Genomic DNA, 210,773 nt, shown 5'->3' with positions numbered 1-210,773 from the left:
TTTTTCATTCATCTTCATAAAATGTTTTATCCTGGTCATGGAAAACTGGACACAATGTTGGGTGAGATCTCTGTACATTAGAGGACACCACACACTCCACATTCACACTTTCCTCAAGGAAAAAACACATTGAGAACATGCAAAGAGAACATGCAAAATAATAATAATAATAATAATAATAATAATAATAATAATAATAATAATAATAATAATAAAAATAATAATAATAATAACTCAGGCAACAACAAAGCTAAGCAAAGATATCTATCTAGGCATTATCAGTCTAGCAACTAAAATAAAAAAGGTGTTCTTTATCATATTTGAAGCTCTCCTCTGCCACCAAATATTATACACTTTCAGAACAAGCCTTTGGTTCCTGCAATACAATCAGACTGATCAGCATGACTTCAATTGCTGTGCTACAGGGACAAGTTGAGAATGCAGCTGGATGCTGGGCTGCATTCCGAGCCAAAGCTTGACAGTGCCGTCAAGCAGCAAGCTCTGGGAAATATTGTTAGTCACCGAGTCGATGACGAAAAAAAGTCATGGCAATGACTTGGCACTCCTGCACCTCCACAATCCACCGTCTGCTCACACCCAGCCTGCATACACACGTCAAAATGACATTGAGGAGAGGAAGCTCACCTTCAGCTCATGCTAGCTCAGGGATACCAGGTTTGTATTTCAGACTTTAACTCAATACCCTAACTACAGCAGATAGACCACTCATATAGAGCTTTCAGTACAATGTCAACTTATATTAGCAAAACATGGACAGTTGTCTTTTATGAGCAAAAATGTAGCTAGCTAATTTTCATGAGTGATGTACGCTATACATACAAAAGTTTGTGGACACGATGTTTTATATCAAATTCTTTAACATCCCATTCCACATTTAGTTCCCATTTGCTGCTGTATTGGGAACATCTTCCCACTCTTCTGGAAACACATTCCACTCTACATTAGATGTTGGAGTGTGCTTGAGGAGTTTTGTGCTCATTCACCTACAAGGGTGTTTGTAAAAGCAGGTACTGATGTAGGTGAGGTGAGGAGGCCTGGGGTGCAGTCAGCATTCCGATTCATCCCAAAGGTGTTCAATAGGGTTCAGATCAGAAGTCAGGATCTTCCACTTGAACCCATGTACATTATATCTTCATGGAGCTGGCTTTGTGTACAGGGGATGTACATTATATCTTAATGGAACTGGCTTTGTGTACAGGTTTGAGTCTCCTAGTTTACATGAAGCAAAAATATAATGCTACTGCATCCAAAGACATTCTATGACATCCTAACAGTTTTCACGGTAAAGACGAACTGCATATGGCGGAAAAAAGTCAGGTGTCCCAATCATTTTTGTCCAATAGTGTATGTAATATATCTTCCTCCCCATCTTCAGAGGTAAGTGTGTCCACATCAGGCGCACTGCTGGCTGACAAAAAGAAAAATCCCACATTAAGGTTCTGTATGTCTCTCATACACATACATATTCATAGACACTGGTGAAAATGTGTGTAATTTCTCTGCCATCAGTGTGAAACAGAGATATGGTTTACTGAAGAAAAAAACCCCTGCACATATGCATGTATTACTCATATTCTGCATGACTCAGGAGGATGCTGTAGAAAGCTGTTAACTCTATGCTGCTGATCATCACCATCCAAACAGAGGAATCTGACTGCCTGCTATGCAAGACATATATTACTTTTTGTCACAACTGACATCTTTTATGCTAAAAAAAAAATGCTACTATTTTGACTTTAACTAATAATATTTATCATCATTACCATCATAGTGATCAGTTAGAAGTGCATTAGAAAAAAGGGAAGGCAAAATGACCAAAAAAACTTACTGTAGCATTTAAGATATAAGATTTTAAAAAGCTTCATTATAGCACCACCATTAGGTCACTCAAGCTCATATCTGCTGTCTGAGCAGCAGGAGGGAATATTAGCAGTTGATCAGATTTCATGTTTACAGTTTGGTCTGCACAACACTGAAAATAAAGAACAACGAGATCAAGAAAAAGGGGGAAGATGAGGAGGACACAAGCAGCAATATGTGAGATTCATTCATTCCACATAAATAATGTCCTCAGGGGCCAGTTTTTTCCTAACACACTAAACAATCAAGAGAACATTGACAAAGATACTTTTTCATACGTTAGGGTTTGAGATAATTGCTCACAGACACAGGGACATTTTCCAAAAATTAATCTCCCTACAAATTCCCAGAATGCACACCAAATATGAACTCAAGGATACCTTTCTTTACTGAGGAAGGGCTATTTAGATATAACCCTACTCTTTATCAATGACATGCCATTCATTAACTACCAAACATGTCTTTCCTGTTTCACTTAAACCCATATCGTCCATTCTATATTACAAGCATTTACAGAAGTGTAGTGTCTAGAGATTATTATGATAGTGTTTATTAATTAATAAATAAATCATCAAAATCAGCATATTGTATGTAGTATATAGATGCAGCAAAATAAACATCAGGTTTCTGTGAAATTGTATGCAATACAATTGAACAGAAAAGACAGATGTCTCAGTAAGTTTCTGCTCGATTAGAAGTGATAGATGTGAGCTGGACATAGTGTCTAGAAATAACGGTTTGATTTTCACAATCACTCAGACAGTGTGAAGTCTAACTATTTATTTTAGGGTTTGAGGAAATGTAGAAATCAGAGAAGTTTAGCAGTGTAAAGTGCATATCTTTTTAGAGCCACTGGTTTGGGGGTTTAGGATATTACCAACAATGTGTGCATTTGTGTTAGTGTTTGAGGCATTTACAATGAGGAGATTGTTTTGAGTGTTTGGGAATTTTGCAGTGAACAGGGTTTTTTTTTTTTTTTTCATGTGTTTAGGGCATTAACACAGATTGTTGTTAGATCTGGTATATTTAGTAGTTAGAAGTAATTTATTAGAGTATTTGTTGATGGGTTTAGGGCATTATCATAAAGGTGGATATTTGATTTCAGTTTTCATGTTCAGGCCTTTTGCATTGTGAGCACCAAAAAAACCCACAATTCATGATTGTTTCTTTGAATAAACTTTATTTATCATTATCAAGAAAAGTGATGAATATTTAGGAATTAAAATAGAACAAAAAGGAGAGTTTAAAGACAAATGTACATAAAAATTCAAGCAGATAACAAAAGCTTCATGTAAATGTAAAGTTCATAAAAATGCAAAAAAGGAAGCACTTGCTTAGGCACAAGTAAAACCAATTAGTTTTTACAGCTGGAATGGTAATGATGGCCACTTTAATGGAAATTGAAGAGGCTGAATGGCTGAAATTCTCTCTTTTTGGCCCATTATGTTTGGTGTAGTTTTTAAACTGGTAGCATTTCTTTCTTATCCACTTGTGATTAACATTTACATGTTACTGGTAAACTTGCTTTTTACAGGCAAAATGTTTTTTTTAATCATATAGTACACGTCCTAGTAATGAATACCAGTTTTACACTATAATGGTGTACAGGCTGGATATATAAGCTTATTGTCATAAACTTGTTACAGTGCTTTTTTTTAATTTATGAAAACAGGAATAGATTCACAAACTTCTAATTGTTGAAAAAAATAAAATGGACTTCCTATCCAATAATAAATATTTAACAAATTCCTGAGACATACAGCTCATTATAAATAAATGAGCTACTGTATGTACAGCTAAATTGACAAGGTGTTAAGACTCCAAGCAGGTTTTTTCCAATAACCAGCAAAATATTAAACTTTGAAAAACTTTCTTCAGGCTGCAAAGGTTTAAGAACATTAAGTCTCATTTACAATATAAAATAAGGTAATGTATTAATAACTCGTAGAACTGACAATATTCAACCAAAATCATATGACCATGTAGACAATGCAAAAGACAAAAGGGAAGTTTAAAACAGTTAAAGTAAAGGACATGGTTTAACCTGTGAGCCAATGACTAAAATTCTGTATATACACTACACGATCAAATGTATTTGGACATCTGGCCATCACACCCATATGTGGTTCTTCCTCAAACTGTTCTTAGAGAATTGGACGCATACAATTTTACTACATCTACTTGTACAATCTACAATGTCTTTGTATGCTGTTGCATTAATGTATTCCATTATTACACATCCAGATTGTTACAGTTTCTTCCCAGAAGCCATCGGGCTCTTTAATAAGAGGCTACACTGATATACACCCTCAAAAACTCTTCACTGCAAATGAACCTGCTGCCAAATCATCACCAAATGTTACACATACTCAATATATATAGAACAGAGTGATATTACACTATTATTTACACTCTCTTACACTTTGTGCACTTGAACACATGCAGTCTAAAATGTCCTATGCATGTTTGCGTTTATTTATTTACTGGGTTTTTTTGTTTTAAATGGAGCACAACAGTCCTGGACAAAAGTCCCCCCCCCCCCCCCCCCCCTCACTGTGTATGTGTGTGTGTGTGTGTTTATATGGTTAAAATGAAAATAAAAACCTCTTGATTAGATTTACTTTGACTGGAACAAAGATGCATAAACCCATTTCATCATAACAAATACCCCGTTCAAAGTGAGTTAGAGAAAGAGATAGTTTAAAAGGATGGTGTGGCCTGTTCCCAGACCTCAACAACTTCAAACTGGTCAAATTGTTACAAAGACAAGTCCCAAGCCTTCTCACTTGACCTCATTAATGCTCTTGGGACTGAATAAACACAAATCCCCCCCAGGCATGCTCCAGAATGTAGTGGAAAGCCTGTAGTGGAAGTGCACTTTTGCATTAACAAGAAGTTGCTTTTATGATAATGGTTTTGAAATGGCAGATATGGGTGTCAAGGTCAGGTGTCCAAATATTTTCAAATTTAAAGTGTATAACAAAACTGTGTGTCATTTCAATTCTTTCATATGTATAATGTACCAAGTTGATGAGACTAATGACCTATACGCACAAAGGTTCATGTGAACAGTGCATCCATGACACACAAAAACACTGTACTATGTAAAATGATAAGACTTTGATTAACATTAGAAAGATCCTACGCACTCAACACTTCAAACATACAGTATAAAGGATTTTGTGGTCTCCTATTTGCCAACAGTGACATACATTTCTTTAATTAATTACAGATTAGAGCAGTGATTTATATAAAGAGGAAAATGAAAAGAGAGTGCAAATGTTAAGAACAGTTGTATATGCGAATAGGCCTGATATGGAAAAAGTGAATTATTTTTACGGTTGCTATTTTTTGCCATCGGTGGTTGCTAGCTCTCTCTCTCTCTTACACACCCCTATCTATCTATCTATCTATCTATCTATCTATCTATCTATCTATCTATCTATCTATCTATCTATCTATCTATCTATCTATCTATCTATCTAATTAGTTATTTTGGTCGGCATACAAACCAACACATGTAAACAATGTCTGTACTTTGTTCAGAGTCTGTGGGGATTGATCCATTTGTATGTTCCCTCATAACGGAAGCCCACCCTCTGCGACAATTCGTCTGCTTCGGGAGGTCCACGACTGAAAGTTAGAAACAACACGGGTTAGGATCAGAAATAGCTCGGACAACAAACTACTCCAATCCCAATAATTCACAGAGAGAAAAATAAGAGAGGCAGCCTTTTTTCCTTTTACGTAAACAGTATGAAAAAGGCATCAGTATTGTAAACCCACACCAAATAAAGCCGAGTACTATCCTGAGCAAAAAAGCTTCTTTCAAATCAACAACACTTCGGTAACCATTCTGTGTAGACAATAGAGACCTAGATCCTAAAGCTGGCAAGTGGTAGTAGGAAAGTAATAGGTAGTGAGTATTGGGTCATGAGCTCAAATGCCAGCACCACCAGCTGCCACAGTAATATACACCGCTCAGGCATAACATTGTCATTATAACATTATGAGCTATGAAGTGAATAACACTGATTATCTCTTCATCATGGCCCCTGATAGTGGGTGGGATATAGTAGCCATCAAATGAACATTTTGTCCTCAAAGTCGATGGGTTAAAAACAGGAAAAATGGGCAAGCGTAAGAATTTAAGTGAGTTTTACAAGGAAAAAACTGTGATGGCTAGACGACTGGGTCAGAGAGTCTTCAAAACTGCAGCTCTTGGAGAATGTTCCTGGTCTGCAGTGGTCAGTATTTATCAAAAGTGGTCCAAGGAAGGAACAGTGGTGAACCGGCGACATTGATGCACGTTGCGAGCGAAGGCTGGTCCATGTGGTCCGATCCAACAGATGAACTCCTGTAGCTCAAACTGCTAAAGAAGTTAATGCTGGTAATGCTTGATGGGTCGGGACTGTTTTGGCAGCAAAAGGGGGACCAACACAATATTAAGCAGGTGGTCATAATGTTATGCCGGATCAATGGCCATTAAGTTATACCTGGTTGGTGTAATTCTAAGTCACTATGAATAAGAGCATCCGCCAAAGGTCGTAAACGTTAATGTAAATGTGTTTAGTGTTTAAAACGCTGGACTTCTGACCAGAGGGCTATGAGTTCAAATTCCAGAACCACAATCTGCCAACCCTGAGCCCTTGTGCAAAGCCCTGTTTAGTTGTATAAATAAGATTATTGTAAATCACTCTGTATAAGGAAATTTGTTAAAAGCTGTAAATGTAATTGTATCCAAGGTTTACCTTCCATATTTATATTTATGAGGAACAATCTTCTCCTTTTCTATCTGATGAAGAAGTGGGGTGAAGATCCTCCATGCTTCCCTCAATTCATCACTAAAACAAGTAAGGTACAGATCATTCAAATATAGTGCTCCGGGACTTTTGCTACAGTGGCAATGCATTTCAAAGAAATAAGAATTTGAGTAGGAGTCTCACCTGCGCACAAAGTGCATTTGACTTCCACAGAAGACATCCAGAATCAGACGCTCATATGCATCTGGAAGCTTGACATCCTGAACAAAAAGAGTAAGAATACGTCAACATATTTGTACTTCACTGTTGTCACTATGGCACTCGAAACCCTGATCAGACTGCGACATTTACTGTAGGAAGAAATCACACTCAGCATATTTACTCCTGAGATTGTTATCTAGTTTCTTACTCACCTCATCCGAAATTAAAGATAAAACATTTCCGCTTCATTTTGATGAAATATATTTATAATTTCTCAAATGTAAGGATGCCAAAATATATTAGTGACCAAACGATTTGTTAAAATCCATCTTATTCCCTATGCTGCCACACAAAGTAAATGATCGTTATTGATCTTATGATCTTTGCTTTCCAAGTAGAACAAGTATATATTAACCCTGCGTTCATGCAAGCAAAGCAGAATTAATTTATTTTCTACAAAAGCTGCCGATCAGTCAGCAACAAAAGGCAAAGCAACAGTTAGACGCAATTAAATGTTCAGCGACTAATAACAATGGATTGTGGTGGTTTCATTTTTTCACCACCAGCTGAGGAGCAATATTTATGCGTTTCTTTCGAGGGTCCTGAGCTAGTTAACTTGCTGTACGATATTCACCAAACAACAGAACATATAAGGAGCAAACGAGGTAGTTTCTTGTATGATCATTCTTGCACTGCTAAGCCGTGATGAACTGCATAGATGCATTGTACGTTTCTCCAGGAGTTATAGTCTTGTATGAAGACCTCCGAATTGTGGTTTTTGTATTTGTTTGGTACATTTATACATCTTTGTCATTTGTGTCACTATTGCATTAGAATACTTACCAGCATTAAATTAATGATTGGAATTCCCTTTGACTACTTTAGATTTTGGAACTGAACCGAACATGGTTAATCAGTTTGTTTGCTGGCTACTTTGTAAATTACATATAAATCTAACAAACCATTCAACTATTTTTTATTTGAGATATGGTACTAAAGAAAATCTTAGCCAGACACACAGATGGTGGCACGGACAGACGCGTGGATAAACTGATGTCATATATAGGCCTTGTGTTCCTGAAAATGAAAAGGTAAGTACCATCTCTGGATGACAAACAGGAAGGAAGCTACAAAAATAAAATGGGGAAAAAAAAAAAAAAAAAAAAAACCCACCACCCACACACTCTTGGATAGTTGATCCAATGTGACCTTGAATGCACTTTGATCCAAAATCGTAGCAGTTCACCTGCTGGTTGCAGTGATCATTCCCTATAAATCCTGCAAAACATTCAACCACTTCTTTTTAAGACTCATTTAAATAATAATCTCATATCTAAAAGACAAACGAACAACCCAAAACCATAATGCCTTAACCACACACTGTCACAAGCATAAAAACAGTAATCAGAACCCTTTTTCTCACCTTGTACCTGCTACGGTAGGTCAGGTCCAGCTCAGTTTCCTCAGGGCTGAAGTAGACTCCTGGCTTCTTGCTCATCATTTTGGCATAGATAGCCTCATTGGGCTGGACACGGACCACCAGTTCGTTCCTACGGCACTGTGAATTGAAGATGTCGCCTGGTACATCTGAAAACTGCAGCCTCACTTCTGCCTTTCGTTCATTCAGTGCTTTTCCACATCTCAGTATGAATGGAACACCTGGAAAAGAGGAGATGGTGATTGGAGACCGCAAAATGAAATGGCAAGTCTAAACACAGGTTTACACTTTTTGCACTGACATGATTATGTCTATAAATGTCTGGAGGAGACATTACCAGGTACAATCAAAACATTTGTTTGGGTGTTTAAATTTTTCCAAAAAAACAAAAAACAAAAAGCAGACATTGCTTACCATCCCAACGTTCATTTCTAACATAGAGTACGACCGTAGCAAATGTAGCCTGTGTAGATCCTTTAGGAACAGTCGGGTCATCTAGGTAACCCAGCTTGGCATCTCCTTCTCCCTCGGAATCTCCCACGTACTGGCCCAAAACCACATCCGAGAGAGAAACAGGTTCAATGCACTTTAGCACCTTCACCTGCAGAGGGAACCAGATCAAATGTGCAATCAGATACAGTAGGAAGTAAAACTCCTTGTTCCAATTCCATGTGGCGCCTCAATGTCAGATGAAGTACACAAACTATTTACTCGAGTAAAAGTAGTAAATCTTACTCCAGTAAAAGTACTTCCGTTTAACTTTTAAAAGTATTTGCCTTCAAATATCCAAAGTACTGTTTTACTCTGGCTATAAATGTTTATTATAATTTTTGTCACTAGACTCTTTGCTTAATCAACTCAGTTTATGTGAAAAGACTAATCTTATGCTTAGCGCACAAATTTATGAATAGAATAATTAGTCAAATACTGATGGACATCTATTAAAATTATCATGAGCCCAAAAACTTATTTTCAACTGGTTTAAAGAGTCGTGTAAATAAGGCCACGGGGGTTGTTGCAGGTTAGAGACAGGAGTTTCTTATATCATTTATTCCTCTCAAAATGTTCTGTGTGCTGTTGAACTGAACTGTATTATACTGTATTATCTATACTCTTCATTCTGTTCAATTGTTTCCAGAAAGAATATCAGGTATATTTGAAATACCTCTGACCATAACCCCTATGCCTATTTTCCATGGTGTATGGAAATCTATTTTGCTCCATATAAGCAGAAATTTTCTGCAGGAGAGAACTGTATAATTGGTCATGCCACACTACTCGGTGGGTCGTGCACATTCTCTTGGCTTGTGCTGTGGTGCCCCGTAAGTCGCAATATGCAGTCTAGCAAATGACACAGGTAATTGGTCATTGCTGTGCAGTTCTGCCCTCCTTGAGTTGTTCTGATCAAGTAATATTGCTGCTGCCATATTTAGGCTGCAACTGTGTAAATGGCTTTACATTCCAAGTATTCCATACTACTCAGTGGAAACCATCTCTGGAATAGCGCAACTCTCCGAACAGCGGAGTCCGTTGCTATCTTTAAGCGATGGGTAAAGACCTACCTCTTCTCTTGAAACACAAACTCTAAGCACTCTTGTACTTCGCTCTGGACAAGGGCGTCTGCTAAATGCCATAAATGTAAAATGCAAATGAACATAAACCTTGACATTTTTTGTTCTTCGACTATACTCATCTTAACCACTGGATTAATGTGAAATGCGAGGTGGAATATATTTCACAGCAACTAAACATAAATAACAGCCTGCATGATATTTATTTAATGGGTATTGCCAGTGTGTATGCCACATTAGCCTTTGTGAAGGAATGAAAGATGACACACTCAAGCACTGGGCAAAGGAATCCTTTAAACTAATAGTTTGAATTTTCCGCTTTACAGAGTAATGCACTGTGTATGTGCGCATGTCCATGTAGGTTTCATCCAGGTTCTATAGTTTTCTCCCATTACGCAAAAACATACCAGTCTAGCCTACCATTCCTGCATGAATGAGCATGACCAGCTTAAACAGAGCTTCTCGTGGAAGCACCATAATTAAATTAGAGTGAAAGAGTAACACCACTGAGCTCTCAATGCTCATCTAAAAGAACTGACCCTTTTCTGAGTAACACATGAGACATCCTCATGTTTGGGATTTAGATTTAGGTTTTCCAAGTGCGGTTGCAAAACTGACCAGCAGATGCTGCTAAAGTGAAACAGTGTTGCAAACTCACTGCAATACTTTTCCTTCCTCAATCACTAAGATTTCACATCTTGATGTCCTCAGTAGTGTGGTTAATTTCGATGGCAAAATCATTACCTTCTCATCTCTTACGTCATCTGAGCTGGTGGAAGAAGGTTTCTCCATAGCAACCAGACTCAGCATCTGCAGTAGGTGATTTTGCATGACATCGCTGAAAATAGGTTAAAAAAAAAAAAAAAAAGGGAAGAGTAAAAAAAAAATAAAAATAAATAAAGATTTTCTATTGGCAAATCATGCAAGTTTAATAAGCAGTAGAATGTGTGGATCCTCTTTAATTTACTTAAATCATCTTACCGGATGATGCCAAAATCATCAAAGTAGCCACCTCTGCCCTGAGTTCCAAAAGGCTCCTTAAAGGTCAGAACCACACAGGCGATACTGTCCCGGTTCCATATGGGTCCAAATATTCTATTTCCAAACCTAGAAACATTTAATGAACGTACATAAGCATAGCGACAGTTATATTAATTTTTTAACACAAAGATGCAAATCAGTGAAGACTACAGTATAAGAATATGATGCAGCAAAGGCTTACCTTAAGACCATGAGGTTCTGCACCATCTCCTTGCCAAGATAATGGTCTATGCGGTAGATTTGGTCCTCGGTGAAGAGAGAGGAAAGATGATTGGACAATTCCTCCGAGCTCTGCAGGTCACGACCAAAAGGCTTTTCAACAATCACTCGGTTCCAACCCCTTTAATCCAAAGAACAATTTTTAATACTCAAATATCCATTATGAAACATTTTGAATCATAAACACTGGTTGTGAAATGTATATACAAGCAAATAAACTTGTAAAATAAATAAAATCACCACTTCTCACTTGGTGCTAAGACACTGGTGGCGAATGTTCTTGGTGACATTTTGGTAAATACTGGGCGGCAGGGCCAGGTAGAAGAGACGATTGGCCTTAGGGCCACCAGGCAGAGACAACAGGTGAACATGCAGGTTGGAGAAAGCAGCCTCGTCATCATACTTCCCACTAATGTACGAGTTCCGGCTGAAGAAGGCAGCGAGACGGTCTGCTTCAGTGTCCGCCACCTGAGGAAGTGTAGAAAATATTAGTATAAACCACACACACACACACACACACACACACACACACGATAGATCACCTTCATGTGGGGCAGACAGGCTTTTCGGATGGCATCCACACTCAGGTTAGAGCGTGCAAAGCCCACGAAGAAGGTCTGTTCAGGAAGAAGACCATCCCTGAATAACCACCTGAGGAAGAAAATTAAATATTTTTAAAGTTTGTTCCATGATAGACATATTAAAAGAGTATAAATAATGCTCGTATTTACTAAGCACAAACATCCTTTCTGACAGAACTCTCTTAAAAACAAGCCCTTGCTCTGTGTATACACAATCAGTTTCATTCAACTTTATTTTAGGTGTTGACCAGAATATATTAGAGTTGTTTCATTTAAGAGGATTTGCATTCAAGTTATATGAACAATGTTAGAGTTATTTGAGTTACTGGAGATCCTGTCAGTTTGAAGAATTCTCCTCTGACCTCATGAATAGACAAAGCCTGTCAATAGAAAAAGTTGCTCACTGAACGCATGCAACTTAAGTCAAACAGTTCTTATGTAATCTGATACTGTAGACCATCGAATGACACCGCAATCCATACGTTACCTCACAACTTTCTTACCATAAAGTCGGGTAAATCTTCTTTTTGGCCAGATCTCCCTATGGAAAAAAGGAAAACAGCGTTGTTATGTAAACACAGCATATTATGCATACAGTGGTATAAATATCAGAGATATACGACTGAATGCCTTTAAGAGTAGGCATAATATGTATGCAAAAACACTATCTGAAATCTGAAACTGTGGGTTTTTATCAAAATCCTATTTCCCCTAGTAAAATATTTGACTTTGGTCAAATGTATTTAAAAAAAAAAAAAAAAATGTTGAAAGTACAAGTGACAAAACTATGTGGAAATATTTTCGGTGTGGCAAATTTCAAAAATCCCATGCAAAGGTCATGTTGGGTAAAACTGTCAGTTAAACATACACAAAAGTAAAATTAGTGTCAGGCTGAATAAACATGTATAAAAACGTGCTTTTCTCGTGATTTGATGACATAAGCCTAATCCAATGACAATACCTGGGATTAGGGCATGGATTTGTTTTCATAGCTCCCACACACCCTACATTCCTGTTGATATACCTGTATTATTATTTTCTTAGCTTTATATATATTTATCTAAAAACAGAGATATATGGATATATATTGGAGTGTTGATAAAGTCAGGTACTGATGTAGGTGAGATGAGGAGGCCTGGGTTGCAGCCAGCATTTTAATTTATCCCAAAGTTGTTCAATAGGGTTAAAGCGCTATAGCAGGCCACTCAACATTTTCCACTCAAAGCATATCTTCAGAGTTTGTTTAGTGTTCAGGGGCAGAATCATGCTGGAACAGGTTTGGGACTCCTAATTTAAGTAGAGGAAAAATGCAACGTTACTGCATCCAAAGACATTTTATTGAACTGTGTGGTAACAGTCCAGGAAAGAACCAAATACAGGGTCACTTTTTGACACTTTTTTATTCTATATGATCTGCACAGTGGCTTCTATCGCCCACTTCTCAATCTTATCAAGGTACCACCAATTCATTGGTCCGACACCACTTCAACAACCAGCATTACTTACTGGGGTGTCCAAACTCTCAAAATGTTACACCCTATTCCTAAGTTATGAAGTTATAGCATTTTATGTTAAATTTCCCAGGATGCTACTTGGTCCACATTTATTATTTTTTCCAGTATTTATTTTCATATGTGTGTCGTCTTATGCAAACATTTACACGGAACTAATACACGGCTTCACAATGAGACCCATTGTTTGAATTTCTGCTTATTGAGAAAATGGGCAAATTAATGCATGATCATACAGAAACTATAAATAAAATCAACCAAGTGTTAGTGTGCACTTGTAAAACTGGTATTAACGGCAAAAACATGAGTCCAGAAACAGTTTAATGTTTCAGAAGTTCCTGTTGAGTAATAATGTGGCCTCAACCCAGAGTTAAACAATCTGTAACCTAACTGCAATACAAGTAGCAACATATGAACTTCTGTTTTCATTGTAGATACACAGAAAATCAAACTCCATTTTAAAATGCAATACAGTAATCCCCCGCTTTACCGCAGTTCGAGTTTTAATGTTTAAAAATTTGTTTATTTATTAATAAAAAAAGAATTATTAATTCTAACATTAAAAATGTTAATACAGTACAGTTACATAAAATAGCATTTTTGGGGTGGCGTCCGTTTATCACGGATTTTCATTTATCGCAGGCAGTTTTGGAATGTAACCACTGCGATAAACAGGGATTACTGTATTTTTAAAAAAGCAAACAAAAACCCTCCATTGTGCAAAAGCAGCAAGGTGCGAGTTGAAACAATAATAATAATAAAACAATTACAGTGGTGCAACACTAATATAGAGCAAATATCCTTCTAGATTTAAAATAAATAAAAAGTCACTGACTGGAGAAAAAAAAAAAAAACCCACAACACAATAATTGTTTGACTTTATAACACAAACTACATGCTAAAGTCAGGAACAAGCAAACGTATCATGATTTGTGGCACAGTTACAGTTGATTTCACAGATATGGGGGTAAAATTTGTCATTTCCTCTTCTTAATAAGGATTAACAAAGATGGTGTACTCTTGCATTATGTCTTCGTTAAGATTTTAATACAGGAATTCAAAACATTTACATTTGTTTTCATTGTAATAAAAAAAGATTGATGTTTCTCACATGGTAAACAGTAACATTTCAGGAAGGAAAAAGAAACCAGCAAAACAGCCAAGTAAATGGCACTGTGAAACAAGGAAGGACCTCAGCAAATAAAAGCATGCAGTAAACTGGCTGAGATTACAGTAACAAGTACACATTGACAAGCTGATTGCATGGATTGTGTACCAACAACTTGAACACATTTATTTTATAACAGACCTACACCAGTGGTTTGTGAGATGCTCAGATATGCACACAACTCACTTGCATCTTTATCAGAAGTTAGAAATACATCTAAATATATGACGGCTTTAAAAAAAAAAAAAAAAAAAAAGTACTTTCAGCTTCTTCCATTAGGGGTCGCCACAGCGGATCATCCGTATTCATGATCCGCAGGTTTGATTTGGCACATGTTTTTACACTGGATGCCCTTCCTAACGCAACCCTCCCCATTTATCCAGGCGGCACTAAGAGTGCACTGGGTTGTGCAACCATAATGACTGGGGTTGAGGGAACAAATACATGACTGCTAAATATATATAAAAAAAATAAACACTTATCAGCATTTTACTCTTGCATTAGTGCCGTTTTTTTAGTGCTAGTATATGGGCACATTTTATCACCCCTACAGACAAACATTTATATCAACAATAACCTTTATTTTGAAAGTAGATTATGATATATAAAACAAACTATCAAACTGTATGCACTATATGATGATACAATCTAATGAATACTGAGATGTTTTGCTTTGAAAAAAAATATATTTGTTTATATATTTTATAGACATGATTAAATGTAGGAAGTATGGGTTTAAACTATTGCCTCAGTTTTTTTTTCCCCCAAAAAGTAATTTTTTTGCACTGCATTTCCTGCTACACCAGCAATCCAGCCTCAAAAAAAGAACAAGGCTATTCAGATCAGCCCGAACAGACAAAGCTCTTTGTGAAGCCCAGATGTCCCTTTTCATGCATCTCTCAATCTGTGTTAATGCTGCCTAGCAACATGTGCACCAAGTACCTGCTTGAGTTATCAGAACAGAAAGCTGAAAAGCTGTGTGGCCTTGCTCAATGTCAGCAGTTTGACAAGTAGTCAAAAGGTCTGAAGATCTTAAATTTCAAAGCCATCATTCCAGGCTTTTACCTGGTGATAATCATCAATTCTGAGGTCTGAGCCCCTTTAAAGGAAGACTTCTATCAGAGTATGTAGCGTATGCTAATGAAGAACTATATTTGAGCATAATCTAGATACGCTTTGTAGAATGCCTTAAGGGAATCTAAAATATTTCTGGATAGACTGAAAAAGGTCATATTTTGCAGCAGTTAACCTAAAATCCTCAAAGTGCATGTCCTCATATAAACCATGCAAAAGTCTCGGTCTCTCCCCAAACACCAACTCAGCACCAGAAAACCCCATTTCCATGCACCACAGATCAGGGTTCTTAATGTTCTTATGCTATTACAGTTACCGTAATCTGATATGTTACCCAGGTAGAACACTCAAAACGCCTTCAAGACGTTCCACGCCCTTTCAGACTAACTACCGTGAAACATGGCTGCAAAGTAAAGGCTCATATCTTTGTCTGGATGAAATGCCGGGTGATCAGACCTCAAAAAAGCGACTCATCAACAGGTCACATCGTTTTTTATCCTGTGGATAGGATTTAACTTCATCTTATTAGAAACTTTTCACACAACCCGTTTATAGGCCATTTGTAATATTGCAAGAAAAAAAAAAAAAGTCACATTAGGGTTTTGTCCAGAGATTAGATCCAGTTGGTGTTTGTTTAAGTATTAGGTCACAAGTCTGGGCATAGTGCCACACCTAAGTCTACCAAAGCTACAGTTACCTGCAGGAAAAAGTGCTGACTGTGAATGATGCTGCACAAGCAGGCGCAATAGCGCCACACCTGTTTAAAAAAAGGAGAACTCTCCGTTTCCTCCTCAATGTTAATTTTTCTGCATTCGAAAGCTTATATTTTACAGATTACAGAAATTAAAACAAAACAAAAAAAAAATCAATCACATTCCTTTATTCAAGTTTTAGCCTTATGTAGGCCAATAGGTATGGGCATTTCTTTATTTTATCCCTTAGTCATTGTAATGGCTGTTTTGTCCCAAGTTAACATCTCTACAGAAGCCTGTTCCAGACATGTACATCTTTCTGACCCGACAGAACTTTTATAATGTTTGGCCATTCAGTAATCAGTGGCCTGCTTTCATAATTGCTGACCAATGAGCATTTACTGCCATGACTGGTTCCCTTTGTGTTACTCAGTCTGTATGTGCTGCAAGATTCATTTCCTCATTCAAGTATTCCTATTTTCATGTGTTGTATTACAAGACCTCCACTTTCCTCTAAATTACAGTAAAAAAAAAAAAAAAAAAAAGCAAACTCAAAACTCAAGATCACTCAATCATTGCAAGTAGATAGTGTAAGGTGTGGAAATGGAACAGAGACATGATCTATGGTGGGGCTGTTTTATCATAATCTAAATAAAATAGAACCAAGATGCAGATTATTAAAAATATATTTTTTACAATGACATTAAGCCCTCTTTTCAATACAATTTAATGTTGTGTTTGGGATATTCATGCTAGAGAGTCATGTGTTCACCCTTTTTGCTCATAACTTACTGATGCGCCCAAAATGATGAAGATATGGACATCGGATTGATGAAATTCTTTGTCCTGATGCAGCGCTTTCCTCAGCTCACCAAACACTTCAGAGCGGGACAGGGGTAGGGTGCTCATCTTCTCTGTGAAATCCAACAGGAGGTTTCTGGATTACTACAGATTTCATTCCATTTTCTAACTTCTGCTATGATTTGGGTGCATCCATTACCCAGTAAACTCAGATCTCTCAGTTGTGACATGTACATGCACAGATTGGCAAAGCCAGAAAATCATAATTATTTAATTGGGGGAAAAACAAAAACAGGAAAAAGTAGAGTCACAAGTCAACAGGAATCCTAATACCATTTAAAATCATAGAAAAGAGAAAGTAGAAGAGATCAACACATGCTACAGATATTTAACATTCTGCCGCTTCCTTACCCATACTATTTCTTTAGTTATGAAACTTCTGTTAAGGTAAAACATAAAATTAGTTTATAGTTTATTACAGTTAATACATACCATACAGAACAGATCTCTTAAACATGCCTTTTACTTTAATCGACGGGATTCTACAAGCTTGATACCTGTATTTAAAATATATAGATTTTGCAGAATATATAACATACACTTACATGTGTGCGTGGACGGACAGAACTCTATAGTGATCCAACAAATGAGAACTGAAGCTCAGTCAGAACACATTAGTAATGAATCCCCGCCACAGTCAGCCAAACATAAACACAAAAACCCGGAAGTCAAACTCAGGAACGATGCAATCGTGAGCCAATTAAATTACTCGAAGGCGTGGTCAAGACCAAGCGCAGCCTGTGTTTGGATCCGTGCTGCCGACTTTAAACACAGGTTCACACTAATAAGTGACAAAATGACCGGAGGGGCCATTAATTTCAAACGTGATCGTTATTAACTTTATGCTAATTAGATATATGACTCTATGAAGTAGGAAACTCAAAAGACTGGTTCGTATGATTCCTCTGACCAATCGTGTCTCTCGCGTGGTGTAACCCAAGCCCACCCACCCCTAACAACTTTAGCTCCAGCGTGCTTTCAGTTCCTACATACTGCTAAAGCTAAATTTGAAGGAAAATAAAAGGAATATGTGTGTTTTCCTTGTATTCTATCTATTGACTCAATCAATCGCTTTAAAATATATAAATATATACACATAATTTCTTTTGATAAATCATCGTGAATGTGCGCGTCATCTTGGATGGGTGGAGCAACAGGCGGCACTACTGATCTACTGCGCATGCGCTGCCTCCAGTTTCGCAAGACGGCGACTAGTTTTTCTTCCCCCTAAAAGCTACAAAAACCTTGAATAAATAATGGACCATTATATACAATCATTTGCTAATAAAGAGCCTTTTACACATTTTTTGTGATTTCAGTTCAATAGTGGAGCACACGTTACTGACTGCCTTAAACTTGATATGCTTCTCAGGTTCACTGAGAGGTGTGTACAGTGTGTAAAGCATGCTGCTCCCCATTGGTGCCCAATGACTCAGCACTTATTACCACATGTTTCCCATCAACCAATCAGTGATCAACACTGTTTCTCTCACCCTCACAAAGAAGTACTACCTGTTAACCAACTTTCATGTCTCAACAACTCGTAGTCTTGTCTACACAGTTCATTTTAATGCAGAAATAGGAAAATCCAACCAATTACAAGTCCTCAACTTGAAAAAATACTGGACTTCGAGTCAGTGTTTGCACAATAGATCTAGCAGGACAGCTGTAACTGCACCTTTTGCCCCACCTATAAGTTATAAACACATTTATAGTGATTTATCAGAAATAAGTAAACATCCCTTTGGCTTCCTCAATGTGTAATGCACAAGGTTATTGATTAACATATGCTATAAAGTATATTGATTTGTATATAAATATAGGTGCAAGCAAAAGTCAGTCAAAATGGTTCTTGCTTTGAGAGAACTCAGGAAATAAGTCAAGTAATTTTCACTGCAGAAATCTTCACCATTATTGGGCCAATCTGACATCTTTCTTGCCTAAAGTGAGAGGAAGAACTACATGAAGATGAACAATAGGGTTTCAAGTACATGAAAAGAGACCAATTAAAAATTTGTTATCTAATGAATGTATCCAGGCTGAACATCCACCATATAGAACACAAGCAGAAGATGATGATGATCATGTGATCAGGAATGTTTACATCGCTGACTCCCTCCGTCTCATCCACGATAGTCCCATACTTCTTGTTGCCTTCTGTCCTGCCTGTTAGCTTCTTAGTCCAGTGTACGTCTGTATTGAATGATAGCCAGGAAATGATACACCAGTGGTAGGTGCAATGACAAGAAAAAAATATTGTCATCAAATAGATTGAAACTTGAGTCTGGTTTCAAAATGTAATAAGTAGAAAGTCCAGATATTTGAGAAAAAAAAAATTCTCAAAACAATGAAACAAACAGCAATTTATTATTTCAATTGCAAAACTGAGTTGACTGCAATTTTAATGTTAAAGAAAAGAACATTTTAAAAGTTTGTCTCGATTTCAGATTTGTTTTTGCTGCAGAATCCACAAGCCATTATAATAACCTATTCTTATCAATATATGGTTATATTTCTAATCAGATTTTTCAGTTAATTCTTTTTGAATCAATAATTGCATTTCATTTGTAACTTTTTTTTTTAGATGTCCTTTAGCTCATGAATGATTTCTAATTCATTTCATTTTAAAAGTTCAGCCGTTTAGTACTATGGCCCATGTGCAGAATTCTGCACAAGACACCACCAAACAACAAATGCATAAATAACCATTGAATAAAAACACCAGTGTGATGTTTGAAAAGAGAATGGATTAAAACAGCATCGAATAAAACCGCACATTCAGCTCCTAGGATGTTTTTGGGAGGTAAGAGGAAGCTGTGGGTGCACTCTGAAGGTATACAAATACTGACTGTACCCCAGCACCACACAAGACACTCGAGCACACACATGTCCATGTCATTGCTGTTTTGAGTATTGTTGGTCTTGCAGTGGAGTGGTCCTGTGGTGGTCCTCTTCCAGTGACGATGCAGAGGATAGCTCTGAAGGGCAACGGACACATTCTCATGAACTGTGCCAATACAGTATCGCAAATTGATACGATTGTATATTGTGCTGTTGGGGCCTAAATAATTTCAAATATATTTAGTTCTCATTAAATTTACTTAATTACTGCAGTACTTAATTCATGTTCACTGCTTCTGTTTGTTAGCACCAGTCAATTGGATATCAGTGAACGATTTGAACTTATAGAGAACCATTACTGATGCTACTAAGAGAAAATTTACCTGCAGTTTTACATGGCTGTACAGAGGTTATATTTAAATCTCTCTTGATTTGTTTTCTGTCTATATAGTGTCCTGAGCACAGTCAAGTGCAAACAGTTACATCAATCACTGATCACGTCTGGGTAAAAAGAAAAATATTCGAAGAAAATGTAAATAAATAAAATTGACTAGGGCTGAAACGATTCCTTAAGTATTTTGAAAAATTCGACGCTTCGTTTAGTCCATTTAACTAAAACACAATGAATCGTGTTTCCCACGGACCAGTTTTACCGACGCACCTTTCGCTAAACTCTGGAGCGCTCTGGACAGGTAAACACAGAAAACGTTGCAGAGTAAAAACTGGAGGAACGTTTGAGATCATTTCAAACTAAAAATCGATGAAAACCCCGCATAGTGCGGTTACCGTTTATAAAGTAATTTGAAATTGATTTTTATTTATATACAGTGCATTAAAAAAGCCCCCCCGCAGGTCTAAATCCCCCCGCCAAAAAACTATTTGTTCATTTTAAGAAACCAGTCTTATTTTCTCGCTCTTATTTAGTATTGCTCTTTAGGAAAGGAAAAAAAAAAGTATCTTATCCAATCACTCAATTATTTGATAGAATAATCGTTAATCAATTACTAAAATCACCAATAGCAGCAGCCCTAAAATAGACACACTTTACTGCACATACTGCAAATTACTATTTCACTTGTATAATATATACAGTACAGACCAAAAGTTTGGACACACCATCTCATTCAAAGAGTTTTCTTTATTTTCATGACTATGAAAATTGTAGAGTCACACTGAAGGCATCAAGGGCTATTTGACCAAGAAGGAGAGTGATGGGGTGCTGCGCCAGATGACCTGGCCTCCACAGTCACCGGACCTGAACCCAATCGAGATGGTTTAGGGGTGAGCTGGACCGCAGAGTGAAGGCAAAAGGGCCAACAAGTGCCAAGCATCTCTCAGGGAACTCCTTCAAGACTGTTGGAAGACCATTTCAGGTGACCTCTTGAAGATCATCAAGAGAATGCCAAAAGTGTGCAAAGCAGTAATCAAAGCAAAAGGTGGCTACTTTGAAGAACCTAGAATATGATATTTTTCAGTTTTTTCACACTTTTTTGTTATGTATATAATTCCATATATAATTCCACATGTGTTAATTCGAAGTTTTGATGCCTTCAGTGTGAATCTACAATTTTCATAGTCATGAAAATAAAGAAAACTCTTTGAAGGTGTGTCCAAACTTTTGGTCTGTACTGTACATATATGCAGGCAAAAGAATTGAGACCTGGCTTTTCCAGTCATATATGATTTTTCCTCAAACAGTTGTTTTTGGATGCGGCTGCATTAAAATTTCCCTTCACTTTAACTGTGTGAAGTAAACCTGTTCCAGTATGACAAGACCCCTGTTCACAAAACCAGTTCCGTGAAGATGTGATTTACATGGTCTGAAGTGGAAGATCTCCTGCTATAAACCTTATTGAACATCTTTGGAATGAATTGGAATGTTGACTGCACCCCAGACCTCCTCACCTCATCTACATCAGTACCTGACTTTACTAACACCCCTGTGAGTGAGTGCGTCTCCACAAGTACACTCCAAAATCTAGTAGAACATCTTCCCAGAAAAGTGGAGTTTATTATAAACACAAACGTGGACTAGATGTGGAACCGGATGTTTAAAAAAGCACAATCATATATTAGATGCCCACAAACCTTCGTCCATATATAGTTTATATACAGATTCCTATTTATATATTCTGTCATGAGGTTAATTGGATTGTTGTATTGAGAAAAGAAATAAGTGATCAGAAGTGAAATAAATCTGATAGACCTACTACACATGGGGCAAACTCGTGTAGGTCATTAACTTATTGTATTATGATGTTGAAGACACATTTTGCGTTTAACAAAAAATATAGAAAAAAACACTGTCTATTTAATAGGTTTAATTACATGGGAATTCAGTTCTGCATTGAAATTAACTGATTTGCAACATCTAGAATAAAACAAAACAAAAAAGAAAAACTTAATCCGGTCCATCAGAACAGTATTCGAATGGGGCACTACGATTAAAGTTCAGTTCTCAGAATAATTCAGTTTGCAGTTGGCCTGAATCGAGTGAACCAGAATTAGCAGCTGTCAGTAAAGAGTCCACAGAATAAAACCTCTTCTGTCACAGATGGATTTGCGTGTGTTCCTAATGCCAGGAAGTGAGTTTCAATTGTATCCGATGTTAAATGTTACACGATTCTCTGCTAAAATGGACAAAAACATTGAACGGCATGTAAACAGTAAAGCGATGTAAAGCTGGTAAAACTAAAATCATTCCTTAAATATTTGCATTAATATTAACAATAACCAGAAAGTAAATGCTTTTTTTTTTTTGTTTGTTTTTGTCTTTTTGTTTTTAACAATACTGCAATCATGATGGAATGAGTAATATGTGCACACACACGAACTAAAAAAAAACAAAACACAGAAATTAAAAGACAGAACGTGCAATTAAATTGTATTTTTTCCCTCACAGACAAATGTGTAAAATAGTTATTTTTTTTTATAATTCTTCTTTTTAAGTCAGTGATGAGAAAATGTTCCCCATAAACGATAACGATCAGTCAAGTTTAGGGGACGGTGATGACGTGTCCGTTTGATTATACAGTAACACCCAGTGAGACACTACGATAACCTACACACACACACACACACACACACACACACACACACACACACACACACACACACACACACACACACACACACACACACACACACACACACACACACACACACACACACACACATGAAGCCTTCCAGATTTTTACCAGTCCCTTTGATACCAGTACAAAGTATAAGTCCAGCAATAAAATAAAAGGATAAAACATACATATAAAAGTAAAATTTCCACAGGTTTCATAAGGCATGGAGTTTATCTTGAAACTTTTTTCCACCCTTGGTTCACTGCGTATAAAAATTTCAAGATAGAAATCCAGTATGCGCGAATGTGCTTCCTATGAGGATCCTTTAAAAGCTATTTATTACACTGGTTATCAAATGCTGTGCATTACTGTTGGCAATATGAGTTATAAAATCTACTCTCGTGTGCGCAGACAGAGGTTTAGATGTAAACCTTTCACTTTCCACTTTGAAACTAGTAGTTCTGAGTAAAAGACAAAATATATATATGAACAAAGCAAATTCTGCGTGTCAAACTAGCGCAGCCAATGACGCTGGTGATCTTGCTAATACTCAACGATGTCCATCTGGTGTTTTGTCCAGCAGGGGAGAAATGGTGCTTGAAGATCTGAGTGAGCACCGACAAGGGTTTTCAGAAGCCCTCTTGAATCAGGACAGAGTTTTGCCCTCTTGAATGCTGCATAATGTAATCCCAGACTACACCACACCAGACAGTGTTCTCCCCAGATGGACAAAATATGTTGCAAGACCTCTTTTAAATTTGCTTGCACTCGTAGAATGAAAAATGAAGGACACCCTCCCCACACAAAAAAAAAAAGGCTCAAAAGGAGGAGGAATAAAGTGCAAGGACAAGTTTTTATATGTAATCCCCTCCAGGCATCTGTCTGATCTGAACCCAGAGCATAAGGTCTTTAGGGGCCGTTGGTACTGACTGCCCTGCTGAAGAGGCAATTGCAAGCAGTCAGTAACTTGCTTTTTTTTTTTTTTTTTTTGCCTCCGTGATCTTCAAAATAGGCGTTGGTAAAGTTGCGGGTTAAAAAACATGGCAGGGTTAACCTGTTAGTCTAGCACAAGGAGAAAAGGAGCACCTCCTGGAAACGATGCTGCATGTCTAATGCCGCTTCTCATTATCGAGAGGCACAGAGATGATTGGCTGACGGCTCCCGGCTTGGGAAAGACTGCCGCTTTTGCGATATTTATTTATCCCCTGAAGACGTTCCCATCAGAGCTCACATGTTGTATGCCACGTAGATGGGGTCTAGCTGGTCTGCCAGGAAGGAGTCCCTCAGGTGCATGCGCTGTTTTTCCCCTCGAGAGTTGATTGGGATGACACCGGGGTCCACCACAACCACCACTCCAACAATCAGGTGGTGCTCTTCAAGAACCACTCCAGTGATCAGAGGCACCAGATCCAAAGCTTCCTGCTCAGAGCTGCTCAGCTCAGCCACCACCACCAGCAGGTTAGTCCAAGTGAACACAGCACTGTGAAGAAGTCCAATCACAATAAGCACTTAACTGTCTATAATACAGTCCATGGGCATAAATAATTTGTAATCATTCCACAATTTCTATTACTGAGTGCTAGCATGGTGGTAGTGTGTACTATTACTAGTGTGTACTATTACTGATAAGCGGCGCACATGTCAAGGGCTGTCCTAGGATGGTTCATGCATACTGACAAATCTTTCTATGATGAATCTTTCTAGGTGTTCGTTAAACGCTGGGATAAGTGTAAAAAAATAAATGCAGTTTCCCCTCCTTGAAATTTGTTCTAAAAGGTCAAAGGTTTGACTTAAACGCCCCTCTTATGTGTAGAAAATATCCAATAATATAAAACTGTTGCAAAATTATCTTTGCAAAGGTTATCCAAGTAGTGAAGGTAAAAATGTGATGCTAAATGACACTAACCTTTCTGCAATGCTGCGATGTGCCCGTGATATTGATGTTTCGATGTCGATGGGGTGATAACGCAGACCTCGCAGCTCCAATGTCTCATCCAGCGAGCCGACCACAAACAGCGCATCATGACGATCTAAAGAACAATTTTAATATTCATTCACACATGCATGGTGTGTGAAAACACAGCCACGTCAAAAAGACAACAGATTCAAACAGAAATGCTGAGCTGTGCGTATAGAATACTACTCTAAACTTTTACACCTCATGTCTTTTTTAATACAGTGTTCAGTAAATGCAGTGTTTTCTTGCTGTCAAACTCTGACCTCCGGTAGCGTCCAGCAGCTCGGTCCTTCTGATGAAGCCCAGATATCCGGTCCTGGCCCACAGCGTCTGAGTCTCTCCAAAGCTCAAGTGTGTATTGAAGTGATCAGCCTGCAGGTTCTCCTCTCCATAAATGGTGTAGTAGCCACTGGCATTGTGAGGGCTGTTCACCCAGATCTGTGGTGGAACAGTCAGGAAACAGAAAATGCATGAAAAAACATGTAACGCAGACATATTCTCTCGTTACCATTGTTTCTTTTTTATAGTTATTATTAAACTTGAAAACTTGAAAACTTTTTTTAGCAAATCAAAGGCTATTTATGTTTTTCTTGTGCACATGTATAAATGCGTGTGTCCTGTTACCTCGCCCAGATGCGAGTCTCCAAGTGGTCCCTTAGTTTCTGGGTTTACAATAATTACTCGCACTCCTGGAAGAATCTGAATACAAACACAACATACAATTACCTTTAATTCAGGTTTATTCACACACGCACGTACGCACACACACACACACAGCTGAGAGAAAGGTAGCAAATATACAGTTTGCTTACAGTTCCTGACTCCATTAGAGGCAGACTCTGAGGAGCTCCTTTCTCCACCAGCCTCACTCTGCAACACACACACACACACACACACACACACACACACACACACACACACACACGGTTAGTGCATCATGCATATATTCTTTGTGATTAGAGATCACTTGGCTAAGGCAGATCATCCTTACCGGTCATGGCGGAGGGATTTCATGTCCACGTAAACAGTAGAAGGATCTGGACCAGCCGTGCCCTATACAAAATGAGTGAGTGTAAGAATGATATAAACATATATTATACCAATATTTTAAATGGGTGGCTTGTGTGTGTGTGTGCGGGTGTGTGTGTGCTGTGATTGCTGACCTGCAGGCCGATGGCCAGGTTGACTCTAGAGCCGAATGCGGTGCTAACTGCACGTGGTGAAAGGCCAAGGTCTTTGAACAGCTTGGAGAAGGACTGTGTGAGTGTCAAGCGAGGCCTTTCTTCCGCCACCACGACACAGCTCCTCACGCATGACAGATTTACACCCCGTGTCTGCAAACCAACACAACTCAGTCATACACTTTTATTTATACACACACACACACACACACACACACACACACACACACAATATGTTTTGAATATATATGATCGTAATCACCTTTAGAAGCTCAGTCTGCGTGCCCAGACTCTTGGTGCAGAGCTCCATGACAGAGTAGGAGCAGAAGGTGTCTCTGATCTTATACTGACTAAGTGTGCTCAGCCACAGAGGAGGAGTGCCCTCCAGCTCCATTGGGGGAATCAGGATGGACTGGTGACCTGAATATACACTGTAACCACATACATGAAGAAAGAACATGATGGAAAGGTCAAATTTTAATGAGGTCAAGTTTTGGGTTCAGTGTAAACATATTTAGCTACAGAAATACCATGCATCAATAGAAGGACCTAACAAAAAGTAAAACCAATATAATGTTCTAAAATTAGTAATTAGTGCTTGTTTCTTACCTAGAGAGGCACCAGAGGACAAAGCCAAGGCCGCAGTAGGGGTCGAGGCAGATGGCCACCTGTCTGGAGGAGTAGAGCTCACACTGTAGCTTAATGGAGCGACACAGTGCACTCACTGCTGCATGAGAGATCTAAAATAGAGAAAGCAACACAAACATAGACCATTTATATCAATGTAAAGATGCTCATCTTGTTAATTATAGATGTAGATCACCATAAAGTAGATAACGATAACCAATTCATCAAGCAATAGTTTTTAAAATAGATACTGGACAAAAACAAACAAATAGTAAAATAGTACTGAACTTTATAAAAAATTAAAATAAAATAAATAAATACTGAATCATGAAAATGGGCTCAATAAAATACAAATATATAAATTATATTTTTTATAAATATTAAGGAAAATAAAAATACATGCATTCAAACTGAAACAAAAAGTAACACTCAGTTGCATCCAAAATGAATAAGGAAAGGAAAAAAAAAAACAAAAAAAAAACCTTGCAAAACAACAAAATTTTAACGTGTCTGACAAACAGCACATGGTGCGAGTGATTCGCCTCTAGAGGCCGCTCTCATATTGTATAATGACAGTGGACCTGCTCAGCCACTCCACTCCAACAACAGACACAACCTGGAAAAACTATTGGTGTGGATTTTTGCCGATGGCTGATAGTTCCAGAAATCAACTAACTGTACCGATTAATCGGCAAACCTCTAGTAAGCAGCATCATATGAAGTTCTCAGATAATAACGCAATTATGGTCCAGATTAAGGAAAGGGAATTAAAGAGTACAGGAGCCTGATCACATTTATGTGATGATTTCTGAGATCATCATGACCACCATATGCCTCATTGTTAAAAGAATCACTTCTGAAGGGGTTTTTCTCTCTGAGGCCACTAAACTGTACAACTCTATACATTAGTTGTTCAACTGAGGAAACAATACTTGATTTCTTCTTATGGTAAAACATAACACTGAGAATGTTACTTAGGCAAATGCAGCAGGATGTTTTTGTTCACTGTAATAATCTGCATGTTACTGTATCTATCCCATTTTGAACTTGTATATATTCTCTACATATATTTTCAACAATATTGTATATATATTTTTTATTATATATGTTATTATGTGGAAATAGAATATAAGCAGCAGGTTTTGTAGTGACGGGTAGCATCCTTACTCGAAACACAGTAGGGAAAATGTCTGTTCGTGTAATCAGATGAAATGAGAGTGAAGATGATGAATTGATTTACCTTCACGCCTGTCAACATTCCAGTGGTGGACACACTGAAGTCCAGATAAGCCAACATCTCAGGTGTGGGAGGCTTATAAATGTTAGGCGGGCGCTTCTTTGGAAGATCATCTACACACATTGGGAAAACAGTTGTGTGAGTCTATGTGAGCGATTAAGACGATAAAATCCTCTCGCATCATTATTAGGAATGCATTTCGTTGTTACCCGTGTCTATGATCGTGGGCCACGTCTTCACGTTCACGCTGGCTGCAGCGTCTTTTGATCGTAGAGTCTTCATGAGAGACTGAGTGGTCAGGATGCAAGCTGCTTTGCTCACCTACAGATATTAGTAAGACAAGTTATTTTCCCATTATAAATTCGTATCTGTGGTATTGGGAGCTGCCCGAGTGGCGTACGTCTAACTCACGTCTATGATCATGCGCACTGTGGGAAGTGTAGCCGCAAGGTTCTGAGGGTGAGGAGGTCGGACCGTCACTGGTATACAGCCGGCATACAGACAGCCATAGAAAGCGGCAATAAGATCGATGCCTGTATAGAAAAAAAAAGTTAAATCATTGCATAATTTTTGATTACAAATTACATCAAGTTGTGTCCAAAGATCTGTGCCCACCACTAGAACGGTTTTAAGGAATCAAAGACTAATCAAAAAAATTCACTCAGCTGAGACCTCTACCGCATTAAAACATAACAGGATTACAGTGCTAACGTTTGTGAAAAAAAAGCAAAAGAATTGACATGACAATGCAGATTGAACAAGTGATTAAAATAGCAGAACCTGCATTCAAATATAATTAACATTTTCCTTTGTATCTGCGCTAGATGTGTATCTGAGCTGACCCAGTTCCTTGACAGGTCATACACCCAAAAATCTCAACACATTTAACGAGAAATACACTTTGACAAATCTGTTTAAATTCCTAATGAAAGCTGTGAGTTTATGAAGACTCCATGGGACTATATGAAGTCCATACCAGGAGGGTAGAGCAGCACCACATTGTCTCCAGTGTTGATGCCTCCTCTCTCCAGCAGCGCTGCTGTAATCTTCTCAGCTCGTTTGTGAAGCTGTAAACATGTGGCCGTGCTTACTGTTGCCCCCTGTAGGACAAGATAGTAAACAGCATGGTAAACGTGTAATTAATTACAACCTGGGATATAAACTGGAGCGGCAGTGACGCACATTTTGCATATTACATTTTAAATTAAATTTAAATACAGAAATTGTATTGGATTTTTCCTGGGAAACACACATGAGGCTGGTACTAATACAAACTACTCTTTGCTTACCTTTGCATTCAGAAGCATGTAGAGGACGTGGTCTGGGTCACTCTGTGCTCTTGACTGCAGCGCCTCTGACAGGAACTGATGCTGTAATGTAGGATAATAGAGTCTAAATGACATCATAATATTTTCTTTTTTTTTTTTTTAACTATTACCTATACATAGCTAGAACATTTAAACTATGCACATATTCATCAACCCATTACAACTAATTTTACAGCAAAAAATAAAATCAATGTAATCGCTTGGTCAAAATTAAATTTTCTCCAAACTAAATCAAATAACCAAGATACATGCGGTGTCTGAAATATGGGTCTTTACTTTTGAAGCCAAAACCCTAATTCACACATTTACAACATACTTATTTAATCAACGGCATAAGAAATACTTTGCCTCCAAATTAGGTACTGAGGAATGAAATAATGCTTCATTTCATATGCAGTTTACTATGCAATCAATCAATACAATTCAATTGTAGAAAAAGAAAAAAAAAGTTTTATAGTTTTGCTTGAATTGTCAACTAGAGCAGCCTTGTGTTCAAATCTAAAGAAATACATTTCAGACACCAAAAATGCCTTGGCTCATTCGACATCATTTAAAATAATGGGGACAAACTGTGCAGAGGTCATCTTTGTCCAACCTATTTTATTAGAAACCACAAAAGACAGAACTGAGGAAACAGCATAATGAAAGCAAGGTGTGTGTTTCGCACTGCGTGTCACACACCACATACAGTACACACACTAAAGCAGGTAAGGCAAGCTCATGCAGACAACAGGCATTGCTCACTGCACAGTATGGCCCTTATAATCATGTACATGTGTGTTTCTACTGGTGTTGGTGACTATAAAAGGATCCTGTTGCCTTTACAATTGAGTGTCGGTGTGCAGGATAAACTATAAATGCATTAGTTGCTTTGACAACATTTCCAACGTGCAATGTTGGAGGTTCCTTAATTTCAGTGTGAATCACCATCATTTTTTTCCATATCAAACATAAATATCGAGAATTAATATAAATCTGATAAACATCATAATATGCTGCTTACATGCCCACTTGGAAAAAAACTGCTTCAACACAAACCAGATATGATCCAAGTGTAAATGTTGATAAAAAAGGACCATGTCATGGGCTTTTAATTGACAATTTTAGTTAAGAGTATGTGCAGCTTGGCTGAATCTAACAACATGAGCAGATGGCAGTGGCAGCTTCACAGCGTGTAAAGTGCATGTTTGTTTTGGTCAGTGGAAAAGCACAAACAAGCAGATATTAAATCACCCCTAATTACTAGAAAGTGTTACTGAAAAAAGCTGTCATTATGAAGAAAGAGTCTATTTTGTAGAGCCCTGATTAAACTACGATTGCCGTTTTTATGGCTGGTGATAAAAACAAAACAAAAAAAAGGTCATAGCTCAGGCTAAAACACACACGTATACACACACACACACACACACACACACACACACACAGTTTAGGGCTGCTAGCAGTCAGGCTTACCATTTTCATGGGCCATGTATAGAGCTAGAGGCCCACATACAGAAAGTGGAAAATAAAGAGAGCAGCAGTCATGCTACTTGCACCGGGTTCATCACAAAGTAAATTATTATGTAATGAGTTAGTGATTGCAAGCGCAGTCTTCCCAGGACCATAAATGTTCTTTTAATATATTTTATAATAAATCACTGAAAGTTGCAAAATTCCTACAAAAAATTTAGTGAAAAGAACAAAGGCACAAACATACCTACACTTTTATTCAGAGGCACAAAAATGGGGTATGTAGTATATGCAGTCTATGTGGCGGGGCATGGAGGGGCACCATTACAAGTAGTGCATTTATTCTTTTATTTACCTTTTTTTTTTTTTTTTTTAAAGGGGGGAGGGGGTGCCAAACATATTGCATAATTCTTGGCAAAAGTGCAGATGCAACCCTGCTTTTATCCTCCTTGTACTAAAAAAAAAGATCTAGATTCCATAAATATGCAAATTGGAAACACCTCTAACCCTACATTATCTCTGTGTCTTGGTATAGAAAAAAAAATAAAATCCTTTTTGTCCATGAGGTAACAAGACATAAGCCGATCTTTGATGCATTTACACCATTCGAATGTCTTACTGCGGCCGAGCGTCTCATCACCATACTGTGCCGGAAGTCTTCTTTAGATATCGCTGGTTTTATGACACTTGAAACTTCATCACCACACGCTGTTCCATGCTATTCCACTTACACGGTTGTCTGCCATCTTGATAAACGGTCTCTAGACTGGGCCATGAAATGTGAGCCCAGAAATAGGACGTACTAAATCACTTTCTATTGCGTGTACTATCTCTGCACTAGTGTCCATTTTTATACCTGTAAAATTTACTTGTGTTCTGACTCGAAAGTCCCTAGTATTTAAAATATTAATAAATAATCATTATTGTAAAAATCTAGGGAGAAGTTTAAATTTTCAAATCACATCAATCTCCAGAGACAAAAGCATGCTTCACGCACCTCAGCTGTATGAACCTATATTGGTGTAACGCTATTTGTTTTTTTGTCAGTTGTTTACTGTCACTCAGGTCTAATCCTGGTTGTAGTGCATGTCAGTAGAGATGGCCTAAATCTGAGGTTATCTACATACCTTCCTGGACATGTCCTGATCCTCAATTATTGCCAACTCCCTTCCTGCAGCCTGGGCAATCCTCTTCCCTGCCACCAGGTTTCCAACCATGATAGAGGCTGGACCCACTCCCACTGTTAAAAAAAAAAAAAAACAGATGTATATCTCTAACATAGATTCTCAAAATCTCGCCAACAAATGTCTGAGGGTTGCTCTGGAACTACGAATCTAATGCAGCAAACAAAAGAGTACCTGGTTGTTTCTGCCTGGGTTTGGGTAGGTTGGTCACACAGGTGTGAGGGCACATGAGGATGTTGCAAGGGTGCAAAGATCCCTCCACAAAGCAGTGCTTCGTCTCAGACACATGGATGCCACCCAGTGGGGTCTTGGGCAATGTGTTTGCTGGGACTAATGCTAAACAGTACAAGCCCACTTGATGGATCGTGTCAATAGCCTGAAAGGGGAGGGTGTCATCAAAACATTTTACCAGTGGAACGCATTTCCATTCATACATTCAAATATTTTAATGTAAAATTAATTATCTTTTAATTAGCAATAAAAAGGGACCTGTAGAACTCGACTCATCCACTGGAAGCTGTCCTCCTCATTAGCATCAGGCCTCTGCTCTGCCACAATCACAATCCGCTCATCATAGAACACTGTAACTGAGAACACTGCAATCCTGCAAACACACACACAGCTTTCAGATCTCTCATTCGCTTGATCTGCATTTCAAAGGTGCATCATGGCCGAACAGCTCACCTCCCTCTGTAGACTGTTTTTACCGGCTCTACGGCCAGTGCCGTGGCCACCAGGTCATCTGCGTTATGCCTGCGTCCACTGACCATGAGCAGTCCTTCAATTCTCCCCACAACAAACACCAGACTGCCCTAAGAAAACACACAACACACACAATTATCGAAAAAACAAACAAACAAAAAAATAAAACAAGAAACCAGTTTTACACAGAAGTTAATTATGTCTTACCGGACCCACAAAGCCCAAGAGTCCTGTACGGGTGAAAGGTGTTTCTCCTATAGGAGTTCCACCCGAGTTCACAGGAATAACCTAGAAAACGGAAATAAAGAAGTGATCTTTTAAGCACACGGTATATATTGTCTTCAAGAATGTAGGTTTCATGATTTAATCTCCACACCTCAAATGTGTTTTTGGTGACCCCCGGTAAACCGTAATACATGGTTCCACCAGCCCGAGAGTTCAGCACAATCTCTCCAATCTCATCCGTTTTACACAGCATGGGAGGCCCTTCTGGCTTCACTATACACATCAGAGCTAAAACACAAATACACAATTTTTACATTTGATCAATATAAATTTATGCAAAACATTAAACCAATAGTGTATAAACATTATATCTTCCATATAAACAATATCCTCAGAAGATTTAAGTCTATATATTGTTTAATTTGACCCTATTTATAGAGAGGAATTGGTTTTTACATAAATACCACAAAACCTTTCGGACAGTATAAGTAACAGTATTTTTTTTTACTATGTTTCAACTGTATTCTATTTGACTTTACATGTAGAGAGCAAAAGCACTGCTTTTTAGTGTGTATTCTCACCTCCTGGCATGACGTGGCCCACGTCCTGGACAGTCAGAGCCGAGTTCTTGTCCTCTGTGTTGACTCGGATCACTCCATGACTCAGTCCTCCCATAGACAGGACAGCTCTAGCAGGGAGAGGAGCACCGGGGACACCTGGCCTACACACACATGCACAAAACTCTGTTGTTTTTGACTGTTGAGTGAAACATGACCAACATACTACAACATGACTTCTGTACATACCTGCGAATGGCTACAGTCAAGGCCTCAGGAGAAGAGGCACAGGGACAAATCACCTCAGGCTTCAAGCCGTGAGTCTGGAACACGTTCAGGAAGGCATCGCATGATGAGACAGACCCTAAAAAATGCACGCAAGCTTTAGACATGACCAATAAGGCTTGGGTTCTTTAAACAGTTTATGAAAATGATATGGTTCCTCACAAGGATTAGCACCATCAGCTACAATGAGCATGCGCAGGGAGGAGAGGTTGATGTCCTTTTGGTCTCTATGAGCCATCATAGCCCAATGAAGATCCCGACATTTCACCAGGGTGACACGTGCTGTGTGCAAAAAAAAATAAAAATAAATTTTTTTGGAGTCAAACCAATGCATTTCACTTAAAAAATAAGATTCTGTGAAAATATCTTTCCTAAGATCTCTCAGATTTGGAAAAATCCTATATGATGCCATAAAATGCCATGTGACAAGTGTCCAGTTTAAGCAATAATGGTTTTTTTTTTTGTGAATTTTTTTTACTGTAATACAGGGGAAAGACGCCATTCCAACCTTTGCTGACGTGAACTCGCTGCACCCAGGAGAGAGGACAGGCCTTCATGACCGCATAGGGCACACTGATAGTGTGAATCCTGTTCATCACACTCTGAAAAAACAAACCACAAGGTTATGGTTATGTTATGTTATGAGCAGTTTACACACAGCATTCAGCGCATCAGTTTGGCATTGCCAACGTTTAACACAGACGCAAAAAGAAGTAAACTCACTGCCAGCACCCCGTGCCACAGACCCATGTCTTTCTTGAAGTCTAGAACATTGACCAGAGTCTCTCCTAAAACAGAGAAAACAGATTTATAGAAATACATTGGTCGGTTTATATCAAGCTGCTTAACTTATTCGTAAAAATCTCATCCTTGGGAGGCACAATCTATATTGACAGTTATTCAGAATACAAGCGGCATGTTGAGTATGTGAAAGATTTAAACAAAAAACACCTCGCATGACATGACAAAAACAAAGCATCTGAAGATCTGAACATGAAGAAATTATAAGACTAATCCCTCAAACTCTTACTGAAAATAAAACATATCCAAAAATGTGACATAAGTAAAGCTAGCAATATAAAGCCTCTGCAGAAGTGCCTATTCCACATCAGGAATTAAAACAGTACCTCCAACCTTTTTTTCTATCTAAAGCAATGGCAGTGGTGAAAATGTTCCTAGAGTGTACAGAGGCAACATGAAATATTAATCGAAAATCAAGAACACCCAGCTTTCTGCTCTCAATTATTTAACACCTTCTTATTACACTGGTTTGTTGACTGCACTCAGTATTGAATAGTCTCCACTGCACTCATTCAGATTACACACACAGATGTATACAAATGCAAAATAATTCACTTGAAATAATTAATAATGTTCCTGTAAAAAGCTGTTCCTGTGGAGAAAACTTGCGCCTCACACCTTGTTGATTTAAATAAAAATACTTGGATAATGTAAATGTAAACAGAACAGTCCTCATCCAACTGTTTTAATAATATGTACCAGTGTTGGTTGTGAGCTTGTGAGTAAAGTGTGAAGCGTAATGAGGAGTTTTTTCCTCAGTTTGGTGTCAGTAATTAAAACAGTGCTAATATAGTGATTAATACATTACTGCAGCGTGACTCACCTTCACAGTAATTGCAGGCCTGTGTGAGAGCCTGGCAGTGTGTCAGCATGGAGATTTTAGACACAGCCACACCCATGACTGTGCCTTCTTTACTGGCCTTGTACTAAAAAAAAAACAACAACCATCAATCACAATATTAGCAGGATGAAAAGAAGGTGCACATTCAGACTCTAAGGCTATACGATTATTTCAAATATAGATTTTTTTGCTTTGGAATATGTAAATATTATGGAAATCTGAATGGTATTTAAACAGTGAATGTCTTCAACAGTTCCTCACCTCGATGTAGGCTGTGTCAGTGTTCGCAGTGGGGATGTGGGGCTGCCAGTCTTTAGACGGTTTCGTGAGATACTTTGTGTCTGTGACGACCCACCTGAGCCGAGGCCATCCTGCGAAAGCACACACATTCAATCAATCAATCAATCAATCAAACAACACACACTTAATCATTTATTTATTTAACATCCATAACTCATCAAGTGTTCAAACCAAAGAGAGGCTGCAAGTACCTTTGAACTGGAGGATTTCTCCACTGGGTGTTTTTGGAAGCCCTTTAAGACACACTTCACTGGTTAGAGCCAGACTGATCCCACAGCTTCCCAGTAAAAAGCCAACTTGCTGGTTTCCTGCATCCTATCCAATGAAATATAAGAAACATGTTCGTCTTAATAATAAGTTTTAATAATATGCAATTCAGAAAACCGTATTTATTTTTTTAGAAAAATACTTTTTACTTAAAATCTAATAAAACTATAAGACCAGCCTGTAGATACAGATGAAGTTTGGTGGTTAAAAAAGTATAAATATACTGTATTGTTTAAGATCCTTTCCTACCTTCTGGGACAAAGGCACCTCTATTGGAACAGGAATGACTTCAGCCAGCAGACAGCCATAGAAAGCCACCCAGAACATACCAGGGTCACTATTAGGGTAGACCAGAGCCACCTAGTGGACAAACAAGATATTAATAGACTGGGTTATAATGAATGCGTTATTAAGGCGTTAAGGCAAATTCATTATAACGGCTCTAATCATATTAACGTGTGAATAAACGCATTTCTGTTTGTCCTATTTTATTGAAAAATATTAATACATAAATATAAGAGGTGACATGAATACCTTTAATGCAACACATTTATTCACAACATCCTTTCTTTACTCAGATATAAAAAATATTTTTTCATCACTAAACATTTGTTTTATTGTTGCCAACTGTCTAATCAAGCACCAAAAACCGGCATGATGATTCTTCTTGTTTATCGGTGGTTCGCATTCTTAAGTGGAGCATTACCGCCATCTACTGTGGGAATGGAGAGATTTAGATCTCTATTTCCCAGAGCAGAAAAAACTACATGATTCACACATCCGGCCTACAAAAACCGTCCGTGTAAAAACATAACTTCTTGAAATGTTCCGTTTGGTGTCCTGATGATTTGTGTAATTTAAAACACCATAATTATTTTGTCTTCAAGCGCTATGATGAGTATGAGTTCACTAATAATAAACATACATTTGCATAAGCATTCAAATTTGTCCATGCACATGTGGATTAGAGTACAATTAACAAGTGTTAAGTTAAATTTAGAACAGATAAAAATTTGCTAAATTTGTGATTAATTGCGGTGAAATATTTTAATCAACTGACAACCTTAATATGTGTGTGTGTGTGTGTGTGTGTGTGTGTGTGTGTATGTATATATATATATATATATATATATATATATATATATATATATATATATATATATATATATATATATATATATATAAATAAAGAGCAGTGTAAAAACAAGCATGCAGCTTTTCCTGTTGTTCTCTTACCCGGTCTCCAGGTTTAAGCACAGGCTCGTTCTTGGTGCCCAGCTTGTTTAAGAGTGTGTATGCTAGTTTAAGACTACGGCTCCACAGCTTACCTACAGCACAACAAAAGAGCACGCTTAAGTTCTCAATAAACAATAAACTGCTGAACAAAATCACACAAACGCACACAATCGAGTTCTACTGACCATAAGTAAGAGTGTAGAGCGGTTTGCCGGTGATGTCCAGCGCTGTAAGAGCCGGGCTCTTTGCTTGTGTGGCGCCCCATCGGGCAAGTGCTGCCTGCAGGGCCGGGGGCCAGTTACTCACTACGCCAAGGGGTTCACTCTTCACTGGGATCATCTGTCGACCCTCAGGACGCGGAGTGTTAGGATCCGGTTGAGGGACTACAAGACAGAGCACAAAGGTCATGAAGGTAAATGCAAGAATATAACCAGATTAAATAACAGACAATAGGTCATGTGACTATATTTCAAAACATCTTATAAACATGCAGGAATTGTAAGTAGTTATATTGTGTTTATGCATTAAAATAAAAAATTGTAATAATCAAAATCACCATATCGAAATCAAAACCATATGAGAAAAATGATAAATATGATAAAATGTATATATATATATATATATATATATATATATATATATATATATATATATAAATATGATGAAAAATATTATTGCAGACCTACTGATGACATTTTACCAGCTATTAAGTATATTTTAAATAAATATTACCTGATTGCAATGCAAATAGACAATGCAGATTATTAAAATGCACATAAATGCAAATATAAGTTAGTCTGGATCACCCAACATCCAGATCTGAGGTCCATAAAGATATAGTTTTTCCATTTTTACTGTCGAACAATCTAAGTCGCCTGATCCAAACCCCACTAAACACTAGATAAACTCTAACACCAACTTTGTGCCAGGTCTTCTAGCCAAACATCAGTGCCCTGCACAGTGAATGCTCACAAATCCTCACAGTCATGGACCAAATTCTCAAAAAAATCCATCTCAAAAAAGTCCAATTATTATTAATGTACATGGTTTTGGAATGGGGTGTTGATCAGGGGCCCACATACACAATACATGGACAAAAGTATTGGGAAGGATTAAAATCAAGAGGTGTCTTTTCTAGTCATATGTGGTTCTTCCTAAAAATGTCACCACAAAGGTACACAATTGTATAGCCTCATGAAGATATACTTTACATGGGTTGCAGTGTCCTGCTGTAGAGCTCTGACCTCAACCCTTTCGAGACTTTTAGGATGAATACCTACCTAAATTAGCACTTTCCAAGTTTCTAGAATTCGAGTTATATTTATATTAAGTTTGTAATCTTGCATACCAGTGCAGATTTGTTCATTACTAGAGATTTAAAGCACTTTTGTACGTCGCTCTGGATGAAGGGGTCTGCTAAATGACGCAAATGTAATGTAAATGTAAATATGAATGCTGACTGCACCCCAGGCCTCCTAAACCTACACCCGACTTCACAAAGGCCTGTATAACTAATTGAGCACAAACACACTCCAGAAATCTAGTGGAACATCTTCCCAGAAGAGTGGAGGTTATCATAACAGCAAAGTGAAAGTAAAAGTGGAATGGGATGTTCAAAAAGGACATAATCTTATGGTCAAGTGTCCGCAAGCTTTTATCCATATAATGTATTTTCAGGTGTATAATGCATGACTATCAGGTCGACAGACTTGAAATCTCTTCTACCTTCCACAATGTGCTCAGAATCATCCAAGAAGAATTCACTGAGTGGAGGACGTTTGGGTCTTTTCAGTGTGTTAAGAAGCTGCTGGATCTTGGTGGAGACTCTGCTGTGCACTGGAACTCCTACAAAACACACACACACACACACACACACACACACACACACACACACACACACACACACACACACACACACACACACACACACACACACACACACACACACACACACACACACACACACACACACACACACACACACACACACACACTGAGTTTCCCAGATTCTCAGGAGGAGGATATAAGCTAGACAAGAATCAGAGCATGCATGCTAGGAAAAAAAAGAAATGAACAGGTCACACCATAAATTGCACAATTTGTAACAACAGGAACAATTCAACACACACACACACACACACACACACACACACACACACACACACACACACACACACACACACACACACACACACACACACACACACACACACACACACACACACACACACACACACACACACACACACAATGAGTTTCCCAGATTCTCAGGAGGAGGATATAAGCTAGACAAGAATCAGAGCATGCATGCTAGGAAAAAAAAGAAATGAACAGGTCACACCATAAATTGCACAATTTGTAACAACAGGAACAATTCAACACACACACACACAAAAAAGAAAGGCAGGAAGATATTGAACACGAAAACAAAAAACACAGGGGCCACTGCACTGAACAGCTGTCTTTCACTTGCCACGGTACCTTTTCCTATAGTCAGAAAAGCAACCCCGTGATGGATGAAAAAAGAGCACAATATGGGTTAAATGATGGATTCATACGAGTGTGCATTTTACTAAACACATTTTGGTTATGTAAAAAACCAACCAAACAAAAAAAAGCCACATACACATACCTCAGTATCTTGTACAAGTAAACTGGCCATTAAAGGACAGTAAGGAAATACACTAGAAAACCTTCACACACACTACTGATATTTGTGATTGTACTTGGCTGAGGGGGAGGATTCATATTTTGAGGTGTTTTACATATTTACATCATTCAAAATCATTTTCACGTTGTCAAGATGTTTGAATGAGTGTTATGAGCACAATATTCCGATAAAGAGCAGTGAACTGTTGCGAGTTAAAGTAGAGATACACACTGTAAAACATTACTCCAGTTAAAGTGCTCCCTTTAAACTTTCACTTGAGTCGTCGTCTTCTTTTTTTCGGCTTCTCCCATTAGGGGTCATCTGCCACTGCAGATCATCTGTCTCCATATCCCTCTGTCCTCTACATCTACCTCTTTCAATCCAACTACCTGCATGTCTTTCCTCACCACATCCATATACCTCCTCCTTGCCTCCTTCCTGGTGGCTCCATCCTCAGCAAAATGCTACTTTTACTTCATTACTGTCCACCACTGCTGTATGTCTCTCTCTGGATAAGGGCATCTTTATGGCACTAAAATACCATGAACGTTACCATGATATATTACCGTTTTTAACAAGATAGCAAGTGTGACTTTTTGCATGAAGTGCTGAGTGTTTGCATAAATGACTCTCCCTCCAGATAACCCAATAAATATTTGTGTACACTGAAATAGGAACTGTAGTGTGCATGTCTAAACAGTGGTATTTCTCACTCTCAGGTCATGTAGATCAGAGTAAAATGTGCTCACCATCTGCAGTGTCCATCATGCTGGAACGGTTGCTGCCACGACTCATACCCTTCACTACTGGACTGGAACTCATGTCCACACGGGAGTTTCTGTCCTGCGGCAGGGAGGACGTCACATCGGGAGGAACGCTGCTGCTCTCTGCTTCAGGTCCCAACAGTGTATAATGATTAGAAGTGTGTATACGTTTCATAATGTAAAAGTCAGAAATGGTTATGGATTTTTAAGTTTTCTTTTTGTCTTTTAATTATCAGGTGCTGTCAAAGGAATATTTACGAACGTCTAAGTATATTTGGGTCGTTAAAAAAATTACATATAATCTGTAATGAAAAAACCATAAAGGAGCAAATCGGCAATGACAAACTAATAACCGACCCGAGCGGTTTCCTGCAGGGCAGTTGTAAAGAAACTGAAATTGCTCCACTGGTAATCATGCAAGTTTGCAGTGTATCTAAAGTGTCAAAGAAGCTCATTTCCAATGCACAAAGTCATCATTAAGAAAAACAGTTCCTTGTAATACATTAATGCGGCTTATAAAACGCAAACATGGGCTTTATGATGTGAAACAGAATAGTGCCTGACCATTTTCCTTTGCCAGTTTGCATTTATTGAGCACATAACGCATCCTGTTCCTCGTAATAAAGATCTTTTATTAAAATCAGCCGATGCCATTTCAAGCAGAAGAATCTCGCCTGCAAATCAGCATAGGCAAAATTCCTTTGTGTCTGTTTTCTATTACTGTTGTCCTCTTAAAATTCTGAATTCAAATGTCAGCACTTAAATAGCGTTGACGGCATACCTATGCGAGTGTGTGCGAGTACATCTGCGAGTGCATTCTGGATGTGGTTCTTGCTGCCGTCTCCGTGTGACAGGGTGGACGAAGCCGAGGAGGAAGTGGACGATCCTTGGATTGAGCGATTGATCCAAAACTCAGAATTCTGCAGACTCTGAGTAAGAGCTGCACTCACTGCAGCCTGACGTCTGCGCAGAGACCCTTCATCTTCCGACGCAGACGAGGTGTCTGCACACACGCGGGCAACGTTATCGCAAAAGAGTACAAGCACAATGATATTAATGCTTCGCAAAAAAAAAATTGTCAAGGATTTGATGAGATTCTTTTTTCAAATCAAAAACAGCAGGAGGAACAGAGTGTAATTGAGTCATTAATTGAATAGCATTCAAGATGCCTTAATATGCACATGGATATGACTGGGTGTAGAAGCACTGTATATATTTACATGCAAAAGTTTTCTTTTTACATTACTTTATAACATTAACATCTAATTTAAAGACTAAAAAGACCAGTATCGAATTCTTATTTGTCACAATCTAAGTTGTTGTTGTACTCTGACTCTTTTCCCTGATATGCCGTGTGTCCTCATCCCTGGTCACTGAGCTGTGGACAGAAGGGGCAGCAGAAGGCTAGTGGGCGCAAACTCCCTACTCACCGGGAGGGGTGCAGTTCTCCACAGCGGCGTGGACGAAGGCAGATCGACGCTTAGTAGGCATGGGCAGTGCCATCTTCTGCTCTTTATGCTTGGCCAAAGCAGCCTGTACGGCTTCTGTGTGGATATCTAAAACAGGATGAGAGGATGCATATTACAGTCTGGGCGTTTCAGTGAATTATAAAGCATATTCATTTTACTGGGAGTACCCGGAGGTGCTATAGAGAGAGAGCGAGCGAGCGAGAAAGTGCGTTCACTGAGACAATGCTATCAAACTTCCATTAGCATTCCATCAGACTTGTGTGCAGATCACCAAATAAGATTGCTGAGAGTGTGCGAGTTCATGATAAAGCACAGCAGAGTGAGTCATTTTAAACCGATAAAAAAGTCTGTTTAAAGTCCGCTATGTCGAAGAGTTTATTAAAATGCATCTTTACACTGTATACAAATACACACACACACACACTCATACATATACACACACACACATACATATATACATTATATATATATATATATATATATATATATATATACACACACACACACACACACACAGTGAGGAAAATAAGTATTTGAACACCCTGCTATTTTGCAAGTTCTCCCACTTAGAAATCATGGAGGGGTCTGAAATTGTCATCGTAGGTGCATGTCCACTGTAAGAGACATAATCTAAAAAAAAAAATTCAGAAATCACAATATATGATTTTTAAACTATTTATTTGTATGATACAGCTGCAAATAAGTATTTGAACACCTGTCTATCAGCTAGAATTCTGACCCTCAAAGACCTGTTAGTCCGCCTTTAAAATGTCCACGTCCACTACATTTATTATCCTAAATTAGATGCACCTGTTTGAGGTCGTTAGCTGCATAAAGACACCTGTCCACCCCATACAATCAGTAAGAATCCAACTACTAACATGACCAAGACCAAAGAGCTGTCCAAAGACACTAGAGACAAAATTGTACACCTCCACAAGGCTGGCAAGGGCTACGAGGAAATTGCCAAGCAGCTTGGTGAAAAAAGGTCCACTGTTGGAGCAATCATTAAAAAATGGAAGAAGCTAAACATGACTGTCAATCTCCCTCGGACTGGGGCTCCATGTAAGATCTCACCTCGTGGGGTCTCAATGATCCTAAGGAAGGTGAGAAATCAGCCCAGAACTACACGGGAGGAGCTGGTCAATGACCTGAAAAGAGCTGGGACCACCGTTTCCAAGGTTACTGTTGGTAATACACTAAGACGTCATGGTTTGAAATCATGCATGGCACGGAAGGTTTCCCTGCTTAAACCAGCACATGTCCAGGCACGTCTTAAGTTTGCCAATGACCATTTGGATGATCCAGAGGAGTCATGGAAGAAAGTAATGTGGTCAGATGAGACCAAAATAGAACTTTTGGGTCATAATTCCACTAACGGTGTTTGGAGGAAGAAGAATGATGAGTACCATCCCAAGAACACCATCCCTACTGTAAAGCATGGGGGTGGTAGCATCATGCTTTGGGGGTGTTTTTCTGCACATGGGACAGGGAGACTGCACTGTATTACAGAGAGGATGACCGGGGCCATGTATTGCGAGATTTTGGGGAACAACCTCCTTCCCTCAGTTAGAGCATTGAAGATGGGTCGAGGCTGCGTCTTCCAACATGACAATGACCCGAAGCAAACAGCCAGGATAACCAAGGAGTGGCTCTGTAAGAAGCATATCAAGGTTCTGGCGTGGCCTAGCCAGTCTCCGGACCTAAATCCAATAGAGAATCTTTGGAGGGAGCTCAAACTCCGTGTTTCTCAGCAACAGGCCAGAAACCTGACTGATCTAGAGAAGATCTGTGTGGAGGAGTGGGCAAAAATCCCTCCTGCAGTGTGTGCAAACCTGGTGAAAAACTACAGGAAACGTTTGACCTCTGTAATTGCAAACAAAGGCTACTGTACCAAATATTAACATTGACTTTCTCAGGTGTTCAAATACTTATTTGCAGCTGTATCATACAAATAAATAGTTACAAAAAAATCATATATTGTGATTCTGGATTATTATTTTTTTTTTTATTATGTCTCTCACAGTGGACATGCACCTACGATGACAATTTCAGACCCCTCCATGATTAATAAGTGGGAGATCTTGCAAAATAGCAGGGTGTTCCAATACTTATTCATTCTCACTGTATATATATATTCATATGTGCCGATGTCTGGGAAAAAGTTGCACTAGATTTTGGAGTGTTCTTGTGGAGATGTGTTCATTCATCCACAATAGTGTTACAGCAAATTCAGATACTGATGTAATGTGAGGAGGCCTGAGGGTGCAGTCAGCGTTCCAATTCATCCCAAAGGTATTCAATAGGGTTTTGATCAGAGCTCTATTGTAGGTCACTTAAGATCTTACACTTCAACCCACATAGACCACAAACTTCATGTGCGTGGCTTTGTGCACAGAGGCGTTGTCATGCTGGAACAGGTTTGGGTCTCTATCCAAAGACATTGTGGTAACCGTTTGGTTTGGAATCACACATGGTTGGAGGACGGGTGTCCCAATACTTTTGTCCATGCATCATATGTATATAAAATGTAGACCCACACAAACACACACACTATGACTTTCCTTTCATATCTTTAGTCATCCTGCATGGCCTGGTTCATAGCTATGTAATGGGGAAATGCAACTGGATCTCACACACAGTACAAAGAAAAGTATAAGGTGTTCAGTTACTGATCTTTATTTAGTTGAACTGCTGATTGTTACTCCAAACCTGTTCTGCGTTTTACTGCAATCAACATCAGCACATTGATAGCTGCTTTACATCTCTCCCATGTACAGGTGAGATCTGCATTCATTTGCATGGTCTCATTCTTAATGATTTATTAGGCTGCAGCCAAACCTGTCAAATATACACCATTACCTCAACAATGTTATTTATTAGAAGATTAATATAAATTCAATAAAATACTATTACAGGCTTTTTTTTTAATAGACATTACAATAACAGTCTAGAGAATCAAAGTACTGATAAACCTTTGGGGAGGTTTAGGGTACAGTGGTCACATGGGCAGCACTGCAAAATGGCAAGGCAGTCTTATTTCGTTCAGCTTTAAACCAGGTGCACACTGAATTTGGCAACAATTTGGTTTACTAACAAACTTTGATAATCCTAAAAGATTCCTATAATAGGAGGTGAAGATCTGTAGTCTTTGATCGCTGGTTTGTTCACCAACAGCCGATTAACGGCAATAATTTTTTTCCTCCAATTAAATTCCGGCAGTGTCAGAAGATTTCAGACTCTTTCCTGCAGTGTGACTTTTCCCACGACGGCTGTCAAACCAAGAACCGATAGGAGCGCCGAACCTGACTACGCAATTAGAGCGACAACTTCAAACTACCTCAGGGAAAATGTGGAAAAGAGTCAGGTGGATACGACAGCAAGAAACTTCGAGTTATGGAAGAGAGCAAGAAAAAAAAAAAAAAAAAAAAGGGTTTGTATGAGGTTTTGATTATCAAGGCATGTCATGAACAAAAAACGCTAGATTGTTTTTGTTTGCTGCTAGCTACCGTTAGCGAGAGAGCGCAGGCCTGGACGCGTCACGGATTGATGAAGTAAAAATTCGGACGAGTAAAAATTGAGATTCTGTCTCGTGTTTTGACTGAGATCCTACAGTGTGACATGGTTGATCATTTTCATACAGTCTGACCAGCAATAATCACACACAGGACTAAAAAAAAAAAAATCCCACAGTGTGCACCTGACATTAGTCAAAGTGAAAAAAGTGTAAAAGCGTCGCTTTGCAGTGAACCGATGTAACAGCAACGACGGGGATAACGGATCACAAAATGTGTTTGATTTGTTGTCATATTGGACATATCGGTCAACATTTCTGAAAACCTGAATTGTGATCGCCGTTTATTTATTTATTTATTTATGGGGGGGGAGATGGTTGTCGCATTCTGAGTCCCGTTCTTCTGAGTCGCATTAAACTTTTTCAAAATGAACAAATCAACACTAGTGGCAACCAAGAAAATTCAAAAGCAGTTAATACACACATGGTGTACTGGTGATTGTCCAGATTTAGGTGAGTGTATTGGTGGTACCTGATCTGTAACGGTCATCACGGGCCCCCCCACTGCGGTGTGAGCGGTGTTGCCGTGGAAGGGCAGAGGGTCCTGCGTCCGGGCTGGGAGACGAGTCGACCCCGGGGCCTGGAGCCAAGTGGATACTCTTCATTTTTGGGTCCACATCTATAAACGAGAGAACACAGACTCAGTCTTCCCACAGGTCCAAACAAAGAAAGGGCTATCTACTGCATCACTAAATTATAGCTTTTACTCGATCAAAAGACACGGGAAGCTTTAAAAACACACCGCTTATGTGTGGTGCAAGAAACAGCGAGGGGGTGAAGCTTCAAAGGTTTAAAATGGCAGCTTTGAAAGCATGACATTTAAAAATTGTAGACAGACTTCGACTTTATAGATCCTAAAAATAAATGCACTAGGATTCTGATACATATCTGGGCGATATTAATAACTGTGTGCATTTTTTCCCATCCACTTCTAGTAAGAATTAGCTTGGTACAAATAAATGTAAAAAAACGCTTCCTGTGCCAATGAGTCAGTGTTGCAGCAAGAGCAAGAAATGATGCAAGACTGACCTAAACACACGAAGTTCATCACTTTCGCTTCCTCCTCTATTTCCTGTTACGATCATCACACTCTCCTTGCACTAGTGTGGTGTGTTCAGCAACAGGCAGGAAATGTTGGAAAATTTATCTCTTAAAAAAGGTTCAGTTCAATATTTTTTTTAATTACCATTCACTTTTTTTTTTTTTTTTTATTACAAAGTACACACAGGGGGTGATAAATCCTTATAAAAACAAGCTTTCTGTCGTAATCTGTGCTGCTGGACAAGTCTTAGCATGTTTTAAACATGCATTCTCAGCTCCTACCTCTAGAGGGCAGAAAGGAGCTAGTTTTAATTTCACAGATTACACCCAAAAAGTAATAGACTTTTAGACTGAAGGAATCTGTGAAATTTTTTGTGAACAAACGAATATTTCTAGAACTCCATTGGATGTTTTGTGGAAGTATCAGAGTATGTACAAAAAGACAGCACTCTGAAGCTGCATTTATGATACAGACAACTTATTTATTTAATACTGAAACATCTGAAATGTTATCAACCCAAAATTACATTCTTAGGCCATATCCACATGGATATGGCCTAAGAATGTAATTTTGGGCTGATAACATTGTACATTTGTAACATTGTACATACAGATTTCTCTCTCCATTTTGGACTTGACACAATGAAACGACGATTTTTCAATCAACGAAAACGTTTTTGAAACCGCTCTACAAAGTAGACGAATTTTAAAGCGCTGTTTTCGCGTTGCAGTGTGGACTAAAGAAGAAAAAAAATAGGAGGGCTTTCGAAAACGTTGCCGCTTTTTTATTCATTGCCGTGAATCTTTGAAGAGCTGCAAAATAAATAAACGGCAGAACAGGGACGTAAGCGGTTCCAGGCGTTTCAGTGTGGAACTATATCGAATAGAATTCTAGCTCATGCTATCTATCTATCTATCTATCTATCTATATATATATATATATATATATATATATATATATATATATATATATATATATATATATATATATATATATATATATATATATATATATAATTCAAGCCAAAACTCACTAACAATAGATCCATGATTAAAACAGAGGATATTAACTAAATCCTGCCATCAGGATTCACGATTCTGGGCTCAGAAAACCGGTGTCACAAACATAACCGTATTGATTTTGTATCCAGCTTGTTGTTTTCAAGTTTCTGCAATTTTTAGCTGAAACTGGTGCCGTTTGGACGAGAATTGGAGAAGCACGCACTCGGATTTCAATCGAAAATAATCTGGCAGTGGAACAACTTTGATTGTCGGATGCCTTTGGTTGCAAAGGAATGAAAGGTTATTATGCCTCTGCCAGCAGTCACAACTGAAGAACTCCTACACCTATGAGACCAAAACCATTTGTAACATTGTACAATTGTACAGGCCAAAAAAAAAAAAAAGGAACAACGCCAATATTAACTTGTCATGCTGTTCAGCATTATGCTGTTCCTGGTATTGTTTGCAAGAGTGGAAAAGAAAGTATGTTTCCGAAACAGGAGGGGAAAAAAGTCAACAATACCTGTGAAGCCATCTTTTCCTCTAACCTAATAACCAGCACACACAGGCTACAGCACTGGCCCACACTTCTACAGCTGAAGCGTATACAGGACATAATGTGGATGATAAAAGATGCGGTTTGTTGTATATAATTTATCAGAGTTCTTGTGCAGTTCATGAAGACTGCAGTGAAACACAATGTTAGACTGGTAGCTGCTGCTCCCTTCAGCAAACTAAACATGTGAAATGTTAGAGACGTGTTTTGGCTGGAGCTAAAGCGAGGAAGACCATAACAACATTCATCTTAGGCCGAAATATTTCTTTAAATCAGTCTGGAGCCGCCTTTTCACGGGTCTAACGCATGAGTCACAAGGAAAGTGTGTGTGTGTGTGTGTGTGTGTGTGTGTGTGTGTGTGTGTGTGTGTGTGTGTGTGTGTGTGTGTGTGTGTGTGTGTGTTCGGAACAGAACTGACTTCAATAAACAAAGAGAGTCAGAGAGAGGGAGAAAGACAGAAAGAAAGAGATTTAAAGATTAACAAACAGATACAAAAAGAGGCAGACAGAGAAAGAAAGACAGAGAGAGAGAGAGAGAGAGAGAGAGAGAGAGGCAGACAGACACAGAAAAAGAGAAAAAGGCAGGCAGAAAGACAAGACATAAAAAGAGAAAGAGTGAAGAAAGAGAAAAAGAAAGAAACTAAGACAGAGTGAAACTCAAAGAGAAAAAAAAAAAGAAAGAGAGGGAACGAGAGCGAGAGAGAAAATAAACCCTTACTCTGAGTATGTGGTATGTATGGTGCCAGCAGCTTGGCTCTTTTCTTCTCGTAGCCCTTTTGCGTGATGTCACCTGTGAAAACAAACAGAGAACGGAGTGAGCGGTGGAGGAGAAAAACGCCTGGCACATCGTTCACACTGAAGCATGAGTCAGGTAGGAACGTGACGGCGCTGATCTGAGTCAGACAGGCCATCGCTCTGCTGTCCAGCTAAGCAACATGACGTATATCAACACTGAACAGCTTCCGTACACCCGGGTTCCCGTCATTACTTAAGGGATGAAACAGCGGAGTGGAACTCAGCACGTCTATACGCTAACTTAGCATTTCCATTCATCCATCAATCCATCCATCCATCCATCCTCCTGCTCAGTCAGCGAGAGACGATTCAGTACCGCACTGCTGCGGTCTTGTTCCAACTTCCACAATGTACACTGCTTGTAAATCTCAAGACACTTCTGAGTGTGTGTGGGTGTGTGTGTGCTTTCAGGGTGGGCTGAGGGGAAAATTATGGCCCTTGGTTTAATAAGACCTTGTGGCCACACACACACCTCGCAAGAGACTAATTATAGGTTGAATCCAACCTTGCTTGTGGTGTTAAAGTTTAGAAACAAAAACCTAAAGGCAGAACGTCTCCATGTACCTCAACATCACCTGTAGCTCCATATCCCTCTCTTACACATTTGTATGAAGGTTCTCTCTCTCTCTCTCTCTCTCTCTCGCTCTCCTCTCTCCTCTCTCCTCTCTCTCCTCTCTCCTCTCTCTCCTCTCTCTCCCCCTCCCTCCAGAAAATTCTCACATTAACAGAAAATAACACCAGGATCCACATCAAGCGTCTCCCCCCCCTCCAACCCACACACAACCCCCTACACCCCCTTCTCTTGTCTCCCACATGTGTACACACACTCGCAAAAAGAAAAGAAGCCTGGAGAGTCTCAGTCACACACACACACACACACACACACACACACACACACACACACACACACACACACACACACACACACACACACACACACTCCTTCATTCTTGACTGTGGGAAACGGCAAACCGCGTGACTAGATAAGCCAGCAGAAGGACGGCTCTGTCTCACAGGACGCAGTCGTGTTTTCATCTTTTTCCAGAGCAAGTGATAAGCCGAACCCGTGCGGCCATGTTTGTTTTGGGAACCGACTCCCCGAGAAAAAAAGGCCAACGAGGGCCTCAACATGAACTCGGCAAACAAAAGAACCGAAAGGCGGAGCTGAAGAACAGCTAAGGGAGCCTGTTGAACTGCGCGAGAGATTTATTCAGGGAGGGAGGGGGAAAAAGACGGGGAAAGAAAAGGAGGACGAAAACAAAAGAAAGGAAAACTCTCTTCGCTTTAGGCACACAGAGACGGCCAGCATTCTGCTGAAGTTCACGCCTGGTTAGCCTGAGAATGTGGACTAGAAATACAGAGGCTTCCTCCTACCATCCTAGCACTTTCCTGCTCTGTCACACACACACACACACACACACACACACACACACACACACACACACACACACACACACACACACACACACACACACACACACACACACACACACACACACTCATATAGTCCCCCACTCCACTCCTTTTACACACAGCCAATAAAGTTTTATTGGTATGAGGACCAACAATGAACTGCCGAAAGTCTCTCAAGCAACACAGAAGCTCTAATACGCTAACTAGCTAATCAGCACCCACACCCACACACTCAAACCCGACTCACAAGCTCCCGTGCATACAATCACGTGATACCTCAATTATCTCTTTATTTATTAACTCGTAAAATAGAAGCTTTTTGAATACAAGTCGAATAAATGGCCAGATTTCAGAGCTCTATACACACTATATGGACCAAAGCATTAAGACATCTGATGTTTCCAGCCATATCTGGTTTCTCCGCAATGTCTGGATGTGGTTGCATGATATTTTATCTTCACTTGAACTAGGGGACCCAAACCTGCTCCAGCATGACAATACAGCTGTGCACAAAGCCAGATCCATGAAGATATGATTTACATGGGTTCAAGTGGGAGATCTCTTGCGATAGATTTCTATCCTAAACCTTATTGAACACCTTTGAGATGAATTGGAATGCAGGCCTCCTCATCTCACCTACATCAGTACCTGACTTTATAAACACCCTTTTGACTGAATGAATCTTCACAAATCTCCACAAGACCACTCAAACATCTAGTGAAGGTTATTATAACAGTAAATGAGAACTAAATGTGCACATATGAATCTCTCGTACACATAAAACAATTACAAAAAAATTAATAAATTAAAAAACCACAAACACAATGAACATTCCTACCCCCCCCCACACACACACACACACACACCCCACAAACACACAAAGCAAAACCAACAACAAAAAAAACATTAACATACAAACATTAGAATGTGCAAGCACACACACACCCCAAAACATTTAAACCACAAATAGAGAGAAGAGGCTGAGTGAAGTGTTTGTGTGCAGCAATGTGTGAGAGTCCGTGCTACAAAGGGCTGATGTAATGCAAGGAGTATGACCACACTCACGCACTCGTCCGTCCGCGCGCACACACACACACACACACACACACACACACACACACACACACACACACACACACACACACACACACACACACTTACAGAGACTGGAGCCTGTGTTCAAATAATGACAAAAACAAGAATTCAGAGCGCACACACTGGCAGTGCTCCATCAGCACTGAGGCACCTTTGTGTCCCAGATCTCTTTCTCTCTTTCATTCTCCCTCTCTTTTTCTCTCTCCGACACACACACACACACACACACACACACACACACACACACACACCCCGAGTCTCTGACACTTCCACCAAGGCAACAGCGAAGCACCTGTCTGACACAGTGCAGGATGATTATGGGAGTAACTGTGAATGCCTGGAGTTTGTATCATTTGGTTAATGTAAAGCCCTGTGAGTGTGTGTGTGTGTGTGTGTGTGTAAGGGTTATTGGACAGGATATGACTGTTCCCCCACCCTGCACTGCTTGCCAAAATTGGCCCCAGTGTATTCATGAGGAGGAATGTGCTGATTGGACGATAGTCGGGGCCAACTGGCCAGCATGCATACAGCATTGGCCAAATGCGAGATCTAGCTTCTATACACACACACACACACACACACACACACACACACACACACACACACACACACACACACACACACACACACACACACACACACACACACACACACACACACACGGCAGCTCTAAGCCAAGAGCAACATGCTTTAACATTCACTCATGTCTGTGTGGACTTGTGTGTGTGTGTATGTATGTATGTATGTATGTATGTATGTATGTATGTATGTATGTATGTATGTATGTATGTGTGTGTGTGTGTGTGTGTGTGTGTGTGTGTGTATGTATGTATGTATGTGTGTGTGTGTGTGTGAACGAGCAAACATGCTAGGACTTTATCTGTGTCACTGTGTCATTTATGCATTTAATGTGCATCTGTGTTTAAGCCTGTTCTTCATCCACACCCCCAACACACACACACACACACACACACACCTCAGTAGCAAAGGAAACGATAAGCTGGTCAGGCTTCCTGCCTCATCGGCTCCCAGGGTGACTGGAAAAACCCGAGCATAGAGAGGAAGCATGTGCACGCACGCGCACACACGCGCACACACACGCACACACACGCACACGAAAAATGAGAACCTGCAACACACCGAAACACCTCACTCGACTCCCACTGCCTTCAGTTCCAATCAAGTATTAATGCTTCCTAATTTGAACAAACCCCATCCCATCAGAAGCCCACAATCTTGCCGATATCACTCACACATTTCTTTCACGTGACGTTCACTCGGGGTCACCACATCTGGCAGGAAATTTATGTTACCTAGCAGCCGGAAAGCACAGAGTTCTCTTCGACCTGAGGACTTCCACAGGGTGGAAAATGTACATTCTGTGAGCAAACACCTGCACTGGAGACTCCTTCATTATAATCATTGAACGGTTTCCATTTCCATGGCAACACTGGGATATTTCCAGGCATTTTATCCGGCTTTTAAACCTATATTCATTTTTTCGCTAAACATTTAACCACCAAATTCTGTTTTCTTCCTGTTTGCTTTGCAGTTAGCTTTATAGAATGTACCATGAATGAACCTGATGCTTCTCCTACCCCATCTACTCCATCTCCACTTCACCCTGAGCAGTGTAAAGAGATCAGCTTGTGTGTATATGTGCTCAAGCGTCTACATCTGTAATCAGTCATGTTTCGGACTTCTCTGGCTCGGTCTATTCAACTGAACATGTTCAATCCCGAGTTAAATCGATTTGCATGCATCCTATTTTCCAGCACTGCAATCCCAGAGCAGCCGTCTGCTAAACTCCCTGCGGTGGGATTTGGGACAGAAACGCGTGCGCCAAATTTAGACCGCCAAAAGTCCAAAAAAAGCAGAGCAGAGCTCTCGGATCCCAGCGTCCACCCACCCACGGGCCTCGAGGAGCTGCTGCTGCTGCTGCAGAGTGTGACAGGAGGAAAGCGGGACTGGAGCATCCAAAGACGCAGAAGACAAGGTGACAAGCTGTTCGGGGACAGGGTTTGGAAAGTTTCAACGAGCTAAATCAGTGCACAAGTCTGACTGTTTACAACATGGCTGGAATGTTTATAAATAAAACAAAAAACACGTAGAGAAATGTGAATATAAACCCACCGCACAGGAATAAGCAGATAACATGCTTAAGACCAGTAGAGAAGGTTCCAGCCCCCCTAAGGAGACTGTGAAACAACAGCAGATGGTATGATTGTTTTTTGTGTGGACCTCATAACTAGCATTAAGTCATATCTAGGAGGTCAAATCAAACATAATACAATACTTAATTGGTATAAAGATCCGGAACAGAAAGCTACAAAAAAATATTCCAAAAATCTAAATACGCTTATGAATAAACTATATGGAGTGGAATCTACTTTACATTTCAAAGGGTGCACAGCTTTATATGAAAGGTAAAATAAGATTTGAGAAAAGAGTTAGCTACCCTATGTAGACAAAATTACTGGGACTTAAGTTACACATGCTTTCTGAGTTCCACATTTAGTCCATATATATGCTGTTATTATAACCTCCACTCGTCTGTGAAGATGTTACACTGGATTTTAGAGTGTGCTAATGAAGATGTGTGTTCATTCAGTGACCAGGGCTTTAGTAAACTCTGGTAGTGATGTAGGTGAGGAGGTCCACTCTAAATCATGTAAAACATATCTCCATAGAGCAGGATTTGTACACACACCGTCATGCTGGAACAGGTTCAGGTCTCCTAGTTCAAGTGAAGGGAACATTTCATACCACTGCACCCAAAGACATCCCATATAATTGTGTGCCTTGAACTTTGTTTGGGGAAGATCCAAACATGATTGGAAAAGGCCAGATGTCCTTAAAATTAGTCCATATAACGTAGCATACCTGAACACGTTAAACACAAAGAGCTTAGCAGATAATCAATTGTGAATTGTCATTAAACTGCTTTGTGTTAGATATTTTGTGAGGGTGATATTTTTCTGGACTGCTGGTCGAATTCACATTTAGGCTACACCCACTTTGAGTCAAATCGAGATATTTGGAGCACTACAGAGAGCACTACTGTTTTTGTATTGCTAATGTAATAAAATTGCACTGCCTCTGCATGTCTTCTCTCTCCGTGTCTTTTCTTGTACTCCGTGCCTGTTGGTCTGACTGAATCATCAAATCCATGAATCACTGCTGAATCACCGACTGTTCAGAGAAATATCAAATAAAGTACACGGCCTTCTCTAAACGCACCTGAACGGCCTAGGTTTGACTCAATCAGACTCGTGTTGTTATCAAGCAATGAAATTCTGCCACTTTGATCTTTTCTATGAATATTTACCTCACACCGGTTCTAGTTCTTCAGACTTGCTGAGGTATTTTTCTGCCACTGATGTAAATGATCAAATTGTCATCGAGAAGCTTAACACTAGCATTACATTTGTCAATCTGGTTCTTTCCCCTCAAATTTGGGTTTATTTAGATTGCAGTTTTTTCAAAAACACACACCAATAATCCCTGTTTTTATCGAATATATGATTATCTACAGTAATTAATGTTTGTCACACCCAAAATAAAAACCCAAATCATAGACCTGCTTGTAAGCTACACTTGCCCTAAAGCTCCAGGACAAAAGGTTAATAAAGCAAACAGGTGTCTAACATGTCTCATCAGCTCCATGTGGTATATAGCTGAAGAAAAAATAAAAAAATAATTCTCAGCACCTAATTTTTTTGAAAAATAAGCATATTATTGATGGTACATTCAGACACCAATTGGATTTTTCTTTTCAGGAGAATTAGAAAGAGAAGCAAAAACCTTTGAATACAAAAACAAAACAAAACAAAAAAAAAACCAAGCAATTTGCTGCCAAGTCTACGATGGTGCAACCACAGACGCACTGCTACACCCAGAGGCTTGGTGACAAATGTGGCTGCTGAGGTAAAAACTGAGATACGGAGATTAGCAAAGCTAGTAACAGCCCTCACGCTGCATTCTAACACACCTATGATAACACACACACCTACGCCTGAGGTAATAACAGCTGTCACAAATGAAGAGATCCCGTTACAGTTAATGTCCTTTGACTGAAACACTGACTGCTGCTTAACTTATTTAGTGGGATGTTTTAAGATATACACCTTGGCTCTGCCCCCAACACACACACACACACACACACACACACACACACACACACACACACACACACACACACAGGAAATAAAGAAAAGTATAGCTTATCAGTTAGGTGCAGTCAGTGCACATTAAGCACAGAGGCTCAGAGGAAGTAGTTGCTATGGGTGGTTTTTGCCCACTTGGGAGCCTGGCACTTACGTCACATCCTGCCTGCTCTCTGTACAAACAGCACACAGCCACAATGACACAAATGTGCACCCGGTCGAGGCAGAATTTTGCTCAGCCCAATGCAGAACGCTCAGAACAGCAATTTACCCAGAAATCGTTTTTACACAAATGCCACGCTTGCTTCGGTGAAACCGAAATACACATCTTTACCCGAACTGAGACTCAGAGACCGCACCATTACTTCTACTTTCACTGGAACAGAACATTGCGAAGGCCCTGCTTCCATCAATAGTACTGACCTTCCCATAGACCGTGCCTCCTTCCCTGTAAATAAGAGAGGCCACCTATCCTTGAATCAAACCGACATGCAGAGAGATGATGAATACTGCAGTTGAACGGAAAAGCTCCACAAGAATTGCCTGGTAGATCCCATTAAATCCACACCTCCATCAGTGTTATTGACAAGCACAGAGGGTAGAGAACCTACACTGGAGAACTGGACAAGTACAGAGGCCACACATCCTTCATTAGGATAGACAAGCACAGAGGTCACACCTCCTTTACAATGTCCACATTTCCTTTAATGGGATGGACAAGCACTGAGGCCACACCTCTTCCACTGGGGCACTGGATAAGTCCAGAGGCCACACCTCCTTCAATGGAATAGACAAGGACAGATGGTGGAGCACCTTCACTGGAGAACTGGACAAGTATAGAGGTCACACATCCTGCAAAGGAACGAACAATACTAAATGTGTACACCATTCTTTCATGTTAAGAATGGTATAAATGAGAAAATCATAGACTTGGCTAGAATCCAAAATGAGACCGCAACATATTAGCTTGAAGAACAATAACCAAAATCCATCTCACAAACACACACACATAATCGAACACTCAGTAATCCAGAATTACACAGAACTGAAGGATGAAGAAGCTTGAAGATGGCAGCACTGTGGCCTCCCACATTTCTTTTTTTTTATTGAGTAGGTAAACATGGATTTTGCTTGCGAAATATAACTGACAAAGTTGTTTCTCTTCGAACACGAGCAACGTGGGAAGAGCACTAGGCTTTCCTTAATAAGCTAAACAACTATGTCGGAAAGTGGAATTATATATGGGAGAGATGAACTGACTCTCAGAGAGGCTCAGGGGAAGGAGCCACGAGGCTGGCGTCAGACTCTGAGGTGGTATTTTTAGTTCCTGAAGCAAACGGTTCCTTTTACAAAAGAAGGGAAAACACTGTTTAGAAGAAAGAATTAAGAATGCATTAGGAGCATAACTGCATTTCTGTGTGACTGCCACGCTTGAAGTCTATTATTATAGCATGGTTTACTGTAATGAAGCAGCTCTGCAGTTTGAGCCCGGAACATGGCGCATCCACGTCGCGCACCACATCAGCCATCAGGAATGTCCAGGGTTTTCAACCTGATCTGAAGCAGAATGAGGGCTGCGAGGTTTAAGAAAAGCTACCTGATTTGCATTTCTGCAAAGAAACAAAAAGAAGTGTCAGTGCAATACCATGGGTGATGCAAGAAATCAGGAGTCTGAAATCACTCGTGTGTGTCTGCCTGCACAAATTCAGAAAAAAGGAGGTGAGGAAAATTTGGTGGAAACCACTGCAATGTGCTCTTCAAACTGCATTCACTATCAGTGATTAGGATGGATGTCTTAACGTGAGACGGACCTATGGTCTATAAGTGATGGATCAAAATAAAAATTTCAAAAAGCAAGGAAGAAAAACAAAAGTGGAGGAGTGAGCATTGGGATAAATAGGAAGAGAGAAATCTTTGGATGATGAAACCATCTTAGGACATCTAATGATGAATGATGAAATCCAGAGTGCAACATTAACTAAAGAAATCCCACTCGAGCTAAAGAAACAGCTCAGTTTATAACTGAATTTACTATATGGCGAGATGTAGCTTCTGTATAGTTGAGCAACTGCTCAATATCAAGTTGGACCACCAAAGATGGGGATCTCATAGTGATGAAATGGTGAAGCAGGCAGAAAGGCAGGGAGGAAAAAGACAGGTGGTTGATTTGCTGTAGTACATGAAGTCAGGGAAAATCCGATGGCATCTGTAGCTGTTCAGCAGGTGAGCCGTGTCCAGCAGGCAAGGGATAATACTCACAGTCTGCTCACGATAAACTCTCCTTCTGCGAGCCACAGAAATGTGTGTTAATACATCACAGTGCTGCTGAAAACTGATTGGTCAGAAGAATGAATTAATCTTCAATACTGGCTTAAGTTGAAGACATCGTTTCTATAGTAACAGCCGGTTCACAGGGACACCTACGATGGATAATATAAATCTAAATCCATCATCTAAAGCCTATCTAAGGAAAGAAACAGTGTAATCTTATGGTGGAGATATTATTTATTATAATTTATATTATTTGTGTATAAACGGAGTCTCTATGATTAGTGGTTTGTAACGGTCAGTACGGTAGTTTCTTAGCAACATCGCAAGATGCGTTTTTTTTTTTTTACTTATGGAGGGAGAAATAGAGGGGAAAGAGAGAGAATCTAGGGAAAGTAGGACTATTTACAGCTGCTATAACAAAAAGCGGAAAAACAGGAAGTAACTTGTCTTGAGGATGTTCGTCAATGTTAAATGTAATTAACTGAAAACGTATAAATGTGGTGTTCATTAATAATTGGCGGCAAATTGCAAGAGGTACTAAACTTATTACATGACAGTAATCACCATTTGTGATGTAATAACAATGCGTTATGTCCAGATGCCTCGCAAGAAAGTGGAAGCTCAGTGGTCAAGGCTCTAGGTTACTGATCAGAAGGCCGAGTGTTCAAACCAAATCCAATAAACGTTATTCTTGGGCCCTTGAGCAAGACTTTTAACCCTTTGTGCTCCAGGGGTGCTGTATCATGGCCGATCCTGCCCGCTGCATCCTAAAATCACTGGGTTATGAGAATAAATATTTGTTGTGCTGTAACGTACATGTGACAAGTAAAAAGCCTGTTACTGATTTGTCTTACAGCACGTCCAGTTAAGAGTTATTCCATTGTAACAGTGTATCGGTTACTAGTGGGTCATCAGAGTAGTCTGGTGTCGATTATATTCTGTTTACGAGTTCCCTAATTCTCACTCTACACACGTCCACGTGGTCCTGAAATCTCTAAACCTCGCCAAAAAAAGAGCGTCATCTGGCTAAAGAAAACATTCGCACGAGCCATTCGATAAATTGATCCTTCAAGGCTTCAAATCCGCACAAGCTTTTCTTGGCAGAACAAAACAATCCGAGCTTACAAGCTTATCTTTAGATTTGGGCTGGAATACGAAAGGCGTGAGTGCGGACCACGAAACAGCTTGATGCAAAACACATCTCAAAAAAAGCAGCAGGACGAGAAAACAGACGCTGAGGATGTGGTGAGGAATCGGAAGCAGTCGTGTTGGGTTTTGCACGCTGCGTATGGTGATTAATGCTTGTGAGCTCAGCGGTGGAGATGCAACAGACCGGAAGGTGTTGAGTTTAGACACAGAAAATGGGAATTGACGTCATATGTACCAGTGTATTTTTGTGGTCACGCTGCACGCATGACTGCGCGGTGGCCTCACCGTTGCTTCATAGGCTACGATTCAGATCCGAAATATTTTGAATACTTTTTTTTTTTTTTTGCCTTTTCTAAGAAAAGATTGTCTTGGTAACATTTTGTCCATTAATTACACAATAGTATTTGTATATTTTATATAAACTGCTGGTTTACGATCATATTTTGATGTTTTAAATACGTTTCGATGGTATCAAAAGGTTTCAAGACTGGCTCGGTTTACAAGAAAGTACTTTATTTATCTACGTTTACATGCCACCACATTCAAAATCGTCCCCATGCACAGCAAAACAGCGCTCCCAGAGTTCCTGCAACTTCTGGAACGTGTCCTGGATGTCTTCTTTTCGAAGCGTATTGAGCACCTTCTGCGATTCACGCTGGATCTCTGCAGCAGTGTCAAAACAGTGACCTTTGAGCTTGATCTTCAACTTCGAGAAGAGTAGGGTGGGCGAGGAAGTGAGATCATGTGGAATGTTCTCTGTCGATCATCATGCAAAGGTTGGCGATTGGTTCTGACGTTTTTCGGGGGTCGAGCTCGTGATCCTTCCTGATCTCTTGGTGTCTTCCGCTCTTGAAGCCCTCGAATGACTCGTTGCAGCATCGCCGTATGTCACGTCAGACGTCTCTGTGTGAGATTTGCACGGTTTCACGCAGAATTTCACTATTCGTCCATAATGGAAATCATAGACACGGTAAGGCAAGGTAAGGTGGTCAGAATAGCACCAGCTAGCACCATTAGTCTCAAAACTGGGATAACACCTTGTAGATGTGTGGACCTACATTAGATGAGCCATACTCATCTTGATGACACCCAAATGAGGATGGGTTCCCCTTTTGAGTCTGGTTCCTCTCAAGGTTTCTTCCTCATAACATCTAAGGGAGTTTTTCCTTGCCACAGTCGCCATGGCTGCTCATCAGGGATAAATACACACCATTCACCTTAACTGTTGATTTCTGTAAAGCTGCTTTGAGACAATGTCTGTTGTGAAAAGCGCTATAGAAATAAACTTGACTTCATAATAGGTATACTGCTGTTTTTCCTGGATCAAATATATACTATTTGCTCAGAATTTCTGCATTATAACCACAATGACACCTTTCCCGCTCATTCACGATAAAACCAAATGGTGCTGTTTATACTCATCAACAGACACTCGCTGTATGTGCAAGAACACCTTTAAAGCGTCTACTAAACTGGAGAAAGGTGTCAGACTGTACACAGGCCCTTTTCATACTGCAAACACTTATTAATAAAAGAATACTAAACAAGCAAACCAATAATAAAAATGTTCCACATCGCTGAATAGCTTTATTGCAGTTCGACCCAAGATGTAAGAAATCAGCCAATAATGTCTGAAAGAAACCCCAATGTAAAGATTAAACCTCAGTATAGTGTACAGTCAATATAAAGAACGTATTATCTGAGAGCCCTGTTACACGCATCACAGAGAAACGAACGAGAAGGAGACAGGCGAAGAGACGAAGTAAAAAAAAAAAAGTTAAAAACGGTGTAGGAAAAAATGCTGAGTCACTTAAAGCGTGTGTAATTTCGCACATGGATGCCTACAGGGCTTAATGAGTTGAGATGTGGCGTGGCACCTAAATTGCCTGAGGCACCGAGCTGATAGTCAAAGAACGTTCAGGAGAATAATATCCAACTTAACTCAAATTACTGCTTTTTTTTCTTCTCTTAATTATATTATATAAATTCCCGATTAGATTAGCTTTATTTCAACTATTATTAATCAGCTCATTTTATCCAAACACAAGCATGGCATGACCTGACCAGCCCTGGTATCCAGAACACAATCCTTCCTATTCAAACGACGCTGAACGAATAAACTTCATGAATAGATGTAAACACGCTGGTGAAACGATGATGTAATGATGCTTGAAAGTTCAGCTCTGTTCTGCTGCGTCGTTTTTTTTTCTTCTTTTTTATCTGCGAGAGAGATCGCAGTGCCACGATGAACCGTGAGCTCCCCGGGCAGGAAGTTAAAGTAGGTCATGTTCACCAGCGCTTGGCTGTGCTGCTCCAGTGTTTCACTTGTTTCTATTAGCGAGATGCTCCCACTGGGCTCCCGCCTCATTTAACCTGCCAAATAAGGACACACACTATGATTCAGGAAGCTCGCTCGCTCGCTCGCGCTCTCTCTCTCTCTCTCTCTCTCTCTCTCTCTCTCTCTCTCTCTCTCTCTCTCTCTCTCTCTCAATGTGACTCTGATAACAGAGTCGTGCTTAAAGTGTGTGGCTCAGAGTACTGCATGTGTGTGTGTGTAAGAAGACGACTATGAAAGCAAAAACATGAGTAATATCTGTTATGTGTTATATAAATGACAACATGAATCAGATAATGAAGTCATTCATATGAAAATCTCCATATATACAGATCGAATGAATGAATCTCTGAATCGGTTTCAGAGTGCGTGTTGAAATGGAAAAATGTGAATTCAGCCACATTTGACCTAAATACCAATGCTATATAATCACAAGGCATCCAAGAGGAGTTAGCAGTTTAAGAAAAAACACACATCTATGAGGACGCTGAAATACTTGTCATGTGGCCAAGACCAACAGATGAAAACCTACAGTAGTTTGTACTTCTGATTAATAGCTTTTTTTATTTTTGCAACACTTCTTTTTCAAATCATTGCTGTGAGAATACATATCGGAGCTGACGCGTAAGAGAGCATTTGGAGCAGGCGTGACCGTTATTTAAGGATTGAGAAACTCATCCTCAAAGCCATGACCAGGCCCTTGAGGGTTCTCTGGAGTGAACGAAGGTCATGCTGAACCCTTGTGGCCTCTGCGATCCCACCATATACACTCTCATGGGAAGAGGACGTATAGGGTTTGAACTCCTGGGAGGTTCTGATGAACACGCATACATGCGCACACACATGGCCAAGCCCAGCCCTTTTTCTGCCCTGAAGGCAAGCGATACTCTCAAGAGCAACACAGAGCATGAACACTGGAGTTAGCAGACAAACACACCCAGTGATGTAATGCTGTTTTGATGAAGCTCACTACAACGGATAAACTTTATAAACAAAATTATAATAATAAAAGAAAGAAGCATATAGTGAAAAAGAAACGCATTTGTTCAGATAAAACGATTGGTGTCATTTTGCTCGGGAAGAACCAACTTTAAAACATTTTCAGGGGTGTGTGTGAGAAAAACAAAGCCATGATACTACAAAGCAGAAGAATCCACAGTCGACCCAGACAGACTGAGCGTGCCTCTACTTCTTTTTCAAAAAGATCACTTTAATAATCGCTTGTACGAGATTCCCTCACGCTCTCATCCAATGAAATTGAGGCAAATGGACAAAAAAAATGGTCTTGATTGGAGGAACCTGAGGCTCAGGTTCAGACTGGACAACAGTCAAAAACTGACGCACGCAAAAAAATAAAATAATAAATAATCTTTTTACGTCATCAATCTGTGACACTTTCAAACTTGCGTCGTCTCGCTAATAATAGCTAGCAGCAAACAAAAACAATCTGTATGGTTATTTTTGTTCCTAACATGCCTTGATATGAAAAACTTCAATCACTCCTTTTCCCTCTATAAATCAGTTTCTCTTCTTGCTGTAGCGTCCACCTGACTCGTTTTCACATTTTCGCGCTAATTGCGTCATCGTTCCCGGCACCACCATTGGTTCCTGGTTTGACTGTTGTAAAAGAAGTCACGCTGCAGGAAAGAGTTTGAAATCTTCTGACACTGCTAGAATTTCATTCATTGGAGGGAAAACAAATGATCGCAACAACCATTAATCGGCTGTCGGTGAACAAAGCAGCGATCGAAGACTACAGATTTTAGTTTCGGATTATAGGAATCTTTTCTAAAATTTCTCTCACACGACATACTCGTGGCAAAAAAATGTAATCACACAGCGTGCACCTGGTTTTAGCGCACAGGTTTGCTCAGTGTCTCTCACACATCAATGAACTTCTCCTTGTAGTCACAGCATGCAACTGCTCATGCACACAAATGCACACGGACACTACGCTACAATCAGTTAGAGTCAGATACTGGATACAGATGCCACTGTGCAGTTATGAAGAGTGAATCACACATGCTAAACCTGACTGGTGGGTTCCCATGAAGCACTAAGGCAACACATTCGACACAGAGCACTCTCTCACACACACACCCACACACACATAGTCCTGACAGCAGATAAACAGTCAGTGCTAACAATAGCCAGGTGCTTCTGTTTAAAAACCGAGGCATGCCGACTCAGCACAGGAGCGTTATTTGCCTGTATACTGTGTCACTGCAGTGAGCTAATTAGCACATAGACTTGGAATGACTTCTGCAAACGTTTCCGTCAGAGCGGCTAAAGAGATCCACACCGCGTGCATCTCAGTCACGACTCAAGCCCATACCTGGGGGTCTGGAGTTCTGAGGAGTGTTGAATAAAGAGAATAAATGCTACACAAAACAACGCTGGCTGTTTTAAATGACTCTAGAAACCACTCTCTCTCTCACAAACAGAGTAAATACACACCACACAGCTTCGTACTATACAGCAAAGGTCAAGAACATGTGTAAATACGGTTTGATCTGGAAAAGCCAATTGTTTTAAATACTACCGCAAATATCTCAAAATAAATTGCTTTTCAACACAGCAGCTACACTAACCGAGCTAAAACAGGGTATTGCATCTAACACCATTTACATAAACATCCTGTTTACAAACTTTTCGCAACAGGGAAAGTAACTGTTCATAAATCAGGGTTTCTGCAGGTTTCACTGTCAAACGTTAGAATTTTTAAGACCATTAAGAATACAATTTGACCGTTATCACAACATTAAAAACACAAAAACAACTACGCTTGCAGCTTGGCCTTAACCAAACCCTAGATTCTTTTATTTATTTATTTATTTATTTATTTTTAAACCAAGTATCACTAAACTTGTACTTCCTCATAGATGAAAAATAAAATACGTTTTAGATCTGTGGTACAATCCGAAAGCAGAAAGCTGATTGGCTGTTGCATGCTGGTCTCATTTGAAGTCGGAATAAAAATAAATATATTTGGACTAGCGAAACAAAGACCACCACTACGGAAACTAACAAACAAACATTTGAAAGTGCTGCGGGAGCATTTCAATGAGCGTTAGAGATGGTGTTACATGGACATCGGAGAATTAAGACCTGTTAAAGAATTATTTAAGAGAATTTAAGACTTAAGGCCTAAAATATATACTTTTGATTGTTTATTAATAATTATTATTTTGATTAAGACATCGAATTGAAATGGAAATGTTTTCCCAGGACCAAGGTGCTACAGCAGACAACATAAATGTATTGCTGTGTAATAAGAAGAATAAAACACTGCAGGACATGATGATATACAGGAAGAACACTGAGTAATTTATCAATAAACCAGTTTAACAGTTTATAGATAGGTACATTTCGTGGAATGTCCAAAAGACAAATTTATGATCTATTATTATAGCTGCGAGTCATTTTTAATCTCAATCTCTTAATCTCACACTCTCTCTCTCTCCCTCTCCCTCCCTCTCCATGTGCTGTGTATAAACCTTTAGTTAAGAAACAGCACATTAACATATTGCAGGGTTATTACACATATTTCATTTCAAAATTCCACACTTTTTTAACTCAAGTGGGCAGACTTCCCTCAAGATTTCTAAAACCACATTTAAGAATAATGCTTTTAAATTCCAACTATAACATGCGTTACCTTACAGTCTCTGATGTATGTCAGAGTCAGAATCTGTAATGTTTTCCATGTATTTGGTTTTCGTTTAACACAAACAAATATATTTTTTCTCTGTTCTTTCTTCCAGCTTTTTGAAAACGCACGCGAAAGCAAATAAATTAAAAAAACGGTGCCTTTCGAAAACGATGACTCGTTTTTCGTCTTTGCTGCAACGTTTCAAAGAGCCGGAAAGTAAAAAAACGGCAGGCGGCAATGATGCGAATCGTTCAGTATGGGGATGTAAGCTTTTTCAAAAGGTTTCATCTTATGGAACATGATTAAAAACGAAAGTGTGGATGTGGAGCGTTTTTAGACGAAAAAGTTTTCAAATGTATCCGGATAAGTGTAGATTTAAATATAATTAAATTAAGAATTAGCAAAAAGAAAAAATAATCTCTCTCTCTCTCACACAATTTTATATATAATAATATATATATACCTCCTTCCTCAGCTCTTATCAGGTGCATTGCCAAATAACCCAACACTGACATTGCCATTCTTGTTTTCCAAATATATCGAACACCACAAATATTTGTGGTGTTCGATATATTTGGAAAACAAGAATGGCAACTCTGTCAAGCTGGACGAGTAATGAACAAAATGCTGGCGGTGAGAGAAATGCAAATAAGGCCCAGAGAGAAACGTCATTTGTCAGTGTTGGGTTATTTGGCAATGCACCTGATAAGAGCTGAGGAAGGAGGTGGAATATATGAGGGTTTTTTTTTCTCCAAGGCGTTTGTGCTGCTTGCAAGCAAAAACAGCAGGATCTGGAAATCAATCTGCTCGGTGTGATGTGATACTAACTCCAAGCACAGACAGCTGGAGGTTTTGGAAGGAAGGATGAGATGGATAGGAGCTCTGCTTTTAAGAATCTTTATTGTACTGTATTGTATTTTTTTTTTTTTTTATTAAAATAAATTTTTTGGACAAACTTGCTATCTGCCCTCTTCCACATACATGAGCTCAGAAATAGCCATAATTGGCTGCTTATGCTCTGGGGGAAAAAAAAAAAAAAAAAAAAGAGTAATGCAGTGTGAATTTCCTTCTATCCTTAAGCTTTTTTTCCACTTTAATAAACCAACGCAAGCGTACATTCATTCAAAAATGAAACGTGCACGAATGCCTGCCCATTTCCAAATAGCGCTTACACATAGTTTCCATTCTGAAGGCTTTTGGAAAACTCTCAGCAACTAAGTTATACAATGACATCATTTCAGGCTATAAAAGCAAAATTCATCATGGTCGAGGAAATCCCCATATTTCTGTGTTTACTCAGTAGATGAGGCAGATAAAATTGACATGTACACTGCATATGGCTGATGATTACTCGACTCAATGTCAAACAAGGGATTAGTGGAGCAGTCAAAGAATGACGCGTTCCCATCCGTTCGTATCCGCGTGGAGCACATGGAACAAGTCCAGGCGTGACTGGGGTGTGTTGCGCGGGGTCTGTAAGTAAACAGTGGGCGGAAGGAATGGAAATCGAGAGATAGCTATAATCTGGTTTGGGTTGCAAAACCGTTGCTTATATATCACACCTTCCCATGACGTCGCAGCTTTACAGCTCCTCCAGGACGGTGAGTCACCAGGGAACGCTTTCCCTGGTCTGATCCGGCGTTTAAAACAAAACACGATGACTATACAGGATATGACAAAAAGTTAAAGTGAAGCTCGCGTACCACTTCTTCTCGCCTTTTTTCTTTAGTAATCCCAGATTCCCTGTTTGCCGGAGAAAGGACACTCCTTAAACGCGCACGGGCGGTCTCTAAGGTTTGAAGTACAACACTCTAAAGCATATCCTAAACGCTTTTGTTCCTACATTCCTTAACGTTTCCATTAACAAATGTTTGGCCTCGCCGCTTTTGTAAGCCGAACGCTCTTTCAAATATCCCAATCCTTCTTTCTAATATGCACAATGTCGACGCTGGCTTTCAAAATTAGAACGGGACCAGCTGTCGTTAAAATACCTTAAGCCGTCCACACCCTGTCCAAACAATCGGCTCGCTAATAATCTGATCCAGCGAGCAGCTCGATGCCAGAGCACGTTCTCTGGAGTTGGAAGCGCAATAACAGCCAGCATCCGAACTCCAATTCTTACACGATCATCATTTCCATAGCAACGACTTACACTATATGAGCAAAAGCATTGGGACGCCTGACTTTTCTGACCGTATGTGGTTCTTCCTTAAACTACCACAAATTCTGAGGCGTACAGAAGGTCTTCGAATGTGGCAGCGTTACGTTTTCCCTTCACTTGAGACCCAAACCTGTTCCAACAGGACAATGCCCCATGGCACAAAGTAAGCTCCAGGAATATATAGTGTGCATGAGTTACAGGGGAAGATTTTGAGTGGCCTGCTATATTAAATCTCAGTTATGTTCAAAACGTCTAACCAATCGCAGAATGCAAAGACAAGGTTCGATTTTTTTTTCCGCAATAAATCCTAAATATCAATTACTGATTTTAATCGCACACAAGGCAACCCGCTTTTTCACATTGTTGTTTGAGCTTCAGACGTCTTAAACCACGGCAAATGAGTATCACATGTCTGAGTATACACTGAAAACTCTGTATAAAGTTGAACACAAATCATCCTAAGCAGGGCTGGAATGCGTTCCCTGTAACCCAGCATCACACACAGCTTTCAATTACATGGAAGCTGGAACAACATGTTTCTGTAAATGCGGTTCTTCAGTCCCAATTTACGTTTCAACACTGTCTTCATGCTCTTTCGAGGAAATGATCTATTTGTGAGGGGAGTTTTGTACATTCGCGCTGAAATTGAAGCGAGCGGATCTGGGAAACAAACAATTACATCGGCCTAACTGTTCCACTTGAGAGAAAATGAGGTTTAGACAGTGAGAGCTGGTTGAGTTGAAGTGCTGCAAGTCAGTCAATCTGACTAAAGAGGAAAAGGCAATAACATACGTTATGCGGCTGAAAAATACGTGTGTAAAAGTAGTTAGCTAGTCTGCGGCGCATACCCCGTCTACTTTTACACACGTTTTCTTCAGCGGGTTGCGGTTGCAGAAAAAAGTACTGCGAAATAATCTTTGTGTGAAACCATTAATCAAATCGCACACAATCTCTGAGTACAGTGGTATAAAATGTTAAAAAGGACTTATGCGACAGAACAGGGCTGAATAGTCTATAAAATATTGTACAGAAATAAAAAGGAAAAAACAAAAAAAACACAACCATGACACTGAAGAAAAAAAATCATTCACATTCAGTGTGTGTGGGATGTGATCTTGTGGGTTTAATGCACAAAAAGGGATACGGATTTTACTTTGCAAAATTGAGCAGTTAGGTTTGAGTGGTATATTGTGTAGAAATGAATATGATACATTGACATGAGGTCGTTTTGCTGCTGGAGCTTGAGAGCAGAATGGAAATCAGCTCATGTAGTGTTCTCAAGTAACCTGGCAAACAAGCCGAACATACCACCGTTTCTTTTCCCTCTGCCATTTCTTCCAGTGATTCGAGACATAGTCAAGAGATGATTCATTCCTGTCCTGATTTTTGTGGTGCTGGGCATCCATCCCATTTTGTGCTGCCCTTCCACCGTCCCACCCCCCCCCCCCCCCTCTCTCCCTCACACAAAACCTATACTAATCAGATAGGAGAGCAAAAAAAAACACCTTGTTTATAGGAGAGGTCAGGAAAGCAGCCAGCTCTGGTTTGACCGGACAGGAAAACCATTCACGATAATTAAAAAAAAAAAAGAAGAAAAAAAACACTCTTGGCAACCGTGGTGCACAGAAAAGCACTTCAGATAAAATGTTTAAGCTGCAACAGCAGAAGACCACATCCCATTCCAATCCTATTAGCCAAGAAAAGGAATCTGACTCACTGACTTTAGTTGCCTGGTTTAATGAATCTGGATTTCTCCTAGGACTTGGAGATTTCAGGGATAAAATTTGGTGTGAACAGAATAAATCCCTGGACTCAACTTGCCTCGTGTCAACAGTTCAGGCTAATGACGGTGGTGTAATTGTGTGGCGTATGCTCTAGACAAGCATAGTTTGCAGAGTATTTTTGCTAACCTGCTGCATTGTCTAGCAGTTGATCTCCTTTAATATAAAGCATAAACAGGAGATGGTAGATTAGTGGTTAAGGCATTGGACTTTGAAACCGTAGGTTGCGAGTTCAGCTAAGCCAGGCTGCCACTCTTGGGCCCTTAACCCCGTAGCTGCTCAGTTGTATGAATGAGATAAATGCAAGTCGCTCTGGATAAGGCTGTTTGCCAAATACCGTAAGTGAAAATACATAAACGTCGTTCCTTGAACCTGATCAGATCTAAAACCAATCATTAAATCACTGGGATGTGATAGAACGTGAACATCCAATCACATCATATAAATAAAGACCAGAATCCTAAAAGTATGAATTCCAAATGCATTCACAGCAAACGCCAAAAACGGAATATGGTAACTTGAGAGTGTATTGTGAAAATGTCTTCACAGCCCAATAATCAAGTGCTAAAAAAAAACATCCTGTGTTAGAGCAAGCAGAAAACCACAGATCTCACTACAATCTTAAGGACAACTGCTCAAGTCAAGATAACACACAAATTAGACCGCTTTAATGAGTCTAATGCGGTTACAAATTAGATTTTTTTGTGTTTGCATTTTCAGATATAGAGTCTGAAAGCCAATAAGATGAAGTGATTTCTCGAATTCCCTGCAGCTTCAACCTGACAGAACGTGAAACTTCAATACGACCCTGAATCTGGTGAGCAGTGGAGAACTGATAGTGTAGATAGAAGCCTTCACTGAGCCGTGTGCTTCATTAAGCAACAGCTCTGACACGGGAACTCTGAGGCAAGTCCCGCGGGATTAACCACACACACACGCACACAGTAAATAAACAGAGCAAGACAAGTGCAGAGCAAACTAGTTTTCTCGGTTTGCATGCGAGGAGCTTGTCCCTGGGGGAAAACCTTGAGTTTCAGAGTAGCTACAGAAGCTCAACCAGACATCATGACGAGGCCAGGAAGCATGAGAAACCTCAGATGCGATTTCTGGATCAACAGCATAAGGTTCATTTGACGATACCCCTCCCCCCGAAGTCCATTTCCTACTGTCCGGACCAAACAAGAACGAAATCCGCCACAATATTACAGGTGTGATATTAAAGCAGTTTCGTTCTCAGCTCGATTCCCTTCATGCGGGTATTTAAAAACCCTTACATGGTGTGTTCTTTGCAAGGCGAGCACGCACGTAGTCTTGATTCCTGATTTGAGGAAGGGAATTGAACCGGTTATTTGTGCACTTCACACTAGGCAAAAGCTCAACACACACCTTTTGAGACTGGATTGACCTGCAGTTAACACCAAATCCTATGCAGTTTCATTTCGTACCCGAACCAAACACCAAGTAGATCTCCAATTCCCATCGACAATCAAAGACCAGCTTCATGCAACACGTGGTGCAAAACTTTACACCTTTTTGAACCAATGCTCATATGCTCAGGATAACACAATCAAAGGAAATAGGTTGCCCATGTCCACATACCTGAGCTTACACACACACACACACACACACACACACACACACACACACACCTGTGACTGGCTACTATTACTGTACGAAAAGGAATCGAGTGAGTATGAGGTTGTGTCAAGTTTCGAGACTAGTCTTCTAACACCAACACGATGGCAGCAAAAGGCTGCATGCACAGTCACAGGGAGCACCCACCTTCAGAATGTCAGTGTGCCAAAAGATATCGTCCTGTGTACATCGGGAGCTGTGCAACTGGTGCTATTCTGACCACGTGCATTACCACATCTGCTATTCTGACCACGTGCATTACCACGTCTGCTATTCTGGCCATGTGTACACCCAGTCACCGAGCTCTCCTCACATGTGAGTTTACCCACCTTACTAACCTCTTCCCGAAGATGAAGATCCAGCTCAAAGGTCGGCGTTTTGACACTGCAATGTCAAGAAGGTGCTCGCCACGCTTCAAAATGAAGACTCCAGAAGTTGCAGGAACGCTGGGAGCGCCGTATTGCTTTAGTCAGGGGAATATTATGAAAGGTGATAGCGTGTAAACGAAGATTTAAAAAACAGTTTCTTGTAAACAGGGCTAGTCTCAAAACACCTCATATGTAACCTGATGTGGGAGTTTCCAAACACATGACATAAGAACTAATTAACAAACGAAGGGGATTTACAGATTGCTTTGAAAACATATTTTTAAATCCTTTAGTATTAATCGATTGTTTCAATAAGAAAGACAATAGACAAGTTACTACGCATTACCCTTCCCGATTTTCATTTTCAAAACTTTAGCCTCTTGAATGGACAACAAATAAGACGTATCCAGAAAAGGACAAGAAATGAATGTCATTATGCACCATTAGTTTACTAAAACCCGATCTGTTTACACCAGAAGCACCAGTTTGAAAGTTTAATAATTTTTGCAAAAATATGGCGAAACTTATATGGCTCTCTCCAACTGCCTCAAACATGCTTAACACGACGCATCATGAAACAGGAAGTCGTGTTAGCTAACAGATTAGCGTTCCCGTTTGGGGAATAAACGCTACACGCAGCTCAAGAATCATCCGGTTGATGATACGGCATGTGGTTTGCGTTTTTCCTACCGTTTCCGCCGTCCCGCAACAACGAGAACAAAACAATGACGATTTTAAATGTACATTTCCTACTAGTCGGAATGACGTTTGCGTTCAAGTTGGCGGGGATCCAGCCGTCTCTCTTCACTTCAGCAATCTGAGCCTTTCACTGAGCTTGGGCTTTTTGTAATGGATACGCTTTAATTTTTTGAAAGCGAGTTTGTTCATAACCTGAGGGAACATCCAGCGACTGAACATGGTATTCGTTTTAATTTGGATATTAAATCGAGCTACCAGTCGGGCTGAAGGAGGCATCCTGTGTATGGTGTCAAATGGTGTTTTGTATTCACTGGTAAGGAACAGCCACTTCCTGTGCTCGTAAAAATTTGAAAATGGTCTATACAGTCGTATATAACAATCGGGCATTTTAAGTGCGTCCTTAAATCTTGAGTTGCTACCATGATGACAAAATGGCACCACCCTCATGCCCTGTATTTTTGTTTACAGACTAACAGTATTCAAACTCAAACAGAAGCCGATTTTGCACTGGAAAGTGTTTAATCCGAGGGAAGCTACACTAACTTACTTTTCACAGACTCTTAGAGCACCCGGTACACACCTTGTAAAGACAGCGTTGCGTTTAATGAAACAGTGTTAATAATTCAGGTTTGCCTCAGCAGGAGCTTGGAGTGGAAAGAGAAGCAGCATTAACTATTCACACGCCAAAAGCCGCACAGATATGCTCGTTACATAAGCCGCGCTGGGGGAGAAGACCCACCGGGCCCGGGACAGAGGTCTCACGGCTTCTTTGTTGGAGCAAATGACAATCTGTGAGCTTGGACATCTGATCATCGTCCATCTGTCTGAATTTACCATGTGCATTATTAGGCATGGAAAGAAAAAAGAAAGAAAGAAAGGGGGGGCATCCCGTGGGATCGAAACGTATGCTAAAGGTCTCACACCCCAGTTGCCCCAGGTCTGTACAAATCCCAGTATCGAGTTAAAAATTCTAAATAGGCGGTACAACGCCATACATATTATGATATAAATACAATTGATGGAATTGGTTAAGGCTCTAAAAATTCGATATGTTCTTTACCACTGTTTTGATCACACACACTCCTGATGGCATGTGATTTTGAATTTCTACTGACTCACAAGACCCAGACTCATGAAGTTGCAGGTCAGAGTGCATCTAGATGAAGTAAATGTGCCACAAAGCAGAAGTAAGCAATAATGGAGACACACGTCTCGATTTATTTCTGCGCTTGGTATAAACATCGCTCTGAATGAGAAAAGCTGAAGTGAGAAGCTTTCAGGTGTCTCCTGTATCATGCGGAAAATCAGTCAAAAATTGGAAATGCTACGCTTTAAATCATAAAATGCCGGCACCGCTGACGAATGTGTGCACACAAAGCAGATACTTTTTTTCTGGGGGCTCATAAGCCACACCCACTTCAGCTTTCTATCAGAATAAATATATAGCAATTTGGAAATTAAAACAAATACATATACGGACATCAGCAGTAGCACTGTGGCGTTGCCTGGCGGGGAAAAGTCAGAGAGATTAAACATTTGCGCTTCTTTTTCTTCCTCCTTAGTTCATATTAAATAAACACACACTTGCATTGTATCTCTATCAGATATTTGACACCAGATGCCAGTGGATGTTTCAAATACTCACGCCGGCGGCTTTAAACGGACCACCGCTCACGACAGGATCGAGGAAGTATCACGCATTACAGACAGTGCCAGTCAAAAGTAAGGAAAAATTAGTTTTTGACTTGGAAAAAGGCATAAACACAGAAGAATTGGACAGTGAATGAGGAGTCGTCCAGATTTTAGATTTTTAGCTCGAATGTCAGGTGTAGAACAGGAGAGATGTTGGCAGACTGCCTTACACACAGTCAAAGTTAGAGATGGAAGTTTAATGGGTTGGAGATGTTTTGGAGCAGGGAAGGTTGGATACTTATTCCAGGTGAAGGAAACCAACATGGCTACCATTCCATACTTCAACACTATGTAATTCAATCCGAACTGCGGCTAATTGAAACCAACTTGCAACAAGACAATGAGCCGAAGTATACGTCCAAGCTCTCTGTAAATGTTACTTCGAGAGCAGACAGCCGGCTGGAGTGTCTCTCATCTATCATGGAATGGGCTGCCCAGTGACCGTGCCTAAATATCATTGAACTGCTCTGGGATGAACTGGATCGCATTGTCAGAAAGAACTATCCAAACAGTGAAGAACACTTTTGGTGAATTTTACAAGAAGCATGGCAAAGTATTTCAGCTGAATGTTCAGAGAAATTAAACATCTGGATGCCAAGAGTGTGTAAAGTTGCTATTCATGCTACGGGAGAATTTGTGATTGTGAATAAAAGTTGAACATCTGGACATTTATAGATTTCTCTTTTTAGTGTATATATAAATACACACACACACACACACACACACACACACACACACACACACACACACACACACACACACACACACAGAAAGCAAAAGAGAGGTAATGTTTTGTTACAACATGACCAGAATGGTGTTCACACACTGTTAAATGCAGCAGATTTAAGTGCAGCTCTCAGAAATTGGAGCGAGACGACATCAAATATAGCTCGAAATCAACCAAGCAATCAAGAACGCAAAACTAAATTCCATTCTACTTCGGAGGAAAAAAACAGCTAAATCAAGTTTCAAAACTGGGCTTAAAACCCCTCCGGGATATGAAGCTGCCGTACCGTGTTTCAGATTGCCATGGGCACGTCAGAACAGACAGAAACGAGATTCATAACACACTGGCCTGCATGAGAAATTACTTTTTTAATACCTGGAGGCTGAAGTAGTTATTACCGTGTCATAAAAACGTCCTCCAAACAAACCCCGGCCTTATTAAAAAGAGGGAACTGCGACAGGCACATCAGACTCCTGCACGCAAACAGTTCCAGACGCACAATGATGGCCGTATTTAACACAAACAGGATGTTACACATATAGAAGGAACAATGGCTTCCGCAATTTTACTTTAGATCTGACCTGCTGGCCGAAGTTGAACAGCCAGAGATTGACTTTCCACTGCTCTTTGGAAGTGAGGATCCTGTACTACGTGTTTTTATCGTGCACTTCCTTTGACCGATCTTTGCATAATATTTGTGGTGAGCACAATACGCCATTTCTATCCGTACTGCGCTTGTCTCGGCCTGGATATTCCCCGTCCTACATAAATAACTGACCATCATCATCGCCAAACTCCATCTCCAGCCCAATCAATACACACAAATAAGCTCTATATTACTGCAACCACTCAAAGCCACTCAGGACTCAATGCACTACAGACTTTCTCAAACGGACATCTGCTGCAGTTATATTTATAGTCCTGCACAAAACCTGTATCCAATGAGTAAAGTCATTCAACCAGACATGTTTTTCGTTTATTCTAGAGGAAAATCTGAGCTACTTATTACAGCTTAGCTGCTCTGCCTGCTTGGGATAAAGAGCCAAATCTGTGATTAACCTCCTCCCCTACGTTCACACTCCTAAGCATTAATTTGACAGACGCCTGTTAATTGTCTGTGCAGCGTCATGACACCAAACCGTGATTCCAGTGACCGTAAGGTGCGACGATTCTCTCTGTGTTATGAAAACTAGTCAGGACGCATTATGAAGCTACAGTTCAGGTACCCACAATCCCCTACTCCCAATTTCCTAGTTACTATTCAACACACAAGGACGTCGATTCTTGATTTTAACATTTCTTTGTACGGTATTCCTTTTATAAAAATAAAAAAAAGCAACACTGATGTGTAGTTATTATAGTATATACAGCTGCATGTATAGTTTTTGGTAGTTTCTTGGGTTTTTTTTCCTTTTTTTTTTAATTAACGCTTCAATGAAAGCCAGATTTGGTTAGAGAAATATAAAACTAAAGATGTTTAAGATTAATTTTTTCTAAAGACCTCAGGACAAAATTTTTATTTATCTCATAAAACCTTTCAAAATGTATCAAAGGTGGTAGAAGGAATTACAGTCCAGCAAAATATGTTTCATGGATTCTGACAAAATGGACATTTTGGGGAATTTTCTCCTGATTTGATCTCTCTGAAAACTTGCTGGAAAACTTTTTGGAAAGATCCCTCTGCTGACTCTCCATTGTTCTAATGCAGAGGATGAAGATCTGAATATAAATCACAGAAGCCGTCAATCATGTAACACTGTATTTGGCGTCAACCGATACACCACACTTTTCTCAGAGATGTCCTCGGGAACTTCCTTGTGGTGTAGGTTACATCTCATGATCACCCCTAAAGTCTTTCCGTCTTTTTCTCCCTCACACACACACACACACACACACACACACACACACACACACACACACACACACACAGACAGAAGCTGTGTTCGAACCCCGCCTGCTCAGAGCAGCCCATTTCAGTCTACAAAGCTCTCAGTTGAAAGGCCTAAATGCCAAAGCAGCTCCTAGTCACCGTGCTCCTGATCAGCTCAATGGTCCCCTTTGTGTCCCAGCGGTCACTGGTGGCTCGCAGAATCGCCTCGTTCTTCAAGCGGCAGCTTGGCCGTCCTCTCTTCTCCTCCGAGCAACCCGAGCCGAGCGCATTAACGCAGGGCATTTCCGCTCGCCGCGTTCGAGACAGCCTTCAGCGGAAAAATCATAGACGGGTCAAGAATGGTGAGATGGAAAGCAGATTTGGCGATATGAAAAAGCCTCTGCGACGCTCGATGGCTAAGCTGAACACTGAGCGTCTGTTTGATGATGGGAAGACATCAAGAGACAATAACACAAACACTTCTGCATCAAACAAGCACAAACAGTTGAGGCGAAAGCCACAAAAACACGATTACAGTACACTGTAACGTGTAGAATGCACAATTATTTCATTAAGCAGTTATGTACAGCAGAATTATGTAGGTGAATCTTTGACAAAAAAAAAAAAGCCGAAGTTAAGAACATTCTAATCAACGGTGAGCTGCAAACTTTGTGGCAACAGTTTGTAGAAGAACCACAAACCTTCACCCATACAGTACACTGCACAGATGTCTCCATCCTCTGAATACGTTACTGTCTTACGGGGTGTGGCTTCCTCCAAATCAACCACATCCAAAAGGGCTTAAAGAGGTGAAGGACCTATAAACAACAGATTTTCGAGCGACTTGTAAATAAAGGCGTGAACCTCCCCGTCATCAAAACACCAGCTGAGGAAAAATCGTTTAGAGGAACAGTGTTTGTCGCTTCGGCACGGTTCCAGAGACGTGTCGAGTCGATGCCAAGGCACACTGAAAGTTTTATATTCGGGAGCACGATGTTAGGGTGGGATTTCTAAGCTTGTTTCTAAGCCCCCCTGAGTTATTGTAATAGCATACACCAGGGGTCCCCCAAACATTTTTCTGTGAGGTCCACATAATTTTTCCCTTTTTCAATGTGGAGCCGGAGTCGGCCTGTCACAGAAAATGACTGAGTGACTAGCAGCACTATTGTGGAGATTTTATTAGGATTTTAAATGTATTTATTATGCCTCTTAATACTGGATAAATGTATTTTGTTACGCACTGCACAGAGAAATGAGCAGTACTTTTTAAGAGGTATATAGCATATTAAAAGAGCAATTTTGCTAGCAATGACATTTTAGATTTTATATCATATTCACTGCAATTAAAATCAAAACATTTACTTACATATGTATTTGGTTGGTGGGTGATGTTCATAACTAGAGGTCGACCCATAAAAAATTTTTACTGCTACCGATAGCTCGTTTGGATCGCACTTGTTGATAACCAATTAATCAACGGAGGTTTTAAAATGGATACTGGATTTAAAAAATTTAACATGTAAAATAGTACACATGTATTTATTTTATAAATATGACATAATTAACCGATTATAAAGTATAAATACAGCGCTCTCCGTGCAGCACACTGTCTCACGTGTAAAAAAAAAACAAAAAAAAGGCACACAGAGTCAGTGATTCACTTCTAGAGGCTGGTCTCGTAATGACAGCGGACCGGAAGCCGTCAGTATGGATTTTTTTCTGATAGTTTCCGCAATCAACTATCGGTGCCTCGTCCTCTATTAATAACTATGAGAAATTTTTGTTTGGATGCCAACCTTTATTATCAAATACAGATATACTATGATAGATTTATTATGATAAACATATATTTAAATTACATGTTCATAATAAGTCATTGCTCAGTGGGCCAAATAAATCCCAATTAAAGCATAGTGACAATCAAGGAGATGTTGCTGTTAAAATCCTGATAGCAATACCCTGAAAATAACAACATGCAAAGTTTAAGCAATGATTAAATTAAAACACACACCTGACTGTTCAAATTCAGCACATACTGAATAAAAATGCAATTTTCTTCCCCCTAAACACACACGCCATGTTCTGACTAACTCCATAACCTTGTAATGGGAAAGAAAAGTGGATAGGCTACAGCAGTGCATGCTGGGATTAGCCAATTAATTCATTAAACACAGGCACTCAACAAGTACGAAGGATTTCAGTTAGAGATGTGACTGCGAATGTTGTGAACGGTGCAGTATTGCAGAGGCGATGCCTCACGTGTTGACATGCTGCACTTTCACACCGCCTAACCAGGAACTGTCTGACTTTATAGGCACGCAGTAAACAAGACGCCGATTTAACCGCTGTGGAATTTTCCAGAAATCAACAGATCGAATAAAGCTCTGCAGGTGAGTGCTGAAAAGGTGTTTTTCTTTTTTTTTTTTTGCGAGATGTGATCTTTTACACGAGCGACAGAATGATCTAATGACGAACACTGGCAGCTTCAGTCTGGAGAAAAAGCCAATCGGGCAGGCTGGGATTAATCTGTAGAGGTTCGTCCATCCTTCTAAACCCGATGTCATGAGGTTTGTTAAGTTGCATGCCGAGACATTAAACAGATTTTACAGTGGAAATAATCACTGAAGTAAACGAGATGATAATCCAGTTTCTTTTGAAAACTAATAAAACCCCACTGATAATGTCCCTGCTGTAAAATGTCAACTTCCCCTTATTTCCCCTTCTCCACATGGAGAACCGTTCCTAGTTAATATTTATTTAGGATGTTTCATGGATGCAAATTTCACTTCCTTTTTTTTAACAGCTGATATCCACGGTGTTTGCGGTTTAAAACAGAAGTCTAAATACAGCAAAAGCCACAAAAATCGCCAAAAAAATCCACACGTGTTTTGACAAAAAAAAAAATTATTAATAAAAGCACTGAGTCACGGCTCTGTAAACAACTTCATCCCGGGAGAGAATGACGTTAGCCGTGTACTGATCTCCATTTTTCTATTTACACATCCCTGATACGGAAATTAGCCGAGACAACTTTCAAGTTTTGCACAAACTCGTGAGGCGTGACTGCAGTGTGCTTTAAAACATGTTGCATCCTGTGGTGTGTGTCAGTAGCCCGAAACATTTGCCAACTCTAAACCTCTATCCCTTTTTCCATGTGAGAATCAGGCTCTGCTCGCAAACTCGTATTACTTCAAATGGAGGTGAAGGATTTTCAAAACTGATTTTGAATAAACGTTTCATTTTTATGCTCTCTGACTGGAAGGAAAGCGACACCCTCAAATGTCAATCAAAGCAACATTAACCAATCCTGACATCTGTGAGCTCATGTATGTAAAAGAGGGCAGACAGCACTTCTATTAGACACTGTTCCTTTGCCTTGTGTGGGGGAAATAAATTAGCCAAGCACATCTACTGGGCACCGACTAAATGATAATAAAAACATGTCTGGAACCAACCATAATGGGAAATATAACTGGAAAATATTCTTCAATATCCTCAAGAATATTTAGAATGCAAGGACTACAGAACCTGGTTATTTTCTTGAATCTATCAATAGAACATTATTGTACAGTGTCATACAATTTGCCCAAAATTATAGCTGTTCGTCTCGGACGCTGTGCCAAGTGAAGTGACGGTCTTCAGTCAGGATTCGGATTCTTTAATGCGTCTCGCACGTTTTTTAAGGAGCACCTGCGAGAGCCAGACGTCAATCTGATGACCAATCGGTCTCTTTTAGCTCGACCATACGGTGCGGTGTTTACAGGCTTTTACAGCCCGTCTCCTTACAGTTGCCATGGCTGCTTCTTTTCCCATAGGTGTGACAACACACCGCTTCGGACCGTAACCTACACACCGACTGGTGCCAGTTGTGTAACAGTATTACTCAGCTGAGTCCACGCAGACGTCCCACTGTCCCCCCACACACACCCTAACTCTCCGTTTCTCTTTCTGAAGGCACAGGCATCTTAAATCTATTGTACTGCAAGTAGGGACTGAGCTGGGAAGCACAGCCCTTCGAAAGCCTGCACACACAAGTGCACCAACACACACACCTGACAACAAGGTCTATTGTGCTTCCTGTCGAATTGCTGGTGGTTTTATTTGTTGTTGTTTTTGCATGCTGGTGTTTTAAGCCCGTTTGAACTCAATGACACTCCAAGAATGGATGAAGCGAAGATGATGATCTGTCACATATTTGACAGCATTTTTCGTGATATTCCTAAAATATGAGACACAAAGCCATGAAGCTCTTTCTCTCTCTCTCTCTCTCACACACACACACACACACACACACACAGAGCACGAACAGCTGAGCTCAAGCTGAAGGGCAGGCAGTTGACTCGAGCCTGAACACATCTTTTTCTTGATATATAATCTTTGAAATAACCATTAAGACACCATCATCTCCACCATGACCATGTGTGTTACAGGGGGGGTTTATTAGAAGTTATTAACCATCTGCCTGGGAAGAAAGCTGAAGGAGCTTGAAGGAGACTCCAGTCGCTTTGTGTCGCGTGAGTCACGGATCTCGCAGTCACGTCTTCTACACAGAGAACTTGAATTTCCCATGAAGGCATTTATACCGAGTCATGTCCAGACAGGACCCAATCAACCTTAATGAATACATGAAAACTTGTTTTTCGATCAGAGGTTTCAAGGGGAAAAGGTATCATTTAACTAACACACACACACACACACCTCTGTAAAGAGAGAAGTCTAATGAATTAACACCTGGCTGCTTTTGTTTATGAATTTCCTTTCATAAATTACGACAGTTTTACGATAGTTTTTTGTGCCCCCAAAGTTAAAATCCCAAACGGCTCCCTCTCAAGCGCGTAGTAAACTACCCAGGGCGCACGACTCACCACCAACCCCCTTAAAATAGTGCACAAGGAGAGTGAGCGAGACGCCGTTTGGGATCAAACCGCCCAATTCCCAATCTCCCACCGTGTACCTTCGGAAAGCTCGAGTTCCAACTCCGCCAGCTGGTCCTTCACCTCTTTGGGTAAAGCCGCCAGATCCGCACCGCGGTCCGCCATGCTGCGAAAATATGACTGTCAAGTCCTTGTAGTTGGTTTTTTTTTTTCTTTTGTTTTGTCTTCTCTTTATTAACTTCTGTCACAGGCGTCGTCGGTTCAAGAAAAAAGAAAGAAAGTAAGAAAAAAAATCATTTTTTCCCGAGTCACGACACGAACCATGTATTGAGCCGCGAGCGACACTCCATCCGAACAACCGCTCCCTCCGCCATAGTGGGGCAACTCACCGCCAAGTGGTCACGTGTACACGGCGTACAATGTAGTTAGGGCGCCCTTGCCACCCTTATCCCCGCCTACCCTACAGACACGCCCTCTTCGAATCTTTACTGCGTTGTGATTGGCCAGCATTCAAGAACTATCCTGGCCGTGTTTCAGCGCCACCTAGTGGGCAAACTAAGGTAAACGCAATGCCACGTCTTTGAATCCTTTCAGGCGCACACACGTGAACACGTTTGGTCGATTTAAGGTTATTTTCTTTGTTTTGTCAATTATAATCATAGATATTATAAAATTGATCGTAAATATAATTAGAATATAATTAAATGTATCCGAAATTACATATAAACTATTGTTACAGCCAAATCCAATATACTTGAGAATAATTTAAACTCTGAATAATTGTTTTTTATTAACTTTCTATCTTATCTACATTAAAATTAATAACGAAAACTATACTCCTAATACCAAATGAATCTATTTTGGTTTACTTAGCTTTTTTAGCCTTTTTATTTGAACCGTCCACTTATATTTTAATAGAAATTATATTTAGGCACCCACATTACTTTTTCAAGTAAAAAAAAAAAAAAAAAAAGAAAGAAAGGAAAAATAATAGAATTGGTGTAAAGCCGCTTTAACGCAACTGTTAAGAGAGCTATACATATAAAAACAAATTGAATTGAAAGGGTTGAAATGGTTTTAGGGGTCCAAGCACTCTTTTTTTTTTTTTAAATGATTAGTATTTTACTCGGATTTTCTGCTTAATCGAATCATCCAGACCGAACCGAAAATCCCACATGAGCTACTCTAACAAAACTTGACGCAAACTGATCATTAGGGGGCAGTGTTTGGCCCTCGTAGATCGCTCACATTTAACTCTTAATTGTACAATTTTGTTCTCTGTTAGCGTTATAAGTGAATGTCCAATGAGGTGTGTTCTAGAATAAACAGCTTCCTTTCCGTGGTTTTAATGCCTTTTATCCTGTAAAACCCGGCTTTTTATATAGTGCTTCTATTACGCCTTTATTACTTCCTTAAAAAAGAAAGAGCGAGCCGTAACTTAAACACTAGCACATTTCAGGTCAACATATAAAATACTTTATTGCTTCACTTGGTTAATTACATTTATAGCAGATCAAAGACACAGAAATGGTGTTTAATTGCTTTTTTTTTTCTCTTTAATCAAACCTGCAGCACTGCAAGTGTGCCTCGTATTTCACTTCAACATGCATGGAAAAGTAAATACATTTATATATATAGTACACATATGTACAGTAAAGAAGATAAAAGTCTACAGTTAAAAATCAGTCCAACCGGGAGTGTCTTTACAATTAGAAGCTGAAAGAACGTCTTTCAATAGTTGCCTTTTCTAACTACACACCATGTCAACCATTACTGCTGGATACAGTCCTGAGGGGTTTTTATGGGTTTTTTTTTATATTTTAATTGTTCTGTATTAATTCGTTAATAAATTAACGATGTGTTGACATTAATAGTATGGAGCTTAAAAAACCCAGAGCCAAATTTCTATGAAATAGAAAAATCTGCTGTAAAAAAAAAAAGAGTGGGACAAGATATAAAAGGCTACATCTCACTTAAGGCATTCTTACAATTCAATGTGAAGGAAAAAAATTGCAAAAACATGATTATATAGTGACTAAGAGGAGACACTAATAAAGAAAAACATGTCAGAGGTCTAAAATGTTCTACATTTCAGTATTTAAAAAAAGGGAGGGGGATATAAAGAAGTATTTATTATGACAGTCCTCGCTGCACAAAATAAAGAACAGATGTAGGGGGGAAAAAAGTGCCGGCAATTGAATATGAAAGCTGAAAGTTTTCCCTGCCCTCTGCTTTTCCGAAGACTGAGAACAGTGGCAGGGTGAAAGCCGCAGCGCTTCGGTTCGGCGTTAAACGAGCGTCATCGTACTGTAAGAGAAGATTTAAGTGGCTGCTATGAAAACCTTGAACCTTTACAAGCGCATGAACTGAAACGAACTCGTGTTGACTTTGGACATGCTGTGTGAAAGACAATCAGCAGCAAAGGTCATAAAATACAACATCTATAAACATCGGTCACGTTTTTAGTGCATTTCGACGTGCCGTTACATTCTCTGCTAATTACACTCTGTGTAAATTAAATGATGATGGGAAAAGTCAAGCAACGACTGCTAAACAAACCCCGATCAACTTAACAAAAACAAAAATACAACTTTACACTTAATTCACATTTCTCCTAAATGTATTCGATCAGACTTGACATTCGCTTCTTTACAGTTGTACTGAAGCACAATCAAAATCCATTCAGAATTTACTGATTAGCTAATGGCAGCCATCTTGGAAAATCTAATTCCTCATTTACTGCTTAGGGCTGCAGTAATTGACAGGGGGAGAGAGACACACACACACACACACACACACACACACACACACACACACACACACACAGTGAACTTTCCCACACAAACAGCAGACAATTTTGCTCCCATGGATGTCAGCCTGAAAATATGTGATTTAGAGATTTCCATTATTTGACATTTTCTACCCAAAACATCTCAGCTGATCGACTACATTCACAATAACTACAAATTGTGTACATTTCCATTCTCACCAAACTTCCCCCCTTGCAATTGTACATTCTGCAAAGAAATTAAAGGGAAACACCAAGTTTTAAAGCAGTTTCCTTTTACCTTTCAGTATAGTATTGGGACGCACTAACAGTGAACCACATCCAGGTGGCAGTATAGAGCACAGTACACCAACCCAGTGCTAGCAGTTTAGTTTCTCCCTGCAGTTTCAGGATCTATAAAGGCATCTGCAGTGAAATTTGTTGCAATAAAGTACAAAGCTGTTTTTTTTTCTTTTTTTCTTTTAAATGCCCTGGTCGATTCCTATATTTGGCACAAAGATTTCTGTGGGCGACAAGAAAAGCTGTGAAACCTGACCAGGACTTTAGAGGCACTGCAGCAAGTGTTAAGGCAGAGTATTTTTCGATCGAAAGACACTACAGGATGTGTATGTAAATGCATTTCTGAGTGTGTGCATGATAAGGAGCGGAAATCGTCAACACGTGCCGATAAAAAAAATCCATTATAGCAAATGCCACTGCATGAACTTGGGCCTTAAGGGTGTACAAACTTTGTACTCCACCAGATTTTTTTTTTTATGGGTGTGGGGTGTGGGTAAAAGGGGGGTAAGGGGTGTATGATGATGGAGGGTAATGAACTGGAGAGCAGATGCTAATGTGTATCGAATTTTTAATACATATCTGATCAGAAAACTTTGCTGTGGGTTAATAAATAAAAACAACTTGATTGTGGATCAATACCAAGGCACTGCACTACTATAAATGTGGATTTCCTGCCAACATTTGCAATGAGACAAAAAAATAACCGTAGATTTATCGATATACTACAATAGGCAGTTTTCTCTTGAATGAAATGCAGAGGCATTATTGATACCATCGATACGAATTTACGTTATCGATATTTTATTTTTTAAATAGTGCAATAAATCGGAGGATCGAGTAACGTTTTCATTATTGCCTGGAAAATACAATGATCTAGTTGTTGTTTTTTTCCCCCCTCTACTCAACTCCACTGTACAGGGCAGCGCTTTGTTTAATTTCAAACAATTCGAAAATAATCAAAGAGGCGAAATGGATAAACAGCTGGACTTTTCCCGAGGTTTAGCTCTACCACGGCCTGAATATACAGCAGGGCCAATAACTGAGAACTTTACAAAGAGAAAAGAAAAAAAAAAAGGAAAAAAAAAAAAAATGCACCAGACATACTGGCACCATCATTTAGCTCTGATGCAACACAGGAATCCTAACAAGGAGATTTCAATTAACAATGAAATGTAACCATAAGCCAGTTTATGGCATTAAGGGTGGGGCAGGAGAAAGAGGTGGGGCAGAAGAACGGGGTGGAGGGGGTCGGCACAAGGCAAACCGAAAGACGCGATCAAGCAACGTGTTTAGGAGGATGTGCCAAAAAAAAAATAGTAAACAGCATAAAAATAAAGCTTTCCAACATTAGTGTATCAGTCCCATGAAATCAAACTGTTATACTCTGATGTACATTTCTGTACACACACACTCCCACAGACTCACTCACGCACATGCACACTATATTCCCACTGATTATATAAATGCTTTGCATATAAAACATATTATAAAGGGATAGAAATGAGGTCAGATCTTGGTGAAATTCAGCCAAGGCGCTCTGTTGGTCTCCTTGAAATGAAAACCGTGCCAAAATGCGAGGGACAAAATGTAACCAACGTACACACACACACACAGGAATTTTTCCTTTTCATAAAAAAGTATTGCAGAGTTGTGGTGCAAACGTTGCCTCATTCACACGAGTAAAATGTAAAAGGCAATAAGTGTGAGCATGCACACCACCACACCACATGCTAGGGCTGGTCAATATGGTAATGTGATATCAAAATCGCAATATTGCAATGCACTTTAGAAAGTATACGGTTTCAGGGTTTGTGGATGTTGCATTCATTAGTTTTTCATTTAAAAAAAAAAAAAAAAAAAAAAAAAAAAAGATATGCAGAGACGTTCCAAAGAGTGTCGGCCTTTAAATATTATAAATATTACAAAATAAGCTCTTCAGCTTTGTGAAAGAATTTCAGATTCATTTTAGAAAAACAAATTGGCTGGATTTTCCTGCCGCAATTTGAACCATTTTAATCAGCAAAGATGCATTGATTTTTTTTTTTTTTCTTAATTAGAAATTTCTTTAAAAATTGAAACAAACACCCAGAGTACATACCTTGAACAGTCTCATTGAGTCTGTTTAATAACCCAAAATGTACTGCATTGGATGCTTTTTAATGTCAAGATTCATAAATATATATATAAAAAAAAAAAAAAAACATTAATATTTAGAAAAAGTGTTACCTTATATACACCATGTGGACAAAAGTTTGAGGGCACCCAATTGATGTGTGTTTTTCGGACGTTCCATTCCACATTTAGCCCCCTGTAATGTTATAATGGCCTTTACTCTCTGGGAAGATGTTCCACTACATTTTGGAGTGTTATTGTGGAGATTTGTGCTCAATTAGCCACTAGAGTGTTCGAAAATTCAGGAACCGATGTAGGTGAGGTGAGGAGGCCTGGGGCGCAGTCAGCGTTCTAATTCATCTCAAAGGTGTTTAACAGGGTTGAGGTCAGCGCTCTATAGCAGGCCACTCAAGATCTTCCACTCCAACCCATTCAAAGCATATCTTCATGGAGCTTGCTTTGTGCACAGGGACATTGTCGTGATGGAACAGGGTTCCAGGTAGAACACTTTGAAGGAAAGGCGCATGACTATAAAGCCCCCATACTTTTGTCTATATAATGTATATAAAAAGTAACGTCCTATTTTTGCACATGCTGAGAAAAACAAAATAAAAAAGCATTTTGATATGAAAGATGAATGAACACCATGCCCGAGGACACATCAGTTCTTTTTGTTTTGTTTTTTTACATCATTAATATAAATTCTCCTTTTTTTCCTCATTTAATTCTTTTTTTTTTGTGGTGGTACTCAGCCATAGTTTATGCCTTGGTTCGCATCATGTATCGTTAAAAAATATCCTATTGCGATATGATTTTTTTTTTTGCCATATCATCCACCCCATTTTACACGTGCACACAGAGAGAGAGCGAGAGAGAGACACACACACATTGTGGCATCATTTCCTTTTCAATTACTGCCACTGATCAGCCGTCCACATTGCTCTATGGACGTGTAAATGAGACACTCGTGTACGTAATACCTATGCATCGGATCACAGTCACCATGTCAGTCCTTCAGGAAGCACTGTTCTGTCCTACAGGTCAACTGAAGAATGAGGAGAGTGAAGATGGAAGGTGATGAGTATGAGAAAGGCAGGGATGATGAAAGTTGAGTTAGTAAAAATTTTCGATGAGAATAAGATTGAGAATCGGAGTCCAGCCCCCGTAAGTCTATGGCATAGAGAACAGGAAGCTCTTTCGTTCACCAAAGTTTTTTTTTTTTCCCAAAAAAAAATTTTCTGGGCCAGCTCCAGGCCAGAAGAGCATGACAGCATGAGATGGTCAGGAAGAGGAGAAAGAGAGGATATACAGGATTTGGCCTTGTCCCTCGCTCCTCTCCTCTCCTAGTGCTGAGCTCATCATCTGGCCGAGGGCTGGGCATGTGTGGTCATGATAACGTGTGAGGGCCCGCTCTCTGCCCGCTGGGTGCCCATGCCGGCCAGCACGGACATGGCTACGGCCTCGGCAGCTGCCCGTGAGCTCACGCCGTTCGGCCCTGACGATCCCGAGGGACTCAGTGCCACAGAGCTGTGTTGGATCACCGGAGCTGGAGAACCCGTGGCCTCACAGACCTCCTTCATAGATTCTTCCCCTGGAGTAGAAGCACAGATCAGTAACTCACCATTCACACACATGGAAAAAAAAATACTTAAGTCAATCTCCAAAAATCAAGATGTTTATATAGGGAAGTGGTAGCTCAGTGGATAAGATGTTGGACTTCTGATCGGAAGGTCATGGATTCCAATCCCTTTATCACCAAGCTGCCACTGCTGAGCCCTTGAGCAAGGCCCTTAACTCTCAATTGCTCAGCTGTAGAACTGAGAACTGTAAGTCGTTCTGGATAAGGGGGCGTCTGCCAAATGCCATAATGTAAATGTAAATATGTACACTGTATATAGAATATAGTTCACATAAGTTTTATAAACAGATTAGTGGTGTAACGGTACATTTGCATATGCAATTCTTGTTTTACGTGCGGAACAAAATCCAAGTTCCCTTAGAGAACAAGTGGTGGACCGCAAGTTCGTTTAGTTTCTGCCCGCAAGAATAAAACATACCAAAATACAATAGATACATTAAATTAATGCAATACACTTAATCCTATTGATTAAATTGAGTATATATATATATATATATATATATATATATATATATATATATATATATATATATATATATATATATATATTCATATCGCTAAACTTTAATAAAATCTTTGTTAATGACACAAAGTCATCGATTTCTCACCTGCGCCGAACAGCTATATGAAGTTGCACTCAATTGAATCAATATAATAAAGAATATTGCATTCATTTGATTGATTCGATTACATTTTTTATTTAAACCAACAAGCATTTTATGATGTTCACAAATATATAACAAACCACGTTAATAAAAAAACATCTTCCCTCTAACTGTGCCAAAATTGACTGTGATTTAAAATCTGAATTATGCATTGAACCGTGAATTTTGTGTACTGTCACATCGCAATACCAGATATGAAAGATTTGAGTGTTTCAGTGCTGATCTTTCCAGTTTTGCTGAATCAGCAAAAAGGCAAGAAGGAATCTAAACTATTACACTAATACCTATTGCACTTTTGGCCGTGAAAGGATTTGCTTCTAGAGAGTTAGACAAAAGCTGAAAAGATATTACCCTCTTATGGCTTTGTGTGCGTTGCCTCCCATTTTTGTGCTGCACCCGTTGCAAAACCCAAAGCAGCATTTTTTTTTTCCAGAGAATATAATACAAATACAAATGCATGCAACAGTGATATGTTGCTGCGAGAAGCTTCAATTAAAAAAAACATTACTTTGTGAAACTTCACAGTCAACTCTTATTTGTGTAGGGGATTTCTTCAGTTCTGGCAAATGCAATTGCTTGCACGCACGCACACACAAACATTTTTACAGCTCCTTTTCACACGGAGGGACTCACCCAGGTAGACAGCCTTTTTCTGTAAGGTGGTGACAGGACAGTCCTTATGGGCCAACAGCAGCTGCTTCAGATGAGCCACTTCGTTTCGTAACAGAGATACCTCATTCTGACACACACACACACACATACACACAAACAGATGAGTACAAGTGTGCAAACAAAGAAACGTATTTAAAAGTTAAATCATCAGAGACTTCAGCTGGCATTGCCAGATGTTCTCGATGAATCAGACTAGCCTCAAGCTGAAGGTAGTCAAACGGCCACGGTTCCTGAAAAGTGTTTAACTTGGACACACACACTAGAGGACTTTCATTTACATAATATCCTTTGAAGCTATACTATCTTCTATTTAAACAAAAATGGATCATTTGGCAACGATCTTTAAGACAGCCTGGGTAAAGACAGCCATTGGTACTACACTTACCGTGAGAGACACGTTCATAGAAGTCAGCTCCTCTGCCTTTTTCTCCAGAGAGTTCACCCAGATCTTACGTTTCTGCCTGCAGCGAGACGCGGCCGCCCTGTTGCGCTCCAGAAAGCGCTGTCTCCTCTCGTCTGGGTCATCGTCTACCGTGCGCCGCCGCCGCCCACCTGTCGGCTGAGCTGGAGAAACCTGGAAAAAAAAAAGATCTCTAAACTATATTTATAGAGCATTTGTGTCTTTTATGTTCAATTTACATCATAATGTTACAAATGCATTTAAAACGTCTATTTATTGTGATAAATAATATGCCTCATAATATAAACACAAACACTACATGTTCCAAAACTGTGTGCCTGTTGCACTATGCACAGTAGCTGTGGAATGAGCTGGCTGAAGGCAACAAAGTTTCCACTAGGCAAGTACACAAATGACACACGCCTTCAGAATTTGCAATGCAGGTTTTTTTTTCAAATGCTGATAGAACTGAGCATGTGTGTGTGTGTGTGTGTGTGTTATATATATATATATATATATATATATATATATATATATATATATATATATATATATATATATATATATATATATATATATATATATGAGTGAGAGAGAGAGAGAGAGAGAGAGAGAGAGAGATAGATACATTTACAGACAGACAGACAGACACACACACACACACACACACAATCTCAGGTCCAGTATGACCTTTTTTTTCCGATCAGCAAATAACTGTTGTTCCATCCTCTGGCTGAAGGATATCCAGCCAAAGACATGCTTCCAATTCAGCAAGACCCTAAAGCAGGAGTCCCATCTGAAGCTATTAGTAGTGTCAGTACTGAATAAAAGAGTAAAAAAGAGCGACAGTTTACTTCAGATCTTCTGAGGGCCCTCGAACTATGATGAAGCAGTCATTATCCTATGGTGCAAGTAAATGCACATGTCTATTTAGACACAAAAGTGTTCAAGCTGATTTAATAACAGGGTCAGCAGATGACTGCTTTTTGTAAATGTGTAAAATGCCTGTCTTCTCAGGCTTCTTTCGTGTTTATAACTGTAAATTAGGGAATTTTTTTTAAACATACAGTATCTCAAAAAATTGAGCACACCCCTCACAAGACACGCAATTCTGCTTCAGAATGTCACAGTAAATGTTGGAATCTATGTTTCTCTCAATGAATCGCAGCCCCCCCACTCAACTTCTTTGATTGACCCTTGCCCGGCTTGTTCTGAGTGAAACCCTTATTGGGAAACCTCTTCATGACCCTGACCACTGGACTGTAACTTGTGGCCAAGGCCATCTTTGTGGAGAGCAACAATTCTTAATCTTAATTCCTCAGAGAATCTTTGCCATAAGGGTGCCATGTTGAACATCCAGTGGTCAGTGTGAGAGAATTGTACTCAAAGCACCAAATTTTTACTACTCTCATACAAGACAAAAAAATGAACATGATGAAGAGGACATGTGGCTTTGCACGGTTACAGCTGTTGTCACTTGGGGTGTACTCACTTTTGTTGCCAGTTGTTTAAACAATATTGGCTGTAAGTAAAGTTATTTTCAGAGGACAGTAAATATATACTGCTATACAAGCTGAACATTGACTACTCTAAAACATATCCAAGTTTCATTTCTATAGTATCGTTCCTTGAAATACACATACACACATATGTAGTCCCTGACTTACGAAGTGGTGTGTTAGAGAGACAAGAGCTAAAATTGGGCTTTGAAACACCAAAAACACAGAAAAAAAATATGAGTTTTAACACCAAGTCAACTGAACTCTGTCGACCGCTGACGAGAGTAAGGCATTTAACAAGTTGGGAGATGCATACATCCGGGCTGCGTGGCAGCATATAGTACGAAAAATGTAAATGGCGTGTGAAAATGTAATTATTTTTGCTTTTTTTTTTATTTTTTTTTTTTATTGCTTTTCGTGATTGTAAGATCGGAAAATGTCTCTTCTGCCATTTTAGGAGAGAACAGAGATGCTATATACTTGCTACTATATACAGAGAGCCGGTTGATAAATTCCATATGTGCAGTGTAGATGTAGAGGAGCATGGTAAACTATTTGTATAAATTTGGCTAGTGAGGGTAAATGGAGGACCTGGGGCTGTGCAGGAGACGGGGCATCAGGCTGCTGCACCAGCAGTTGGCTCTGCTCCATTCTCTGTGGCACCATGGCACCGGAGCCCATCGCCATACTGACACAGGCCGCTGTGGTCTGCTGAGACAACGCCGCCTTCAACCTCTAAAGGAGGACAAGCACAACACGATCCAGAGCGTTATGCCTCGAACACACTAATCTGTTACCTAGCAGCATATAAATCTCCCTGATGGGTGGATGTATACGAATTCATGAGTGCTAGTCATGGGTGTTAATGTGTTTGGAAAAAGAATCCCAGGTGTATTTTGAGAGTTCACAATAAATAAATCTATCAGGCACAACTCAGGCATCCCTTTTTGAAACTACGGCCAGTGCTGCAGTCAGTGCTTGCTTGTTCGTTGTGAAAAGTGGCACCCGGATGAGATGCCCTCGCAGACAGGCTAAGAATTTCAGAGCACGTCTGCCTGCTTCACAGACGGTGGTGTCAACACACAACATGCTTTCTGCTCACCATCTTAGCCTCGGTGTGGGGGTTGTAACCAGATGGAGAGGAGGAGCCACTGCTGCTTCCACCTAGCGGAGGACCTGGGATTCCTGGAATGTTAGGCACCATGCACATGGGCCTAGCCAGCTAGAAAACAAAACGCAGAATAGGTCACGTATACAGCATGGTCTAAAAGCGACACCACTCAGGTTACTGTACACAGTAATGACAGGAGGTATGAGTTTGGAGCTTACGGATATTACAGAAGACATCTGCATTGAGCCAGGGAGCACGGGAACTGGTTGGCCATTGGGAAGCATCATCATTGGGTATGGACCAGTTGGAGACCTTGAGGAAGTTGCACAGACATATATGTATAAATCATCCATTAGAACACAATATCTGTTCGATCTGAACACCGTTTATTTATCCAGTTTCATCCCAAATATACAAGCACAAGGAGTTTCCATGTACTTTCCAAGCCCATGTCACTTCTTTTTCGTCGTCATGATATAATGCAACACTCTACTGTCCACAAGCCACAGAAGTGACAAGTCTGTAAGGACATGCATTAGTCCTTGTGAGCTGCTGGAAACAGTTAACCAAGTGGGAAAAATTATGAAACAGAATAATAGGTGGATAGGAACTGGTCTCATATGAGCGAAGGCAGATTAAACAGAAAATCAAGCATGTGAAAAGGATCTTTATTTTGTCTGACATCTTATTCTAACATAACAGTCCTAAAATCCAGGACTAAATAGGATTTTAATCCACATAGCAAGAGCTAGAGTTGAATGACTCACAATGACCAAAATCGCATCAACTCAACAGACCAAAATAAACAGAATAAAAAAAGGGGGTTAAGCGTGCAGTACGCTTACCCAAGCGTGCGGCTGGAGGGCGGGGCCTGTGTAATGACCGAGGTGGGTGAAGGCATAGTGGGATGGAGGTGGTCGTAGCCAAGGTGCAGGGGAAGAGAGCCAGGACGAATGATAGTGGGCATAGGAGCAGAACTTACTGCTGGTTTAGACGGAGATTCCTAAGAGAAAAAACATGTAGGTGGTTAAAACAATGCTACTTACCCAAGAAGTCATAGTAATAAAAATAGAAACAGCAATGAGATGTCCAAGTTTCAAAGCACTATCATTATCACAGAAACAGTACAGAATTTACTACTATTATTATTTAGCCCCCCCGCCCAATCACACACACACACACACACACACACACACACACACACACACACACACACACACAACAGCAATGCGTTAAGTCAGGAATAGAAACAGCAGTATGGAGAATCCCGATTTAACGCAAACACTGTGGGGCCCATGATTGTGCAAGCATTCTACAGAACGGAAAATAAGTATGAGGTGCAACGCAAAGCTTCTGTTTTTATTTTACAATAAAGATCATGCAATGCACAAACGTTGCTAATTTTAGTTTGGCTTGAATGTGTCATTTATGACTGTCCTGACTGCAGGGACGTGCTGTACCTCAAAACTGGCACAACACTGCGAAAGTGTATTCATGGATTTGCTTATCACAGCTGCGTGGCGACATGGTACAGCCTCAGAAATGTGCACAGACAACAATAAGCCATGCCTACAGCAAACCAGTATAGATTAAATACTCAAGTATAAATGAAAAAACAAGGAGGCAAGTCATGAAAGAAAAAAAAGGTGCAGGCAGGTAGGAAAGAACAGAACACAGAGAGGAAGAAAGGAAGGAAGGAAGGAAGGAAGGAAGGTGCAGATATCAGAAAGGAAGGAGAGAAGGGAGGAAGAAAATAAGGATAGGTGCAAATATCAGGAAAGAAGGGAGGGAAGGAAGGACAAATGTGTGTAATGAAGGAATAAAGGAATTAATAAAGGAAAGATGGTCTTAAGATGGTAAAAAAAAAAAAAAAAGGCTTAAGACACGCATTAATAAGGAACAAACAAACAAAAAACTACAAGAGAAAGGGAAGTTTGTAAGTAAGGAAATAAAGTATGTAAAGTAGTAAGACGGTATACATTTTGGAAAAAAGGAAAAAAAAGAAGAAAATATCGATCCAAAAAAAACGACTACAGAAAAGGAACAAAGTGGTTAAAAAAAAGGCACAATTAAGGAAGGAAAAGTGTGAGAAATTATGTTGAATAAACGATTAAATCAAGAAGGAGTGATCAATCTTCTACCTTATCTGTTTAACGACATTGAACATGCTTTACATACGCTTCATCAGAACACAACGCAATGTTCTGTGGGGTTTGTGTTTTCTCAAAAAAGCATTTCGGAGAATTCTATGTTCTGGGCGTCTGTGTGTTTGTGTTGTGCTCTACCATTCCCCTGGCTGTGGCCTCCTTGTTGCTGTCTGACATGCTGGAGATGGAGTCTGGACTAGAGGGAGGGGAGGAGTCCACCTCGACAGGCTCCTCTTCCTTTACTCGAACTACATCTGATGGTGTCGGCAAACTCATGTCCAGAGCTGAAGAGCCAGGGGCGGGCAGCTGTGCAGAAAATGTGTGAGAGAGAGGGAGAGAGAAAGGGAGAGGGGGAAGGGAGAGAGTATGTAAGACATGGGAGCAGACAGCAGTCCACAGACCATAAATCCCCACATTTTGGCTAGAGTCAGTGAAGTTGCTCAGCTTGGAGAAGCTCGGCCTGAGCGAGTAAAGCCCTCCACCCAATCCCAATGCTCACAGGGTTCTTGGCTCTCTTATCATCATCTTCCTGGGCTTTACGGAACTCCTGCTCAAAGGGCATGGCCAGCTCGTTGAACAGGCCCACTTCTTCACAGTTCTTCAGGAAACGAGTGGGAGTCGGCGTCTGGTCTGGAGCGGAAAACAGATCTCATTACGTATTATACATATACATACAATTCCTCTATTCAGTGCACGGTCAAAAATGTTAGAAATATTACATACGCGAACAAAAACTCAACCGAACTGCTCAAAATAACGGTTTTGAAAGAAAAAAAAATAATGCCGATAAAGCAAGAATGCAGTAAAAAGTCGGATAAGGTTACAGTTCGGTTGTAACTCCACGTGTTTGCTTATTTTTGCATTAAATTGTTATGCAACTTTTATTACAGGGTGAGAGCAGACTTACAGTGCAATTAAGGCTGCTCACATAAAATCATTTATAAAGTTCCTACCAGTCGTTATGAACTTTCTGACTGCCTTCATTGTAGCTCCCAGTGATGAGCAGTGGAGCTTAAAGAGAGACTATATTTTTATTCATTTTAAATAACTTAAGAGCTAAATATAACTATAACAACCTTTTTTTTTTCCCCTTCTGCCAAAACAGAAAAAAAATTTAAACAGGCCGACAACAAAATGTCAAATCTAACACTTTATACCTTATAATATTGATGAAAATTAGAAAATGATTATCCACATTATGAGCTGATCAATACATTTCAACACTTTGAACAGCACAAGATCTGTGGTGAAAATTTCAGTATGGTAGACATTAGACAACCTGTTGACTTCATAATAGAGACATTGTTTTTATGTTTAACTGTATACCACTACAGTTTTACTATCCGGTTAGTTTTTTGCAATTGCCACTGCCAGCATGAAGTGCCTGACTACACCCTCTACTGCTCTCTTTTAACCTAAAAAAATAATGTTTTTCTGGTAAATTTGAGCGATCTGTCATTTTGACATCAGTCAAATTGGTAAATTCTACCCAAACAAGACATATTCTGCTTTTCCGGCTCAAGGTAGTGCTGTCCTACTGCACACTCTCTACAATTTATACTAGTTTGATTAGAAAAGAAATACCTGCGATGATGACAGAGTCTGTCCGGGCAGGTCCAAACTTCAGCGTCATCTCATGCTTATGCTTGTGGACAGCGAGGTGGTCCTCGTTGGTAAACCTCTACACGAGCAGACACAGAAAGCAAAACAACAACAAAAAAAGTTAACAGTGAATGGATGATAATGGTAAATTTAAAACAAATAACATGGAGTGGACTAAGAGATTATTTGTCTAGGATCATGCAGCCAAGAAAATTCTGCCTGGGTGAACCCACAGACAACACAGTCCTGCATGAGGAGAAATGGAGAGCAGAGAGCGGTGCACAATACGGTGGATTTCAGTAAATAAATATCGCTTTCTGATGTCATTGTAAACAGTGGATAGACAAAGTCTGCTCTGGTGCTGTGCTGCTGCTGCAGAAATGGTAAAAAAACATGTAGATCACTCATGTGTGAACTGAGGTGTGGTTACGGTAAAGGATAGATCTCACACTGATAACTCTCTGACGAAAATGGATTTACAGTCAAACCATTTCGCAGACACCCTTATATGAAAGTGCTGTGTAGTCTCCATCAACGTTGTGTTCGGAAAAATGTTGCCTGGTCGTTTTTACTCGATGTGTATCTCCATTGTAGCCTCAGATTCCTGCTCAACTGACAGGAAAAGACCCTGATATGGTCCTCTCTCATGGTACAGCAGGCTGGGATGCTTTTCTGCTCCACACGCATTTAAAGAGTTGTTAACGGTGTTCCGTATCGTCCGTCCTCTCTTATCAACAAGACATTTCCTCTCGTAGCATTAATGCTCATTGAAAGTTTTCTATTTTTTCCACATCACTCTAGAAATTGCTGAAAGTTTGTAAAAATCACGAGTGATCAGCTTCCAAAATTTGTCAAACTCAAACTTGTCCGGCACCAGCTACACGATCATGCACAAAGCCAAGGTGTACTTACTCATTTAAAAAAAACAAAAAAAACAAAAGCAAAGAAATAAACCCTCGATGCTCTAATGAATAAACGATATCCAGACCAGTGTGAACCAAACAAATGAGTAGACAATCAGAATGAGTCACAGCTAGTGTGAATTAAAAGAATGAGTCATAAAGCTGTGTTTGTGGCTTCGAAACACACAGCAGGCTGCAGAAAGGGTTCATTTTCTCAATCGTTTAACGCTGAACTTTGGTGGATATAAATGTGTTTGAAGGAGTTTTACTCGACGCGTAATGTCGACGCACATTACTTCCAGGTTTTACACACACCACATTCAGGAAAACAACAGAAACCAATAGTAAACAGCAAAAGGGAAACAAAAAAACCTAAAAAGCCTTTACGTGGTTTGGGAACCACATGTGCAGGTCAGCGGTCGTGAAAGACAAAGAAATCAGTTGCAGTGGAGCTTAATTTTAGCCTACTGATTACCTTTGGTGGATGAAGTACACAAGTACTTGGGTTAAAGTAGAGATACACACAAGCATTTGCCTTTGAATGTACTTAAGTATCCAAAGAACTGATTTATTATGGCTCCTATTATCATGTCTATCACAAGACTCTTTGCCTAATCAACTCAGTTTTATGTGAAAAGACTCTCAGCAACACCAATCTATTAATAGAATTATATTAACGAGTCAAACACTAATTAATCTATTCAAATTATCATGAGCCCAAAACCTTTTTTTTTCCCAAACTTCTACAAAAAAAAGAGATTGCGCAAATAAGGACGCAGATGTTGTGGCGAGTTTGAGTGAGGAGTTTCTTCCATCATTTATTCCTCTCAAAATGTTCTGCTTGCTGTTGAACTGATGCTGAACTGTATGTTAGTCTGTTGACTTTGAAATGTAGTGAAGTTAAAATAAAAGTATCCCCAAATGGAAATACTTTAGTGAAGTGCAGATACGTGATAAAGCTACTTAAATACAGTAAGAAAATACTTTGCTGCTGTCCACCAGTGCTGATAGCCAAGTGCTATTATCCAGTCAAGGCCTGACTTTCTCTCAATAGTGTGGGATTGATTAGTGGGTGTACAACAAAGGTGAGTTTTTAGAAAGAAACAAATGTATACACAAACAAAACATTACTAGAAATGATCAATAGAAGACTTCTGCTAGAGGTGTAACATCAGTTACTCGGAATTTCCAACCTCCAATTTGAAATTTGGACTCAAGAATTCTCTCGACTACTCATAGGACTTCAAATAAACATGGCTGCTCATTGTACAGTAAAAGTCACACTTCTGGCTTTAAACAGGTTATACTATACATAGAAGCATTCAGGTTAATGCTTGACACCCCCCCCCCCCCCCCCACACACACACACACACACAGACATTTTCGATGAAATACATAGAAAACATTTTCAGAGTCGCTGTACAGGAAATTTGAATGTATAAATAGCGCTGGTTAACTGTTTCATTGGACATTTCAAACATCATGCAGCTTCTACCAGCCAAATTATATTGAATGAATATTCTGAACAGTGAGTGAGTGAGTGAGTGAGTGAGTGAGTGAGTGAGTGAGTGAGTGAGTGAGTGAGTGTGTGTGTGTGTGTGTGTGTGTGTGTGTGTGTGTGTGTGTGTGTGTGTGTGTTAGAGCACACTAAAGCGTACAGCACTGGGGCTGCGAATGTCAGAGCTGCAGAAATGTTGAGCTCTTCATCAATGCCAAGGGTCAAGATGGAAGTGCTACTATTTCCAGCTAAGCCTTCACTTGTGTCTCTGAGCCTGTCTCTGTGATTCGGGATGAGCTCTGGGAGAAACTGTCAGTCTCTGAGCCTCGCCATCTTCTACCGCCTATTTCTGGCGCCGCGTTCCCGTCACAACCCGGCCGTGAAAGAGCGTGCAGTGGAAACGCAATCAAGTGTCCAGGGCGTATTTTTAGACGCACCAGAATCACCAATACAACAACTGCGTGGCTCAGGGGGGTCTCCTCTGACACAAGGTTACAGTACACTTCTGCTTGTTGCTCGGGGAAGAACAAAGTGCAGTGGCTGAGGAAATATTCCCCACTGCACACCAGTACGCTTCCCTGCAACTTCCTCTTCTCAGAACACTAAACCATATTTAACGAGTCGACCTGTTGCTAAGAAAAGGATGACATGACTTTCGGGAAATGGAACAAATGGGTTATTCTAGATGGTATAAATGGGGTGGTATTGGGTTTCCATTACAGCCTGCAGGTCCTTTAGGCACTGTAAAGCAACCTGAGTGTGGGGAGATCATCCATTCTCTCTGCCTTTATACGGATATTAGCTACAATAGATTAGATTATGTAAATGGAAAGAGCATGCATATGTCAGAGTTCACACTGAAAATTAATGCTGAGCATAACATTTTATTTAGCATAATTATTTAACATCACCCAATATTAAAAACGACAAATTATTAAAAGATTTTCGTATCGTTTTTCCCTTTACCGCATGTTGGACTCTTTTAATCTTTTAATACACTGACAAGTGAGCACAGTAGCATCAAGCTCCTACAGTGCATCTGATTTAATAATCAAATTTATCAAAACTAATGGTCTTTGGTGAAATTTTGTGGTCAATTATGAGAAATAACTAATCGGAATTCAAATAAAATGATCTGTGCAGCAGCATTATTTTATTCGGGCTGCACGTGCAAACTAGAAAATCTTACACCCTCTAAGCTCTGTCAAATTCTGCCCATGGCGGTTTGCACATTTATTCATAGTTTCTTGACAAACAAGAAGGTTTAACAACCAGAAAAAGGAAATAAAGCCTACTTCCTATTCACTTCTGCATTTCTGTTTGACCGTAATGCAATTCACTGTAAAATGATGCTCATCACAATGGTGACAAGAGAACGTCCTTAACAATTCATTACATTTGACTAAAGGTTGGAAAAAACCTCCCTTCTATAGGCACCGGAAACCAGTTGCAGCATGATAGTGCTGCTATCCTCCAAATGAGATCCATGAACATGAGAACTCCAGCACCGAGCCCTGACCTCAACCCCACTGAATACGTTTGGGATGAACTGTAGCATGTCTCCCATCATCAATACATGAGCTCACTAATGCTCTTGCAGCTGAACGAGCACGAATCCTCACATTCTTTCTCCGAACTCTAGTGGAAAGCTTCCCTTAAGAGTGGAGGTTGTTATAATATCTATTATTAGCTATCCAGCAAATGCATATAAGAAGTGTGATCGGGTGTCCACAGATTTTTGGCCTTATAGTGTGCGTCACGTGTTACACTTAGCTCCATGTCCATGGTATTTCCAACCTTGTAACTGAAACACACAGATATTGAAAATGACTTCATTTCACCTTAACACTTCCCTCTTCTGAGGCAAGTCAGATGAAGCAAAAGTTCAGGGTGAAAGCAATCATACAATGTTACGTATGACCTGCTTGAGAAGTGAAAAGTCGGAACATGGTATGAAATTACCGACTTTCATGTGTTAGACTTACAATGTGGGGAAAACCACAAGCTCGTCAGTTATTCAGACAAAATGTCCAAACAACTTTCTTAATTTCACAAACAGTGTTACACATTAGAAAACCACAATAAACTCCTTCATCCCTCCTATGTTTGTATTAACACACTTGAGAAATTACCTGGCATGTTACAGTATATTAGAGTTGCACTTGTTTTTTTTTATTATTTTTTTTATTAAAGAGCAATACAAATATATAAGAGAAAATAAAACAAGTCTCTTAAAATGAAGAAATTTGTGTCCTTTTTAGTGAAATGTAAATTTTTATTGCTTAAATTGTATACAAGTAGATATGTGAAAACTAAACCCATTTAGTGCATTTAAGTGCCATATTACATCAGAAAGCAAATACAAATGTATAAATAAAAATACCGGCAAAAAAAAAAAAAAAAAAAAAAAAAAAAAAAAAAAACAGTACCGTAATTTCCGGACTATAAAGCGCACCCATATATAAGCCGCACCCACTGAATTTTACAAATATTTTAATTTTTAACATAAATTAGCCGCACCTGTCTATAAGCTGCAGGTGTCTACACTAATGTACTTTACACAGGCTTTAACGAAAGACACGTTACACACGGTGTAATGGGTTAAATATGTTGCGCTTCCCTTAGGAGCATAGCGGTATTTTTGGAATAGCCTGCCACTGCATTTTTCTGCTATTACTGCGTGTGTGTGTAAGACTGAGGATTATGTCCTTATTATTTTCTGATGCTGATTTCTAAGTTTTTTTGACTAACCCTTAACACTGTTTCCAAGAAAAATTAAAAAGCACGAGTTTTGGAAACCTGTCTGTGTTTATATGATTTCTGTTGCAACTGGAGTTAGCGAGCTCTCCCTTCACCCAGACTCAACGCGCTACAACGGCATGTATCTAAACAGTAGCCGACTAAGTAAGTCATTGTTCACTGTCTTCCTCCTTCCTTTCACAACTATTTCACTCGAGAGTTTATCTTTTGGCATCGTCATGCGTTTAAAAATCAACACCGGTGAAAGTTTTTCTCCCGATGCCGTGCAGCTCAAAACACAGGTGAGTTGCGTTTTTTCGTTTCCGTTCGGAAATTTAATTGGTCTAATGTTATGTCGGTCAGTTTTTTGGCTTGAAGTTTGTGAAACCGGGAAAAACCCAGGAAAAATTCATAAATTTGCCACTTCGTTGTTTAAGGCGCGGGGTTCAAAACGTGGGAAAAAAGTAGCGGCTTATAGTTCGAAAAATACAGTACACACTGTACGGTGTTTTCTTTATGTTATATTTCAAAATAATCCCATTTTCTTCGGCCTGAATCTTCTCCTCGCCACTCGCTGTTTTCTCCCGGTTCCTTCCTTCTGTGTTTACCTGCTCGGAGCGCTCCAGAGTTTAGCAGGGGTGCGTCAGTCATAATGGTTCGTGGGGAAACATAATGCTCTGTGTGCAGTTAAATGCACTAAATAAAGCAAAACTATTTGCCTCGACGATTTTTCTGCATTTGAATTATTTGAGGAACCGTTTCAGCCTTACAGTATTTGCTAACATTTATGCTCCATGGTATCAATTTACCAACCAATTCTTTAGTCTAAACAGCAACCAGAACACTGAACAGGAGCTTTGACATATTCTGCCTATAAATGAATGAGTGGATCCACATAAAATATATATGTTAATCCTAGATCTTGCCACTAGGGGTGTAATGGTACACGTATTCGTATGGAACAGTTTTGGTACAGGGTTTTTGCGTTGGTGCACATGTGTATCGAATGCAGCCCTTTTTACTTGCAGAAAATAGTTTCCTCTCACACGTATTAAGTGGCGAACCGCAAGTTTGTTTAGTCTGCATCGCACTGTGAGCACAGTGTTAATGTTTTTGTTTTTTTTTAGATAATTTTTAAACTTAAAAAAAGGCGTATAAAAAATAAACTAGAGTTAGCGCAGTGTCACTGTGGCTTCTCACTCCGTCCCGGAAATACGATTTGTAGATGCGTGAAATGGCCACCACTTCCTCAGTTTTTACGACAGTCGAACAGCAAAACGGATTCTTTAGCGTTTTATGTCCAGCTTTAAAAACAATTTTAAAAGGAGAAAATCATGACAATTCCTCATATCGACGGAGTAAAAGAATGAAGACCTTTTGAAAATTAATTATTAAATGTGCATACACTTTTATACAAATCTGTATTACTTAAATGGGGTCTAAGAAAGGTCAACATTTTATTGACATTTTCCATTTATTTTATTTTATCGATTTAATTTGTACCAATTGAATCGATAAACTCAATTTAATCAATATATTAAAAGGTGTATTATATTCATTTGATTTACTCGATTACATTTTTTATATACTTAATTTTTTTATCAAATATTATTTTATATATTATTTAAACAAGTAGGCATTTAATTAACTTTTTTTAATGTAAACTGCTGATGTTCACAAATGTTAATAATTATAAACAAAACGGCAAGCAATTTGATATTTTGCATTTTTTCACCTTAACTGTAAACTGGGACTTAAAAACCGAGGTACGTACTGAACCGTGAATTCTGTGTACCGTTATACCCCTACTTGCCACACATAACATACGGCAGTGTAAAAAAAATAAAATACAACAAAATTAATAAAAACCTAGCATAATCCAAAAAATTGATCACTTCTCTGAGACTAAATCCATTTGAGTGGGACATGCCTGAGCAAAAACAGCTCAGATCCCTGGAGACTTACATGATGCAACACCTACTACAAGCCTACTTATAAACAAAAGAGCGACGCTAACCTCTCTTTCTTTTTTACACACACAACACTTTTCAACGTCCTGGCCAAATATGTTTGTAAGAATAGCATTGCGGTTAATCTAGGAATACACGCAACTCAACAACTCAAAGCCTTTATTTACAGAAGCAACAGGGTAAACAACATGATGGAATATCCCACTCCCCTGAACGTATCAGGGATAAGTTATTTAAACCAAAACCAAACACACGCGCACGTACACGCTCTCGCGCACGCACACACACCATAATAACTACCGATGTTTGACTGTTCAGTAAGTGAGGTGTTGTGTTCTATACGCTTTCCCACTATCTTTAAATAAACTCACAAACAAAACCAAAAAATCAAATCAGAACCCCGGCATGAACTCGGCCTCCCTCACGTAGAGTGCAAAGAGTTGCTTTAGTCACTTCCGCTTTCAGTTTTCAATGTCTTGGCAGTGCGTGCAGCTACAAGCCTGAGGGTTTCGTTGCTTAATCTGCTTTCTTCTTGCTTTTTTTTTTCTTTTAGCAGACTGCCATTTGTTTTAATCACAGGACATCGTATGCGCCGAGTCAGTCGAGATGTGTTTGAAAAGCAGCGGAACGCAGATTAGTCAGAGAGAATTCTTCCGCTGAATCATACAAAGTCAACACAACTTCATGGGAATGTCAGCGACTGGCATGCTAGAGGTATGAAATGAAATGAGAGCATGTACAAAGTGGTGCAGAAGTAGCAGAGCTCGCTGCTTGTGCGTATCGAGAGCGACGGCACTTGAAAGCTTAAAGGTGCCTCGGGAGAAATTTCTGACAGGACACACACACACACACACACACACACACACACACACACACACGAAACCTAAGATAGGTGGAGACAGAAAAGCAGACTTACCTGCCCGCAGCCAGGAGCGTTGCACACAAAAGGTTTGTCGTCCCCCATTTTTGCAAACGGCCTGCAATACAGCTGTGGAAGAGGAGAAGAGGAGAACATTGTTGAAGATGTTCAAACCTGGGGAAGGGGGAAAAAAAAGTCTGAAAAAGCCTGTGCAAGGCCTCCGGTTGCTTCTACTAAAGAACTGCTGCTCCTCTGGTCATATCCGTCGTCAGTGCAGGAAGCTGGGTTAAAAATATCACGAGCCGAGAAGAAAACACACACACACACACACACACACACACACACACACACACACACACACACACACACACACTCGTACACGCACACAGCCGATACAAAGCAAAAAGTTTCCCTAGTGACACTTCCTTCACGCTGGAGCCATCGAAGTGGCCAATGAGGAAGAGTTTACACACAAGTCGGTAGCCGGGATTTACACAAAGCATGCCAATACCTCTTTCCCCTTTTCAGACAGACCGCCCCGTTCCTCCACCCCTACCGCTTTAACCCCACCTCTTCTCCTTATTGTGTTCCTCCCTCCCTCGCTCCACGAACACAAACAACGCACAAGGCAACGGGTATGTGTTTATCAGTGCAAGTTGCGTGTTTTCCCCTGCAGCACATTTTGTGTCTTTACATTTTTAAACTTCTTCAACACCAGCGCAGCAGGATCACGGCTCTGGTCAAAACCGTAACCAAATTCTCCAGGACCGTTCGATGTACCCACTGATGACGAGCGAACTCTGCACGCAACGAGAGGAATGTAACGAGAGTAAGTGATATCATTAGGGCCGGACGGCATACCGACGTCTAATCCTAGAGAGACATTTCTGAACTGAGCTGTGCCGATCCAGGAGAATGACTTGCATGTGCATCGCCTGCCTGCTTTCTCAAAGCCACTCCTCTCATTTTAGTCCAGCAAGCAACATGAGCTCCTGGACCACAATTTCCACTCACGTTAAACAAGTTTCCAGTCGCTCCGACGCGGCCGTGGGGCCAAATTTTACCCGTCGCTTTAAAGCGGCTTCGAACAAATTCGATACTTTAACGGATTTCACGGATTTTGTGTCTGTCTGCACCTCCTCCAAAATATAGCTTTGACTGTACAACTGTCTGCATCTGAATTCCCACATCATACCAAGCAAACCTTTGTGTAATCCATCACTGTCATAAACGTTACTTTGCTGCTACTCCCAGGTGATATGATATACGCGTCTGAATACAGAGTGTATCGATTAACAAAAACACAAAATCCTCCGAGTCGATGAACGCCGACGCAAATGGCTAAATGTTTTCTGCGGAAGTCAACCGAAACACTAAACTTGTCGAGCTGCATTTTTGTTTTGTTTGATCGTCTTCATGACAATAAAACAATACCAATATTCAACTGCTTTCTTTTTCTTTGTTTTTTCAAACTGGAACTAGGCTTGTACATCAGTGCACCCGTATCAAATCATTTGATTTTTAATTAGTTCTGTATACGCTAGGAGCGATCATTGATGACATTTATCAAGCTAACACAAAAGAACGGAGCATTGTGAACAAAACTTAAACTATCGATCTATTTTTGGAAGCACTGACAAGCCAGAGAGATTTTTTTGGCTCAGTGCAACAGGTTATTTTAACAGATCATCTCTCACAAGAGTTAAATACAAGATAAATACTGACAATGTTTAAGATTTAACGGAAAATTCATACTCAATAATAGGACCGATTTCAAAATTTTATAATTGTGTTTCTACCAAACTTCCTACGTATCATTACACCCCAATCGTACAGAACACTGCATGCCTAATATTGTGCAAGTCCTCCTTGTACCAATAAAACAGCTCCCATCAAGGCACTGGACATATGAAGGTGTATTGAGGTATCTGGCACCAAGACGTTAGCAGCAGATCCGTTAACTCCCGTAAAGTGTGAAATAGGGCCTCTATGGATTAGGCCCCCAGCACACTCCACAGATGCTCAATTAGATTGAGATCTGGGGAATTTTGGGAGTCATCACCTTGAATTCTTGGTCATTTTTCGTAAAACCATTGCTTTACAATTGGGGCAGTGTTTTAGGGAGCATTACCCCAATAAAGAAAGAGGCCACCGCCATTAGCGAATACCATTGCCATGAAGGAGTGTAACGTGGTCTTTAAAGTCGCAGTAACATCAACATAAACTCCAGGACTCAATTGCTTCCCAGTAGAACATTCCTCAGAGCCTCAGAGTGGTTCCGCCGATTTGCTTTCTTCCCATCCCATAAGGTATCTGGGTGCCCAGTGGTCCAAAAGATGAATAAGAAAACATAATTCATCAGACCAGGCCACTTCTTCCAATGCACACTGGGCCGGTTATGATGATCGCATACCCATTTGCAGTGGGCATTCTGAATGAGCTGTAGCTTGGCAGCTGTATACACGGCAAACTTTGATGCACTGCGTGCTCTGACATCTTCCTAGCATAGCCAACATTAACTCTCTCAGTTTGTGGTACAGGTGTACTTCTGTGCGATATCAAGCTCTGTGCCCGTAATCCTATCGCCCTGTAGTTATCCCCCCTTGGATGTTTCGGTGGGTACTAACCAAAACAAGAGATGCTCCGAACCAGTTATCTAGCCATCACAATTTAACTCTTGACAAACTACTTCTGATCCTCATGCTTCCAATCTACATCAACATTGAGAACTGACTGTTCACTTGCGTCTTATATCCCTCCTCTTGACTGGTGCCATTGTAATATTATAATCAGTTATTCCCTTATTCACCTGTCGGTGCTCTTATTGTTATTGTTGAAAGCACAAACGCACACAGAAAAAAGGGAAACTTCTCACTTGGCAATTTCACTTCGGGATTGTGCTTTTCTTAATGGTACATTAAAACCTCAAAACCATGAAACTGGTCAATTTTTTATCCGGTGAAAATTTCAAACCATAACACTACACCACTCCACAATTAAAAGATCATATTCTTTCCACTGCTTAACCGTAAGAATGAAACGATCAGGAGGACTAATCGGAAATCATTTTCCAAACAATCCCACCCTTTAACAACCGTCACTCGTAATTCCGCGACGTCAACGACAGCTTCTGCTCTGCGGTCCAACTCGAAATTAGCAGCCAGTGCAAAAGATGCCAGGTTTTATTTGTCTCAAAGTAAAATAGCTGCATCTTGTTTGCCAGTAAGAGACCCCTCCCTCCCGACGGAGATCAACATGAGCCAAACAGCTGCTTACAGACCTCGCAAGCTGACAAAGCAGGACATCATCATGGTGTTAGGACCTTTCAAACAATACGGACAGTCGAGTGTGAGGAATTCATTTACAAACGAGCCGCAACCTCCACACTCGTTAGACCCTGGGTGAGGTGCATCGCTCAACCGAGCTGAGAGGCTTTACCATTCACAGCAAGTGCTGTTAAAAATCCTGGGTAAAAGTGTTGAAAATCCTGTTACATACAAATAATTGTTTTTGAAGTTTCCTATGTTAACTGGCTGACTTGAGAAAAATTCAGAATGATTGGATGGTTAGATGCAGTAACTTTCCCTTCACTTCAACTAGGAGTCCAAAAACGTGTTTCACCATGACAATGCACCTGGGCACAAAGCCAATTCCATGAAGATACGCTTTATTCCATGAGGATACGCTCCTCACCTTCCTACATCAGTACCTAACTTTACGCCCATGTGACTGTATGAGCACAGATTTCCACAAGCGCACTCCGAAATCTAATGGAACATCTTCCCAGAAGAGTGGAGGTTACTCGAACAGCAAATTGGGACGCAATGTGGAATGGAATGTTCAAAAAGCGAATAAAAATCTTGCAGCTAGGTGTCTACAAACGTTTGTCCGTATAAAGTATTTTAATCACGGTAACCACGGCAGCCTAAAATGAAGACATCAAGTACACAATTTTAAAAACCTCAGGCATGAGATTATAACGATTCCTTTACAATGCCTCGAAATATAGAAGTACAAAGTGGCAGATTATTGAGGGTGTCAAAATTTTTTCCACATTATTTCCCCTTTGCTTTTTTATTTGTTTCAGTCAATTTGACTGGCATTTGGTTTGGTTTACTTCACTGAAATACGTGCAGCATAAAAGGTCAAAAATCGCTCCCACTACAACTAAATAATAGCTGTTTGCACCTCTTCTATGGCGTAACATTCTGAAAATGTCAAATAGAAATGTATAATCGCACAATAGTGGGCGTTAATGATTTAAGCATGCAGATGGAAATCAAGTGGGCGGGGCTTGCAGAGTTCAAACCACCTTCGCAACTGTTGATCATTCAAGAATCAATTGCTGATTGGCTCATTTTAACCGTATTTTTGACTAAACTACAACGACATACAACATGCGTAAAACTCAGAAACTTATTACTTATTAAACCGAATGGATCCTTTTGGTCCATTTGTCATCGGACTGCTTGCTTTTTTATTGTGGTTTGACGTTTCCGTGTAGAATCTGGTACGGGTTTAATTAAGCGAGAAAAAGAAAGAGGAACAGGTTTTACTGATTCCCTTCATTACTAAGAACTAAACATTGCATGTTTCCTTTATACCCGGTAAAAAAATTATAAAAAATGTAAAGGCCAAACCATTAAGCTACATGTCCTTCATAGAAACGTTATGCAACATCTCACATTGTAAGTGACGTGCTTTCTGTAGTCAACTGAAAGGTTTGTGGCAGCTGTTAACACCCAGCTAGCTATGTTTAGGAAACATCGCCGCTTAAAATTCGTCGGTTTCAAGAGTGTATTCGAGAAATCCTCCAGAAAGTGTTTACCTTGAAAACGAAAGTACAAGTACCTGACTTTCGTAATAAGATTACATAATCCTGACTGCATCAAGTCCGTTATTACCCAACGCTGGTCATCGTGCGTCCTTCCTTCGACTGCACCGTGCACATGGTGTTCTGCCTTTTCACCTTGCTGCCTACTGCTTATCTGTAGCTACAGATGTAACCTTAACACTGCTAGCTTGACTTCAAACTGTTTCCACCAAAGCCATCTGCATCTGTGTGGCTGTGCGATGAATTCAATTTACATTTACAGCATTTTGCAGACGCAATTTATCCAGAGCGACTTACTACTAACTATACAACTGAGCAGTTTAGAGTTTAGGGTCTTGCTCAAGGGCCCAACCGTGGCAGCTTGGTGGTGCTGGGATTTGAACACACAATGTCAAACGGCTTAACCACAGCACATTGCATGTGGTGTACATCATGGTGCATCATAAAACCTATTACACCACTAAACATCTGTGTGAAACTGATATCAATGTGGTGGAATTTCATTGGTTTTTACTAGAATTTTTTAGTGTATACATATTTTTTTTCTACTGTATAAGAGAAAAATATTACTCAGTTAACGATAAACGCTATTAAAAGTGGCATCAAGGTGGATGTTGTGTGACACCAGTGATATCGATCAGGTCACAAGCAAGAAAAAAACAAACACGGAGGCTATGCAAATGTTAAAAAACTAAAAAAAAATTGCTATTGAGCAAATATGAAAAGAAAAAATTTAATATTTCACTACCGGTATTCTAAAAAAAATAAAATAATAATAACTTGTCTATTTTGGGGTCTGTTTTCACTGGTAAGTGAAGTGACATTACACTTAGTGGCTTTGTGCATTCGTGCCACACAAAACAGCTCCACCTCCATATCTACAGCGGAGAGACAAAAAGCTTCTTATCGCCTTAAATTTTTTATTTTTATTAACAATAACAATAATAAAAATAATAATTTTTTTAATCTAACCGAAAAACAAGCCAGGTTGATGCAGGATAGAACTAAGTAGGAGCGGAGTTACGGTTAAGGCAAATTTATACTATACTATATTTATACTATACTCAAAGTGTCATATACAAACTCTCACATTCAGTCTTCATCCTTGCAAGTAGCTCGATGGTGCTCAAGAGGGAGCAGAGTCACATCAATCAGCCCGGGAAACGTACAGAACAGCCGAGAATTTTTAAAAGTATACGGCAAACTCAAGCTCGTATATATAAAAGCCGAAGAACAGGATAAGGATTACCAAATGACTCATTTCACAAACAGAGTAAACTCCAGGTATGCCTACATATCACCACTTTCAAGAAAGTATACAGAACACTGCATGCCACATTTTCCACATTCCCATTCTCTCTCAAGCCTACATCTTTATGCAGCGGACATTCCTTTTTCTTTTATTATATCAGCAATGTTATTATTTCCAGTAATCACAGAACGAAACGCGATTTGGAAATTATACAATGGAATTGACACACACTCATATCATGACCTATTCACTGGGGACTGTTTAAATATGATATCGAAATAAATTCATGGTAATAACCACAACGATAAACCACAATAAACCTGATTCCGATAGATAAATCAACTGTATAACTGAATTAACAGTTTTTAACACTTATCTGCTTCTGCAACTTTTGGGTTGATATTCACACCTCACCTTTTCTCTACATGTTCAGCCAACATTATTGATTACCATCAAGGTTCCTTCATGCTCTTCGTAACGTTTGTCTACAGCCTCTGGATTGCTCATTAGGGATCGAAATAAACACGCCGGCTTGTAATAATGTTTACTGTTATAACATCGATCCGGAAAATAAAACCAATTCGTATCAAAACGCCGCCTTTTTCGTCTTTTGTTGCCAACCAGCTGAGCGGGATGGAGGAGCGCTGTATATTTACCTGCACAATACAGCAAACTCTACAGCTCCAGATTTAACCACTAGCTATATTCCATATGTCGATCGGCCTTAATCAAAATACTTTACACTGTAGACGGTCATTTTAAGGAAAAGAGGAACTCGGAGTTGAGAAATGCTGAGTTGGAATTCCGTGGCAAGGAAGTTTTCACGTTTCAATAAGAAGGCAAAATCAAAAAAAAGAAAAAAAAAAAAAAGAAAAAGAAATGTATGGTTACTGTTACAAGTCTTCTTTTTTTAAAAGTGTTGAAAGCGCGTCTCTCCGCACACGCAGTGCGCGCTACGCTCGCGCTAAAACACTTTTCAGGTGTTATGTGCATCATCGGTACTTCAGGACGTCAGCCAACTACTCCGTAAAGGGCAAAGCATCACTCGGTTCACAAACACGTTCAGATCTATTTTTGAGTCGTTTCGTCCACTATTATCAGAACCGACTAGATCGTATATCTGTCTATCGCACCACGCGGCCGGAATACATTCACTTAGGTCATGTCCCTAAATCCCTCAAGTTAGCAGTTATTAAGCCCCTCATTAAAAAACCTAATCTGGATCCAAACACGCTATCGAATTACAGACCAATTTCAAATCTCCCATTTATGTCTAAGATTTTAGAAAAGATTGTCGCTGCCCAGTTATGTAACCACTTGCAGGAGAACAATATCTTTGAAGAGTTTCAGTCAGGTTTTAGGCCCCATCATAGCACAGAAACTGCTCTAGTTAAAATCACTAACGACCTGTTTTTAGCTTCAGACCAAGGCTACATCTCCCTATTAGTTTTACTAGATCTTAGTGCTGCGTTCGACACTATAGATCATGATCTTCTCCTCGATCGCTTACAGAATTACATCGGTATTCAGGGACAGGCATTAAGCTGGTTTAAATCCTACCTGTCCAATCGTTACCATTTCGTAGATTTAAATGGAGAGCTATCCAGGATAATGCTAGTAAATTATGGCGTGCCACAAGGGTCAGTTCTAGGACCCCTGCTTTTTACAATATACATGCTTCCATTAGGAAATATTATTAGAAGGCATGGAATTAGCTTCCATTGTTATGCTGATGATACCCAGCTATATATTTCATCCAAACCAGGCGATACAGCTCAATTAGCTTGCATAACTGAGTGTGTTGAAGAAATAAGAGATTGGATGACCCATAACTTTCTGCTATTAAATTCTGATAAAACGGAGATTTTGCTCATCGGCCCAAAAAATAGTACACAGAAGCTCCAGCATCTCAGCCTGCATTTAGACGGTTGTTCTGTAACTACTAGTTCAACGGTAAAAGACCTGGGAGTTATTTTAGACAGCAACTTATCTTTTAAAAATCACATCAATCAAGTTACAAAAACAGCCTTCTTTCACCTTAGAAATATTTCTAAGCTAAGAAATATGTTATCTATATCTGATGCAGAGAAGCTCGTCCATGCGTTTATGACCTCTAGAATAGACTACTGTAATGCATTACTAGGTGGATGTCCTGCATCATTAATAAACAAGCTTCAGTTAGTTCAGACTGCCGCAGCAAGAGTTCTTACTAGGTCAAGAAAATACGATCATATAACCCCAATCTTATCGTCCCTACATTGGCTTCCTATTAAGTTTCGAATAGACTACAAACTACTGCTACTCACTTATAAAGCACTAAATGGTTTGGCTCCCATGTATCTATCCAGTCTTTTAACACGCTACAATCCGTCACGCTCCCTGAGATCTCAAAACTCTGGGCTTCTAGTAGTTCCTAGAATAGCAAAGTCCACTAAAGGCGGTAGAGCATTTTCACATTTAGCTCCTAAACTCTGGAATAGTCTTCCTGACAGTGTTCGGGGTTCAGATACACTCTCCCAGTTTAAGTGTAGCTTAAAAACATATCTTTTTAGCAAAGCCTACACATAACACACATCACACACATCACATCACAACCTTGTGCTCCAGAATATATGATTACATGCACATTATCAACTTGTGCTGTTAATATCATGAACAGCAGCTACGCTAATTCCTCTCCACTGCTTCTCTTTCTCTCCCCATCCCGAGGCATCCTGAGGTTTGGCCAGCTCCAGTCACGTCCCACCTCGTGAAGATTATGGACCTATGGATGATCATGGAGAAGTAGATGCCGAGTGTTTAAAGGCCCTGGCATGGAGAAGCTGATGCTGGATCTATGATGATCACAAATTGTTCTGTATTGTTGAAAGATTTATGACCAAACTCTTGATGTCACCCATATGAGGATGGGTTCCCCTTTGAGTCTGGTTCCTCTCAAGGTTTCTTCCTCATATCATCTAAGGGAGTTTTTCCTTGCCACTGTCGCCACGGCTTGCTCATCAGGGACAAACGCACACCGTTCACCTTCACTGTTGTTTTCTGTAAAGCTGCTTTGAGACAATGTCTGTTGTGAAAAGCGCTATACAAATAAACTTGACTTGACTTGACTAACCGTATAAATTCGTGAATAATTAGCCATGAAGTCTTAAAAAGGAAAATTTCGATTATAAATACCAACAGGTTGGAAATGCAAATCGGTTTCGAAACAGGAATTCGACTTGCACCTTAAGAGATACCACATTCCATCTCGGCTGTGCTTTCAAAGTGAGTTGAACAGCTGTGTTTGCGTGTCTCGTTAACATGTTGACACTGGGAATTAGTAATGCTGTGATGAGATACAGGACGTGGTTTTGTGGACGGCTTCACATCGTCCCTGTCCTCGCTGCACAGAGTTCGGTCTAGGTGACCAGACGGAGTGAGAGAGCGAGAAAGTGAGAGATAGAAAGAGAGAGCGAGAGAGAGATACACCGGTGATGTGTCCGTTAACTTGGATTTCTCCGACTCAGCAGGTGGAGAGCAGAGCGGCCCCGGCTATAATCAGTGTACTGTTTGATGCCTCCTGCTAGGAAACTGTCTAAACAAACTGTATTAATAGCTCCTGCTGCAGCCAGGAATGAGGAATCTGGAGCTTGAGTTGCCAGAGGGTAGGGGAGACCCCACAAAGTGTGTGTGTGCGCGTGCGTGCACGTGTGTGCGTGTGTGTGTGTGTGTGGAATGAACAGCTATGGAGGGCATTCGCTAACAAGTAAAAACTACGCATAGCAGACTGAGCTGACCATATCGCTGCTCAGAGATCTTCTCTACATACGGTCAATATGGACCAAGTTGACCTCAGTGAACCCGAGCTTTGGTATATGGAACAAACGAAACTCTATATGCGTGTCTGCATAACTCCGGCATGCCCGGCCTTAAATCTGTGCCAAGGCAGTAGACAATGCTGCGCACTGCGAGACTCAAGGTCGCGGTCTGCTATGAAATCGGAAACAATCTAGTAACTATTTATATAATGGATTAATATTGGTGGCACCATGTTGTGCTACACTGATCTTCAGAAAAAAAATGTTAAATAAAATAAACTATCAAAAGAGAAAAGGGAATACACCCTTAAAAAGAACACACCCTTTAAAAATCAATTTTTTAGTTACTTATTAAACGCATGTTAATATGTAGAAGAGAAAAATCTGAGAATGTAGATCTGGAATGTAGGTTTGTGTCTGTCATTTTATAAACATGCAACACTCAGGGGGCCACCGTAAGAGAGGAGCATCAGAAGCAGCATATGGACGACCGTCTTAAAAGGGAGGTAGGGGAAAAAAAAGCCTTGGCTAGCCTGAGCAACCTTTGAAGTTACGCCTCTCAGACGCCAATCTACACACCTAGACTTCCCACTCAATTACACTGCATGGTGTTCACATTTTTGTTTGCATGTGTGCGTACATTTTTGAATGACGACTTTAAACCAGCACTAAACCACAAATGAAATCTTTAAAACGGAAACTGTCACAGTGTTTTAACTCATAACTAAAAGCGTGTACTGTTCGAAATGTCAATGACAAATAAACCAGGGCAGTCGAGAGAAGCTCTACACTGCATACATTATGCAAGCGCAAGTAACGGAGTGCAAGGGGGAAAAAAATACCCAGTAACAGCTGGTATTAAGTCCACCACCAATCTACGATATGTGAAAGACTTCCTTCCTTTAATACCGAGTTAAACGTGCGAGTTGCTGAGTGGCAAAACTACACAGAGGAACATGTATTAATCCAAAAATAAACAGGGTCATGCAGTTTTACAAAAATACTCAACGGGATGTTGCTGACACCCTAAATGGTTTTATTTCCAAATAATTTTTGATCAATTATAGATCATGTTGAACTTTTTATCCACCTATCACATTCATAACACACACACACACACACACACACACCTCATTACTTTATTGCTACTCTAATTAAGGAGCACGTGCAATCAACGTGAACGATTGTTATAACGAGTGCATTAACATAAATCTATTACTTCCTGAATCAACTCCGTCTGATCAGAATGGAGAAATAAATGAGAAAAATAATGTTTTAAAAACATGCACAGGAATGACAGCAATTCGACCGCTGACAAGACGACGTGTCCTGGTTTTGCTCACATGCAGACTGAAAGGATGGTGAAAGAGAGCAAATATCACACTTGGAACACTTTCACGTCTCAGTTCATTTTGAAAAGCAGCTGTTACTGCTTGCGTTAACGTGGAGAACCGACTGATCAGTCGATGAGTAGATATGAGTATATTAAAAGAGCATATCGGATTCTGCAAGTAGCGTGACATAACATTTGCATTGTGAATTTTAAAGTGTGTTGCTTGACAACACAGCATCCTCTCAAGCAGCTTCACTTTCGAAAATAAATGTAGGAAACAATTTGTAAATCACGATCAAAAACCTTGGCAAGCATTTTCGAATATATATCTATTATCCACTATTATCCACATCTATTCTATACATTATTTTCATAATTCAAAAGCACCACGTGACAATTTGACTCGCTTCCGGTCCAATTACGCGAATTAACAAGGCCAACAACTAGCCATCACGCTCACTTGGGACGAATGCCAAACCACTCCCTACTGGACCCACAGTGCCCCCTACTAAGGGTTTAAACCAACTATTTACACTCCTGCCTAGTGCACTTGCGTAGTGCACGAGACGCGATTTGGATTTCAGCCCTAATAATCCGCTGCCTTTTCCCGCACGCGCCCGCCCTGAAACTTTTTGCCTTTTTGGCCCGCGAGGCTGTGACTCGGCTCGAATCGACTCGGTTGGACTCGACTCGTCTCTCCACAGCTCGCGTTCAAATACATATCGCGATTATGGCTTTAATGATCCGAAGTAAATCAGATCCTACATCTGTCGAGCTTCACCTTTTTTTTTTCAACCATATTAGTAAAACTAAGCAGCTTTTGGAGCAAGTCGAGAAAACTTGCAGTCTCTCATCACCATGTGTCAACTATTTATCCACAGCTACCGCTCTTCCTACCCTGTTCTTTGCCATGTCAGACGGAGTCCAGACGACCGTAAATCGTTCTCACGACCTCTGTTACCAGCCAACCTTGCTTGTCAGTAAAGCTCCTTAATTGGCTAACTAGCTCAACTCCCATGCTAGCTGTGGTGTATTTCACCAACCTACCCACTTTTCGACAAAACCCCGCCCCCTCAGCTCGGATTGGCGCAACTGTTCAGAACAACCACTCTGATTGAACAATGTCTTGGCAAGCCCAGCGCGTGAAGTGCCCTGACTAGCCAATCGTGTCGCGTAGGGCGGTGGGTTGTCGGAATACGGGCGGCCTTGCGCTCAGGCGTCGGACGCGGCTAACGAGCTACAAGTTGACAACACAACAGATGTCTCGCAAAGTTACTTTGAAGGCTTGGTCAATGTTTTAGGAGCGTATGAGCCTTCGGTACGCGCTTCTGTTGCGGAATTTCGGGTTCATTGCTGAATGTGACGGTATCAGAAATGTTTACAAACTCACCTCAGCGCCCCTCTCTCTCCACTCTCTTCTCCTTTGGAATCTGACACGCCCCTCCCACTCCTCAACTATCGCGAGATCAAACGTCACACGGCGTCATGTCCATCACCAAAGCGTGATTAACCTGATCTGAGAGGGAGATGAAATTCTGGCAGCATGTATATTATAAATCATGGTTTTTGACATATAATGTCTGTACAAAACTGACATTTGTGCATGTAAAAAAGGGGGGCAATCATGTGTATGTGTAATCACGTGTATCATGTGGCTTAGAATTGGAAGAACTTCTGACTATACTCATGATATATTTATGATTTAAATATTAGTAAAAAATAACACAAGTGAACACAACATGCAGTTTGCAAATGAAGGTTTTTATTATTGAGGGAAAACAAAAACTACATGGCCCTCTGTGAAAAAATGTTTGCCCCCTGTTAAAACTGTGGTTTATCACACCTGAGTTTAATTTCTCTAGCCACATCCAGCAATCAAGAAATCTCTTAAATAGGACCTGCATGACAAAATGAAGTAGACCAAAAGATCCTTAAAGGCTAGACATCATGACGAGATCCAAAGAAATTCTGAAACGAATGAGAAAGAAAGTAATTGAGATCTGTCAGTCTGGAAAAGGTTGTAAAGCAATTTCTAAACCTTTGGGACTCCAGCGAACAACAGTGAGAGCCAGGAGTGGCTGGCCAACCAAAATTACCCCAAGAGCACAGCAAAGACTCATCCAAGAGGTCACAAAAGACCCCACAACAACATCCAAAGAACTGCAGGTCTCAGTTGCCTCATTTAAGGTCAGTGTTCATGACTCCACCATAAGAAAGGGACTGGGCAAAAATGGTCTGCATGGCAGAGTTCCAAAAAGAACATAAAGGCTCGTCTCAGTTTTGCCAGAAAACATCTTGATGATCCGGCCATCTGTTTGTGACCTCAAGGTGAAGCGAACTTGGGTTCTCCAGCAGGACAATGATCCAAAACACGCCAGCAAGTCCACCTCTGAACGGCTGAAGAAAAACTGAATGAAGACTTTGGAGTGGCCTAGTCAAAGTCCTGACCTGAATCCTATTGAGATGCAGTGGAATGCCCTTTAAAAGGCGGTTCATGCTCGAAAACCCTCCAATGTGGCTGAATTACAACAATTCTGCATAGATGAGTGGACCAAAATTCCTCCACAGCGCTGTAACAGACTCTTTGCAAGTTATCTCAAATGCTTGTTTGCAGTTGTTTCTGCTAAGGGAGGCCCAAGCAGTTATTAGGGGCCACCTATGTAGGGGGCAAACACTTTTTCACACAGGGCCATGTAGTTTTTAATTTAGTTTTCCCTCAATAATAAAAACCTCCATTTAAAAACTGCATGTTGTGTTCACGTGTGTTATCTTTTGCTAATATTTACATTAGTTTGATGATCTGAAATAAAGTGTGAAACATGCAAAAAAATAAATAAGAAATCAGGAAGGGGCAAACACTTTCACAGCACTGTGTGTATGTGTATGTGCTTATATATATATATATATATATATATATATATATATATATATATATATATATATATATATATATAAAATCTCTATAACTGAGGCCGATATGTGATTTACAGATAGTTTGCTTTTATGACTTTGGTTCAGACAGACAGCAAATCATAAATGTACTTATCTGACTTCTAACATATGGCCCTTTCACAAACAGGTATTTATACTGCAAAAAAAGGGGGAAAAAAGAATAAAGGAAACTAGACATTCTTTTCCTGTTCTGTCTAAAGGAAGACGCAGCTCTACCTCTGCCATGTTAATCTGTATTCTATGTGACTCTCACGCCTCGGCCTCCATAGTGTTGTGATACCTCATTCACATAGCAGCAGTGGTGCAGAGAGAACGTGCTCGAGAAACTGTTTAGAGAGGAGAAATCAATCTACATATAAAATATTGTTCAAATGATTCATCACTGTCTAAATAATAAAAAGCATAGCGCATCTAATAATAATGATATATAAACATATCGGGGTTTTTTTTACCGATGCAAATATGTTACAAATGGCAATTTGTTTTCAGTGCACACTTTTTAAAATCGATGCATCACATCGTTAACATTTATACCAATGGGCCAATGCAGATCTGTGAATCCCAATGCACAATCCCTAATTTATACTGTGTGTTTGCAGAAGGGGTCAATTAACACCAACAACGCAAAAAATAGCTGGCATTAAATGTGAAATTTTTTCATGATGTCAGACTAAATTTTCTTTCATCAACATCATCTTTACCACATTATCCTGGTCATGATGGAACAGGAGAAGACTGGGTGCACGGTGAGAATACCCCCAGTATGGGAAGCCAATCTGTGCCATGTATACCAACTATTAAGTAAGTAAGAGCCTTAATTTGTCACATGTACATTACAGCACAATGAAACGTTCTTTACATACCCCAGCTTATAATGATAAGAGAGGTCAGAGAGCAGAGAAGGTTCAGCGCCTTGCTCAAGGGCCCAATTACTGAGCTTCCACCTCCCTAAAAATGGAATGTGAACTTAAAACGTTCATACACTAAGAGAGGAACATGATGGTATAAAATATCTTCGAATAAATTTTCCCTTCACTTGGACTAGGAGAATCAGACCTGTTCCAACATGAGAATGCCCCTGTGCACAAATCCAGCTTTATGAAGATATGGTTTCTGTGGGTTGGAGAAGATCATGAGTGGCATTCTAAAGAGCTCTGACCTCAACCCTACTGAACACATTCTGTCTGCACCCCCAGGGTTCCTCACCTCACCTACATCAGTACCTGACTTTATTACTAATAACGTGACCACACTTGTTAATGAATTTTGTATAAAAAATTTTTTTTAAAAAGATTGGTCACTTAAAAAAATAAATAAAAGCAAGAAATATGTAACAAATTGCTGTGGAATACGAGAGGAATGAAAAACACTTCAGGATGTAAAACTCATCAGAAGTACGAACTGAAAAGTGAAATAGGAGAAAGTGCTACAGAACTCAGTGGGTTATAGTTTTGAGGTTGTGGCAGTTGTGCTGCATAGCTTGGTTAGGGAAATAAGAAAACTGACTTCAATACAATATTGTTACACAGTGAAGCTTTCAGTCTGCTGAACACTGCTGAATCAGCTTTTTTTTTTGGTTATCTTTTCCTAACACTAAAGCGTCCATGGAAGCTTCTATTTATTCCCAAGCTTGAAGATTTGTTCTCACAGAAAAAAAAAAATCAAGGTACGAAGAACTGAGGAAGTTAATGAAGAGAAAAGGTCTTTATTTAACCGTAGCGCGGTTTCCTTCCTGAGCAATTTTTTTTGCATTCACTTTAAAAGGGACGTCCTGTACTTTTTTGTGAAAAATAAATCAGCGCTAACACAATACAAATGACGAGGAATAAAGAGAGACCTTTTTTTTATTAAACAAAAGGTCTTGTGTAAGTCAGGTTGTACTTTGTGTACGGATGTGGAAGCAGGTGTTAAAAGAGAAAAGCCCTTTTTTATTGTAATGGGGAAAAATGTATAGAAACAGAGCCTATTGTTTAAGCAAGGTCCAGTTAAAATCTATATGGTAAAAAAATAAAATAAATAATAATAATAATAATAATAATAATAATAATAATAATAATAAAACATCTGTGCTATTACTCTGCAGAACATATCATAATCTTTCCATTTACACCCTGTTGGTATGTGTAATAAATTATAATACATTATATTTTATCAAATGTATTACATATCTAATACATTAAGGTTACAAATTTGTTAAAAAATATGAAGTACTACTACACAACAGATACATTATTTTTCATCATATATCGCCCCCTTCTGGTCAACAGCTGAAACACCATTACATCTCACCTTACCCCCTCTGGAATAAACAATCACTACATTATGTGATGCTGCAGGGTGGATTTTGCTTGTATTTATGACCGGGAAAGGGTATTTCTTAATAAACAAAATTCAGCAGAAACATGAGGAAAAGTCCCCCAGGAAAGTTCAGCAACTGAAACAACCTTTTAAATTCAGAAATGAAAGATATCCGGATGGAGCGTGCAAGTGTTCTGATGATTCGTTACACATCTCATTATGCTGCCTTCACAACCTCTTATCACACAGTACACAATCTTTCAGGGGGACAAAGAATGCATATTGTACACACAAAAGGTATAACAGTGGTCCTATTAAATGAAGTGTAAAAGTACACTGCATGCTCAAAGTTTTCTCAAAAATCAACATTGAGGCACCTGCCTGAACATCTTTATTGTTGTTATACTGTGGTGTAATTTGTTTTGTTACAGATCCCAAATTACAAATGTAGTTGCACAAAAGGGTCAAACGTACACACACAAAAAATATATTCATTTTAAATTAAAAGTATACATTCAATGGGCAAAGCAAGAGTCATGGCAGAAAACGGTGGTTTTGAACTTCTATTTGCATTGATAAGATTTAGAGGTTAGTATTTTTAGGTTCGAACCATGCGGTTAATTTTTGCACAAGATACCTAATTATAGGGCAAAATAAATTAACAAAGCGTCGTTTTTTTTATATTTAAAAATACAGGTAACATTCAATCAGCAACTTGAACAGGAATCCATGTATTTATCAATTGCTCATTCATGCATTTATCCTGTCAAGTAATCATGTGACAGCAGGACAATGCAAAAAAAAAAATAAAATAAATAAATAATAAGCTTGTGCCCACTATAGGCTCAGACTCTTGTTCATTATGTGACAGGAGAGGACCTGGACGTGGTCTTCTGCTGTTGGAGCCCAAATGTCTCGAGTTGTGTATTCTGAGAAGTTTTTCTGCTCACCGTATTTAAAAAGAGTGGTTATTTGAGTATTCAGACCTGTCAACTCAAACCTACCTGGCTGTTCTCTGATCTCAAGGTGTTTCCACCAAAAACTTGCTCTGTTTACTGGTTGTTTTTTTGTTTAAGCACCAGCTGTGCGTGAAAATTTCCAGGATATTAGCAGTTTCTAGAACGTTCAAAACCAGTTTGTCTGGATGGAACAGCCATGGTCAAAGTGACCAAGAACACACACTTTTTCCCTCTCTAATGTGGTGTTAAATACAGCTCTTGACCTGTATATGGAGGTTTTATGCAATGTACTGCTGCCACATGATTGCCTGATTTGATAACAGCCTGGATTAACACAGATCGACTGTTGTGTTTTATTGTGATTTATTGGTTATCTATATCACTCCTGATTGCTTTGCAGTGCATTACAGACAGTCTGTTCTTCATCCCTCTCCTTTTCTTTCCCTTGTATATCCCCAGTGTCTCTGAGGAGAACGTATTGTTTAACAGACTCTGGCAGAGGAAGCTGGTTCACGGCTGTAGGGAGGTACTGAAACCCGAGGCTGTTGCGCACAGCGCAGCGGGCCAGATCTCTCAGCAACGCCGGATGGGCCATCATGCCAGTGAGGCGCGCCAGAAGCTCTGGATGTTTACTAAGCTCGTGAGGCATAGAGCCATCGGCACGGCGCATCTCTAGCCTCCCTGCAGCGCTGCAGAGCAGCTCCAGACACTTTTCCTCTTGCTCAGAGCCCAGGCCACGTGCCAACAGCGCGACCAGTCGTGAAATGGGAGTCTGGCCCTTCAGGTTGGTCACGTGAACTTGGGCGCCGTAGTCCAGCAGGACACGCACACTCTCCAGGTTTCCCTTCATGGCGGCCCAGCTGAGCGGCGTGTCGTTGTTGTAGTCGCGTGCGTTAGGGTGAGCGGCGCTCTCCAGCAGCGCACGCACGCACTCGGGGTTGTCTTTGAAAGCAGCCCAGTGTAGTGGCGTGTCCTTGTTGCCATCCAGAGCGTTAGGCTGAGCTCCGTATTCCAGCAGTAACTCCACACAACCCTCGTCCTTCTCTGCGGCGTAATGCAGCGCCGTGCGATTGTAGCCGTCCAAAGAGTTTACCTGCACGTAGGATACAGCACAAGAGACTAGACAGCCCTCCACAAACAATGCAAACTGAGATGCGCAAAACTGATATTCTGGCGTCTGTCACAGACCACTGTCTGGTACATTTGGACATATGCAAATATGTTTAAAAAGAATTTGCATAACAAGAGCAACAAAAACAACCTGGCAAAACCAAACAAATTTTTCCGTAAAAGAAAACACAACAGAGTATCGGCAACACTGAGATGAACCTGTACCTAAAAATTGAGTCTTTTATATCAGTGGTCCCCAACCTTTTCTGCGCCACGAACCGGGTTAATGTCAGACAATTTTTTCACGGACCTGCCTTTAAGGTGTGGCGGATGAATACCGTAATTTCCGGACTATAAGCCGCACCCATATATAAGCCTGAATTTTACAAATATTTTTATTTTTTACATAAATAAGCCACACCTGTCTACACTGAAACGAATGAACTTTACACAGGCTTTAACGAAAGACATGTTACACACGGTGTAACAGGTGAAATATGTTGCGCTTCCTTTAGGAGTATTTTGGGAAAAGACCGGCACATCATTTCTCCGGTATTACTGTTTTATATCACTGGTTGTCATACCTCTGCACCTTTCTCCAGCAACAGCTCCACACAGTCCACATCAGCCACCATGCAGGCGCAGTGCAGGGGCTTCAGAGTGCCGTGCATCCTGTTCACATCGGCTCCCTGCGACGACAAGTTATGAGAATACTCCGAATATATACCAAGTGGAGAAATAGTTCAGCTTCAGAAACGTTACCTTGCGTATAAGGTCCTCCACATTATCGTGTGGGAATGAGCGAATGGCTGCGATTGTTCGGATAAGCCTTTCCGAAAGGGAATATTTACTCTGAATACTCTGCATGATGTACCACATAGTCGAGCTCATGTGGAGCGAAAGGACATTGCACCCGGGCCGGGTGACGCCACTTGTCTTTAACAAGCTGAAAAACAAAGACATGACATCAAATGACCAAAACAAACAAATAAAATATATCTTTTTGTGTTTGCACGTTTGCACTACACGTATAATTTCATTGACTCCCATTCAACGCACGCGAACGATGGACAGCAGAAACTCAAGCGCAGTGCGACGAAGTTTTCTTCAAAAAATATTAGCTAGAAGAAGAAAATATAAGTCGTCGCAGCCAGGCTCATAAAGGAACAGAAAATTTGATTTAAATAAACTGTATCATATACAAACATTAATATAAACATTTTGTTTGGTCATAAGCTGACATGCATGCAAACTAATACAAATTTACAACACAAGGAAGCATAAAAGTATGCAATATTTGTGTCATTTATGTGAACACTTACCAAGATGGACATTTTTTGACTATATTATTATTATATATTAATATTATATTAATATTATAATTGCATTTAATCTGGTTGTTTTAACCAAGATTTTCCTGCAAGGTATTTTTTTTAAACTACATTTAAATTACCTGTTATTGGCTAACCGGCAATTTTGTAAATTCCTAGTTTATTGCCATTAATTCCCATATTTTCCCGTTAATTCCCATGGAAAGATTCCAGTCTTGAAAATTCCTGGAACTTTGCAACCCTAGTTGAATTATCTACATTGTCAAAGATGTCCTATTTCATTGCCCCCCATTTTAACAGCAGGCATCAGGAAAATAAATTGCCTGCTGAGAGTTTACTTGTGACGGCGGCTTTATATCATCGAACAGCTGAATTATCGATGGTCATATTTTAATTCATTTTCTACAAAATAATAAAAAGGAAGACTGATGATATTTCCAGCTGTAAATCACAAAGGAAAAAAACAATCAGTGAAATTGTCAAGCTTTCGATGTAAAGATTCATAAAACGAGCCTATAGTGCAGAGATCCCCCACCCACCGAGGTGCAAGAACATTGGGGCAAGAAAAAAGAGAGTCTACAGATGTGACTAATACCTTTAAATATAAATATGATCTAAAATGCATTGTGGTGGTGTCCTCCTTTCAACTCCCATGTAGATGTAATGTGAATGTGTTCATATGTGTGAATTATAAGTAAATGAATAATTATGAGCTGTTTCATTTGTAAAAAATACTTGTTTAAATAATTTGTTTTTGCATAAAAATTGCTATGGATACGCAATTTGACAATTACATGTAATTTTATATACATACATACATATATATATATATATATATATATATATATATATATATATATATATATATATATGTATATATATATATATATATATATATATATATATATATATATATATACATATATATATATATATACATACATACATACACACACACACACACACACACACACACACACACACACACACACACACACACACTACAAAGCTCCAGTATCACAAAGATGCCATTTCTGGGCCCTTGAGCAAGGCCCCTAACCCTCTGTGCTCAAGTGGAGTTGTATCATAGACGCAGGTTTCTCATATCATTAGGCTTCTTTCTTTCTTCACACAAACAAGGAAGAAAACAACAGCTGGAATGCAAATCATCGCTACTATTTTAGAAATATGCAAATAAGACCGCCCATGACGTTATTTGGCGTCTCCTAACCACCTTATGGAGGAACTAGATACTTTCCCCTGAAACACTGAAGGACTCGCTTTCGTGTGTTGCGTTACAGCTAAAACGCCTCAGTCAGGAGGATTAGCACTCACTTTATTACACTGTTAGCAAAAGCAATGTCTTGTGTACACGTATTTTCCCCTCACACGCAGAATATAAACCTCACAGGAACGCTTTATTACCCTCCATAGGCATTAGTTTAAATATAAAAACAGCAGCTACGCTACATGACGGCTAGTCAGCTGAATAGAGACCTGTTTATGGGTTTTGATATCAACTTTCATATTTTCACCGATCACAAAATGTGTTAATAAGTCAGTGTTAAGCTTTAGTGAGAACTGACTTGAATGTCACGACAGATGAACACTAAATCAGCTGCTTGAATATTTTTAGCTAGGTTTGTTTTGCTAGCTAGCTTCCCGTCGCTAACCGGCTAATGCCTGGAAACAGCTTTTAACTTTTATTTTTATTTTTTGCATTTTTGACAATTTGATTTGTCGGTCAAGCTTTTGATAAGAAACAATCAAGGTGAATATTCTTATAAACACTCTTGTATATGGTAATTAAAGCTGTTTTCCGTTACAGGTCTGTAGCAGGTGTTAGCCTGTCAACAGTACTGATCTGAACAAGTTGTTCTTCCGAATATAGAGCATTGCACAAATATATAATAGCATTAAATTCAGAAATAAATGTATTTAATGTATATTTGTCCAGGAAGGAACATGATAATTAAACAAAACAAACCCAACAGTGAGGAACGATACCTTCGAGTTTGACAGGTTTATCAGTTCGAAGCAGCAGCCTTCCGTCATGAACACAAACACAGAGATGAAAGGCAGTCTCTCTCTCTCTGTCTCTCTCTCTCTGTCTCTCTCGTCTCTCTCTCTCTTAGTCTCTCTCTCCTTCGAACTAGGAGACTCCCAATGATCCTGTGCACAAAGCGAGATCTATAAAGATGTAATATACATGGTTTGGCGTGGAAGATCTTCAGGGTCCTGCTATAAAGCTCTGACTTTTGGGATGAATTGGAACACTGACTGCACCCCAGGCCTCCTCACCTCACCTACATCAGGATCTGACTTTACTATCACCATTGTAGCTAAAATAATCTCCACAAATCTCCATAAGCATGCTACAAAGTCTAGTGGAACATCTTCCCAGAAGATTGGAGGTTATTCTGACAGCAAATGAGGACTACATGTGGAACAGGATGTTGGAAATGCACCAGTCTTAGGGGCAGGTGTCCACAAACTTTTGTCCATATAGTGTGTATTAAAAACACTTTTTTTAATGAACACATGCACGGTTGCATGGTTTGCATTAATATTTGCAAACCAGTAAGTGCATTTCTCAAAACAATGTGTACAAACATTGCAACATACTGGATTTCTTGCAAAAGCCTGTACATTTCTTGAAATCCTTAGTTCATCTCTCAAAAATAAGTATTTGCGTCAATGAACATCTCATTCCCATCAGAATGAAAAGAACCTTTGTAAACTCCCCCCAGATCATCATGATGGTTAGTCATGTTGTCAGTATGACACTGCAGTTTTAGTATTTCTTGATATAAACTATGGTTTAAATGCACAAAGTTGAATTTCTTCTGTACGGCATTTATGAATAACAAGAGCACAAATGTATTTGATTGCAAGAGACCAGACAGGATTCACACTTTGACTGTACTGTACTAGTGTTCCTTCGTTTCCTGGTTGTTTATCCAATTTCAAAAATTGTATTTGTGTTTTGAGCTGTTGTCAATTGAAGGTTCACAAGATTCACTTTTGACCTGTTTTAGAGAACTAGTTGAACATCGGTTGATGTGATGCTGTTAACTCACCTTCATTAGTGACATTCAAGATTCATCTGCACAATTCAAGAAACATTTACCAAAGTTTTATAGAAATGTAAACTTGACAGATGAGGACAACTGGTTTAAGCATTTTGCCTTCAATGACTTATGCAATGAACTGATACTCAAAAGTTTAAGGGGTTGAGACCATTTAGGTGAAACCTTTATAATATATTGGTGATCAACATGACAACTGACAATGTAAGAAACAGCAGACAATTGTACACAATCGATTAAATTGAATGTACTAAACATTTGCAATTGGATCAAAGCAACAAGAAATGTTTATGTGCACAAAAATACTAAATGAAGGTTGAACAAGGAGTTTAGAATAATTTAATTGTATTAATGTTAAATCATAATATTTAGATTGATTAGTGTTTAATGCTTGAAATGTTTTATACATAGTGTACATGCGCAAACAAAACACAAAAAAGGGGAAACAAATTTTCCATAGAAAAGGTGATTAAATCAAGTGCAAGTAGAAAGCACATACTTGCAATGCGATTTATATAAAGAACCATTCAACAAACCAAAAACATGGTTTTGCATTAAATAATTATATTTTAGTTTAAAAAAAAAAAAAAAAAAAAAATGAGTGTACCAGTTTGTTTGAAAATACCCACCAGCACCTCTATAAATACTTTTCCAAATGCTGTCTGACGTTCTCTACATACCAAGTTGCGGATTCCACATAGGCCTCTCATGGCATGTAGCTGCTTTACATGGGATGTGTGCATGTACATGAAGCAGTATAATATACAATACATTTTAAAATATGCAGTCAATGAAAAGAAAGGACACGTAGCAAGAAAACGTGAACTCCAAGGCCAAAACAAAATAATTTATTTTTTTATGACATTTTATGCAGACAGCCAGAATGTACTGTCTCCAAAACTTGCAATCCATTGTTATATTAAGTCTTCCCTTTACCACAGCAGCCCTAAAACCAATTAACAGTGAAAACCCAAACATTAAGGTGAATGCTAATTTTGTAGATTTCTGCAAGCCGCTCAACATCAATGTCATTATCTTATGCTTCTAATGATTTCACATTACATTAACAGTAAGATTTTTTTTTAACAAGTTAGTGCATTTTGTTCCATTACACTAAACCACTAGCTGCTCAAATTCATTAAAGAAAACAAGATTTAAAAAAAAAAAAAAAAAAGGAAAAAAAAAAAAAAAAAAAAAAAAGCCCCAGTGATTTATTTTACTGCATTACTAAGCCTCTAGTAAAATGCGTCAAGTATTTTTTTTTTTGCTGAAATCTCAAAAATATACAAATGTTAAATCTGTGATTCTCTCCCAATGTCATTTTTGAACACAAGTCAGGAACATGGCCTACATAGACTTGGGAAGGTAAGGAAGGAGGGATGGGCCTTGAGATTAAAATAAATAAAAAACTCAATTAAAAGAAAGAAAAAAAAAGAAAAAAAAAAACCTTACAATGAACAGCAATACTGTATCTTCCTCCGATTACAATTTTAAATGAACAGCACCAGTTCACATCAACGTTCCCCCTCCTTTTGCTTTCTGGTTGTGGCAGAGTTGCTGCTTTGAAAAGCACATTCAACAAACGTCCATGAGCGGTCGCTCGTACAAGCAAAAGCAGCTCGTGCGTTTTGTTACAGATGACACAAGCAAACGATCTGAGCACGTTTCGTGGTTTATATATTTTTTTTTTTTGTGAAAGTCTCAGATACAAGTCATCTTAACTTCAAGAGTCTTTCATTTGTGAGATAATCAAGGAGGACACAAAGCATGTACAGAGATTTCTTAAAGGTTTTGTTGATCAAATGTCCAATGGCTAGCAATATGCAACAGGGTCCAACCAACAAAACTCAATAATATAATAAAAAAAAAAAATGCAAGAGAAACCAAAAAGCATAAACATACAATTATATGAGGAAAATGACTTCCATTATTCATTCATTAACATTTCAATGGCCTGCACTAAATGTCACTCATTTACCAGGAGGGGAGAAAGAAATATGATATCTATACTGCCCATAAAGCCAAACCCATTTAAAAACAATTGTAGTCGAATCTGCTGATGAATCAGGATCTGTGGACAATCACAAGTGTATGCTGGAAGTGCAAAAAAAAAAAAATCTTCTGAATTTTATCCTGCATTTCTTGTGCTTTGCACTGTATCTGAAAGGTTAGAAGTTACAAACCAGACCATTTGCCATTTTAGAATGTACCACAATTTCAACCGGTTGAAAACTTAAGTGAAATCTTTTCTGTACAGCTGAAACAATACAGCATAGTGATATCACTAGTAATTAAAACAGGCCTTGGGTTTTTCTGACCTAAATCACTAACACACATCTAAGCACAATAGCTACTAATCATTATAGTGAAGGTCCTGATATTAAGAATAGTGTGTTGCCCAAAATGCAAACAAGAGCAGCTTCATCTCTGCCTCTGAGGCCAAGCAGACAATCTTGTAAACACAGTCAAGCGCCTGACTGATTATCAGAAAAAAAATGAGCTCGCTCAAAAGCCATTTTGGGAAAAATAATGCGCTCACACAAAAAAAAAGAAAAGAATTAAACAACTGAGATGACAAAATACTTGAGTGTCTATGTACCTGACTGATGTGATCATTCACAGGCTCTTGGTTACACAATCTAACTAAATAATAAAAAAAAAAGAAAAAAAAGAAGAGGAATTAGAAGGAGGGAAAAAAAAACCCCAAACTGGTGATCCAGCATTATAATTGGCAGGCTCAAACCTCATGAAGCAAAGTATATGAATAATTATCTAAAGCTCCACAAGCCAAACCCATCTTTCAGACATTTCTCAGCAGCTCTTCTTGGATCAGGTAAGTCAAGCAAAAATTATGCAAAATTCCAGACCAAGAGGAATCCTTACTGTGGTTCCTTGCTATCTGCCAATCCACTCAAGCATTACATCTTCTAAAATGGGATCTAAATCCCAAAACTGATTCAACACTACTGCAAAATACATCCTTCTACTCAAAGAGCAAAGTTTCACTCACTCCATAACATCGCATTCTCAATGACCTGCCAATGCGAATGAGGGGAAGAAATAAAAAACGAACAAAAAAAACCCTAAAATAAAATAGTTGAATCCTTGCATGTCAAAGTGATATCTTTGTATAGGTACATGACAGCGTGCATGTTCCTTTTCTTCTTAGTGCATAAGTTCTTTGCAGACGTTAATGTTTCAGCTCAACAGCACTGAGCACTGCTGTTACAATGCCATCAGTCCCACCGCATACTGGGTAAAAACGCCCTTATCAAGGAAGTGGGGGAAAAGGCAAAAAAATAATAAAAATAAATTACATTCTGAAGGGGCATTGTCATTGTTTAGAAGCGCACTTTTTCCTATGTGATGACTTCCTTCAACAAGCTTATAACTAGCTATCAAATTTATTTTTTTTTGATGCCGGTTCGCCAGGACGTCTCCGTCTGTGCATTGTCACTTTTTCCTGTGGATGTGCTCCAGGCAAAAGAGGTGGCTTTTATTTTAGATTTTTAAACTTTTTATATTTCATCTCTTTATATATATATATATATATATATATTTTTATTTTTTTTTTATTTTTTTTTTTTATATATGTATGTGTGTATATATATATATATATATATATATATATATATATATATATATATATATATATATATATATATATATATATTATTCATACATTTGTAAGGATTTAGTCAAGTCTTTACTTTGGCGATATAGGGGGGATGTTCTGCTCTTTGCCAGTGTGTCTGGAGGCTCCTTGGGGTGAAGTACGACGAGTGAACTGAGGACGCCTCTGTTGCTCACGGAGTTTGAAGCCCCCCGTGCTGGCTCTGGGGGGGCCGTTGCTGCGGTAGAAGCCCTGCGACTCACGAGCTGGCCGGCCCTCTCTGCTCTTACAGTCCCCACCACGCTCCTGTGGCCGCTCGGGCCGATCGCTGCTACTCGACTGCTCGTCCACCTTATTTACACGCAGCTCTCTCAGAGGCTGTGTGGCGGCGGGAGTGGGACTGACCAAAGGGGGTGGTGGAGGAGGAGGAGGAAGATCTTTGGGTGGGCGCTGGCAAACCTCAGCATAGCTCAGTTTCCGAGGTTCCTGAGATTAAAGACCAGGGTTTATTTTGAAGCAAAAACGGCATTATATAGATATAGAGAGCCTGAATGGCACAGTATTATACTCAAGATATATAAAACGGTGAATGTGTTTACCAATGGGGCGGGGCAGGGGTGGCTCAAGTTGGCCTGTGGGGTGGCAGGGTTGACAGAAGCAGGCTGAGTCGGAGTCGGAGTAATGGCTGAGGTGGTGCTTGGGCTCACAGGCATCTCTTTATGGACCAAGGGCTCAACTTTATCCAGTTTCTTCTCCTGAGGGGTTGCGCTTGTGCTAGCACTAAAAAGCACACAAATAAAATGGAGTCACCTGATATATATATTGCATACATATACGTGGTTTACACTTTATATAGACCCAAAATAAACACAATTATACTTTTAGGCCTCTTAAAGCCATACCTGTAGCTAGCAGGATCTGTAGCGTGAGCTGTGGGTTTGCTTGCAGTCAGTGCAGGTCTGGGGACTGTTTCCTCAGAGGCCGGAGCAGCAGCAGTCACAGTGGATTCTTTATTGGAGTCTGACTGCTAGAAAATAAATGGCCACAATAAATTAAATTAAAATTTAAAAGCTTTTCATGGAAAACAGGACACAGAATTGTGAACTATTGTGCAATTAATTCTACACACGCAAGATTGTACGGTTTTGGTTTTGTTCTATTATTACACTCGTTATTGTGTACTCATTACTGTATTAAACTGCCATTCGTGGTGCCACTGGCTCAACATCAAAACTAAACACCACAGACATTAGGACACTACGCTACACAAGTTGACCCTTAATGTGTCCCCTTTTGTAAAAATTACAAATTAACTCGTTCATTTAAAGCAAAGCTAGCTCCTCCAGAACAAGCACAAAGACCAGTCCTGGTTGCAGATTCACGTAATCAAGTCAAGTGTAAACTCACCTTATCTCTGTTGAGACCCCGTACCACGTCAGACATGCGGTTCTCTAGCACAGATTCTCCCTGTGGGCTGCCTGAACAGCCGGGAAGTGGCGGGAAATTGGAAGGAGCCAGGTCAAATTTAGGCGGTGAAACCTTAACTTCATTCAGCGGAACTGGCCTCTGCAAGATGATGGCACACAGGGGGAGTAAACAAACATGGCGTCGGAGGAAAAAAAAAAAAAAAAAAAAACCTGAAAAGTGAGATAAGGAATATGCGCGTTACTGTGGTTCGTTCGTCTTCTCTCCTCCTCCGAGTTGCTCTGTACGTGTTCCTCCTGCAAACAGATGTGTCAATGTTATTGACTACTTTGTTATATTCAGTCAATTATAAAACTTACCTAAAATCCACTAATCTCACTCCATGTTTTGTTTAATATGAGTATGAGATTTTACAGACTCAAAGCACAGACATTCTTAAACAGATTCCTATATCTCTTAGATCCCATCACAATAATAGCAGTAATTACTTCTGTATTTTTTCCTTGGTGCCAGAATTACTGTGACCAAGCTCCTGACTTGACGTGGCACTAATTAACATGACCGAGAATCGTACCGTCCCCGTCCAGCCACAGTGCCGTCATCATTTGGCTCGGTCGAGGTGGTCAGGTGTGGGAAAGAGGAGCTCAGTTCAGAGGTGGCCAAAACTGAGCTACTGTTGGCAGGAGGCTGTGGACTACGCAGCCCATCCACCACAGGAACAGGGGGGACAGTGGAAGTCAGCCCGTCATTCATCCTCATCTGGGGTTTCAGGTGGTTCCTGCTTAAACACATTTTTGCATGAGATACACCAGAGTCTTGTGCTATTCAATAAGTAGATTTGGACAGGGGACAATGAACTGAGGTCACATGCACTAACTACACAATGTTTGCAAGCAAGTATGGAATGGCATCTAGTCACTAAGCTATTCCCTGGCAGTGGAATAACCGACTTCTCACAGAGGGTAAAATTCATGTGCTCAAAAAATACAGTCCGGATTCAGTTGATGCTTTTACCTGCACCGGGACTGATATTTAATGCTGTTTAAGTCAAATGTTAAAACACTGGCCAGGAAGATACTTCAAACCAGAACGCTCCGTTAGCGTGGTTCATAGAGAGCTCCAATTGCTCTTAAAAGCAGAGTAAAGACACCGACAAAAAGCAAAGATTAGTTCTAACATTAAATTCAGGAAAAAGGTTTGGACTTTCCAGAAAGTTCTCAATACCCAAAAGATGATTGCCAATCGAGTCAAACGATACTAAAATCAGGGTTGGTGTGATGATCCGCTGGAATCACCACCAAACCATATCTCACAGATAAAGTAATATCACTTTAGATCATTGAGAAAGGTGAGATTTATTAACAGGATTTGTTTTAACAAGGTGAGATTTCTGCTAGAGACTCATTGGATGATCGAGTTATTTCTGAGACATGACAAGGATGGAGTGATGATTAGACAAAATATTATTACAAGCTTTAACAGCTGTACCTGAAGGTATTTATTACATTCTTTCTTGAATAGAGTGGGACACTGTGGGGACAATAAGAAAGCCAAGGTAAAGAAGGCAACACCAACAGTGTATTTGAACAAAAATAAATTAACCCCACCCAAACAACTGATTCGTGTCAGTCATACACCCTAATGCTCACTATATGAAATCACCTCACAAAAATAAATTTAGGAGAAAATAAAGATGTCTGGCAGGTTTATACATTAGTATTTGTAACATGAGAAAAAAAAAAAATTATAATATATATATATATATATATATATATATATATATATATATATATATATATATATATATATATATCTGATTTAATTCATTTTGATTCAAAGATGGCATATACAGCGTGCGAAATAATAAAAAAAAACGACAATGGATTACGGCTCCACACTCATCCCATCCCCGACTCAAGTTTCCTTAGGCTGTACTAATGTACTTAAACTAGCTATTGCCATATGTTATGTAATGTGAGCTACCATTTTTGTTAGGCTCCCAGGCAACTAAAACACAAACCTGGCCAGCATACTGTTGCTATAACTTGCTGATGGGTATTTGTTTCAATCAAAGTAAATAAATAAAATTTGTCCACCTCTTCTGTTATATATTATATATATATATTTAAGCTTTCTATTATAATAAATCAAAAATAAATTAATGATTGATCTTCGGCATCAGGATTAAAGAACAAAATGACCAACCGGCTTCTGTTGAAAGGGCGTCCGATGTTGAGAGAGTTTGAACCAGTTTTGTAGTGTGCCGCTGTGCCAAATCCGTTGACAAACCCGCTGTTAGGAAAAGGTGCCTGTGATGAACAGAAAACCTGTCAGTCAACATAACTTTCACAATGTCCGAAGGTTCTAAAGGAACTTGGGTCAAATATTTAAATCGGCTGATAATTAAAAGGCAGCAGGCCTCACCAGAGGAGTCTCAAAGTAGGGAGTTGGAGAGGGAGTCCAGGTGGGAGGGACAATGCCATAGAGATATTGTTGCTGTGGGTTGTATATAGGCTGCATGAAGAGAGGTGAGCTGTATTGGGACTGTGTGTGAGACTGCTGCTGATAGACACTGCAGTCCAGGCTGCGGTAGCCATTCTTTGCAAAGAAGGTATTGATGGCCTTTATTCTGGCCTGAGAACAAAAGAACAATGAGTAAAAGAGAACCAATTTATTATGCATTTAGATTATCTTTAGAAATACTAAATAATGACTATCCAGTCATCTCACCATAATGGGTTTTCCCTGAAATGTTTTGACTTCTTCCCTTAAGTATTTATACGCCTGAAAAATCCAGAAGTGATTCATAAATTGCAATGAAAATGAAAACCAGTTACATTTGTGAGCCCAGTGTGTTAATTCAAGCCTCTCACCTGTTGAGCATCCGTATCTGATTGGAATGTAATGTACCAGTTATTGTTGTGTGCAAACTCCACGCTAATGACCTTCGGACAGTTATCATTCTTGAACAAGGCCTTCACTTCCTAATAAGACGATCCAAATCAGGAGTTAGGTATAAATTAAGCTTAATGCTGACATCGTTCCCACACTTCCACAACACTTACCTCCACAGGGGTTGTTTCTGGAACCTCTCTCAGGATGATGATGCAGCGTTTGTGATTTGGCCTCACTTTCTCGCCTTTTTCATCCACTTGAACCATAGGAGATGCTGAGCAGAGAGAAGACGGGCAAATGAGTGAGATGCGCAACCAGGAATTCAAATTGGCACCTTTTATATTACAGTACTGTTAAATTCTAAAAGGGGTGTCTTGCCAAATGAATCAATTTTAGGGTTGGGTTGCACCACACCACACAGTCATTGATTAGTCCTCCAACCCCCCCCCCCCCCCCCACACACACACACATCTGAAACACCGGCAAGTGCATTTTTACACACATACACAGTGCGCCGTGTGTCATTAAATGGACTAAACGAAGCAGGGATGCAAATTATTTAACTTTAACTGGCTTCAATGAAAGCAGCAGGCAAGGAGCGTGCATACGCCCCAGTGAAGTTGAAATTTTTGCCAAGCCTCTCTGCATTATGGAAATGAAAATGCTTGAAATGTATAGAGATTGCATGATTTTAATGCACAAAACAAACGCTATTTTGTCAGAGCAGTCATGTTTTATGTACAATCACCTATATAGAGAATTAATGTGTGGGAAAGGCAGTGAAGACACTTACATCTCAATACATCCAGGATCAATTCCATATCAGTAGTAAGGACCTTGATTCCTTCCATGCTGGCAATAGTCCATATTGGCACAAACTGGTCGCTGTCCATTTGAGAAATCAGGTAAAGATCCTTCGATAAGTTTTCCCTGTTGGAAACAGTGGGAGGGGGGAAAGGTGAAAAATGTGCACAACCCTCCCCTACACTACACCGACTGCAAAGTCTTTAAAAGCTGTCTTCTTACCTGCTGAAGCAGAATTCCAGCTCTTTTTTCAGAGACTCACGCAAGCTTTCTGCAGACAAGGGCTGATCTTCAGATAGTTTGGATTCTGTACAAAGAAAGCATGCAGACCGAGCTGAGTTCGGCTACTATAAACCAATGACAGATATCACATCCATTACCCGACACTGAGCTTTAGTTTAACTGCATTTTAAACTAATTTCAAGTTTAACTGAATCAGTTTTTACTGACCATTACACCCAGGGTTTGGGTCAGAGGGGTCCATGCCATTGACCATACCATCTGCTGCAGCCGTAGTGCTGTCGTCCATAAGAGCTGGGAAGCCAGGTGTGTATGCTTTACACCCAGTAGACTCTAAAAAGGGACAAAAGACCAACACCGTCAGCCAATATAGTGTTTATCAAAAATGTTATTCTGGTAAATGATAAATTATTGCAGTCACCTTCAGTTATGTCTGACTGAGGCCAAGGGGAAGCCTCGTTGCCATCCACAGGGGCCTCACTGGGTACAGCAGGCATCTCTTGCCACACTTTGGCATTAGGGTTCAGACCCGCTCCCTTTGAGGTCACCTGCACATACAACATGGCGGTCAGATATTGAAACAAACAACAAATTCACATCTCATAAAAGAACATCTTTGAGACATGAAAACAAATGTAAAATGTAGATTTTTCTTTTAACTCTACAAATATGCCTGGCTAGGCTCACATGGGCAACAAGACATTTCAGCATAAGCACAGCATTGCTTGCTTTTTGGTATGACATTTATTTAAAGAAAAGTAATGCGCATTATCCAGAAAAAACATCTAATCATCAAAACTAAAAACACAGAAGTGCAAACTAAGCCACGTAACAATAAAACGCCAACTGTGTCATTTCAGTCTTTTCCACTTGACAGGGGAATAAAATGTAACTAAAAAACAGAGCATCACCCTTCATCAGCAGTGATAAACCCTTACCAATAAACAGATGGAGAACAGTGGTAAAGCTATTAAAGTGATGGAGCAGATTACTGATTATGTAAGAGCCAACTCCGTGCTGGAGCCCATGGCGTGCAGACTTATTCTGACTAATTACACTACGCAGATAAAATAGTACACCAGCAACCAGATAGCCAGATTGCCATTCCCAGTGTTTGTTTATAATCCGAAATACTACAGTCGGATTTCACCCGAGACAAAAATCACAGGCTTTTCTCAGAAGTCGAATATGGTTAATATTCCATCGAAGGAGTTCATTTGTAAGTTTAAGTATCAAAATAAATATAATATTGACTGGAATAACCACATGATCATATTTAGCACTACATTTATTTACCAGCAAAACATTATCAGGTAGCCACCACGAAGGTCACCTTGCAGTTCTCCAGGTACTACATCAGTTGCCATGTACCATGTGTTACCCCCCCCCCCCCCCCCTTCTCCAACCAACAAAGAACCAGCGCTGATTAGATGTTATCGCAGTGATTGGCGGTGCACAAGGCAAACGCTGCTGTGTTATGAGTGTTAAAACCTTAGCACCACTTCTGATATAAAAACACCACTGTGTCATTGCAGAAGTGAGAAACAGATCAGCAGCGTAGTCAGAATCAGACGGTGAAGAAGCATAGCTGGTCACTATTCGCATGCCATGTAGGGAAAAATTTTATTAATTCTAGTCTCCTATTGTACAGTGTCTGAATACTTGGATGCAGATCGAGAACGAAATTTGGGTGTGTTCTCACATAGAAAATGTCCTTCAGCACAAACGCTTAATCAGTGCAGGATGCATAGCATGTAATCATGCACACATTCCTGCAAACAAGGAGCCGTTGTTGAGAGAGATTTTTATAGTTTTTTTTCCCCCATGAAGGTCAGTATGAGACAGGGGTTTTTTCCTGCCTTCAAGACATACACTCACCACAAAGCTGAGGTAATTACAGTGCCCAGGTCATATAAAATCTTTTTTTTTTTTTTTATAGCAGCAACAGCAACCCTTTCCTCAGCATTACAAATATAGAAATACAAAGTGAAATGACTTGAAGTTGAAGCATCCACTCTTAAGAATAACGTTTGCAGCTAATGTGGACTATTCGAGGGATGTCCTTGAATTGACTTCCAGGTCAATTTGAGTACCTGGACCACTCTTAATTCACCAATCATAGCAAATCTGACCCACTGCCTGAATTTGAATATACAATATGTACCAAATCGGTGTTTTTAGTCATTTTAAAATACTGTAATTACAAAAATGAAATGAATAGCAAAATAGCTATAAACACCCACACAAAAAAAAACCCACACATGCTTGCACCGTATTGACAATGGTGACTAGACACATTTTTTGAATAGCTTACTGGTCCTTTAGACTTTGACCAGACGTCGAACCGAGCATAACTGTAATAAGGATTAGAACCAAACAGCCGTGTCAAATGGGAGAAGTGTTTACTGTTGCTTAGAGCCCAACGCTCCCCAGGAACTGAGGTGAAAAAGACTTCATTAACACCAAACTAAAACTGCCACAGCTGTGCTTCCCTTCATGATTTTAAAAAGGGGTCTTTTAAATCAACATGATTTTGTTGGCCATTATTAAATGTAAACGTATTACGCCCATTTCCGATAATCCACTACCCACCACCACCCCACACAAACTAATACTAGTTTATAAAAACACTTCAGCAAAACACTTATCCCTAATGTAAGCACTTACTTGAGCCAAATTAAAATAACAGTTCTACCTCCAAACTGTATTATAATATTAAATTAATCAAGAACTCATTGTTACACTTTGTAATATGGTAGTAGTATTTTTTCCCTCAAAGCAAACACTTTTCTTCTATAAAACAGTACTAAATTGCAACATAATGGAAAAGGGTGAAAGGCTGAACTAATCCCAGCAATGTTGCAAAAAAACAGAAACAGTTTAATCATAAACATAATACATAAAAGTAAAAACATTAATATAGACTTAAAGAAGACCGACTCGTCTTTTAGTGTCTTATAGACCTTGAAATTAATGCACAATTTCTGAGCTGCCGATCGGGTTTTTATTTACATTGCAAGTTGTATTTCTTGAATCTTAAATAGAGCCGATGTATTTTTTCAATTCTGTGTGTGGGATTAAAAAATTTGTGTCGAGTCTTGTTCATTTAAATTACTTAAAGCTTTTTGACTTTTACACAACCCAAATCAACTACGGCAAAGAATTTCAGAAGACCAAATTGAGTAAGTGGCTGTAAATGCATCAACTCCTGACGATTGGACTTGATCATCTTATGAATCTCCTGGCTTTATGTAAATGCTTTAAGAGAAGATCAGAGACTAGCTACTAAGTGAATAGGTATAATTTCCAATAGTCCTTTTCCAAATTTCCAATCTCTATCCTTTCTTATATGGCATATAAGGCTTATAAGTAGGCATTATGTACAAATAGTTATAACACAAGTATTACAACCATATAATTATAAGCCAAATCAATAAATATAACTAATTACATTTAAATTAACAAAAACCAGTTAAACCTTGTGTATTTTTGGGTTTTGAAACACCCCCCCAAAAAACAAAACAAAAAAAAACATTTCTTTAACCTAACGGATGGAAATAAACAAAAATAGACTAGAGACCTAATTCAAAATTCAGAAGCTGAAGCTTTTACCTGCCTTTCTTCACTATGCGACCCACTTCATAACCTTCCAGTATGACTTAAATTAAAGAGGAAGCCGACGTTCCAGACATGAATTCATCCTGCGCTTCAGGTCGCACTGGTTCAATCGGCTTCCGACGAGCACGCAAAAATTAAAGCGACGATTCTGCAGGAATCAATTTCTCTCCCACTGTCGTCATATACAAACCAGCTTCTAACATCCACCATAAACAAAGTCAAATCAAACAAAACTCCACATGGATACCACCACACTGATCTGCCACAGTTGGCAGTTACTTCTAAATAATTTAAAAAAATGCTCAGACGGGTTTATTTATTATTAGCACTTCAGATACAAAATTACAAACTGGGTGGATTGGGTGTTCTTGAATGAGTTATTTCTGCTTTGTGGAATAATAACGCCAAAGAAACGGTCAACCTAATGATGGAGGAGATAAACAGTTATTACAACCAATGAAATTTCTCCATGGTCTGTTTTTTATTTAAATAAAAAAATAAAAAAAATAAAATAAAAAAAAAAAAGCATTAATGAACTGGCATAAGGCAGTATGACCAGTTTATCCTTTAAATTTTTAGCTCAACAGTAATGCGCTCCTGCTGTCTCACGCACACGTACGAGCTGAAGGACGATGCATCCGAACACCTCTAGAAGTGCGGCAACAAGCTTGCGCACAGATTACTATGGTGATAACTTTCGAAGGTGTTACCACATGACCCTGAAATGAATCCTGTTTAAACAGCTGGATAAAAAACTATGAAAAAGTCAGTGTATTTCTGTTCTATTCTTTGCTCTCTGGTTGTTAAACCTACAGGTGCGCCAGTAGAAACGTGTCTCAGGGAGTACAATCAAGTTTCATATGTGGTCAACGCCAGTATTAGTAATATTTGCATCAATAATTTTAACTATTCGCTTAATTCAAGATACAGAGAGAGTAAGATGGCGACATGTTACTAAACAGAAATCTGACAGTGCTCTGATGCAATTTACCACAAAATCCCCTTCATACACACTGTTGCCTCACACACTGCTTATAGTTGAGGCCACAAACTGCCAGGGCATTCGTTCATGTACTCCATTCACACCGTTCTCTATACCATGTTCCACTCAGCTCTGTGTCTGTCTGGCCAAAAACTTCACTGTTTAATAGACATACAGCATATGTTAAACCAGGACATATTTATGCCCTAATTAATGATTAGACACTACAGGGCAAAAAAAAAAAAGTGAATGCAGATAAGAATTGGTATAATTTTATCATCAATGCTGATACCAAGAATAGCATCGGTGTGCTCCAAATTGCCAAACGCGAGAGATCAAGTGATATTGATGAGTAGACTATAGAGCACAGTTGATAAACATCTTGTGTGTGAATGTCTGTGTGAATAACATTTCACAAGACCAAACTGAGCACTTAATCTTGTTGTGTGGAATGGAGAATCACTACCTTTCCAAACCTCAGTGAAGAGTTTTTTTTTTTTTTTATCATTTAAATAATTAGCATTTAATTGACTTTTTACATTCTGGCTGGTGAAGTGATGACATGGCTCGTTTTTAAAGCTGACAGCTGAAACAAATGAGTAGAGACGCATGTGCTCGCTCACTCCCGGCAGCTTCAAGCTCAAACTGATGTCTCATCTGTTTAGAGATCGCGCCACATTCACGCCGCTATTTCACTGTCCGTGACACTATAGAGATAAGCATTAAAAGGTGAATTATATCCAAGATATACAATCCCTCAATTGTGAAAGTGGCTTATGTGGAGCTTTCCGAATTTTAGCCGAGTACCTGTGGCTCGCGTTGCACTTAGCACAGCTTGTTTCTACAGAATACACAAAAAGAAAATCGCTGTGCAACCTCACTATCTGGCATCACCTAGATGATGACATTCGTTTTTCATTTCGGTTGCTCTTAGGGTTTCTTCTTGTCTCAGATAGGATTTCTCTAGATTGAAACGTCTTTTGGAAACTTGCATGAAACCCTCAGCACGTGTCTGCAACATCGGTGAAATCAGCACAAAGTTGGATTGTGTATTGACTCATTACAACGTCAATGTAGAGTCGGACGATATAAAGTTGCATCAGGTGAGATTAGTCTTTGTGGTGTTTTTGCAACAGTTTAGGTGGGTTCAAGATTTGAGCAATTCCCACTCTTGTTCAAGAAGCGCCAACCTTTGGATCTATGTCACTCATGAAGCCAAACACAAGCATCCCAGACAGGAAGTCTGTTTCTAAAAGGGATTTATAAAATCAGCTGTTAATTTTATAAAAAAATAAAAAGGCACATTTAGCGTAATGCATAATTTTTTAACATGTTCTACATACCTTCCAGGTCATTCGTACATGCAAGGAGTATTTTTAAAATGATGATTGCACCTTTAAGTACTACCCAGTCTCGATTTAATAAGTAATGAGCTCATGTTAGAGTAACGAGTAAGTATATACCCGGAGATACTTGAGGCAACACTAGTCCTGATGTTAACCCATTAAGGATTTAAGAGACACGGCGAGCGGGCCGTTTGTTTGTCATACGAGCTGTGAAAAGCAGAATCGTGGCTTCATGAAGCATCCTACTCGTGATATTTTACACAGAGCCGAATTGTGGCGGGGCTAGCCGACCCCGACGAATCAACTCGAGAAACAGAAAACGCAGGATCCTTGAGGGTTATTCGTTTTCGGAGGAGGAGCAAATAATCTACGGAAACTTGTTCCCACCACTGAATAATAATAATAATAATAATAATAATAATAATGAGAAGCTTATTATGGCCTACTGACTATTCCCCAGAATTGCAAGATATAAACTCACAATTGAGTTTCAGATTTCTGACTCCCCCCCCCCCCTCTCTCAACACTTTCTGGCAAAGCACATAATAGGCTTTAATATCTATTCCATATCTATAACATACGCAATCCGTAAAGGATTATCATGCCAAAGAGTTATGGCCAAATCTTGTCATCGGGGAAATGACAAAGTTCCCTTTACAATATATATATATATATATATATATATATATATATATATATATATATATATATATATATATATTAAAAAAGGTAACTCCCATATTCTGTAAGAATCACATCTCGTGGTTTCCTATGGTGCTTTGCCAAAAAAGTATCACAAAATGAGTTATAAACTCGAAACTGCAAGAAAAAGTCCGAAATCTGATTTTATAATTCGCACTTCAGACATTTTCCCCAAAACAATTGCGAGTTTATATGAAAGCAATCAGCCGTTTCAGCCACTGAATAATAAAAAAAGGTTGTGACTTAATTCTGAGTTTTTTTTCTCAGATACACAATAACTTCGTTTTTGTTTTTTAATTCAGAGGCGGAAACAGAGTTCCATAATAATCAGCTTGTGTTTCAGCAGCTTGTGATGCTGAAATATTTAGCAGGCGGTCCATGTCACATGGCAGTGGGGGCGCAGTGCTGAACAGACACCTGCTCCAAGAGACTTCGGCTTCAGCGCCTCCTCCATAACAAGCCGTCTCACAAACAGCTGTTGCACACGATCACCTTTTAACCGCCATATACCCGCGTGTCAAAACCTTTACATGACTTCCGCAGTAGGTTGACCTGGTATTTATTGTTGTTTCCACTTCAAAACGTACATAGGATGTAAACATTTGGTCGATGCGTTATTCAAAAATAAATAAATAAAAAAAAACCCTCAGGCCTGATTACACAGCAAATACACCTTCCTTCACACAACGCTGTCCAGAATCTAATACACTTGTAGGACATGTAATTAGGAATAAAACCCCAGCCTGTAGTTATATTGGTCAGGGTTAATGAGAAACGTGTGTCATATGATTGCCTTAGGAACGAGACTAACATACTCCAACAGGCCTCTAATAATGGCCGACCTAACATTAACCTGATGTTAGCTTGCTAGCTATCTCCCAAGCGAAATGACTGCATGACTGTGCGACATGTTTGATTATAATCGGTCAGAAAATTAATAAATTAAACACTTACACGGTTAAAGTGAGCCGTAAAGCGCATAAGAGCAAGTCTTCCGCGGGAGGATGGGGAGATGGAAGTGCTCCTGGGTTTAATTTATTACAACTGACGCAGGAAAAGCGTGCAGGAGCGAGTGCGTGTGTGTGTGTGTGTCTAAGGTGCGCTAATCCTGCCTTGGCTGCTTTATTTTGTCGTGTAAAAGCTCGCAAAGCAAAACAAATGAGTCATTCTGGAGAGAAAGCTAGCGAGCACACGCTCTAAACAAACCTGACTACCAAGTGACGCCTTCGGGCAAAAGTCCAACCGCCGTGAAGCTAGCCGTGTGTGCTAACCGGGTTAGCCGAAAAATCCCGAATTAACACCTGGCCTTATTTAGCGCGGCACTTGGTCTGGACGCCGGCTTGTTTTTTTTTTTTTTTTAAACATGCCTCTTCATCATCAGGCCTGAGAGCTCTGACGCGAAGAAAGAGCTGATTAACATGTGAGAACTGTAACGAAATGAAAAGGAAAAAGGCCGGGACTCACCATAGCGCCCGACTCTGCAGCCCCGACTTCCTCACGGGCTATCGGTGCCGGCTCAGGCTCCCCGCGGGCTTTCAGTCCCGGCTCGGCCTCCTCCTGCAGCGGCTCTCCGCCCTGGTCTGAATTCATCGGCCGCTCCTGGAGTCACTGCTTCTTCTTCTTCTCCTCCTCGGTCCTCTCCCCCCTCTCTCTGGCCTCTCCCACGTGTGTTACCGCCTTTTCGTTTTCTACGGATAACCAACTAACTACCAACCTACAAATTACAAAGCGACCGATCTACTATCTAATAGTACTCCTCTACCTGCTTTTACTTCTGCAGCTAGTCCTGAGGCAAATGCTAGATCGCAGCCTGGTTAGCTAAGACTAATAGCCACCGTATGGGCTAGCTGTCTTGCTAGCTAGCTAGCTAGCTGACTATCAAAGCATCGATGATATGAAGCAAGCGCAGGCTCCTCGTGAAGCGAACGACGACGACCAAAAAAAAGCGAGCGCGGAAAAAAGAAAACACTCCGAGCACAATGTGGCTCTAAACGTTCTTCCTGGTAAACAAGGCGAGCGCCGATGCGGTGCGGTACATGCCGAAAAACAGGCAACGCGAAGCGGACACGCAGGGGACACGCACTTTTACCTACGAGTGGGCAGACATTAATGCGATCCGCCACCGTCCCGACTTCCACCGCGACCTCTCGGTGCCCTCTGAAGCCCTCTTTTAGCTTCCGGTTAACGGGGCGCGTTTTTTTCCAACAACGGTTCTAACCCAAAATGGCGCGTACACACTACTTAGGTGCACTACGCAGGACCGAATTGTATGTACTTGCGATATGTAGTGCACTAGATCTATAATAGAGTTGTATTTGAAACTCTCGGTTTATCCAAAATGGCTGTCCTATAATAATGGCGTTTCTTAAAATAAAAGTACTAGTAAGAATTTCATATCAGCGTCCTTTCCTCGCTTTTTTTTTCGAAATAGTGGACTATTTATATTAGTCTTTTCCAACGTGAATGTTTTTAGGTGACTTTATAAAAAGGGAAAATAATTAAATAAATTGATATTGATTCTAAATAAAGCTTTACAGTCAAAGGGTGAAAGAGAACAGGTCTCTGATAAATATCAAATCGCCCACAACCATCAGAATTAATCTTCACTGCATGAATATCTACAGACCAGCGCATTCATTTACTATTCGCCTGCACAGTTTAGACATTATAGCTGATATCCACATTTACAGAAGGCAGGTTTTCAGTTACAGTTTTTTCTCAGTTGTTTTGGAGCATTTCTCGAATAATCCTTAATGTGTGCAAAGCAGTAAGTGCATTTTTCAAAACAATGCAAACAGCACAATACATTGGATTTCTTGCAAAAGCCTGTACTTTTCTCAAACTCCTTAATTCATCAAGTATTTGTTTAAAAGAAAATCTCATTTCTATCAGAATGAAAAGTCCCTTTGTCATTGTTCACAAACAAGATCGTCATAATGTGCTCCAAAGCAAGTGAGAAAAACTGTAATAACTTTATAGTCCTCATTAATTCCATATCAAAATATAATTTTGATATTAATGATTTTTGATCTTTTATGAACATCACTATGGTGTATTATTTTCAAATGACTAAGAATTCAAAACAAATATTTTAGAGGACATCTTTTCTACCATTAAAGAGCAGAATCTCCAGCTCACAAATATTAATAAAAGTACAGCATTACTTATTAAATGAAAACCGTGTGGTCGACAGACAGACAGACAGACAGACAGACAGACGGACAGACGGATAGATAGATAGATAGATAGATAGATAGATAGATAGATAGATAGATAGATAGATAGATAGATAGATAGATAGATAATTTGATCCAGTGGGGAAAATTATATTTACAGTAGCATAAAAATCTTCCAGACATCAACACAGATCCATACTCACCAAGCTTGAACTACACAACAAAATGATAATATTAGGCAGATTCCTCATTCATCCATATTTATTGAGAAAATCTATTCACATTACCACAATAGACAAAATACAGACAGCATTGGGTTTTTGTATGTCTTCTTTATTAATATTTCTCAATTTCACAACACAGGTCCAGCAAAGAAAAATGGTGAAGACAAACAAAATATATGGACCAGCAGAGAAATTAAAATTACTGACAGATGTGACTAAATAATATAACTATATTCGTCCTCATGGTAAAAATGTATGTCAGGTGTTACCTGTAAATAATGTATGATGTTGTTAAATAATTGATTCTCCATAATTGAATTATATATTACTTAATTAGTTTTAACAATAATATCAGGTTTTTAATAATCGGCCACTGAGTCATTTATTAGTACTCAATCATTTATATACACACTAATCATCATCAGATCTTATAAATGTATTAAACTTAATGAGTTAAATGTCAATAAGCATATCAGTATAAACTATCAGTTAACAATACACTCAGTAGCTCATTTATTAATTAATTTATTACACAGAACCAATAGACATTGAATAGATAGTTGAATAATTTGTCAATTACGGATTATCAGTTACTTATAAAACGGCATAATAAATCACTATGCAGCCATAAAATGCATTTTGTACTTCACCATTCTAAGTCCTTATAACATTTTACCAGACAGTGAGACTGGAGCTCTCTTGCTGATAATATGCTCCATATGAGCATGCTCTGAGGTGTCCAGATTTATCTTGTACTTGGCCAAGATCTTCAAAAGGGGCCTCAACTTGAGCCACCACTGATCTTTTGGAATACGGTGCCTAAACAGGACAGAGAGAAAAAGTGAGAGAAAGAGGGAGATAGAGGAAATATGAATGCCTGCTTGCAGGAAAAGTGTCTAGACAGTATTTACAAGGATACGAACCAATAAAACAACTGGAATTATTACTGTTTTTCTCTTTTAAAAGTAACATAGAAATTCCGACTCTTACTCAAAGTCAGTCTGCTCCTTGAGTTCACCCAAGGCCTGGAACATCAGTCCTCTCTTTCTCATGCCTAACACACACGCTGAGTCTGGGGTGTTGGCAAAAATGCGCCCTGCACAGATGTACTAATGCGGTCAAACTCGTGAAAGGTCATAGAAAACACTCCTATGATGAGCTACACTCAAATTTGATAGGTGCTGCAGTGGGCTGAATTTTTTTCCTGCTTCTAACAATTTTTTTCATGCAGTAATTATGTATTAGTTGTGATTCTAAAAACCATTATAAACATGTAAGAATGTAATACTGGAAATCTAAAACCAACTTTTGTGTCACATGTGTGCAAAACAGATCAAATGCAAAAGTGGTTGAGATAATCATCCATTTTAAAAACTTATCTGGATGTTAAAATTGCACCAGATACAAGCTGGATTGTGTTTTAAAGAAAAAAGCATGTCATTATTTGCATTTATATCCACTTTAATTCACTGACCGGTTTTTAAAACTGACCTCTAATGAGATTTGAAACTAAAATCAATGCAATAATGTCTAATGGGTCTCTGCATAGGGTCTAGAGATAAATATAATACTTGAAAAATCTAAAAGAAAAAAATTCCCATCTAAAAACACTGAACTATTAGATCCTGGATTTGATTCTCACCGTGTCTGTAACACTCCTTCAACTTCTCAGTAAGCCAGAGCACGGCCTTAGCGCCCATCTTAGTGGCAAAGTTTCTGTCAAACGGAGTTGGAGTACCACCCTAGAGACAGATCATTTTAAAGTAAAAACATAAAAAAACATCTGAAAGAACGCTTGTCTCGAAAGGTCGTTGATCCCTCACCTGCTGCATGTGTCCAAGGACATTTTTACGGCAGTCAAAGACCCCCTTTCCTTCCTCAGAGTACAGGTTGAAGATAAAGTCAGTTGTGTAGTTGGCGTTACATTTCTCATTTCTAAAGAAACACATTAAAAAATATATATTATTATATTATTGTACCACAGCGCTACTGAATTCTCAAATCTGGCAGTTTTAGAGGATGATGATTCTTTTTTTTTAATAATAGCATTAGTGCTGGCTTCAATGAAAAATCAGCAAAATCAACATTTTATAATTATGAAATCATTTCATACTCTTCTTGAGTAGTTTGACACCAACCTCAGGATCAGGCCTCTTTTAACTGTCGTCTTCATTTTCTCTAGAAGATGTTGTACGTTAGTCTGAAAGCGCAAATAAGTCAAAGCAGTTAAAAAAATGTAATCGATGTGATTTAAAATCGATATGTTTCGTATATTTACCTCCAAATCCTGGATGGTAAATTTATCTTCGTAGATGTAAGCAGCATCAGCACCTGCAGCAAGGCCTGACATGGTGGCCAGGTAACCACAGTAACCTCCCATAGTCTCGATGATGAACACGCGCCGTTTAGTGCCAGCGGCTGACTGCTTGATCCTGTCACAAGTCTACAGAACCAAAGACGCACAAAATATGAATCATCACATTCTGTCTGAGGAAAAAATGTATGCATAATTCAAAAATATTACAGAAACCACAGTGAGCTGTCATGACCTGGTGAAACAAAAGTGTGAAAAATGACAATATATATATATATATGGGAGAACACAAAATAAAATAAATAATAATAATAAAAAAAACTATTTAAAATACTGATAATATTCCAGATTTTCATTAATTCAGTAAAGGTTTACATTGTAACATGTGCAACAAATGAAGCAGTAAATAAACATTTCTGTGGGTTTTTTTTTTCTGGAAGCATTTCCAGAATTCTTCTGTCAAAACTATTTTGTACCATCCCTCAGCAAACCCCCACAAAGGGACCTCATTCTCAGATCTTTACTCTTTCCACATGTAATGGTTTTAATGTTCTATTATATTGTGACATATTTCAAAAACTGTCTAAGTAAACATTGTTTAAAAGGTTTTCTGGTCTTTTACAATGTATCTGAGAATATTTAGCATTTACTAAAAGCGACAACTGTTTTACTTCACATGCTTTGCTCCCATGTTAACTGAGTTCACAGTCAAGAGTAGTTATGTCTATCTATGAGGCAAAATAACATCAGACATAAATAATATAGTAATGACTGTAATTACTGTCAGGACTACTGAGAAATGAACTACAGGGGAGTAGTGTGTGTTTTTTGTGTGTGCAAAAGGGCTGACCGTGGTGATGGTGTTCAGAGCAGTATCAGTTCCGATGCTGAAGTCTGATCCAGGAACGTTGTTTGAGACGGTAGCTGGAATAACTACTATTGGGATACACAACTCCTCATATTTCTCTCTAGCTTGGACCAGCTCCAGACCACCTGAGAATGCCTGTGTGGGAAGAAAATCCATTAATGTATTATTGATAGATATGATGACTGGATAAGAAGAGAATTATATCTTGATAATGTTGTGTTTGGATGATGGATGGTGAATCTTCATGTTATGCACCTCAAAACCTCCTATGATGACCAGAGAGTGAATGTTGTGCTTGGCAATATTCAGGCTTATGTCTTCTATGTACTTTGCTGGAAGAGTTCTGCCAAAGTAAGGAAAGATATAAGTGATCTCCTTGAAGCGAAGGTGATGATAGAAGGTGATAATTGTTGGCAAGTGGCAAAGAGGAGTCTGTAAATAGTCTTGAGTACCTTTTAGTTCCCAAAATGGAGCCTCCTTTTCCAGTCCAGCCGCCAACATTATTCCAGTTCATAGGCTCAATCTGAGGAATGGAGTGAGTCCATTGGAGTTATGACGTTTAATAACCAGGTATTGTGAAGGTGCATTGTTTTTCTAATCCAACAACATCATATAATTTGCTACAAGATTACAATTTCTTACCTTGCCTTCAGCTAAACCTTCAAAGCCATCGTGTACTGCAATCATGCTGTGGCCTTGCAGAATGCCAATCCTGACTGCAGCTCTCACAGCTGCGTTCATGCCAGCACAGGGTGCACCCACATTCAAGATGGCCACATTAATGTTACTCTGAAATGAATGAAAGATGTTGGAAAGAAAAAGAGTTATAATGTGTTCATCAGTAATTCTTATAACACAATGACTGAAACTGTTATTTTGAAGAAACAAACAATATTAATATTAAAACTAAAGCTCTGATTCTTCTTACCTTGACTTCAGGGATATGCACATGGGCCAGCAGTTTGTATGTGTTCCAGTTATTCTCAAAGCTCCTGAACACGGAAATATTATTGTGTCATTACAGAAAGCCAAAAAGGATCATAAGTATACTTTGTAAAACATGAAACTATCCAACAGCAACAAACAGGAACAGTCCACTAATTAAATGTCTGGGGCCAAGAAATTAAAGTCAAACACATACCTTCCTCTGAGATTCAATGCATCATCATATCTGCCCTCTTTCATAGCAATGGTAACATCCTTGGTCTGTTGGAAAGTGTAGACAACACCGTAATCACATATATGGTTATTAATTGAAAAATGTAATATAAAAATATAGAACTGAGACTGAAAAACTACTTCCAGTATTTATACATGGAGACAAGAATCCACATTTAGGAATGCTGTAAGTGGACATTTAGACATGGTTTGAATGAACATTAGTTACAGCAAAACTGTTTGGTTAAAGCAAAGTGCAATCTTTTATTGTTGGCACTACTTATGGTTTATATCTGCCGTGTTTATCTGAAATAATGCAGTAAATGTAGGTTAAATAATTGCATTAAAATTGCCAAAGCAGAAAATATGAACTCTGTAGTGATGTTCTTTGAATTAATTCATTAAATAAAAAGAGAATTAACCCTATTATTTACCTAACTTTACCTCTTTTTAATAGCTATTTAGTCAAATGTTTTAAGATATAAAAAGCTAAGATAATAATAAGAGAATAATAGGCTACTATATTTTCATTAACGTTACTGAGCTCACAGATTTTCTTGCGTTGCTACACAATTGTTGCATGTCCTATCATCTAAACCTGCAAATTCTGTTCACAACTTGAGGCACATACCACTTGTACACACTCCATCAGAGGAAGTCTGACTGCTTGATTCCCGGACAGTGAGACCACACAGGCTGGTGTTTCAGGAGTGGCCTCCAGCAGGGCCATCACAGCCTCCACACCCATCCTGCTGCCCTGTTACATTTGGACACATTGATGGAAAAAAAAATAAATGCCAGTCCAATTCCAGAGAACAAATGATGTAAGCATGACCTGAAAAAATAAAATAAAAAAACCCACCAGGATCCTGTCAAAGGCTGAAGGAGTGCCTCCTCTCTGTACATGGCCAAGGATGGTGGATCGGGTGTCATAGCCCAACTTCTTAGAAACTAACTACATATAAAGACCAAATGAAAAGAAATGAAGAGTAGTAATGTATGTGTAATGAATATCTTTACAGATTTAGTAGTTATGGATCATTTTAGTGTGAGTTCAAATCAGGTATAAATCTGGTGATTAGCTATTTACCTCTTTGATTTGATCACAAGTTATGGGCTTGCCAGATCGATCCATGGCTCCCTCAGCCACAATGATCACATTCAAACGAGATCCTCTGTTTCTAGTCTAATCAGATTCATACAACATACAGGAAATAACAGTAAATACAGATATATGCTGTTATTCTTTTAGATGCTGTGGGAAAAATAATACTATTATAATTATTTACATGTGTTTGTGATTGCCTGGGAAACACATGATGAAAGTTTAATTTGATTAAATGTTTGATTAAAAAAAGTCTTGGACTAATGCTCAAAAAACGAGAGGCCTTTCTGAGCTATATTTATAATATACACCTCACATTTACTTACATTTAAAGTATACCAACTTGTTGATTCACTTATTTTTATATATTTCATATTTATTTATATGCATAAATTTAATTAGCATATTAACGTAACCATGAACAAAACATGAACCATAACTATGAGCATGACAATTATATCTATCTTTCTATTCCCAAATAATTCATAGCTCAAAGCAATTTCTGGAGCCATGTTTGTTAGATTGAATGTTTGTTGTAGCTGAATATTGCAGTTTTTCTACAGACCATCACGTATAAATAGACAATATAGAAATATTTAAATGAATAATGTTTCAATGAGTTTCTAGTAAAATGCTCTTTGCCCTAGTTGTCTTTCTATTATTGACAAATCTTTATCCCTGCCTATTGCAAGAGGTATAAAAACACTTCATGACATTTATCTAAACTGTAATGCCTAGTCTATCTCAGTTCCCAATCACAATGCCCTCATATACAGTAGATACATAAGCTAACCAGCACTATTAAAAAAGTAAAAAAAATACTGATAGTTTAAAATGCTTTGAACTTGGTAAAAAGAGTAAAGATGCTTTGTAAAGAAAGTGGTAGCTTTGAATAAGTCTCATTTATGGTTAGTATTTCTGTTGCCAGCCTTATAGTTAGTCCTGTTTCCAGCATGATGAGCTTTGGTTCCGGCCAGTACTAGCCTGCTTATTTTTTTAAAACAAAGATGAAAGGACTTTGCCATCATTAGATCATTGAAAGAAGAAAGTATCGTACATATTAGAGTTAATGGTGGCAGATGACGTACCTGTTGTCAAATATAAAAAATTGGGATAAGGTAACCATTGACGAATAAGAAAAAAGAGTTGTTATATATATATACTGTAAAAAGAATATAAAAAGGTTGAGTTTGTGCTGTAACTTTGGACACTTCCATGGAATGGTCTGACTTTGTTTCTGCGGAAATAAAGCCTGAAGCGTTGACATCACAACCCTGGATTCTGTACTCAGTTTTTTGTTCCTGATTGGAATCTTTGTCTTGTTACTGAATTTGTTTGTTCTTTGTTGTTCATTAGCCACAACATCGTATGTGTGTGTCTGTGTGTTTGTATGTGTGTGTGTGTGTGTGTGTGTGTGTGTGTGTGTGTGTGTGTGTGTGTGTGTGTGTGTTTGTGAGCTCTGGGGACGTACATCCATCAGCCTCCTGCACAAGTGTTCTTCCCAGCCATCATCGGGTGGCATCTCTGGAATAAACACCCAGTCAGCACCACATGCCAACGCAGTAACCAGGGCGAGATAACTGAAACAAACACACATCTTAAGTATCTAGAGTTTATTTCCTTCTTGTCATATCACAGTGAATATCAATGACTCATTTCTTTTTATTCTCTTACCCACAGTGCCTTCCCATGACTTCCAGAATGAAAGCACGCTGGTGACTATGAACCAAACAAACAGATACAATTATAAAAATAAAAAAGTAAATGAAAAGCAGGACATGGATGGAGACAATGGTTATCAAATAGTTATCACAGATTTTCCATATAACCACACATATCCTACCTCTGAGCAGTAGTAGTGATGCTATCCACCACCTCCATGATGCGATGAAGAGCGGAGTCTGTGCCAATGGTCATGTCTGTCCCACAGAAGTCATTATCAATAGATCCAACCATGCCCACGATGTTTAGATGAGATGATGAATGGGACTCTTCTTTAGTGATCTTGCCTGAAAGAGAATGTAAAGTAAGCGCTCTGTGGTCTTCACATGCACACCACCTTACAGTAGCACTTGCTGTAAAATACAGTAGCTTGTATAAGTCCTTGGTAATTTTCTTGTTTTGTAGTGTTTCGAAATGGAACTAAAATAAACATAGCTGGGATTATATGTCATGAATCTACCTACAGTCATTAATAATAATAATAATAATAATAATAATAATAATAATAATAATAATCATAATAATAATCATAATATTAACAACAAACCATGATTAAATAGAACATAATATTTAAGTGGGGTGGTTAAAAAGGTTTAGGAATTATTGAATTCTTCTTCTTATTCTTATTCTTATTCTTATTCTTAATCTTTCTTCTTCTTCTTGTTATTATTATTAGTGCAATTATAGTTTGCAACTATTGACAATATAAATTTAATTGCTGTGAAACCCTACAAAGTTAGTTCTGGAGTGCAATTAAAGTACCCCCAGATCACATATTCCCATTTACTGAATTTGATGATGACCAGTTTGGGAGAAAATAGTGTAACAAAAGGGTGTGCAATCTTTTCCACAAAGGGCCGGTGTGGGTGCAGGTTTTTATTCCAACCAAGCAGGTGCACACAAATTTGTCCCTGATTAAATCTAATGATTTTCATTTTCAATGTCTCATGTGTCGCCCTTGACTGGTTGGAATAAAAACCTGCACCCACAGAAGCCCTTTGTGGAAAAGACTGGAGACCCCTGGTGTAATAGGTAAGAAAAAAGAAAGAAATGCAAAAGCAATAATTACTCTAGCAGTTCTCTAACAAACTCTGATGAACTAATTTGGCACTGTAATTGTACACTAGTGGTTTTTAGAAAAATAAAGGTGAAAGCTTTTGCATTAATACCAGTTTTATGGGCTATGTAGTACAGATTCATGACATATAATTCCAGTTACTGTCAGTTCCAGGATGCAACATAACACTATGTGTAAAAGTTTAAGTGGTAAATACTTATGCCAGGTACTGTAAAGCTGCACTTTAAGCTTGAGACTCGCCTGCTTTGACCAGGTGCCCCAACAATTCGCTCCACTCTGTGCGAAAATGATTGGCTCCAGTCAAGCTCCCGTCTCCGCCAATAACGCACAAGTTAGTGATGCCCCTTTTGACCAGGTTGTATGCAGCCTTTATGCGGCCCTCCTTCGTCTGGAAATCTTTACAGCGAGCACTGCCAATGACTGTACCTCCCTACATACATAGATGGTCTATTTCTTTACAAATACATGATCAAAAAATATACAGTTATATAAAGATAGTAACCTACCAACTGGAGCATCATGGACACACTCTCCCATGTAGCTTGTTGAATATTATCTCCTCCATCAACCAGTCCCTGGTAGCCCTGCAGCACAGTCGAAATCAAACTGAGATCGAATATTCACATATATAAACATTAAAAGCATTTAACATGCTGAGACGGCCTCATTCATTTAAATATACATAAAAAAATCACTTTATCTCATAAACACTACACACAGATCACTGTCACACATATCAGTGCTGCACGTATTAATGACCTCATGAACAAAGAAGACTTTAGCTCCCGTGTACAGGCCGACTCTGACTGTAGCCCTCACTGCAGCATTCATTCCTGAAAACAAACACAAGGCATGAGACAACATGTTATACAGACAACATTCATCTTCAGTGCGATTATTTTAAATCCCATTACCTTCTACTACTAAAAATAAAGAGAAAAATGCTACGGTGTACATTATGATCACGGTGTAAGTTAAACCATAACTGTATCCATTATGTGTAATAAATATGTAACAACAAATCATTGTCTAGTTATTCAATTTATCATATTTATCATACAAGTTTTGTGCATTTTTATTCTTGATTGCAAAATTCTTACATATACTATAAGTATAATTTTACAGTTGATCAATCTCTGCTGTTATTATTTATTGGAAAAAGTACAGATAATAGATTGAAAGGATTTATACACAATTGAGTTTAAAATTGTGCATCTCCCTTGGTTTCTTGGTAAAATATGAGTAGTCATTTTCCAATTGATAAGCAATAGACTGGATGGAGTGTATTCTGCCATAAGACCAAACATGAGGCAAGATCAACAGAAATACAGTCTTTAACAAAGGACATAGCGGTTATAACCCGCAAAGCGTGCCCAACCAGACATATCCGAAAAAAAATTCTTCTTTATTGGACAAGGTGAGGAAGGCGAGATTGAGATGGTTTGGACATGTGCAGAGGAGGGACATGGGGTATATCGTTAGGAGAATGCTGAGGATAGACCCGACAGGAAGGAGGAAAAGAGGAAGGCCAAGGAAGAGGTTTATGGATGTGGGGAGGGAAGACATACAGGTAGTTGGTGTGAAAGAGGCAGATGTAGATTACAGGGGGGATACAAGGTATGGAGACGGGTGATTCGCTGTGGCCACCCCTTTTCAAGTTTACCTTCGAAACGTAACTAGTTAACTGTGTTATGGAAAAATGTTTTGTCCATGTATGGTATGTATTATGAGTATTATATATACATATACATTATCTTACAAAACAAAGTATACCCCTCACATTTCAGAAACTATTTTAGTAGATGTTCTCAAGGGACACAGTACAGTGGCCTGGATCATACAAAGGTTTCCAAGACGGGTTCCACCCAGAACAGGCCTCACAAGGGTCGCTCAAAGAAGTTGAGTCCTCATGCTGTGCATCAGGTGCAGAAGCTGCTTAAAAAAAACAGACACTTGAGTGCTGCTGATGTTTCTTTAGAGGTTGCAGAAGTGGAAGGTCCGCTCATCAGTACTCTGTGACCGTACGCCGCACACTGCAACAAGTCGGTTTGCATAACTGTCGTCTTAGAATGAAACCTCTTCTAAAGCTGGCTCACAAGAAAGTGTGCAAACAATTTACTGAAATAAAACTGTCCAAGAGCATGAATTACTGGAATCATGTCCTGTGGTCTAATGAGACTAAGATAAACTTGTTTGGCTCAGATGGCGCCCTGGTGAGGAGAACCAAGAAAATTGTATCTTGCCTACAGTCAAGCATGGTGGTGGTAGCATTATGGTCTGAGGCTGCATGGGTGCTGCTGCTGCTGGGGAGTTGCAGTTCATTGAGGGAAACATGTACTATGACATTCTGTAGCAGAACATGATGCCCTTTCTTCAGACACTGGGCCAAGCAGCAGTTTTTGCATTTTCATTTAAAATGAAGGCTACTGCAACTCAAATAATCAAACAAGTCTAAATCAAGGGACTCTTAAATTTACAGTATTATCGAGTGCAGTCAGAGTTCCAATTCATCCCAAAGGTGTTCATTAGCAGGCCACTACAGATTTCATTAAAACCCATGTAAGTCATATCTTCATGTAGCTGGCTTTATGCACAGGGGCATTGTCATGCTGGAACAGGGTGGGTCTCCTAGTTCGGGTAAAGGGAAAATTATTGCCGCTGCATTCAAAGACATTCTGTACAATTGTGTGCCTCCAACTTTGTTGTAATAGTTTGGGGAAGTTCCACTTATCCCAAAACATTTGTCATTAAATATGTATGCATATTTATTTATAAAATTATTGCAACAAGCATAATTATCTAAAACATTCTAAAATGTGTTATATGATAAATCCATAGACACTTGAACATGACACCCGACATCACAAGTAATGGGATTACTTAATCCTGCTTTTAGATCTCTTTCAAAGCTTGCAAAGGCCAGGAAGCGAAGGCCCTGTTGTGTTAAAGGTGATGCAGCTTCTCTGATTTCAGACGGGAACAGCTGCTGATCCAGTGTTCCCATTACAACTTTGTGTCATTCCAGAAAAAGGTCACGGAAGCTAAATTAAGCATCGTATCACAGAGAGTCTGAGGGCACGGGACAAGAGAGGCTAAAGGCTAAATGTAAAGGTTAGAGAGCACGGAAAGTAATAGTGTCAAGCTGTGGCATATCAAAGGCTGCTTATTATATAATTTGTACAATGATACTATCAATAAACTGAAGCATGTACGATAAAAGGCTTTTGGGATTAATTTGGAAGTAAATTCCTAACAAGAAAGTTAATATATTGACTAAAGTGTAAGAAAATTGTAGATTAGTAGTTTATAATGAATAACTTAAAAAAAATAAAGAAAAATAAAACCTCTTTTGGAATAAACTGTTCACATTATTTCCTTAGAAAGCACGAGACAACTTTAGCTCGCCTTCACTTTCACTGGAACGTCTCACAATGGAACTACTAACCCCCATACTGCAACAACAATCCATTCTCATGTTTGAACTTACCTTGAGCATCACCTCCTGATGTCAGGACAGCAATTGCTCGTCCGACGCCCATCTTGGTGGGGTCCATTGCTGATGCCTGGGTCTGGGACATGATAAAAAGCAGCTGAGTGCCCAGGGAAAGACAGAGTGATCTTGATGATAGTGCTACTTTCCCAAGAGAAGAAACTTGTGGTAGGAAGATTTTATAGTACAACTTTCTGCCCCTTACCTCCTCCCCCTTACACACACACACAAACACCTCCCTCCCCCCCATGCACAACTAAATATAAATAAGGCATTGCTGCCTTCACTCTTAATATCCAGTGCTGAATAGATCAACAGACTTATGATCAAAATAAAAACTTGAACAACATGACACTTCATGTCACATGAATAAAGGCCAACCATGCAGCTTAAAGGTGTATCCCTTTTTGAAAAGTTCAATTTCTTTCTTTTTGTAACAGCATTTGCGTTTTGAAAAATGTTAAAGTTGATTTGTTGATACACAAATCAAGTAGAAATAATCATGAAAATTCAATTCAATATATTTTTTTTAATAATAAAGAACTTTTAACAATTGTCTCAAAGCAGCTTTACAGAGATAAAGAGGTTATAAAGTTGTAATAAAAGAATGTATAAGTTTAGTGCCTATGAGTTTGTTCCTTATAATTAGAAATGTATCCCTAATGAGTGAACCGGTGGTGACTATGGCAAGGAAAAACTTCATGAGATGGCATGAGGAAGAAACCTTAAAAGAACCAGACTCTTAAGGGAACCCATCCTCATCTGGGTGGCTATGAATGTCCATTCATTACAGCTCAAAACTGAATATGTTCATAATTATCAATACTTTTCATACTAGTTTATATATTATTTATATAAATATAAGTACAGATTGTCATTTTAAAATGTTTGTACTGAGGTTCGCAAGTTAATACCCTGGACAAGCAGATTTCATGTCCACATTGTTTGCTTTTTATTTGCAGACTCATGAACCAGAGAAACAGTTCTTGCTACCCATTTGGTACATACATTTAAAGAAAAGTATTGGGACACCTGACTATTCCAGCCATTTGGGATTCTTGCCCAAACGATTACCACAAAGTTGGAGGTGCACTCACAGTTGTACAAGGTGTCCTGCATGTGGTAGAATAGAATTTTCCATTCAATTGAACTAGAAGACTCAAACCTGTTCGAGCATGACAATGCTCCTGTTCGAGCATGACAATGCTCCTGTGCAAAAAGCCAGCTCCATGAAGATATGATTTACACAGGCAGGAGTAGATGATCTTGATTGATCTGCTATAGAAACCTCAATCTTATTTGGATGAATTAGAACGATGTCTACACCCCAGGCTTCCTCACGCTACATTAGTATCTGCCATTACGAATGAGTACAAAGCTCCACAAGCACACTCAAAACTCTAGTAAAGAGTGGAGTTCTTTTTCATAACAGCAAATGGAAACTATATGTGTATTTTTTTATGTGTTAGATGGATTAATTAACATACATATATGGATGACCAACAATCATTTCAGAATCAGGAGAGCGTTGCTTTCTTTTGTTAATGTTGGCAACACGATGTGCAACTTTAAGAACTTTACCAGGCGAATATCAAGACTATGATTACTTACATAGTATATTAAAACATTAACTTGTTCACTTTTATTAGTTTATATTGTTTTACATAACTTTATAACCAGCTTTCCATAGCTCAAACATGGGAATATAGGCCACATAAAAACTTTGACTTGCTAGTAGACTAACTAATACATTTATCCTTTGTCTAGGCCTGTTTTTAGATCTTTTATACCAACAGATTCACGCATTTTAATGTTTCTGCTTAAACTGCAGCCTGCTTCTTTAAATCAAATTTCATGTTGTTTAATGAGACCAGTTAGTGTTGTAGAATTTATTTTCTGGTGGACTGGTTGAAAGAAAAAAAAACAACCACAACATAGCATCTTGAAGTCCTTTATATACATTTTTTTTATTAAATATAAACAATATAATTACTAAGATTATTGCCCGAATAAGAAACAGGAAGATATGCTTTAACAAGTAACAACTTGATTATTTTCTTCTGCCTTTCGGAATGATACTCGAGGACCAGTGTGTGAATAATCACAGAAAAAGCCGCTTTAGTGTTACACACATAATACAAAGCCACTGTGGAAGGGTTATATAGAAACGCAGTTAAAGCACAGAAACTGATTTGTTATTCAGTGTGTTTACATTTATAAAACTAAAGTTAGTAAAGTCTCTGTATTATGACAAAAATCTGAGCATAGGGCAGAAAAACCAAAAAACAACAACAACAAAAAGCATAATACTGTCTGTAAGGCACAGCCAATAAGCATGGTATCGCAAACAATTCGTATTATACTGTGGTTCAGTTTGTTTCATGTATTCATAATTACAGACCCTGATCATCACTCATCTCGTCATGTTTAACATGTCCCATGTCTCTTATTATCTGATGCTTGATGTCAGTCGTCACACTTTTACTGGTGAGGAGAAGTGTGGAACAGGATTTAGGCTTGGACATGTCATGATAATGGGCACAAAACACTGTAGAAAAGAGAAAGCAAATATAGTGATTGTTATATGTTTTAACCCCTTTAACATCTTAATTTTATTGAACTTATTTTTATATGTTGATGGTTAGTTAGTGCTTGGTTTGGTGTGCTGCATCTATATCAAAACCAGAGTCCACAATATGACAACCCCCGATCAATGCCAAAAAAAAAACAAAACACTGTCACTCTCTGTAACTTAAAATCTAAATGTTACACTTTTACTGTAAAATTTGAAGATATTTAAAAATCCACACAAATTTCGACCTGTCTCCTTTATACAAACACTGATCAGGCATAACATTATGATCACCTGCCTAATATTTTGTTGGTCCCCCTTTTGTTGCCAAAGCAGTCCTGATTCATTGAGGCATGGACTCCACAAGACCCCTAAAGGTGTGCTGTGGTATCAGGCACCAAGATGTTAGCAGCAGATCCTTTGACTCTTTCAGGACCGCACACGCACCCATCGATCCATGTGATGTAAAAGAAAACATGATTCATCAGACCAGACCACCTTCTCCCATTGCGCTGTGGTCCAGTTTTGATGCTCACCAGCATTAACTTTTTCAGCTACAGTGACTCGTCTGTTGAATCGGACCATATGGCCCAGCCTTCGCTTTCGTTTACCCCTGTTCCTTCCTTTTACCACTTTTGATAGATACTGACCACTGCACCGGGAACATCCCACAAGAGCTGCAGTTTTGTAGATGCTCTGTCCCAGGCTTCCAGCAGTCACAATTTGGCTCTTGTTAAACTCACTGAAATCCTTACGCTTGCCCATTTTTCCTACTTCTAACACATCAACTCTGAGGACAAAATGTTCACTTGCAGCTTAATACTGTATATTTCACCCACTAACAGGTGCCAAGATGAAGAAATATAATTAGTGGTATTCACTTCACTTGTCAGTGTTCATAATTTTATGCCTGATCAGTGTATATACAATCAAAAATTGGTAGTAGAATTGAACAAAGACAACTAAACTGTAGGATAATTGAGAAAACATTTAGCCATCAATCAGGTGCAGTGAATGAAAACATCATCAAGGTTATGCTACAAGTTCAGGTGCCTCATCTCTTTAAGAATGAAAGCAACTCACAATGGAGTCCTGAAAAAGGAGCGTCGAGGCCACAGGGTTGTAGCAGCGGGGATGAGCCGGCCATGACTGTGGGCGGGAAGTGTACATAGTGCATTCTTCGTCCAGAAACATTTCCTCCAGGGGCAGCAGACGCCGTCTCAGAATACAAGCGGCAGAGCTAAGGCTGGAAGCTGCAGCAAAAACCATAAACACTCACAAAGTCACACAAAAGCAAAATGTTTCGAATGATACTCAATTCACCTAATGTAACTATACCTTTAATCTTGCAAAGCTTTCCTGGAGTCACTGATCTCTCTGTTTCAGAGTTCAGTCCACTCTGTGATCTGCTGCTTTGGTCTGCGCATGGCTGTAGCTGCACTGCATGCTGAGATGTCTCAATTGAGGTAGGCTGAGCACCATTCGGAGCAAACAGCTTGTGACCAGATGAAAACACGATGACTGACTGTCTGTGCGGTGCCTGGATGAACGGCTGCGCTGCTGGAATCTTCTCTTTTTCTGACTGGTTTGTTCCTGCCTCTGTGCTCACTTCTTGATTTAATGTATTTTCAGCCTACGAGAAACAAAATATTGAAATTCAGAGGCAGTTATCCAGGTAGATCACTACTCTCAATAAGTTGTCAACAAAGCAAAAAACCAAAGTGTTTTGTGTCTTACAGACTGGTGATACAGTTGCATTTGACCAGATGTAACCTTGTCCTCCATCTGCTCGTTCCCCTCGTGCTCTGGTTCTTCTTGAAATAACCTCTGAACCACTTCCTCCTGCCACAGATTTATATTTCTGTGTTAACAAGTTTAATGACTATAATACAATGCTGTTGAACTCTTAAGCTTGACTGGGACGGGGGATTTGATTCATTTTCTTTAACAGCAGCTCTGAAAACAAAACACCTGGTTTATATTCCATAGTTACAGATGGTCTTGTTTAGCAAAAGCTCCAGATAAACAGATTTTAAAATGCATGAGTGCTTGTTAAGATCGATATATCTTTCTTTCTGAGCCTGTAGTGAAACCTGGGGATATTCAAAAAGCATGATGATGCAATAGCTGTAATGGCTCTTTCCCCTTATGTTTCCTCACTACATGGCTCACAGAACATCTGGGAGTCACATTTGAGCTACATGGAATTAATCACGTATTTCTACTGGTTTCACTACAGCCTCAGAAACCCTTTTTTTTTTGCCTTTACCACTGTTACTAATGTAAGCTACAGTTACTTCATGGATTCTCCTCAGCATTAATGAATAGATGGATAGAATGTTTATTAATATGCTAACTGTTATGTTATTTTAGCGTTTGGAAAATGTTCCCAGTGTCAGAAAACCTTCTTTAAGAAAGTTTATTTTAATTGTTTGGATGGAGCATTTCTTGGGTAGCATGATAAGCTGCATTTTTTGTCTGGTTTTATGAAAACGAGAGGCTGGTAAAGGACAAACAGTTTAAAGACGCTATAATGTAAGTGAAAAGCAGAAAAAAAACAACAACGTAAAAGTTAAAAAAAAAAAAAAAAAAAAATATATTATATATATATATATATATATATATATATATATATATATATATATATATATATATTTGTGAAGAAAATGCAGTGATATTAGCAGAATAAAATACTTGTTTGCCATAACATTCTAATACAGGAGAATAACCATGTTAATACATGTTACGTATGTCAAAATGTCCAAATTTGTCAATTTCTTACTTCCTGCTGGGAGGAACCGGCCATGCAAGAGGCTTGTGTTCCACCAAATCCAGGGGAGATGCTCAGAAGGTGTGTATTGTGTGTGGACTTAAAACCCCTCTAAAACACATAAGAACATGCATATACACATGTAGCCTTGTACAATTATCAGATCAAAACAAAATAGACTAAATCATGATGTAAACTGACCACAGATTGGGACTGGGAGGCAGGAACTCGCTGTGGATTCCACGTACTGACAGGAGTTTGGCTGACACCTGTATTACAAGAGGAGGATCAGATTATTATAACATATTCGAAAGAAATACCTCAAGTTCTACCAATTTGTGTTAATAATTAATGCTAGAACAGAAACATTTATCAGATAAAACAGATCTTGGATCAAATATTTACCAGCGAACAGGTTGACAATCAGAGGTACTTTGCAGGTACTTCCAGATAAAAGAAAAAAATTAACAAAAAACCTTACCAGTGTTTCCTGCCTCTTCTGCTTTAGATTTCCTCAAGGGTACTCTTTGAGCCTTGAGTAAACAAGGTTTAAAATCAATATTATTCATTCAGAAGTGCTGCATCTGATGAAGAAATTTGATTCTTGGACTCACTGTGTAAATGGAGGTGGCTCTTCGTGAGGGGCAGACAGACACTCTAGGTGTTGTTGCACCAAAAGTGCCCACTTTAACACCCTCGTTTTGCAAAATACTATGAAGTGCTGATGGGTCAGGGGAGAACGTCACAGTGCCTGCCAAAAGAGATGCATCAGTGTTTGCTAACATCATCTTTAAATCGATATTCAGATTTAGAACATTTGAATTATAGGTACTCCTTCTCCATTTTCATGCTTTCTGGTATACTTTTCTAATTTTATCATCTACATTGTAAAGAAAATCTTAAATCGGTAATTGGGGGGAAAAAAATTACAAAATTGAGACTGCTCTGAGAGTAAAGGACACACACCGGATGTAAATGCTTCAGATGGAGCTTTCTTAACAGGTACCCTCTGAGCCTGATGGACACAAAACACACCTCGTAAAACTTCCTCTATAAATCTTACAAAATATAAATACATAGAAATAGGAACACTTGAAGTAAAGCTATAGTGGTTTTAGATGTGTTTTTAGGGAGTGTATTTACATTGAATATACTTTAAAAATAAATGGAAAAAAGTATGAGGTGCTCTTTAAAAGAAAAAAATTAATTTAGCGTTGACAAAGTCCTACATTTACGGCATTAAGCAGACGCCCTTATCCAGAGCGACGTACAAAAATTACTGTGATATAAGAGGAATAAAACACTTAAAGATTTACCAATACTTTATATAAAAAAAATAAAATTAAATAAATAAAACCTTACATAATTGATAAATTACTTTTACATAGAAATGAGTTTTTCCACATGATGGCACATGGATAACCGGAATTCTCATTGTCTGCTTTAGTTTTTTTTTGTTGGGTTTCCATTTCTTCGATGGTGCATTGCTATATTATAAGTTTGATTTACATGATTGATTTAAATTCCATACAGGTTACAGATTGAGGTACAACAACTGGATTGTAAATTTGTTTTGTGGACTCACAGAGTAAATAGAGGTTGCTCTCCCTGGAAGGAAAGCTCTTGGTGTATTTACAGCTCCCTGTTTTACCCCTTCATTGAGAAGAATAGTGCGGAGGGCTGATGGGTCAGGGGAGAACGACACAGCACCACCTAGATCAGACAAATCAGTACGGTTTTAAAAACACAATTCATGGACAAAAACACAACGGTCTGACAACACGGTTCTAACAGGCATTAATCCAAGATGTAATAATGAGTAATGGCAATTTTGCAAGACAATTTTTTTGTATTCAAAAATGTTTGCAGAATCCCTCACAACTCAAACAGCCTTGCACATTAGCATATTTGTTTAAAATGGAACTCTACTGAGAGTAGTTATCTATTTTAACACCAAAACGACAGTAGCTCTTAAAAGTAAATGACTAAAATACATCTCATTATGCCCACATTTAATAATATCCACCCTGTCCACGTATTTCACTCTAAATTACCTGACTGTCTCTCTGGAAAAAGCTGATGCAAAAAAACAAACAAACAAAATACACTCATGCTAAATAAGATTACTAAAATTAAATAAATCTAAAGTGAAAGAGCATTTTACCAGCAGGTTCTTCAACTGATGTTGCTGTATGTGTCTGGGGCTTTCTAATAGGCACTCTCTGAGCCTAAAAAGCAAGATAAAAATGAAGAGATCTCAAAAAATTTAAAATCAAACAAAAAAGTCAAAACACAAATCAAACAAAATTTGAAAGTACTCACAGAGTATATGGAGGTGCCTCTTCCTGGGGGGCAGGTAGACACTCGCGGTGTCGCTCCATTATGCTCCCGGACCTTAATCCCCTCATTCAGGAGAATACTGCGAAGGGCTGATGGGTCAGGGGAGAATGCCATGGTATTTTCTAAAACCATAACAAATGGTAGTGTTACCAATTTGTGAATAATTTCTGATTTATCTATGAAATAGATACCGAAAAAAGAAAGAAAGAAAGAACTTTACACTGACTTAGAGAACGCTAATTGGAATCACACGAACCTGAAATGCCCTCGGCACCATGACAGCCCTTCTTCTTCTTTACAGAGACTCTCTGAGGCTAAAACATGGCTTAATTAGTCTTACATTAGTCTTACTAACCCCTCGCAACTTCATGTCTATTACAATAAAAATAGGTTATGTCCAGAAAACACCTGTCTGTTCTGAAAGGTCTGCTTTGTCTACAAGAAATGTGTGTTATAAAATGCTCCCAATTGAGAAGATGTACCATTGAGCGGTTTAAATCACAAATATAAACTATAAGCATTTGTGTATTGACAAAAAAATATGTAATTTCTTAGTTAAAGTCTTGCCAGGAACTCACAGTCCAGTATTGTGACAGAGAACTAATTAGTACTGCTGCGAGATGTTTTTGTCCAGGTTGAGTCCAGATTCTAGTGCTGCTGTCATTTAAAGTCGTACATCAACGATAAGCATTCATTTAAAAAATACTAACCAGGTAAACGTTGGAGCCTGGTCCAGATGGACATTTAGAAACACGTGGAGTCAGACTACTAACTACTGCATCACCAATTCCTTCAGACAAACCTACAGATTGCAAAATGCATTAATTATAGGTAAATGATAGCTAGAGCATTCTGTAAGATCTTTATTTCACATGTAATAATCAGGTCACACATTCAATACCAATTAACTGATTTTGTGAATAAAGGCTGAATTATATATTAATATATATATATATATATATATATATATATATATATATATATATATATATATATATATATATATATATATATATATATATATTATATGCTGATATCAGCAATGACAAGCATTATTAGCATTAAAACATGGCAAATGATTAAAAAATAAAAAAGAACTCTAATAATAAATTACTTAAATATTTACATTTCTCCTACATTTACTTACCATATATTAATAACAATATAAAAGAATAAAAAGTTTTTTAATATATATATATATATATATATATATATTTTTTTTTTTTAAGTTATTTTTAATTTAGTAGTTAATTTATTTTGTTTTGTAAATTAGTAAATTAAATAAAAAATGTAAATTCAAGTAGTGCAGAGTTTGTACACACCTAATCTTTCATCATTTTTGAGATTTTGACACATGCATGTTTCTTTTGTTTACATTTAATTCTTGGTAATTTAGCAGTGTAAATCTTTACTTTGATTTACTATGTTCAACTTCCTTTTTTTTTTTTTTTTTTTTTTTTTTTAAATCCTCCGTTTTTTAAAACCCCCTTATTCATAATAAAACCTTTACACACTTGGAATCTGGATGGTTCGTTTCTCCAAACAATTAGCTGAATTATTGTCATGCCTCTTGTAAAAACCTGCCGAAGGTGTTCTTTACTATTTGGATATTACCTTTTGACCTTGTGCTCCAGTTCATCCAAGAGCAGTTCAATAGGATTTAGGTGCTGTGACAGCAGGCTGTTCCAAGATAGAGAACACTCCACCAATCTGTCTGCTCTCTAAATAATAATTACAGAGCTTGGATGTATGTTTCAGATCATTGTCTTGTTGTATGGTGGAGCCGGTTGCAATTAGCTGCAGTCCATAAAGAGCTGCATAGCATTAAACTATGGAATCGAAGCCATGTTGGTTCAGTATTCCTTCAATAAATCTCCAACCTTCCATGTACCAAAACAATGGCAATCTATTAAGCGTCCACCTTCATGTCTACTAACACCTTTCTTGGTCTCTGTCTTACATAGGTTTCTCTGTTAGAGCCAAAAATGTCACATTTAAACTCAACTTATTGTCTTTTGCCTAGTCTATAGTGAATGAAACAAAGGAACATGCATGTGTTTTAAAAACCATAAAGGACTAGATGTGTCCAAACTTCTGATAAAAACTTATGCTTTATCATAAAAGCATTTATTTCATGAGGCATAATGGGTTATTACAAAACTATGGTTTATTATTAAAATGGAGGTTAAATCAATAACAGATTTAATTTGATTTTGTTGCCAACAAAAAATACAAGAATTAACCTTAGTTGTGTACTTATATTGCCATTTACATTGTTTATTCGTTAAAGAGCTACACAAGATTCTTTTTTTTTTTTTAACCATTTACAGTTATATTTAATGACCCCCGCAAAGTGTGTTAGTTCATGATGCTGCTTACATCTGCTATTAAAAATATATCATTATATCACCAGCAGCTCTTTATATATTACCAAGAAACTACAAAGCCTTCGGTCCTGAACATCTAACAGTTTTTCGAAAACTTTAAGTGATTAAAGAGGATGAATAATAAATCACCTTTCTGTGCTGTGTACTAGCAAACGACTTACCTGTTTTGAAATCAGCACATGAAACAGTCTGTTTAGTGCTTGAATGACAAACTGCTCGGTCGTCAAACTCACCAGCTTTGGAAGAAATCCTTCCATCGCTGGAAACCTCTGAATGTGCAAGTGTGATATTTCCCAGTTTTGTGCTCAAATCCCTCTGAATAGCAGAGACTATGTCATTAACTCTCTCTGGGTTGTTTGGCTTTGATGCTGTAGTCGTTTCAATTGCTGTACTTAAAGCAACATTATTAGTAACTGTATTGTTTGCATGTTGTGCAGATTTTTTTACTGTAGCAGCATTTTCAGTAGGACCTCCAGTTTCAGTCCCACGTTGAGAAAAGCTCTGTGTCTTTAATGGTGTAATCGAATGGTATGTAGGTTTTCCAGACTTGTTTGCTGGTTCAGAGCAAGCTTCAGTGGCTTTCTGACTGCGGGGCCGAGACTGTGACAAATTGAAAGGAACAGGCTTGGTGCATGTCTTCCTCTTTTGAGCTTTAACCTACAGGAATCAAAAAGTAATTGTGAACCTGACAGTAGTGTACATGATCAGCTGGGCAAAGTAAAAAAAAACAAACAAACAAACAAAAAAACACCTTTGTATACAATCATTCATCATCTGTGTCATATATAGAGAATGATGTCAGCCTTAAAACTTATGCTATCTATGCTGATATCCTGTTACGGGGGTGGTTCATTTTAGTGAAACTTTAAACACAAGATTTTGCTCCAAAAGAAAATAAAAATACTTAGTTATGAAAATGTATTTATGTATACTGGATCTAGATTTTTGTACAAGGTGAAATGAGCAGGAGATTAATGTCTTAAATCACTAAAAAAAACATTAATATTTGTATAAAACACATATCAATATCTATAATTAACACGTGAACAAGAAATGCGTTAAATTATAATTACAGTGAAATTTTTTTTACCTAAAAACCTAATTATTGATTACTAGTTTCCTGCAATAGCTTCACACTACATTTTTAATTAATATGACATTAAAACGACACTGAAAATGTTAATGGAGAAAAGAAGTTTTGTTCTTTTTTATATTTGATTTCTGCAAATATCATGCAATATCACTAATACTGTGCACATTTTTTATACAAACTCAGTACCCACCTGCAGATGCCTTTCTTCCCATCTCACATGAGCCGGATTTGGAGAGATGTCTGTTACAGCCGACTTTAGCGTTTTGGCAAGTACAGGAAGCCTACTGACCCCTGGAAGTTTATTTACTCCCTTTGCAGGTTTGGCAGATTTATTTGGATCTCTGTTTTCTGCTCCTCTTTTAGACGACTGCACAGTGTCCGGTTTGACCCTTGATTTCTCAGGAACCTTATTTAATTCCTGAGGCGGCAAACTTCTGTGGGGTTAGAAAAGTGAACAGACATGCATAAGGAAAGATCATACTTTTCACATAAGAGCTGTAGAATAAGCAAGAATCTGCTGTAGGAGGCATAACCATCTTATTTACCCCACATGCTCCTTCTGCCTTTTGTTTAGGGGACGCAGTGCTGCTGGTGAGGAGGCCATTTGGCGAATGATGATGGATTTCACGATACTGTTTATAAAATATTCAAACATTTTATTTCACCACGTATTCTTATCACTATTTCATATTACTGATTAAGAAAAAAAATTATAAAAAGATTTTGCCTGAGAGCAAAATAAAAACAGGACAAAAACACATAGCTAAAATAATAGCAATATATTATGATCCAATATATTACAGCATTACAGTTTTAGTGTCTATGATCATAGACCATGATTATAACTGCAACTACAGTAAAGAAAAACCAGCCTAACCGCCTACTGGTATAGCTCTTTAACGAGCGCACGAAATTAGTAGACTATTCATTTTATATTACACTCATACATACCAGTTAGTTATAAGTAAAAATCCGTGTTTATTCCGTTTTCTTATCAAATATGAAAGGCGAAAAAAGTACTTTTCCCCACACGCCACAGCAGCATGTTGATTTCCGGGGTATACGGCGATTTGTAAAAAGCACACTTTTCCATTGGCTAAAGCCAACCTCGCTTTAACCAATCACGGGGCTCCATTGGAACCGCTATAGAAACCAGGATGCCGCTTTAAACATCACGTGACCTTTGAAGATGGGTTTTTTTTTGGGTCGTTGGTTCTTTTGTCATGTGACCCCCATATACGCAATGTAGTATGTATATATATATATATATATATATATATATATATATATATATATATATATATATATAAATATATAATATATATAATATATATAATATATTATATATAATATATATATATAATGTATGTAGACGGGTTCAAAAATCTGCTTGTTCAGAATGTAACATTTTATTCCTGATCAATGAAACGAAATAAACTAAATGACTCAAATGTATATTAAATAATCACTTATTTTGATGAACGAGATTTAAAATAGTAACTGATCACACCAATGTGCACTTTTTGAATAATTCTGTTTGCTATTACAATAAACTTCACTCTTCTGGCTTTCCATTAGATTTTGGAGCGTTGCTGTAAGGATTTGCGTTATCAGCCACAAGAGCATTATTGTGGTCAAGCATTGATGTTGGGTGAAGTGGTCTGGATTGGAGTGCCAGTTCATCCCAAAGAGTGTTGAGGTCAGTGCTCAGTGCAGGACTCCTGTTTTTTAATTTTTCCACTACAACCTTGGAAAGTCATGTCTTCCAAAAGCTCGCTTTGTCCACAGGAACTGAAGATTTTCCATGCTTCTTGGTTCCTGCAAAGGAAAATGATATTGCTATAGTATACATAGTAATCAATTCAATTCCATATAGTATTTGACTCTATAGGCCATGTTACTATTTGTACACATGTAACAAAGACTAATATAATTAACTAAAAACTGCCAACACTAACAAATAAAAATTGACATTTTATGTTTGTTAAATTGAATTCTGAATCATTGTGTACTAAACGCTTAATTCTGATCAAGTCGTGATGGATTCACAGAAACAGTGGGTGTGAGGCAGAGGCAAGCAAAAAGACATCAGTCCATTACAGGGCATTATGCACAGAAACTTACACATTCATTCACACATTGGAGTCATTTAAAATAGTCAATCCATATTGTGGTTTGCTTACAGGAAATGGGAGGAAACCAGAGAACCCAAAAGAAACCCATGTGAACCTATGAAGAATATTGCCAATGCAAACAAAAACCTGGAATTGGGATTAAACCTACATAACATTTCATTCATATAACAACATACAAAATAAGTCAGTTACAAGTGAAAGCATACAAATTTAAAAAATATTCTTTAATTAAGCTCATTGGGGAAAAATAAAATAAAAATAACCAACTAGATTGTAATATACAACAGCTGGCAAGGACAAGGTGTCAAATTATTAGTAATATGCAGTGGATTTAACTTGAGTCTGAGTTTCAAGTTTAAAGTGGTGACTGTGTACATGTGATTTGTCTTTTCTTTTTTTTACATTTTCCTAATGTATTCCATTAATGAAATAGACCAGAAATAGAAAATGAACCCTGAGAGAAACTTTTTTCCTCAAGACAGACACAGAAAATAATAAACTGGGCAAAAGTGACATAAAAAAAAAAAGGAAACAAAAGAAGAAACTTGACTAAAAACTATTAAAGGCCTGTAAAAGGCCAAGAGAAAGAAAATTCAACAAATAGTATTTCTCAGATTCACTGGGATGCTCACCTGTTTCCTTTTCATTCCCTTATTAAGTAGTCATTTTTCATAATCACTGTTTCCTCACACTGATAACATTCATCACATGATGAACGTGATGATTTGAATACATGGCAGAGGGTGATTATTTCAAGGTCCTTATCTCAATGCATTTATTTTTGGTGTTCATGCTCATACTCTCCAATTATCTAAAATTCTCAATTCATTTAGATTTAATAAGAAATGCTTGCAATTACAACTGAAACCATCTTGAATACGTTTGGAAAAAAAAAACCCAAATTGTACTGGCTTTACAGTTTATATTTGTAATGGAAAAAGCAGTGAAAAAGTAACAATGGAAAACATTATGAACATACTGACTTCATTATCACCTTCCAATGTCATAAAACAAACCAAAACTAATAACATTTACCCTATACAAATAAAAAAAGAAAAAAAGTGACTAAACAGCTTGCAGTTATCTAACCCCCTCACATACAAGACATTTAGGTATCTTTGTACAAGATATGTTAAGAAAGATTTAAATGCAACAAACCTTTCATTGTAACTAACAAAATTACACCAATTATGTACACCAAGCCTTATCCCTTCATCACACTAGCCTAATTCAGTTTTAGATGCATTACCAGTTTACTAGAAATGTACCACACCACTCCTGCTGAAATCAGCCAGTAGAAGCTACACTTAAATACATAAAAACAGGTGGAACTAAGAACAAGACATCAAAACATCCTACTGTCTGCGCTGAATGACTAAAATATATATATATATATATATTTACAAAGCTGACAATCAGTAGAAATGCATTACATAACTATGTTAAAAACAATACATGAAAGCAAGTACTGAGAAATGAGCATTCCTGAACTAATGCTTACAAGGTGCTCAGGGTAAAATGACTTCCTGTTCATTATAAAATCACGGTAAACCAGCTGCTAACAAGTGACACACTTTATTCATTACTATTACCTTATCTATACATGCTATGTGCACTGATTCCGTGATGGATTCTCGTGCTGGAGAAAAACATTCACAGTGAAATATTTTGTTTGGATAATCAAGGTGTCACCTGTCCCTCAATTACCATCATGTCTACATAAGCAAGGGTCAACAAACTGTGAATAAAAATAAAAATAATAATAATGCATGGTGCAGGATGCAAAAGTCAACACAGTTAACCAATCATTTTGGACAAACGTCTAATAGCCACAATAAAGGATTTGTGACTGTTCCTATAAATCATTAAAAAAAAAAGACTCATTAATGGAGGACAAAATAGACAGAGAATAAACAATGAAAACAAAAAACCACTCGGAAGTGATTCGTTTTTGCCATATTTGTAGTTTAAAGTGTAGTTTTAAAGCTATCCAATAACAACTGTATCTCACATCATATGAGATGCATATCCATTTTTAGTGAATTTACCCTTCATGGGCAAATCTATATTGCATTTGAAAACAGTTTTACAGAAAGCATCACACCACAGGTCCTGCTCTAATCATTTAACCGATTATTTAAATGATGAATTTGTGAGTCACTTATTTGGCTAGAATTAAAATCCTGCAGTCTCACTGGCTTTTGCAGATAAAAAAAAAATATACACCATGCCATAGCCCTGATGCAGCTTTAGGGCTTGTTACTACTGCAGAGGTGTGAATAAGACAAACCACACATTTTGAATTTCACTGTGGTACAGAGTGGCTGAACTGAGACTTTTGGAATAGCTAGGTACAGCACATTTAAAAGTGGTAAATCCTGCCTCATGATATCAGTTTTATTACTTGACTCATTACATAAAAGGGTTTCACTTCCTTTTAAAAAACACAGTTCCCTCTTCGGAAGTTCATTGTCCTGTGACTGATAGCTATACAGTCATCTGTAAAACTGAACCGTACGGCACAATTAACTGCAAGAGCAGCTGTCTTTTTTTCAATCAATATACATCACAATTATGTAACGCAGAATTACATATGACAGCAATGAAAACTGAAGCCATATCAGCACTAACCCCTGAAGTGCATAAGAGCTTCTAGTTTTCTTACACAATTGAATAACTCATGAAGAGAAACAAAGGCTTATATGTTAAATAAAGGATAATAAAAATGCACGCTAAAAAGAGGTATTGAGCTTACAAATGATGTAAATAATATTTTACATGAAACAGGTCACAATTTATAAAAAAAATTCTGTCCTCAGTCCAACATCAATATCCTTCAGCCATTCTGTCTTTCCCCTTTTCTTCAATGTTTGTCCCTTCAGGTTCCTGCTTCTCCTGAGAATATCACCACGTCTCACCTCTCCCAGTGATCTCTACAGAAGAAGTTTGCCATTGCGGTGTATTTTCAAAATCTTTCCCAGTCTCTGTTTAGCTGTGGCAAGTCCTTTCTTTGGGCGTTTTCCTGAAAGAGGGGAAACAATTTTCATCAATTTGCATTTTGGGTAATTTTCCCTCGAAAGTTACCAAGTTACCACTAGAACACTGTGACGACATGTAGGTTTGGAAACATTTTAAAAACCAGGTGATCTGTTGCTTTTTAGATTTTTTTTAGGCTGGTCGATGAGGTATTAACATTTGAAACAATGTAATGCATCTTAACAAATGATTGAGACAGCACAAGAAATATACAGTCCATAAAATAGAGAAAAATTATTTAAAAAAAGGAATATCTTCATGCAGGAAATAGTGATGTTTATGCATACATTGTGCTTAAAATAAAATAAAATACTTTTCAGAAATACAACCCTTTGTACGACCCACAGTTAACAGCCCAAGGTGTTTACCTTGTCCAACTCCAGCAGCCCCCGGACTTGACACCCCAGCAGGTGAGGGTGCAGAGGGGGAGTAGCTGCTGCTGTTCTGCGGAGAGAGAGAGGGTCGTCTGGAAGTAAGGAAAACACCTGGAGCCATTGCAGCACTCCCTCTGGGGCCACCTGGGCCAAATGGGCCAGGGCCTGCTGTGTATTCATGGTCCAGCAGGCTGGCCGAGTATGTATCTATTCTCCTCTCTTCTGTGATACAGTCCACCAGAGGCTCAGGGGGTAGTGGTGGTGACATCGATTCTTGCTGTATCTGGAGATGGGATGCTGCCGAATGCACTTTCTCTTGAGGGGTCTTCTTTTTTGTGTATTTTCTCTTTGTTGTTGTCTTCTGCTGCTCCTAATATCAAATAAAGGAAAATCAGTAGAAAGCACTTCACTCGTAAATCCACTGCATGCTTGACTGCTTTGTGCTCACCTGTTGTGCCAGTTTGGCAGCGGCAGCAGCAAGTCCAGTCTCCACAGATGCGACTCTGGCACCCTCTCTCACTGGTCGCTCTTGCTTAGGCAGAGTTGGAGTCACACGAGCTGATTTTGAAGACGCATGAACAAGAATGATGTCAATCACATTCATGTTTTCATAGCTATAAAATAATCCTAATGAAATCACTGACTGAAACAGGACTGCTGAAACTGAGCTCCATGGTGTACCTTTAGGACTCCATGGTGTATCATCCCAGTTTCTCTTTCTCTTCATTTTAGCCTTCAGTGTGTGTTCTTCCTCATCAGACTCTAAAGAAGGGTACACTAAAGAAAAGAAAAGGAGAAACATTAAAGCATTAATAGAAGAGAAAATAAATTAAAACAATTCATCAAGAATTAACATGGCTTTTATGAGTTTATGCACTAAAATTAATGAGTGTCCACAGGTGACAAAGTTGAAAAGCCTACATAAGAACAGAAAACAATTATACGAACACTCATTATGCAGGAGCACAAAAAAAAAGCAAAAGCACACTGGTAATGTACGTAGACTGCACAACATAGCATGCACAAATATAATTTTTGTAGTGTTTATTGATAGATACTAACAGATATAATACAAGCAAAGAAAATAACTATGCACAGACAGTTGTGTATAGCAAGCTTGGCAACAATGTGGCTAAAGCAGTGTAGCTACCAATATCTGATGTTGTCTGTACCCACCATAATCAGAATCTTTAAAACATGTCCCCAATGTCTCCTGCTCATCAGGACTGTCGTCGTCACTGAGGTGCCTGGCCGGCCTTTTGATGGGCCGCTTGCCTGGCCTTTGAATGATGGTCTTCTTCTCACTCTTCTTCTCTGAACCACCCACCCACATGGCCCTCCTGGCTTTGTCCTTCATTGTTCCCAACCTCTCACCCCCTCCAGATAACGACAAAGGAGAGGAGGATGCAGATGAAGATGATGATGATGAAGACGAAGAAGAAGGAGGATTGGCCATGGATAGCATGCCCTGAATGGCATCACGGGTACTGGGAGATGCTGGTGCTTCCTCACTACAAAAACACACAAAAAAAGGATTTCACCATCTCACTAGCTGTTTTCAAAAATGTTTCTGGGACACAAAACTGTGCTAAAACATTTTTTATTCTTTTACTCAGACAGACTTTTTTTTCTCCTTGTACTGAAAAATGAAATCTATCAATAATTGTATTTTACAAAGCAGGACAATGTTTAAAGTATTGTTGGATATTGTACAGACCTATTCTTAACTTCAAAGTTTTCTTCTGCACGATTTTTACTGCTTTATTTACATTAAAATTATAAAATTAACAACAAATACCTGTAATATAGAACATGAACCTAAATTTCAAGTCAAAAGAATATTTCTAGGAAATTTTGGCTCTAATCTATTCAAAAGCAATTTGCATTATTGTGAAATTCACCATTACAGTCAAAAGGTGTATTTCCTTACCTTAGGGCAGGGTCCAGGCCAGCTACCTGTTTGCTAGCCTTAAGCAAGTCGAGAATTCCACCTGCTCCTGCCTTTAATCCTTGCACAGTGAGCATCTCTTCATCAGTGGTGTAATCCTCCTGAGTGACACAAGAAAGATTACTCCAGGCAATATAGTTTTTGCAGCACTTGTTACTCGATACCATATGCAAAAGGACTGAGCTCAGGTTTACCTCAATGTCAAAATCCACCTCCCCAGGCTCTCTGATACGGTGTGGGTCTGAGCATGGTTTTGCTCGTGGTAGTTTCCTGGGAAGACCTACTGCAGAACGGTATTGGCTTATATCTTGATATTATATACACAAAAATAATGTATTGCATCACGAAAAGACAAATGTTCCTACCAGCCAATTTCTTTTTGCTGGGTACAACTGGCCTGCGGCGAGGAGGAGGGCTTTCATCTATCTGAAGCTCATCCTCAGAATCAAAGTCTGAAGAAAGAGCTGAGCTGCTTGTTAAAGGTTGGAATTGAGCGGTGCGTCCTGCTCCATTAGCGTTACCAGAACGCCCCCCCTTCTTCCTAGAAGCACAGAAAATGATAGCACAGACATATCTATCACTATAGCAGCACTATGGCAACAGGAACCTAATATGAATGTTATTACAAGTCCAGTAGTACCCTTGTATCTTTCCATTGGTGAGAACAAGTTTAAGCTTGCTCTTGTTTATTTTCCCTTCAAAATCTTCTACACAGGCACCTGGCAGGTCCATCTATTATAAAGAAACAGACATTGAAACAATGTTGAACTATAAAACATCAGAAGATTTGACAAACCCAAAATGTTTGTCTATTTAGGGTCTGTTTTCACATAATTTGCATGATACCTTGCTCTTGTTTTTGGCTTTACTTCCTGGTTGAAACTTCTTCAGGGTGTGTTTTGTATGAATTTCAAGCAGATCCAACTCTCCTGCCTCCATTTTCATCTCCTTTACTTTCTGGCCTTTTTTCTTGACCCCTGGGGGGCCTATGCCTCCACCACCTGGTCCTTCCTTGGGTTTAGGGCCTCTTTTCTTACCAGGAGGTCTTCCAGGGTTGAGAGGGGCAGTTACAAGAGGTTTTGGGTGAGCAGAAGGAAGGGTCTGTGGGCCACCAAAGGGAGCACCACTTCGATTTATATTCTGCTGAAAGATATCCTGTCGAGAAATTAAATTGAATTTAGAACTCCAAAAGTCCAGTGCATTCCCAAACATTTACAAAACATTGGGTGATCTTTACCTCTACAAGTCGGATCTCTTTAGCCAGGTCCTTTACCAGCTGTTGGGTTTTAATGGTTTCTGGAATCTCATCCTCATGCTCAGCCAAGGACTGAAGAGCAAACAGTAACCAAATAAACAGTGTTTAATCTGGATGTGTAAAGATTCTTGACATTAAGAAAATAATGAGGTCATAATAATGAATAATAATGCTGCTGAAAATGTAGTTACATTAAATAGTTCTACCTGTGGCAACAATACCACAAAAACAGCTCTTCACTGGTACTGAGCAAAATAAATAATTTCAAGTTTCCATTTTATGAATGAAACAGGCCACCTCTTTGCGAGTCCAGCTTCGGAACGCATTATTGAGAGCCTTGGCTCCATTGACCAGATAAGAGGCAGGATGTCGTCGATTTTCCCTCAGACCTACATGACAAACAGAAACATTAGAACAACTATTCGGTGGAAATGGATCAGCTTTATTGATACTACTTGCTTATTTGACTAGGTTAGAAATCATCCCTGAGTTATATGTTTGAATGCTTTTAGCTTGATTCTGTGCTGCCAGATTGTAGCAATATAAGTAGCAGGGAGAAGCCTTGACCTATACGTCTTCAACACATATTTCTGGAATGTCTTACCTCTGAAAGTGTCGAGGAGGTGCTTGCCAACATACCAACACACAGTCTCAAAATTAGGAAACTTAAACAAGTCTGCTGTGCTGAGTCTCTTCTCTATTTCATAAGCTCTGAGATGGACAAGAAAAAGATTTTTAGAAATTAGACATTGTATAATAGCAATATACCCAACTAAATATATAAATGAGTAGATTAACACCGTACCGAAGTTGCATGTCAATATTAAGGCTGTGAAGAAAATTTCCACCAAATGCCAGACAGTCAACTGGAGTAAGAACTGCATGGATCCATCCTGATGGACGATAAAATTACAGAGGATGCATTATTTCAACTGTTAACCAATTAAGAAATAGTCAGGGGCCTACATATTAGTCTGTACTGAAGAATAAACAACTGTGTTAATTATGAAATGTGCAAAGCTGTACTGTACATGCTTAAATTCATAAAGAAAAAATGGTTATTTAAATAATTTTTGAGTAATTCAATAAGCACACAGTAAAATTAATGCTTTTTTTACCAGTCGGAATAAAAAGAGTGTTTCCTTGCTTGAGTGAGCACTTGTAGCACATATCCACTTGGTCCCCAAAAAAGAGCTCATTCTGATTGGAGGAAGAACTCCAGCGCTCAAACAGTGCCAGATTAGCAGAAGTCGGACGAATCAGATAGAAAATCTTCTCACCCTGATTGAAAAAACACACAGGTTTTAGTTATTGGCAAATAAAAGGGTTAAAAAGGTTAAAAATTTCAGCTTCTTTACCACAATTAAATAAGTGTGCTTTACCCTTAGAACATGGTACCACACAGAGGTTCCTCCAAAATCAATGTGGAAGTCAGTGTAACTGTCCTTCACACCCATCAGGCAGTACTTCTGAACATTTGGCCTCTCAAACACAGACTCTTCTGGCCAGAGGTTTTCCACCCATGACAGCTTCCTCACAATCTTTGGGGTCTCTACGAGGTTAGATAACCTAGAAAACACACACACAGAAAAAATGAGAAGCCTGGCAACAACACTAAGACAAAGACTTAATTTACTGTGGATTCATTTCACAATAATGTTTAACAACATTTAGATTTTATCCCCTTAAATCAAGGAAAATTTTTAATTTTCTATTGCAATCTATAGATCACATTTCAGATTCCAGAATGTAAGGCATTATGTGGGCTAGTAATGTTAGTTAATATCCATCTATTCTAAGGTAATTTTCACTAAAGGTTAAAATATTGGCACATTTGCATTTCCATTAAAACAAACTTCATTGTGTCCTGTGCCTATGACTTCACTTGTAAAAGGAAGACAGCAAATGATCAATTATGAGATTCTGTAATAATTTTTAATGTAGGTTTGTTCAATTTTGAGTATTATTTTCAATATGTGCACCCAAGAAGATTCAAAACAATAGCCTGTAGAGAACATCTACTTGTGTGGGCTGATTTAGGAGATGGATTAGCCACATACAGAGTTCTATATTGGGATTTAATGCCAAGCCATGGGGAAATTGCACATCTATTGTTATATTACATATCAGGAAATACAAGAGGTTCCAACTGCATCTCCATACCTGGTGTCTGAAAACTCCAGGCTTATCACGTTGAGCACTTTGTCTCTGTTGGGACTATTATAGTACTCTGCAAAGTCCCCCAGTTTCATCTTCAGGTCCGCCTGACGTACCACGTCAATCACATCGATTTCTTTATCACTCCCTAAAACAAAAAGCCATCAGCAATTTTTTTTTTAATAAAATGTCAATGTAGCTTGTCTGATCGTAAAGAGCACTAGACTGCTAAAGGCTAATTACCAATGTAGTGCTCAACATCAGACACAGAGAAAGATGAGGGAGGCAGACTCATGCCTAGCCCATCCCTCCTCAAGACCAGGACTGGAACACTGAAGGAACGTTCCTCCAGAAAGTCCACTGTGAGCTGGGCTCCTGTAGGCTTCAGTAGGACCTCATCAGCACTACAACACAAAAAGTATAAGGGCATTGACAACTACTTGTTTTACATGACTCCTTTTTAAATATTTTTTTAACACGATTTTAACCACATTTACAATTCCTGCAAAATGCTTTAAAAACAATAAAAATATACATTAAAAAAAACACATCATATTCAAATAACTCTTTACCACCAATTTTTTGTAGCATTTCTCATTGCCCTATACTAAATTGTAATAAAGGTGCTCTCGAAACAGAAAGCTGAATGATCCAGCACATCCTATGTCACATAAGCAGACAAAATATTACAAATGGAAAGCAGGGTAATATTTGTAAACTGGGCCTTGCAGTGGTAGGTTGAGAGAGAAATGCAGAGCTGTAATTCTATTTTTCCCCACATACAGTATGTACTTATTTGATACACAAAACTTGCATCATCTTTGGTCTTTTTCTGAGAAGAAAATCCGAAAAATCCAAAATTGTCTTGAGTCTGGTCGACTCTAATATTTGAATAAAATATCTGTCATTCTAAACGTAGAATTGGAGCTGCAACAACTAATTGATAAAATCGATAATATTTGATAATGAATTTTGTTGTCAACGAACTCCGTTATCAATTATTTGGGATGCGCAAGTTACAGGTTAGCATGACGGCAAGCGCTCGAAAAAAAGCGGCGAGTACAGGTCAACCAGCAGCAGGAAAAAGTGTGTCTCCCAAGTCACGGATGAGGGCGAAATATCAATAGAGTGAGCAAAAACTGTTGCACTGTCAAGACAGTCGCACTGGATCTGCTCTGTCATGACTCTCGAGCATCAGGTTGCACAATCACCTCTCTCTCAACATAGCGATGGATTCAATTAAACCGGTGTGAACACCTAGTCAATTTTTTTACAGAAGGAAACAACCCAGCATAAGTAAATTTTGTTCAAGGATAAATTCCCCATGCACTTAACAAGCAGCCACTATAAGCTTTATAAAATAGCAAAATTTAAAATAGTTAAACTCAATATGTGGCTGTTGCATTTTTTAAGTATACTTTTCTCCATAAATACCTTGAATTATGATTAATTAGAAAAACATCAAATAAAAAAAAAAAAAAAAAATGAAGGAAAAATAAATCAAAATGATTAATCGATTATCAAAATAATTGTTAGCTGCATCCCCTACATAGAAACAAAATACGAGTGTTCATTGTTTCTGTTTCTGTACTTTCTTAGGATTGCTGGCAGGGAAAAAAATTCACACACATTACCTGGGAAATGTACGACTGCGCAACTCACGAACAAACTGAGCACTCCCAGTCTTCACAGGTCGCCCTGATTCTCTCCTGCCTCCTGAACCATCTGACTGCTTAGAACCCCCACGCCGCTTACGCACTACAAGAGAAACACGAACAGAGATAAATTAGTGCGGCTTTTCATTGCCACTGGTTTCACATGAAGCTTCTATTAGTAAAAATTTTAGTAGACAATAAGTTATACACAGCAATTAGACGGATGTAGCTACTTACTGACAGAGGGTCCATGTGTCACTTGACAGTTAGGGCAGTGGTACAGATCAATGTCTGCTGCTTTATCTTCTTCCACGCCAACACAGCTAACACCAAAACAATACTTAGTACTTAATAAAGATTAGCATGTCTAATGTTATAAGGACAAGATATCACCTACCTTCCATGAAACCAGTCTTGACAAACGTCACATTCGATCATGAAGCGTGTGACATCATAAGGGAGTCGGCACAAGCAATACACAGGAACGGAGGCCATGCTGAAACTGTTCCCAAGCTATTTCAGCACCAGAGGCCTTGAACTTGACTGGGCAGGGGTGGCACTTCAGTGTACCCAGGTTACAATTTTGTCTCTCACCTCAGTCGGTCAGTAATCCCGTACGAGTCAGATACACTGCAATGTGTTAATCAATTGAAGACAGATCACAAACCTGAGCTTCCGTCACCACGTCAGCTGGACTCAGCAGTGGGTACATGCCACTATATAGCACCTGTTGAGACAATAAAAAAACCTTCATTAACACAGTTCTCCCTCAAGATTTACCGCATATGATTGTCATTTACACTTCTACACCCACAAGCAATGTCTGTAGGAGGAACATAAACACTGAGCTGATCAGCTGTTTGTCTGCTTCTCTTGGAAATCTCACGCAAAAACACAGGGCTCTCTGATTAGAACGGACACGCCAGGAACTTATAGTCGTTTTTCGCGTTTTAAGATTTTATTTGTGACTTCAGTAAATAAATTGGAGAAAGCTGTAACTCCAGACCATGTGCTAGCTCGCACTCAGCTATGTCCTCATTGATAAGTGAATGAGCCCAGGAGCGCGCGTGTAGTGCTAAATATAGATAAAACTATCAAAATCCTTAACGGGTGCGATTAAAAATAAGATAGTAGTACACCACGTTTAGCAGCATTTATATTATAAAATCTTGGTTTTTTCAACTTACAAGTAGAGCTAAGTGGGAAACCCGCTTGCCTTCGCTGGAGCCTTAAGTTACTATAAACAATACATACATTGAGCCCAGCTAGCTAGCAAACAATTAGCATGTTGGCGACACGCGAATAGTATAATAATCCAACCAAACAGTGTATATATATAGTATTTACACGCGAATAAATGTAATATCCATATTGCTTTTAAATTCTAAATTTGATCGTTGGAACACTTTTTTAGCTGGATAACTACTTAATAACTGACAAATACAGCTAGCAGGCTAATATTTCGCACTGACATGAGCTAAGCTACTATTTAGCCGCGCTGTGTAACTTCACGTTATCCATTAAAGTTAGCTGTGCAACTTTTCTAATAAAAATACCCAATACAAGATTGCGTGCTGATGCCATATTGCGGTTAGAAATAAATCAGAAAATCAGGGTCCTGCAAAAGACAAGGTGTGTAGACGGCGCAGGCGCGGTCGGGTCTTACCGATTGTGGAGTGTAGCTGGTGACCGAGGCCCGGGTGCGTCATGCCGGTTAGAGTCCGTGGGAAAAGCCGAGGCGTCGCAAGGCCTAGTTTACAAATATCTCAATGCTTTCCATTCGCAACATTTATATCTTTGGCTAATTTAAACCGGGAGGTTTGTGGATAATTGAAGTAAAAATGCACCGAAATGTGACACACGAAGTGCAAAAGCAACAATTATATCCGATTTACAATAGAAACACTGGCGCTGGAGGACTTCTCCATGTCGACACTGTCCGTGCAGCGACCGCTGTCTGTAGTAGACGGAACAATACCGGCGTAGCTTCATTTCGGATTAACGGGCCCGGTGCGTTCACAGTCCCTCTGCCTCCACAGCATGAATAAACAGATTTATTTATTTTACAGAAAAATGCGATGAATTTTATAATCAACTATGATATAAATTCAACGAGAAGTATCGGCCATAAAATTGTATTTATTATGATTTAGTGAGGATTCACGCGTTAAGATTTTAAAGTGATTTAATTCACAGATATTTTATTTTCATTTCACTGTAACCAAACTGTAAAATTGTATATAAATCTGTTTTTTTTTTCTAATTTTAATATCCCATAACGTATACCATCGTGTCCTAAATCTCCTTCCTTCTTTTTAAATAAATCAATAAATGCAAGGCCTACTTCGTTATATAATCTGTAACTTTTTTTTATTATAATTGTAAGCAACAGAAGACTGTACAGTTTACATGTTTTTTTCCCCCCAATAGTTATTTTGTTTATGTATTTTTAAAGGACATGCTATCATATCACGAATTTCAAAACTATTATTAAAAGCATGGCTATGAGAATTCTAGTACTTTTTTTCTGTTCAAGACTCAATAGTTTTTTAACAATTATAATAAAAAACCCTATCTATCTATCTATCTATCTATCTATCTATCTATCTATCTATCTATCTATCTATCTATCTATCTATCTATCTATCTATCTATCTATCTATCTATCTATCTATCTATGAGACATGTCGTGCTACAATCTGTCCACTAGGGGGAGGTATTAGCGCTGTAGTACTGATACTAGGCAATAAAGTGCAGCATGGTAAAGCAGCACACTGAGCACCTAGCATAAGATAAAGCTAATGAACTATTAATCAGTATGCCATTTTATATGCATATTCAACTTGAACATGAAATGCACCACCCATTGCATTCTATGGAATAAACATTAAATCGATACGTGCAACTGTGTAATACTTATTGTCACAATTCAACAGCTTTACAATTGTTCTACACCAGTAGCTTTGCCCAAAGCATTTTTTAATTTTCGACTTTCACACACCAAAATATCACACATGCTAATCCCAGAATTTTCTATAGCATTCTATACAATTTGAAATGAAATGCACTCATACTCATAGATATATAAATTAAGTACCTATGTGTATTAAAATAGGTACTCAATTTCCACCTTAGCTTTCACAATCTCTTCTTCTTCTTTACCTTTGTTGTAGGCATATTCAAGAAAATGACTCATCTTTTATACTTTTTACTTTTGTGTACACTGTGTAAACTTGTACACAATCACTCATGTGACCCTAAATTTAAATGCAAATAAAGAAATGACATTTAAGATGCCTTTGAATTCCACGTGTTGAATATTACTTCAGTATAATATGAACCGATCATTACTCAATCATTATCATTACCCATTTCAATCCATTCCACCCCCACATAATATTTTGATTTAATCATATTATACTGTTACATGCTGTTTTACACCTCTCGATTGCTGCTACTGCTGTTTTTGCACTACATTGTGTTTATGTTTTTATAAATACACTCTTGTTTATAGTCCTTTTTTGCATATTAATTTAAAATCATATCATACAATAGGTCTAATGGTCGGCGCTATTTTGTGTTGTGTGTATTTGTTCCACAGTGTTTTGTGTTGTCTGTTTGCACTGGTTTTTGTCTGCATTGTTAGCACACGATGCATTCTATGTGGCGAAGATACTTACTAGTCTTTTGCTTTGTGTTATGTTATGTAACTTTATGTGTTGTGATGTAGCTCTATGTTGTTTAATGTGGCACCAGGGTTCTGGAGGAATGTTGTCTCATTTCACTATGTACTGCGTCAGAAATGACAATAAAAGCTTCTTGACTTGACTTGACTTAAAGTAGAATTCACTTATATTACTTCAGACAGTACAAATAACAGATGGGACTTTTTTTATGTCATTGTTGCTGACGAAAAAAGGGAAACCTCTTAAACAGATCCAGACTATTCAGTGCACCGTGGGGATAAAAACATGTAACATATAATATAATGGTCTCAATGGTGCTATACATCACCAGTAAATTAAGCTTGTTGACAAAATATAAATGTACGCCACCTCCGAAATATTATGAATCTTTAAATAACAGTTACGTTTGTTCTTTTCACCACATTTTACCCCATGGTCCAGTAATTACACTCGCTTCTTTAACCCTGAAATGATCGTTAAAGTGGAATATTGCAGGACTATTAGAGCAATCAGCTCCATGCTGACTTCCCTTGCCCTCTAAATGATCTCCATTTCCATGCACTACTAACACACCAAACCAGGTCTATATCCCAGGCTCAGTGCTGGTGGCCAGGGTCTGGCTATGGGGGTGGGCTGGCTGAGCTTCAGCACCCCGCGCTCCCATCATGCATTGATGAATTGATTGCTGCACTGCTGCCAGTGTGTCTGTGCCCTGGGCGAGAGCGCCCCGGTTACGAGAGGGAATCCCAGCAATGGCACCCGCCGCGGTGCCGCTATTGTGCGCCGCCTGCAGGGGGCATTGGGGGCCGGCAGCCCGGAGAGAGCTGCCCTGACCCACATACTGCTGTCACACCCCTGGAGACACACTGTGAGGGCAAAGCGGGGAGGTGTGTGTTTGTGCGTGCGTGTGTGTGTGTGTGTGTGTGGGATAAGCCAGGGAAAACAGAGAAGGCGAGACACTGGGCACCTTGGTGAGAGGATTTTCACAATTCCCACTGCTAGAAATTTCTGAGTTAGTGATTAATGTTGGCAGAGAGAGTAGTTAAAAAAGGTTTAAAAAGAGATGAGAATTGCAGGTATATATCTTCTCTTTCTGTATCCATGGCAGCATACATCAAGGAATGATTTATGGCTTTCTGTCGTGTCACACAATATTATTAGGATAAAGAGGCACATTTTATAATTAAATACTAAACCCTAAGAACAGAGGCTAAGCCCTAAGGCCCTAAGGCTTCACATCTGAATAAAATGATAAATAATAAAACAAAACTAAAATGTAGGACTGTAAAAAAAAACAATTAAATAAACCTGATAAATGAAATCAATAAAACATTTCTGAAAAATCCAGATCATGCTTTAGTATGTTTTTTGTACAATATATGAAATCATATCATTTACTCCACAGTAGTTTCCTTTTTAATGCAAAATGTACACTTTAGGTTGCTATTGTGTATATTCTATATGGTATTTTTCAAATACGCAACATTTTAAATATTTCTTCAGTATATGCAAAGCCTCCTTCTTTTGTCACAGAGAGTTTATTGGATATTTTCCTCCAATAAATGATTGGGTATATACACATATGCAGATACAATGTATAAATGGCAGTCAATCATTCCATTAACATGTTAACTAGTTAGTGTTAAGCAGCAACTACATACCTGATTTGTTCTACCGGTACAAACAAACAATGGTTTCGTTTACTGCTAAGTATATATAATGCTGCGCAAAAATAAAGGTCACTAATTAAATAAACAAATGTGCGCCATGGCTGATGATTATATTTTAGTGCGAAAGAGAGCTGTATAATCAAGCACATGTTTTTGTGAGCAGGTCAGGGAACTAGTGGAATAGAGAAATAATACGTTATAACATTGAATGAATTGTTTAATTTTGCCAGCATCAATCACAATCACTACAGAAATTATGAAAGATGCATTTTTTTAAATGCTTTGTTCAGCAGCACATGTCTAAATACAAATCTCTTTTTAAATATTACAACTCATTCACCAGTATATTGTTCTCATTCACCAGTATATGATCGGTGATATAAATAAAGTGTTGTTTAACCACCGAAAGAACTCAAAGAACAGCAAGACTATTCATGAAGCGTCAGGAAGTTACCGTCGTCTAACGCTCAGCATCTGATAAAAATACATGCAACAGATTTAATGAAAAAGCATAAAAAAGCATGGCACACATGACCATACCATAGAGGCAACATGCAAAAACAGGTTGTAACTGATGATCAAAGAAATGCACAGCCACTGTGACATTCTTGTCAGGTTAATGTGTACATGCAAAATAAATAAGCAAATAAATAAACAAAAACAAACAAAAAAAAAATAAAAACTGAGCAGTTAACACATCCTCTGTCTGTGCGCAAACTTGCCTGCTCGAAACAGGGCAATATAATTATAAATATGTTTCACCACAGAGCTAAATGCTAATAAAACACAAAGTGTTACTTTACATCCTCAATAGCATCACTCTAGCAAAAACATATAAAATAGAAACATACATTGCACTCTTGGGTTGTTCTGCGCTTCATTCATTACAGTTTATTTCCTATACCTATGACCTCTGAGCCATTAGGGCAGCACATCATAATAGTTTAAATGACCTGCATTTAATACTACAAACTCTATACCACAGTAATAACAAAAATCAGTATCAACTGTTATTATCGATTACAGGATCAATCCAATTCCTACCCTTTAAACACCATTCTTGCAACTACAAATACAGGAAAACATGATATGGAGGCGTGCTACTTATTTTCTATCATCATATATCATGGTAGATTCATCAGAAAGGGAGTGGGGGTTTAAAGTAACATTTTTACATTGTGTGAAAAAAACAGGGTACACAGCTGAACTCTGAGACGGCCTTCTCTGTTCATTCTCATCTTGTAAACACAATAAAAGAAACCCACTGGTGCTCCATGATGAGCTGCAGCTCAGCTGTCCACAGATTCACCTCACTTCTTGTTTTTGAGCTGGTTGGCCAGCCAGTCGAGTCCTTCATATAGGCCGTCACCGCTGGTGGCACAAGTGGCCTGGATGTACCAGTTACGATGGCGAAGTGAGTGAAGGCCCAGTTTGTCAGTGATCTCTGCTGCGTTCATGGCATTTGGCAAATCCTACATGCCAGGATAAAGAGAAAAGTTGAGTAAGACAGGAGGAAATGGGAAATGTATATATATATATATATATATATATATATATATATATATATATATATATATATATATATATATATATATATATATATAAAAATTGTAAAAGTAACAAGTTAAGTGACCATAAAAGCAACTTGACTTTATTAGGTACTTTATTAGGTATATTTTTAACCGTGTCAATGTGGGCATTAAATTATTGAATCATTTAATTATAAACCCTACTACAAAGCCTTTGGGAACACAATAGAAATGGAAACTCTGTCATCATGGTGTGTTAATTCTGGCTCTGACAATTTCCCAACCTCAGCAATATCAATTGAGTTCATAACTGGAGTTCAAACTCCTGCTTGCATAGTCAACATTTTTGTTCCTGCCTGAAATATTTTCTCAGACATTTTGTTGCTTCCATTTCCTAAAAAATAAACAAAAGAGTATCCTCATTTTTGTGGCCTAAGAATGAAGGAACGAATGCTATAAAAACATTGTGCAGCACTTCATGTTAATGTCATTTAATGTAGTGCTTCTTTGTCTTGTAAGTTTTGTATCTGGCTGCTTGCTCAAGCTTGTATGAAAGCAAAAGCCTCCCACTTGGGCACCTTTTTTGCACAAGTAATTTTCTGGCAAGCTTTATTTAAAAAGAATTCTTGTGTCTCCTATTTCCATCAATATTTGTATAAAACACATCCCTAGTGTACAGGATGACAAAAGACCAAAAAAAAAAAACTGTCTATGGAACATTTGACAGCCCTAGAAAACCTTGTGTGGGACTCAAACAATGCCAAAATTCTAGACACATTTTTAGGTGAAGGGAAAGAGTCTCTTGCCTGCTTGTTTGCAAACACCAGTAGCACTGCATCTCTGAGTTCATCTTCAGCTAGCATCCTCATCAGCTCTTCTCTGGCTTCATTCACCCTCTCTCGGTCATTACTGTCCACCACGAATATCAGCCCTGACCAAATACAGAGAGGCAAACTGTCAAAAGGCCACTGAAATTACACACTTAAAGTTTTTGTACATACTACTTTAAGCTGTGCTGTAATTGCACCTATTTCAACTGTAAATGCCCCTTTCCCATTCTGTATAAATATTGTTACACATATGGGCATTACATGCATTTAAATTACAATAAAAATTATGCAACAGGATTGGGAATCAATGTAGATGAGCTAACATTAGACTTGCCAATTATTCTTGGGATTATACAAAATGCAATAATAATATGCAGTATTCAGGCACAACAAACTCACCCTGTGTGTTCTGAAAGTAGTGTCGCCACAAGGGCCTGATTTTGTCCTGACCACCGACATCCCACACTGTAAAACTGATGTTCTTATACTCCACTGTCTCCACATTAAACCCTGAAAAGAGTCAAATGGGATTTCTGACAAAAAGGTTTAAAAACAAATCTTATTCCTAAAAGATCTGTTAATTAAACAGCTACACTGTATGTAAGTAATATTGACCATATTTATATTATCTAAAAAGTGAATGTACCAATGGTGGGAATCGTTGTGACTATCTCTCCAAGCTTCAATTTGTACAGGATTGTGGTTTTCCCAGCTGCATCCAGGCCGACCATCAAAATCCGCATCTCTTTTTTCCCTATAAGACTCTTTAGGAGGTTGCCAAAAATGTTCCCCATGGTAGCTGGCTGGCTTTTCCTTCCTTCGAAAAATAAAAAGATATCAGATGAAAAGTTGCTAAATAGCAATCATGAGCTTATGTCAAATATTTATTTGTAGAGCCACAGTCCTGCTAAAATAAGATGTCAAATCCTGTCCTTATTACAGAGAGACCTACCATGTAGTCCTTAGTTTTACAGAGATCTGGTTTCAGACACAGGAAAGTTTTTTTTCATAGAAAATAAAAATAACATTTTATGGAATAACATTCAGAATATTTTTCTAGAAAATCATGTTAATTGATATAAATGCATTTTGGTAAGGATTAAAATAAAAAAGTTTTGACATTCTACAAGAATCTCTGGCAGGGGTTCATACTGTATTTATATTAATATGCTCAATCTAATTTTCTATCATTTGTGTAAATGATTCATTTGGCAGATGCCCTTATCTATAGCGACTTACAAGTCGCATTCATAAAAGTGAGCAGCTATGGGGTTGAAGGCCTTGCTCAGAGGCCCAGGGCTGGCAGCTTAGTGTGGTTTGGATTTGAACTCACAACCTGTGGATCCAAAGTCCAATGCCTTAACCCCCAAGTCTTTACTGTCAGGACTTTATAAAAGACGGATGTGAAGTGTTAACTTAAATTTTTTCGCTTTGTGCTTTGCGATAAATGGAAATTTGCATTTTGTATTATTGGTACAATTAAAAGATTGCACCTTGGAGACGCACCTTGGAAAGTGTTGTTATTGCAATTTCTCCCACGTGTGAGAGAGAGAACATGTTGTTTTTCATGATAATATGTCAATCCTGAGATTAAAACTCGCAAATGTTCATGGCGCAGATTTTTAACTGCCTATCATCTTACACTGTTGAGGATCTTCACACCACAAAGCTCCAGGCAAAACATTTCCCCCACATGGATTTTGAAAATGAGCAAATCATGAAAGTATGCAAACTGCTTAACAGTCCTGATATATTAAACTGAAGGTTGTTTCTCATTACGCAGGAATTTCAAACTCAAAAACAAAAGGAACTGCTTGATAAATCATTTTACTGAACACAACACAAAAATGGAGAGACAGAATACAGAACGTTGAGAAAGCTGGACCTCTTCTTGAACTGGGATGACAACACTTTATAATGCGGTATACTGGGCATCAATTTTCCTGATGTCAGCTCTACAGCTTGGTTTGCAGTTAGAGAGCTTTAATGGCAAAGTTTGCCATGAGTGCATGCAGGACACAGATGACCCCATTTGTTGCTATTAACAACCTGCTAAAGGGGAAAAAAACGAAGACACCACACTTTACGTTCTGTGTACAACCCGATCTTATGCAGCCAAAAGTCCCTTGGAGACCAGAAACCTGGTGTTTATGTGTTTAAGGACTGGAATTGAAAGTATGTTTCAGTATTTTTTCTAAAAAAAAAAAAAGCCCTGAATGATAACGGTTTTAGCATGACAAGACAGAAGGATAGCACATATAATAGTATATGGCTGGGTAAATATGCTAAAACAATAAAGTATGGCCACAAATCATTTCAACTCTCAGTCCTTTTAAGCAGCATTACTGATTACCATAGCAACAGAAGACCAAGAAAAGAGCAGTGAGCTCATCTGGAATGATTTATTTTAACATTATTACTCGCTGTCTTAATCTTTACAGTAAGAAATGACCCAAAATGTGAGCCTCATATGACTCATAAGAGGGTCACCACGATGAGCCTGATCTCTTAGGCTATTTCTTTCACTGAAGTCCATTCGCTTGCATTGAATTATACGCTGACAAAACGGAATTGCTGTGGTTTTACTCAGATTTTTCGTCTAATGGGATGGACAGTAACTAGATAGGCTAGCTGTGTTACTAGAATGGAAAATATGGTGGATGTTTATATAGGGGCTTGGGGGGGTATCTTTAAAATATAATGCATATGGATAAGGCAAAAATATGAACAAAAAAATCTGGCATCTACTTTACAGCCTGCACACGTTTATAATAAAGGGTATCTTTCTTCTCTACCTTTCCATGTCACTGGCGTGATCTAAATGTATGTATCTTTTAGCCTAGAAAGGTGTATGTAGGGCGGGGTTTTTGAAGATTTTGCATGAGTTTAGCAGTAAAATCAATTTCACCAAATTCCTCCGAACAAAAATTATGAGAACATGATAAAAAAAAATATAATGTTGATTATATTTAATATTTATATTAAATATATTATGTAAAATTATATCAGATCCCTGGAGATCATCAGACCCCACTGATGTAGATACGCATTAAAAGATGCAAAAGATATGAATATATATATATATATATATATATATATATATATATATATATATATAATATAATATATAAAGGGTTATTATATAATATCATATAATTATATATAATATCATATAATATCATTTTATAATATATTTTAATAAAGATACAGATAGTGTTTTTTAATGTAGCTATTACATGTAAAAGCTATTTAAAGCTTTGAGCAAACTTTGTTATTTATAGAAGTGATTATATATTTTATCCGTCCTGAAATTACAAACATTTCACACCTTTCCCCACATTGTGCTCTACTGACAGCTCTAGTGGCCTATACAGCCTTACCGGCAAGGTGTAAAAAAAACAAACAAATCCCCTGTCTCCTTTTTTAAAATGTATTATCCTCATGCATAAAACACAAGAGCATATGAACGATCAGCATGTCGATGCACATTCCGTTTTTCGCTTTAAAATCGGCATATCCTTTGAGCTACTCACCTCTAACAGCGACGCCGGACAAGTCCCAATCGCCTATCGTAAGTCTCGCGATAACTCGCGGTTACACGCATAATGCAGCGTTTACAACCTGATCTCGCGAGATTACCCAAGGCATCGGTGTACCGTTTAAGTGATGCTTCTGCATCCGTGATGTTAATTACACGCACTGGATGGTACCCAGGATACACTGAATATCTACGAGGACGGAAAATGGTTTGTGGCGATGTACTTTGATTCAGAAAAGTAAAAAAAAAAAAAAAAAAAATCAACATTTCAACATTTCAACAATTCAACATTTTAGCTTTTGGTTGTTGGAGAAGGTTGTATTTTTAGTCTACAATGGATTTCATACAATAAAATCTGTGCAGTAGGTCATTACTGAGGCAAATAGACTCATATCCACTGTGTTTAATTATTCAGCCAAAACTGAACTGAATAAATAAATAATGACAGAAGTTGGCAGGCTGTAGTGTGTTCAGTGATTAGAATTAGAGCAAAAGAGCCTCTTTGTGTGTTTTTTTCTTTTTTTTTTTTTTTTGGAAGGATTTACTGTAAAACCTTATAGAACCTAATTATGGAACATAAAATAAACTTAATACATTATACTACATGTTAAGTTTATATTTTTAAACACTTTACAATGCATTGCATTAGTATGCAATACAGTCAGGAATTTTAACAGGCAATAATTCACAAAGAAATAGAGATATATTTTTTGGCCATGCTACAATTCAATACATTTAGCCCAGTTTTTACACATGTATTTGCAGGCTTCTGTGAACTAGTAGCCTATGCATGATCTCACAGTGGCACATTACTGAATGAGTGCCTGTATAAACATTGCTCTGATGTAATCAAAAGTGTCTTTTTCAGTGTCGTTTCACATGCTGCACCGTCTGTCAGAGGTTCTGTGATAGATGTGTTTATCAGTTTGGTGGTTTCAGAGAGGAGAGCGAGCCCATAGCAGATGTTTGCAGCTGCACACCAGATTATGGGGTGGAGTGGTGAGTGGGGGAGTGTATGGTGATTCTGGGTGCTGGGAGTTTGTGGGGGTTATGGCAGGGGACTTACAGTGCATACGGCTTGTGGTGGGGGTGGGAGTTATAATTTAAAGGAACCTTTCCTCTGAAGTGTTTGCCAAACTGAACCCCGGCAAACACAATCACAAGTCGGCCTGGTTAGGCTTGCAGAACTAATGAGGACTTGCACGTTGAGGCGATCGCTTTGATGTTCTGGGTAGCTGGCTCCTTGTTTTTTTGCTCTGCCTTTCTCTCTTTATCCTTGTCCCACATCAAAAAAGCAAAAGGGTAGGCTGGACACAGAGCGCAGAAGCAGATGTTTGCAGCCGTGTCCCTCCCTTTTGATGTAGCATGTAGGCAACATAAACACACAAATCAATATATATACCTATCTGTGTGTCTATCTGCCCGAACATACATCTTTCCTGGTGGCAAATTGAACAACATTTTTACCCAGAATCAGATCTGTGCCCTGTGTTTTCCCCTTTCTCCTTTTGATTTCCGAGTATCTGGTTGTCATTATTCTAGATGCTGTCAGTATGCTGCTTTGTGTCTGTAAGTGGCTGCACAGCGCTGCCAGGGTGGAAGGAGGCGGGGGGGGGTGGTGGTTTGGGTCCAAAGCTATTGAGCCGCTCTGTCTCACACATGGGAGAAACAGCGACAGGAAATTCATTTTTGCAACAGCTCCAGGGTGAAATGATAAAGGAATAAAAAAATGCAAACCAGAGATCCAGCACTTTATCATTCTACACCCCTCTGTCTCCTTGACTGTGATGCTGAATACCACACAAAGTCAGCTTGACAGAGTCATGGACATGTTGAAACAGGTCCATTTTTATCTACCAATCCCACAGTGGCATTGATCACAATATAAGTGATGAATGTTAGAAAATAACGTAGTTTATTCACATTTGTACAACATTTGAAGCATGCACTGTCTAAAGTCTCAGTACTGCTTTGACATTAGCTGGGTCTGTGTTGAGTTACAGCACAGTTCTCCTTCCAGTCTTTTCTAGGGACAGATGCAAAACAAACAGTCTTTAGAGTCACACGATGCAGTGTCAATTAGCTGTTAAGTTCATACAGCTGATCTGGTGTCGTTTCCCTCCTCAATCTTGTTCACTCTTATAATCGTCAGCCTTGAAGGAAACCAGGCTGCTCACTTTAAAACACACTCTGCAAGATACTGATTAATTTATGAATTTATCATTCATCTCCATTCTATTGACACATTCTTGGTACTGAAGCCACTATACAAGGGCAAAACTTCCAGTCTGAAATCTCCTGCCAAAAATAATAGCTTTTTGAATATAAAATTGAACCTGGGATGGTTTTCTGAAGGAGGACAAAGGGACAATTCATGTCATGTTCCAGTTACTTTCGCTGAACATCATTTATATAAAAGTTAAAAGCGGAAAAATATGTCTCCGTGTCATTTTAAATTGATTATCATTTCTGCAATTTTCTACACACAGCCTGACGCAATGTATTTATTCATTGCAGTATCATGACTTTTGGCCTTAAATACATTAAAGCTGATCCCAAATGAGATTAAACATTTCTGTTTCTAATCAGATTGAGGGCAAACCTATGGGAAGCACAAGCATTGAAGTCATTACTGTCCGACCTCCATCAGTACAGGTTATGTTCACTTCAGAGCTGTCCTGGTTTACATTAAATTCAACCAAGTGGGCAAAAAAGCACATTTTCTCTTCTGTCTAAAACTGCCTTGCTTAGGATACCAGGTTTGTCGTCTTAAAGAACATACGCACAACTTGCAAAGATTTGTAATGGCGAGATCATTTCATTAAGCACACATTTCCAAATATTCACATAGCTGTATATGGTGGCATTGCCTTTCCTTTTCAGCAGTAATGCATTCCTGCTGTTGTGCCTCGTTATTGTGTAGAACACAGATGGTGTTCGGGGCATTTTCATGGCTGAAGAGCCCAAACAGGGGAAACAAAGACAAATGACATGAGTCACTCCTCTCCTTAGTCTTTTGACTTGGCATTTGGAAAATAACAACAGCCACACAAAGCAAATGGAACCCAGATGAGAGGGCTGCAAGGAGAAGTGGCTAAATTGATACAGTTGAACACATACTTAGTGTGAGAGATGTAGGCTTATGCCTTTCGACCCCCACTTGTTCAATGTTTCCAACCGATGATTAGGTCAAGGAATAGGGCCGTTCACTTGCACACGTTGACCCACTCTGTGACCCTGCACTCATCACACAGCACGTAGCAGCACCAGTGGAAACGGCAGTGGCAGCGTTCACTGCGTGTCTGCCTCAGAATGTTGTGTCCACGGCCACAGCATAACGAGTCACATGCGTCCATCCCTGGACTACTCTTGTTGCAGATGCGGCCCTGAGTGCCAGGCGAATCCACGGACACATCACGCTCACAGAAGTCGGGAGATTTTTCAAAGTAGACCAGCTCCCTGGAGAGGCTGCGCCGCTGAGGCCTGCCATGCTCCGACCCAGCTGCCACTGCTGCTACCCGTGGGTTAAACACACCACTGTTCTTGTTCTGGGAGTTGATGAAGACGGCAGATTGGAACTTTTGTCGCAGCAGGGAGCCCACCAGCCGGAACTCAGGAGACACATACCAGCAGGTTTTGAACTGGCAGCTTCCTGAGGTGCCATGACATTTGCACTTCCTTTTCATGTTGTCTGTCACTATCTGTTTAAAGAAAATGTGATATCTGTATCAGTATTAATACAACTGTTTAATTAAAGTAGAATACTTTCTAAAAGAATATGGCAGGCTTGTTATAAATATATAATATATATAAAAAATATAATAAATTGCAAACCTAAATGTATTGCTTGCAGTTAAAGTCTAATGAATCGTGTGCATGTTATTAGCATGTTAGTTATGCATGTTATTAGTTATTAATTGTAAAAGCATATTTAAAGCACTAAAGGATAAGAGTAATGAGAGTGAAGAAAACGGTTTACCTTCAGAATTTTACTTATACAAATCACATTGAATTATATGAGTTTAATCACATTGAGTTATTTGTGCAATTTTTGCATGTGTGTTTTTTTGCAAACTTTTTTAATGTTTGCTGTCAGCCAATTATAATTAAATTGCACAAAACATCATTCTGAAAGCATGTTTAATTTCTGTCACCATACCTGCCTGCCAACTCGATTGTTGTGCATCTTAGTTCGGGCATGTATATCACGAGAGGAGCCCCTGGAGTCCAGCCAGTCCCTCGAAATGCGGACACCAAATCGAAGGTCATGGCTGCAGCCTCCCCACTCCCAGGTCTCCTGCAGTGATGTGAATTCCTCCGGTTTAAACAGTGTGCTGGGATGGGAGGAACGCAAGTAAGATGGCAGCTTGCTGTTGTTTGTTTTAAACTCAGGTGTGTGCCTCAACCCATTCCTCTGCATGGTCTGCAGCTGCAGTTGAGTTAGTTTGATGCGGATTTTATCATCGTCTATCCGACGCTTAGCATCACAGCCACAGCCACGCAGCTTGCCCATGCTGCAGGCTGAAGCCACCGAGTGAGCCACACCAGCTGACAGGAGAGCCAGAGAGAAAGCACTCTCTCTGAATCCTATTGTTGAGACAGAGCGAAAATTGTTATTGTAGACTCTACACAAGCAACACAATGACCCTGTTTGTGTAGGTCCTTTAAGAAACACACTAACCGGGTTTTCGTGAAAAAAACAATCTGGAACACTTCTGTTCAGAAAGGTGGCAACTTCTCTAAATTCAAACAATTATTATTCATGTAGCATTCATGTAGCATAGAGCTCACCCCTGTTGAGGATGGTGCTCTGGTGTGACACCTTGCCATGGTTCTCCAATGTAGAGCAGTTCCAGCGTTGGTTTCTGAGCTGGTGTTGGCATTCGTGAATGGCCACCTGTATGCCCTGTAGGGCAGATGCCGTCACATCAGGATTGCGAATGCACAACCTTATCTGCCTCTTACTTAAGCCTGCCAGTCGTAAACACACTGCATTGGGGGTCAGAACCGGCTCTCCTGCCACCTTTAGGCCAAGTATGTTGTTGCATAACACACTGTGAAAGAGAGCAAGCAATTAATCACACTCGCCAATAGAGCAACATGGGAGCGCTTCTGGGGGTGATCACTGTAATTTTTGACTGTGATGTATGGCATTGATGAAAAGCTTCATATTTTTTGTTTGAAAAAAGATTACCGCTTTGTCTGGTTAATGGATGAAAAGACTCAAATAACTGCTTAAAACCCACATGCTTTTTATATACTTAAATGTAATGCAAAGCGTTCTCATTATGTGACACACAAAAAGTTCATTTTAAGATGCAAAAAAGGCTACATTATTCTACAACTGTCCAATGAATGAAAAGCTGTAATGCTTAACCAGTGGTGAAGCTCTGTAGCATTCCTTAAAGTATACCTAGCAATCCCCTGTGATGGTGAACAGTGTGCAAAGAAATAAAGATATGTCTGCTGATCTAGCATGCATAATTAGAACTCCCATATTAAAGTTTTCTACATGGTACTAAAAATGTCTAAGCAAACCCTTTGAGACAGTTATGAATAGGTCATATTTCACTTTCACTTTTCAAGCACTAATCGACTTTTTAAGCATGTAAATTATTACAAAATACTTTTAAAGTATACCCAGCACATGACAATACAGACATGGGTTTTCGACTTTACTTATTAACATTAATTCCGCACAAAATTGAACCAATCATAAGCAATTAGAAATGACTTTTAGCTTCCTCTCGCTGAAGCAACCTAGAAAGAGTCAAGGCTATGGCATTACAAAGGATATTTTAGGGCCGTTTTCCCTGGCATGTGCATTACTGGTTTTGATTAGTATGGATGTATGTGTGTGCATGTGCGCGTGTGTGTGCGTGGGTGTGTGTGTGTGTGTGTGTGTGTCTTAGTTTGGCTGAAAACTGCACTCATGTTGGACATTACATTAGCAAATATAAAGCAAATTTACACACTTAATAAATAAAAAAAGGCTATATAGGTTAGTTTTTCTGTATAGTTGTTGTTTTATCTGTCATACACGTTATGCAGGAAAAAATCCCAATTTCCCATCAGTTCTCAAACATAACTAACAACGACATATTAAGAGTTTGACACCCAGTCATCTACACTGTAGATGACTGGGTGTCAAACTCTTAAACTCTTAACTCTTAGATTCTACAGAATGTAAAGAATAAAAGCTAGCACCTAAATGCAAGCCTGACTTTAAGCTTGGTAAACAAAAGTGACATTTTGGCTATTTTGGTTTCATTTTTAAAAGCTGCAATTCTTGGGAAATTGTGGGGAGCAGCCAAATGTCCACACAAAGTACAAATTGTCAGATATGCCTATCTGGTCCCCCAATTAGACACACACACACACACACACACACACACACACACACACACACACACACACACACACACACTAAAGGGAATCTTTCAGATGAAAACAGAGGGACTTCCATCCTTTAGCACTTACGTGAAGGCAGGTGAGAGGAGCGCAAATGCCAGCATCAGCGTTCTGCCCAGAGCTGCTTTATGGGTCGCGGCCATCGCAGGAAGCGTTTTCCCGGACGGGACATTAAAACGCCGATAATTAGCAATTAACGGGGAATTATAGGAGAGACGCGAAGCTCGCTACTACTGTGCGGAGCTGAGTGGTGAAGTCGAGGAGCGCACTGCACTGAGGAAGAGGAGGAGGAGGAGAAGCAGGAGGAGGGGGCCATGCACGGGTGGGCGGCTATTTCCACAGATTTACACTGAACTATTGAAAGGATCCGGTTACACTATTAAGCGAGGAATTTCAACGCATTAATGGTTTTTAGAAACGAGTCTGATGTTTTTTTGTTAAATATAAGATAGGTGTATTGCATTTATTAAAACTAATAGCAATAAAGCCTACATGTAAATTTTTTGGCACTTAATGACCTAATGTATATCATATCAAATTAAATAACTAGTTGGGGAATTAAAATATAATAAGATAGACAGCAAAAATGCTATTTTAAAAATTAACACCAGACACAAACGAGCAATTAAAATCATTTTCAAATGTTCTCAGTCCAAGTTTTTTTTTTTTTCCCTATGTAATTGCATTGATAACATATGGATTACGTGCATTGCATTATTTAAACATATGCATATGTAAACGCGTGACATCATGTAAACCATGTGTGGTCATGTGTGGGGAAAACAAATACCAGAGAAAAAGTGCATCACTTGCCAGAGGTGAAAATAAATGAGATATCACAGGGGGAAAAATAATAATAACATACTCTACAAGTGAAAATAAAAACATATGCACTGCATCAAAAAAAAATGAAACGTAAGAATAATGAATAGTCTGACATATCACGTATGGAAAATAAAACCATATGCCGTATATGTGAAAGTAAAAACACGCAAGACATTGGAATAAGGCGTGAAACATTGGCTAAAGAACATACACGCAAATGTCAGTTCTTGTGCATGCTCTGTGTGCAAGGGAGTAGCACAAGAGGGGAAAAAAAACTTCAGAATTGCATGCATTTAGTTCGGCTAAATGTTTTGTGTGTATTGATAGACGCTCAGAGTGGAAATGTGCGCATTAACCCGAATAGCAGCAGCAGGCAGGCGTGCACTTCTGTTAACAATAAGCGGCTGATGCACCAGTCCATCCATCCCACCCACCCACCCACCCACCCACAGACACTTCTCCTACCGCACGCGCTCCCGCAACCGATGCACAGTCTTCCTCTTATTAGCCTTTCTGTAATAGGGATATAAATAATTGTTACTGGTGCCATTTGCTGTTCGTTTTTTGGGTATTTTTTAAATAAAAGGCAGATAAGCGAATTGCATAATTGTGGCGATCAGGATATCGAATTCAATTCTACAAGTATTTTCATTACATATTTATGCGCTCGTGTATGTTTTTTTTTTTTTTGCCTTGTAAAACGAATAATAACGAGAAGTCATTTCATGCAATGCATTTTTCCGTCATTTTGTTAATCAAAAATTCCAAAACAGCAACAAAAATCAGAAACCTATCCAGATTCTTATTAAAAAAAAAAAACCCTACAAAACTAATTTAAATCTAAAATATTTTTTGTTTCCTCTGTCGCAAAGGAGCATTTTCTTGTATTTTACATCAGTCATGTTTTATTTAAAAAAAAAAAAAGAAAAAAAAAAGAAATGGTACATTAAGGTGCATATTAGGTACATTATTATAACCTTCCAAAGCAAACAGCGTATTCAATAAATAAAACACATGTGCCCAATTATAATAACCTTCATAACACTCTGGAACGCCTATATGTTTTTTTTATGCGTGTTAAGGTCACGACATATCTGAGAATCGGCTTCTTAATGTGAAAACTAAGCCCCAAACTAGTCGGATTAATTTAATAAAATTAAGTTAAAGCCATCTATAACTAAAAGGAACAAGAGACACTGACTAATCTCCTCTGTTTCATTCCCTAATCTCAAGCAATAAAAAGTGCATTAGCATTTTTGTTGCTATGGCGTGTAAATTCTAAGTGGCTTAAAAGGTGATTTGAAGATGATTTGTGTATAAAAGGCACATATCCCTTTAACCGGATTGGCGCTAATCTGCTACGAGTCGCATGAGTGAACCAGGAAACCAGTCTAAGCGCCTTCAAGAGCTGGGAGTGAAGATCAGAATGAAACACCCGCAAACAAAAAGAGCATTTCCTTCAGTTGTCCATTTGGTGCAAACCCTCAAAGAGCCAAAAGGACTGAACGATGTGAATGAAATGAAACTGTGACTGAAACTTGCCTGCTGCAATAAATGCGCAAAGATCTGGCCATGCCAAATATTGTTTTTATTTTTGGAGCAAAAATTATTTACAAGTGCCTGATGTGATTTAAGTAGATTCAAATGCACAGTGTCTGAGATTGATCACAGTGATCATGGAATACAATAAAACGTTTATATATATATATATATATATATATATATATATATATATATATATATATATATATATATATATATATATATATATATATTTTTTTTTTTTTTTTTTTTTAATTAAAGTGAGCATTTGCATATCACGACCTCATGCAATAGAAGAATTGCAATAAAAAAAATGATTAAACGATATAATTGCATGCCTGTGGACGAGGATGTGAACTCCGAAAAATGTAGGAGGACACCACCCTTTTTTTTTTCGTCAACACCCTTAAAAAAAAGTTAAACAAAAGCAAGACGGCACAAAATTTCCCCCGGGGTTGTTTTCAGTGCAAAAGATTTTTGATATATCCAGCGCTGTCTGACTGCTGCCACGGCTTCAGTGGCCGCGCATTGCATGAAGGAACGTCTGCCGTCCAGATGTTGGAAGCTATATCTCCAAGTAGTTCCCTTCTCTAGTTCGTGTCACCCCTAAAACTTTTTTTCTCTCCTTTAAACCCAAAGAGTTATTAATCCTCCTAAAACAACTGCCCTTTCATCCGTACCCCTCGAAACAACCCATAAAAATGTTCCCCGAATCTTTCGATAAATGTTTAGAAAAATACTGTTAGACTGATAAACTGGATCTGTAATAGGTATTTCCCAGATCCTGCATAATTTACCTCTCACTCAAATAAAATTTGTTACCAAAAACAAAATAGAAATTTTCACAAGGGACTGACTTTGGAATTATAACCGGAGTAGCCCTATCCATAATTCACATAGAAAAATAAAATAAGGGCTGATGAGCATTAGCTGGAGTTCATGAGGACTTCGTGAAAACTTTATTTTCTGGGTGTGAGAGAGGGAGGAGACGCGGTTAAAGGGAGTAATCCAAACACTGTGGGCAAAAACCGGCCAGATTAGATGGTTCATATTGCGCTCTGTCTCTACTGTCCTGAGAGAGAAGGAGAGAGAGAGAGAGAGAGAGAGAGAGAGAGAGAGAGAAAAAGAGAGAGAGAGAGAGAGGGAGAGAGAGAGAGAGAGATGCTGCACACCCAATGCACTCTTCACACTCCGCTTTCAACCCTGCTCTTGGAATAAATCCTGCTAAATTGTAAATGGAAGACGCAAAGACAATGCGGAAAATAAACAATATGGCGCATCAGCTGACCCTTAATTGGATCTGACGGATGATTCTTTTTTTTTTTCTCCTTACACGCTGTTTGCTATACGTGCATGTTATTTCTTTCCCTTCCACCTCTCCTCGTTCTTTCTTTGATTTTTTTTTTCTTGTTCCTTCATTCATTGGTGCCTATGAAGAGATCCATCTTTTCAGTCCTTTTTTCAAAGGAGGGTGGGAGGAGGAGGAGGAAAACTGAGGGAGATGAGTGCAGCAAATCCCCCTTTTTTTGTTCATCTCATAGCGCTCAATAAGTGAAGAATGTGTCGTCTATCACTCACCGAGGGGATCAAGTGTGCGGGACTGAGAGCAGCAAACTAAGAGGAGCCGAGTGGAGCAGCATCAATTATCATCATCACCATCATCGTCATCATCATCTTCATCATTTTTATCATCATCAGCTTCGAAAGGTGTCCTGCATCATTTAATCACAGAAACGGACAAAAAATTGTTTTTTTACGACGTTTTTTTTTGTTTTTGTTTTTTTTCCCCTTAACACGTGTCTTTGTGGAATGTAGAGTGGTAAGTGCATTTAAAATGCACACACACAAATATATATATATATAGATAGATAGATAGATAGATAGATAGATAGATAGATAGATAGATAGATAGATAGATAGATAGATAGATAGATAGATAGATAGATAGAATATGCTGATGCAGTTATATACACATATATTACACACGCATCATTTTTAGAACAGCTGAACACAAAGTTAAATATGCAGTACAGATGTGTGTTTTAACGGTGTTTTTTTTTTTTTTTTTTTTTTTTTTTTAAGGTGCCATGCAGTTCCTTGCGCTATACACCGCACTGAAAGCTGCGTGCGTGCTGCTGCTCTCCTCCCGCATCTCCAGCTCAGCGGCGGCCAACAGTAGCGGCCGGTGGTGGTGAGCTTTCACCTTCATTCTCTCTGTCTCTGTTACTATGTCTCTTTCCTCGGTCTTCTCAGTCTTCTTCTCTACCAACCTACCTGTCCACATTACATTTCCGTGTGATCATTATGTTTATTATGATGATAATGATTAGGAGAATGATGATGATGATGATGCGGGGAAGAGGATATTTCAGAGTAGGACTGAGCATTCCTGAATAGGACTGAATGATAACATTTTAATAAACTTTTTTAATTTAGTTCTCATTTTACTTGCTCTATAGGGTAAGTTGTATTTCTATATATGAAATACAACTATCTCTCTCTCTCTCTCTCTCTCTCTCTCTCTCTCTCTCTCTCTCTCTCTCTCTCTCTCTTTCTCTCTCTCTTTCTTCTTGTCATTTTGACAGCGCGACTTGAACGCGTGACAACAATGTCTCTCCAATGTGGGCTACATCAAGTGTGGATTTATATCATGAGTTATGAATCATTTTCTTTCCAGACCCGATTTATGTCTGTATTTTATCCAGGTGCTGGATAATTCTGCATATAGGATAAAACAGTGCGCTCTTGGACACATTGTTAGAAACTAGGGGTTTAATTATAGGTTATTATTTTCAATTCTTTAGTTTTTTTTATTGGGCAAATGGTGTTGACACATTTTCTAGAACAGCAGATTTGACAGTAGTTCCGCCTGACAGGCAAATTACAGTGTGATATTAATGCTCTTCTATAGTTTCTATGTTTCTATAGTTAGAACTAATGTAAAGAGAAGTCTATGCTGGACAATTTACATAAACCAACACTAACAATAAAGATATTAAAAACCTGCATTGTAAAGCAAAAGAATAAATGATACTTGTTGATATGGTGAAGCTTTCTATAAGCTGACATTTATTTAAAATTTGTTGAAGGAGTCTCCAATTATGTAAGAATCGCTTAAGGAATTTGGTTTCTTGGTAATGCTGGTAAAAAAAAACTTGGTAGAACCTTGGTAAAAAAAATCAGTAACTATTAGTGGTTAAAAAGCATATTTATGAATAATTAAAAATTTGCTTTTCTTTGGCAAATTGCTGCAGTATAAAATAAAAAAAAAAAAAAAAAAAATATATATATATATATATATATATATCACATACAATATCAAACCTTTGTGGACTGTTTCCTATACCAGCACACTTGGTTTTATTCTTTATTTATTGCGCACAAGGGCAGAACATCAAATGTGCTACTTGCTTCTTACAAATCTTTAAATATGAGGAGCATATAGATTAAGAACAGTCCCATTCGACAGTTAACAACAGTTAAGAATTAGCTACAGTTAAAAATCTCTTATATAGTTAAACTTTTCACTTTGTGGAAGCAAAAAATGTACACTGGAGCTAAAAAGTACATAACAAATTGGACAGTCTGGTACCAGAAAAACCTGGTTGGAAGGGCAAAAATTCACACCCCTATATAAATCATAAAATAATTAGGTTCAATGCATTATAAAATACACAATTAACTTTTTTTGTAATATCCTTTTAGGCATTTTCATAATTACCTTGTTTTACAGACACATTAACACTATTCTGATCATTAATGTAATTTGCTTTAAATGTGCAAAAGAAAATGAGATTTTCAGAAGGAGCAGCTTTGGTGGTCAAAAGCCTATAATAATCTCGTTCGTGATTAAAATTTCGTGTCACTTGACATTATTTATAGACTGGTTATAGCACTGGCCCTTCTCCAGTCAAGACTAACTTAATAGTTTGTGTTCTGTATAATTATAGCCTACCATTATAGCAACATTTATTTATTAGGTCAAGGTTAAGAAAATAGTTCCTGTTTTCATGTGGAGGATCTTAGAAACCTACTTCTGGCCTTCCTGGTAGTAACGACACTCTGTAATTTGTACATCACCAGAAATAATTCACTTGACATTTTTCTACGGATTTAATTGCACACACTGACTAGACCATGACCAGTGAAAATGTGAAAGAATGACTAATGTTTTCAGGTTTCCTTGTTATTCTGCATAATTGTAGTGACAAAAATAAACAATAATTGTGACACTAAAAACATACTTTCCTTTTCCAGGGGGATTGTGAATGTAGCATCATCCACCAACCTCCTCACCAACAGCAAGAACGTACAATTAGCCATGGACCCTAGCCTTGCTTTGCTAAGTCGTCGGCAGAGAAGGCTGATTCGGCAAAACCCCGGTATCCTCCATGCCATCGTGTCTGGGCTTCACACTGCCATCAAGGAGTGCAAGTGGCAGTTCCGCAACCGCCGTTGGAACTGTCCAACATCCCACAGCCCTACAGTGTTTGGCAAAATCATTAACAGAGGTAAGCTAAGGATTTCGTATTTTAAAGCTACTGTACTGTGGAATTTAACCATAAGAGCAGCTTTGACTAAATGACTAGGGAAATCCTAAAGAATGCTGTGGTTCTTGTTTTGTCAGGCTGCAGAGAGACAGCATTTGTGTTTGCCATCACAAGTGCTGGTATTACCCATGCAGTGGCACGGTCATGTTCTGAAGGCTCTATTGAGTCATGCACCTGCGACTATCGGAGACGAGGGCCTGGAGGTCCAGATTGGCACTGGGGAGGATGTAGCGACAATGTTGACTTTGGCAGGGTGTTCACACGGGAGTTTGTGGACTCCAGCGAGAGGGGTCGAGACCTGCGATACCTCATTAATGTACACAATAATGGGGCAGGGAGAATTGTAAGACCAAAAAAATAAGTTATTAAGAAGGTAAATTATAGTTATTAATAAAAGTCTAACATTCTTTCCTTTGCTTCCTTTTCTTTGCTATCTTTGCCTTCAGACGGTTTCCTCAGAGATGCGTCAGGAGTGTAAGTGTCACGGGATGTCAGGCTCCTGCACTATTCGTACCTGCTGGATGCGTCTGCCAAGCTTCAGGAGAGTTGGAGATTTATTAAAAGACCGATTTGACGGTGCTTCCAGAGTAGTGTACGCCAATAAAGGCAGCAACCGGGCATCTCATCGAGCCGAACCCCCCCACCTCCAGCCTGAGAACCCTGCTCACAAACTTCCATCTGTGCAAGACCTTGTTTACTTTGAAAAATCACCCAACTTCTGCTCCTACAACAGCAAAACGGGAACTCTTGGGACATCTGGGCGCACCTGCAACAGTTCATCACCAGCATTGGATGGTTGTGAGTTGCTGTGCTGTGGGAGAGGGTATAAGACTCACATTGAGAAAGTCACAGAGAGATGTCACTGCACTTTTCACTGGTGCTGTCATGTGAGCTGCCTTAACTGCACTAGTACACAGACACTGCACCAGTGCTTATAACAGTTGCAGCAGTTGGCATCATTCCTGAGATCATCAATAGGGTACTTAAGCGTTCAATGGATTTTTCTTTTTTTTTACCAGGGTACAAAAATAAAGAAACTGCCAGAGCAAATGAGATGACTGCATCAAGACATGATAATCAGACATTTCCTTAATATGTTTCTACTTCGAACAGAACTGTTATTAAAATTGTACTGTGAGAGAAATGATAAAAGCTGTGCATTTCTAAACTGCTCAGGCACAAACCCAACATTTATTCGTTTAGTCAAAACATTATAACAGTAGATAGAGAGTGAATGCATCCAATTAAATGAATGAAATGCAATGGAGACTACTATGCATTGCTCTCCAATATGGCACACAGAGAAGCTAGCTGGTTACTCAGAAGGATACAGTCCAAAAATACGTACGGATTTTGAGGCCAGAACCACCAGTCTCGAGGTTCTGCCATCTCCTCCCTCTCTTGCTCTCTGATTCTCTTGGGAGCAAGAAACTGGGAAGCAGGAACTGGACACAAACTCTGACAGATGTTTCTGTGGCCAGGGAACCACAAGCATGTTCTCTCATAAACGGTGAAAAACTCCTGCTGCAGAATAGTACTTTAAAATATCAGTGTGTTGTTTTCTTTAGCTGCAGTACAACTTTTCTTACATAAAAAACAATGCATGAGATACATCTCAAGCATGCACTGTTTCCTGAATTCTGTACAGTGCAGGAATGCTGGATATCATCCAATTTCTTAAGATTTCCCACTCAAACTCAGCATACATTCTGGCATGGCTAACAATGTCATTTCATTTGACATTTCATACCCACTACTGTGTGTTATGGCACACAGTGGTACTGATAAATAATGGCTGCAAACAAACCAGCAAATGACAAGAAATTTCTCATAAAATGAATGAATGTAGTGACTAAACACTGAAAGACACTTCTGAATTGATTCATTTCTTGTGGGCGTATGGAGTAGCACTAAAATTTTAGTAACTGTATAACAAGCGAAAGTTGTCCAAAAGAACTTGGATCGGACAGCGCACAAGAAAAACAAGGGGAATCTGGACCACTATGTAAAATAAAATGATGATAAAAGGTAAAAGATAATCTTGTAAATGACCTGCTACCTAGTTTACAGTGAAGCGTGGAGTGTGAAACCACAACTGTTTTGTATATCAGCTGGCAAAACCAAAATGTTGTAAATACTACACATAGATGAATATATATTTATGCTGTTAAAACCTAGAAATTATATATATATATATATATATAAAAAAAAAAAGGTATAATCCAAAAGCAGAGTGAAAAAGCTATCAGTATTTTCAGTGAGTTTTTGAATTGTGTGCTAAACCACAAGTTGATCGAAAAATTCTAAACAACTACCCTGGATATTTTTTCTCTGAAAGCAAAATGTTTTACATGCACTGAACATTGTTTTTTTTGTGTTTGAATAAAAGAATATTTATTGTTGTATGATGGAAATGATAGAGAAGAGCAGTAAGATAAAACAGAAAGAAGGTATTTTAGTATTAGAGCTTCTCAGTTTAAGATTTAGAAAAGAAATGTTCATGTTGTTGTGAAATAGTGTAATAGTTAAATAAAGTTTATATTTTCAAGTAAAGAAAGTGTCCCTTGTTTTGAATATGGTTACTCTGAATAAAAAAAAAAAAAACATTCATTGACCAATCTTGTCACTCAAATCATGTTATTTAAACACAGCAAATTGCTTTTTTTTAAAGACAAATCCCCACTGCAAGTGCACAAGACAAGATCCCTTTAAACCAAATTCACTGATGAAAGCACACGAGCATGCCGCTCCACCCCAAATCCACACGAACCACAAAGAGAAAGTGAGCTTTGCCAAAACACAGAGTCCATTCTATGTTTTTACAACACCAAAGGTTTTGCATCATTTACTTAATGTCAGTAAAAATAAAGAATTAATAACAGGACATTTTTCCTCCATCCGACTGGCGGGTGAAAATGACCACAAGAGTTTGGATGCAGGGAGACCTCTCAGACCGGCGAGGGGCGGCCAGCCAGAGAACCATGCTGATCCAACAACTCACACGCCCAAAACATAGAAACAAACAGTGACAGAGGGGATAAGAGAAGAGATGAAGTGGCATATCAGGAAGTTATAGAACAAAAAAAGTACATGTAGCACAAAGTATCTAGGATGTAGGTATGACCCTGAAACAGGAAGCCATACAGATACAGAACATTTAGAGAAAAGTATCTCAAGTCAAACTGCACAAACGTAAACCAGTGGTCAAATGACTCAGGGCTGGAGTGATGGAGAGACGAAAAGCCTAGGAGATATGAGACTAATGACAGACATATCCTCTGGCTCTATAATTATATTTATATATTTTTTTAAGTGTGCCAAGGCTGAAATTTATTATTCAGTTAACCGAAGATGTGCCGTTAAGTACATCCTAATAGCTGTGCTTGAAAAGAGGAAAAAACTAACTGTGAGAATCAAAAATGGATTTCAAGCCCAAGCGCCTTAGCTTAAGAGGTTGATGGGTACACAGATATGCTTCGGAAGGCTAAACGTGCACAAATACAGAGAATTAACCATGAGTGTGAGCAAAAAAAGCAATGATTGGAAAAAAAAGGATAAAAAGACTATATAAGGTGGCATTCCCAGGCACTAGAGGGATGAAGAAGGCAGTGGAGGGGTACTGTCATTGTGGGAGTGCTGAGGAGTCAGTGATAATTAGCTCAATTAGTGACAAAGGCAGTGTAATAAATACCGACTTAGTGTCTGGGTCCCTGCTGTCCTCTCTCTGCACGGTTTGTGATGCAGCCAGGGACTGATGGACAATTCATTAAACCGACAAAATACCCCACCGTCCAGGCGTGACGCTGCGAGTTAGCCTCCTACTGGCTTCGGCCATTGTTCTAATTGTCTGGGTTGGAGTCGCTTTCTAGCCCTCTTCTTCTTACCCCCTCCTTCGTTCTCTCCTTTCACAAAAACCCAAGGAGTTAATGCCCCTACCTAACTCTGTAAGTAGGTGATCGGCAGGTTGGGAAAAAAAAATGGAAAGAGTTTCTTGGAAAGAGGGAGGGGTTGGGTTCTTGGTGGGATTAAGGTCCAAGGGTTGCCTGGGAGTGCGGAGACCAGCCCTGATCGGAATGTCAGAGAGATGAGTCCAGAAGCTCGGATACGGGACAAAGCGAGAGTTAATTAGGAAAGATTGAAGGGGCTGGCGACAATAGGCTGCCACCCGAGTCGAGATGAAATTGCTTCCGCGGATTATTGGGGAGCAAGTGTGTGGGTTGCATTAACAGGGAGGGGAGACGAGGGGGTTCACGTAGGCTGGGATTGATGGCTGCCCCTCTGCTTGGGGAGCAGGGGAGCGAGCGAGGCTGACCGGCTGTTCCCACAGTCTGCTCTCCTGCAGCCACCTTTGACACGTAGGCCTGCCAGGCGGCAAGCAGGGAGGCAGGCTGGGAAAGAGAGATGTGCTGAACCAAAGCACAAAAACCAAGCCTTCAAAAAAGCATGAATTCATCATTTCTATCAGTGCAAGGAGAGTGATGAGACAAGTGAAGAAAAATGAAGATGGAAAGTAGTAGAAAGAGGTTTAGAGTAAGACAGAGATGCAAAATAAGAAGATGAAGTGGCACTGAAGATATTTTTCCTTCTTTCATGTATTTATTGGAGTAAGGGAAAAGATTTATTAACTACCTACTCTATTAAGTTCAAACTCAATATCTTTTTTTGAACTTTCAAACAATAAAACTTAATTTAATGTGTCTCAATGGAGCCTTTAACTTGAGAAGCAACATATCCAAAAAGTCCCAGCAGTGGTATGGTTGCTAATTGAATAATTGCCTAAATTAAATGCATAAACCAATGTGTCAAAAGACAAAACATTTAAAAAAAAGCATTACTCTGCACTGAAAAGAAATTGACTAAACACATTTCAGAAGACCACCTTTTCTTTCAGAGTTTTCACTGGTGTATCTATTAGCAGAAATTTTTCAGGACTGGTCTCAGGGGAGAGCACACATCAGTTATAGTAGGTATGTTTGCAGACTTGAGTCAACCATATTGATCTTTCTAAAAAAAAAACAATCATGATGACCAGGCTAAGACTCCTT

The 210,773-nt window shown here is 38.9% G+C and overlaps 10 protein-coding genes and 1 long non-coding RNA gene across 32 annotated transcripts; 2 read left to right on the top strand and 9 right to left on the bottom strand.

Moving 5' to 3' along the window:
• Positions 1-5,338: 5,338 nt before the first annotated feature.
• Positions 5,339-17,770, bottom strand: g6pd (glucose-6-phosphate dehydrogenase). 3 transcript variants are annotated; one of them, XM_083569883.1, is made up of 14 exons: positions 17,547-17,769; positions 17,353-17,380; positions 16,933-17,054; positions 12,199-12,236; positions 11,657-11,765; positions 11,365-11,582; positions 11,077-11,235; positions 10,836-10,961; positions 10,599-10,692; positions 8,698-8,884; positions 8,269-8,504; positions 6,828-6,904; positions 6,633-6,725; positions 5,339-5,514 (listed from the first exon to the last, which is right to left on the bottom strand). In XM_083569883.1, exons 2-14 carry the CDS (start codon positions 17,354-17,356, stop codon positions 5,424-5,426), a joined length of 1,554 nt encoding a protein of 517 aa, XP_083426009.1. In that variant the 5' UTR covers positions 17,357-17,380; positions 17,547-17,769; the 3' UTR covers positions 5,339-5,423. The 3 variants fall into 3 exon arrangements, with proteins under 3 accessions (XP_083426009.1, XP_083426008.1, XP_083426010.1); XM_083569882.1 differs by lacking the exon at positions 17,353-17,380 and having other exon boundaries at positions 17,434-17,770; XM_083569884.1 differs by lacking the exon at positions 17,353-17,380 and having other exon boundaries at positions 17,547-17,767.
• A 4,378-nt stretch (positions 17,771-22,148) lies between these two features.
• Positions 22,149-81,229, bottom strand: dip2ba (disco-interacting protein 2 homolog Ba). 2 transcript variants are annotated; one of them, XM_083569751.1, is made up of 40 exons: positions 81,150-81,229; positions 80,909-80,994; positions 48,864-48,935; positions 46,020-46,166; positions 41,935-42,060; positions 41,286-41,507; positions 40,490-40,630; positions 38,816-38,935; positions 37,276-37,473; positions 37,091-37,182; positions 36,104-36,214; positions 35,779-35,902; positions 35,549-35,658; positions 35,270-35,372; positions 34,369-34,433; positions 34,154-34,247; positions 33,808-33,927; positions 33,610-33,724; positions 33,385-33,524; positions 32,955-33,091; positions 32,786-32,866; positions 32,561-32,688; positions 32,366-32,480; positions 32,051-32,252; positions 31,820-31,932; positions 29,205-29,285; positions 28,892-29,015; positions 28,327-28,448; positions 28,125-28,236; positions 27,919-28,028; positions 26,661-26,791; positions 26,314-26,482; positions 26,034-26,204; positions 25,862-25,923; positions 25,683-25,740; positions 25,495-25,569; positions 25,134-25,308; positions 24,820-24,943; positions 22,986-24,393; positions 22,149-22,903 (listed from the first exon to the last, which is right to left on the bottom strand). In XM_083569751.1, exons 1-39 carry the CDS (start codon positions 81,200-81,202, stop codon positions 24,141-24,143), a joined length of 4,782 nt encoding a protein of 1,593 aa, XP_083425877.1. In that variant the 5' UTR covers positions 81,203-81,229; the 3' UTR covers positions 22,149-22,903; positions 22,986-24,140. The 2 variants fall into 2 exon arrangements, with proteins under 2 accessions (XP_083425877.1, XP_083425876.1); XM_083569750.1 differs by having other exon boundaries at positions 22,994-24,393.
• A 1,059-nt stretch (positions 81,230-82,288) lies between these two features.
• On the bottom strand, positions 82,289-125,985 carry asb8 (ankyrin repeat and SOCS box containing 8). Of its 9 annotated transcripts, XM_083569892.1 has the most exons (14): positions 125,564-125,985; positions 123,008-123,191; positions 122,830-122,934; positions 103,768-103,839; positions 95,725-95,821; positions 94,640-94,770; positions 94,279-94,446; positions 92,839-92,996; positions 92,212-92,305; positions 91,985-92,104; positions 91,474-91,617; positions 89,369-89,557; positions 88,945-89,050; positions 82,289-87,598 (listed from the first exon to the last, which is right to left on the bottom strand). In XM_083569892.1, exons 1-14 carry the CDS (start codon positions 125,629-125,631, stop codon positions 87,366-87,368), a joined length of 1,869 nt encoding a protein of 622 aa, XP_083426018.1. In that variant the 5' UTR covers positions 125,632-125,985; the 3' UTR covers positions 82,289-87,365. The 9 variants fall into 9 exon arrangements, 6 of the variants coding, with proteins under 6 accessions (XP_083426018.1, XP_083426015.1, XP_083426013.1 ...); XR_014538038.1 differs by lacking the exons at positions 122,830-122,934; positions 123,008-123,191; positions 125,564-125,985 and having other exon boundaries at positions 82,289-83,577; positions 83,618-87,598; positions 103,768-104,006; XR_014538039.1 differs by lacking the exons at positions 122,830-122,934; positions 123,008-123,191; positions 125,564-125,985 and having other exon boundaries at positions 82,289-83,577; positions 83,622-87,598; positions 103,768-104,006.
• LOC310741747 lies at positions 104,225-107,543 on the top strand. The gene is made up of 2 exons (XR_014538051.1): positions 104,225-104,345; positions 104,429-107,543. It is a non-coding gene; the product is annotated as an uncharacterized lncRNA (long non-coding RNA).
• Positions 125,986-129,772: 3,787 nt separating the features above from the next.
• larp4aa (La ribonucleoprotein 4Aa) lies at positions 129,773-144,462 on the bottom strand. 8 transcript variants are annotated; one of them, XM_083569551.1, is made up of 18 exons: positions 143,755-144,448; positions 136,064-136,190; positions 135,853-135,975; positions 135,625-135,709; positions 135,392-135,528; positions 134,769-134,872; positions 134,577-134,687; positions 134,434-134,487; positions 134,128-134,337; positions 133,909-134,012; positions 133,192-133,233; positions 132,278-132,481; positions 131,948-131,999; positions 131,686-131,844; positions 131,181-131,305; positions 130,878-131,058; positions 130,376-130,764; positions 129,773-129,932 (listed from the first exon to the last, which is right to left on the bottom strand). In XM_083569551.1, exons 1-18 carry the CDS (start codon positions 143,878-143,880, stop codon positions 129,902-129,904), a joined length of 2,364 nt encoding a protein of 787 aa, XP_083425677.1. In that variant the 5' UTR covers positions 143,881-144,448; the 3' UTR covers positions 129,773-129,901. The 8 variants fall into 8 exon arrangements, with proteins under 8 accessions (XP_083425677.1, XP_083425678.1, XP_083425681.1 ...); XM_083569552.1 differs by having other exon boundaries at positions 131,181-131,302; XM_083569555.1 differs by lacking the exon at positions 133,192-133,233 and having other exon boundaries at positions 143,755-144,458.
• Positions 144,463-145,782: 1,320 nt separating this feature from the next.
• Positions 145,783-157,600, bottom strand: pfkma (phosphofructokinase, muscle a). Its single transcript, XM_083569530.1, has 22 exons — positions 157,423-157,600; positions 154,695-154,768; positions 154,442-154,519; positions 154,176-154,365; positions 152,979-153,144; positions 152,810-152,854; positions 152,607-152,715; positions 151,121-151,216; positions 150,893-150,985; positions 150,662-150,787; positions 150,014-150,078; positions 149,801-149,864; positions 149,515-149,661; positions 149,325-149,395; positions 149,128-149,215; positions 148,855-149,007; positions 147,969-148,133; positions 147,829-147,890; positions 147,514-147,625; positions 147,333-147,432; positions 146,681-146,786; positions 145,783-146,509 (listed from the first exon to the last, which is right to left on the bottom strand). The coding sequence occupies exons 1-22, from the start codon at positions 157,511-157,513 to the stop codon at positions 146,353-146,355; spliced, it is 2,358 nt and encodes a 785-aa protein (XP_083425656.1). The 5' UTR covers positions 157,514-157,600; the 3' UTR covers positions 145,783-146,352.
• Positions 157,601-159,362: 1,762 nt separating this feature from the next.
• Positions 159,363-169,689, bottom strand: troap (trophinin associated protein). Of its 3 annotated transcripts, none has more exons than XM_083569491.1 (18): positions 169,539-169,689; positions 169,133-169,219; positions 168,778-169,021; positions 167,656-168,151; positions 165,818-165,909; positions 165,364-165,421; positions 165,090-165,229; positions 164,932-164,995; positions 164,353-164,480; positions 163,734-163,782; positions 163,382-163,518; positions 163,249-163,300; positions 162,969-163,036; positions 162,780-162,878; positions 161,735-161,839; positions 161,336-161,630; positions 161,081-161,250; positions 159,363-159,973 (listed from the first exon to the last, which is right to left on the bottom strand). In XM_083569491.1, exons 2-18 carry the CDS (start codon positions 169,189-169,191, stop codon positions 159,899-159,901), a joined length of 2,331 nt encoding a protein of 776 aa, XP_083425617.1. In that variant the 5' UTR covers positions 169,192-169,219; positions 169,539-169,689; the 3' UTR covers positions 159,363-159,898. The 3 variants fall into 3 exon arrangements, with proteins under 3 accessions (XP_083425617.1, XP_083425615.1, XP_083425616.1); XM_083569489.1 differs by having other exon boundaries at positions 162,972-163,036; positions 169,539-169,664; XM_083569490.1 differs by having other exon boundaries at positions 167,728-168,151; positions 169,539-169,664.
• Positions 169,690-171,109: 1,420 nt separating this feature from the next.
• phf8 (PHD finger protein 8) lies at positions 171,110-183,458 on the bottom strand. 2 transcript variants are annotated; one of them, XM_083569798.1, is made up of 22 exons: positions 182,814-183,458; positions 181,545-181,874; positions 181,385-181,470; positions 181,127-181,250; positions 179,736-179,896; positions 179,499-179,640; positions 178,718-178,904; positions 178,454-178,616; positions 178,141-178,228; positions 177,940-178,046; positions 177,633-177,724; positions 177,318-177,407; positions 176,927-177,235; positions 176,721-176,812; positions 176,446-176,621; positions 176,275-176,360; positions 176,063-176,181; positions 175,309-175,643; positions 174,814-174,909; positions 174,581-174,690; positions 174,127-174,502; positions 171,110-173,744 (listed from the first exon to the last, which is right to left on the bottom strand). In XM_083569798.1, exons 2-22 carry the CDS (start codon positions 181,640-181,642, stop codon positions 173,656-173,658), a joined length of 3,126 nt encoding a protein of 1,041 aa, XP_083425924.1. In that variant the 5' UTR covers positions 181,643-181,874; positions 182,814-183,458; the 3' UTR covers positions 171,110-173,655. The 2 variants fall into 2 exon arrangements, with proteins under 2 accessions (XP_083425924.1, XP_083425923.1); XM_083569797.1 differs by having other exon boundaries at positions 176,275-176,363; positions 182,814-183,184.
• A 2,897-nt stretch (positions 183,459-186,355) lies between these two features.
• arf3a (ADP-ribosylation factor 3a) lies at positions 186,356-192,563 on the bottom strand. The gene is made up of 5 exons (XM_083569476.1): positions 192,396-192,563; positions 189,509-189,679; positions 189,262-189,372; positions 188,839-188,963; positions 186,356-187,975 (listed from the first exon to the last, which is right to left on the bottom strand). The coding sequence occupies exons 2-5, from the start codon at positions 189,654-189,656 to the stop codon at positions 187,814-187,816; spliced, it is 546 nt and encodes a 181-aa protein (XP_083425602.1). The 5' UTR covers positions 189,657-189,679; positions 192,396-192,563; the 3' UTR covers positions 186,356-187,813.
• Positions 192,564-194,296: 1,733 nt separating this feature from the next.
• On the bottom strand, positions 194,297-199,086 carry wnt10b (wingless-type MMTV integration site family, member 10b). The gene is made up of 4 exons (XM_083521609.1): positions 198,881-199,086; positions 197,192-197,454; positions 196,560-196,987; positions 194,297-196,101 (listed from the first exon to the last, which is right to left on the bottom strand). The coding sequence occupies exons 1-4, from the start codon at positions 198,952-198,954 to the stop codon at positions 195,607-195,609; spliced, it is 1,260 nt and encodes a 419-aa protein (XP_083377735.1). The 5' UTR covers positions 198,955-199,086; the 3' UTR covers positions 194,297-195,606.
• Positions 199,087-202,939: 3,853 nt separating this feature from the next.
• wnt1 (wingless-type MMTV integration site family, member 1) lies at positions 202,940-208,241 on the top strand. The gene is made up of 5 exons (XM_083570358.1): positions 202,940-202,997; positions 203,261-203,369; positions 205,436-205,689; positions 205,806-206,071; positions 206,175-208,241. The coding sequence occupies exons 2-5, from the start codon at positions 203,266-203,268 to the stop codon at positions 206,664-206,666; spliced, it is 1,116 nt and encodes a 371-aa protein (XP_083426484.1). The 5' UTR covers positions 202,940-202,997; positions 203,261-203,265; the 3' UTR covers positions 206,667-208,241.
• Positions 208,242-210,773: the final 2,532 nt, after the last annotated feature.

Source organism: Silurus aristotelis (assembly GCF_946808225.1).
Source record: "Silurus aristotelis genome assembly, chromosome: 19".
Classification (NCBI taxonomy): Eukaryota; Metazoa; Chordata; class Actinopteri; order Siluriformes; family Siluridae; genus Silurus; species Silurus aristotelis.
This window is presented reverse-complemented; position numbering and strand designations above follow the sequence as displayed.

Bases quoted from the DNA above. Each gene is read 5' to 3' on its own strand.
- g6pd (XM_083569882.1), bottom strand. From the start codon at position 17,458: ATGTTTAAGAGATCTGTTCTGTATG. The intron at 10,693-10,835 runs GTAAGATGATTT...ACCTATTTTCAG, and splicing joins GATGATTTTGGCATCATCCG to CGATGTCATGCAAAATCACC. The intron at 6,905-8,268 runs GTGAGAAAAAGG...CTTTTTGTTCAG, and splicing joins CCTACCGTAGCAGGTACAAG to GATGTCAAGCTTCCAGATGC.
- dip2ba (XM_083569751.1), bottom strand. From the start codon at position 81,202: ATGGCGGAGGGAGCGGTTGTTCGGATGGAGTGTCGCTCGCGGCTCAAT. The intron at 35,903-36,103 runs GTAGGAAAGGAT...TTCATTGGATAG, and splicing joins AGGTGCCTTTGTCCCAGAAG to GATGCAGGAAACCAGCAAGT. The intron at 28,449-28,891 runs GTATGGACTTCA...TTTTCTATACAG, and splicing joins GGTGCTGCTCTACCCTCCTG to GCATCGATCTTATTGCCGCT.
- asb8 (XM_083569892.1), bottom strand. From the start codon at position 125,631: ATGACGGAAGGCTGCTGCTTCGAACTGATAAACCTGTCAAACTCGAAG. The intron at 92,306-92,838 runs GTAAGCGTACTG...AACTTCCTCAAG, and splicing joins CCCTCCAGCCGCACGCTTGG to GTCTCCAACTGGTCCATACC. The intron at 92,105-92,211 runs GTAAGCTCCAAA...TTTGTTTTCTAG, and splicing joins AGATGTCTTCTGTAATATCC to CTGGCTAGGCCCATGTGCAT.
- larp4aa (XM_083569551.1), bottom strand. From the start codon at position 143,880: ATGAATTCAGACCAGGGCGGAGAGCCGCTGCAGGAGGAGGCCGAGCCG. The intron at 131,059-131,180 runs GTATGGCTTTAA...TGTGCTTTTTAG, and splicing joins ACAGATCCTGCTAGCTACAG to TGCTAGCACAAGCGCAACCC. The intron at 130,765-130,877 runs GTAAACACATTC...CTTTAATCTCAG, and splicing joins ACCCCTGCCCCGCCCCATTG to GAACCTCGGAAACTGAGCTA.
- pfkma (XM_083569530.1), bottom strand. From the start codon at position 157,513: ATGTCCCAGACCCAGGCATCAGCAATGGACCCCACCAAGATGGGCGTC. The intron at 147,433-147,513 runs GTGAGGGATCAA...ATCTGTCTCTAG, and splicing joins TCCTTGGACACATGCAGCAG to GGTGGTACTCCAACTCCGTT. The intron at 146,787-147,332 runs GTGAGAATCAAA...ACATCTGTGCAG, and splicing joins GAAGGAGTGTTACAGACACG to GGCGCATTTTTGCCAACACC.
- troap (XM_083569491.1), bottom strand. From the start codon at position 169,191: ATGGCCTCCTCACCAGCAGCACTGCGTCCCCTAAACAAAAGGCAGAAG. The intron at 163,519-163,733 runs GTGTGTGTCCTT...CTCTTTTGGCAG, and splicing joins ATCTGAAGCATTTACATCCG to GCACTGTGACGTTCTCCCCT. The intron at 163,037-163,248 runs GTAAGGTTTTTT...CTTGTAATACAG, and splicing joins AGAAGAGGCAGGAAACACTG to GTGTCAGCCAAACTCCTGTC.
- phf8 (XM_083569797.1), bottom strand. From the start codon at position 181,642: ATGGCCTCCGTTCCTGTGTATTGCTTGTGCCGACTCCCTTATGATGTC. The intron at 181,251-181,384 runs GTAAGTAGCTAC...TTTCTCTTGTAG, and splicing joins GACACATGGACCCTCTGTCA to TGCGTAAGCGGCGTGGGGGT. The intron at 176,364-176,445 runs GTAGGAACATTT...ACCGTTCTGCAG, and splicing joins CAGCAAAAAGAAATTGGCTG to TAGGTCTTCCCAGGAAACTA.
- arf3a (XM_083569476.1), bottom strand. From the start codon at position 189,656: ATGGGGAACATTTTTGGCAACCTCCTAAAGAGTCTTATAGGGAAAAAA. The intron at 189,373-189,508 runs GTACATTCACTT...GACTCTTTTCAG, and splicing joins CACAACGATTCCCACCATTG to GGTTTAATGTGGAGACAGTG. The intron at 187,976-188,838 runs GCAAGAGACTCT...CCTGGCATGTAG, and splicing joins TGGTGTTTGCAAACAAGCAG to GATTTGCCAAATGCCATGAA.
- wnt10b (XM_083521609.1), bottom strand. From the start codon at position 198,954: ATGGCCGCGACCCATAAAGCAGCTCTGGGCAGAACGCTGATGCTGGCA. The intron at 197,455-198,880 runs GTAAGTGCTAAA...TCTCTTTCACAG, and splicing joins CTCCTCTCACCTGCCTTCAC to TGTGTTATGCAACAACATAC. The intron at 196,102-196,559 runs GTATGGTGACAG...TTCTTTAAACAG, and splicing joins ACAATCGAGTTGGCAGGCAG to ATAGTGACAGACAACATGAA.
- wnt1 (XM_083570358.1), top strand. From the start codon at position 203,266: ATGCAGTTCCTTGCGCTATACACCGCACTGAAAGCTGCGTGCGTGCTG. The intron at 205,690-205,805 runs GTAAGCTAAGGA...TTGTTTTGTCAG, and splicing joins TGGCAAAATCATTAACAGAG to GCTGCAGAGAGACAGCATTT. The intron at 206,072-206,174 runs GTAAGACCAAAA...CTTTGCCTTCAG, and splicing joins ATAATGGGGCAGGGAGAATT to ACGGTTTCCTCAGAGATGCG.